The sequence below is a fragment of the Ovis aries genome, chromosome 6, assembly GCF_016772045.2.
Source record: "Ovis aries strain OAR_USU_Benz2616 breed Rambouillet chromosome 6, ARS-UI_Ramb_v3.0, whole genome shotgun sequence".
Lineage (NCBI taxonomy): Eukaryota > Metazoa > Chordata > Mammalia > Artiodactyla > Bovidae > Ovis > Ovis aries.
Genome location: NC_056059.1, coordinates 36,853,322 through 37,113,071, shown reverse-complemented (window position 1 = coordinate 37,113,071; position 259,750 = coordinate 36,853,322). Strand labels below are relative to the sequence as shown.

The 259,750-nt window shown below is 40.8% G+C and overlaps 7 protein-coding genes and 1 non-coding gene across 12 annotated transcripts; 5 read left to right on the top strand and 3 right to left on the bottom strand.

The window, feature by feature from the left end:
* Positions 1-31,037: 31,037 nt before the first annotated feature.
* LOC114115227 (uncharacterized) lies at positions 31,038-39,949 on the top strand (the record flags this gene model as incomplete). Its single annotated transcript, XM_042251083.2, is given in 5 exon segments — positions 31,038-36,346; positions 36,385-36,415; positions 36,418-37,243; positions 37,246-37,989; positions 37,992-39,949. Coding segments are annotated over 5 exon segments (4,554 nt in total), but the record flags the coding sequence as incomplete, so codon positions are not given.
* On the top strand, positions 38,874-42,217 carry LOC132659935 (MLV-related proviral Env polyprotein-like). Its single transcript, XM_060416904.1, has 2 exons — positions 38,874-39,447; positions 39,881-42,217. The coding sequence occupies exon 2, from the start codon at positions 39,961-39,963 to the stop codon at positions 41,887-41,889; it is 1,929 nt and encodes a 642-aa protein (XP_060272887.1). The 5' UTR covers positions 38,874-39,447; positions 39,881-39,960; the 3' UTR covers positions 41,890-42,217.
* Positions 42,218-94,504: 52,287 nt separating this feature from the next.
* Positions 94,505-149,115, top strand: HERC6 (HECT and RLD domain containing E3 ubiquitin protein ligase family member 6). Of its 3 annotated transcripts, none has more exons than XM_027970882.2 (23): positions 94,505-94,811; positions 98,245-98,404; positions 100,161-100,237; positions 101,521-101,748; positions 103,440-103,534; positions 104,654-104,781; positions 106,006-106,142; positions 106,762-106,829; positions 114,834-114,955; positions 115,691-115,750; positions 118,447-118,540; positions 122,936-123,125; positions 127,026-127,186; positions 130,126-130,239; positions 130,565-130,672; positions 131,756-131,917; positions 134,198-134,341; positions 141,811-141,977; positions 144,131-144,197; positions 145,046-145,116; positions 146,675-146,858; positions 146,940-147,042; positions 148,296-149,115. In XM_027970882.2, the coding sequence occupies exons 1-23, from the start codon at positions 94,613-94,615 to the stop codon at positions 148,517-148,519; spliced, it is 3,063 nt and encodes a 1,020-aa protein (XP_027826683.1). In that variant the 5' UTR covers positions 94,505-94,612; the 3' UTR covers positions 148,520-149,115. The 3 variants fall into 3 exon arrangements, with proteins under 3 accessions (XP_027826683.1, XP_012035870.2, XP_042107191.1); XM_012180480.3 differs by having other exon boundaries at positions 114,831-114,955; XM_042251257.1 differs by lacking the exon at positions 130,126-130,239 and having other exon boundaries at positions 114,831-114,955.
* On the bottom strand, positions 97,170-97,276 carry LOC114115474 (U6 spliceosomal RNA). Its single transcript, XR_003589811.1, has one exon. It is a non-coding gene; the product is annotated as a U6 spliceosomal RNA (small nuclear RNA).
* Positions 149,116-156,674: 7,559 nt separating the features above from the next.
* Positions 156,675-203,993, top strand: HERC5 (HECT and RLD domain containing E3 ubiquitin protein ligase 5). The gene is made up of 23 exons (XM_012179691.5): positions 156,675-157,161; positions 159,052-159,172; positions 159,791-159,867; positions 162,229-162,450; positions 163,624-163,715; positions 163,986-164,116; positions 165,547-165,692; positions 166,977-167,053; positions 168,906-169,009; positions 170,518-170,577; positions 172,103-172,196; positions 175,160-175,349; positions 176,635-176,789; positions 180,289-180,402; positions 181,316-181,426; positions 183,697-183,867; positions 185,637-185,780; positions 188,910-189,076; positions 197,103-197,169; positions 198,097-198,167; positions 200,351-200,534; positions 200,613-200,715; positions 203,715-203,993. The coding sequence occupies exons 1-23, from the start codon at positions 156,852-156,854 to the stop codon at positions 203,918-203,920; spliced, it is 3,117 nt and encodes a 1,038-aa protein (XP_012035081.1). The 5' UTR covers positions 156,675-156,851; the 3' UTR covers positions 203,921-203,993.
* A 3,550-nt stretch (positions 203,994-207,543) lies between these two features.
* Positions 207,544-208,444, bottom strand: PIGY (phosphatidylinositol glycan anchor biosynthesis class Y). Its single transcript, XM_042251258.2, has one exon. It carries the CDS (start codon positions 208,334-208,336, stop codon positions 208,121-208,123), a length of 216 nt encoding a protein of 71 aa, XP_042107192.1. The 5' UTR covers positions 208,337-208,444; the 3' UTR covers positions 207,544-208,120.
* Positions 207,647-210,373, bottom strand: PYURF (PIGY upstream open reading frame). The gene is made up of 2 exons (XM_004009711.6): positions 210,107-210,373; positions 207,647-208,566 (listed from the first exon to the last, which is right to left on the bottom strand). Exons 1-2 carry the CDS (start codon positions 210,307-210,309, stop codon positions 208,425-208,427), a joined length of 345 nt encoding a protein of 114 aa, XP_004009760.1. The 5' UTR covers positions 210,310-210,373; the 3' UTR covers positions 207,647-208,424.
* LOC132659934 (uncharacterized) lies at positions 210,249-257,820 on the top strand. Of its 3 annotated transcripts, XR_009600998.1 has the most exons (4): positions 251,936-252,506; positions 253,481-253,685; positions 256,201-256,304; positions 257,245-257,820. XR_009600998.1 is itself a non-coding variant. In XM_060416901.1 (2 exons), the coding sequence occupies exons 1-2, from the start codon at positions 210,308-210,310 to the stop codon at positions 257,486-257,488; spliced, it is 654 nt and encodes a 217-aa protein (XP_060272884.1). In that variant the 5' UTR covers positions 210,249-210,307; the 3' UTR covers positions 257,489-257,820. The 3 variants fall into 3 exon arrangements, 2 of the variants coding, with proteins under 2 accessions (XP_060272884.1, XP_060272886.1); XM_060416901.1 differs by lacking the exons at positions 251,936-252,506; positions 253,481-253,685; positions 256,201-256,304 and adding an exon at positions 210,249-210,717; XM_060416903.1 differs by lacking the exons at positions 251,936-252,506; positions 253,481-253,685; positions 256,201-256,304; positions 257,245-257,820 and adding exons at positions 210,249-210,717; positions 214,657-215,024.
* Positions 257,821-259,750: the final 1,930 nt, after the last annotated feature.

Here is a 259,750-nt window from a genome sequence, read left to right as displayed (position 1 = left end):
ATTCTTTTGTGCTTGACTTCTTTACTCAACTTTATACTTATGAGATCCTTCCATATAGTTGTCGATTATTGATGTTATTTCATTCTGTAAGTGTATCTTTGAATTTACCTTTCTGATGGATGTTAGGGTAGGTTTCAGTTTGGAGCTATTATAGATAGTGTTACTATAAACATACTAGTACATATCTTTTGGCCTTTTCTTTTGATGGAACATTTTGGTGGCTGAGTTTTAAATACAATTATTTTTTAATCTGTTCATCAATAACATAATACTATGTATTTCAATATTTCAAACATATAAACACCAGATCATGAAGGACTTTGCTCTCACAAATGTGAAAACTTTTGGCAACAAGGACTGTTGATGTGAGAAATTTTAAGTTTGAAAGTCTAAAACACCTGGAATTACATTTGCCATTTTGACCTTCTTTTTAGGCAGTCACAAACTACATGTCCAGGATTTGAGAACATCATGACTTTGCTACATCTTTTTACTGTAATGGACTGTAAACCACAGTCATATGATAAGCAAGGTCAGTTAGGCTGTCCTGAAGAATGTGCAAATGTTTAGTACTAATACAGTCCTTGGCCTTGTATTTGAAAATCATATCATTCTTTATCCTACCACAGATGTTTAGAAATAAAGCCAGCAATTTACTTCTTTTGAATTATATATTTCTGCCTTTGACTCTCTGAAGCATGGAAAGAGAGCCAGTCTCAGAGATAACTGTTATCAGCTGAGAGACTCTTCTGCATAACAAGACAACGCTTATTTACTGTACATTCATACTCTCATATTCCTGTAATTTGTCTTCTCCACTCAGAAACCCCTTTTCCTTTGTTTTGCCTAAAATAGTACATAAACCTCAATCATTTGGTCTCCTAGAGTCTTATTTCTTTATGAAATTTCCCCCACATAAACCTCAACCATTTGGTCTCCTAGAGTCTTATTTTTTATGAAATTTCCCCACATACTTACATAATTAAAACTGTTTTTTCTCTTGCTGATTTCTTTTTGTCAGTTTAATTTCCAGGGTCCTAGGCAGAGAATCTAAAAAGGTAAAGGGAAACATTTTTTCCTTTGGCTGCATTAGAATTGGCAATTCTCCAAGTAAGAATATGTGCTACTTTTGGCCTCATGCCTAAAGTATGGGATATTAAGCTATATTTTCCCACAGTTCAGGCAGTTCTGTCCAGAAATGCTAGCCCAGCTAGCATTCTGTGTGTCACCAGAATAACTGTCAAAGCACTGACTCAAAGAAGTTTTACATCTTGTCTTTGGACCCTGTTAAAACTTGTAGTGGTGATTTTATTTTAGAATATAATTGTTGCTCTTTTTCCACAAATAGGGAATAAATAAGCTTCACTCAGTACCAGTGCTATAGAGATCTGAATTCTCTTTCCATTTCTACCTCTGACTTTTCTTTTGGACCTTTCAAAAGTATGTTAGTCACTCAGTTGTGTCTGATTTTATGCTTCCCCATAGACTGTATGTAGCCTCTGTCCATGGAATTCTCCAGGCATAAGGGGTTCTACTTGACCTTATTCAAATATTTAATCTCAATATACATCACTCTCATATAGAACTGTTGTGAAGAAAACTGCATTTTATAAATGTAGAAAAGGTTATAAACAAAATTGCATTTTGTTACTTAAATTGCAAAAGCTCAAAATCAAGGAAATGAAATGTGATAGTCATTAACAACATTTGCAATATTTCCTGCTCTCCACTTCCCCGGGCAATTTCTATTCCCTTTGTGGGTGATGCTATGGGAAGATAGAGTACCTGTGACTAGTTTAGGTCAATGAGTTGTGAGTGGAGGTGACAGGGCTGCAGCATTCAATGTCCTTCTGCAAGACCCTTCAAGGCTTATTTCCCTCTGCCATTACAACCAACAAAGTTCCAGATCGTGTCTGCATCTTCAATTTGGGTCCCTGAGTAACTATGAAGAACAGAATCCTGCTGCCAACTCATCATAGCCAGATAGCCTGAGCAAGAAACAAACCTTTGTTGTTTTTGAAACCATTGGGTGTTTTGGGTGCTCCCCAAGAGGTCCAGTACCACGGACCTTTAGGTCTCCTCACAGAAAAGAATTTAGCGAGAGGCCAAGTGATAGATAAGAAGTGATTTACTAGAATAGGATGCTTGTGAGGCTAACAAGCGGGAGGCATGGGGGTACCATGCCCAGAGAACTTACTGGGCTACACTTTTACAATCAAAGGAACAGTAGGGTGGGGATGTGTCGGGGGGAGAATTTCTTTGTCTTTCTTGAGTAGACATCATGCTTCCGTCATCAGTTCCTCTTCCAGGTTGAGCAGGGGAGTTTTCTTGTCCCTATATGATCAAGCTAGGTCCACAAATTACTATTTTTTTAATGTGTGCAGAAAGCATGTCCTAGGGATCATTAACTTACTGAACTCATTGAGCAGGATATGGGTCTCATGCCACCACTGTTTCATTGATTTGGGGCATGTCTCATGTTTCTGTTGCATGATTTTGCTGCTAAGCTAGATTGCTTGGTTTTGTGGTTAAGCAAACCTACTTTCTTGAGTAATCATTAATTTACAGAGGTTTCTCATACTTTTTCTACTTACAATCCCCTAGTGGGATTAACTATTTAATCACCTGTTTTGTCCCTTCATTCTGTCCCTATCATTTTGAGCCCCTGATATTGTTTGTTACTGCATCTTGAATCAACTTAATCTAGCCTATCCTGACTCATACAAGTAGCTCCAACTTAATGTCATTTGGTTGAGTTTTTCTTGGGGCAATTTTAGTCAAAAAGAAATTTTCATTTAGTTTTTCAGTAATTTCTCATGAAGTTCCCAAGGGGTTTATAGCAAAGAATGAACAATATAAATGTCTCTGTTCTCATGAAAATTGGAAGAGCGCAAAGGAGACATTGTGCATATATCTAAATATGATGAATGCTGTAATTGGAAAAGTATGGCTTTCTCTAAGTATTATTCTTAGAGTGCTGTGGTTCCTTTTCCCCTTTCTGTCTCTCTTGTAAATTAGAGATTATTCAGTCACTGAATATTATGCAAGGCTACCTAGAAAAGAATGAGAAAGGAAAAAAAAACGTTTCTAACTCTTGAGAGATATCTTGGAATCATAGAAATGTACCTTACCCCGTCTGGAACCTAGATTCCAACATTGCTTTTGAACAGTGGGCAGCCTCAGACAAGTAGCAAGCTTTGCTGTGTAAAAGATGTAAAACAGATCAGATGTAAAACAGCACTAAATATAACCTCCCCTGGCCAGACTTTCATAATTACTACAATAATTAAATTAAGCAGAGAATTAAGTGTCCCATAAAAAAGAAACACTGTTATTATTCTTTGAAGATTTTACTTGAAATGCATTGGATGAGGCTGTAAAGAACCAATTAAAAAAAAAAAGATTTGGTCTGCCTGTAAAGCAACAGATAAACAAATTAAATTAAAATTGTACTCTTCCAGCTGTGGGAAATTTTACAGAATGACACGGTAGAATTACACCTTCAAGAATCTACACTCAGTGTTCATTGCCAAGTAATATCTGCTAATGTCATCCTATTAGGATATGGTTGAAACATGCCAAAAATTTCCATGTAATCTTCACAAGAAATATTCAATACTTTTCTTGTCAGTAGAATGCAATGAATGAACAAATACCTAGTTTTATACAAGTGGATAAACAAAAAAATGCATGCAGCATTAAAAACTGCCATTGTCTGTGAGATCTGTAATTTCAAAAATGTGTACACTTATAACTTGTTGGAAATACCTAATGTTCTGAACCCATTCCTCTTTTCTAAGTCTCATATAGATTAGAGTTCAGAGTCTCAAGGTAATGTTATAAGAGATGATGAAAGGCACATTTGTCACTGGTTGTCAGGCAACCTAAAGCATGAGTTATTGGCATGTACAAACACATCTCCTTATTAGGTACACAGAGTGGGTGTAGGTGCTGAACTGCTTTTCTATTGGTTAGTTTCCTTTCCAATGGCAGAAGAGAAAGTATTTTTCTCCCAGTTAATTAGCATATTCTGGGAAAGACTGTTTCTTTCCCTGGCAGTGTTAAATATAGACTTGAAAACCAGCCTTTAGCATTTATCATTTAAAAGTTACTTTAACTTTGGATGTTCTGTATTTTTATGTACAAAAATACTTCAGAAAAGCTTTTGAAAATTCAAATAAATTAATAGTGCACAATGATTATGCTATGAGAAGTTAGCAAGAGAGAAAGATTGATTTTCTTGAGGATACTTTTATATAAAGAAAATAAGAATTGACAATTATCTTCCCAGATTGAAACAAGGAAAAGTAACTCCAGGTCTGAAAGAACAACAGAAATAGTGTTCCTGATCCTCACCCCACCTTTACATAGACCACAAGATATAGTCAGAAAACTGGGAAGAGGGCAAAGTTATAGCAAAGAAACAAAGGGGAGGGGACCAAAAGAGGGATATCAGTCTGCCCACATGAGGGACAGTCAAATGGCCTGAAATGTGACCCAATGAAAACAGTATGGAAACAGATGCTTAGTGCTCTTTGAACTGTATGTAATTGCATAATGCAAGCTTACATAATATTTTCTACATGTTTTCTCTTTCTCTGGTTTTTGCCTCCTCCAATTTCATCCTACACCCACTGATACTATTTTGCATCGTATAGCAGTGTTTCACAAAGCTTCAGTAGCGCCCTATTTCCAATAGTGTTAAATTTATAAAAGAAAGCCTAAGCTTCTACAGCTGGTATTCACAGTTTTCCATGGGCTGCTGCTACCCTTCAGCAACCTTCTGACCCACTACTTTCCTAAACAGACACTCACTCCACCCAAACACATCATTTACTATACCTGCCATGAGGGTTCTGGCTCGCTTGCTCCCTAGCCTCTGCTCAAAGCAAACCTTAGTTTTCTCCTCTTAGTTTTCTTAAACCTTCAGAAATGGAAGGATCAAAGTAAAAGTTTGCCTTGTGATTAATGACAGCTTGTGCTGTTAGAGAAGAACCAGAATAGAGTATCACTTTATGCTGCAAACCATAATGGTCAACACCTGCAAACCAGATGGTCGACACCAAAATCAGGTTGATTATATTCTTTGCAGCCAAAGATGGAGAAGCTCTATACAGTCAGCAAAAACAAGACAAGGAGCTGACTGTGGCTCAGATCATGAACTCTTTATTGCCAAGTTCAGACTGAAATTGAAGAAAATGGAGAAAACAAACCACTAGACCATTCAGGTATGACCTAAATCAAATCCCTTATGACTATATAGTAGAAGTGAGAAATAGATTTAAGGGACTAGATCTGATAGACAGAGTGCCTGATGAACTATGGATGCAGGTTCATGACATAGTACAGGAGACAGGAATCAAGACCATCCCCAAGAAAAGGAAATGCAAAAAAGCAAAATGGCTGCCTGAGCTACAAATAGCTGTGAAAAGACGTGAAGCAAAAAGCAAAGGAGAAAAGGAAAGATATACCCATGTGAATGCAGAGTTCCAAAGAATAGCAAGGAGAGATAAAAAAGCCTTCCTCAGCAATCAGTGCAAAGAAATAGAGGAAAACAACAGAATGGGAAAGACTAGAGATCTCTTCAAGAAAATTAGAGATACCAAGGGAACATTTCATGCAAAGATGGGCTCAATAAAGGACAGAAATCGTAGGGACCTAACAGAAGCAGAAGATATTAAGAAGAGGTGGCAAGAATACACAGAAGAACTGTACAAAAAAGATCTTCACAACCCAGATAATCACGATGGTGTGATCACTCACCTAGAACCAGACATCCTGGAATGTGAAGTCAAGTGTGCCTTAGGAAGCATCACTACGAACAAAGCTAGTGGAGGTGATGGAATTCCAGTTGAGCTATTTCAAATCCTAAAAGATGACATTGTGAAAGTGCTGCGCTCAATATGCCAGCAAATTTGGAAACTCAACAGTGGCCACAGGACTGGAAAAGGTCAGTTTTCATTCCAATCCCAAAGAAAGGCAATGCAAAGAATGCTCAAACTATTGCACAATTGCACTCATCTCACACACTAGTAAAGTCATGCTCAAAATTCTCCAAGCCAGGCTTCAGCAATACATGAACCATGAACTTCTAGATTTTCAAGTTGGTTTTAGAAAAGGCAAAGGAACCAGAGATCAAATTGCCAACATCCACTGGATCATCGACAAAGCAAGGGAGTTCCAGAAAAACATCTATTTCTGCTTTATTGACTATACCAAAGCCTTTGGCTGTGTGGATCACAATAAACTATGGAATATTCTGAAAGAGATGGGAATACCAGACCACCTGACCTGCCTCTTGAGAAACCTGTATACAGGTCAGGAAGCAACAGTTAGAACTGGACATGGAACAACAGACTGGTTCCAAATAGGAAAAAGGAGTATGTCAAGGCTGTATATTGTCCCCCTGCTTATTTAACTTCTATGCAGAGTACATCATGAGAAACGCTGGGCTGGAAGAAACACAAGCTGGAGTCAAGATTGCCGGGAGAAATCTCAATAACCTCAGATATGCAGATGACACCACCCTTATGGCAGAAAGTGAAGAGGAATTAAAGAGCCTCTTGATGAAAGTGAAAGAGGAGAGTGAAAAAATTGGCTTAAAGCTCAGCATTCAGGAAATGAAGATCATGGCATCCGGTCCCATCACTTCATGGGAAATAGATGGGGAAACAGTGTCAAACTTTATATTTGGGGGCTCCAAAATCACTGCAAATGGTGATTGCAGCCATGAAATTAAAAGACACTCCTTGGAAGGAAAGTTATGACCAACCTAGACTGTATATTGAAAAGCAGAGACACTACTTTGCCAACAAAGGTCCTTCTAGTCAAGGCTATGGTTTTTCCAGTGGTCAGGTATGGATGTGAGAGTTGGACTGTAAAGAAAGCTGAGTGCCGAAGAATTGATGCTTTTGAACTGTGGTGCTGGAGGAGACTCTTGAGAGTCCCTTGGACTTTAAGGAGATCCACCCAGTCCATCTTAAAGGAGACCAGTCCTGGGTGTTCATTGGAAAGACTGATGTTGAAGCTGAAACTCCAATACTTTGGCTACCTGATGTGAAGAGCTGACTCATTGGTAAAGACCCTGATGCTGGGAGGGATTGAGGGCAGGAGGAGAAGTGGACGACAGAGGATGAGATGGTTGGATGGCATCATCGACTCCATTGACATGGGTTTGGGTGGACTCCAGGAGTTGGTGATGAATAGGGAGGGCTGGCGAGCTGCGGTTCATGGGGTCTCAAAGAGTCGGACACGACTGAGTGACTGAACTGAACTGAACTTATGCTGCAAACAGAAATAATAATTATTAACTCTAATAATAATTATTAACTCTCCAGAGAAACAAGCAATAAGATGTGTGGGTGTGTGTGTGGAGAGAGAGACTGAGATTTAAGGAAATGACTCTTTTGATGTGGAATCTGACAAGTCCAAATCTGAATGGAGAGAACAGACCATGGATATATTCTCAAAGGAAAGGGCAAGCACAGAGGCCCTGTAGCAGAGTGGAAGGCTGGAGACCCAGGGAAGAGATGATGGGGCAGCTCATGTCTGAAGACAGTCTGGAAGAGTATTATGTCTTCCTTGGGAGATATCAGTCTTTCTCTTAAGGCCTTTAACTGACTTGATGAGGTCCATCCACATTATGGGGGTAGAATCTGCTTTATTCAACCTAGTGATTTAAATGTTAATTCCATCTAAAAATACCTTCACAGAGAAATGTCTGGTAGCTTGACCTAGTCAAACTGGCACATGAAATTAACTATCACACTAACCTTGCAAATGTTTACTCTCTCCAGGCACTGTTCTAAATTCTTTACATGCATTAACTCATTTAACCCTAAGAATCCTATGAGATAGGGTTATTATTATCTTTCCCATTTTAAAGATGAGGACCAGATAGATTAAGTAATTTGCCTGAAGTTATATAGCTTATAAATGATGGCTTGCTGGGACTTGAATCTTTGCTGCCTGGCCCCAGAGTTTTATGTTTTGAACTGTGCGTGCTCAGTCACTCTGGTGTCCAATTCTTTGAGACCCTATGGACTGTAGCCCTCCATGCTCCTCTACTGTGCTATTTATCTCTCAAGGAAGTTGAGTTTAAGTCACTGATACCTTATATGTTCTGCTTGCCGCCCCCATAAATATCTTTGCCTGCCATTAACATTTGTTAGAAATCAACTTTTTATAGTGAAAGTGAAAGTCACTCAGTCATGTCCAGCTCTTTGTGACCCCATGGACTATACAGTCCATGGAAATCTCCAGGCCAGAATACTGGAGTAGGTAGCCTTTCCCTTCCCCAAGGGATCTTCCCAACCCAAGGTTTCCCTTCCCAGTGCAGGTTTCCCGCATTACAGGCAGATTCTTTACCAGCTGAGCCCCAAGGGAAGCCCAAGAATACTGGAGTGGTTTAGCCTATCCTTTCTCCAGTGGATCTTCCCAACCCAGGAATCAAACTGGGGTCTCCTGCATTACAGGTGGACCACATAAAAGCCCTTTGATGTAGGTAGTATTGCCCCTATTTTACAGATAAGGGAAGTTTGAGGCACAGAGATGTTAATGATTTGCCCCAGGCCACATGGTAATGAGTGAAAAAGCAGGCAACTGAACCCAGGACCCACAGTCTCCAAAGCATATCCCCTGCCCACTCTGTCTCTCTGTGTTAAAGATGTTCCTACTCATCTCTGTTTTGAAGACCTTAAATTACTTTAACCAAAGTTAGCTTTGCAAATTAATAAACATTGGCTTTCTGTTTTGATGTATTCCACAACTGAAATACACTGTACATATAAGCCTATATATCTGACTACTTCATGCACCAGAAAAGAACATAGATTGTAGCTAAATGGAAAGAAAAAACAAAGAGAGAGCATTTCCTGTTTTACCAAGTAGGGTTTAGATAGTATCATCTACTGGGGGTCTGCTGTGTTTAGAGAAAGTGCAAAGGTTGAATACATCACTCTGAAGCATTGAAATGAGAGAAAAGAAGCAGTTAGAGAGGAATACAGATTGAGCCTGAGAAGTAAACTTGCCTAAGACTAGCCTAGTGGCAAGAGCTTCATTGGGCAGGAAAACATACAACAAAAAGTGCCCATTTTGTAGTGTGGTTTGCCACACTGGAATTATGAGTTCACTTTGTTGCTAAGGGGAGAAGGAAATGGCAACCCACTCCAGTATTCTTGCCTAGAGAATCCCGTGAACAAAGGAGCCTGGTGGGCTGCTGTCCATAGGGTCCCACAGAGTCGGACATGACTTAAGTGATTTAGCATGCATGCGTGCATTGGAGAAGGAAATGGCAATCCACTCCAGTATTCTTGCCAGGAGAATCCCAGGGATAGAGGAGCCTGGTGGGCTGCTGTCTATGGGGTCGGACAGAGTCTACATGACTGAAGCGACTTAGCAGCAGCAGCAGCAGTTGTTAAGGGACTGATGTAGAAATTTTTATTCCAGGAGTCTTGGTTTCTCAGTGGTGCCCGTGAGAAGGCAGAGCATATCGTTTACTGTTGATAAGGATCACAACGTAGTAGTGCTTGTTACCAGGTACCTTTCACCTCTCTCTGCTTAACTCACTGACTACATTTATAGCCTGGGAGAGGAAAGATCCCAGAAGTTTTCTGACTTCTCCAGAAGTCAATATGATCAAAGAAATTTAGAGACACGAGGTTTCTTTGAACTATTTTCCTCCTCTTCTCTTCATTTTTCAGAAAAATGTCAACTCTGAGAGGTGAAGAGATTTGCCCAACATCGCAGAGCTGGTAACCTCAGACAGGAACTCTAGGACAAACTTCTATATTCCAGGCAAATACTAATCCTATCTCTTCACACCTTATGCAGTCAGAGTAGTTTTTTACTTTAGACAGCATAGTAAATGTTAGGAATTTTTATTATTCTCTGTCCTTGTCTAGCAATAGTTAGAACTGGACAGGGAACAACAGACTGGTTCCAAATAGGAAAAGGAGTATGTCAAGCTGTATATTGTCCCCCTGCTTATTTAACTTCTATGCAGAGTACATCATGAGAAACGCTGGGCTGGATAAAGCACAAGCTGGAATCAAGATTGCTGGGAGAAATATCAGTAACCTCAGATATGCAGATGATACCACCCTTATGGCAGAAAGTGAAGAAGAACTAAAGAGCCTCTTGATGAAAGTGCAAGAGGAGAGTGAAAAAATTGGTTAAAGCTCAACATTCAGAAAACTAAGATCATGGCATCCAGTCCCATCACTTCATGACAAATAGATGGGGAAACAGTGGAAACAGTGTCAGACTTTATTTTGGGGGGCTCCAAAATCACTGCAGATGGTGATTGCAGCCATGAAATTAAAAGATGCTGGGGAGGGAGGTGGGAGAGGGGTTCATGTTTAGGAACGCATGTACACCCGTGGTGGATTCATGCCAATGTATGGCAAAACCAATACAGTATTGTAAAGTAAAATAAAGTAAAAATAAAAAATTCAACAACAAAAAAAGAGGCTTACTCCTTGTAAGGAAAGTTATGACCAACCTACACAGCATATTAAAAAGCAGAGACATTGCTTTGTCAACAAAGGTCCATCTAGTCAAGGATATGGTTTTTCCAGCGGTCATGTATGGATGTAAGAATTGAACTATAAAGAAAGCTGAGCACCGAAGAATTGATGCTTTTGAACTGTGGTGTTGGAGAAGACTCTTGAGGGTCCCTTGGACTGCAAGGAGATCCAACCAGTCCATCCTAAAGGAGATCAGTCCTGGGTGTTCATTGGAAGGACTGATGTTGAAGCTGAAACTCTAATACTTTGGCCACCTGATGTGAAGAGCTGACTCATTGGAAAAGTCTCTGATGCTGGGAAAGATTGACGGCAGGAGAAGGGGATGACAGAGGATGAGATGGCTGGGTGGCATTTTTCACCGACTCAATGGACATGAGTTTGGGTGAACTCCAGGAGTTGGTGATGGACAGGGAGGCCTGGCATTTTGTGGTTTATGGGGTCGCAAAGAGTCAGACACAACTGAGCAACTGAACTGAACTGAACTGAAACAGACAAAATTCTGTCCTTGTGGAACATACACTCTAGAGAAAGAAATAGAAAACAAAAAAGATAAATATGTTATTTGATATTTATAACAGTAAATGGTCTATTTAAAAAAAGAAATGATGACTAATGGGCTACAGAAAGGAATTTGTACTCTTTGAGGTGAGGAAGTGAGGGAAAGCCTGGCATTGGAGGGCAAAAGCCATATTGAAGGGAGAGAACAGATGCATACATATATTTGGAGGTAAAATATTCCAGTCAGAGGAAAGGGCAAGTGCAAAGGCCCTGCAGCAGAGTTGCAAAGAAGCTTGCAGGATGGGAACATGTTTAACGAGTGTGGCTCAGCTGGTAAAGAGTCTTCTTGCAATGTGGGAGACCTGGGTTCAAACCCTGGGTTGGAAAGATCCCCTGGAGAAGGGAAAGGGAAAGAATACCCACTCTAGTATTCTGACCTAGAGAATTTAGATGGACTATATAGTTCATGGGGTTGCAAATAGTTGGACACAACTGAGTGACTTTCACTTTCACTTTACCACTAACCCAGGTGGTGCTCTTGGTAAAGAACCCACCTGCCAATGCAGGTAGACATAAGAGATGGGGGTTCGATCTCTGGGTTGGGAAGGTCCTCTGGAGGGAGGCACGGCAACCCATTCCAGTATTCTTGCCTGGAGAAGTCCATGTATAGAGGAGCCTGGTGGGCTACAGTCCATGGGGTCACAAAGAGTTGGACATGACTGAGAGCCTAACACTTTCACTTCACGTTCCATAGAAAGAATATGGCCAGTCTCAAAAGGCAAGAATGGCCTTGGGAGAAACACACTACAGAGTGTGGACCATCACAGAAAGCCTAGAGGCCTGAAAATATGGGGTAGTTAGTTTTTATGGGTTGGATAATTGCATAGGCTAATGACTGGTAGGATTATTCCAACTATTTTGGAGAAGAGGCAGAGATTTAGGAACTGGACCACCACCCGCTTTTCGACCTTCTGTGTTCAGCCTCGGAACTGTTATGGTGCTGGTGTGTGTGTCATTCAGATACTAATTGTTACAATGAGCATATAATGAAGCTCAAGGTCCATTGGAAGTCATATCTTCTGCCATCTTGGATCTAGTTGGTTCTAACCAGCCTTTGTCATGTTTTTTGGCTGTTATTCTTTCAAAGATCATGCCCAGCCTCCTTCCCTCCTGTTTCAGTTCCAGGGAGAAATCAAGGTGAAAGACATATACTGAGGAGTCATCAGTGTGCAAATGGAGGGTTTTTTAAGATTTATTTATTTGTTTATCTATTTATATTTGGCTGTGCTGGGTCTTTATTGCTCTGCGCAGGCTTTGCTCTTCATGTGGCTTCTCATTGCAGTGGCTTCTCTTGTTATGAAGCATGGGCTTCAGTACTTCTGGTGCGAGGGCTTTAGTGGTTGTGGCTCACAGGCTCTAGGGTGCTGGCTCAGTAGTTGTAGCACATGGGTTTAGTTGCTCTGAGGCATGTCCCAGACCAGGGGTCAAATCTGTGTCCCCTGAATTGGCAGGCATACTTTTAACCCCTAGGCCACCAAGGAAGCCCCTGCAGATGGAATTTAAAGCCATGAAACTGAGATCACCTAGGGAGTAAGATGGATGGAGAAGAGAGGATGCTGGATATCATAGCTCTGGGATTTTGTAGAATTTAGAGGTTGGTAAAAGGAAGAGGTCCAGGCAAAGGAAACTAAGAAGGAATAGCCATGAGGTAGGAGGAAAGCCAAATTTTTTAAAAAGTGAGAGAAAAGCAATAAAGAAAATTTCAAGAAGGAAAGTGTAAGCAGTTGTATCAAATATACGTAGAGGTTGAGGACTATGAGTTGATGATTAGACGTGACCGTGTAAAGGTCTTTGAAGACCCAGACAAGAGCAGTGTCAGTGCAGTGGGGACACATAAATCTGATTGGCATGAGTTCAAGAGAGAATGAGTAGAAAGGGAGCAAACAGTCTAAAAGTACTTGATGGGTTTTATTTTAATATGGGACATTGGAATGAGGCAGTAACAGAGGGAAATTCTTTTTAAATGTAGCATATTACACATATATACATATAGCACATATGCATGCTGATGAGAATAATGTTGAAGGAAATCAAAGACTGACTTGCAAGAAAAGGAAAGAAGGAAAGGAGCAAATTAGTCATCTAGGATGGGGGAGGAGTTGGAGGACCCAGAAGAGAGGGGGTAGCTTGACAGCTCTCAGGACCCACTTGAGATTAGGTTCATGAATTTGGTGTGAGACTAGTTAGTGTATTAATGTCCTCCTCCAGCTGTATTCAGCTACTTGGGTACAGAGGCAGATCAGATGAAGAGTTAAATATGACTAGGTTAAGATTTAGTGTTAGTTGCTCAGTTGTGTTGGACTCTTTGCAACCCCATGGACTGTAGCCCACCAGACTCCTCTGTCCGTGGAATTCTCCAGGCAAAAATACTGGAGTGGGTAGCCATTCCCTTCTCCAGGGGATCTTCCTGTGTCAGGGACTGAACCTGGGTCTCCTGCATTCCAGGCAGATTCTTTACCAACTGAGCCACCAGGGAAGCCCATAAGATTTACATAGGTAAGAATTATCTACATGAGTATAACAAAGTGGGGAAGTGAGAAATTATAACAATGGGCCATGGAATCCAAGCTGGATAAACAGAGGAGAGGGCATGAGTGGTGTCATGGAAATTAAAAAGCTGGTGGAGTCAATCAATTGGGGATACTGGCCATTGTACAAACCTAGAAGAGTGTCTTTTTTTTTTCAATATACTCTAAAATGTGAATGGTTAATGAATAACATATAAAATTAACCTTGTATGCATTTAATGAGAAGAAAGATGTTTCTTAACACAAAGAAATGAATCCCTAATGGACAAATTCTAGAGGTATTTGATAGGATAATGGGAGAATATTGAAGGAAAGAGCCTCAATAATATAATTTAAGGATGTCCCCATTTGATAAAAGGATAAGGCTGACAGTGCTCCATGGGCTCCTGAATATGCAGTGACTTGTTGCTTTCTCTGGACCAAAAGGGAGTTATTCATCAACCAGAAGTCTAGCAAGATGAAGTAGAGACTCACTTGATCTTAAAAGATCAAGACATATTATACAAATAATACAGGACTGGAATTTGTGTTACTAACTTCTTTGTTAATATATTTTCCACAAGAAGGAACATAAGGGAAGGTGAACTATCTTAATAATTGACTTCAGTCACCATTAAGCAGCCACAGTGAATTCTATAGATAGATAGAATTTATAAATCCTAGGTGTATGGGGACTGAGCATGAAAACTTATAGGATATATATATATATATATAAATATAAGGAATACCAAAAATATTAACAAAAGTGCTGGCAACAGAAATGGATAGATCAGGCCTGAAAATAAATAGATTTACTAGTGTAGTCATTACCGAGAAACTAATTTCATTGCTCCCAGGAAATAAAATCCACCATGTATTGTTGCACAGACAGCTAGACACCCAATTCAGTATCTATTCTCCTTAGTAACAGACCTCTCCCTGATTTTTATCTGAGCATACTGGTGGCAAAAAGTAAACGTTATTTCCTAGTCATTCTTATAATTAGTTTGGTCTGGCTGTTAAATTCATGCCATAAGATGCAAGTAGAAGCACATGGACCTTCAGAAAGTCACAATACAAAGGAAGGAGGGATGTCTTTCTGTCATTCTCCTTTCCTGGACTATGGACATGATGGCTGGAACTTAAGAATCATTTTGAATCATAGTATGACAAGATAGAAATGGCAGAGCAGTAAGATAGGAGGTTGGCTCTTTGGTGAACTAGTCTATGAAGCAACCATAACAACCCTTTCTGTTAGAGCTGTGAAATCCGATCATAACAAGCACACACATTTATCATTGCAGATGCCACAGTCTCTAGCATAGTATTTTACACATAATAGTCACTCAGTAAATATTTGGTGAATAAGTACCATTATTTGTGATGGGGGTTTTGCTTCTGAAAAGTGCTGTTTTAGTGGAAATTTGAATGGTATTTCCCCTAAATGTAGCAGGTTTTTTTTTCTTTTTTTCTGTTGCCTTTAGTTGAGCCTCTGAATGACATGTGCATGCTAAGTCACTTCAGTCGTGTCTGACTCTGTGTGACCCTATGGACTGTAGCCTGCCAGGCTCCTCTGTCCATGAGATTCTCCAGGCAAGAATATTGAAGTGGGTTGCCGTGCCCTCCTCAAGGGGATCTTCCTGACCCAGGGAATGAACCCAGGTCTCCCGCATTGCATGCTGATTCTTTACCATCTGAGCCACCAGTGAAACCCCAAAGTGACATATATAGAAGTGAATGCAAGACAGGATGTAGATTTTATTCACAAATCTTTGCAAAATATTTGCTCTTAAAAATTGCCTTCAGTATCAGTTATTGATGTGTGACAAGTAACCCAAATAATCATCAGCTTAAAACGACAGTCATTTATTATTATGTTCTTGTTTCTGCAGCGTGGTTGAAGTTCAGCCGACCTAGGTTTGGTTCAGCTGGGGAGCTCTGCATCTCACTGCAGGTCTGCAGGTTAGCTGGATCAGCTATATTCAGAGAGTCTCTCCTTCTTGGGCAAGCGGCCCTTCTTCTCATGATGATGATAAGAGCACAAAAAGAGGAAATACTCAAAGATTGTTTAGGCCTAGACTTGGAACTCGTGCACAGTCTGTTGTCTACATACCATTGGCCAAAGCAAGTCACATTTGTAGTAGATTCAGTATGACCATCAGTTACTTTTCACTCCTCCCATCAAGAGGTAGTTTATTTTACACAGATATTCCTCACCTCTATGGCACCCCACTCCAGTACTCTTGCCTGGAAAATCCCATGGACAGAGGAGCCTGGTAGGCTGCAGTCCATGGGGTCGCTACTAGTCGGACACGACTGAGCGACTTCACTTTCACTTTTCACTTTCACGCATTGGAGAAGGAAATGGCAACCCACTCCAGTGTTCTTGCCTGGAGAATCCCAGGGACGGGGAAGCCTGGTGGGCCACCATCTATGGGGTCACGCAGAGTCGGACATGACTGAAGCAACTTAACAGCAGTAGCAGCAGTTCCTCACCTCTTGAAGATGGGCTTGTGACTTGCTTTGACCAATAGAATCTGATAGAAGTTAAAGTTTGTTATATATATACATATGTGGCTGTGCTGGGTCTTCATTGCTGCATGTGGTCTTTCTCTAGTTGTGGTGAGTGGGGGCTACCAGTTGTGGTGCATGGGCTTCTCGTTGTGGTGGCTTCTCTTGTTGCAGAGCATGGGCTCTACAGCATGTGGGCTTCAGTAGCTGTGTCTCGCAGACTCTATAGTTGTGATGCACAAGTTTAGTTGCCCTGTGGCATGTGGAACCTTCCCGGACCTGGGATGGGACTCATGTCCCTTGCATTGGCAGGAGATCTTTAACCATTGGACCACCAGAGAAGTCTGGAAGTGAAGTCTTGTCCCTCAGTGAGCCCTAGCTTAAAATGGACTTATATTTCCACCCTCACCCTCTTGGGACAGTGCAACCACCACATGAGGATAAGGAAACCCAACTCGGTTGAGCCTCTTCATGGATGAATGCTCATATGGAGAAAAGCCTGACAATCCCAACTGTCCAAACTCAGGGCCCAGGCTCTCTGTCTAGCTAAATGTAAATTAATGAGTGAGCCCAAGTCAGAGCAACAAAAGAATTCCCATTCAAACCATATAATTGTTACAGAGCTATTTTAAGTCACTGGTTTGGTGTGCAGCAACAGATGAATAATACATATATCTAATACCAGAGTCAAGACACAGGGAAGTATACTCTGCATCAGGCAAGCGTGTGAATACAGAGAGGGGTAAAGAATTGAGACCAACAAATCAATCCACTCTAGTGTATAATATCTGACTTTTGATTATTTTAAATATAGATTGATCTTTAGTTGTTAGTGTTCCCTGGTGGCTCCAGGGATAAAGCATCTGCCTGCCATGTGGGAGACCCGGGTTCGATCCCTGGGTTGGGAAGATCCCCTGGAGAAGGAAATGGCAACCCACTCCAGTATTCTTGCCTGGAGAATCCCATGGACAGAGGAGCCTGGCGGGCTACAGTCCATGGGGTCACAAAGAGTCGGACACGACTGAGCAAGTTCACTTCACTTGGACATTTTAAATTTGTTTTCTTACTCCCCAACCCATTCTATCTTCATGATAGTTTATCTTCAATTCTTCCCTTCCTGTCCTCACATACTGTTGCCCTATCATAAGGTGGAGTCTATTTCTGCACACTCTTCGACCTGGGCTGGCCCGAAACTGCTTTGACCAGTAAAGTACAGGGAAGCAACACTGTCTCAACACCTAACCTTTTAGAAGCCTGGCAGCTTCCATGTCCTGCCTTTTGGAATCCTGCCACCTTGTAAGGAATACAACCTGGAGGCAAGTCTGCTGTGAGAAACCAAGTTTCTGACATTTGTTGAAGACAAATGACCACTTACTCATATGTTTTATAAGGTTCTAGTTTGCATTCAGATTTTTCAGATGATAGACACCATATTTTGTTTTTTCATTCATCAGGTGATAGCCATGCCAGGGGGATTATGAATAATGCTGCTGTGAACGTTCACCTGCAGGTTTTTGTGTGGATACATGTTTTCACTATTTTGAGGTACATCCCTATGAGTGGAATTGCTAGGCCATATGGTAGCTGCTACACATCTTTGAATCTCTTTTCCTAAAGGAATACATTTTTTTAAAAAAATCTGAATCTGTGACAGAATTTAGAGGGTCAGAATTCCTTGAAAAATGCAAGACATTCTTTAAAATATAGTATGTTGGAGTAATTATTAATAGTATAACATGCTTAAAACATAGTATAACCATAGTATAACATGATTAAAAAGTTCAATCCAATCATATAAACCATAAAACAAACCAGAAAGGAAGACAGGAAGCCATAGTATGTCTATTAATATAAATGATGTCATGTGCTTATTCCTGGATCCTGATCTGACCCTGTCTTCCTCTATCTCTAGGGCAGCTCTGCTTTGCCCCTCTGCCCTCCACGTGAGACAGCTCAAGGGACCACTAGCTCCCCCCAGATCTCTGATCACCCAGGAGTGTGTTAGAGAGCTGTTCCCCGATCACCAGCCTAAAATAGCTGTCCCCCACCATCTATCCCCTTGCCCGTCCCCATCTCCATAGCATTTATCAGCATCTCAGAGGTTTTCTCACTCATTGATTTATGTTTGTCATTCCCCAGACTGTTAGTTCTGTGGAAGGTGGATTTTTGTTTAAACTGTAATACCCCCGAACCTAGAACAGAGCCAATTGCTCGAGTGTATTTATTAAATGAATGGGTGAATGAATGAATGACTGAGGAGTCCTTCTTTTCCTTGCCAAGCCTTTGCTGCATTGAAGATTACACTATGGGAAACTGCATCAAGCAAATACCATGTGAAGTTGGCCACTGTCAGAAAATGCCAAGGGATATTAGTCAGTTCACCTCTGAGTCATGGAAGCAGAAAAGAAAACGAAATTTAAAAGTAACCTAAATACTTCTCTTCTCACTTCATGACATGGTTTCTGCTGCTTCCCTCTTCAGCAGTTTTGGCTTTTTATACCCTTCAGTGTTTGCTGTTCTTTACCTCACACCTTGTGTGGCACAGAATAGTAGGGCTGGCGAAAAAGCCTCAGGTCTGAAGAAGCATTAATTATTGGTGCAGAAAGAGCTCAGCCTGATTGTTTCTACAAGAGTCCTTTTAAAAGTCTAAATCAGAAGGCAAGTGTCTACCTGGCTTTCTCTTCCGTGTTTTCTTTATATAACAATGGTATCCTTATCAGTCTTTAAAAGGCCTTCTTTTCATCTCTTGTCATTTCTTTCGCATTTGCCTCCACTTTTTCCATCTTTGGCCCTATCTCAACTCAAGGACTAGTGTAGACAGCTGTATCAGGAGATGCCCGTACTTTCGTATCACTTTGTGTTTGATGCCACATCTTTTAATTACTTCCTTACCTCAGTTCACTTATATTGAGCTAGTGTATATGGAGTAACTACTATGCTGGATACTTGCTAGGCCTTGGGGACTCTAAAATAATCAAGCAACTCCTGCTTTTAATATTTTGCAGTTTAAGCAGTTCCCATTCCATTCATTTGTGTCAGAATTGTAAGCTTTTTGAGGTTTCTCTATGGACTTAGAATACCTTACACACAGAAAGTATTCACTGGTGTGAGAAATTAAACTGAATTGATAACCAACCTAAAATTTATTTTCTTTCCTCTACTCCTCTTCAGTCTAATCTATGTCTACCTGTGATACAATAAGAAATACATATTTGATCTTTGTCCCCAGATCCCAACACAGAGCTCCTAAGTTCCTTAGAATTTTCTGAATGAGAGGAACATCTTCTGTTCTAATGAGATGACACTTGCTTGGCCTCTAGATAGCTTCACAGTGGGGACTAGCTGCCAAAAGAGCAAGACTTGCTTAGAAGTTTACAACTTTCAACCCCCAGGGAGGGGAGAGGGGTTGGAGATTGAGCTCATCACCAGTGCTCATGATTTTGATCAGTCATACTTGCATAATGAAACCTCCATGAACCCCCCCCCCCCCACCAAATGATGAGATTTTGGGAGCTTCTGCATTGGTGAACACATGGAGGTGCTGGAAGGGTGGTCCCAGAGAGGGCATGGTAGCTCTGCACCCCTTGTCCCTTGCCTAGCTCTATGCATCTCTTCTATTTAGTCATTCCTGGGTTGTACCCTGAAAATCGATAGCAGTAACTAAACAATTTTCCTGGGTTCCATGAGCCACTCTAGCAAATTACCAAGCCTGGCAGGGGGTGGGGTGGATCATGGGAACCACTCTCCCACGTATGGTAGAAGTTGTTTAGAAGTACAAGTGACAACTTTAAGTGGGGAGCAGACTTATGAGACTGTGCTAGATCCAGGTAATTAGTATAAGAATAGACTTGAATTGTGGCACACCTATTTTGGTATCCAGAGACTTGGAGAACTGGTTGGTGTTGGGGAAAAGAACACCTCACATTTAGTGTCAGAAGGGTTGTGAGAAAACACTCTTGGGTATATACCTGGGAACTGCTGGATTATTTGCATTCGGAGTATATAAAGAACTGTTGCAATTCAATAATAAAAAGACAAGCAAATTTAAAATGGGCAAAAGATCTGAATAGATGTTTCTCCAAAGAAGATATACAAATAGTCCATTAAAGCACATGAAAAGATGCACAACATCATTAGTCATTAGGGAAATGCAAATTAAAGCCAGGATTAGAAGCCACTTCCCACCTGCTATAGGAGGAAATGGCAATCCACTCTAGTGTTCTTGCCTGGGAAGTCCCATGGACAGAGGGACCTGGTGGGCTACAGTTCATGGGGTCACAAAGAGTCGGACATGACTGAGTGACTAACACTTCCCACCTGCTAGGGTGGTTATAATAAAAAAAACATGGACAATAGCAAGTGTAGACAAGGATGTGGAAGAATCTGAACCTTCATACATTGCTGATAAGGATATAAAATTGGACAACTATGATGGAAAAGAATTTGGCAATTGCTAAGTGTTGGGCGTAGAGTTACCATTTGACCCAGAAGTTCCTAGTGTATGCTCAAGAGAAATTAAGACACATCCACATAACAGTATGTACATGCATGTACATAACAGCATTCTTTATAATAGCCAAAGAGTAGAAATAACCCAAGTGTCCATCAACTGATGAGTAGATAAAGAAAATGTGGTACATCCATACAGTGGGGTATTATTCAGCAATAAAAAGAATTGAAGTACTGATACATGCTATGACATGGATGAACCTTGAAAACATTGTGCCATGTAAAAGAAGCCAGTCTCAAAATACCACATGTGGTGTGATTGTATTTATATGAAATGTCCAAAATAGGCAAATCTATAGAGACAGAAAGTAGCATCATGGTTGCCAAGAACTGAGGAGTGTCAGAGTTTGGAGGAGTAGTGGAGAATGAATACTGATGGGTTGATGGATAAAGGGTTTCTTTGGGGGGTGGTGATTAAAGTATTCTAAAAGTAATGGTGGTGATGGCTGTACAACTCTGTGAATACATTAAAAACCTCTGAACTGTGTACTTTAAACGGGTGAATTATATAGTATGTGAATTATATATCCATCTGGCTGTTTAAAAAATGATATCGGCCTGCTCAGGGAACAAGGCAAGGTATGCCACCTAAAGTGGCAGGTTCAATCTGACTCTTCTGAGTTCATGGACTTTACCATGGGTTATTCACTTAATATAAGCAAGAATCACAGTACTCAGAGAAATGCAAAGTGAAACATTCACAAGGATATCACTTCATACCTTTAAGGCTGACAAAAATCAGAAATGTGGATCCTGTCAAGGGTTGAAAGAGATGTGGGAAAAGAGGAACATACTCTCCTCCACCGCCAGTGGGCATTCTGGAGAAATAATCTGCCATATCTTGGTCTAGTGAAGAAGGCACATTTTCTATGATCTAGCAATTCTACTCCTGGTATATATTCCAAATACATTTTTACATGGGTATATGTTGAAACATCCCTGGAGAAGAGAATGGCAACTCTCTCCAGTATTATTGACTGGAGAATATCATTGTCAGAGGAGCCTGGCGGGCTACAGTCCATAGTGTCACAAAGAATCAGACATGACTGAGAAACTAACACACACACATATGTGGGAACATGTTCAAAGATATTCGTGGCATCACAGCCCAAGGTAAAAGGGGTTGGAGTCTATCTCAGTGCTCATCCTGGGAGAAGAAGGAAGAAGACAGGTCATATATGATGCACATGCAGAAATCTAATAGCTTCATGAGTAGCCTCACATTATTGTTGTCTAGTGACTATGTCATGCCAGACTCTTTCAGCCCCATGAACTCCAGCACACCAGGCTTTCCTGTCCTTTACTGTCTCCCGGAATTTGCTCAAACTCGTGTCCATTGAGTCAGTGGTACCAGTGAATCCTCTCATCTCTGTCATCCCCTTCTCCTCTTGCCCTCAATCTTTCCCAGCATCAGACTCTTTTCCAATGAGTCAGCTCCTCACATAGGGTAACCAAAGTATTGGAGCTTCAGCTTCAACATCAGTCCTTCTAACAAATATTCATGGTTAATTTCCTTTAGGATTGACTAGTTTGATTTCCTGGCAGTCCATAGGACTGTCAAGAGTCTTCACCAGCACCACAATATGAAAGCAACAGTACTTCGGCACCCAGCGTTCATTATGGTCCACCTCTCACATCCATACATGACTACTGGAAGAACCAGAGCTTTGACTATATGGGCCTTTGTCACCAAAGTGATGTCTCTGCTTTTTAATATGCTGTCTATGTTTGTCAGTGCTTTTCTTTCAAGGAGTGTCTTTTAATTTCATACCTCCACCATGATTTTGGAGACCAAGAAAAGAGTCTGTCACTGTTTCAATTTTTTCCTGTTCTATTCACCATGAAGGGATCGGACTGGATGCCATGATGGTTGTTTTTTAAATGGTGAGCTTTGCACCAGCTTTTTCAAAATTCTCTTTCAGCCTTGTTAAGAGGCTCTTTAGCTCCTCTTCACGTTCTTCCATTAGATTGGTATCATATGCATATCTGTTCAATTCAGTTGCTCAGTTGTGTCTGACTCTTTGCGACCCTATGGACTGCAGCACACCAAGCTTCCTGCAGCACACCAACTCCCGAAGCTTGCTCAAACTCATGTGCATCAAGTTGTGATGCCATTAAACCATCTTATTCCTCTATCGCCCCCTTTTCCTCTTGCCTTCAATCTTTCCCAGCACCAGTCTTTTCCAATGAGTCAGTACTTCGCCTCAGGTGGTCAGAGTATTAGAGTTTCAGCTGCAACATCAGTCCTTCCAATGAATATTCAGGACTGATTTCCTTTAGGATGGACTGCTTGGATCTCCTTTCAGTCAAAGGGACTTTCAAGAATCTTCTCCAACAGCACAGTTCAAAAGCGTCAATTCTTTGGTGCTCAGATTTCCTTAGAGTCCAACTCTCACATCCATACATGACCACTGGAAAGACTATAGCTTTGACTAGGTGGACCTTTGTCAGCAAAGTAAAGTCTCTGTTTTTTAATATGCTGTCTAGGTTGGTCATACGTTTTCTTCCAAGGAGCAAGCATCTTTTAACTTCATGGCTGCAGTTACCATCTGCACTGATTTTGGAGCTCACTGTTTCCATTGTTTCCCCATCTATTTGCCATGAAGTGATAGGACCGGATACCATGATCATAGTTTTCTGAACGTTGAGTTTTAAGCCAACTTTTTTCACTCTTCTCTTTCACTTTCATCAAGAGGCTCCTTAGTTCTTCACTTTCTGCCATAAGGGTGGTGTCATCTGCATATCTGAGGTTATCGATATTTCCCCAGCAAACTTGATTCTAGCTTGTGCTTCATCCAGCCTGGCGTTTCCCATGAGGTACTCTGCATATAAATTAAATAAGCCAGGGTGACAATATACAGCCTTGACATACTCCTTTCCTGATTTGGAACATTCTGTTGTTCTATGTCCAGTTCTAACTGTTGCTTCTTGACCTGCATACAGATTTCTCAGGAGGCAGGTCAGGTGGTCCGGTATTCTCATCTCTTTCAGAATTTTCCATAGTTTCTTATGATCCACACAATCAAAAGCTTTGGCATAGTCAATAAAGCAGAAATAGATGTTTTTCTGGAACTCTCTTGCTTTTTCCATGATCCAGCAGATGTTGGCAATTTGATCTCTGGTTCCTCTGCCTTTTCTAAAACCAGCTTGAACATCTGGAAGTTCATGGTTCACATATTGCTGAAGCCTGGCTTGGAGAATTTTGAGCATTACTTTACTAGTGTGTGAGATGAGTGCAATTGTGCAACAGTTTGAGCATTCTTTGGCATTGCCTTTCTTTGGGATTGGAATGAAAACTGACCTTTTCCAGTCCTGTGGCCACTGCTGAGTTTTCCAAATTTGCTGGCATATTGAGTGCAGCACTTTCACAGATTCATCTTTCAGGATTTGAAATAGCTTAACTGGAATGCCATCACCTCCACTAGCTTTGTTCGTAGTGATGCTTTCTAAGCCCCACTTGACTTCACATTCCAGGATGCCTGGTTCTAGGTGAGTGATCACACCATTGTGATTATCTTGGTCATTAAGATCTTTTTTGTACAGTTCTTCTGTGTATTCTTGCCACCTCTTCTTAATATCTTCTGCTTCTGTTACATCCATACCATTTCTGTCTTTTATTGTGCCCATCTTTCCATGAAATGTTCCCTTGGTATCTCTAATTTTCTTGAAGAGATCTCTTGTCTTTCCCATTCTACTGTTTTCCTCTATTTCTTTGCACTGATCACTGAGGAAGGCTTTCTTATCTCTCCTTGCTATTCTTTGGAACTCTGCATTCAAATGGGTATATCTTTCCTTTTCTCCTTTGCCTTTAGCTTCTGTTCTTTTCTCAGCTATTTGTAAGGTCTCCTCAGACAACCATTTTGCCTTTTTGCATTTCTTTTTCTTGGGGATGATCTTGATTACTGCCTCCTGTACAATGTCACCAACATCCATCCATAGTTCTTTAGGCACTCTATCAGATCTAATCCCTTAAGTCTATTGTCACTTGCACTGTACAATCATAAAGGATTTGATTTAAGTCATACATGAATGGCCTAGCGATTTTCCCTACTTTCTTCAATTTTAGTCTGAATTTGACAATAAAGAGTTCATGATCTGAGCCACAGTCAGCTCCCGGTCTTGTTTTTGCTGACTGTAAGTAGCTTCTCCATCTTTGGCTACAAAGAATATAATCAGTCTGAACTTAGTATTGACCATCTGGTGTCCATGTGTAGAGTCTTCTCTTGTGTTGTTGGAAGAGGGTGTTTGCTATGACCAATGCATTCTCTTGGCAAAACTCTATTAGTGTTTGCCCTGCTTCATTCTGTACTCCAGACCAAATTTGCCTGTTACTCCAGGTATCTCTTGATTTCTTACTTTTGCATTCCAGTCCCCTATAATGAAAAGCACATCTTTTTTGGGTGTTAGTTCTGGAAGGTCTTGTAGGTCTTCACAGAACCATTCAACTTCATTTTCTTCAGCATTACTGGTCGGAGCATAAACTTAGATTAGTGTGATATTGAGTGGTTTGCCTTGGAAATGAACAGAGATCATTCTGCTGTTTTTGAGATTGCACCCAAGTACTGCATTTCAGATTCTTTTGTTGACTATGATGGCTACTCCATTTCTTCTAAGGGATTCTTGCCACAGTAGTAGATAGAATGGTGATCTGAAGTAATTTCACCCATTCCAATCCATATTAGTTCACTGAGTCCTAAAACGTTGATGTTCACACTTGCCATCTCCTGTTTGACCACTTCCAATTTACCTTGATTCTTGAACCTAACATTCCAGGTTCCTGTGCTATATTGTTCTTCACAGCATTGGACTTTACTTCCATCACCAGTCATATCCACAACTGGGTGTTGTTTTCACTTTGGCTCCATCTCTTCATTCTTTCTCCACTCTTCTCCAGTAGTGTATTGGGCACCTACCGACTTAGGGAGTTCATCTTTCAGTGTCCTATTTTTTTGCCTTTACATATTGTTAATGGGGTTCTCAAGGCAAGAATACTGAAGTGGTTTGCCATTGCTTTTGCCAGTGGACCGTGTTTCATCAGAACTCTCCACCATGACCCATCCACCTTGGGTGGCCCTACATGGCATGGCTCATGGTTTCATTGAGTTAGACAAGGCTGTGGTCCATGTGATCAGTTTGATTAGTTTTCTGTGATTGTGGTTTTCATTCTGTCTGCCTTCTGAGGGCATATCATGCACATCTGAGGTTGTTGTTATTTCTCCTAGTAATCTAAATCAGCTTGTGAGTCATCCAGTCCAGCATTTCACATGATGTACCCTGCATAGAAGTTAAATCAGCAGGGTGACAATATACAGCCTTGACATACTCCTTTCCCAATTTTCAACCAGTCCATTGTTCCATGTCCAATTCTAACTCTTGCTTCTTGACCCGCATACAGGTTTCTCAGGAGACAGGTAAGGTGGTCTGGTATTCCCATCTCTTTAAGCACATACCACAGTTTGTTGTAATCCACATAGTCAAAGGCATAGTCAATGAAGGAGAAGTAGATGTTTTTCTGAAATTCCCTTGGTTTTTCTATGATCCAGTAAATGTTGGCTATTTGATCTCTAGTTCCTCTGCCTTTTCTAAAGCCAGCTTGTATACATCTTGGATCACGTACTGCTGAAGCCTAGCTTGAAGTATTTTGAGCATTACCTAGCTATCCTGTGAAATGAGCACAATTGTATGGTAATTTGAATATTCCTTAACGATGTTCTTCTTTGAGATTGCAATGAAAATTGACCTTTTCCAGCCCTGTGGCCACTGCTGAGTTTTCCAAATTTGTGGCATATTGTGTGCAGCACTTTCATAGCATCATCTTTTAGGAATTGAAATAGCTCAGTTGGAATTCCATCACCTCCATTAGCTTTGTTCATAATAATGCTTCCTAAGGCCAACTTGACTTTACCCTCCATGGTGTCTGGAGGTGAGTGACCATACCATCATGGTTCTCTGCATTATTAAGACCTTTTTTGTATAGTTCTTCTTTGTATTCTTGCCACCTTTTCTTAATATCTTCTGCCTCTGTTAATTGCTTGTCATTTCTGTCTTTTATTGTGCCCATCCTTGCATGAAGTGTTCCCTTGGATCTCCAATTTTCTTAGAGAGATCTCTAGTTTTTCCCATTCTATTGTTTTCCTCTATTTCTTTGCATTATTCACTTAAGAAGGCTTTCTTATTTCTCTTTTCTATTTTCTGGAACTCTACATTCAGTTAGGTGTATCTTTTCCTTTCTCTTTTTCCTTTCGCTTCTTTTCCTTTCTCAGCTATTTGTAAGACCTCCTCAGACAACCACTTGGCCTTCTTGCATTTCTTTTTCTTCAGGATGATTTTGGTCACTGCCTCCTGTTCAACGTTATGAACCTCTATCCATAGTTCTTCAGGCCCTCTGTCTACCAGATCTAACCCCTTGAATCTATTCATCATCTCCAGTGTAGAATCATAAGGGATTTGATTTAGGTCATACCTGAATGGTCTAGTGGTTTCCCCTACTTTCCTTCAACTTAAGCCTGAATTTTGCAATAAGGAGCTCATGATCTGAGCCACAGTCAGCTCCAGCTCTTGTTTTTGCTAACTGAAGTGGATGGGCCAAAGTGGAAACACTCAGTTGTGGATATGTCCGGTGGTGAAAGTCTGAGCTGTAAAGAATAATATTGCAGAGCAACCTGGAATGTTAGGTCCATGAAACAAGGAAAATTGGATGTGGTCAAGCAGGAGATGGCAAGAGTGAACACAGACATTTTGGGAATCAGTGAACTAAAACGGATGGAAATGGGTGAATTTAGTTCAGATGATTATAATATCTACTACTGTGGACAAGAATCCCTTAAAAGAAATGGAGTAGCCCTCACTGGCAGTCAAAGAATCCAAAATGCAGTACTTGGGGGCAATCTTAAAATCGACAGAATGATCTTGGTTCATTTCCCACGCAAGTTATTCAACATCACAGTAATCCAAGTCTATGTCCCAACTGCTAATGCCAAAGAAGCTGAAGTTGAATGGTTCTATGAAGACTTAAAAGACCCTCTACAACTACACCAAAAAAAGATATTCTTTTCATCATAGGGTCTGGAATGCAAAATCAGGAAGTTAAGAGATATTTGGAGTAACAGGCATTTTTGGTCTTGGAGTACAAAACGAAGCAGGGCAAAGGCTAACAAAGTTTTATCAAGAGAATACACTGGTCTTGGCAAGCACCCTCTTCTAACAACACACACCTCAGGGTAGATGTGGGTAAAGCTTCATGGATTTTTCTTAAATAAATATTGTTGATTGGAAAAATATAAACACCAGATAGAGATATTTAATTCTGTTTCCATACATTAAAAATGAGCAAAGAGGGAATTCCCTGGTGGTTCAGTGATTAGGATTCTGTGCTTCCACTTCAGGGGGTGAGGTTCAGCTTCTTGTCAGGGAACTGAGATCCTGTATGCCTTGTGGTGCAGCCAAAATAAGTTTGAATTTATAGAGCTAGTAAAGATGAAAAAATATTCATCAGTAAGTCTGTAGGAGGACTTGAATAGGAGATGTATCAAATGGCCTAGACCTAGATAAACCAAAACAATTCTATCAATACGATAAGAGAAGTTTCTAGATCATGTTTCAGTTCTGAAATGACCTAATTTCTTGACTGTTTTAAAGGTCAATGGCCAGAGGTGGTTTCTCCAAAACAGAATTTAACTTCTCAGTGCCTCTGTTTTTCCACATTGTTGTTGTTGAGTGTTGAAGTCATGTCCGATTCTTTGTGACCCCATGAACTGCAGTACACCAGGCTTCCCTGCCCTTTACTGTCCCCCGGAGGTTGCTTAAATCATATCCAATGAGTCAGTGACGCCATCCAACCCTCTCCTCTGTCGTCCCCTTCTCCTCTTGCCCTTAATCTTTCCCAGCATTAGGGTCTTTTCCAGTGAGTCAACTCTTCACATTAGGTGGCCAGAGTATTGGAGCTTCAGCATCAGTCTTTCCAATTGTTAGGTAGTTAGAAAAGGAAAGAGGAGTCCAAAATGGCAGTGGATAAAAGACAAAGAAAGGGAAAAGCCTGCGAAAATGGAGGAAAAAAAAATCTGCAGACTGGCGTGAGAACCTCAGGTGAAACAAACACACCCCCTTCTTGGCTAGCCCAATTTGCATAGGGCAGGCTCAGTGGGGAGGAGACAAGAGGAGGAAAAAGAGGAAGAATCATAAGAGGAAGCCAAGATAGATTGAGGCTTCTCCTTTTGCATTGCTTTTCTTTGGGATTAGGATAAAAACTGACCTTTTCCAGTCCTGTGGCCACTACTGAATTTCCCAAATTTAAACAGAGATAATAAAATATATCAGCTATTCTGAATATTTTCTATATATACAAATGTATATCTTGAAGCTCAAATTATGTCCTATTCCTTACGAATGTCCTATTCATTTTCTTCTGTTAATTTTGTTTTTACTTGTATATAAATTCCTTAGTTGCTCTGTCATGTCCGATTCTTTGTGACCCTTTGGACTGTAGCCCACCAAGCTCCTCTGTTCATAGGATTTTTCTGACAAGAATACTAGAGTGGGTTGCCATTTAAACACACACACATAATGAATTGCTGTCCATGTCAATACAGATAGATTAATTGATAATAACTGTCATGCATGTTGTGGGCAGGGAGTAAAAGGGAAATCTCTATACCTTCCACTGAAGTTTGTGGTACACCAAAATCTGCTTTTAATAATAGCCTATGTTTTTGAAAAATGTATAGTTGATTCAAAAATATGATTGAGAAACTTAAAATATGTTTATAGAATTTCATGATTTAATTCCGTGGTAGTCCAGTGATTATGACTCTATGCTGCCAATGCAGGAAGCGCAGGTTGGATCTGTGGTCAGAAAACTAAGATCCTGCGTGCCACTTGATGTGGTCAAAGATAGGTAAATAAATAAATAAAATCATAATTGTTATTGAATCTAGGATTGTACTGTGTTAGATTATATTTGCAATGTAATATTTCCATATTTAAATAGTGTACTCAATGAGAGAAATGATCTCAATATGAACATTTAATAGAAAATTTTAGATAATAACTCTATATTAATATATACTTTTAAAAAAACAGACTTCACTTTTCAGAGCAGTTTCAGTTTCTTAGCATTGAGTGGGAAGTAAGAGAGTTCTCACATATCCCTTCCCCCCTCACACATGCACAGCCCTTTTCACTATCAACATCCCCCACCAGTGTTACATTTACTATAATCGACTTGACACATCATTGTCACTCAAAGTCCGTGATTTACATTAGGGTTCCTTCTATAGGTTTTGACAAAAATATATTTTTTAACAACTTCATGGAATACCATGATATGACTCACTGTGAATAGTTTAAGTAATTATTTGAAAATAAAGTTTGTTTGAAAATTTTTTCTACTACATGCAATGTAGATGATGCAGTGTAGGTTAAAATCCTCAATATTTTAACTCATCATCATTATAAGATTGAGGCATAGAAAAATCAACAGAGCACATGAAGAGGTGTCTTATAAAAGAAGAAATAAAAATGGACAGTACAAAATGGTAAGTTGCTCAGTCTCATTAACAAAGAAAGGAGATTTAGAAAAAGGCATAATTTTTGAGAGACATAGATTGGTGGAGATGAACAATATATTTGTGGGACTGGTGCTGCTCTAAACTGAGGATGAAAGGGCAAATCTTTGTACATTTCTAAGAGGGCAAGTTAGCAATATGTAACAATGGTTACACTACACAGATCTTTTGGATTATTTTTGACTTTTTAAAACCTGTGGAATAGTATTATTATTATAGTTCTTCTAGAGACAAACATTGAAATATTATGAATTAAATTTTATAATGTGGTTTGCTTCAAAATAGTCTGGTGAGGGCTAGGGAAAAGTGGGCTGAGGTACAGGTGAAGCAATAGTTCTCATGTGTTGAAGCTGGGTGTGATAAATATATGCTTGTCTTTTGTCCTTGGTTACTGGTACACAGCTTCTAAATCCCTTGAGTATAGGAGCATCTTTTCTAATGAGGCTACTCTTGGTGGCTTCAGGGTGAGGGCTGATCACCATGAACCAAGGCACGATTAGAGAGATGGAATTTTCAGGCCCACTCTCTGACATCATTCTGTCCTTCAGTGGTTTGCAGTAGAGACAGCCTCTGTTTAGAACTTAAGATGGCGACAATAAAAGGGAAACAGGCAAGTCCATGTTGGAACCTACAGAAGAAAAGAAAAGTTAAAAATGTGTGACTGAGAGCAATACTGGAGCTATAACATCAGACTTCTAGGCTCCCCAGCACTTCATCCTCAATGCAAGACCACCTGCTCCCTGCTCCTTTTCCTTCAACTACAGCCCACACACAAAGCAGCCAGCATTGCTGTGATGAAATTCCTGATACACTGCCCAGTTATAGAGAGCCTGAGGGAGCAATGTCTCTGGGGTAAAGGTTGGTAGGTGGAGTTGGGGATGTAAGTGCAGAGGTGGCAGAGATGTGGCCCTGGTTCTGCTTTTTTTTTTTTTTTTCTGGCCATGTGGCATGGCTTGTGGATCTTAGTTCCCCAACCAAGGATCCAACCTGTGCCCCTGCCGTGGAAGTGCAGAATCCTAACCACTGGACCTCCAGAGAACTCCCTGGTTCTCCATTTTGAATAGATGAATGTGTTTCTCATGAAAACATTTCTGCCCTTGGCATCAGGCCCTCTTGGTGTCATTGGACGATAGAAAGATTTGTGGGCTGACAAGAAACCTAACCACCATAACTTCTAACATTATAATAGAGGAAAACCCATTCTGTGTTATAAACAATCAACTAACAAAGGCTTTCTTAGAACATAACTTCATTCATTCCACAACTATTTATCAAGAGTCTACTAGTTTCTTTTTTTGTTTGTTTTTTATTGAAGTATGGTTGATTTACAATGATGTGTTAGTTTCCAGTGAACAGCAAAGTAATTCAGTTTTATATATGTATGAAAGTGAAAAGTGTAGTCACTCAGTTGTGTCTGACTCTTTGCAACCCCATGGACTGTAGCCCACTAGGCTCCTCTGTCCATGGAATTCTCCAGGCAAGAATACTGGAGTGGGTAGCCATTCCCTTCCCCATGGAATCTTCCTAACCCAGGGATTGAACCTGAGTCCCCTGCATTGCAGTTGGATTGTATACCATCTGAGCCACCAAGGAAGCCCTTTGAAGGTGAAGTCGCTCAGTTGTGTCCGACTCTTTGCGACCCCGTGGACTGTAGCCTACCAGGCTTCTCCATCTATGGGATTCTCCAGGCAAGAATACTGGAGTGCGTTACCATTTCCCTCTCCAGGGGATCTTCCTGACCCAGGGATCGAACCCGGATCTGCCACATTGGAGGCAGATGCTTTAACCTCTGAGTCACCAGGGAAGCCCCAGGAAGCCTTATATATGTGTATATATTCTTTTTCATATGTTCTGTATTCTTTTCCATTATGTTTCATCACAGGATATTGAAAACAATTCCTGTGCTATCTAATAGGCCCTTGATGTTTATTCATTTTATATAAAATAATTTGTATCTGCTAGTCTCGAGCTCACAATCCAAACTTCGCCCACCCTCTCTTCCCCCTGGCAACCGCAAATCTGTTCTCTATGTTGTGAGTCTGTTTCTATTTTGTAGATAAGTTCATTTGTGTCATATGTTAGATTTCACATAGAAGTGATATATGATATTTGTCTTTCTCTTTTTGACTTACTTCACTTAGTAAGATAATCTTTAGGTCTATCTGCATAGCTGCAAATGGCATTATTTCATTCATTTTTGTTGGCTTTCTAGTTTCAAGCACTACTTCTAGGTGCTAGTAACACAGCAGTGAAAAAAATGGCATAAAATCCTTTCTATTAAGAAACATTATTTAAACCTCAGAAATAAAGCAAAAGCATGAGTTGTGTGTACTTTCAGTGTCTTTGGGAGGGCATTGTTTATCAGGCAAATCAAGGAATATGTCATAATCTTGGGGAATATACCCTGTTCAAAACACTTTGCTCTTAATTACAGGCCAAAATTATAGTGAAGTTACATGTTTTTTTCCCATAAAGATGCAAATAATTATTGTCCATTAGAAAAGAAAACGCCAAAGGAGTGAATTGCCAGTTAATTGCCTTGAAGAATGTTGAAGTGAAGTGAAGTGAAGTCGCTCAGTTGTGTCCGACTCTTTGCAACCCGTGGACTGTAGCCTACTGGGCTTCTCCGTCCATGGGATTTTCCAGGCAAGAGTACTGGAGTGGGTTGCCATTTCCTTCTCCAGAGGCTCTTCCTGACTCAGAGATCAAACCCGGGTCTCCTGCATTGTAGACAGATGCATTACCATCCAAGCCACAAAGGAAGCCCATTAGACATTAACCAGTTTTATATCTAGTGTAGCTATCTTATTTAAAAATTTTTTCGTTATGTAGGAACCAGTCTTACCATCTTGTTGGCTCCCTATTAATTAGTTGAATAAAATCTTTGACTTGTGTTCATTATATATTTTTATGAGAATGTTATTTTTAACTTTTTGATAATTTGGTATGTGTGCATACTTGACAGTCTCTTCACGGAGTTTAAAATTTGGTTATATTTTCTTTCTTTGCTTTCTTTTTCTAGTTTGGGGTTCAAACTGGTGGACTGAGATAGAATAATTTTTCCCATTCATTTTTCTTCTTCTCTTTGCCTTTTCGGATAGTAAATGAAGGAGACCAAATACATCACCACAAAATATGCCTCTTTGACCTAAAAATTATTTTGAGCTTATGGCAGTTAAGAAGCAATGAACAGGAAAGGGTTTCCCTACTTGCCTCCTATTCTGCCTCTAGGCAGGATATAAATTCTTCTTTTTCTGGAGATAAACTGTGTGAGCCCAGAGATGGCAACAGAGAAATCCATAAACAAAGCTTACTTCATTGGTTTCATCCCATATATTTACCTTTCCAAAGTTTGCTGTACTTGGAAGCCTAAAATGATTTTCCTTTGTCCTGTGACTTTCCTACAAATGTATTGTTCTTTGTTGAATATGCTATATAGGCCAGAGTTCTAAGCCACCACTTTGAGTCAATCTTCATTTTAAGTGTTTCCACACATGATGTGCACTACACACATTAATAAACTGTTGTTCTCTTATTAATCTGTCTTTTGTTACAGAACCCAGCTGAAAACCTAAAAAGCAAAGATGGGGAGATATGTTTTGCCCCTCTTCCTCACACACAAAGAAACAAATCACTGGCAATGGACTGAATGTTTGTATCCCCTCTTCCTGCTCTAACCCCTAAAACTCATAAGTTGAAACCATAATCGCAGTGTGATAGTGTTTGGAGGTGGGGTCTTTGGAACATAGTTACTTCATTAGAGTAGAGCCCTTATGATGAGATGAGTGTTAGGTTATCGGAAGACTTAGTGAGGTGTGTAACTACATCAGGGACCTGGATCAGTAGCTCCTGCGCTAAACATTCCATAACCAAATAAGAAAAAAATCTATAGGGAAGCAGCATCAGGGGAATGTATGAGCTCAGCTTCGCATGTAACCAATCAGGTAGTGCCAACTATGCCTGTTGCTGGACTAAGGGACAAACTGTATATAAACCGCCATACCTCTTTGTTCGGGGTCCAGCCGCATTCTGCTGTGTTGGAGAGGCTAGGACCCTGGCGCGCCAGAAATAAACTCCCTTTATGCCTTTTGCATTACTTTGGTGGACTTGTTCATTCGGTCGGGTAGGGGACATGGACACGGAGCATAACATTTGGGGGCTCGTCCGGGATCTCCGCCCCACTGGAGGAATAATTCCCCTGGTAAGAGGGAGAAGCCCCGCTGAGAGGCAAAGAGCTCTGAACTCCGAAGCACCGGTGCTAATAGTACAGGCCTAGATTAAGTCCGGGGCCCAGTATCGTACTGGGGAGGCATCTAGGTGTGAGAGACAAGGCAAGCCCAGCGTAAGGCCGAGTCCCCGGTAGCGTACCGGGAAGGCGGCTGGCACTGAGGACGTCCTGACGGTAAGACATTTGCAAATAGAAAAGGGGTCTCTAGTGCTAAAAGAGACTGAATTGGAATCTGTTTGTTGTGTCATTTTTGTGACTCTGTGTGCTGGCACTGTCTGTGTGAGTATCTTGTTGTCATTGTCTGTGTTCTCTGTACCCATGGGGCAATCTACTTCTACTCCGCTGTCCCTGATGACTGACCATTTTTCTGATTTTAAGTCTAGAGCTCGGAATCTTTCGTTACTAGTAAAGAAGAGCAAACTGGTGACGTTCTGTTCCGCTGAATGGCCCACCTTTGATGTCGGATGGCCACAAGAGGGAACCTTCAATCCCCAGATCATCCAGGCAGTTAAAGAGAGGGTGCTTACTCCTGGTCCTGCCGGGCACCCAGACCAGACTCCCTACATTCTGGTCTGGCAGGATCTAGTGAAGAACCCACCGGAATGGCTTAAACCCTTCGTTCTTGCTTCTCCTAAACCTCCCCGTCCCTCTTCCCCGGCTCCAACCTTACTAAACCCACAGGTGCTAGTCATGAAAGCGTCTGAAAAAACGAAAGAAAACCAGGAGGAAAAACGACCCAAGCCGGTGTTCCAGGAATCTTCCTCTCTGTACCCTAATTTGATTGACTTGGAAACCGAACTGTCCCCACCCCCCGTATGCGGATCCAAATCCACCTTTGCTTCCACAGGTTCCTCAAGTCTCGTCGGGAGAAGCCCAGAGGAGGGCCGAGCCCTCAGCTCCCCCTAGGGGAGGAGGCCCCGCCCAGGGAACTCGGGGAAGGGCAAGGGAGATGGCTAGCGCAGCGGAGGAGGAAGGCCCGGAATTGCCCTCCTCCACTGTTCACGCATTTCCGGTCCGGGCGGGGCCAGCCAGAGAGGGTGGGGAATGCACATATCAGTACTGGCCTTTTGCTACTAGTGATTTGTACAATTGGAAAACCCAAACCCCCTCTTTCTCTGAGAAACCTCAGGGTCTTATTGATCTTTTAGAATCTATCCTCTTTACTCACAACCCCACTTGGGATGATTGCCAACAACTGCTACAAGTACTTTTCACTACAGAAGAGCATGAACGGATCCTGTCAGAAGCCCGGAAAAATGTGCCGGGGGTAGATGGGAGGCCCACAATACAGCCTCACCTCATTGAAGAGGGGTTCCCCTTGGTGCGACCCAATTGGGACTTCGAATGCGTTGAAGGTAGGGACCGTCTCCGAGTATACCGTCAGACCCTCATGGCTGGCCTTAGAGCGGCCGCCAGAAAACCAACTAATTTGGCCAAGGTAAATTTGGTGAGGCAAGAGCCAAATGAGAGCCCGGCAGCCTTCCTTGAAAGGATAATGGAAGCTTTTAGACAGTATACCCCCATGGACCCCCAGGCAGATGAGTCTAGGGCAGCAGTCATGCTAGCATTTGTAAATCAGGCAGCCCCCGATATTAGGAGAAAGTTACAAAAGATAGAGAGGCTCGGTGAACAGTCCCTACAAGATTTAGTGAGGGCAGCAGAGAGGGTTTTTAATCATAGAGAGACCCTGGAAGAAAGAGAGGACCGCATTAGAAGGGAAGACAGAGAATTTAGGGCTGAAGAAAACCGTAAAAATCAAAAGGAGCTGGCTCAGATATTTTTCGCTGGGATTGAAAACAAAAATAGATCCCCAAAAGGGAAAAAGCCAGATTCAAAAACTGAGGAGAAACCTGCAAGGCGCAAGCTTGAAAAGAACCAATGTGCGTTTTGTAAAGAGTTTGGACATTGGAAAGATAAATGCCCCAAGAAAAACCTAAAAGAGGGGCCAAAAAATTCCAAGAACGAGACCCCCCTCCTGACAGTCATATCCTCTACGCAGGAGAGGATAGTGACTAGGGGGGGGTCAAGGCTCGACGCCCCTCCCCGAGTCCTGGATAACTATAAATGTGGAGGGGAAACCGGTTGGCTTTATGGTAGACACGGGAGCTCAATACTCAGTCTTAAACCAAAGAGATGGGCCTATGTCTAAGAAAAGTAGCTGAGTACAGGGAGCAACCGGGACTAAGCGATATGGATGGACTACAAAACGGCATGTGAATTTGGGGACCCACCAAGTAACTCATTCCTTTCTGGTGATACCCGAGTGCCCAGCGCCCTTGCTGGGAAGAGATTTACTGTCTAAAGTGAATGCCCAAATCCATTTTGGCCATGGACAAGTGTCAGTTTTAGATGGAACCGGGCACCCTCTACAGGTTCTGTCTCTGGCATTGAAGGATGAATACAGACTGTACTTGCCAGAGGCCCCAGCAACAGTAAGTCCTGAAGTACAGCCATGGGTTCAAAGATACCCTCAGGCCTGGGCTGAAACAGCAGGAATGGGATTGGCCAGACAGAGACCCCCTATTGTTGTGGAGTTAAAAGCGGGTGCCACACCAGTGAGGGTACGGCAATATCCCATGAGTCAAGAAACCTGGCGAGGAATCACTCCTCACATACAACGCCTCACAGACGCTGGGGTCTTAAAGAGATGCCGGTCCCCATGGAACACCCCCCTGCTTCCCATAAAGAAGCCTGGGGGAACTGATTTTAGACCAGTTCAAGACCTGCGAGAGGTCAACAAGCGGGTGAGTGACATCCATCCTACGGTTCCTAACCCTTATACATTGCTAAGCAGTTTGCCACCAAGCTACGTATGGTATACTGTTTTAGATTTAAAAGATGCCTTTTCAGTCTGCCTCTCGCCCTGGCGTGCCAAGAAATCTTCACCTTCGAATGGCTAGAAGACAGTGGACAGACTCCTGTGCAGCTGACGTGGACTCACCTACCACAGGGGTTTAAGAACTCACCCACGTTGTTTAACGAGGCCTTAGATGAAGACCTCCGTGAGTACCGGGTTGAACACCCTACCATTGTTTTATTACAATATGTTGATGACCTTATGCTGGCGGCGACTACAGAAAAAGAGTGCCAGGAGGCAACAGGTGACCTTCTCCAAACCCTTGGGACTTTAGGTTACAGGGCTAGTGCCAAAAAGGCCCAGATCGTCAAGCAAGAGTTTACATACCTTGGTTACAAGATAAAACAGGGCCAGAGGTCGCTAACACAGGCTATGAAAGACACCATCCTTCAGATCCCTGAACCTACCACTCCTAGGCAAGTGAGAGAGTTTCTGGGAACTGTAGGATATTGCCGATTGTGGATCTCGGGGTTTGCAGAAAAAGCCAGGCCCTTATATGAAGGGACCAAAGAAAACAAAGACTGGAAGTGGACTGAATCAATGAAAATGGCTTTTCAGGAGCTCAGGCCTGCCTTGCTGGAAGCTCCTGCCCTGGCCCTTCCTGACCCATCTAAGCCGTTCCAATTATCTGTGGATGAAAAGCGAGGGATAGGAAAAGGGGTACTAACACAGAAATGGGGACCTTGGAAGCGTCCCATAGCCTACCTTTCAAAGAAATTAGACCCAGTGGCACTGGGTGGCCACCTTGCCTCCAAATTATTGCAGCCACCACGCTTCTAGTCCATGATGCTGATAAGCTGACTTATGGCCAGAAACTCTTGGTTTACACTCCTCATGCTATAGAGAGAGTCCTGAAACAACCTCCGGGCAAATGGATTTCCAATGCCCCCTTAACACACTACCAGGCCTTGCTGCTCGACACCTCCCGGATTCATTTTCAAACACCCTGCACTCTAAACCCAGCTACTCTTTTGCCCAATCCAGAAATAGATAGCCCCCTCCACGATTGTGACGAGATACTAGCCGGAGTAACAGCAGTACGAAAGGACTTAACAGACACGCCACTGGATAACAGTGACCTAATATGGTTCACAGATGGAAGCAGTTATGTTAGAGATGTATAGAGACGGGCAGGAGCCGCAATAGTAGATGACTCTGGACAGACGATATGGGCAGAGACTCTTTCCCCAGACACCTCAGCCCAAAGAGCAGAGTTAATTGCCCTGATTCAAGCATTAGAGAGAGCTAAAGGTAAAAGAATAACTATTTTCACTGACAGTCACTATGCTTTTGGCACGGTACACATTCAGGGCCCGATTTATCGGGAACGGGGGTTTTTAACAGCTGAAGGAAAAGAGATCAGAAACTTACCAGAAATCCGTCGACTTCTGGAAGCTGTGCAGTTGCCTCGAGCTGTATCAATAGTACATGTACCTGGACATCAAAAGGGGGACAGCCTCACAGCCCGAGGAAATCATGCCACTGATTTGGCGGCTCGGAAGGCGGCTGACGAAGAGTACACCGCTCCAGTGCTGGCAATCGGACTTCCGCCCCCAGGTATGGGAACTTTGCCCCCAACCCCTGAGTATTCGTCCACAGACCTGGCCTGGATCCAGGAATATCCCAACCTCCAACAAGGAGAGGATAAATGGTACCGGGACTCCGATGGCTACTTGATACTTCCTGCTCAGTTGGGACAACTGTGTGAACATCTGCACTCATCTACTCATCTGGGAGAGAAAAAGACTCTGCTGCTTTTTCAAACCGCGAGCCTATGATTTCCCCAGCACCAAACAACCGTAAAAAACATAGTACAAGCTTGTAAGGCATGCCAACAGATGAAGCCAGGAAAGAGGCAACACGCAGGACTGAGGTATCGAGGGGAAGGCCCAGGACAGCATTGGGAGATAGATTTTACTGAGGTAAGGCCAGGCAAGTATGGTTACCGCTACTTGCTAGTGTTGGTAGATACCTTCTCAGGGTGGGTAGAGGCTTTTCCTACTAAGGGAGAAACTGCAATGGTAGTGGCTAAAAAGATTTTAGAAGAGATAGTACCCAGGTTTGGCCTGCCAGTGACCGTTGGCTCTGATAATGGCCCTGCTTTTGTGAGCCAAATAATACAGAACCTTGCCCGGGCTCTAGGAACTAAGTGGAAATTACATTGTGAATACAGCCCACAGAGCTCGGGGTAAGTTGAAAGAATGAATCGGACCCTAAAAGAAACTTTAACTAAATTGGTTATGGAGACTGGCGGGGACTGGGTGACTCTCCTTCCCTTCGCCCTTTTTCGTGCGCGTAATACTCCTTATCAGCTCAATTTGACCCCATTTGAAATTCTGCATGGGCGCCACCCTCCTGTATGTCCAAAATTTGAAGGGAAAAAGTTTCCACTTCCCACCTTGGGACAATTCCAGGAGGCTTTGATGGCTTTGGGCAAAGTACACTCTCGCGTCTGGAAACTACTCCGAGAGGTACATGAGGGTCAAGGTGAGGGAATTAGCCCCTCACATAACATTGGCCCCAGGGACTGGGTGTGGGTCAAAAGGCACCACGCCAGGGCACTGGAACCCAGATGGAAAGGTCCTTATGTTGTTCTTCTTACCACCCCAACTGCCTTGAAGGTCGACGGTATCGGGCCCTGGGTGCATTGCAATCACGTACGCCCAGCTACTTCAGCCGAACAAGAAGACACGAAAAGACAATGGGAAGCGTCTCTACACCTGTCCAACCCTTTAAAATTGAAGATCCAGCGCCAGCCGCAGGACCGACGAGACTCATCTGGACCGTCATCTGGATGACTGTGTTGCTTTGTCCTGTGACTGCCAGTGTGAACCCCCACCAACCTGTTAAGATCACCTGGACACTCTGGAACGGACTGACTCGAGAGGTACTCAATTTGACCACCGGAATTCACCCCCCTAATACGTGGTGGCCAGATCTGTATTTCAACCTCAAAGACCTTATAAAGACTACTTGGACAGCGGCCCAGACCAGAAACTTTGGATTCTGGGCATGTCCCGGACACCTGAAGAGACATAATTGGGAGACTTGTGGGGGGCTGCAACATTATTTCTGTTGGTCCTGGAGCTGTGTGACCTCCAATGATGGGAGATGGAAATGGGAGATCGGGAACCGGGACTTAGTCAATTTCTCGTTTGTCCAGCCCTATCTCGGGCCCTGGGACCAAGATTACCAAAACCTGTTCGGAGATTATGGCGGGTGGCAATGGAAACAGCACTGGAGCCCAATTGCTCAGGTGAAAGTAATGTTCAACCAGGAAGCGGCTAAACTGGAGAGGTCTTGGGTCTCCGGGCTATCATGGGGCCTCCAACTCTACGCTGAGTGGTTTGAAGCAAAGCCTGGGGGAATTCTGGTTATTAGTCAGACAATAGAACCAATATTAGTACACAGTATCGGACCTAATAAGGTAGAGAAATTAGGTGCTGTGACCCTATCAACCACACCCCACCCAACTTCGTTGACTTTAACTAAACCTAACAAGGATGAAGCTCTTGCTGAGACAGACCCGTTGTGGAAATTAGTCAAGGCTGCATACACCGCCTTAAACCAGACTCATCCTGAGGCAACTAGATCCTGTTGGTTATGTTACAACGTAGCTCCCCCATACTATGAAGCCATAGGCCTCAGTGCTTCTTACAGCTTGGTCAACGCCTCAGATCCCTCCCAGTGTCAATGGGGAGACCGCAAGGTAGGACTCACGATGAGGCAGGTATGGGGAAAGGGGCTATGTATAGGCACAGTGCCGTCAGATAAAACCTCCCTATGTGTCAATGTCACAAGATCTGTAAACGGGCCTCTGGCTAGCTGGATGATTCCCCATATGGGAGGATGGTGGGTATGTTCCAGAACCGGGTTGACCCCTTGTGTACATGAGTCAATTTTTGATCCCAAAGAAGAATTCTGTGTCATGGTAGCAGTAGTACCTAAAATAATATACAGGTCGGAAGAAACTGTGTACGACTATTGGGCCCATAGGTCAACCCTCAATCAACAAGAAAGAGCATATAGAATTAAAAGAGAACCCCTTACTGCAATTACTATAGCCACTATGTTTGGCTTAGGGATAGCCGGAGCTGGAACTGGAATTACAGCTTTGTCTATGCAAAGTCAAGGATTTAACTCTTTAAGGGCAGCGATAGATGAAGATATCACCCGACTAGAACAGTCTATAAGTCATTTAGAGTCTTATTTAACTTCCTTGTCTGAAGTAGTTTTGCAAAATAGAAGAGGGCTAGATTTGCTATTTCTACAACAGGGGGGACTTTGTGCCGCCCTGGGAGAGGAATGTTGTTTTTACGCAGACCATACGGGTATAGTTAGAGAATCTATGGCCAAAGTGAGAGAGGGGCTAGCCCAGCGTAAACGAGAGCGGGAGGCCCAACAAGGATGGTTTGAGTCTTGGTTTCAACAATCCCCTTGGCTGACTACTTTAATCTCAACCTTACTAGGACCCTTGATAATCCTTCTAATAATGCTCACGTTCCATCCCTGCATCATCAACAGACTTGTAGCCTTTGTAAAAGAACGTATTAACACAGTGCAGTTGTTTGTGCTACGGCAACAATATCAAACTGTATCACCGGGAACAGAGGAAGATTCCTCTGTATGATCAAAGAACAGGGGGGAATGTTAGGTTATCGGAAGACTTAGTGAGGTATGTAACTACATCAGGGACCTGGGTCAGTAGCTCCTGCGCTAAACATTCCATAACCAAATAAGAAAAAAATCTATAGGGAAGCAGCATCAGGGGAATGTATGAGCTCAGCTTCGCATGTAACCAATCAGGTAGTGCCAACTATGCCTGTTGCTGGACTAAGGGACAAACTGTATATAAACCGCCATACCTCTTTGTTCGGGGTCCAGCCGCATTCTGCTGTGTCGGAGAGGCTAGGACCCTGGCGCACAAGAAATAAACTCCCTTTATGCCTTTTGCATTACTTTGGTGGACTTGTTCATTCGGTCGGGTAGGGGACACGGACACGGAGCATAACAATGAGTCCCCTTTTAAGCAGAGGCCAGAGAACCAGCTCTGTTTCTGCCATATGAATATACATTGAGAGGTCAGCAATTTGTAACAGAACAAGGTTCTCATCAGAACCTAACCATGTTGGCCTCATCTCAGGCTTTTAGTTTCTAGAACTGTGAAAAATAAGTTTCTGTTGGTAAATGACCTATGGTGGTCTATGATAATTTGGTATGTGTGCATGCTCAGTCACTTCAGTTGTGTCCAACTTGTTGCAACCCCAGGAACTGTAACCCACCAGGCTCCTCTGTCCATGGGATTTTCCTGTAAGAGTACTGGAGTGAGTTGCCGTGCCCTCCCCCAGGGATCTTCGCAACCCAAGGATCTTCCCAACCCAAGGACTGAACTCGCTTCTCCCGTGTTTCCTGCATTAAAAGGCAGTTACTTTACTGCTGAGCCATTGGGAAAGCCCAGTTTGGTGTAGTAGTGTAAAATAAACATCACTCAAATATCTCATTTTGACTGTTCTTGCAATGTGAGTGACAGTTGATTCTTAAGTCAGGATCATATAGTCTGGCTGCAGGTAGGCATGCCAGTACTTAGGAGTTTGATTTTTACAGATCAAGCTGAGGACTGGAAAAGGAGGCTTTGGCAGGTCATGATTTCACAAACTTTCCTGGCTCTTAATGTCTTGTCATTAAATCACTTCCTGTATGCTGCATCCCTTTACCCCTCACAGTGTTTAAAAAAAAAAACAAAACACACCACTCCGACTGAGGTGGATAGAGTCCAAGTTCTAATGAAGGTTAAAGGAAAGATTCAGGAAGTCAAAGTACACTTTTCACCCAGCCCAATGGTGAGGACTTGAGGTGACTTAGTGGCATCTTTGTACTTTGTGGCAAATGCATTCCTATTTGCCCCTTTCCCCTGCCCCCACTTTATTCCCTTCTTTTTTTGTTCATTTTTATTATTTTGATATTCATTCAAAAGTCTTATTGAGTGCTGTTCTATATGAAGCATTTAGCAGATGTTAGAAATTAAATGCTAAGTCAGGACATAGTCCCTCTCTCTCATTAAGTTTACAGTGACTTTTTCTCCGTATATAACAACAATAACAGTTAATGCACACAGAGTGCTTACTATATGGCAGACACTCTTCTAAGCATTTTACATTTATTACTGAATTTAAAGGGTTTATTGTTGCCATTTCATAGATAAGGAAACAGACACTGAGAATAAGAAATCTGCCAAGTCACAAGACTATGGTGATGGATCCTGCATACTATTTGCTACTTTTTTTTAAACTATATTTACTCTCCTTCCAATGTAGATGTCACCTGGGGTGTTATTCCGATCCACTCATTTATTCATTTATCTACTCATCACACTGTTATTAAACATCTTTGATGTGCCAGTCATGTGGGCATGGTTCTGGTAAACAAAGAATTAGTCATAGTCTTTGTCATTGAGAGGTGCCGGGGTCCAGCCCTGGTGGATCCAGGGAATTCGAAGGGTGGACGGCGTTAGCGTGAGAAAAACTTATTTATTGATTGATATAAGATTAGATTAAGAAACTATAGTGTAGTAGGAAGATTAAGTGGAGGAAGAGGGCTGAATAGCTTGGTTTACGTGGAAGACCAATAAAATTCCAGACAAGGAATTTGTACCATCTACGTTGGGCCACCTGCGCTCACTTGAATATCTAAGGGTGCCTCACCTTAGGCTCCCTTTCACGCGGGTCTTAACAGCCAGGGCAAGTAAGTAGACTTGGCAGGCCTCCGCGCCCCAGGTGGAAATTCAGCCTGAAATTAAAGTAAAGAGCAGAGGGAGGGAAAGGGAGAGAAGAAGAGAGAGAGAGAGACACGGGGGAGCCAGATTCCCAAGAAACCAGGCCGGGAGACTAGTTCGAGAAACTGGTCCAAGAAACTGGTCCCATCCTTTATTGTTCAGAAGGCCTTTTATACTTTTGAGAAAACATGGAGATCAATGGGTAACACAAAATTATGTAGCGTTCGCAACCCAGACTCTTTTTGTATATCATTTTGTATACAAAAGGTCTCAGGTGATTTACATTATCTTCTGGCCAAGAGGCTTGTTAACACTTTTTGGCTCTCTTCCGTAATGAATGTTAATTTTGTTTCCCCTGAAGTGTTTTTCTTTACATCTCCTTAAAGCGCTAAAGTTACATCTCTATAGAACAAAGGCGCAGTGGGTTATAACAAAGTTACTTAACTCAAAGATCTAATGTTGCTAATACCAGGTCTACTACTTGTTTTTCTATATACCAATTATATCTACAAATAAAGGATATGAAAATTTGGCAGCAAGTATTGACTCAAAAAATGAAACTTTTAATCAGTCCTATCTAAAGATTTTGACTCCTTGGAAGCCCCTACATTCCTAGGATGTTTTAAGCTTCCTGTGCCTCCTGCGGTCAGGAGGCCTCAAACAATCACACGCGCAGCTGTATGAGTCCTGCAGGCAGGCTAGAAAGCCTACAGAGGGATTTTTGGATTGAAACACTCTTTCAAATGCAGAAGACTAAAGCCCTGAATTGACTTTTTCCAGAGAATGTCAGAAGAGTGGAAAAGCGGCAGATTTTTGTTGGGGTACATGCTTAGGAATTTCCAGCGGGGTCCCTGAAGTCTGAGCACGCCTTGCGTATGTCAGCGTCCTTCCGCATGACCTTGTCACGGGCGGGATTCCTCACACTGGCTTCCGGCAGAGAGGATCATAGTCTGCTGAGAAAAACCTATGAACCCATAATTCCAGCTTAACCTTTTAAGTGCAAATGCAGGGCTATGTGACAAGTGAAATGGAAGCAAAGAGGAAGAAATGATAAACTTTGCCTAGGACTGTACACAGAAGGAACATTTTTTATTAGTGTCTTAAAGGTAATTAGTAACTCATTAGTTAAAGAATAATGGGAAAATCAATCCAGAGAAAGGAGAGAACACGTGGAAAGGTCTGGGGTCATGCTAGTGCAAAATATTTACTGACAGTGATGATGTAGATAAGTGGAAAATAATAGGACTTAAGGGTCAGAGGTTGTGTTGAAAACAGTGACTATTAATATACTCAGAGGAGTGAGCATACAGGTGTGGATTTTAGAGAATCTTCTAGCACCATTTTGAAGGACATCAAGGCTAGAAGGTCCTGAGGAAAGGAAGAACATGTTGGTAGTTATTGCAGCCATCTGAGCAAGAGTCAGTGAATCAACTAAGGCACTGGAGAGGAGCGGATGAAGACATTTTAAAAGATGGAGCAACAGAGACTTCCCTGGTGACCTGGCAGTTAAGAACATGCCTTCCAATGCAGGGGACATGGGTTTGGTATCTGGTTGGGGAACTGAGATCCCACATCCCGTGGGACAACAAAACCTGTGCTGCAACTATTGAACCCTTGTGCTCTTGAGCCTGTCTCCATAATTAGAGAAAGCTGGCACTCCACAACAAAGATGCACCACAGCCAAAAAACAAACAAAAGATGAAGCAATAGAACTGAGTGACCACTTAAGGGCCAGAGCGAGGAGTGATCAGGTAACTGGGTAGATAGTGATCACCCAGCTGGAAATAGTAGGTCAAGTTCTGCAGGGTTACATTTTAGCCAGTCTGCTCAGGATACATTTGGCAATGGCACCCCACTGCAGTACTCTTGCCTGGAAAATCCCATGGACAAAGGAGCCTGGAAGGCTGTAGTCCATAGGGTCGCTGAGGGTCAGACACGACTGAGCAACTTCACTTTCACTTTTCACTTTCATGCATTGGAGAAGGAAATGGCAACCCACTCCAATGTTCTTGCCTGGAGAATCCCAGAGACGGGGAGCCTGGTGGGCTGCCGTCTCTGGGGTCGCACAGAGTCAGACACGACTGAAGCGACTTAGCAGCAGTTGAACTATGAGGGCCCAGAAAAACTGTAGCTAACTTATACATCACTTTGCAGCTCTTACAATGTAGTCAGGCATTGTTTGAGCTATAGAAGAGGATTAATTCAATTAATCTTAACAACAACTTCTATAAAGCAGGTGCAGTCATATCCTCATTTTACAGATGAGGAAATGAATAAACAGAAGGTACAATGATTTGACCAGGAACATACAGCCAGGAAATGGAGGACTCAGGTGTTTTAGAGACTTTGGGAATGAGGGTGGAGTGATCTGCTGGGGTGGGTCTAGGGGATGCAGCACATGACAGGGCAAACTTTCCCCAAAAACTCCTCTTTAACTACCCAAAGCAATATATAGATTCAAAGCAATCCCTATATTGTGGTGTTTTTCATAGAACTAGAACAAATAATTTCACACTTTGTGTGGAAACACACAAGAAACCTCAAATAGCCAAAGCAATCTTGAGAAAGAAGAATGGAACTGGAGGAATGAACCTTCCTGACTTCAAAGTATACTACAAGGCTACAGTCATCAAGACAATATGGTACTGCACAAAGGCAGAACTATAGATCAGTGGAACAAAATAGAAAGCCCAGAGATAAATCCATGTGCCTGTGGACATCTTATCTTTGACAAAGGAGGCAAAAATATATAATGGAGAAAAGAAAATCTCTTTAACAAATGGTGCTGGGAAAACTGGTCAACCAAATGTAAAAGAATGAAACTAGAACACTTTCTAACACCATATACAAAAAGAAGCTCAAAATGGATGAAAGCTCAAAATGGATGAAAGATCTAAATGTAAGACCAGAAACTGTAAAAGTCTTAGAGGAAAATGTAGGCAGAACACTCTCTGACATAAATCACAGCAAGATCCTCTATGACCCACCTAGCAGAGTGATGGAAATAAAAACAAAAATAAACAAATGGGACCTAATTAAACTTAAAAGCTTTTGCACAATGAAGGAAACTATAAGCAAGGTGAAAAGACAGCCTCCAGAATGGGAGAAAATGATAGCAAATGAAACAACTGACAAAGAATTCATCTCCAAAATATACAAGCAGCTCAATACCAGAAAAATGAAAAACCCACTCAAAAAGTGGGTCAAAGAACTAAACAGACATTTCTCCAAAGAAGATATACAGATGGCTAATAAACACATGAAAAGATGCTCAACATCACTCACTATTAGAGAAATACAAATCAAAACCACAAAGAGGTATCATCTCATGCCAGTCAGAATGGCTGCCATCAAAAAGTCTACAAACAATAAATGCTGGAAAGGGTGTGGAAAAAAAGGGAACCCTCTTACACTGTTGGTGGGAATGCAAACTGGTACAGCCACTATGGAGAACAGTGTGGAGATTTGTTAAAAAACTGGAAATAGAACTGCCATATGACCCAGCAATCCCACTTCTGGGCATACACACCAAGGAAACCAGAACTGAAAGAGACACATGTACCCCAGTGTTCATTGCAGCACTGTTTATAATAGCCAGGACATGGACGCAACCTAGATGTCCATTGACAGACAAATGGATAAGGAAGTTGTGATACATATACACAATGGAATATTACGCAACTATAAAAAAGAACACATTTGAGTCAGTTCTAATGAGGTGGATGAAACTGGAGCCTGTTATACAGAGTGAAGTAAGTCAAAAAGAGAAACACCAACACAGTATATGGAACTTACAAAGACAGTAATGATGATCCTATATGAAAGGCAGCAAGAGACACAGATGTAAAGAACAGAATTTTGGACTATGGGAAAAAGACAAGGGTGGGATGATTTGAGAGAATAGGATTAAAACATGTATATTACCATATATAAAATACTTGACCAGTGCAAGTTCAATGCATGAAGCAGGGCACTCAAAGCTGAGGGCTCTGGGACAATCCAGAAGGATGGGGTAGGGAGGGAGGTGGGAGGGGGTGTTCAGGATGGGGGGACATGTGTGCACCCATGGCTGATTCATGTCTATGTATGGCAAAAACCAACACAATATTGTAATTATCCTCCAATTAAAATTAACTAATTATTTTTATAAAGAAAGAAAGGTTAAAAACCAGAGTGCCAAGGGGAAAAAAAATCCTCCTGAAGTTTACACTCACTCCAGCTGCTAATCTCTCTCTCCTCTGCTTTAGGGGCTATTGCTGCCACACCGCCTGGCATATACGTGCCACTTACCTCTGAGAATGTGACCCTCTTGCTCCAGTGCCTTCATAGGACAAGGAAAATCCCCTCTGGATCTGTTATTTTTGGAGAAAATCAAGCCCTGTTTTAATTGCAGGGCAAGGTAGGAGGAGGAGGAGAATTCTGGGAATGGGAAGGAGCTAAGCGTTTAGATTTGATTGGGGTTTGTTTTGCTTGTGGTGTCTCATGGATACTCAAGAGGAGAGAAAACCAGAAGTTTGAAGTTTTTATTTTGAAAATACTGACCCAATGTTTGGTTTCAGATACTTCACAGGAATATTCAAACAGTATCTCCCTGGTCATTACTTCCAGAGTTTTGGAAAGCAGACCTTGTACACAGCTAAATATTGTTTTCTAAATAACTTTGGAAAGGAAACTAAACCAGTTAGACATCAGTGACCAAGATGTTGAGGCCTATTTTATATATTTTATATATTTTTATAGATTTTATAGATTTTTTTTCTGGAACTAGTTTATGATCCATATTCTGAAATTTGCCATTTACTCAAGTGTAAAGCATGCATCATTATATATCTATCCAAAATTTAATAAATACAAGTATATATAGACTGTAAGTTTAATTTGAAAATGTTTATTAATTATGAAAAACCCATGTTGATCATTGTTGTTGTTGTTTAGTCACTAAGACATGTACAAAACATAAAATAAGAAACAAGAAGTGAAAAAATTCATCTTCTATATAGTAAGCACCATGAACATTTTGGATGTGTTCTCTAACAAGCTTCCTCCCTTCTTTTCCTTTCTTTTTGATTATTACATTTCTTTTATTTTATAGTTTTAATTGTTGCTGGTGTTCCATTTCAAACATAGCCATATCTTCCACATAGTACAAAACCTGCTACTGAAAAAAATTTTTTTGTTTAAATAACTATAAAAAATATTACATTTTCATTGTAAAAAAATTCAAATTCAAATTCAAAGTCATGTAATGCAAAAGGATATAGAGTGAAACATATACATTTCTTCCCCTTTCCCTGGTCTCATTCCTGGAGGTACTTCAAGCAACAGTTTGATGAAGTCCACAAGAATTTCCAAAAATAAAGTAATTATTGGGCTTAATTTTTCTCTTCATAGTTATAACCTAAATCAGTATATTTTCTTTAAAATGTTTTAGTTTTTCTTTAATGGTTTTTCAGACTGCTTTTTTGTACAATGTTTTTAGCAATTATGAATTGTGAAAAGTTGCTAAAACACCAGAATGCCAGTTTGCCTTGCTTTGAATGATCTGAAGGGAAGATTTTACACTGAGGGTGTTAGTGGTATCATTGGAATGCAGTCATTCTTTGAATAGCTTCTAATTATGAACCAGATTCTCTTCTTTCTTGAACTTTCTTAAAAACAAATGTCTTAATTTGGAATAATTTTAGACTAACAAAAAGGTTACAAAGATCAATACAGAGAGTTCTTATGTATACCAGCTTCCCCTTAACGTCAGTATCTTATATAACATAGTATGTTAAAGCTAAGAAATTAACATTGGTACAATACTTTTAACTGCAGACTCTATTTGGATTTTATCAGTTTTTCCACTAATACTCTTTTCTTTTTCCAGGATCCAGTTCAGAATACCTGATTATATCTAGTTACTTCACCTTTTTAATTCCCTATTATATTGCTTGACAGAGACTCTGAGAAAGGAAGGAGGTTGGAGACAGAACACGTACACATGTGATGATCATGTTAGCAAAAGGTTACAGTCACTGGCGTTTGGGGATTCTTGGTGAACGTTATTTTACTTAGTCATCCTTTCTCCTTTGGGCAAAAATATTTGAGGGTTGGCTGTACCAAATGTCATCTAAGAATGGAAATCCTTATGGTGTGATATAAGAGATGAACAATGTCGCACATGACTCTTTTTTCAAAAATAGCTCCTAACTGCACCAATCATTCTCCTGAAAATTTTAGGAACAGGGATATGTTTATCACTCTGGATAACAGAGGCCTTCACATGTCTTCGTTAGAAGTACAAATCTTCATCTTGATTTATCAGGTCTGTTTCTTCAGTGGGTTGCCAGGCAAGCTGATATAAGGGAAAAGCTTGGGTAGGTGTCTAAGGGAGATGCTGAAGGACTGATCTGGGGAGTGGGGAAGAACGTGGAACACACTCAGGTGTTGGTGTTGAGGTATACTTGTGGGAAGTGGGCATCTGGGGGGGTGTGTTTGGGGATTGTTGGCAGGTAGGAAGTGTGGAGAAAGGAAAAGTGATACTGTGGAGGAGAAGATGCATTTCTGTAGGATATGCCAAGAAAAGACAAATCCAGCCTTCTTTATAAGCTTTCCTGCAGCTAAATAGGTGCCAGGAATAGAACACAATGTCGCAAACACCCAGGAATGTTATTGATGTTCATACAGTTTATACTGATACAGGCAGACCAGCTCTGAAAATACTGAAACTCTTCCACTTCAGTGGTAAAGTGTTGCTCCCAGGAACCCTCAAGTGCCCTTTTACCGCCCTGGATGGCCTGCCCCTCCCCTAGGACCTCTGCCAGAAGGTCTCAGCTGGCACAGCAGGAGCCTTCAGAGTCCTGCCCCAGGACTGGGCCCCTCCCCAACCCCCCCACGTCCTTTCTGATAACTGTGCCTAAAGCAAGGAGAAAATATTTGCACAACATTCCTTCTGATAAAGACCGTGACTCTGATCATTTGCCAATTTTAGCTGTTGAGAGGAGTCCAGCTATCAAGGTTTCCAGATGCAAACCAAATTTCTACGATATACATAGAATCCCTCTACCAATAGGTCTTAACTTACTTTAAAAAACTGTGTAAAATGTACATAACAAAATTTGCCATGTAACTGTTTTTAAGTATACAATTCAGTGGAATTACTTTTTATAGCCTTATTGCCAAGAATGCAATTTTTATCCTCTTCAGACCATTCTCTAAAAGGGATTCCTGAGGGTTCTAGGGCTCTGTGCTATGGCTCACACCGTTTCCCTCACTTAGAATGCTTTGTTCTTTCGCCTGCCTGTTAAAAACTGGAATATATATCTTTATGGCCACCAAATCTTCATTCGCCTGTCACAGCTGAGACTGAGCCCTGCTTGCTCTACTCTTGGAGCACACAATTTGAAATTGTCAACTCTTTTCACTTGTCCCTTGCGTCATGATTTTTTTCTGTGTATATTTATGTGCTAACATCTTCTGCACATGTGTTTTTCAAAGTATTGTTCAGAGATCACCTGTGTTAGAATCACCCGCTTTAAAATAATGAGGATTCTCAGACCTCAGGGCCAAATATTTGTTTAATAAGTCTGTAAAAGGGCCCAGAGTCTTTCTTTTAAACAAGTTCCCTAAGAAAATTTATATGCACGAAAGTTTGAAAGCAAAGTTTTGAACAATTGCTCCTAGAGAGTAGGGGTTTGTCTTGCTTATTATCTTTACATCTTTTGCAACACTAAGTGCTCACTACTCAGTAACCCTTGCATTGAGCAGCCTGGCTGACTGTATAGCAAAAATGTGAAGTTATTTTCTCTTAATCTCTGTGAGTCTAACAACTGGTTTTTTATTTTGCTGGGTTTTGCATGACCAGTGTTTAATCTTACTACTGCTAAAAATACCTCATTTTCCTTATTTGCTCTAGAGAACTACTCCCTCCAAGAATTGTATAGTTCAGATGGAGTTAAAGCTACTCACTGGCCCCAGAAGTCAGAATGTTAGCCAGGCCGACCTCTGAAGAGTAACAGATTCTCCTGGCTACACTACAATGATTGGTTCAGAGGTATGCATACAACCCAGGCTGAGACAGGGTAGTCAGTTCTAGCACTAGATTCTGGTAAGCTCTTTTCTGAAGCTGAGAAGACAAGGGAACATATTCTCTCTAGAGCCTCATGAAAGGAATGCAACCCTGCTAGCAAAAAAAAAATTAATTAAAAATAATAAAATAATTTAAAAAAAGATAAGCAGGGATCATACACCAAAAATGATAATTATGGAAGGGTATGGAGTGTTAGGGGCTTCCCAGATGGCTCAATGGGTAAAAAAACCCACCTGCCAATACAGGAGACATGGGTTCGATCCCTGGGTCAGGAAGATCCCCTGGAGTAGGAAATGGCAACCCATCCCAGCATTCTTGCCTGGGAAATCCCATGGTCAGAGGAGCTGGTGGCTACAGTCCATAGGCTGGCAAAGAGTTAGAGAGAACTGAAATGACAGCACACATACACACGGAAGGGTGTGTGTTAGCTAACCTTATTGTGATAATCATTTTACAATTTATACAGATATCAAATCTTCATGTTATATATCTTAAACTTACATTATATGTCAATAATATCTCAGTAAAGCTGGGGAAAAAAGAAAGGGGAAAAATTGGGCACTTGACATTTAAAGTCTTCAAATATTATTAATATTTTCAAACATCTTGTGTGATATTCATGAAGAATGAGAAACATGGGAAAGTAAGTGACTTACTTTACAGGCTCATAGTGAAAAAGTCTTATGCCTACACTGGAAACAAAGCCAAAAGTACCGTAGAAAGTTATATAACTCCTCTCATTTTACGCTGACATCTCCAAATGGGCACTGTTTCAGGTCATAGAGAGTAAGCTAAGCTGTGTGCGTGAAAACAATTCTGAAGTTTACATGTTGTTTGAATTAGAATATCCCTGTTCATCAGGAAATAACTCCAGTCAGGTGGTTTTAGGGAGTGATTGCTATCCACAATCTGAGTTATTAGACATACTCTTTCTGGTAATAATTCAAACATTTACATTTACATGGACATCAACTTTAATAAAAAGACAACTTCCATTGAGAAGACAGATGGTCTAGAGACCTGGCCCTTCAAAGAAGCACAGAATAGGGATTTTTCTGGTGGCTCAGTGGGTAAGAATCCTCCTGCCAATGCAGGGGACAGGGGTTTGATCCCTGGTCCGGGAAATTCCATATGCCTCCTGTGCCACAACTACTGGAGCCCTCGTGCTCTAGGGCCCTCAGGCCGCAACTAATGAGCACGTACGCTGCAACTTCTGAAGCCTGTGTGCCTCGAGCCTGTGCTCCTCAGCAAGAGAAGCCACTGCCGTGAGAAGCCTGTGCGCTACAACCAAGAGTAACCCATGCTCACCGCAACTAGAGGAACCCTGGTGCAGCAGCAGAGACCCAGTACAACCAAAAACAAATTAAAAAAAAAAAAAGCACAGAATAGCTAGCGCATCTGAATCTCAGGACTGTGTTTGAAAAACTCTCACATTCTAACTCTGATTGCTGACTTCTAACAAATAACTTTCAGATTTAATTTTTACTTTATATTAGAATAGAGTTGATTTACAATGTTGTTATTTTCAGGTGTGCAGCAAAGTGATTCAGTTATACAAGTGCATACATCCATGCTTTTTCAGCTTCTTTTGCCATATAGATTATTACAGAATATTGATTAGGGCTCCCTGTGCTATACAATAGGTCCTTGCTGATTATTTTATGTACAGTAGTGGTGGTGGTGGTGATGGTGGTTTAGTCGCTAAGTTGTGCCTGACTCTTGTGACCCCAAGGACTGTAGCCCACCAGGCTCCTCTGTCCATAGGATTTCCCAGTCAAGAGTACTGGAGTGGGTTGCCAATTCCTCCTCCAAGGGATCTTCCCCACCCAGGGGTGGAACCCGAGTCTCTGTGTTTGCTAAGTCACTTCAGTCGTGTCCAGGGAAGCCCATATATAGTAGTATATGTGTGTGCCAAGTCACTTCAATAGTGTCTGACTCTTTGCAACTCTATGGACCGTAACCTGCCAGGCTCCTCTGTCCATGGGATTCTCCAGGCAAGAATACTGAAGGATACTTGCCATTTTCTTCTCCAGGGGATCTTCCCGACCCAGGGATTGAACGTGCGTCTCCTGCACCTCCTGTGTTGACAGGCAGGTGCTTTACCACTAGTGCCACCTGAGAAACCCTATATAGTAGTGAATGTATGTTAATTCTAAACTCCTAATTTATCCTCCCCCCCCACCTTTCCCCTTTGGCAACCACAAGTCTGTTTTCAAAGTCTGTGAGTCTGTTTCTATTTTATAAATAAGTTCATTTGTACCATTTTTTAAGATTCCGCATGTAAGTGATAAGATGTTTGTTTTTCTCTGACTTAACTTTACTTAGTATAATAATCTCTAGATTCATCCATGTTGCAACAAATGGTATTATTTCATTTTTTGTGGCTGAGTAATATTCCATTGTATGTGTGTACCGCATCTTCCTTATCCATGCCTCTGTTGATGGACCTTTAGGTTGCTTCTATATCTTGGCTCTTGTAGATACTTCGGCAATGAACATTAGGGCACATGTATCTTTTTAAATTATGGTGTTCTCCGGATATCTGCCCAGGAGTGGAATTTCTTGATCATATGATATTTTTAGTTTGTCAAAGAACCTCCATATTGTTTTCCATAGTGACTATATCAATTTTCATTCCCACCAACAATGTAGGAGGGTTCCCATTTCTCCACACCCGCTCCAGCATTTGTTGTTTGTAGACTTTTTGATGATGGCCATTCTGACTGGCATGAAGTGATACCTTATTGTAGTTTTGATTTTCATATGTTTAATAATTCATGATGTTGAGCATTTTTTCATGTGCTTCTTGGCCAACTGTATGTCTTTGGAGAAATATCTGTTTAGATCTTCTGACCATTTTTTTATCAGTTTTTTTTTTTAATATTGAGCTGTTTGAGCTGTTTGTATATTTTGAAGATTAATCCCTTGCAGTCACTTCATTTATAAACATTTTCTCCCATTCTGTGGGTTCTTTTTTTCACTTTGTTTATGGTTTTCTTTGCTGTGCAAAAGCTTTTAAGTTTAACTAGGTCTTATTTATTTGTTTTTGTTTTTATTTTAATTACTATAGGAGGTGGATCCAAGAAGGTATTGCTGAGATTTATGTCAAAGAGTGTTCTACCTATTTCCCTCTAAGAGTTTTGTGGTATCTGGTCTTACATTTAAGTCTTTAATCCATTTTTAGTTTATTTTTCTTTATGGTATTAGAGAATGTTCTAGTTTCATTTTTAAATTGAGTTGTCTTGTTTTCCCAGCACCACTTCCAACAAAATTTGACCTTATCCCCAGAAACTTAATTTTGGGGGGGGGGGTGTTCATTAGAATGGGACTCATTTGTAGTCCTGAATAGGTATCTGAGATCTCCCAGGGGCTCATAGGTGTATTGAGTGTCCTCTTCTGTTTTCTTCCAGGGCTTGACTGGTGAGTAGTGAATCCAGGAGTCATGTCCTGGCACCTTGACTGCTGTGGGGATAGAAAGTATTACAGGGTAGGGGCCCTTCCATGTGGGCTGGAGTTGAGCCTTTGGGGCCCCATCTTTCCAGACTTTAATTAGGACTTGAGTCCCTGGAGCATATAGTGATGACTCCTCAGAATCTTTTGGTTCCTGGTTCACACCCCACAAGCACGCATCCTGTTGGAATTGCCCAGTGGCCATGGTATAAGACTGGAGGGTCTGAACCTCTGGATCTAGGAAGAGGTCATTGACATAAACAGAATGTCTCCCATATAGCATCTCATAAGGACTAAGACCAGCCTGTTCCTTAGGGGCAATGCGGGTGTGGAGGAGAGCTAATGGTGAAGCCTCCTTCCATCCCAGGGAGGTCTCCTGGGTTATCATTTTATCGCTGATTTTAAGAATAGGTTGGCTCTTTCTACTTTTCCTGAAGATTGAGGCCTCCAGGCACAATGGAGATAATAAGTAATGCCCAATGCTTTACAGACCCCTTAGGTGACCTTAGAAGTAAATGATGTCCCATTGTCACTTTGTAATGATCTGGGCAGACCAAATCTCGGAATGATTTCATGGAGCAGTTTTTTTTACTACCTCCTCAGCCTTCTCAGTCTGGGTGGGAAAGCCTTCAATCCATCCTGTGAATGTATCTATCATGACTAATAGGTATTTATATCCTTGAGAAACTGGCATCTCGGGGAAACCCATCTGCCAGTTCCTCTCTTGGGTAAGTCCCACATTGTTGGACAGGCTGGGTCAGCTGGGGTCTTTAAGCTCCTTGTGGGTTGTTTAATTGACAAGTGGGACAAATTAATCTTTGGAGGGCCTTTTTCCAAAGAATGCTCAAACTACTGCACAATTGCACTCATCTCACACACTAGTAAAGTAATGCTCAAAATTCTCCAAGCCACGCTTCAGCAATATGTGAACCGTGAACTTCCACATGTTCAAGCTGGTTTTAGAAAAGGCAGAGGAACCAGAGATCACATTGCCAACATCTGCTGGATCATGGAAAAAGCAAGAGAGTTCCAGAAAAACATCTATTTCTGCTTTATTGACTATGCCAAAGCCTTTGACTGTGTGGATCACAATAAACTGTGGAAAATTCTGAAAGAGATGGGAATACCAGACCACCTGACCTGCCTCTTGAGAAATCTGTATGCAGGTCAGGAAGCAACAGTTAGAACTGGACATGGAACAACAGACCTGTTCCAAATAAGAAAAGGAGTACATCAAGGCTGTATATTGTCACCCTGCTTATTTAACTTCTATGCAGAGTACAGCATGAGAAACACTGGGCTAGAAGAAGCACAAGCTGGAATGAAGATTGCCGGGAGAAATATCAATAACCTCAGATATGCAGATGACACCACCCTTATGGCAGAAAGTGAAGAGGAACTAAAAGCCTCTTGATGAAAGTGAAAGAGGAGAGTGAAAAAGTTGGCCTAAAGCTCAACATTCAGAAAACGAAGATCATGGCATCTGGTCCCATCACTCCATGGGAAATAGATGGGGAAACTGTGGAACAGTGTCAGACTTTATTTTGGGGGGCTCCATCACTGCAGATGGTGATTGCAGCCATGAAGTTAAAAGACGCTTACTCCTTGGAAGGAAAGTTATGACCAACCTAGAAAGCATATTGAAAAGCAGAGATATTACTTTGCCAACAAAGGTCCTTCTAGTCAAGGCTATGGTTTTCCAGTGATCATGTATGGATGTGAGAGTAGGACTGTGAAGAAAGCTGAGCACTGAAAAAGTGATGCTTTTGAACTGTGGTGTTGGAGAAGACTCCTGAGAGACCCTTGGACTGTAAGGAGATCCAACCAGTCCATTCTAAAGAAGATCAGCCCTGGGTATTCTTTGGAAGGAATGATGCTAAAGCTGAAATTCCAGTACTTTGGCCACGTCATGAGAAGAGTTGACTCATTGGAAAAGATTGATTCTGGAAGGGATTGAGGGCAGGAGGAGAAGGGGACGACCAAGGATGAGATGGCTGGATGGCATCACCAACTCGATGGACATGAGTTTGAGTGAACTCCGGGAGTTGGTGATGGACAGGGAGGCCTGGTGTGCTGCAATTCATGGGGTCGCAAAGAGTCGGACATGACTGAGCAACTGAACTTAACTGAACTGCTGCTGCTGCTGCTGCTGCTGCTGCTGCTGCTGCTGCGTCACTTCAGTCGTGTCCGACTCTGTGAGACCCCATAGACAGCAGCCCACCAGGCTCCTCCATCCCTGGGATTCTCCAGGCAAGAACACTGGAGTGGGTTGCCATTTCCTTCTCCAGAACTGAACTGAACTTCCCCCTAAATGAGTGGTGGCATGTAAGGAGTTAGCCAACTTCCATTGGAGGTTTTAGGCAGAAAAAGGAGTCCCTCCTTTTGGAGCCACCCCATATGATCTTCTTGAAAGCCCTCACTCTTAGCTTTAAGAGTCTCACCTTCAGTATATGAAGGAGTTTCTGGAAAATTAGTCTGTGGAACTCAGGTGGCAACCCCTATTAGGTCATTGTTCTGTAATGCTGCTCTCTTAGCTGCCTGATCAGCTGCTTGGTTCCCTCTTGCCACTTCTGTGCTCCCTTTTTGGTATCCTTTGCAGTAGCAGACTGAAACCTCAGTGGGCAGATGGACTGCCTCCAAGAGTCTAAGAATTTGATCACTATATTTGATTGGGGACACTTGGGTCCCTCAAGTGGCCCCTTTCTTTCCAAATAACAGCATGTGCATGTAACACCAGAAAGGCATACTTGGAGTCAGTGTAAATGGCTATTCTTTTTCCTTTTCCCAGCTCTAAAGCTTGAGTCGGGGCTATGAGCTCAGCTAATTGGGCTGAAGTACCTGGTGGCAAAGGCTTAGCCTCTATGGTCTCAAAATTGGAGACTACTGCATATCTGGCTCTTCTTTTTCCATCCAAGACAAAGCTGCTTCCATCGGTGTACCAGATTTCCTCAGGATTGGTTAGAGGATCTTCCAACAATCCCTCTCAGGGTTTTGTCCAGTGGTCCAAGGTTTCTAGGCAAGAGTGAATGGGGAGAGAGCCCTCAGGGGTAGGCAGGAGGGTGACTGGGTTAAGAACTTCACAAGGGGATATAGCGAGGCCTGGATTTTCCATCAGCACCACTTGATATCTGAGGATTCTTTGATCAGACATCCATAGATGGCCTCTCCCATTTACTTGTTTCACTTGGTGGCTGGTAAAAATAGTTTGCTGCCCCACCCCCCCCCCCCACCCCCCCCCCCCCCCCCCCCACCCCTCACCCCCCCCCCCCCCCACCCCCCACCCCCCCCCCCCACCCCACCCCCACCCCCCACCCCCCCCCCCCGCCACCGCCGAAAGAGTTTTAAAGCATCTTCTACCAGGACTTCAATAGCTGCAAGGTTTCAAAGGCAGGGAGAGATTTCTTCCCAATAAAGGAGGAAGACAGTCAGGGACCACTAGAACCTGATAGGAAAATATTTGTCCATCCCAGCAGCAAAGTGCTCAGGTGAATCTTTTTGTAACTGTTTTTCCTGTAGCACCCAAAATGGTACAGGTTTGGGAGGAGAAGGCTCTGAAGTAGGAGGTTAGGACAGAACAGGTAGCCCCTGTGTCAAGCAAGAAATTCTCAGGCCTAGCTGCCACACCCAGTTGCACCCTTGGCTCCAGTTCCGTGATGGTTATCTGTGACAGGCAGGCTGGCTGGAGTGGGCTGCTTCAATCCTGTTGAACCATCTTGAAGGAAGGCTTGGTGCTTGACCTTGAGGCTTTTGGGTCCCCAGGGCAGAGTGCCACCCAATGTCCCAGTTGATGGCATTTATAGCAAGCCTTTTTAGGAGATTTTTCATGGTTTGGACATTCTTTGGCCCAATACCCCACCTGTCTACAGATTAGGCATTTGCCTCATGCCTTGTCCTTCAAGGACTTGGGGTTTGCCATAGGGCTTCCCCAGAGGGTGACCAGCATCTGGGCATGCCTTGTCTCTTTCCTTTTCTCCCTCTCCTGGGCCTTGGCCTCCTTCTCCTGTTCTCTGTTATAAAAGGTATTGGTGGCTGTCTGGACCATCTCATCTAAAGAGGAAGCAGGGTCCTGATGCTGTAGTTGTTTTAACTTTATTCTGGTATCTGATGCACATTGGGACAGGAATTTGTCCTTTAAAATCACCTGTCCCTCATAAGAGTCTAAGTCCAGATTGGTAAAGTTTTGGAGGGCCTCTTTTAGCCTTTCCAGAAGGCAATGGGGTTCTTGTTGGGCTCCTGAGTTATTGCTGAGACTGGGCACAGTCTCACAAGTAATAGGCTTCCTTCTATTTCCATGGATGGACTTCCTTAGGGGTAAGTCTTTCTGAAGCTTATCCTACCCAGTACTGTTACAACCTGAGAGCCAGGTGTCCCCGGGTCAGGGTGCAGAACCTCAGGCAGGAAGAGGCATGACAGCCTCCTGGAGATCGAATCCCCAGGCAGGTCAAGGCAGGTCGGCCTCCCAAGAATTGGGTCCCTGGGCAGGTTGAGGCATGATGACCTCCTGGGATCCCTAGACTGGTGGATCCCTGAGCAGGTTGAGGCATGACAACCTTTCATGGACCGGATCCCTGAGCAGGTTGAGGCATGACAACCTTTCATGGACCAGATCCCTAGGCAGATCAAGGCAGGTTGACCTCCTGGGACCCCTGGACTGGAGTTGAGCATTCCCAAGATCTCCAGCTTGACCAGTGCTGGGTAGGATTAAGGGGTTGTAATTTAAACTCATTGCCAGTTGCTTAGCCTGTGCCCTGAGACTGGGAACCTGGTGAAACAGTCATAAGCTTTATCCTCTTACTGCTTTAAGGGATTTAAGTCACTGATTTCCTCCCCTAGTCGTACATAGAAGCAGGTTAAGGTGTCTCCAATCGTAAACATTTTGTTGTCATAGACCCACCTTAGGTAATAACAGAAATAATGACAAAGGAGAGGGTTATCTGGCCCTGTTAAGGGCATTAAAGTGTTTTAATAATAGGCTGGGTGGAGCAATGTTGCCCAGAAGGGGGCAGGGTCCTGGTTGTAGGAGTTAGTAGGCTTAAGAATAAATTGGTAAGAGGCAACAGACCAGATGTTATGTAAAAGTGGAGTGGAGATTTGATCCTGGGGTATGTGTGTAAACTTAGGAGAAGGGTGGTAAGGGTTTGGGCCTTACCATGCCAACAGAGAAGGAAATGACAACCAACTCCAGTGTTCTTGCCTGGAGAATCCCAGGGATGGTGGAGCCTGGCAGGCTGCCATCTATAGGGTCGCACAGAGTGGGCACAACTGAAGCGACTTAGCAGCAGCATGCCAACAGATGGACTTCTAGCAGGCATCATGTGCCTGTCGCCCACCCTAGCAGGTTCGCTGAGAGATGCTGATGTTGCACATGTTATAGGAAACATGGAAGATGAAGGCCTGAATATCTAGAGCGATTGGATATTATACAGTATTTCCCTCCCGAGGGCCAGCTATTTTCTAGTTGTCCCTCCAGAAGATTGCAGAGGCCACATTGTGGGCCTGGATGGGGCTCAGGAAAAAAACATGAAACAGGAGGGAAGGGGGCAGGGCACACTTTTGAAAAAATGACATAGCGCAAGGGCATAACATAAACTGATTAAAATCAGTTGGGTCCAAGATGACAAGTTAAATTCAAGTAAACCTTAATCCCCAATTTGTAAGCCAAATGACACACCCAGAGGTGGCAGGACTGCTCAAAGGCAATGTCAAAAGATGGAAACGAATAGTTCCCCAATGGTTGGGATGATCCTCCCAATCATTAGCCTATGCATTCACCCAACTCGCAAAAACTAACCAGACCACATTCCATGGCCTAAGTCCAAGGCCTAAACCCTTGCCCTCTGCAATGGCCCACACCCTGCAGAGTGTGCTTTTCTCTGAATTCTAAGAAATCCACCTCTTACCTATCGCTGTGTCTCTCACTGAATTTTTGTAATGAGACATAAGAGCCTGAGCTTCATTAAGTCCTGAAGCCAAGCATCATGGGTTTTGGCCAGGCTCAAGTCCCGGGAAAGAGGAACTGAAGGATGGGAGGAAAAAGCAGTGGGAAAAACATACCAAGAAATCCCCTTCATAGCCTGCCGGAAAATCTGCTTAATACCTGACCTGTACTCACAGTTTTCATTGGCCTGATCCTTGGCACAAAGAAGATTAAGGACAGAAAAACCCCCACCAGCTTGGGTAACAGCTACTGGGGCTCAGCAGATAGTGCCTTTGGGACATATCAAGGAGTAGCCTCTCCAGAGTCCCTCAGTTGTACCCACTGCCGCTCGCCTGTTCATGGGGGCGGTGTGGGGGTGGGTTCAAGGAAACAAGAAATGAGAGATTGTAAAGGAATTAAGATTTTGTTAGGCATATGTCCCTCCAGCCATAGTAGCGAGGACCACCTACCTTAACCAGAGGTCTTTTCAAATCTGAGACTGAGCCGCATGAGCTTTATGCTGAGTTCATTATTCGCTGTCCCAGTTTCCAGCACGCTGAGCTTCTTGTCACTTCCCCTGCACTAGGTTTTCTTCTCGTGCTTCTACTGCAGGAGCTTTTGCCGAGTTGGGTTCCTGCTGTGCTTGGCTTCCTCTTTGTGGAGGCCACACGGAGGTTGTTTCAGCCAGGTTAAATCCGAGTCATGGCACCATAGATGTCAGGGGAGTGTGTAATTTCCTTGGTTCTGTCTCATCACAACAAAAATTTGAAGCGATGGACATTAAAACCCTCGGCGCCTCACAGCTCTCGGACAGTCCGTGTTATAGCTCTTGGACAGATCAGTTTTATTTAGAAAATAAAGGAAAATACATCCTCCAGGCGTGAGGGCATGCCGACCCAAAAGACGCAAACAGGAAGAGAGAGAGTGAGCACAGGAGAGAGACCCCCAGACCTTTGTCTCCTCTTTTCTATGCTTTCTCCTCCCCCTGGGCCTGCCCCGTGTAAATCGGGCTAGCCAGGAGTGCTGTTTGTTCTACCTGAGGTCCTCACTTCAGTCCTCGGACCTTCCTTTGTTCTATTTTTGAGTGCCTTTCCCTTCCTTGTCTTCTAGCCACCGCCATTCTGGACTCCTTTTTCCTATTCTAACTACCTAACAGTTTCTATTTGGTCCAAGGCTTGGGAGAGGGCTCCAAGGTGGTTAAAAAGCTGCCTAGTGGCTGCAGAGAGGGGCTTCAGGTAGAAGCCCTGGCATTAGGGGGCTCCTTTTGGCTCCAGAGGCTCCTAGTCATGCTTGAAGGTGAACCTTTCAAAGATACTCACCCAGTCCAGCCTGGGGACCAACCAACCTGAGGGAATTAGTTGGGTGCTCATCTTCTTGAGTTTCACCAGCTCTTCCAGGAAGCTGCTCTCCAGGAAGTCACAGAGGTGGGAGTCTATGCAGGCAGAACCCCAGGCATGCAACTCCAAAAGGGCCTAGTTCAAAAAAAAAAAAAAAAAAGGGCCTAGTTCAGGTTCTTCTCTGTGAAAATGGCGGCCTACACAGCATCCTAGGTTTTAGCCAACTCATTTTGAGATGGCTCCTTCATGTCCTGGAAAAGGGCACAGACTCCAAGCTGGTTTTGTATCTTCAGGAGATAATGGGCATCCTCCTGCTTCTCTTCCACTGATTCATGGGAAAAGTGGCAGATGCCCTCCAAGGTCACATCCTTCCTGGTCAAAGTAGAAGCTCAGAGAGAGGTGGGCATCCGAGGCCTGCAGATGCAGGTTGACCAGACAGTGGACAGAGGCCTCCACCTGGATTGAATAATTCTGATGAATCTGGGAGCTCATGGCTGATCAGTAATAAGCCGTTAAGGTCAAAAAATGCCGATGCTGATCCTGGTGACTGAGGATAGCTTAGTGGCTGATTCCAAAGGTTGTGATTGGAAAAAGGCTGGAGGATGGTCAGAGGCTAGATCTGTTTCATCCAAACATTGTTGAAGAGAGACATCTGAGGGACCAGACAGCACTTGCTCAAATCCTGATTTTTTTTTTTTAACCTAACAGTGTATTAAAAAGCTGAGACATCACTTTGCTGACAAAGGCCCATCTAATCAAAGCTATGGTTTTTCCAGCAGTCATGTATGGATGTGAAAGCTGGACCATAAAGAAGGCTGAACACCAAAGAATTGATGCTTTCAAACTGTAGTGTTGGAGAAGATTCATGAAAGTCCCTTGGACAGCAAGGAGATCAAGCCAGGAAATCCTAAAGGAAATTAGTCCTGAATATTCATTGGAAGGACTGATGCTGAAGCTGAAGCTCCAATACTTTGGTCACCTGATGCAAAGAGCCGACTCACTGGAAAAGACCCTGATGCTGGGAAAGATTGAAGGCAAAATGAGAATCGGGCAGCAGAAGATTAGATGGTTAATTAGCATCAGTGACTCAATGGACATGAGTTTGAGCAAACTGCAGGAGGAGTAGAGGACAGAGGAACCTGGAGTACTTCAGTTCATGGGTCACAAAGAGTCAGACAGAGCTTAATGACTGAACAACAAGTGGCATTTTGCCTTTGCTGTGATGAATATTTTTGTGTATAAGAATTTTTCAGTTTAGTAATGGGTTTTCAAATATCCATTTCACTAAAAAAAAAAATACATCTTTCTTTTAGTACCTCTGCCAAGATGTTAACTTTACTTGACTTTCTATTCAACAAATATAGAATCACAGTATACAATTCCAAAAGGAACCTTAGAAGTAATTCAGTTTTGCCTAATTTCTATAAAATTTCCAAGAGATAGTCATCTGCCTTTTGTCTGATCACTTCCACTGGTTTTAGAATTCCTATTGCCATATTATTATGGACACATAAAACTAATACGTGACTTTCTGAACCAGCCTCTTGGACTTCCTTTATATGAAACCATTTCCACCATCACCCCCGCCTATCCCTACTTCTATAATTTCTATTCACTGATTTGAGCTATTTATTTGCCAGTTTTCCTCTTTGTACTGCTATCTTTTGTTCTCTCTGCAATCCCCGCTACCCCTACCCTTCTCCAACCTGCTTTCTGACCCAGGAGTGGTCTGAACCAGCTCTTGGCTGATGGGGCCCCCAGCAAGGATAGAGCTTTCAGGGTATTTACTTTGTTGCTTTCTTCCTTGCAGGATAGCTTAAAGCTGGCTGTGTCCTTCCATCAAAAATCAGAGATCCTCTCAAGGTGACCTTCTCCAAACTACTTTTTTGAGTTCCTCTTGCTGGGTTTTGTTAACCATTCTCTCACACAACCCTTCAGGCTTCAGCAAACTGCACTGACCTCAATACTTTCCTCTATATTTCCCACTCTTTTGTAAAAGAGTCCCTTTAATCAACCTATTTCAGTTCAGTTCAGTTCAGTCACTCAGTCGTGTCCGACTCTTTGCAACCCCTGATTCCAAATAGGAAAAGGAGTATGTTAAGGCTGTATATTGTCACCCTGCTTATTTAACTTCTATGCAGAGTACATCATGAGAAACGCTGGGCTGGAAGAAGCACAAGCTGGAATCAAGATTGCTGGGAGAAATATCAGTAACCTCAGATATGCAGATGACACCACCCTTATGGCAGAAAGTGAAGAGGAACTAAAAAGCCTCTTGATGAAAGTGAAAGAGGAGAGTGAAAAAGTTGGCTTAAAGCGCAACATTCAGAAAACAAAGATCATGGCATCTGGTCCCATCACTTCATGGGAAATAGGGAAACAGTGGAAACAGTGTCAGACTTTATTTTGGGGGGCTCCAAAATCACTGCAGATGGTGACTGCAGCCGTGAAATTAAAAGACGCTTACTCCTTGGAAGGAAAGTTATGACCAACCTAGATAGCATATCCAAAAGCAGAGACATTACTTTGCCGACTAAGGTCCGTCTAGTCAAGGCTATGGTTTTTCCAGTGGTCATGTATGGATGTGAGAGTTGGACTATGAAGAAAGCTGAGCACAGAATTGATGCTTTTGAACTGTGGTGTTGGAGAAGACTATTGAGGGTCCCTTGGACTGCAAGGAGATCCAACCAGTCCATTCTAAAGGAGATCAACCCGGGGTGTTCTTTGGAAGGAATGATGCTGAAGCTGAAACTTCAGTACTTTGGCCACCTCATGCGAAGAGTTGACTCATTGGAAAAGACTCTGATGCTGGGAGGGGTTGAGGGCAGGAGGAGAAGGGGATGACAGAGGATGAGATGGCTGGATGGCATCACTGACTTGATGGACGTGAGTCTGAGTGAACTCCAGGAGTTGATGATAGACAGGGAGGCCTGGCATGCTGCAATTCATGGGGTCGCAAAGAGTCAGACACCTATTTGGACTATCCTAATTTGAGTGAACCATCTGTTTCCTGTTTCCTGCTGGAATGTGTCTAACTCACTCCATATACACTCTTAATAGATGCAACCAGATTATCACAAAGCTAGAGTTACAATGATTTGCTCTGTTAATACTGCTGGTTGAACAGTCCAGAAATACTGACATGGCTGACCCGGCTACCCTCTCATATTCAACAATGTTTCTTCTTCTGATTACCAGTTGGGCTTGTTTCGTGCTCACGAAAAAGGAGGTGTGGATCAGGAAGTGAAAAGCTGGGGGAAAGGTGTGAAGGATTGAATGAAGGCTAAGGAAAACTTGGGTTTCCTCACTACATATTGGACAGTCTCACTCCTCACTTTCTTTACTCAATCCTATCCATTTCTATGATTCTAATTACTTTTCATAGGTGGTTCCCAAATTCAAATCCCTAGCACAGACCTATCTGAACTTCAGATCCACAAATGCGACTGTCTTCTTGAATGTCGCCAAGTAGAGTTGTCTCAAATGCATAATTTTCTTTTCCATGTCCAGGATTTCTCCTCTTCCTGTGTTCTCTATGTGAGATAATGACAACATTATCCACCTACTTACACAAGCCAGACATCTAGGGATCATCCTTGATACCCCACTGTCCTCATCTCCTCATCACTTCTCACCCATTTTCTCTCCAGAATGTATCTCATTCATATCTACTTTGTCCTTTTCCATCACCTCTTGCTCCTTCCCAGACAACAGCAGTTACATCCTAACTGGGTTTCTCAGTATCCCTTCTTCCTATCCTTTCAGCTAGTTTTCATGCTACAGCACACATGATTGTTTTGAAGTGCAAATATATTCATGCTATACACACACAGAGCTTTCCTCCTTCTTTAACACTTCAGTGACTTCCTTTTTCTCATCATGAAAATAAAAAACCAAGGCCTATGCATCACTGCATGTCCTGGTCCTATCCTACTTCTCCAAATTAATCTTATTTCTGCTCTGCTGCTGCTGCTGCTGCTGCTAAGTCGCTTCAGTCGTGTCCAACTCTGTGCGACCCCATAGCCGGCAGCCCACCAGGCTCCCCCGTCCCTGAGATTCTCCAGGCAAGAACACTGGAGTGGGTTTCCATTTCCTTCTCCAATGCACGAAAGTGAAAAGTGAAAGTGAAGTCACTCAGTTGTGTCCGGCTCTGTGCGACCCCATGGAGACCACTTACTAACTCTATAACCATGGATTGGTTACTTCTCTGGGCCTCAGTTTTTTTTTTTTTTTGTCTGTAAATTGGGAATAATAGTAGTGTCTTCCACGTAGCATTGTTGTGAGGACCAATGTAAAGTGCTTAGGTCTTAATAGTAGATACTCTACAAATGTTAGCTCTCATTAGCACATTTTAGCTCTCTTCAGGCTCTTTAATGTTTTTTCTCAAAGGTACCATATTTCCTTTCATCATAGAATCTCTGTATGGCCTGCAAAGCCTAAAATGTCTACTATCTGGCCCTATATCTGGCCCATCAGTACACAAATGATGTTTATTGACACCTGACCTAGGCAATTGATGTACTTTTCTTATTGCTGTTAAATGGATGGGTAACTATTAGAAAATACATATATTTTAAGGTAGGAGAGGGGAAAACAAAATCAATAGCCAAGAAATTTGGTGGTGTATTTAAGGCCATATTAGAAAAATATATATACTGATTATTACCTCTGTATAAGAATAAATTTTATGCTCAATTTTAATAATTATTAGCTTAAGTATAATATGTGGTGTGATGGGAAGATAGGTTCTTTTAATAAGTTGCAGTTAGGAAAAAAAGACTTTTGTTTCTTTAACTAAGACTAAGGACGAAAACCTTGGAGTTCAGTTCAGTTTACTCCTTCCTTCTTCATGCCTCCCCTACCCACGATGCCTTCAGCTGCCTGGGGATTGCCAGGCAACCAGCTGCTGCTTTGCACACCAGGCTAAAATAAGCAGGGAATCAGTGAGAGAAGGCAGGTTAACAAGTGTAAATGCACAGGCTGACTGACTTATGACAAATTCTTGGCAGAATCAGCAGGAGGGTATTGGATTGCAGATGGATTGCCTCAGCCCTGAACAGAAAGTTGTGCATGATATTAGAGCCAAGGAAAATGTCAAAGAAAAAAAAAAAAGATATCTTTTACAGCTACACAATAGAAAAATAACTGGTTTGCCTTTTCTGTAGATGCGTCTCTAGAGTTGGCCATTATGATTAAAGTTGCCCTTGAGAAAAGAAAGCATTTAACTTAGGATTTTCCAGGAAATTAAGAATTTCAAGAGGAAGGAAAACTGAGTGTACAGGAAGACCAGTCAACAGGTCAAAGGGGGCAGCTGTGAAAATTTTCAGCTTTGGACAATGTCATTTTTGTTTCAGTGAGAAGCTTCATTGCTCACTATTAGTAGCCATAATGCTGTAGATCCTGAAGGAAAACAATCCCTCTTTCGCTTTGCACCACGCTTTCTGCTGGGTCTGTTCAGTCAGCCTTTAGGTAGCGATGGAGGGTCGTTCTCAGCTAGGCACTCTGCGTCCTCAGTAGCAAGGCAGACAAAAGTCTTGCCTTTATGGAGCATACAATTGGGCAGAAACGGATACCCTAAACCTAGTAAATAAGTATATTCTATAATATTTAGAGGCTGAGAGATGCAATGAAAAAAGTAAAGCAGGGACAGGATAATGGTGAAGGGGTGGGTCTAGCATTAAAACAAATGTGGTCAAGAGAGGCCACTCTAAGAAGGTGACACTTGTGCAAAGGCTTGAAGCAGGTGAAACATGAGCCCTGAGCATGTCAGGGATGGGTCTTCAGAAAGGGAGCCTGAGGGTGCAAAGGTATTTGAGATGATATGTGCTTGGCATTGTGAAGGGACTGTAAGGAACCCTGATGGTTTCAGGGAGGCAAGCAAGGAAGCATTTAGGAATGCTGGAGAGTTGAGGGGCAGGTGGCTAGATTGTAGAGTCTCGTGGGCCTTGGCTTTTACTGTGGATGAAATGGGTGAAATTCTCTTTTTTAAAGGGAGATCTGAGATCTAAGATCTGAAATCCTCTCCTAAGTCTCCGTACCTTTTGCCACCCTGTTTTGTCTTTAATCATTCCTACCCCCTCCAGAAGACCACCATAAAACCAGGACCAAGATTAGGGTTGAGAGAAGCACTTGCCTCCCATGTAAAGTTTAAGGGGGCAGCAACACACTCAGGAGTCACCGATTTTCCCTCTGCCTCAGTCTCTGATATGGGACAGGGCAGCACTGTTACTGATCCTATCTTTATGTAAATTTTGTTTTTTTTCACTTCGTCCTGGGGTTTTGACATTGTTTTTGATTTTTTAAAATACTACACTAAAATATTATTTGGTTGACTGTTTTTGGTACCCCTCCCCTTAAATGTTGTGCCCAAGGAAAGTGCCTAAATCACCACATCCCAGTCCTCATGCTGAGGCTCTCTCTTCCCTTGTTTCCACAGCATCAGTCTAAACCAGGGGTTTGTAGACACTTTCTGTAATGGCCAGACAGCTTTTTCAAGCTATACAGTCTCTGTCACACTGGAACACAAAAGCAACCAAAGACAGTAAGCAGACAAGTGACAGTAACAGAGTTCTGATAAAACTTTATTAATAGACGCTGAAAATGGAATTTCATTTAATTTTCTTTTTTATTTGTTTGTTTAATCTAGAAGCTTGATCAGATTTAGGTTAAATTTTCTAAGTTATAATCATTATTTTACTTTTTATTTTTAATTTCTATTTTCAAAAAATTTAAATTGAAATATAGTTAATTTCATATAATTTTCATATGTCATGATCTATTATTCTTCCTTAGATCATCCCCCAATCATTTTAAAAATCTAAAAAATCAATCTCAGCTCACACCCCATACAAAAACAGCTGGCAGATCAGGCAGGGAAGCCTTGAACTGAGGGGTTGAGGCCCCGAGGAGGCTCTTTTAATGGTACTGTTTGCTTACCTCTCGTGGGTGCTCAGACACCTCCAGTTTACTACAGTCAGTGCAGACTTTCAGAGCCTCTGTGTTTGGCCCTGCTTTCTACTGAAACTTGTTTTTCTTCCCTCTCCCCAAAAACACACAGACTCACTGCCCCCTAAATAAAGCAGGTTCATTATTAGCTACGTGCTTTTGACCTTGTATCTTTTTCTGTCTAGAAGCCACCCTCCCCTCTCTCTCTAGTGTCCCAGTAAAGTCACTCTTCTTTCCTGACTCCACCAAGCAGGCGGGGCCTCTTCATTTCTTCTGAATTCTTACCATCAGTTCAGTTCAGTTGCTCAGTCATGGCTCTTTGCTCAGAGTTGGCTATTTGCAACCCCAGGGACTGCAGCACGCCAGGCTTCCCTGTCCATCACCAACTTCTGGAACTTGCTTAAACTCATGTCCATCGAGTCGGTGATGTCATCCAACCATCTCACCCTCTGTTGTCCCCTTCTTCTCCTGCCTTCAATCTTTCCTAGCATCAGAGTCTTTTCCAAAGAGTCAGTTATTTACATCAAATGGCCAAATACTGGCGCTCCAGCTTCAGCATCAGTCCTTCCAATGAATATTCAGGACTGATTTCCTTTAGGATAGACTGATTGGATCTCCTTTAGGATGGACTGGTTGGATCTCTTTGCACTCCAAGGGACTCTCAACAGTCTTCTCCAACACCACAGTTCAAAAGCATCAATTCTTCAGCACTCAGCCTCCTTTATGGTCCAACTCTCACATCCATACATAACTACTGGAAAAACCATAACTTTGACTAGACAGCAAAGTAATGTTGGCAAGGAATGTTGCTGCTTTTTAATATGCTGTCTAGGTTGGTCATAGTTTTTCTTCCACGGAGCAAGTGTCTTTTAATTTCATGGCTGCAGTCACCATCTGCCATGATTTTGGAGCCCCTCAAAATAAAGTCTATCACTGTTTCCTTGGATGAAGTGATGGGACCGGACACCATAATCTTAGTTTTCTGAATGTTGAGTTTTAAGCCAGCTTTTTCACTCTCCTCTTTCACTCTCATCAAGAGGCTCTTGATATTTCTCCCAGCAATCTTAATTCCAGCTTGTGTTTCATCCAGCCCCGTGTTTCTCATGATGTAATCTGCATATAAGTTAAACAAGCAGGGTGACGATATACACCCTTAACGTACTCCTTTCCCTATTTGGACCCAGTCCGTTGTTCCATGTCCGGTTCTAACTGTTGCTTGCATACAGTTGACTTGATACAGATTTCTTATGAGACAGGTAAGGTGGTCTGACGTTTTCATCTCTTTAAGAATTTCCCACAGTTTGTTGTGATCCACACAGTCAAAGGCTTTGGCATAGTCAGTACAGCAGAAGTAGACATTTTTCTGAAACTCTTTTGCTTTTTTGATGATCCACTGGATGTTGGCAATTTGATCTCTGGTTCCTCTGCCTTTTCTAAATCCAGCTTCAACATCTGAACTTTCTCAGTTCACGTACTGTTGAAGCCTGGTTTGGACAATGTTGAGCATTACTTTGCTAACATGTGAGATGAGTGCAATTGTGCGGTAGTTTGAGAAGGAAATGGCAACCCACTCCAGTCTTCTTCCCTGGAAAATCCCATGGACGGAGGAGCCTGGTAGGCTACAGTTCATGGGGTTGCAAAGAGTCGGACATGACTGAGCAACTTCACTCACTCACTTGAACATTCTTTGGCATTGCCTTTCTTTGGGATTGGGATGAAAATTCTAGAGGTGGCAAGAATACACAGGAATTCCTACCACAGGTGTCACTAATACCCCTTTTAATTCTTAATGCTAGCTTCTCTTTGTTTTTCTCTGTTTTATATGTGTAAGTATTCTGTTCCAGATGAGATTCCTTATCCTCTGTAAATCCTTCTGAGTGCCTAGTCCATAGCTGAGAATATGATGGAAGCTTGACACTCAGGAATTGACTGACTGTATCTAGTATGAGGATGTCTTCTCTTAAAAGAGTCAGACAGGACCAATGACATTCTTAGGACATGCCCTCTGAATCTGAGGGAGGTGATTGTTTAGATGGGATATACAGATTATCTATGCTCTCTTGCCTCCTTTACCCTGTGATTAGCGACAATTTTTTTCCATGTGATTGCTAAGATTGTTATCTCATTGCCTTCAGATGTACTTCTATCACACCCTGTACTTGCTCCTGATTCACCAGTTTACTAAAAGTAACCCTCAGCTTAAAGAGAACCTGTTTGACTGCTTTGAATTACTAGTAAAGGGAAAAGAAACAGTCACTGTTTAAACACCTACTGAGGTAGCAAGCAGTGTACTAGGGATTTTACAAAAGGTAGGAATTCTTCTTAATTGTCAAATCAGGGGACTGAGGTTCAGAAAATTTCACTAAAACTCATGTGAATCTAAGTGGTGGAAATGAAATTAAACACACAGGAGATAACTATAAAGAAAAGTATAGAAGTTTAACCTCATGAGTAAGACTGAGATATCAGGTTTATCTCTATTTGCCTCATCTCTGTATCTCACCTTCCCACTCTCACTCCTACTCACCTGTCTAATATTCATTGATGAGATAATGTATAAAGTTCATAGCAGAGTCTGACAGATGACACTCACTCCAAATGTGTCCTGTTTTCTTTCTCTTAAATCTCTTCTATTTCTATCCCCCAACCTCTGCAGACCACTTTAAAATTGAATGGCTATTTTATATATATGCCTACATTGTAATTCATATTATGATTTATCAAATTACATTAAGTTAGGGAGTCAGAGAGGTAAATATTTAAATGTATGAGTCTACAGCATGTAACCTAGGAACTGGTATTTGTGCTCAGACCCAGATTATCACGATGATGTGATCACTCATCTAGAGCCAGACATCCTGGAATGTGAAGTCAAGTGTGCCTTAGAAAGCATCACTACGAACAAAGCTAGTGGAGGTGACGGAATTCCAGTTGAGCTGTTTCAAATCCTGAAAGATGATGCTGTGAAAGTGCTGCACTCAATAAGCCAGCAAATTTGGAAAACTCAGCAGTGGCCACAGGACTGGAAAAGGTCACTTTTCATTCCAATCCCAAAGAAAGGCAATGCCAAAGAACGCTCAAACTACCACGCAATTGCACTCATCTCACACGCTAATAAAGTAATGCTCAAAATTCTCCAAGCCAGGCTTCAGCAATATGTGAAACATGAACTTCCAGATGTTGAAGCTGGATTTAGAAAAGGCAGAGGAACCAGAGATCAAATTGCCAACATCTGCTGGATCATGGAAAAAGCAAAAGTTCCAGAAAAACATCTATTTCTGCTTAATTGACTATGACAAAGCCTTTGACTGTGTGGATCACAATAAACTGTGGAAAATTCTGAAAGAGATGGGAATACCAGACCACGTGACCTGCCTCTTGAGAAATCTGTATGCAGGTCAGGAAGCAACAGTTAGAACTGAACATGGAACAACAGATTGGTTCCAAATAGGAAAAGGAGTACATCAAGGCTGTATATTGTCACCCTGCTTATTTAACTTCTATGCAGAGTACATCATGAGAAATGCTGGGCTAGAAGAAGCACAAGCTGGAGTCAAGATTGCTGGGAGAAATCTCAATAACCTCAGATATGCAGATGACACCACCCTTATGGCAGAAAGTGAAGAGGAACTAAAAAGCCTCTTGATGAAAGTGAGAGAGGAGAGTGAAAAAGTTGGCTTAAAGCGCAACATTCAGAAAACAAAGATCATGGCATCTGGTCCCATAACTCCATGGGAAATAAATGGGGAATCAGTGGAAATAGTATCAGACTTTATTTTGGGGGGCTCCAAAATCGCTGCAGATGGTGATTGCAGCCATGAAATTAAAAGATCCTTACTCCTTGGAAGAAAAGATATGATCAACCTAGATAGCATATTCAAAAGCAGAGACATTACTTTGCCAACTAAGGTCCGTCTAGTCAAGGCTATGGTTTTTCCTGTGGTCGTGTATGGACGTAAGAGTTGGACTGTGAAGAAGGCCGAGCGCCGAAGAATTGATGCTTTTGAACTGTGGTGTTGGAGAAGACTCTTGAGAGTCCCTTGGACTGCAAGGAGATCCAACCCGTCCATTCTGAAGGAGATCAGCCCTGGGATTTCTTTGGAGGGAATGATGTTAAAGCTGAAACTCCAGTACTTTGGCCACCTCATGTGAAGAGCTGACTCATTGGAAAAGACTCTGATGCTGGAAGGGATTGGGGGCAGGACAAGAGGAGGACGACAGAGGATGAGATGGCTGGATGGCATCACTGACTCGATGGACGTGAGTCTGAGTGAACTCCAGGAGTTGGTGATGGACAGGGAGGCCTGGCATGCTGCGATTCATGGGGTCGCAGAGAGTGGGACACAACTGAGCGACTGAAATGAACTAAACTGAACTGACTCTGCAATTGCTCATTGAGCTAAATTGGCATTTGAAAACTTTTTCTAGATTTATGTACAAAATAATTAGGTTTTACGTTTGGCTGAAATCTTGGTGCTTCTGTGTTCCATTCCTTTCAATGGTTCCCCATTGCATAATAGAATTTATTTTGAGTGCCTGGCCTCCCAAGCCTACCGATGGCTTCCTCTCTTTCCACCTGGTTATCTATACTTCCATTTGCATTTCAGTTCAGTTCAGTTCAGTCGCTCAGTCATGTCCGACTCTTTGCGACCCTATGAATTGCAGCACGCCAGGCCTCCCTGTCCATCACCAACTCCTGGAGTTCACTCAGACTCACTTCCATCGAGTCAGTGATGCCATCCAGCCATCTCATCCTCTGTCATCCCCTTCTCCTCCTGCCCCCAATCCCTCCCAGCATCAGAGTCTTTTCCAGTGAGTCAGCTCTTCGCATGAGGTGGCCAAAGTACTGGAGTTTCAGCTTTAGCATCATTCCCTCCAAAGAAATCCCAGGGCTGATCTCCTTCAGAATGGACGGGTTGGATCTCCTTGCAGTCCAAGGGACTCTCAAGAGTCTTCTCCAACACCACAGTTCAAAAGCATCAATTCTTCAGTGCTCAGCTTCCTTCACAGTCCAACTCTCACATCCATACATGACCCCTGGAAAAACCATAGCCTTGACCTGATGGACCTTAGTTGGTAAAGTAATGTCTCTGCTTTTGAATATGCTATCTAGATTGGTCATAACTTTTGTGTATGTTAGCCATCTCTATATCTTCCTTGGAAAAATACCTTTTCAGATCCTCTCCCCTTTTCTTAATTGGGTTGTTTGGGTTTTTTGACGTTGAGTGTATATGTTTGTGTATATTGAATATTATTGGATTTTCATTTGCAAATATATCATATACATCATTTGCAAATATCTTCTTCCATTCAGTAGACTGTCTTTTTGTTTGTGTATGGTTTCCTTTGCTGTGGAAAAGCTTTTAAATTTAGATTCCATTTGCTTATTTTTGCTTTTGCTTACCTTAGGAAACATCCAAAAACACATTGCTGCAATTTATGTCACAGAGTATTCTAGCTATGTTTTCCTCTAGGGGCTTTATAGTTTGTGGTCTTACATTTAAGTCTTTAACCCATTTTGAGTTTATTTTTGTACATAGTGTTAGAAAATGTTCTAATTTCATCCTTTTTACATGTAACTGTTCAGTTTTCCATGCACCACTTATTGAAGAGACTCTTTTCTCTATTGTATATTTTTGCCTTCTTTGGCATAGATTAATAGACCGTAAGTGTATAGGTTTATTTTGGGGTTGTCTGTTCTGCTCCATTGATTTATCTGTCTTCTTTTGTCCCAGTACCATGCTGTTTTGATTACTGTAGCTTTGTACTATAGTCTGAAGTCAAGGAGCATGATCCATCCAGATCTGTTCTTTCTCAAGGTTGCTTTGGCTCTTACAAGTCTTTTGTGTTTCCACACAAATTTTAGAATTCTTTGTTATAGTTCTGTGGAAAATGCCCTTAATATTTTATAGAGATTGTATTTAATTTGTAGATTGCCTTGGGTAGTATAGTAATTTTAGCAATATTAACTCTTCCAATCCGTAGCCACAGTATATCTTTCCACTTGTTTGTGTTGTCTTCAATATCTTTTATCAGTGTCATATAGTTTTCTAAGAAAAGGTCTTTTATCTCTTTAGTTAGATTTATTCTTAGGTATTTTAGTTGTTTGATGCGGTGGTAAATGAGATTAATTTATTAATTTCTCTTTCTTGTAGTTCATTGTTAGTGTATAGAAATGGAACTCTCTTGCTTTTTCCATGATCCAGCGGATGTTGGCAATTTGATCTCTGGTTCCTCTGCCTTTTCTAAATCCAGCTTCAACATCTGGAAGTTCACGGTTCACGTGTTGCTGAAGCCTGGCTTGAAGAATTTTGAGCATTACTTTATCAGCGTGTGAGATGAGTGCAATTGTGCAGTAGTTTGAGCATTCTTTGGCATTGCCTTTCTTTGGGATTGGAATGAAAACTGACCTTTTCCGGTCCTATGGCCACTGCTGAGTTTTCCAAATTTGCTGGCATATTGAGTGCAGCACTTTCACAGCATCATCTTTCAGGATTTGAAATAGCTCAACTGGAATGCCATCACCTCCACTAGCTTTGTTCGTAGTGATGCTTCCTAAGCCCCACTTGACTTCACATTCCAGGATGTCTGGCTCTAGATGAGTGAACACAACATTGTGATTATCCAAGCTGTGAAGATTCTTTTTGTACAGTTCTTCTGGGTATTCTTGCCATATCTTCTTAATATCTTCTGCTTCTGTTAGGTCCATACCATTTCTGTCCTTTATCAAGCCCATCTTTGCATGAAATATTCTCTTGGTATCTCTAATTTTCTTGAAGAAATCTCTAGTCTTTCCCATTCTGTTGTTTTCCTCTATTTCTTTGCATTGATTGCTGAAGAAGGCTTTCTTATCTCTTCTTGCTATTCTTTGGAACTCTGCATTCAGATGCTTATAGCTTTCCTTTTCTCCTTGGCTTTTCGCTTCTCTTCTTTTCACAGCTATTTGTAAGGCTTCCCCAGACAGCCATTTTGCTTTTTTGCATTTCTTTTCCATGGGGATGGTCTTGATCCCTGTCTCCTGTACAATGTCATGAACCTCATTCCATAGTTCATCAGGCACTCTATTTATCAGATCTAGGCCGTTAAATTTATTTCTCACTTTCACTGTATAATCATAAGGGATTTGATTTAGGTCATACCTGAATGGTCTAGCGGTTTTCCCTGCTTTCTTCAATTTAAGTCTGAATTAGGTAATAAGGAGTTCATGATCTGAGGCACAGTCAGCTCCTGGTCTTGTTTTTGTTGACTGTATAGAGCTTCTCCATCTTTTGCTGCAGAGAATATAATTAATCTGATTTTGGTGTTGACCATCTGGTGATGTCCATGTGTAGAGTCTTCTCTTGTGTTGTTGGAAGAAGGTGTTTGCTATGACCAGTGCATTATCTTGGCAAAACTCTATTAGTCTTTGCCCTGCTTCATTCCGCAGTCCAAGGCCAAATTTGCCTGTTACTCCAGGCAAATTTCCAACATCCGCTGGATCATGAAAAAAGCAAGAGAGTTCCAGAAAAACATCTATTTCTGCTTTATTGACTATGCCAAAGCCTTTGACTGTGTGTAACAAAATAAACTGTGGAAAATTCTGAAAGAGATGGGAATACCAGACCACTTAACCTGCCTCTTGAGAAATCTGTATGCAGGTCAGGAAGCAACAATTAGAACTGGACATGGAACAACAGACTGGTTCCAAATAGGAAAAGGAGTACGTCAAGGCTGTGTATTGTCACCCTGCTTATTTAACTTCTATGCAGAGTACATCATGAGAAACGCTGGGCTGGAAGAAACACAAGCTAGAGTCAAGATTGCCGGGAGAAATCTCAATAACCTCAGATATGCAGATGACACCACCCTTATGGCAGAAAGTGAAGAGGAACTAAAAAGCCTCTTGCTGAAAGTGAAAGAGGAGAGTGAAAAAGTTGGCTTAAAGCTCAACATTCAGAAAACGAAGATCATGGCATCCGGTCCCATCACTTCATGGGAAATAGATGAGGAAACAGTGGAAACAGTGTCAGACTTTATTTTTGGGGGCTCCAAAATCATTGCAGATGGTGATTGCAGCCATGAAATTAAAAGATCCTTACTCCTTGGAGGAAAAGTTATGACCAACCTAGATAGCGTATTGAAAAGCAGAGACATTACTTTACTGACTCAGTTCTGTCTAGTCAAGGCTATGGTTTTCCAGTGGTCATGTATGGATGTGAGAGTTGGACTGTGAAGAAGGCTGAGTGCTGAAGAATTGATGCTTTTGAACTGTGGTGTTGGAGAAGACTCTTGAGAGTCTCTTGGACTGCAAGGAGATCCATCCAGTCCATTCTGAAGGAGATCAGCCCTGGGATTTCTTTGGAAGGAATGATGCTAAAGCTGAAACTCCAGTACTTTGGCCACCTCATGCGAAGAGTTGAGTCATTAGAAAAGACTCTGATGCTGTGAGGGATTGAGGGCAGGAGGAGAAGGGGACGACCGAGGATGAGATGGCTGGATGGCATCGCTGACTTGATGAACGCAAGTCTGAGTGAACTCCGGGAGTCGATGATGGACAGCGAGGCTTGGTGTGCTGCGATTCATGGGGTCGCAAAGAGTTGGACACAACTGAGCGACAGAACTGAACTGAACTGAGAAATGGAACAGATTTCTGTATATTAATTTTATATCCTTCAACTTTACCAGATTCATTGATGAGCTCTAGTAGTTTTTTGGTGGTATGATTAGGATTTTCTATTTGTAGAATCATATCATCTGCAAGCAGTGATAGTTTTACTTCTTCCTTTTCATTTTGGATGCCTTTCTTTTTCTTCTCTGATTGCTGATCTTTAGAAAATACTTTCAGCTTTTCACTGTTGAATATGTTGTATTGTGCTCAGTCATGTGTGACTTTGCAACTGCATGGACTGTAGCCCACCAGGCTCCTCTGTCCATAGAATTTTCCAGGTAAGTATACTACAGTGGGTTGCCATTTCCTACTCCAGGGGTCCAGGCTATCTGTGGGCTTATCATATATGGCTCTATTCCCACTTGGTTGAGAGTTTTTATCATAAATGAATGTTGCAACGTTTCAGAAGTTTTTTCTCCATCTATGGAGATGATCATATGGTTTTTATTCTTCAGTTTGTTATCACATTGAGTGACATGCAGATATTGAACCATCCCTGTCAGGTCAGTTCAGTTCAGTTCATTTCAGTTCAGTTGCTCAGTCGTATCCAACTCTTTGTGACCCCATGAATCGCAGCATGCCAGGCCTCCCTGTCCATCACCAACTCTCGGAGTTCACTCAGACTCACTTCCATCGAGTCAGTGATGCCATCCAGCCATCTCACCCTCTGTCGTCCCCTTCTCCTCCTGCCCCAATCCCTCCCAGCATCAGAGTCTTTTCCAGTGAGTCAACTCTTCGCATGAGGTGGCCAAAGTACTGGAGTTTCAGCTTTAGCATCATTCCTTCCAAAGAAATCCCAGGGCTGATCTCCTTCAGAATGGACTGGATGGATCTCCTTGCAGTCCAAGGGACTCTCAAGAGTCTTCTCCAACACCACAGTTCAAAAGCATTAATTCTTTGGCGCTCAGCCTTCTTCACAGTCCAACTCTCACATCCATACATGACCACAGGAAAAACCATAGTCTTGACTAGAAGGACCTTAGGCAGCAAAGTAATGTCTCTGCTTTTGAATATGCTGTCTAGGTTGGTCATAACTTTCCTTCCAAGGAGTAAACATCTTTTAATTTCATGGCTGCAATCACCATCTGCAGTGATTTTGGAGCTCCCAAAAATAAAGTCTGACACTATTTCCACTGTTTCCCCATCTATTTCCCATGAAGTGACGGGACCGGATGCCATATCTTCATTTTCTGAATGTTGAGCTTTAAGCCAACTTTTTCACTCTCCTCTTTCACTTTCAGCAAGAGGCTTTTTAGTTCCTCTTCACTTTCTGCGATAAGGGTGGTGTCATCTGCATATCTGAGGTTATTGAGATTTCTCCCAGCAGTGTTGATTCCAGCTTGTGTTTCTTCCAGCCCAGCGTTTCTCATGATGTACTCTGCATAGAAGTTAAATAAGCAGGGTGACAATACACAGCCTTGACATACTCCTTTTCCTATTTGGAACCAGTCTGTTGTTCCATGTGATCATGGTTTGTAATTCTTTTATTTTTATTTTATTTTTGGTCACATAAAGAATAATAGTAAACATTGTAACAGTCACATTTTGGTAATTAGTTTCCCTTTTTTTTGCTTGGATGTTTCTTTGGTGACAGTAAGGTGATCTTCCACAATCTCTTTTTCAATTTGTTGCATTTTTAAAAATTTACTAATGTTATTCTAAGTAAATATATATGTGTGTGTGTATATATATATAGTTGTTATTGTTGTTTAGTTGCTAAGTCATGTCTGACACTTTGAGACCCCCATGGACTATAGCCTGCCAGGCTCCTCTGTCCATGGGATTCTCCAGGTAAGAATACTGCAGTGGGTCACCATTTCCTGCTCCATATATATAAATTATTACCATAAATTTTGCCATTTACCTTTACATTGTGCATACCAGTTTTAAATGCAAACATAAGCATTTAATTTGTATGCGAAAATCATCAAAATTATCAACCCAATGGGATTTTGTGCTGATGGGGCATCTTGAACACTATTTGTGAATAGGATGTCGAGAAATAGCATACATATTGCATGTGTCTCCCCTGCTCACAGGCATACTCCAGTTTTAAATCTGACTTCACTTACAAAACACAAGTTCAAAGATAAAGTTAGTAAGAATTTCAAGACAGAACATTAAACTAAGTGCAGGGCCTTCTGAAAGCAGAACCTCATGCAACTGACTACACTGGTCACACACCCACGAAGCTGCTTTATCTGCTTTATGCGCTTGAACCAAACATCTTAAATTTCTTGCTGGTTGTGGAAAGACTGCTCATTGTGACCTAATAATCTTCTCCTTCCTCCTTGGTATCAGAATGCAAATTTTATTTGGAGATTTAAGATGCTCAGGGCTTTCCAGGTGGCTTAGTGTTAAGGAATCTGCCAGCTAGTCCAGAAGATACAAGAGACACAAGTCCCATCCCTGGGTAAACAGGATCCCCTGGAGTTCAGTTCAGTTCAGTCACTCAGTCCTGTCTCTTTGAGACCCCATGGACTGCAGCATGCCAGGCCTCCCTGTCTATCACCAACTCCCAGAGTTTACTGAAACTCATGTCCATTGAGTCAGAGATGCCATCCAACCATCTCATCCTATGTCGTCCCCTTCTCTTCCCACCTTCAATCTTTCCCAGCATCAAGGTCTTTTCCAATGGGTTAGCTCTTCGCATCAGGTGGCCAAAGTATTGGATTTTCAACTTCAACATCAGTCCTTCCAATGAATATTCAGGACTAATTTCCTTTAGGATGGACTGGTTGGATCTCCTTGCTGTCCAAGGGACTGTCAAGAGTCTTCTCCAACATGACAGTTCAAAAGCATCAGTTCTTCGGTGCTCAGCTTCCTCTAGAGTCCGACTCTCATATCCATACATGACCACTGGAAAAATCATAGCCTTAACTAAATGGACCTTTGTTGGCAAAGTAATGTGTCTGTCTTTTAATATGCTGTCTAGGTTGATCATAACTTTTCTTCCAAGGAGTAAGCGTCTTTTAATTTCATAGCTGCAGTCAAGATCTACATTGATTTTCGAGTCCTCAAAAATAAAGTCTGCCACTGTTTCCAATGTTTCCCCATCTATTTGCCATGAAGTGATGGGACCAGATGCCATGATCTTCGTTTTCTGAATGTTGAGCTTTAAGCCAACATTTTTACTTTCCTCTTTCAGTTTCATCAAGAGGCTCTTTAGTTCTTCTTCACTTTCTGCCATAAGGGTGGTGTCATCTGCATATCTGAGGTTATTGAGATTTCTCCTGGCAATCTTGATTCTAGCTTGTGCTTCCTCCAGTCCAGCGTTTCTCATGATGTACTCTGCATAGAAGTTAAATAAGCAGGGTGACAATATACAGCCTTGATGTACTCCTTTTCCTATTTGGAACCAATCTGTTGTTCCATGTCCAGTTCTAACTGTTGCTTCCTGACCTGCATACAGATTTCTCAAGAGGCAGGTCAGGTGGTCTGTATTCCCATCTCTTTCAGAATTTTCCGCAGTTTATTGTGATCCACACAGTCAAAGGCTTTGGCATAGTCAATAAAGCACAAATAGATGTTTTTCTGGAACTCTCTTGCTTTTTCCATGATCCACTGGATGTTGGCAATTTGATCTCTGGTTCCTCTGCCTTTTCTAAATCCAGCTTCAACATCTGAAAGTTCACGATCCATGTACTATTGAAACCTGGCTTGGAGAATTTTGAGCATTACTTTACTAGTGTGTGAGATGAGTGCAATTGTGCGGTAGTTTGAGCATTCTTTGGCATTGCCTTTCTTTGGGATTGGAATGAAAACTGACCTTTTCCGGTCCTATGGCCCCTACTGAGTTTTCCAAATTTGCTGACATATTGAGTGCAACACTTTCACAGCATCATCTTTCAGGATTTGAAATAGCTCAACTGGAATTCCATCACCTCCACTAGCTTTGTTCGTAGTGATGCTTCCTAAGGCCCACTTGACTTCACATTCCAGGATGTCTGGTTCTAGGTGAGTGATCACACTTTCGTGATTATCTGGGTCGTGAAGATATTTTCTGTATAGTTCTTCTGTGTATTCTTGCCACCTCTTGTTAATATCTTCTGCTTCTGTTAGGTCCCTACCATTTCTGTCCTTTATTGTGCCCATCTTTGCATGAAATATTCCCTTGGTATCTCTAATTTTCTTGAAGAGATCTCTAGTCTTTCCCATTCTGTTGCTTTCCTGTATTTATTTGCACTGATCACTGAGGAAGGCTTTCTTATCTCTTCTTGCTATTCTCTGGCACTCTGCATTCAAATGGGTATACCTTTCCTTTTCTCCTTTGCTTTTCCCCTGGAGTAGGAAATGCCAACCCTCTCCAGTATTCTTGCCTGGAAAATTCCAGGGACAGAGGAGCCTGGCGGGTTATGGTCCATGGGGTCACCACGAGTAGGACATGACTGAGTGACCAAGCACATATACTAGACGTGCAGCTAAAAATGACATTTTCTAGCATCTTATGCAGCTACTTGTGAATAAGTTTTGGTTAACCAAATATATTCAGAAGTATTGCCTGGGACTTAGGGAACAGTAGCATCATACCTCCTTTCCAGCTGCTTGGAGGAGAATGAGAACTATAAGTCCAGCACCTTGGAACATGAGACAACCTTGAAGATGGAAGTTAGGTTCTCAAATGAAATACATAGAAGGTACCTTATTCCCTGTAAGACCATGGAGCTGCCGCATGAGCCCTTGGCTGCTCACCACAAGACTTTTAATGTGTAAGAGAAAAACTTGTATCTTGTTAATCACTATTATTTGATGCTTTAATTATATGCAGATGATATTAAGCCTAACTTACAGGGACAGATTCACTAGTTCACATAGGTTAACAAACTAATTTAAGCAATGTTTTAAAGACAAACTTCAGGCAATCCTCAATTTGTTATTGGGTAACACATACCCTAGCTTGAGTGGCACCCATTTCTAGGCTCGAGAAAAACTTTTCCTCTTTCTTCCCAGTTCAGGACTCTGTTCTGGAGCTCTGAGATTGCAGGTAGACTCCAGATAAATGCAGTGTTATAAAAGTAATCCATTATGGCAGTGAAGTAGTAATAAAATAATAATGTGAGAGTAGAATTTTGTAATTTTTCTAAGTAATTTAAATATCAATTTTGGTATTTAATAATTTAGGGCTTTCCTGATAGCTCAGTTGGTAAAGAATCTGCCTGCAATGCAAGAGACCCTGGTTTGGTTCCTGGGTCAGGAAGATATGCTGGAGAAAGGATAGGAAACCCATTCCAGTATTCTTGGGCTTCCCTTGAGGCTCAGCTGGTAAAGAATCTGCCTGCAATGCAGGAGACTAGGGTTCGATCCCTGGATTGGTAAGATCCCCTGGAGAAGGGAATTTAATAATTTGAATACCAATCTTACAATGAGCATAGGAAAGTAAATCATAAACATCCTTGTTGACAATTATAAGATTACCTATAGAAAAATGATATCAACGATAAAAAACAGATCAAGTTGTTGCATCTGTGTGTGCTCAGTCGCCTCCAACTCTGCAACCCCATGCACACCAGGCTCCTCTGTCCATAGAATTTTCCAGGGAAGAATACTGGAGCAATATTTGCTATTTCTTATTCCAAGGGATCTTCCCAGCCCAAGGATTGAACCCACATCACTTGGGTCTCCTGCATGGGCAGGCAGATTCTTTACCACTGCGGCATCTGGGAAGCCCAAGCCCAATCTCAGAGCAAAGAAATCAGGTTGACTAATACCGCCACCTAGAGTTAAAATTCAAAACTACCACTTCTTATCTCTGCATGCTTGGACTGGGGCCTTCTAGGATCCTCTGTCCATGGGATTCTCCAGCCAAGAATACTGAAGTGGGTTGCCACGCCCTCCTCCAGGGGACCTTCCCCACCCACGGGTCAAACCCGCAACTCTTATGTCTCCTTCATTGGCTTGGGGGTTCTTTACCACTAGCACCACCTGCTTATCTCTAAGGACCCTGAAATGTTGGGGTTTGAGCAGGTGGTTTCTTCTCCCACTGACTAGTTAGTACTAGCTATCCCAATTGTCTTGCCCATTTATGAAGAATCACTAGATGACATTTTCCAGGGAGCATCCTGGAGGTAGCTGGGGTAGCAGCTGGGCTGTGATCATAAATCAAGCTAAATGATACATGGAGTGCTGTACACTTCCCATTATTCCTGTCCAAGGGCTGTCCTGGCTGAGGAGCATGGAGGTGGGCTTCGAACTCAGAAGCATGAGGATTAAGCAGAAGTAGGTCTTGGAAGAGGATGGCAGGGGAAAGCAATGAAAGTGCAAAATCCCTCCCTCTTCTCACATGTCCTTCCAGCTGATCCTCAAGGACTAACCTCAGACCCGTTTCGCCTCCTTCTGCCTGGTTTACTCTGCTTTCCTCAACCTCAGGTGCTCCATGATGACCTTTTGTAAGCTCTTCTCTCTTATCCCCTTTCTAACCTCCTTCTCATCTCACCTTGGTCAGCGCTGTTTGGTGGAAAGACAGTAGAGAAGAAGGCATGGTTTGAATCTGGTCCCCCATTTATCTTACTATTTATCTCAAGCAAGTCACTTATAATTTCCTGAGACTCCAGTTAACCATATCTGTATGGGGTACAGTGGGATTCACTGGTGGCTCAGACGGGAAAGAGTCTGCCCGCAATGCGGGAAAGCCGAGTTCGATCCCTGGGTCCGGAAGATCCCCTGGGGTAGGAAATGGCAATCCACTTCACTATTCTTGCCTGGAAAATCCTATGGATGGAGGAGCCTGGCAGACTCAGCCCATAGGGTCACAGTGAGTTGGACACGACTGAGCGATGTCACTCACTCACTTACTCACTCAGGGGGTACAGTACATGGACCTTACAGGATGGATACCAAACTAAAATGGGGAAATATATTGTGAGAGAAACTGACATGTGGTCAGTAGTTAAGAAATTTTATTTTCTTTCCCTTTTCTCATTCTCTTGTCCTCCATAAACCACTGTCAGGAAAAATTAGTAAAAAAGGAAAATTGGCTGTTGGTATAAGGTATTAGGTATAAATTATCTTCAAAGTGTGATTTTAAAGATACAATGACAGTGTCTATTACTTTTCTGTTTTTTTAACCTGTTTGTTCTCTGATAAAGGGAAGTTCATCAGATATGGTCATAAAGAGGAAGGGAAAACCATGGGCTATTCCACTTGCTGATCTGTAATTTGTGACCAATCACTTTGACCTCTCTGAGCCTAAGTTCTTCACCTGTGAGGCAGGGACAATGTTCGCTATCATGCCTGCTTACTCAGTGCTTATGAGGACACAGCAGGGAAAATAGCTGGAGGGATTTTGTAAAGTCTAAAGTAAACACTAATGTAAATAGTAAATGATAATGTAAACAGTAATTATTACATTTTGTTTCCTCTTTGTTATACCCATAGTGGACATTCAGTAACTATTAGAAAAATATTAACCATGAGTTTACCTAGTAGTCACTGAAAACTTATTAAGTGCCTTTCTTTGGGATTGGAATGAAAACTGACCTTTTCCAGTCCTGTGGCCACTGCTGAGTTTTCCAAATTTGCTGGCATATTGAGTGCAGCACTTTCACAGCATCATCTTTTAGAATTTGAAATAGTTCAACTGGAATTCCATCACCTCCGCTAGCTTTGTTCGTAGTGATGCTTCCTAAGGCCCACTTGACTGCTCACCGAAGCCAAATGAAAAATATGGAGACAGAGTTTGGAGGAGATAGAAAAGTGGCTTTAATTCTCAGCTGACGGAGATGGGGACACAGTAGGCTCAGGCCTCAAAAACTCTGCCCCCCCCTCCGCTCCTTGAGGTGTCTAGTGGCTTATGTAAGTTGAGGGCTCGCAGTCAGGAGTCAGTGATGAGGAACAAAAGTGTTAGAATCTTGATTTCTTCCTCTTCCTTTTCTTCAAAGACAGTCATAGGCTGACATCAGTAACCCAGTGATTGAGTCTGGCAGTTCTGTGGTTCTGTGGTCTTTCTCATATGAAACTACAAGGGGAAGGGGAGTGTAAGGGTAAACACCAAACAGGGAATATATTAGGCATAGAGTCAAAGGCGTCACAAAAGTGTGATGTGTAGCTCTTGCAGAGTTACGGGGCAGGAAAGCAAACTTAGTTACAGATATGCAGAGTTAGGAGCAGTTAAAGTAAAAGAACTAGGGATGTTCAGGCCTGCTCACTGTTCTCTTTACCATTTTTGCTCATCTTTGTTCTCAGGAAAGGGAAAGGAAAAAAGTCATTCCTCTTTTTTTCCCTTTTCCCTGCGACAGTATCATGTTGGGGAGTGGGTGTGTACTGAGGTCATCGTCTGTGGTGGGAGCCTAGAAGGGAGTAAGTGATGTTGTGGAATCCAAGAAGTACTTTACAGAGACGAGGCATTTAAGACGTACATATTTTCATAAACAGAAATGGAGAAAAGAAAACTCATCTTCTCAGAATGAACAAAGACATGGATTTGGAAAAATCTGGGAGAAAGAGGCAAGTTGTTTGTTGAAACAGCAGACTGAGAAAGTGTATGTGTGTGTGTGTGCACACAAGCGAGAGAGAGAATGAGATGCCCCTTTAACTGTTGACAGAATGCAGCTGGAAATGTCTGTTACAAGCAGATCTTCAGTTCAGTTCAGTTCAGTTCAGTCGCTCAGTCGTGTCCGACTCTTTGCGACCCCATGAATCGCAGCACGCCAGGCCTCCCTGTCCATCACCATCTCCCGGAGTTCACTCAGATTCACGTCCATCCAGTCAGTGATGCCATCCAGCCATCTCATCCTCTGTCGTCCTCCTCTTGTCCTGCCCCCAATCCCTTCCAGCATCAGAGTCTTTTCCAATGAGTCAGCTCTTCGCATGAGGTGGCCAAAGTACTGGAGTTTCAGCTTCAGCATCATTCTTTCCAAAGAACACCCAGGGCTGATCTCCTTCAGAATGGACTGGTTGGATCTCCTTGCAGTCCAAGGGACTCTCAAGAGTCTTCTCCAACACCACAGTTCAAAAGCATCAATTCTTTGGCGCTCAACCTTCTTCACAGTCCAACTCTCACATCCATACATGACCACAGGAAAACCATAGCCTTGACTAGACGGACCTTAGTCGGCAAAGTAATGCCTCTGCTTTTGAATATGCTATCTAGGTTAGTCATAACTTTTCTTGCAAGGAGTAAGCATCTTTTAATTTCATGGCTGCAATCACCATCTGCAGTGATTTTGGAGCCCCCCAAAATAAAGTCTGACACTGTTTCCACTGTTTCCCATCTATTTCCCATGAAGTGATGGGACCAGATGCCATGATCTTTGTTTTCTGAATGTTGAGCTTTAAGCCAACTTTTTCACTCTCCTCTTTCACTTTCATCAAGAGGCTTTTAGTTCCTCTTCACTTTCTGCCATAAGGGTGGTGTCATCTGCATATCTGAGGTTACTGATATTTCACCCGGCGATCTTGATTCCAGCTTGTGTTTCTTCCAGCCCAGCATTTCTCATGCTGTACTCTGCATAGAAGTTAAATAAGCAGGGTGACAATATACAGCCTTGACGTACTCCTTTTCTTATTTGGAACCAGTCTGTTCCCTGTCCAGTTCTAACTCTTGCTTCCTGACCTGCATACAGATTTCTCAAGAGGCAGGTCAGGTGGTCTGTATTCCCATCTCTTTCAGAATTTTCCACAGTTTATTTTGATCCACACAGTCAAAGGCTTTGGCATAGTCAATAAAGCAGAAATAGATGTTTTTCTGGAACTCTTGCTTTTCCATGATCCAGCAGATGTTGGCAATGTGATCTCTGGTTCCTCTGCCTTTTCTAAAACCAGCTTGAACATGTGGAAGTTCATAGTTCACGTATTGCTGAAGCCTGGCTTGGAGAATTTTGAGCATGACTTTACTAGCGTGTGAGATGAGTGCAATTGTGCAGTAGTTTGAGCATTCTTTAGCATTGCCTTTCTTTGGGATTGGAATGAAAACTGACCTTTTCCAGTCCTGTGGCCACTGCTGAGTTTTCCAAATTTGCTGGCATACTGAGTGCAGCACTTTCACAGCATCATCTTTTAGGATTTGAAATAGCTCAACTGGAATTCCGTCACCTCCACTAGCTTTGTTCATAGTGATGCTTTCTAAGGCACACTTGACTTCACATTCCAGGATGTCTGGCTCTAGGTGAGTGATCACACCATCGTGATTATCTTGGTCGTAAAGATCTTTTTTGTATAGTTCTTCTGTGTATTCTTGCCACCTCTTCTTAATATCTTCTGTTAGGTCCAGACCATTTCTGTCCTTTATCGAGCCCATCTTTGCATGAAATGTTCCCTTGGTGTGTCTAATTTTCTTGAAGAGATCTCTAGTCTTTCCCATTCTGTTGTTTTCCTCTGTTTCTTTGTACTGATCACTGAGGAAGGCTTCTTATCTCTTCTTGCTATTCTTTGGCACTCTGCATTCAAATGGGTATATCTTTCCTTTTCTCCTTTGCTTTTCACTTCTCTTCTTTTCACAGCTATTTGGAAGGCCTCCTCAGACAGCCATTTTGCTTTTTGCATTTCTTTTCCATGGGGAAGGTCTTGATCCCTGTCTCCTGTACAATGTCACAAACCTCCTTGGAAGGCCTTAATTATACACAAAGAATTTTGTGTCACTGGTGGTTCAGATGGTAAAGAATCCGCTTGCAGCGAGGGAGACCTGGGTTCAATCCCTGGGTCGGGAAGATCCCCTGGAGGAGGGCATGGCAACCCACTCCAGTATTTTTGCCTGGAGAATCCCCATGGACAGAGAAGCCTGGCGGGCTACAGTCCATGTGGTCACATAGAGTCTGATACAACTGAGCAACTAAGCACATCTCTGGAGCAATAGGCCACTAACCATTAAAACAGTTAAATGGCATGATCAGAACTGTGTTTTTTTGCATGTAACTCTTAGGAAAACATAATGTAAGATATTATTGCAAAATATGCAAAATACCTGAAGTAGAGTAGGATGCTGGAGATACAAAGTGTATAGAAAATGAGATGTTGCTAATATGAGCCTACAACCTTCAGCAACTATTAATTAGGGGAGGAGTGTGCAATGAAGAAAGAATATACTATGAATTGAAATTGTCTAGATGGAAGGATTGTGAGGATGTGCCATCAGCCCAAAGAGAGCCCAAAGATCAGGGACTCAAAAGTGTAAAAATTAAATAGAAACCTCAATTAAATGACTTGGGACACCAGAAGGGGGAGCTCTCAGGCCCTGGACCATAGCAGAGCCCAGCAGGAAGAAGAAGGACTCAGCCAATGAAAGCCATGGGCTCTTAGCTTACTATAGTCCTCCCAACTTCCTTTTCTCCTCCATGGAACTGTTCTTCGCTTGCCATGGGGGCATTTGCACATGGTGCACCATGATTGCAGACTCTGAATTGCCATTCTTCACTGATTCCAAACAAACCCACCTTTGCTGGGGAAATATACGGCAGTTGATTTGTTAAAAGCCAACAAGTATGTTGTTATGGGCTTCCTTCGTAGCTAAGTTGGTAAGGAATCTGCCTGCAATGCAGGAGACCCAGGTTCGATCCCTGGGTCGGGAAGATCCCCTGGAGAAGGAAATAGCAACCCACTCCAGTATTCTTGCCTGGAGAATCCCATGGACAGAGGAGCCTGGCAGGCTACAGTCTATGGGGTTGCAAGAGTTGGACATGACTTAGCGTCTAAACCAGCAAACTAGCAACAAGTATGTTATAGTAGAAATTAAATAGGCTTTCTAGTCAAATTGGCTAGTGTTAAAATCCTGCCATCTATATGCATGTTATCAATAAACAAGTTACCAAAACTCTCTGAGACTTGATTCCTTACCTAAAAAATGGGAATAATAATACTACTTAGTTTACATGATTGATGTAGAGAATCCCTCTTGCTAATCTCCTTGGCATCCATCCTCCACTTCTTCCAGCAACACAGTCAACTTTCATTTTGGAATCCACCTACTCTTCACTCTCAGATTGTGAGCACGCATGAGCTTCCAACAGGCAGATCTCATTGGCTCAGGGATGGGCCGCTGCTAAGTCGCTTCAGTCATGTCCGACTCTGTGCGACCCCAGAGACGGCAGCCTGCCAGGCTCCCCCGTCCCTGGGATTCTCCAGGCAAGAACACTGGAGTGGGTTGCCATTTCCTTCTCCAATGCATGAAAGTGAAAAGTCAAAGTGAAGTTGCTCAGTCGTGTCCAACTCTTAGCGACCCTATGGACTGCAGCCTACCAGGCTCCTCCGTCCATGGGATTTTCCAGGCAATAGTACCGGAGTGGGTTACCACTGCCTTCTCCGCAGGGATGGACACGCAATCCAAATCTGTCCGTTGAGAGTATTATGGCTAAACTCGAAGCTTTTGTTTGTGAGCAGATTCTCCACAGGCTGTGAAGCTGAGAGCTGGATACAAAGTTTCAGTTCAGTTTAGTTCAGTTCAGTCACTCAGTCCTGTTCAACTCTTTGCGACCCCATGAACTGCAGCATGCCAGGCCTGCCTGTCCGTCACCAACTCCCGGAGTTCACTCAGACTCATGTCCATCGAATCAGTGATGCCAACCAGCCATCTCATCCTCTGTCGTCCCCTTCTCCTCCTACCCCCAATCCCTCCCAGCATCAGAGTCTTTTCCAATGAGTCAACTCTTCGCATGAGGTGGCCAAAGTACTGGAGTTTCAGCTTTAGCATCATTCCTTCCAAAGAACACCCAGGGCTGATCTCCTTTAGAATGGACTGTTTGGGTCTCCTTGCAGTCCAAGGGACTCTAGAGCTGCTATAACCCTCTTGCCATCTCAGAGGAGATTCTGGAACTGTGCACTACAGTGGTTGGGGCCCAAAGATGAAGCCTTCATAGCAAGAGATACAGAGAAATGGAATCACTTGAACATTGTATGAGCCCTTGTTGACAGTACTTCCCCAAACCAGCTAGGCTGATAGACTTTTCAATTATGTGAACTTCAGAAAAGGCTAAGTTATGTTCTCTGTGCAATAATAAACACTGCCCTCCCCCCCCCCAAAAAAAAAAGCTTAGGGGCTTACAACAACAAAGATTTGTTTCTCTCTTATGCTCCATAGAATGGCTGCAATTCTGCTAGATTATTTTTGATCTGGGACTCAGGATGATGGAGGAATTTCTATTTGGAAAATCACCATTTGTTGTAATAGAGGGAAAAGAGAGTAGGGAAAATAAGTACTGGCTTTTAAACCATCTGCCTGGCATATGCTTCCTGCTTACATGGCATTGGCCAGAACAAATTCACATACTCAAGCTTGATGCCATAGCGTACAGAGGGACAGTAAATGTTTTTGAATAACAATACAATTTACCAGTAAATTTCCCTTTTGCTTAAGCAAGCTTAGGTCATATTTTCTGTCACTTGCAGCCAGAAGAACCTTAACTAAGATAAGCTGGTGAAAGAGTTAGATATTTTATTTAAAGTAGCCAACACTTGGTAAACATTCAGTAAATAGGCGCTAAATACTATTTTCAAGTGCATGAACACAGACTAATTGAGAAATATATCTTTCTCAAAGGTTCTCAATTTCTTTAATTTATGCACTATCTCACTAACATTTATTGAGCTCTTTTTAAGTGACACATACTGTGCTAGGTGGTAGGGACATAAAATGATACATTTACAGTTTAGTTCTCCAGTAGATTTCTTTTTTAAAAAAAGAAACAATATGAGGACTTGGTGTCTTATGCCTGAGGAAAGTGATAAACATTTAGGAAATCACTATTCAGAGAAAGGTTATATATGGCATGCAATAAAATGGAACCAAAAGTATGAAATCACCACTCATTAATCCATTTGTCTAATACATACTCATTAGCCTCTAATATGAGCTAGACATTATCGAGGTAGGAAAAAAAATAACATTTATTGTCATTTTTAGAGAACTTAAAATGTAGTAGTAAAGAGAGGTGAGCTGAGAGTATAAAATGGATGTTGTCATAAAAATAAAAGAATGCAGATGATGGCTAATGCTGATGGTTACCAATGACTTCCATTTTGCCAAATTTGAAGATCAACACTTAACCTTGCTCTAAAAGCAACTGACAGAGTTAATCATTCCCTGATTCTTCACTTGCTTGTACACACTCCCCTTCCTGGTTTTCCTCCCAGGATCAGTCCTCTGTTCCATGCTTAACACACTTTTCTCCGGGTGATCTCATTCAGTCTTCTGGCTTTAACTATCATTTGTACACTGATGACTCCCAGTTTTGCGACCACCTCTACTTCTCTCCACAACTCCAGAATGACTGATTTTATTGCCTCCTTGTATAACAAGCATCTCACAGTTATTACCAGACGGTACTCCTGATCCATCAGTTCCAAACTGGTGCCTTTCTCGATATTCCCATTCGAGTAAAGCGTACCACCTTTCACCTCAGTTGCTCAGGCCAACCTTCAGGTAATCCTAATCCCTTTACTTCTTTCCTCTCACTTCCAATTCATCAGCCACTCTGTAGACGCTGGCTTTTAAAACATTTTGAATATGATCATGTCTTCTTTTTTCCCCTCTTGGATGTCACCTTAGTCTTGGACTCAGCATCATCCTTCTATCATGTACCGTGACAGTGGCCTGCCCTAGCTGGCTTTTCTATTTCTGTTCTATTATTTTCTACATGGTAGCCAGAATAATTCTTTTGACACTAAAGTTAGGTCATATCCTTTCTCTGTTCAGAAGCCTCTAGATGCTCCACTTCACCCTCCACCCTTAGACGTAAGCATGACTCATTCCCTCACTTCCCACATCCCCTTGACTCTGCTCAGATGTCACTTCATCAGAGAGGTCTTCCCTGATATCTTATTTTAAAAAATGCTAGTGCCGTCTGTCCTCACCCTCTATTCCTGTTTTATTTTTCATGTTGCCACTTGACATTATACAAAATATTTATCTGTTTATAAACAAAAGAATGTAAGCACCATAAGGACTTTGCATTTCCAGTGCCAAAAACAGTTTTGATGAGGACTGACACGAAGATACTTTTATAAGTACTCTAGACTTTAACACGCTGTATTATCTGTTACGTTATTCTAACACATTAGATTTGCTGTATTGAGTTGGACTATAAAGAAAGCTGAGCACTGAAGAGTTGATGCTTTTGAACTGTGGCGTTGGAGAAGACTCTTGAGAGTCCCTTGGACTGCAAGGAGATCCAACCAGTCCATCCTAAAGGAGGCCAGTCCTGAATGTTCATTGGCAGGACTGATGTTGAAGCTGAAACTCCAATACTTTGGCCACCTGATGCGAAGAGCTGACTCATTTGAAAAGACCATGATGTTGGGAAAGATTGAGGGCGGGAGGAGAAGGGGATGACAAAGGATGAGATGGTTGGATCGCATCACCGACTCAATGGACATGGGTTTCAGTGGACTCCGGGAGTTGGTGACGGACAGGGAGGCCTGGCGGGCTGCAATTCATGGGGTCGCAAAGAGTAAGACATGACTGAGTGACTGAACTGAATTGAACTGAACTGTCTACATTTCATAGACATGATAGCTGAGACACAGATTAGTTAAGTAACTTGCCCAGAGTCACACATCGTTTAAGTAGTTTAAAGTGAAAGTAAAAGTGAAGTCGCTCAGTCGTGTCCAACTCTTTGCCACCGCATGGACTGTAGCCCACCAGGGTCCTCCGTCCATGGGATTCTCCAGGTAAGAATACTGGAGTGAGTTGCCATTTCCTTCTCCATTAAGTGGTTTAGCTGTTGCTACTAAGTCGCTTCAATCGTGTTTGACTCTCTGCGACCCCATAAATGGCAGCCCACCAGGCTCCCCCAGTCCCTGGGATTCTCCAGGCAAGAACACTGGAGTGGTTTGCCATTTCCTTCTCCAATGCATGAAAATGAAAAGTGAAAGTGAAGTCGCTCAGTCGTGTCCTACTGTTAGCGACCCCATGGACTGCAGCCTACCAGGCTCCTCCATCCATGGGATTTTCCAGGCAATAGTACTGGAGTGGGTTGCCATTGCCTTCTCTGAAGGGGTTTAGCTAGGATGAAAATTTAGGCTTCATTCATCTGCTCCTCTGAGCTTGGCGCTCAAGTTTAATTCTTGAAAGCCATTCAGGTCAGTACTGGCGGGAGGAAGCGAAGGCGGGAGGAGGGAGACGATTGGGGAACGGGGGAAGAGGGAGGGACCGCAGGGAGGTACCAGCTAAGGCGCGGCTCACTCAGCCTCCGGTTTTCTGAGTATCAGCGCGCACTCGTCACTAGCCTTTGGGTGCTGGGCTGGCAGAGCTCACAGATTCGGGCAGGCGGCAGGGGCGCGGGAACGCGATGTACTTCTGCTGGCGCGCTGGCCGCCGAAGGCCGCTGCGAGAGCGGCAGGTGGTTGCTGGCGGCAACACGTTACTGCAGGCGGCCAGTGGGGAGCATCACTCGCTATTGCTGCTGAGCGACGGCACGGTCCAGTCGTGCGGGGACAACAGCCGAGGCCAGCTGGGCCGGAAAGGCACGCCGCGCGGGGAGCAGCCAGGTGAGCTCCTGGACTCAGATGCGGGGCAAGGGGTCAGGCGGGTGGCGGTGCTGGAGCCGTGGGTCTGCTGGACCACAGGCGACAGGTGAACAGGGTTCCGCGCTGCCGGAGCGCAGGTCCATCAGTTTCGTTTCCTGCTCGCGCCTCAGGTTTGTTTCGGTTTCCAGTAGTTTTATCTTCAAAAGGAAACAGAGCAGAACTAAACTGGACCGCGTTCTTGTGAACAGAGATGCCTTTTGAGACCAGTCCTTACCTATTCGAACCTATCTGGAACAGAGTGACCTTCCAAACGTGGTTTGTGGTTTGAACACTGTAACTCCTTCCGAAATACCCTTAAAATAATGTATACTAGTACTTTGCTAGTATTGATTATTGTAGAAACACAAGAAAAGAAATCGCTTATTAGTCTAACACCCAAAGACAACTTACATTTTGATGCATTTCTTTTTTGCCTTTTTTCTATTACATATTTAATCTTTATAAAATTATATATTTATAAGGTTTGTATATGCAGATTTACTGGAGAAGGCAATGGCAACCCACTCCAGTACTATTGCCTGGAAAATCCCATGGACGGAGGAGCCTGGTGGGCTACAGTCCATGGGGTCACTAAGAGTCGGACACGACTGAGCAACTTCACTTTCACTTTTCACTTTCATGCATTGGGGAAGGAAATGACAACCCACTCTAGTGTTCTTGCCTGGAGAATCCCAGGGACGGGGGAGCCTGGTGGGCTGCCGTCTATGGGGTCGCACAGAGTCGGACACGACTGCAGCGACTTAGCAGCAGCATGCAGATTTATATAACTTTGTAAGTTGTGTTCTTCATCAAGCATAATATCACAAACATTGCCCTTTTATTATATTATATAATATTATGTTATAATCTATACTATATTATAATCTATTTAAAATAGATTTTGAATTGTTGCATAATGTTCTAGGCTTTGACAGTATAACTATTCTCCTTTTGGAGAAATTTGGTTTTTTCCCATCAGGGACTTTTGTAAATAATACGATGATTGACATTATTGTAAGTAATGTCACATTTCTGGTTATTTACTTAAATGCCAAGAATTATGTCTGGGGGGGAAAAACTTTTCCTCTACCCTTAGTTCTACCCTTAGTTCTGTCCTGAGGACCTGTGAACTAAATTGACAAAGGCAGGTTAAGGAGGGAAAAAACCTTATAGCTTTATTAATATGTGCACAGGAGTTCACAGAAAAGAAGGGGTTAGACTTAGGAGCTTATGTGCCATTTAACAAAGAGTAGGGGGTTTGGGTTTTGAGGAATGATCAATTGTGGAGAAATGATTTTGAAATATATGGGGGAAACTAATGAAATTTAAGGGTTATTTTACTTAAGGCTGTTTATGCAGTCTTATCTCAGTACCAACTCTGGTGATGAGTCACTTTTCTCTTCCTGTTATGAAAGGGGGAGGCAGGTATACCTTCACAGGAGAAATTCATGCCACATTTTTTTTTTTTTAGTTTTTTATTTTTTAAATTTTAAAATCTTTAATTCTTACATGCGTTCCCAAACATGAACCCCCCCCCCCACCTCCCTCCCCATAACATCTCTCTGGGTCATCCCCATGCACCAGCCCCAAGCATGCTGTATCCTGTGTCAGACATAGACTGGCGATTCAATTCTTACATGATAGTATACATGTTTCAATGCCATTCTCCCAAATCATCCCACCCTCTCCCTCTCCCTCTGAGTCCAAAAGTCCGTTATACACATCTGTGTCTTTTTTCCTGTCTTGCATACAGGGTCGTCATTGCCATCTTCCTAAATTCCATATATATGTGTTAGTATACTGTATTGGTGTTTTTCTTTCTGGCTTACTTCACTCTGTATAAACGGCTCCAGTTTCATCCATCTCATCAGAACTGATTCAAATGAATTCTTTTTAACAGCTGAGTAATACTCCATTGTGTATATGTACCACAGCTTTCTTATCCATTCATCTGCTGATGGACATCTAGGTTGTTTCCATGTCCTGGCTATTATAAACAGTGCTGCGATGAACATTGGGGTACATGTGTCTCTTTCCATTCTGGTTTCCTTGGTGTGTATGCCCAGCAGTGGGATTGCTGGGTCATAAGGTAGTTCTATTTGCAATTTTTTAAGGAATCTCCACACTGTTCTCCATAGTGGCTGTACTAGTTTGCATTCCCACCAACAGTGTAGGAGGGTTCCCTTTTCTCCACACCCTCTCCAGCATTTATTGCTTGCAGATTTTTGGATCGCAGACATTCTGACTGGTGTGAAGTGGTACCTTATTGTGGTTTTGATTTGCATTTCTCTAATAATGAGTGATGTTGAGCATCTTTTCATGTGTTTGTTAGCCATTCGTAAAAATATGGAACGCTTCGCGAATTTGCGTGTCATCCTTGCGCAGGGGCCATGCTAATCTTCTCTGTATCGTTCCAATTTTAGTATATGTGCTGCCGAAGCGAGCACCACATTTATGTTTTTAAGTTGATAGGGAAAGGCAGAGAACTCTTCCTGTATCTGTTGATTCTCAGTTGCCTTCAGCTCAAAATCATCCTTATGCCAAAGCGGCATGCTTTGGGGTGGTATATCCTGATCCCCTTAAAGTGGAAGGGACAATGTGATCCTTAAAGCCAAATTCTTCTCCAGCAATGAGGTACCAGGCTCTACGTCTATGACTGTATGCATCTTTGGAAATTTTTTTTCTTGCTGCACAGTTTGAAAAGTAAATCGCTGAAAAGAATAAGATCACAAGACTAAAAAAGAAAACTTAAGCATTAACAAAACTTGACTGGTAATGATGTGCTTAACTCCAAACCTCTAATAATTCAAAGATGAACACTTTAGGAAAACAGTTTAGATTGTCTTGTAGGGAAAAATGCTCAGAGTTTCAATAGTGGGCGTGTTTGACCCATCCAGAGGCATATTAAGTAACTTGCCCAGAGTTTCATTGTGAGGGCGTCTGGCATCTGCCTCTCATACTCAGGCAGGCTCCCTGCCCATCCCTTCCTGAGCAGAGGATTCGCTGTTCTCACTGTTCAGGGCTGGAAAGTCAGAGGAGTGGAGTAGGGGTGAGCCCATCCTTTCTCAGGCTCCCTTTATCTGGCTGAGCTTTTTACTCCACCATCACAGAGAAGTGTTAGGCCAAGCATCAAGTCCTTACAGGTTCTGCTCCTTCACATGCCCATCCTTTTAAATAGTAGCAATATTCCATAAAGATGTGCCACACAATGAGCCTATTTTCTTCTCTCCTTTGAAGTGGACATTAGGCCTTGATTTAAAAGTCACTGGAAAAAAAATAAAAATAAAAAATAAATAAAAGTCACTGGAAGAGATGAGACATCCCAGTGACTCTTCCTTTTGAAGAAAAGTACTTTCTTAAACTTGGTATTAAATTAGCAATCTTGGTGTGGGTTGTTTTGTTTTTGTTCCTAAAGAACGAATTCCGGCATTGGAAACTCTGCACGTGGCTCTGGTGAGCTGTGGAAAGGAGCACTCCCTGGCTGTCTGTCACAAAGGAAGGGTCTTCGCGTGGGGAGCTGCTTCTGAAGGACAGCTGGGAATTGGAGAACTTAAGGAAACAACTTTTATACCTAAGTACGTATTTTAGTTCATTAGTGTTTTTGAGTTTCATGTGCCAGGCACCATGCAAGATTGTCAGGGTCCAAAGATAACTATAACAAACACACTACCTAACCTGAAGGGTTACAGTGTTGTGAGGGAAGGAGACAGGGAAAATAACATAGAACACCAATTATTACTTAATTAGGATATGTGAAAGAGAAGGGCGACGCTTTGATCTTAATCTTATGTACAGGAATAACACTTGGATCTCCAGAGTTAGCATAAAGAGTATTTTAAAGTGAAAATATTTGAGCTCCAGAAGATCCACAGAGATATCTGACTAAAACAGGGCCTCCTGAAAATGCAGCTGCCATTAATCCTCCTTTGAGGGAGTTTCCTATGAATTCAGCCCTCTTGAAAACAAAATGCACAATTAGCATCAAAAAGCCCAATAGAACCTTCCATACTCTACCACTGAAGCCCTAAAAAAAAAACCACCCTTTTGCTAAGTTAATATATATAAACCTCTACTCAGGTTATTGTACAAATTTTCCATTACTTGGGAGCTTCTATCTGCACATATGAACTTTTTTGTCTTTTTCCCTGTTAATCTATGACAGTTAATTTGCAGGTTCCCCAAGCGGAGAACACAAGTTGAAAGAGGAAAGGTGTTACTCCCAACATAATCTTTTGGCTTGTCATAAGCCCCTGGATCCTAATATTTTACTTAGTAAAATTGGGGGAAAAATCATATCCTCACACACAGCTTCCTAGGCCAAATAATATGATAAGCAGTCTGAACTGTGTGTTCATGAATTACATACACTGAAAATTTTCAAAAACATATGTTTTAATGCTAGGAAGTTACCTCTTGTTATCTTCTCTGGTCATTAAATTGTATAAGAGATGGCTGTGACTTGGGGGAATGAGCACTGAACTTGTAAAGAAAAGCCCAGGGTTTGAATCTGTTCTGTAGCTTGATACCAGTTGACCTCTTTGAGTTCTCCTAGGTTCAACCGTATAAAATTGATAATCAGTTCAGTTCAGTTCAGTTGCTCAGTCGTGTCCGACTCTTTGCGACCCCAGGAATCGCAGCACGCCAGGCCTCCCTGTCCATCACCAACTCCTGGATTTCACCCAAACTCATGTGCATCGAGTTGGTGATGCCATCCAGCCATCTCATCCTCTGTCGTCCCCTTCTCCTCCTGCCTCGAATCCCTCCCAGCATCATGGTCTTTTCCAATGAGTCAACTCTTCGCATGAGGTGGCCAAAGTACTAGAGTTTCAGCTTTAGCATCAGTCCTTTCAATGAACACCCAGGACTAGTCTCCTTTAGGATGGACTGGTTGGATCTCCTTGCAGTCCAAGGGACTCACAAGAGTATGTTCTAATCTACAAAAACAGCAATTTAATAAGAATCAACCTAATAGTATCTTTATCTCACAGGGCTTAAGGTAGGTGGTGTATGTGACAGTGCTCCATAAATTCTAAAACCCTACACAGTATGTGCATGAAGAAATTTAGTTTTCTTTTACCTTGGTAAGTATAGTATAAAGGTTAGAACTTTATGCAATGCATTAAAAGCCCAATAAAAATCACTTTTGCATTATATATTGTTTTGGATTCTGCCCTGTATTTTTATACATATTGATGTCATGTCGAAAACAGTTTGAGGGCTTTAGGATAAATGTATTACAGAAATAGAAGAAAGTAATTTAAAATATCTGTAGTCTACTTGGTGACCCAATCTGAAGAAGGATTAATAGATTTTGTATCATTATTATTATAGGAAGATAAAAACTCTGGCTGATATAAAAATTATACAAGTTGCCTGCGGACACTACCACTCCCTGGCATTATCAGAAGGTAAAAAAGTCTTCTTGGATCTTATAAGTGTCATCAGGAAGTAATTTTTTGAATACAAATAATACCTGTTGAGTTTTAATGCATTGGGGTTCATTTTAATGCATTTAAAGTTAAAAAGAAAACTTAGATATAATAACTTGTAGAAATCCGAAATGTGTTAGCATTTCTCTGGGTACGTAATTTAACATTAGAAGAGCTTGATTTTTTACCTCTTGTAAATGATCTCTCTCTAGTCAAATGTTGTTTACTCCCACCAGTCACTCCGCAAGTATTTATTGAGTGCCTACAGTATTTCCAGCAAAGAGGATATAGCAGTGAACAAACCTAAGACTGCTTTCATGAAGCTTGTATTCTGGGGAGATGAAGAGGAAGTGAGCCTTAAACACACAGATGAATAGTTGTGTGGTGTAATAGGGATAAGGATGTGACGAGAAGTGAGACGGGGAAAGGGGACAGAGAGCGAAGGGGTAGGTGGAAGGAAAGGGTCTTTCTACTGTATGAAGGAGATCAGGGAAGCTATCCTCATAAGGTGAGACGTGAACAAAGACCAAAAGGAGAGGAGAGAGACAGATGATGCTAAGGCCATGGAATGATCCAGATGCAAGACCATGTCCAGCAGGGTGCTCAGGAGCACCAGAGGCTCTGGAGAGGGAGAGAAGGGAGCCAGGGGAGATGCAGTCTGAGAAGTAATTGTGGGAATCCTGGTGATGTGGGGCTTATGAACCGTGGTAAGAATTGGCCTTTTATTGAGTGAGAAAGCAAGCTCTTGAAGGGTTTAATCAGACACGGTTTAAAAAATGCACTCTGGCTGCTATTGAGAGAAGAAACTGCTAGGGGCAAGGATACAATGTGGGAGTGCAGTGAGATGCTGTTGCCATTTTCCAGGAGAGAAGTGATGTTGACTTGGCAGGTAAGGGGGTAACAGTGAAGCGGTGAGAAGCAGTTGGATCCTCGATAGATTTTGAAGCAGAGACTTTAGTATTTGCTGGGTTGAGGGCTGTAAAAAAAGAGAGAGGAGTCAAGGACGACTCCAAGATTTTTAACCGGAGCAGATGAAAGGTCATGGTTATTCTTAACTGGGAGGGATAAGAAGAGTGAATGTTGTTGGAAGAGATTTCTAAATGTGACCTTGGCCACTCACTTTGCCTTTAGTAAAGGTACTTTAACCTCCTTTACTCCTGTTTTATTCTCTAAAGATTTTTAGAATTAAGGTGGTAGTTTCTCCTTGAATTTGGTATTACAGTAGGTTTGCAGTTCTGAATTTCTCCTCTTTGCTTTTGCAGATGGCCAGGTGTTTTCATGGGGGAAGAACAGCCACGGACAGCTGGGCCTGGGGAAGGAGTTCCCCTCCCAAGCCAGCCCACAGAGGGTGAGGTCCCTGGAGGGGATCCCGCTGGCGCAGGTGGCTGCAGGAGGGGCCCACAGCTTTGCCCTGTCACTCTCTGGGACTTCATTTGGCTGGGGAAGCAACAATGCAGGGCAGCTGGCCCTCAGTGGGAATAATGCTCCAGGTAACGGGTTAGGCTTATAGTTAAGTCCTTCTTTCTTTGTACTTGAAAGACCAGTTCTGCAAAGGGCACTTTCAAAGGTTAAAACAGTGGTTCCCAAACTTTGGGACACATTGGAATCACTTAGGGAACTCTAATAACTTTTTTTTTATTCCTGCTGTAACAAATCACCACAAATCTAGTGGCTTCAAACAACGTAAATGTATTATCTCATGGTTCTGATGCAGGTCTCACTGGGCTAAAATGAAAGTGTCACCAGGGGCTTCCTGGAGGAAGACAGACCATTTTCTTGCCTTTTCCAGATGCTACAGGCACCTACTCTTGACTTTCTTCTTCAAAGCCAGCAATGGCTGGTGAAGCCTTCTTCAAGTCACATTACTCTGACATTGACTTTTCTGACCCCCTCCTCCTCAGTTAAAGGACCCTTGTAACTGCATTGGGCAGAGCTAGATAATCCCAGCTAACCTTCCTATTTTAAGGTCAACTGATTAGCAAAACCTTAAATTCACGTTCTTCCGTAACTCCTCTTTGCCATGTCCTCTAACATAGTCACCTCTGTGTGCTCAGTCATGTCAACTCTTTTTGTGACCCCATGGACTATAGCCCACCAGGCTCCTCTGTCCATAGGATTATCCTAGCATGAATATACTGGAGCGGACTGCCGTTTCCTCCTCCACAGGATCTTCCTGACATAGGGATCGAACCTGAGTCTCCTGTATTGCAGATGGATTCTTTACCCCTGAGCTCTGGGAAAAGAACTTGTACATCTTTGGAAGGCCATTATTCCGTTACTCTAAGAATGTTTAAAAATCCCAGTGCCCAGATCGGACCCCAGACCATTAAATCAGAATGTCTGGGGAGGGAAGCCAGGCATCAGTTATTACCAAAGACTGCAGTAAGTGCTCTTGCATGACAAAGTTTGGGAACCCTTTTTCAGATGATTGCTAGCAGTAGGGGAAACAACCAGTTCCTCTGACAACCTTTCAACAAAGCTCACTGTGATGCCTTCCTGATGAGCCCCTCTTTTCAGCTCTTTACATGCAGCTCATGTGTATTTAGCTCCTGTTGCATACCAGTACCAGGGCTTCCCTGGTGGCTCAGCGGTGAAGAATCCACCTGCCGATGCAGGAGAAGCTGGTTCGATCCCTGGGTCCGGAAGATCTCCTAGAGAAGGAAATGGCAACCAGTATTCTTACCAGGGAAATCACATGGACAGAGGAGCCTGACAGGCTACAGTCCATGGGGCAGCAAAGACTTGGACTTGACTTAGCAGCTAGACAACCCCATACCTGTCCCATGCTGATCCCTTACATCTCATTTCATTTAACTTCATCAACGTGGAATGGGTCCTCTTATTTTCTCAATTATTATTGCATATTTGCAGAACATCTATAATGTGACAAAAATGAATGCAGCATAATGGAAATATTATTGGGAAGTGGGGTCTTAAAGCTTAGCTTTCTCGGCCAATAGCCTTAGTCATTCCAGAAAATTAAATATTTTCCAAAAATAAATGCTAAAGTACTGCTTTTCTTTTCTAGCACAGGGCTTTCTTTTTGTTTTATAATACTTCTGATTGTTCACATTTTAAATTATGTTGATGAATTATAATAAGATAAAAATATTAAAATATATAAAAACTCATGATATATGAGGATTTCTTATACTCGAGAGATTCTGCTTTCTTTCCACAGTTCAGAGGTGTAAGCCTGTATTAGTTGGTGCACTGAAGACTCTCAGTGTGGTTTTTATCAGCTGTGGTTACGAGCACACTGCAGTGCTTACCCAGGTAAACCAAAACATCTTGAGATATATATATATATATATATATATATATATATATATATATATATATATGCCATACCTTGTGGCTTGTGGGATCTTAACTCCTCAATCAGGGATCAAACCTGGGCCCCTGGCAGTGAAAACACTGAGTCCCAACCACTGGACCATCAGGGAATTCCCATTTTGCTATTTTTTTTTAATCCCAGAGAAATGTTACCATAAGGTACATGTACTAATTATTGTGGAAAACAATATGTGTATTAATATCTGAGGATACCCATTCAGTGTACAAATCTCTAACGAGGAGAAGTGAGCCAAGCCATCGGATTTTTAAGATCCTATAACAAAAGCTAATTTCAGCTTCAGGAAATATTTTTAGATATTTTAAGATCTCTTATAGATTGGGAGCCAATCCTTTCAGCAATTATTCTGTCATAATGTAGCTCTACATATGAAAAATACTGTAGAAGCAACAATTTTTATAGGTTTCAGTGGCCTACATTACAGACTGGAACATTCTGTGTTCCATTTCTTACTTGGCACAATTATGAATCAGCATCCTGAATGTCTCCCTCCTCTTCTTATACTGGCCATGCAATTCATTCCGACAAGATGGGTTCTCTCCATAGCTGTAATGAACAGACTTGAAGACTATTTGTGTGGTTGAAATGTTTATTTAAAGCAAAATATCTGAAATAATTTATATTTTGTTTGTTTTTAAAATATGCTTGGGTTATATTATCAGTTGGCAAGAGAGAGCTAGAATTGTTTTAATCCAGAATCATCTTTTGAAAAGAGATTTATTTTCAGAGAAATGCTCAAATAAATAAAGCAACCTTATATTGAAGTGTTAGTGTTACTCTTGAACCAGTTAATTTCTCCATCAATTTTTTCTACAAACACATTGTAAGTACCTAGTTCTGAAGGAAATGCCAGTGATTTTTCAAGTTTAATATGTTAATTCTTTATTCATTAGTAGAAATAATAAATATAAGACCCTTCTTCATATAAAGCTTATATTTACCATAGTGCTCTCATAAAACTCTCTTATGGGACTTAATCTTTTAATTTTTAATTACACTTTTAGCCTGAAATTAGTCAGATCCTTCCCTTTTTTTAACAGGATGGGAAAGTATTCACATTTGGAGACAATAGCTATGGACAGCTGGGACACGATTCCACTGCTGAGAAGAGGGGTCCACAACTTGTGGAAAGAATTGAAGGCCTCGTATCACAGATAGATTGTGGAAGGTAATAGGTTTTTTTAAAGTGAGAGTAGAAAGTGGTGTATTTTATTACTTAGAAATAACTTATATGAAATGTTTTGAAACCTTAAAACCCTAAAATATGTGATTACTCTTTTTATAGATCATTTTCCTTTCTGAAAATTTACTCCTTTCAAATATGGTTTAATTTTTCTGTTTTTCTTCTTTATTCTAGGCATTTCTTTTATTTCATAAGAATTTATTGGAAATGTACTGGGCATAGACCACCTTACTAGATTCTAGGGTGAAGGGGGTTAGTATATAACAAAAAATAGTGGTGCTTATCTTCTTGAATTCATTAGACAAAATTAACCTCTTGCAAGTAGAAGATGATGTATATTTGCATGTGCATTCTGAGTTTTGCATAACCTAAGTATGAGAACTTTTAAAAAAACTTTTATTGGAGTATAGTTGATTTAAAATGCGTTAGTTTTTGCTATACAGCAAAGAATTGGTTATACATATATCATTCTTTTTTAGATTCTTTTCCCATATAGGTTATTACAGAGTATTGAGTAGAATTTCCTGTGCTATATAGTAAGTCCTTAGCTATCTATTTTATAGTGTGTATGTATCAATCCAAATCTCCTAATTTATCCCTCCCTGTGAGGATACTTTTGGAGAAAGCAATGACACCCCACTCCAGTACTCTTGCCTGGAAAATCCCATGAGCAGAGGAGCCTGGTAGGCTGCAGTCCATGGGGTTGCTAGGAGTCAGACACGACTGAGTGACTTCACTTTCACCTTTCACTTTCATGCATTGGAGAAGGAAATGGCAACCCACTCCAGTGTTCTTGCCTGGAGAATCCCAGGAATAGGGGAGCCTGGTGGGCCGCCGTCTATGGCGTCGCACAGAGTCCGACACCACTGAAGTGACTTAGCAGCAGCAGCAGCATGAGGACACTTTGGCTATTATCCACCCAATTTGTAAAAAGAGCAAAAGACAAAAAGAACTTACATTTAAAATATAAATGATAGAAACCATAGTAAAGACCCATCATTAATATCCTGCCTTTAGGGTTGTTAATAAGTCACTATTTACCCACCATTCGTTTGGCCATACGACTTGGTACTGTCTAACTCTGACATTGTGATAGTGGGGTCTGGGTACTTAGTATAAGATAAATCTGTTATTTTGTGTTGAGACATCATCTGTCTCAAAAAGCATGACTCATTATAATAAGTCTTCATAATACTTTGTCTTCTGCAGTTATCACACCCTTGCATATGTCTATACCACTGGTCAGGTGGTGTCTTTTGGTCGTGGACCAGGTTGTACAAGAAGCTCACCACATCCGGAGGCTCTGGCAGAGAGCTCTGATGTTAGCTGCCTGATTTCTGCTAATGGTATGAGTGGTCCCAAGACTTGTGATTTTAATTGATGTCACTGGAGGAAAAATATTATTCAGTTTCCTTTCAAAGAGTGTGTAGAACTGTGGTTCTTTTGGTACTGTTATCTTTGATTTGTAGAATATGCATTTTTTTAATGCAATGCTTCCTGGAATATTAGGTAATTTTTTCTAAAGATTAAGGTAATACAAAATAATCAGTTATTTATGCTTTAGAATAGCACACTTTTATTTTTTTATTTTATTTATTTTTTAATTGAAGGATAATTGCTTTACAGAATTTTGTTGTTTTTTGTCAAACCTCAACAGAATAGCACACTTTTTATATATTTAATCAAACCTCTACTAAAGTACACCAGCTTGGTTTCATTATGCAAATGCATGGAAAATTAAATTTTAAGATAAGGGAATATACAATGTGTAATCTGATCAATATTAATCTTTTATGCTGTTTGTAGTCAAAATCTATTTAGAAGCCAATGAATAAGTAAATTTAGCTTGGTAATACATTAGTTTTTTAAAAAAAACTTTTTAAAAGCAGTTTTAGGTTTATAACAGAAGATTTATACTTTTTACATCTAAAAAACAATAAGCATGGATTTATGACTTTATTCTAGACCTTGAGGATGTTCAAGTCAAACATATTTTTGCTGGAACATATGCCAACTTTGTGACAACTTACCAGGTATCTATTACAATTTCTGTTTCTTTTAAAAATCATCTTTTCTTCTGGATTTCATGGCAGTATTTGAAACATTGTGTTATTTGTATATATTAAAATTTTTTACTAAACCAGTAAGTTCCACTGTTAGAATTATTCTTTAAAAATATGTAATTCTCACTTCCTCATTTGGATTCCCAACAGGTACAATGACTAGCACTAATTATCACCCATGAGTTAGCAACCAAAGTACTGTAAATAGATCAACACGCTTAATCCTCAAATCAACTCTAGTTGTTATCATCACTCCCATTTTACAGATGAAAAAACTGAGTCTCAGAGACATGGACTTGCCCAAAATTATGCTGCTAAGAACTGACAGAGCTGGATTCAAACCCAAACAATCCAGCCCCACCATTACCCACCATTACCCACCGTGCTCTAGCACCCTCCTAATTATTAACAGAGGTTTATATTATTATATTTCTGAACGAGTTCTGAAATGTTGTAGAGAGAAAAAGTATACAGAGTTATTTTAATAATTTGTACATTTTTTCTATTATTAGGGATGTTTTAAACAACACATATAGACTCTTACTGTATTCTCTGAGAGAGACAACTGTAAGCAAGGCAAAAGTCTGTGCTGCTAGGGACAGTCAGGAGATTGTGCTTGGTTGCTTTGTTATAGCTGTTCGATCAGGCTTCTGTCTCAGGCTCTGCTCTGGATCCTTGGGGTACAGTGAATAATACACACAAGTATATCCTCATTCGTGGCATTTGGATTCTACCGGGAAGTACCGACAAGAAACACATAAATACAGTTGTGTTAGAGAGCAACAGTTGCTCTGAAAAAAAATAAAATGGGCCATTTGAGACTGATGAGATGAGATGGGCTTCTTTAGAAATGTCAATCAGGAAAGGCCTCCCAGAGGCTGTAATATTTGAGCAGAGATCTTAGCCATGCTTAAATCCACAGGAGGAGCATTCCAGAGAGAGGGACCATTCTCTCTGGAATAGAGAGGCCCTGGGGCAAGAAGAAGTTTAGCATGTGTGAGGGACAAAAAGGAAACCAGTCAGACAGACTATAGTAGGAAAGCGTGAAAGAGTTATATGAGCTGGAGTCATATGGAAATGGGCTCAGTTGTGGGAGATGAGGTTCATTTGAAATGTCCTTGGAGAGGAGATCTAAAGTCTTAATTGCATGTTCAACTCTGGAGCTCAAGGAGGATGCTAGCACTGGAAAATAAACATGATAGTTGTTAAACTACAGATTGTTATTAAGCCAGAGGCTTGGATGAAAGGTCACCTGGAGTGAGAGTAGAAATCAGAAGAGCAGGGGACAGAATCCAGCCTTGAGGGACTTTTCCATGAGGAGGTCAGGCAGTGAGGCAGGGCCAGAAGAACTGAGAAGAACCAGTTTCTGAGGTGGAGAGAACCAGAAAAGGGTGGCTCATCAAGACAAGAGAAGAACATCTTTGCAGAAGGAGGAAGTGGCCAAACCTGACACATACTGCTGAGAGGTCAAGTAAGATGAGCACAGAGTTTGTTTTTGCTTTGTCAAGACTGGAGTCGTCTCAGGGGACAGAGGATGAAACCTGACTAAGTGGGATGGACAGAGAATAGAGGGGAATAAGTGGAGGCAATGACTGTGAAAGTTCTGAGAAGTTTTGTTGTGAAAGGGAGTAGAGGACCTTGGGAGGTTTTTATTGTTGTTAGGAGTGGTGATGTTAAGGTATGTCTGTGTGCTAATGAGAATAACCCAGTTCAGGAGGAAAAAGTGATAATTCCTGAGAAAGAGAATAATTGCAGCGCTAATGTCCTAGAATAGGTGTGAGGAAGTGGGGTCCAGGGTCCAATGTAGAATACAGGGCTTTGGGCAGAAATTTTTATTCTGTTCTGATGAGGAACAGTAGAGGTGAGGTAGGAAGGCAAGGTTAGGTCTTGCCTGTTTCCGTTTTCTCAGTGATGTACAGTTCAGCTCAGTTCAGTTGCTCAGTCGTGTCCAACACTTTGTGACCCCATGGACTGCAGCACACCAGGCTTCCCTGTCCATCACCAACTCCCAGAGCTTACTCAAACTCATGTCCATTGTGTCAGTGATGCCATCCAACCGTCTCATCCTCTGTCGTGCCCTTCTCCCACCTTCAATTTTTCCCAGCATAAAGGTCTTTTCAAATGAGTCAGTTCTTCGCATCAGGTAGCCAAAGTATTGGAGCTTCAGCTTCAACATCAGTCCTTCCAATGAATATTCAGGACTAATTTCCTTTAGGATGGACTGGTTGGATCTCCTTGCAGTACAAGGGACTCTCAAGAGACTTCTCCAACACCACAATTCAAAAGCATCAATTCTTCAGTGCTCAGCTTTCTTTATAGTCCAATTCTAACATCCATACATGACTACTGGAAAAACCATAGCTTTGACTACATGGACTTTTGTTGGCAAAGTAATATCTCTGCTTTTTAATATGCTATCTAGGTTGCTCATAGCTTTTCTTCCAAGGAGCAAGGGTCTTTTAATTTTACGGCTGCAATCACCATCTGCAGTGATTTTGGAGCCCAAAAAAGTAGAGTCTGTCACTGTTTCCATTGTTTCCCCATTTGTTTGCCATGAAGTGATGGGACCAGATGCCATGATCTCAGTTTTCTGAATGTTGAGTTTTAAGCCAACTTTTTCACTCTCCTCTTTCACTTTCATCAATAGACTCTTTAGTTCTTCTTTGTTGTCTGCCATAAGGGTGCTGTCATCTGCATATCTGAGGGTATTGTTATTTCTTCTGGCAATCTTGAGTCTAGCTTGTGCTTCCTCCAGCCTGGCATTTCGCATGATGTACTCTGCATATAAGTTAAATAAACAGAATGACAATATACAGCCTTAATGTACTCCTTTCCCAATTTGGAACCAATCTGTTGTTCCATGTCCAGTTCTAACTGTTACTTCTTGACCTGCATACAGCTTTCTCAGGAGGCAGATAACGTGGTCTGGTATTCCCATCTCTTTAAGAATGTTCCACAGTTTGTTGTGATCCACACAGTCAAAGGCTTGGGAGTAGTTAATAAAGCAGAACTACATGTTTTTGTGGAACTCTCGTTGGATCTTGTTTGATGATCCAGCAGATGTCGGCAATTTGATATATGGTTCCTCTGCCTTTTCTGAATCCAGCTTGAACATCTGGAAGTTCATGGCTCATGTACTGTTAAAGCCTGACTTGGAGACTTTTGAGCATTACTTCGCTAGCACGTGAGATGAGTGGAATTGTGCGGTAGTTTGAACATTCTTTGGCATTGCCTTTCTTTGGGATTGTAATGAAAACTGACCTTTTCTAGTCCTGTGGCCACTGCTGAGTTTTCCAAATTTGCTGGCATATTGAGTGCAGCACTCTCACAACATCGTCTTTTAGGATTTGAAATAACTCAACTGGAATTCCATCACTTCCATTAGCTTTGTTTGTAGTGATGCTTCCTAAGGCCCACTTGACTTCACATTACAGGATGTCTGGCTCTAGGTGAGTGATCACACCATCATGGTTATCTGGGTCATGAAGATCTTTTTTGTACAGTTCTTCTGTGTATTCTTGCCACCTCTTCTTAATATTTTCTACTTCTGTTAGGTCCATACCATTTCTGTCCTTTATTGAACCCATCTTTGCATGAAATGTTCCCTTGGTATCTCTAATTTTCTTAAAGGGATCTCTAGTCTTTCCCATTCTATTGTTTTCCTCGATTTCTTTGCATTGATCACTTAGGAAGGCTTTCTTATCTCTCCTTGCTATTCTTTGGAACTCTGTATTCAGATGGGTATATCTTTCCTTTTCTTCTTTGCCTTTAGCTTCTGTTATTTTCTCAGCTATTTGTAAGGCCTCCTCAGACAACCATTTTGCCTTTTTGCATTTCTTTTTCTTGAGGATGGTCTTGATCACTACCTCCTATACAATGTCATGAACCTCTGTCCATAGTTCTTCAGGCACTCTATCAGTTCAAATCCCTTGAATCTATTTGTCGCTTCCACTGTATAATCATAAGAGTTTGATTTAGGTCATAACTGAATGGTCTAGTGGTTTTCCGTACTTTCTTCAATTTCATCTGAATTTGGCAGTAAGAAGTTCATGATCTGAGCCACAGTCAGTTTCCGGTCTTGTTTTTGCTGAGTATACAGAGCTTCTCCATCGTTGGCTGCAAAGAATATAATCAATCTGATTTCTGTATTGACCATCTGGTGATGTCCATGTGTAACGTCTTCTCTTATGTTGTTGGAAGAGAATGTTTGCTATGACCAGTGTGTTCTCTTGGCAAAACTCTGTTAGCCTTGATCTGCTTCGTTTTTTACTCTAAGGCCAAATTTGCCTGTTATTCCAGGTATCTCTTGACTTCCTACTGTTGCATTCCAGTCCCCTGTAATGAAAAGGATATCTTTTTGGGTGTTAGTGATATACAATCCTTATCTAAAACTTGGAGAAGCAGAGGATGATCACTACAGGTTTAGGAATAAAAAGAATGTGTGTAATCGTGTCTCAGAGTGAGAAAGTGAGCATTGTGGGAGATTACTAGCCAGTATAGAGTGTCCATTTGAAATCTGTGGTTGTAGGCTTATGGTGAAGTCAGTCAGCACTGTTTATTTTTTTCCACTGATGTTAAGCTGCTTGGATTCCTTTGGAGTAATTCAGAGTTGAGATTAACTACAGGTGGACTTTTCCTAGGTGACTCAAGACAGAAGACTTAAAGGTATTTGTAAAGGACTGATTATAGTGCTGACCATAGCATCTAAGCTGGGTAAGACATGAGGAGGGTGATGGATAATGAACAAACAATAGAGTTGACAGATTGGAGTGCCCAATGGCCTCAAAAAATGTTGGAGTGTGTTCCACTGTTAAAATAAGTGTCTTAGTCTGTTCTGGCTGCTATTAACAAAACACTGTAAATTGAGTGGCTTGTAAGCAAAAATTTATTTCTCACAGTTTTGGAGGCTGGAAAGCCCCAAGATTAAGATAATGGTACGTTTGGGAATTCCCTAGCAGTGCAGTGGCTAGGACTTCATTCTTTTCTCGCCATGGCTCAGGTTTGATCCCCAGTCAGGGAACTAAGATTCCATAAGCCATGCAGTATGACTTTAAAAAGATGACAGCATATTTGATGTCTGGCGAGAGCCTGCCTCCAGTTTATACATGACCTTCTTCTCCGTGTATCCTCACAAGGCAAAAGGGACAAGGGCAAAATAGCTCTCTGGAGTCTTTATAAGGACACTAGTCCCATTCTTGAGGGCTTCCCCGTCATGACCCAGTCACCTCCCAAATGCCCTACCTCCTAATACCATCACATTGGGGGTTAGGATTCCAATATATGAACTTAGGGGGGAAACGCTCAGTTTGTAATGTTCTGCCACTGCCCCCAGTCAATTCATGTCCTTTCTACATGCAGAATACGTTCATTTCAACCCAACAGCCCTGAAGTCTTAACTCATTTCCGTATGAAAGAATGTTAGACTGGAGTACCACTGTGAAGTCAGTGAAGTAGGAGGGTGGTGTATGATGATCAGAGAGGAGTATGTTTCCCATAGATACTTAGAAGGTAGAACAATTAATGATATTATAAAGAACAGAATATCACCTGTATCTGGGGCAATCCACTAGGAGTGATTTTGCACCCCCGGAAACATTTGGAAATGTCTATCGTCAGTTTAGGTTGTCCTAACTGAGGGAGGGCCATGTGTGTTGGGGTGGCTGCTGCTAATGTCTAATGCGTAGAGGCCAGGGATGCTGCTAGACATCCTACAGTGCACAAGACAGCTGCCACAAAAAGGGTTATCTGATGCAAAATGTCGACTGTGTCAGTTTAGAAACCCTGATCCAGGGCCTGGGTAGCTAAGATGGAGCAGAGGAAACGAGTGCAGATAAGATCAAGAGTTGAGAGGTCATGGAGGGAAATAAATTATGTTCATTAATTCTGAAGTGCCAAGAATGACGGAAAGAATGGTGACAGGCATGGTTGTGCGGAGGAAGACAGTCAACAAGATGCTAAAGTTTTCAATTACTGAAGGGTAGTGCCTAGGACTTTGGCAGGTGATTATCATAGAAGAAAGAGAGGCAGGTGATATAGTCTAATGTCACGTACTTACGAAGAGCCGAGATTTTGAAGAAGAAAGCAGAAGAAATGGTCTGTGAGTGCCAATATGGAGCGCCTCATTGTCCCGAGGTTCCTGGGATGTTGGAGGAAAAAAACTTCCTTATGACTGAACTCCAGGGGACACTCAGGACTCAGATCAAGAAAGTGAAGGGAATTGTGGTTATACATCTTTCTCAAGAGGTCTTTAGTTCTTAGTTAGTTCAGTCGCTCAGTCGTGTCTGACTCAAGAGGTCTTTAGTTAAGCATTAAACAGAAGTGATGCAAAATTCTGATTTATTATAAATTTAGCAAAAGCAGAGTTATAATATGGAGTCATAGCACTGATGTCCTTCAAATAATATATTAAAGACAGATTTTTTTTCCCCCCGATTTCTCTGACACCTCTGACTGAACCATTTGTCTTCAGATATTGTAGAGAACCACGGTTCTCAAAGTATAGCTCCCAAATTGGCAGCATCAGCATCAGCATCCCCTAGGAATTTGCTCTATATAAATTCTTGAGCTCCACTCCTGACCATTGAATCAGAAACTGTGGGGATGGGCCCTGCTTTAACAAGATCACCAGATGATTCTGTTATAAGTTTGAAAGCCCCTGATACAAAAGCAAAACTCTCTGGATGATTAAAGGGCTGAAAGAAGCTAGTCTTTATTCAGTACTTCCTATAATTGAAAGGCTTTGTATACCCAATGTATTTTAGTCTTAACGGGAGCCCAGAGAGGTGGTTATTGTTAACTCATTTTTTAACTGTGGTAAAACATACATAACATAAAATCTGCTATTTTAACCATTTAAAAATGTACAATTCAGTGGTATTAATTGTACTCACAATGTTACAGTCATCACCATTGTTTTGCTCAGTCGCTTAGTCATGTCTGTGACTGTTTGTGACCCCATGGACTCTAACCCACCAGGTTCCCCTGTCCATGGAATTGTCTAGGCAAGAATATTGGAGCAGGTTTCCATTTCCTATTCCAGGGAATCTTCCTGACCCAGGGATTGAACCCGTGTCTCCTGTATCTCCTGCATTGGCAGGCAGATTCTTTACCACTGTGCCACCTGTGAAGCCCAACCATGGCCACTAACCATCTCTAAAACTCTTCATCACCCCAGGCAGAAATTCTTTATTCCTCCTCAAGCAGAAATTCTTAACCATTAATTAATAACTCTGAGTTCTCCCCTACCCCTGACCCCAAGTACAGTCTAATATCCTTTCTATCAATTAGCCTGTTTCGTGTAAGTGGAATCTTGGTTTTGTATTGGGCTTATTTCATGCAGCATAATGTTTTCAAAGTTCATCCATGTTGCAGTATGTGTCAGAACGCCCTTCCTTTTGTGGCTAAGTCATATTCCGTGTGGGCTTCCCAGGCGACACTAGTGGTAAAGAATCTGCTTGCCAGTGCAGGAGATGTAAGGGATACCAGTTCAGTCCTCGAGTTGGGAAGATTCCCTGGAGGAGAAAAATGGCAACCCACTCCAGTATTCTGGCATGGAGAATTCCATGGACAGAGGAGCCCGGTGGGCTGTAGTCTACAGGCTTAAAAGAGTTGGACATGACTAACCAACTAAGCACACAATATTCCATATCCATCCATTGATGCTGCAGCTGGACATGGGTTGTTTCCATCTTTTTGGCTATTGTAAATAATGCTGCAATGAATATTGTCATACACATATCTGTTTGAGTGTCTGTTTTCAATTCTTTTGTGTTGTTTCATTTTTTTAAACGATAAAGCAGGCTCAAACCAATCAAAGTGGCCCAGGCTGGGAAATGGAACAGCCAGCCAGTCTGATGCCAAGGCTCCTCCCACCAAATCCCACTGCCTGAGCAGGTTCTATGTGTCTCCCACCTGTGTCTTGCTACTTGGTGTGTGTGTATTTTCCTGATCGTTCTTTTTTTTTCTTCCTAGAAGGATACTAGTTCCACCGGTGTTTCCAGGAAAACCCTGCCAGAAATAAGCCGAATTAACCAGTCTCTGACAGAAAAATGGATGGCAGTGGCAAGAGGAAGCATAGAAGATGAAGTGACTAAGAGGTGGCTCTATCTGATAAAGTAGAAACCACTTTTACTTGGTTCTGAAGCCTTGGTTCATTTTATCCTAAACATAAGAGAGAGGGTTTGGCTTTGTCATTAAATTATTTGCATTTTAATCTTGATTTAAACCATCTGTAGTTTGAAGTATTCATTGACATATTCACTGATTCTTCATTTAACAGGGCTATATTGAAGATGTACACTATGCCAGGTACTTTGATAGGTGAGGGAAATTCAGGAGTGAATCAAAAATGCTTTCTGTCTGTCCCACAAAGCCATCCCCAAGACTGACTCTTTATAGCTTCATAGTTTATTCTCTGGAGAAGGCAATGGCACCCCACTCCAGTATTCTTGCCTGGAGACCCAGGGACAGGGGAGCCTGGTGGCCTGCCGTCTATGGGGTCGCACAGTCAGACACAACTGAAGCGACTTAGCAGCAGCAGCAGCAGCAGCAGCAGCAGCAGCAGCAGCAGCAGCAGCAGCAGCAGTTTATTCTCTGCAGCTCCACAAATTTCTGTTTTCAAAAGGGTAGATTTTATTTAAATCTAGATGACTTGATCAAATCAGCTATGAAGGATTTTTATGAGACAAAGTATAGCAAGAATTTGGAAAATTCTCAACAGAGCAGTTATTATCGTTATTAATGATTCCACATCACCAGTTATATACTGAGTAAGATAAAAGGAATGTGCTAGTAGTATGTTGTGACTTAACCTTATTTTATTATTTTTGCAGTGAAATTAGAGTGATATTTTCATCTCCTGCTTGTCTGACTGCAAGTTTTTTAAAGAAGAGGTAATATTTATATTACCTTTATTTAAAGAGACTTACCTTTATTTAAAACACTGGAGAATATTTTAAATGAAATATTTAGACTCAGTCATTTTAATTTGTGAATTTTGTTATCTATGAACCAAAAATCCAACATAGAAAACTCCGTGGATTGTTACAGAATTCTTCTGTTTTATAAAGGAATTTCCCATTGGACTACTACAAATTGTAATCTCTAATTTACATTGTTCCTCTGCCCTGCCCTCCTGTGTTATCTGATTGGCAAGAATGGTGTTTTTTTCAGGAGTGATCAATTCATTCTAACTTCGCTTTTGCACTTAGAGGCCTGGGCTGTACTTTGAAGGTCTTATGAGCCCAGTAAGGAAACCAGATCCTATTTATTTTATCTTTAACTATTAACAGTCTTACTACCACAGAGGAGAGTCCAAGTTCTCTGCTACTTGGTTTGACACTTGATCTGAGTAGTTTAAACATTTCCTCTGTCAAATGCTGAACACTTGGTCAACTGTTCCTTCCCCTCCCTGTTTGATCTCCAATAATATACCTGGGAATGACTGAAAGATAAAGTGAGGCAGATTAAAAATTGTAAGAGTTTATTAGAGTGAACATCGATTTGAATCACACAGCACCAGTTTGGAATTGCTTGAGAGCTCCAGAGGCAAGAGCTCAGGGAAAGACATAGAGAAGGCGCAGAAAGAAAGGAAGCATTTGATTATCTATAGCTTAAAGTCTAGTTGGCTTTTTTTGTTTGTTTTTTGATTGGTTGTCCTTAGGCTTTGATTTCATAACTTTGAGGAATTTACAGGCTTAGATTTTGGTTTGCTTTTATAGGCCACTGTGGCCTGAGATCCACTGCAGTGTGATGGCCTCCTTGTATAATTAATTTAGCAATAACAAGGGAGTGGGGTGGGTAGCAGCATAAAGGCGCCCCTAGGCTGCCCTCAGGCTTACCTGGTGGCTCAGACAGTAAAAAGTCTGCCTGTAATGCGGGAGACCAGGGTTCGATCCCTGGATTGGGAAGATCCCCTAGAGAAGGAAATGGCAACCCACTCCAGTATTCTTACCTGGAAAATTCCATGGATGGAGGAGCCTGGAGGGCTGTAATCCATGGGGTCGCAGAGCTGGACATGACTGAGCAACTAACATTAGGCTGCCCTCTGTCTTCTCTGGAGGCTGATGCCTACAGGTCAGCTTGCAGCTGGTGGAAACTCCTGCCAGTCCTCCTTTGCTAGGTCATGTCCTGTCCCTCCCTCCCTTGTTGACTTGGCCTCAGGTTGGCTCACAGGTTCAGAAGATACCTGTACACAACCGCCACTAGGCGGTACTCTGTATTCACTTACTCCCTATTGCAGGTATTTCTCAGCTTTGGTTCTCAGCTGCATTCTCAGCCACTCCTCAGTGAGACCGGAGGAACTGCTGGATCCAGAGGCTTCACCTGGGAACCAGAGACGCCCAGGGAAGCTAAATGTCATGGCTTCCTTCACCCCCTCTTCTAACCTCCACAGGTCATGAGGCAGTTATCATTTGAGAGTCCCACAAGGCATCCCTGTTTGTCTCCACTTATTTAGCCAAAGGCAGGAGATGAGAAATTAAGACGTTGCTTCTCTCTGCTCCCTTTCTCTCCCATTTGCCTTCCTCTTCTTTCCGTCCTTCCAGGCAGCAAAGGAGGGGATTCTACCATGCAATTCATTCTCTTTCTTCTCCACTGTAACCTTAAGCTAGTTCTCACTACGTAGAGGATAATCTTTTCTACACTAAGAATATTAGCTTTCTAAAATTTCCATGCTCCCTTCCCGAAGTGAGAAATCTCAAGGTTTGATCTTAAGATGCCAAAGGTTGCAAAGGAAGATGTATTTTAAAGGGAAATTTACAGTACTTTGTTTTAGTACTTGCATGAATGCTAAAGCCCTAGTATTACAATTGATTGGTTAATCCAATAAACAGGAAATATTTTTGAATAATACATTATAAAGACAAATTGTTATATAGAATGCAGGCTCCTCAAATATTATCAACACAACCCAGGGAAATGCCACGCTTAGACAAAGCCTTGGTAGTATTTCTGAGGGGCATGGCCAGGTTTGGATTTTTAAAAATCCAATTTTTAGCAATTTGGAATAAGGCAGGTCTTTTCAATGTGTGAGGGGAGGCTTGGGGATTTGATTAGGATTGAGGAAAGGTACCATAATCCAGGACAGATGGAAACATCAAGGCAAGGATTTTGAGACAAGAGGTGCAAAGAATTTTAGAGCATAAACTGTTGATTGTGTTCCATAGAGGAGTTAATGGGTCTTTTCAGGAAGTTCCTCAAGTGAACAGTCAAGCCATTGGCTTGGGCAGGAGTGTCTTGGAATAGTAAAGTCATGCTAATGAAACAGTGGAATCCCAGAGTAATGTAAATATAGATGGCAAAATAGGTGGGATTAGGGAGTTTCAATTCCCAGTGTGCAGGCTGAGTGTAAGGGTAAATGATTTCAGTTCTCAGACACAGCATGTAAACTTTTGCTATTAACTGTCCAAACTTGAGATAATAAATTGTTACCTGTTTTCTTTTAGGAAAACATAAACTTAAAAAAAAAAAACAAACTTTTGGTGCAAAGTAAATCGATGATTTCAAAAGAATGCAAACATAATGATATATGAAGTTAGAAATATTCTTTTAATCTGTTTATTTATTTTTGCATTTCCTGCATCCAAAGAGAACCTGGAGAAATGGTTTCCATTGATGTGGACTTAGAAATGGCAAGAGATACCTTCAAGAAGTTAACAGAAAAAGAATGGATTTCTTCGATGGTAATAACCAATATTCACTTTAGAAATAGAGCAATAGAATTTCTTTACAGGAACAGTTAATTCTCTTTGGAGTTGAGTGAGATAGAAGTGTGATAGAGGAGGGGCTAGTGTTTATTATGCAGTTACTATATTGTGTGTGTGTGTTAGTTGCTCAGTTGTATCCGACTCTTTGAGACCCCATGGACCGTAGCCCACCAGGCTCCTCTGTCCATGGAATTCTCCAGGCACGAAAACTGGAATGTGTTGCCATTTCCTTCTCCAGGGGACCTTTGCAATCCAGGGATCAAACCCAGGTCTTCCACATGGCTGGCAGATGCTTTCCAATCCGAGCCACAAGGAGAAATACTCCTGATTTAGGTGCTGGCATTTTATTTTCCAGGGCTTCCCAGGTGGCACTAGTGGTAAAGAATCCACCTGGCAATGCAGGAGACACAAGAGATGCAGGTTCAATCCCTAGGGAAATCAGGGAGATCCCCTGGAGGAGGAAATGGCAACCCACTCCAGTCTTCAGTTCAGTCACTCAGTCATGCCTGACTCTTTGCAACCCCATGGACTTCAGCCTCCCTATCCATCATACTCCTGGAGCTTACTCAAACTCATGTCCATTGAGTTGGTGATGCCATCTAACTATCTCATCCTCTGTCGTCCCCTTCTCCTCCTATTTTCAATCTTTCCCAGCATCAGGGTCTTTTCCAATGAGTCAGTTCTTCGCCTCAGGTGGCCACAGTATTGGAACTTCAGCTTCAGCATCAGTCCTTCCAATGAATATTCAGGACTGATCTCTTTTAGGATGGACTGGTTGGATCTCCTTGTAGTCTAAGGGACTCTCAAGAGTCTTTTCCAACACCACAGTTCAAAAGCATCAATTCTTTGGCACTTAGCTTTGTTTATAGTCCAACTCTCACACCCATACATGGCTACTGGAAAAACCATAGCTTTGACTAGATGCACTTTTGTTACTGAATGCTTAAATGTACAGTAGATATAGTATTTTTGTTTTCAATATGAGAAAAACAAGGTTTAAGAAGTATAACTTATGAAAAGAGCATTATGGAATTCATATGTTTGGGGACCTACCAGTTAACAATAGATGGATTAGAACAGCTAGGAATAAGGGTTTATACACCAATTTTAGCAAAAGGGGAGAAGGGGCTTCTGTGAGAAAACAAATGAACTTTTCAGGGAAACAGAAGGGCTTTTAGGGGGATACATGGAAGATAGGATAGTTTGCAATAATGTTTGTTTATGCAATGTCTCATCCAAGCGCAAGTGCAAGGTCTTGTCCCTGGCAGTGTAGCTCACTTGTCTGCCCAGTTAGGGGGAGATTTATGGCTGCTTCATTCTTGAAGCTTCTGCCTTTAGTCAGATGAGGAAAGCTCTGAAAACTTCCTTTCATTCATTCTTCTATTAGCTGTGTCTCTGACGTCTTCAGTTTAAAATCATCTTTATACTGTTGTGGGTCCATACATTTTGAAGGGAAAGGGGGAGAGAGTTTCTTAATATGCAGTAGAAACTATTTTAATTTTCAAAGTGAAAAAGTAAGAATAGTAAATGTGATCAAGTATATTTTTAACGAAAATATTTAGGTGATGTGGGAGATTACTTGGTGTGCTCTTCCCAATATAAGTGCTAAGATACATTAGTTTTGCAGAACACTCTATGAAGAGGGGCTCTTAGTGAAGCAACTTTGGGAACACTGCATATTATTATGGTGTCACGACGCACACAAGTAAATCAAAGACTCTGTGATGTTATACGCCAAAAGAAATCTAGCTTTTTTGACCCTATGTTGATGTTATTTGACTTTGTACACCTTTCTCATGTATACAAAACAAATTACAAGAACACTAATGTAATAATAACAATAATATACAGTACTTCACAGTTTATTGTATCATGTATCTTCTTACTTAATCCTTATGTAGAGGCAGACATTCGTAGTTAAAGAGTATCTAAGATCTGTTAGAATAAATAAACTATTGGTTCAGAGACTGGCTCTTGTGATCAGAGGACCAGGAAAGACTGAAGAAAGAGGCAGCCACTCCAGATTGGAAGGTGGCAGGTTTAATAAGCCAGGGAACTTACAAGGTTTGTCTTGGGTGACACCAAGATGAGTAGGTCTCTATACCCAACCCCTGGAATCTTCAAGTTCCTACAGAGGCATTAACGGCTGGGTTCGGTCACATATACCATCCAGATGGTCTCAGAATACCTTATTCTCTGAAGGCAGGGTCCTTGGAACACACCCACTCTGGGAACAGTGGGCAGAGCATGTATTCGAAACATGTGGGAGTGAGTGAGGAGGCTTTGATTGCCCAGGTCCAGTTTAAGGGGCAACATCGTCTTGATTACCTCTTCCAAACATAAGGTCCTCCAAACAACTTCAAAATCTCAATGGCTTATTCACACAGTAACGATTTTTTTCTCACACCAAAGTCCAAAGAGGGTTGAGGTAGGAGGCACTTGTAGGGAAGGAAAAAAATATTATTTTTTCTCTCCTTATCTTTGTTTCATTGGCTGGTGGTGGTGAAGTCACTCAGTCGTGTCCGACTCTTTGTGGCCCCGTGGACTGTAACCTACTAGGCTTCTCGGTCCATGGGATTCTCCAGGCAAGAATACTGGAGTGGGTGGCCATTTCCTTCTCCAGGGTATCTTCCGGACCCAGGGATCGAACCTGGGTCTCCTGCATTGCAGGCAGACGCTTTAACCTCTGAGCCACCAGGGAAGCCCTCATTGGCTGGGACCTTGCAAATTACACTTAGAAAAGACAGACGAACAAGAGAAAAGCAAGTTTATTAACATGTGCATCCTGCATATACATGGAAATACTCAGTGATGAGTAACTTTTAGGAGTGGTTAGAATTGGGGCTTCTATAGCAACCCTGATAGCTCAGTTGGTAAAGAATTTGCCAGCAATGAGGAGACCCTGGTTCGATTCCTGGGTTGGGAAGATTCACTGGAGAAGGGAAAGGCTACCCACTCCAGTATTCTGGGGCTTGCCTTGTGGCTCAGCTGGTAAACAATCCACCTGCAATGTGGGAGATCTGGGTTCTATCCCTGGAGAAGGGAAAGGCTATTCACGCTAGTATTCTTGCCTGGAGAATCCCATGGACTCTACAGTCCATGGTGTCACAAAGAGTCACACAGGGCTTCCCTGGTGGCTCAGAGGTTAAAGCGTCTGCCTGCAGTGTGGGAAACCTGGGTTCGATCCCTGGGTCAGGAAGATCCCCTGGGGAAGGAAATGGCAACCCACTCCAGTATTCTTGCCTGGAGAATCCCATGGACGGAGGAGCTTGGTGGGCTACAGTCCACGGGGTCACAAAGAGTCGGACCGACTGAGTGACTTAACTTTCACTTTCGCTTCACAATAGCAATTTAGCAAATGAAGAACAATAATTTTGTAGAGAAGTGAAAAGACAAAGGAAAAGGACTTTGAGCTTCTTGGGTGGCAAATAGTGGGAAAGCAGATATATGAAGAAAGTAATGGTGGATAAGGACTAGGTAGAAAGGTTTGCTGTGTGGCATCTTCATCAGGGCCAGCTCTGCTAGTGAGACTGTTATGCCCTTCCTGATACAGGAAGTTGTGGACAGGAGGACACCTTGATGAGGGGAATTTATGTTCTGTTTTCAGGAAGATGGGGCAGGCCAGAGAGCTCATTCTGTGTCTACTTTTTCTCACTTGCCTTCAGCTTAAAATAATCGTCATGTCAGAGTGGCATATTTGGGCGTGGCAGATTCTGTTACCCTACCGCCCTCTGCCCAGGCTCATTCAGGGGTGACTCAGGTTCCTTCTCCGTGGCATTCTAGGCCCCAGGGCCATAAAATTCTCCGGTAGATCTTTCATGTTGACTGGCAGATGAGGAAAAAGGGTGTGAAAGGTCATAGAGAGGTTCTAGGGGTCAAGCTGGAAGTACCATATATCACCTTCCCTCACATTCCATTAGCTGGAACCCGATCACATGGCTCCACCTAACTGCAGGGAGGCCGGGCAATGCCATCTTCCTGTGAGCCCTGAAGGAAGATGAAACAGGATTGGTGAGGTGAACATGTGCCATTTCCTCTGCTACTGTGTATCTTAGGTCAGATAGATTTAGGTATGGATCCCTTCTAATTGAGCAATCTTCACTGTTTGTTCAGTAGGTCCAGGCATGTGATTTCACTCTTATTCCTTTAATTGACTCCAATATAAAATAGGGAAGATGGTTCTCACATACTACTTTAGGGGTATTTGGGATATCAAGGAGTGATGGAGTTTGAATAGTAGGCTTTAGGAAAACTAAATTACTATTCCATTAGGAACATAGTAGATATGAAACCTCTCTTCTTATATCTTGTTTCTTGTGATACTGTATCTAATATGTCCTGGGCCTTTCCCTGATTGTTTTTCAACCACAGATAACCGCATGTCTCAGGGATAATCTGCTTGGGGCTCTTCCATGTCGTTCTCCACACCAAGAAGCTTTATCAGTCTTCCTTCTGCTCCCAGAGTGTCCTGTCATGCTTGATTCCAGGAACTGGATGACTCTGGTGGTTCCATTTGCAGAGGCTGTTCATAAAATGACCGATCAATCTTCGAAAGTCCTGAGTAAGCTTGATTACTTTTATGTCACTTTATTCATATTCTGAATAGAATACTGTCTGAAATAGAATTTATAACAAATTTTAGATAGATTTGAAAATACTGTACAAATGTTTGAGTATGTGATATGTATATTATTGAAAAGATTAACCTAAAGCTATTTTCAAATTCAAGTTTGTGTGCCCGATACACACTGAGGCCAAACAAACAGAAGCATTGGAGTTTGGGGCAGAGATAGGTCTATTTCAAGTGCCAAGCAAGGAGAATGGGCAGTTGTGCCCCAAAGACCTAAACCCCCTGATGGGTTTCAGGAGAGAGTTTTTAAAGAAAAATTTTCAGGGAGGGCTGCTGAGTGTGTGACTTTCTTCTGATTGGTTGGTGGTGAGGTAACAGGGTGGTGCTCCAGAAATCTCAGTCTTCAGCCTTCTGGTTGTAAACAGTCTGGGGTTCAAGTGCTTGTGCTCAGCCTGAAGTTACCATCCTCCAGCTGAGTGAGAGTCTTAGTTCCTGCAGAACTCAGAGATATATATGTCAAACTGTCTTACATATCCTTTGAGGAGGAACCAGGACCCTGCCCCATCCCTCCACTATTGTTTCTTGACTGCTTTCCCTTCGTTTCTGCATTCCCTCACTTTCCCAATGAGTAACAGTTTAAATCTGCCCTTTGAAACTCAGGGAAGGTCTAGGAGGCTGAATCCTTTTCCCTGCAAACAAGAAGCAGGGAAGACACAGGAAGGAGACACAAGAAGGCGCTTGTATTAAGGAGGGTCCCACAGGATCCTGCTTGAATTCGAAACTATTATAATGGGCTTCACTGGTGGCTCAGTGAATCCTCCTGCAATACAGGAGACACAGGAGATGAAGGAAACACGAGACTTGGGTTCAGATCCTGAGCCGAGAAGGTCCCCTGGAGAAGGAAATGGCAACCTACTGCAGTACTCTTGCCTGGAAAGTCCCACGGACAGAGGAGCCTGGTGGGCTACAGTCCACGGGGTCTCAAAGAGTCACACACGATTGAGTAGATAATCATTACTCTTATTATTACAAAACATGTGTAATTCCTAGACTTGGTCATGGACTTGACCTCAGAATTTCACAACCATAGAGAATCCAGTCAAGATAAAACCATACTTTAAAGTTTTTTGTTTATGGTGTTTTAAAACTTTAGGTATTTTGATCAGACATGAGGGGAACAATGTTTATCTTTGTGTTCTTGTTTTTTATTTTATTCAGTGCTTTGGGATGTCCTTTTATGACTTTGAGCTAACGTTCAAGGTCCAAAGCTTAAAAGATGCAAAGGTGATATATACAGTGAAATAGCCACCTAATTCCCCTCCCACAAAGCAGTTACAGAGTAGAGTTTCTTACATAATGTTTGAAAGATACTCTATAAAAACATATAGAAATGTATTTTTTTTTCAAATGGTAGCATACATTCTTCAGCAACTTGCTTTTTTCCACAAATCACTATATTGCGGAAATCATTATATTACCTGACTTATATGAATGCTTTATTCCAATTTAATGGCTGAATAGTATTCTATTCATGTACCTGAATAGTTGTTTCTGCATTTTTGCTCTTATAACAGTTCTAACATACATTTCTTTGTGTATGTATATAGACCCAATAATTTTGCTTTCTGGAAACTTCCCTGCTTATAATTATACATATTTAATATATATTATACAATAATATAATATAATTATATGAATATATTTATATAAATAGATATATTTATATTTATACAAGCAGGGAAATTTTCAGAAAGCAAAATTACTGGATCAGATTGTATGTGCATTTTAAATCTTGAGAGATTTTGCCAAATGACCCTCCACAGACGTCAAGGCCACCATATTGCCCAACTTAAGTGGTCACCATTCACATTATCACCCTTGGAATTGGGCAACATGGCAGCTCTGACAGAAGATGTACCATTTATTCTTCATCAATTAATATGAAAGCATCAGCCCACAGTGTAAACCAAACTTTGGTCTATACCACTCTGAAAAGAAGAATCTATTTCTTTTTCTTTTTTGGCCCTGCCACATGGCTTGCTTGCTTGCATGCCCCATGCAATGGGAGGGTGAAGTCCTAATTGCTGGACTTCCAGGGAATTTTTAAGAATATTTTAATTTAAATTGTCTCGTTATGAGTGAAGTTGTGCTGTTTTTCCTATATTCAGTTATATTTGTATATCATACTTTACAAACCATCAGTTCTCTCCTCTTACCTATTTTTCCATTTGTTGTTAGTATCTTTCTTTTCTATTTGAAGTTTTTTAAACTACTAAGACAGTTCTTTAAAAAAATTATTTGATTTATTTGTTTTTGGCTGCGCTGAGTCTTCGTTGCTGTGTGCAGGTTTTCTCTAGTTGAGGCAAGCGGGGGCTGCTCTTTGTTGCAATGCAAGGACTTCTCGTTGTGGTGGCTTCTTGTTGTGGAGTATGGGCTCTAGGCATGAGGGTTTCAGTAGCTGTGTCTCTCGGGCTCAGTCATTCCTTGGCATTTGGGATCTTCCCGGACCAAAGAGTGAATCCGTATCCCCTGCATTGGCAGGTGGATTCTTAACTACTGGGCCACCAGGCAAGTCCCAACAATTCTTTATCCATAAGATGAGTTGCAATTTTTTTTTCTTTAGGTTACTGAAATTTTTTTACTTTTTGGTATTTTTGCCATGCGTAATATTTTTAAACACTTTTATGCAGCCTACTGTATTAACATTTTCTTTTATGTTTTCTGATATTTTCTCAAAAAGTTTGCCTTATGATGAAATTTAAAGATTTCCCATGCTCCTATTAGAATATTTATTGCTTCATTCTTTTAATTAACTTTTATTGGAATATAGTTGATTTACAATGTTGTATTAGCTTCTGTTGTATAGCAAAGTGAATCAGTTATAATGTATAAAAATCCACTCTTTTTTAGATTCCTTTCCCATATAAGCCATTACTGAGTATTGAGTAGAGTTCCCTGTGCTATACAGTAGGTTCTTATCAGTTATCTATTTTATATATAGTAATGTGTTTATATCAATCCAATCTCCCAATATATCCATCCCCCCATTGTTTCATTTTTATGTTTAAGTCTTTGAACTATATGGAGTTTATCTTGATTACACTTCATTTTTGGGGGATCAGTTTCCAGTGGTCACACATTTATTAAGTGATCTGTTTCATTCCCTGATAATACACAATGCCTCTTTCATCATATACCAATATCTCATATATATTTGATTCCGTTTGTGAAGTCTGCTACATTGTCTTCCTTTCATGCATCTGGGTCACACTATTTTAATTACATTAACTTGAAAATACATTTTAACATCTGATTTGTTTGTTTTCTGAGAATTTTCTTTTAAAGGTACAGAAATTCAGTTTGTAACTCAGTGATACCAAAATATTGTTACTGAGCTAATTTAAAAATATATCCATCTATCGTAGGTGATAATAAAGTCTGAAAACCTACATAATTTTTTTTCAGATTAAAATTGTCCTTGATCACATTTCGTGTCTTGTGTGTATATGTGTGTGTGCATATGTATTCTGTGTTTTCACCTGTGTATATTTTCAGACCTTATAAATACCCTATGGAATTTTCATTTTGAAAATCATGAAATCAATCAAGTAATCAAGCATAAATATGAACTATCAACACGTTTTTTTTCAGAAACCTGAATTTGAGCTTTTAATTCCAAAGATACTTAATCAGGGAGCAAAAATTTTTTCCACATCTGTGAGTAATAAATATTGTCCAGGATGTTATCCTTCAAAAAGGTTATCCCATGATTTATGGGTTATGCCATCAGAACTGGAAAATATGATCTATTTCTTACATTAAAGAACTTAGAAAACTGAGAGAATTTTTTTGGAGGTGCATATTTATCATGGCTGATTTTATACGTCTCAGAGCAGTGTTGGACATCTTTGCAAGAATCTTCCCTCAACTCACTTGTCCAGATGCTGAAAACTGCCATCATCTCTCAAATGTTTTCCTGGAATAGTACTGTTCAGAGTATTCGTAACCGCAATGTTAAAACTCTTCTGGAAGTGATGAAAGACATATATAAGGTAAGGGTTCATCTAAAGGAATGTATATACCATTTTACTAAATCAAGTTCCCTTAGTTCTTAGCCAGTTGAAGTCTTATTTTATTTTCCACAGCAAGAATGAAAATATTTGATTCAGACCTTAAATATTTAGAATTTTGTTTGTTTTCTAACTGGATAGACTCTGGTGGAATATATTACATAGTATATATGATATGTATATAGTGTATATATAATATATTACAGGCACAAATACTCAGATATGACAATGATTCAGCATTTTCATTAGTGTATAGAACATAATCCAGAAGTAACCTAAGATTAGGCTACTAATAAACCTAATAATTATTGGAGGACAGGAAGGAACCAGAGCATTTTAAATAGAAGAGCAGAATTAAATTGGTATTGTTCAACTGAAAAATAATTAGCCAAAATAGATGTTTTTATAAATATTAATTGCTCAATCGGTAACCAAAACAAAAAGAAAGTGAAAGTGAAGTCACTCAGTCGTGTCTGAATCTTTGCGACCCCATGGGCTATAGCCTACCAGGTTCTTCTGTCCATGGGATTTTCCAAGCAAGAGTACTGTTTCACCACAAGATATCAGTCTCAATAGGAGAAAGTATTATGTGCAAAAGTTAGTGCTTTTCAGAAGTAATGATGCACTGATATTTCTAAAGTAGTATATTTCCTCCATCTTTATTAAGATATAACTGAAATAAAACATTGTGTAAGTTTAAGGTGTACGGAGTGTTAATTTGATTTGTTGTTGTTCAGTCCCTAAGTCTTATCTGACTCTTTGTGAGCTTATGGACTGCAGCACACCAGTCTTCCCTGTCCTTCACTATCTCCTGGAGTTTGCTCAACTTCATATCTGGTGAGTTGGTGATGCCATCCAACCATCTCATCCTCTGTTGCCCACTTCTCATTTTGCCTTCAATATTCACCAGCATCAGTGTCTTTTCACGTGAGTCGGTTCTTAGCATCCGTCCTTCCAGTGAATATTCAGGGTTGATTTCCTTTAGGATTGACTGGTTTGATCTTCTCACTGTTCAAGGGACTCTCAAGTGTCTTCTCCAGCACATTTTGAAAGCAGTAATTCTTTGGCACTCAGTCTCCTTTACGGTCCAACTCTCACATCTGTATATGATTACTGGAAAAACCATAGTTTTGACTATATGGACCCTTTGTCAGCAAAGTGGTATCTCTGTTTTTTAATATGCTCTCTATGTTTGTCATAACTTTCCTTCCAGTGAGCAGGAGTCTTTTAATTTCATGGCTACAGTCACTGTCCTCAGTGACTTTGGAGCCCAAAGAAATAAAATCTGCTACTACTTCCACTTTTTCCCTTTCTAGACACGTATATAGTTACTGTTATAGTTACTGTTTATTTACCACTTATAGTTACTGTTTATTTAGTGTGGTAAGAACACTTAAGATCTACTGTCTTAGCAACTTTCAACTATATAGTACAATATTGTTAACTATGATCGCCATGCTGTGCATTAGATCCGCAGAACTTATTTATCTTATAACTGGAAGTTTGTACCGTTTAACCAACATCTCTCTTTTTCTCCCACCCCAACTCTATAAACCACCACTCCACTCTGTTTCTGAGTTTAGCTTTTTTTAGATTTCACGTGTAAGTGATATCTTACTGTATTTGCCTTTCTCTGAAGTATTTCGCTTAGCATAATGTCCTCACCATCCATCCATGTTGTTGTAAATGGCAGGATTTCCTTGTTTCTCATGGCTGAATAAAATTCCATTGTGTATATATGTATGTATCAGTGTATATGCATACACATATATATACACCGTATCTTCTTTATCCATTCATCTGTCCATGGACGCTTAGGTTGTTTATTTACCTTGGCTATTCTAAATAATGCTAAAATGAACATGGGCCTGTAGATATCTCTTTGAGCAGGTGATTTCATTTCCTTTGGCTCTATACCCCAAAGTGGGATTGCTGGATCATGCGGTAGTTCTATTTTTAATTTTGTGAGGAAGCCTTCATACTGTTTTCCATAGTGCCCACACCAATTGACATTCCCACTAATGGTGCACAAAAGTTCCTCTTTCTCCAAATCCTCACCAACACTTCTCTCTTGTGTTTTTGATGATAGCCATTCTAATAGGCATAAGGTAATATTGCACTATGGTTTTGATTTGCATTTCCCTAATGATTAACGATGTTGAGTATATTTTCATGTACTTGTTGGCCATCTGTAAGTCTTCTCTGAAACAAGCCTGTTCAGTTCGTCTGCCAATTTTTAAAAATTAGATAGTTTGATTAGCACTGTGGATGGTGACTGTAGGCATGAAATTAAAAGACGCTTGTTCTTTGGAAGAAAAACTATGACACACCTAAGCAGCATATTAAAAAGCAGAGACATTACTTTGCTGACAAAGGTCCATACAGTCAAAGCTGTGGTTTTTCCAGTAGTCATGTACAGATGTGAGAGTTGGACCATAAAGAAGGCTGAGTGCCAAAGAAGTGATGCTTTCAAACTGTGGTGTTGGAGAAGACTCTTGAGAGTCCCTTGGACAGCAAAAAGATCAAACCAACAATCCTAAAGGAAATCAGTCCTGAATATTCACTGGAGGACTGATGCTAAAGCTGAAGCTCCAATACTTTGGCCACCTGATGCGAAGAGCTGACTCATTTGAAAAGACCCTGATGCTGGGAAAGATTGAAGGCAGGAGGATAAGGGGACAATAGAGGATGAGATGGTTGGATGGCATCACCGAATCAATGGACATGAGTTTGGGTAAACTCTGGGAGTTGGTGATGGGCAGGGAGGCCTGGCGTGCTGCAGTCCATGGGGTCGCAAAGAGTCGGAGCAACAGTCGCAAAGACAACTGAGCAACTAACTAAACTAAACAGAGGCATATATAAAAATAGATTAAGTTACTCATTGATAGAAAATAAATATCACAGGTTGTATTTTCTTTAAGGTAAACAAAACTAACTGTCGATTACCAGAAGATATGTTCCACATAAATGAATTGTCCTTTTGGTTGAACTTTTATGAAGATAGAAATAGAGTGATCTATAGGGAAAACAACCTGGTAAGAATATTTTACTTTCTGAATATTTTTTTGTACTTTAAAAGGGAAACACATTAATAGCTATGTAGCTTCTTTGTAAGTTAAGATCTGAAAATGTCCTCATTGTAATGCTGAATTTGCTAAAGTAGATGCTCTTGGATAACTTAAAACATCTTTCAGCCACAAAGCAAATGCATTTTCCTAGAAGTTTGTTTCTAGGTAATTTAGATTCTTAAAAATGAATTCTATAAAGTATGGAGGTAAATAATTTAAGGTAGTGAGGTAAAGGAATGAAGGTTTCCTTTTCTTTTGATTATCAAAATTCTTCTGTCTTTTTAATTTTTAGATACCTGCAGAAAACTTCAGTCTGATTATTTTCAGTGATTTTCCATTTGTCTTTAATTTGGTGTCCAAAATTAAATTATTGCAAGCTGATTCCCAAATAAGAATGTTGGTATGTATGTCTTATTTTTTATTATGTAAAATTTTCAAATATATACAAAGTAGAGATAATGGCATATTAAATCCCAGCACAAGTTTTCAGCAGTCATCAACATTTTGCCATACTTCATTTATCATTTTTTAAATTTTCAGTTGTTACTATTTTTGCTAAAGTTTCTTTTTTTTGCTGTGGCATGCAGCTTATAGGATCTTAGTTCCCTGACAGGGCTTGATCCCTCACCCTCATCAGTGAAAGCTCGAAGTCCTAGCCTCTGGCCACCAGGGAATTCCCATGTTTTTGTTAAGTATTGTAAAGCAAATTCCAGGCCCAATTTATTTTCACCTCTCCATATTTCAGTGCATTATTTATGGTGGTTTCACTTTTGTTCATTCTGAGATTCATCAGTGGGTTCAGATGGTGACCACATTCTTCCACTGTAACATTTCCCATCAACCTTTTTAAAAAAAATTAAATCATAGTTAATGTACAATGTATAAATTATAGACATACAATATAGTGACTCACAATTTTTAAAGGTTATACTTCATTTATAGTTATTATAAAATATTGGATACATCCCCTGTGTTGTACAGTATATACTTGTAGCTTATTTTGTATCTAATGATTTGTACCCCTTCTCTTCTACCCCTATATCTTCCCTCTCCCCACTGGTAAACACTAGTTTGTTCTCTGTATCTGCAAGTCTGCTTCTTTTTTGTTTTATTCACTAGTTTGTTGTAGTTTTTAGATTCCACATGTAAATGATATAATACAGTATTTGTCTTTTTCCATACATTGTACTTCACTTGGCAAAATGCCCTCCAAGTCCATCCATGTTGCTGCAAAAGGCAAAATTTTGTTAGTTTTTTTATGGCTGTGTAGTATTCCATCATTTTGCACAATTCCTTGGTGCCATAGATTTTATGATCTCTTTGTCTTCCAAATCATACTCACAGTGCTCTTTTACTTAAGTAATTGTGATATGAGTATATATAGCAATGGTTGGCATAATGTATGCTATATAAAATGTTTATTTGAAATATTAAACAATTTCTTGTATTCCTATGAGAATTCCTAAAATATTTCTTTTTCTAGAAATCTGAAGAGAACAACTACGTGAATTTTGGGGGAATAATTCTACCAAGAAGGGCTGACTCCCCTTCATTTACACTTAGAGTCAGACGAAGTCACTTAGTTGAAGATGCTCTATGTCAGTTAAGCCAAGCTGAAGACACTGACCTCCGGAAAACATTAGTGGTACGCTAAAACTCCTCATAATATTTTTACTAATGTGTGTGGAGGGAACATTTATATAATGTGGTACAAGGAGAACCTGTATTTGCAACTATAGTTATCAGCCTAATGGTTTCCAGGATTCCTTGCTTACCCTTCAGAGAAAAGCTCCAGGATGTTTAATTGACCATTGGCTCTATGAGTTAACTATTAGTTAGTTACCTTTGGCTACAGAAATGCTTCATAATGAACCATCCCAAAGCATAGTGACTTAAAATAGTAATTTTACAGATCTGCAGTTCTGCTGAGACTGCTGCTCTAAGTTGAAGTCATCTGTGTGGCTTTTCAGATTTTGTCTGTACCTGTTTACATGTTTGAGAATTGGCTAGAGATTGGTTACCTAGGCTTGGCCTGGCTCAGGCAATCTGGCCCTGACTCCTGTGTTTTACATCTTCTTCCTAGAACCCACAAACATGTTTGCATATCAGTGTCAGAGGTACAAGAGAGCGAGGCCCCTCCACACCCACTTGCCAAGCCACTGCCAAAAAAAAAGATAGCAAGCCCAGTTACACAACAAACATTGCTTCAGTCAAAGCAAGTCACATGGCTGAACTCAAGTCAAGGGCTGGCATAATATACTCAGCCTTTTTAATGAGAGGAACTATAAAGCCACATGCGAAAGACCTGGGCCAAGGAGGGGTAAAGAATTGGGGCAATGAATGCATTCAGCAAGTGGCAGGTAGAATGGATACTTTTACTGCATTTTGGCTCTAGTTTTAGTCACAGACTTTCCACTGTGTTGGTTCCATTTCCTAGCCATCCTTCACTTTATCCTTGGGGGCATCTGTAGGGTTTTTACTGTGTGGTACTTCAGATCCTTTGCCCACAGAATAAAGACGAACTTTGTAGGTGAGAGCTGCTATCTGTCCAGAAGGGAGTGCATTTTCCTGATATCAGCCAAGAAGGGAAAAGTTAGGTTCTCAGAGAGGAAGTCAGACTCTGAGTTGGGTCTCAGAACTCTGATGGAAAACAAGGAAAGGATTTTATAAGCTAGGCTTTCTAGTTTTTGTCTCCCTCTGTGCCTATTTCCCTTTAAATCTTGATTATGAGGAAATCAGTAGAAAGTGATTCTGCCTACAGGAAATGACAAAGAGGTAAGAAGGTAAACTTCAAGAGACATCCAATCAAATATAGACTCTCAACGAGGCAAGGTTGTCGAGCTCTTTATGAGCACGTCCTGACCATAGCAAAGACAACCTTCCTGGTATAAATGAGTGGAAGTAGGAAAATCGGAAGCAAGCTTAATTTAATTTTGGTGTATCTCGATGAAATGTGAGGCAGGCCCTTGGTGATGACGAACAAGTCCAAGGAGGTAAATCTAGGTAAAGAGAAGTGAAAGAGAACTCTCAGTGAAGCTTGGTGATATTTACATTAGAAACATGGAAAGAAGCAAACAGGAAGGGAAGTATAGAAGGAGTAGTTAGAGGGACTTCCTCAGTGGTCCAGTGGATAAGACTCTACACTCCCAATGCAGGGGGCCTGGGTTCGATGCCTGGGCAGGGAACTAGATTATGCATGCCGCAACTAAGAGTTCATATGCTGCAACTAAAGATCTTGCAGGTCCCAACTAAAGATGCCGCATGCCACAACTAAGACCTGACACAGCCAAATACATAGATATTTACAGCAAAGAGTAGTTAGAGAGAGGGGGGGAAATCTAAGATAGCACTCGTGCTACAAATCCCAGAGGTAGACCTTAGAAAGGAGGGACCCATTCTTATCGATGCTCACGTGAGGGCTCTGGGCAGTCAGCTCTGAAATTTCCAACAAAGGTGCCCTGTCCAGGCTGACAAGGAGGGCTGTTTATCTGAAGTCCTAATGAGGGGAGAGGCAGAAGAAACCAAACATTTGTTGACTGTAGACTAAGTTGTAAAGCCTGACTGATGAGAGGAAGCTGGACAAGAGAGAAAAATTGAGGAATTTAGTGGGCCCGGGGTTTGAAGCACGTCAAAATTTGGTTCAAGATGCTGGTCCACGTAATTGGTGGCTGTTGAGTGTTGCCAGAATCTCGCTTCACTTGGTTCATGTGGCCATGGGAGGGACCTACGTACTCACTAGGCAGTAATCTGAGAGTAAACAGGCTCACGGCCCCCACTATCAGAAGCAAAGTGAGAGAGCAAAGTACAGTTAGGTAAGGAGAGTGGATTCTGGGAATTCTGGTGATGGCAGGAGGCTTGAAACTTTTCTGTAAAGGTCAAGGCATCATGTTTTAAATCTGGACCTGACAATGTCCTCTTTTCTCAGGTTGAATTCATTAAAGAAATTCGTTCTGTGGGGGATGGGGTGAAGTCTGAGTTTTTTCACTGTATATTTGAATCTATGACCAAGGAAGAATATGGAATGTTCATATATCCTGAAGAGGATTCCTACATGTGGTTTCCTGTCAACGTAAGCCTTTTATCTGTTTTCTTATGGTTTTTCAGAACAGAAAAAGTTTACCATATACTGTAAATGAACACAATACCTGCTAATGTAAAATTAGGTCACATAAAGCCTTGCTACTCAAAATGTGGTCCACAGAACGGAAGTTCCAGCATTACCTGGAACTGTTAGAAAAGCAGAATCTCAGGCCCAGATCAGAATATATATTTTTATAAGATCGCTAGGTGATTCATATGAACATTAAATTTTCAAACAGTGTGAATAAGGTATATTTGAGATATGATAAATGGTACATAAAATGTCCACTTTGATACATTTTGATGTACACCTATGCCCATGAAATTCAAGACAATGAAAACAAAAGACAGTGAACACATCCATCATCCCCTAGAGGTTCCTCAGGTTCCTTTCTGATCCTGCTTCTCCCTGCCTCTATTCCCTGCCTCATGCCCATGCAACCACTGATTCGATTTCTGTCACTATAATTTGATTTCCTAGAATTTTACATAAATGGAATTATAAGCAGTCTTTGTATCTGTCCTTTCATTCAGCATAATGATATTGAGAATCATGTGTGTTGTATCTATCATAGTTCATTCCCTTCTATTGCTGAGCAGTATTCCATTGTTTAGATGTATTACACTTTGTTGAATATTGGGTGGTTTCCTAAATTTTAAGAGGCAGTAATCTAGAGTTTCAAACTAGGAGAGAAATTGTTAACAGAATCCTAGAGATAATTGCTAATTCTAATAAGATGATTCATTTCTGCAATGATTATATTTTTACAAAGATTCTCTATCTGTAAATATTTTCTTAAAGTAGTAAAAACTTCATTTCTCTGTTAGTGTGTGTCTGTGTTAGTCACTCAGTCGTGTCCGACTCTATGTGACCACGTGAACTGTAGCCTACCAAAGTTCTATGTCCATGGGGTTCTCCAGGCAAGAATTCTGGAGTGGATTGCCATTCCCTCCTCCAGGAGATCTTCCCAATGCAGGGATTGAACTCGGGTCTTCTGAATTGTAAGCAGACTCCTTACCAGCTGAGCCACAAGGGAAGCCTTCTCTATTAGTAACACAGAGCAAATAATTCTAACAAGAATCACATGTTGAATTTCAATTTATTGATCTCCTTTCCCATAAACTTCCAAATACTCTTTCAAATGATATGGTGGAGTTTGGAACCCAGAAAGAAAAGGGTATAGGAAGAGAACATGAATGAGAGTAAAAAAGCACTAAAAGGTGTTTTGTATCTTTTTAGAAGGGCTTCCCAGGTGGCTCAGTGGTACAGAATCTGCCTGCTAATACAGGAGACGTGGATTCGATCCCTGGGTGGGAAAGATACCCTGGAGAAGCCACACACTCCAGTATTTTTGCCTGGGAAAATCCATGGACAGAGAGCCTGGCAGGCTACAGTCCATGGAGTCCTGAAAGAATTGGACACAATTTAGTGATTAGATGTTTAGCCACGAAACATCTTTTTGAGAAAGAAGGAGTGGCTAAGGTGTGCCATTGGTATGGTCAACCAGCAAGTTTTTACTGGCTGTTTCTTGAAGTTCCCACATTGTATTAAATACTATAGAAGATTCAGATTAGTGGATAATACAATCTCTTTCCTTTGAAAACATTTTTTATATGTAGATAGAGCAATAAGACTAAAATACCAGGAACTTTAGCAATTTTTTGAAATTTTGTGCTGCTGACTTTGTGTTATAATCAGTTCAGTTCAGTTCAGTTGCTCAGTCGTTTCTGACTCTTTGCAACCCCATGGACTGCAGCACGCCAGGCTTCCCTGTCCATCACCAACTTCTGGAGCTTGCTCAAACTCATGTCCATCAAGGTGGTGATGCCATCCAACCATCTCATCCTCTGTTGTCCCCTTTTCTTCCTGCCTTCAATCTTTCCCAGCATCAAGGTCTGTTGTAATAGTTGTTGGGAAATAGGTAGGATAGGGAAGGAAGCACTCTTGTGAGATCAGAAGCCCAGAGATCTAGTCTTGAGTGATGGTGGGTGTATAATTTAGCCTCTCTGAGTTGTTAGTTTCCTCAACTGTAAAAATGCCTGCTGCTGCTGCTGCTGCTGCTGCGTCACTTCAGTCGTATCCGACTCTGTCCGACCCCATAGACGGCAGCCTACCAAGCTCCTCCGTCCATGGGATTTCCCAGGCAAGAGTACTGGAGTGGGTTGCCATTGCCTTCTCCAGTAAAAATGCCTAAGTACTAGCAAAACTAATATCTATTCTGCCTGCTTTATAGAGTTATTGTGAGATTAAAACAAGATAAAAGGTATGTCAAAGTGTGAAGGTATGATAAAAGTGTGAAGCTCCCTGAAAACTTTAGGTCACTATACAAATTTAAGGGATTCTTTCTTAGGACCTAAAGAAATCAAGGGGGACTGAAGTGATTGGAAAAAGTGTCATTGGAAAATGGAGCCCTGAGGTTAATGATGAAGGATAGGGACTAAGTATATCAAAACAATGCAAGCAGGGAATGGAAAGGAAGAAAATAAACCTCATATCAACTCTATGAGATAGGTGGTTTGCCCCATTTTAAAGATGAAGAAACTGAGGCATGGAGAGATTAAATAAACTGTATACAGATATTCGTTACCTCCACCATAGTTTGGCCCCAAGTAAATAACAGGGAGGGAACACAGCTCTACCCATTAACAGAAAATTGGATTAAAGATTTACTGAGCATGGCATCGCCCATCAGAACAAGACCCAATTTCCCCCTCTGTCAGTCTCTCCCATCAGGAAGCTTCCATAAGCCTCTTATCCTTCTCCATCAGAAGGCAGACAGACTGAAAACCACAATCACAGAAAACTAATCAGTCTGATCACATGGACCACAGCCTTGCCTAACTCAGTGAAACTATGAGCCATGCCTTGTAGGGCCACTTAAGAAGGAGGGTCATGGTGGAGAGTTCTGACAAAACGTGGTCCACTGGAGAAGAGAATGGCAAACCTCTTTAGTATTCTTGCCTTGAGAACCCCATGAACAGTATGAAAAGGTGAAAAATTAGGATAGTGAAAGATGAATTCCCCAGGTCGGTAGGTACCCAATATGCTATTAGAGATCGGTGGAGAAATAACTCCTGAAAGAATGAAGAGACAGAGCCAAAGCAAAAACAACCATCCACTTGTGCATGTGACTGGTGATAGAAGCCAAGTCCGATGCTATAAAGAGCAAAATTGCATAGGAACTTAGAATGTTAGGTCCATGAATCAAGACAAATTGGGTAAGAATTAAAGATATTAAAATTTAAAAAAAAAAAGACAAATTGGAAGTGGTCAAACAGGAGATGGCAAGAGTGAATGTCGATATTTTAGGAATCAGTGAACTAAAATGGACTGGAATGGATGAATTTAAATAAGATGACCATTATATTTACTAATGTAGGCAAGAATCCCTTAAAAGAAATGGAGTAGCTGTCATAGTCAACAAAAGAGTCCGAAATGCAGTACTTGGATGCAATCTCAACAATGGCAGAACGATCTCTGCTCATTTCCAGGGCAAACCATTCAATATCACATTAATCCCAGTCTATGCTCCGACCAGTAATGCTGAAGAAGCTGAACTTGAATGGTTCTATGAAGACCTACAAGATTTTCTAGGACTAACACCCCCAAAAGATGTCCTTTTCATTATAGGGGACTGGATGCAAAAGTAGGAAGTCAAGAGATACCTGGAGTAACAGGCAGATTTGGCCTTGGAGTACAGAATGAAGCAGGGCAAAGGCTAATAGAATTTTTCCAAGAGAATGCATTGGTCATAGCAAACACCCTCTTCCAACAACACAAGAGAAGACTCTACACATGGACATCACCAGAGGTCAATACTGAATTCAGATTGATTATATTCTTTGCAGCCAAAGATGGAGAAGCTACATACAGTCAACAGAAACAAGACCGGGAGCTGACTGTGGCTCAGATCATGAACTCCTTATTGCCAAATTCAGACTTAAATTGAAGAAAGTAGGAAAACCACTAGACCATTCAGGTATGACCTAAATCAAATCTCTTACGATTATACAGTGGAAGTGACAAATCGATTCAAGGAATTATATCTGATAGAGTGCCTGAAGAACTATGGATGGAGGTTCATGACATTGTACAGGGAACAGGAATCAAGACCATCCCCAAGAAAAAGAAATGCAAAAAAGCAAAATGGCTGTCTGAGGAGACCTTACAAATAGCTGTGAAAAGAAGAGAAGCAAAAAGCAAAAGAAAAAAGGAAAAATATACCCACTTAAATGCAGAGTTCCAAAGACTAGCAAGGTGAGATAAGAAAGCCTTCCTCAGTGATCAGTGCAAAGAAATAGAGGAAAACAATAGAATGAGAAAGATTAGCGATCTCTTAAGAATATTAGAGATACCAGGGAACATTTAATGCAAGAATAGGCACAATAAAGGACAGAAATGGTATGGACCTAACAGAAGCAGAAGATATTAAGAAGAGGTGGCAAGAATACACAGAAGAACTATACAAAAAAGACCTTCACAACTAAGATAATCATGGCGGTGTGATCACTCACCTAGAGCCAGACATCCTGGAATGCGAAGTCAAGTGGGCCTTAGAAAGCATCACTACGAACAAAGCTAGTGGAGGTGATGGAATTCCAGCTGAGCTATTTCAGATCCTAAAAGATGATGCTGTGAAAGTGCTGCACAAAATATGCCAGCAAATTTGAAAAACGCAGCAGTGGCCACAGGATTGTAAAAGGTCAGTTTTCATTCCAATCCCAAAGAAAGGTAATGCCAAAGAATGCTCAAACTACCACACAACTGCACTTATCGCACATGCTAGTAAATTAATGCTCAAAATTCTCCAAGCCAGGCTTCAGCAATATGTGAACCACGAAATTCCAGATGTTCAAGCTGTTTTTAGAAAAGGCAGAGGAACCAGAGATCAAATTGCCAACATCTGCTGGATCATCGAAAAAGCAAGATTGTTCCAGAAAAACATCTATTTCTGTTTTATTGACTATGCCAAAGCCTTTGACTGTGTGGATCACAACAAACTGTGGAAAATTCTGAAAGAGATGGGAATACTAGACGACCTGACCTGCCTCTTGAGAAACCTGTCTACAGGTCAGAAAGCAACAGTTAGAACTGGATATGGAATAACAAGAAAGAAAGAAAGTGAAAGTGAAGTCGCTCAGTCCTTTCTGACTCTTTTCAACCCCATGGACACCAGGCTCCTCTGTCCATGGGATTTTCTAGGCAAGACCCTGGAGTGGGTTGCCATTTCCTTCTCTAGGAAACTTCTCAACCCAGGGATCGAACCCAGGTCTCCCACATTGTAGACAGACACTTTACAATGTGAGCCACCAGGGAAGCCAAATATTTCTTTGAGCCCCTTTTTTGGTGGGGGAGGACAAGAATACTGGAGTGGGTTGCCATTCCCTTCTCCAAGAGATCTTCCCAACCCAGGGATTGAACCCATGTTCTCCCACATTGTAGGCAGACGCTTTGCCTTCTGAGCCACCAGGGAAGTCTCTATGGAATAAAAGAATGGTTCCAAATAAGGAAAGGAGTACGTCAAAACTGTATACTGTCACTCTGCTTATTTTACTTCTATGCAGAGTACATCATGAGAAACACTGGGCTGGGTGAAGCACAAGCTAGAATCAAGATTGCCAGGAGAAATATCAATAACCTCAGATATGCAGATGACACCACCCTTATGGCAGAAAGTGAAGAGGAGCTAAAAAGCCTCTTGATGAAAGTGAAAGAGGAGAGTGAAAAAGGTGGCTTAAAGATCAACATTCAGAAAACTAAGATCATGGCATCTGGTCCCATCACTTCATGGCAAATAGATGGGAAAACAGTGGAAACAGTGAGAGACTTTATTTTAGGGCGCTCGAAATTCACTGCAGATGGTGACTGTAGCCATGAAATTAAAAGACACTTGTCCCTTGGAAGGAAAGTTATGACCAACCTAGACAGTATATTAAAAAGCAGACACATTACTTTGCCAAGAAAGGTCCATCTAGTCAAAGGTGTGGTTTTTCCAGTGGTCATGTATGGATGTGAGAGTTGGATGTAAAGAAGGCTGAGCGCTAAAGAATTGATGCTTTTAAGCTGCGGTGCTGGAAAAGACTCTTGAGAGTCCCTTGGACTGCAAGGAGATCCAACCATTCCATCCTAAATGAAATCAGTCCTGAATATTCATTGCAAGGACTAATATTTAAACTGAAGCTCTAGTAATTTGGCCACCTGATGCGAAGAACTGTCTCATTTGAAAAGACCCTGATGCTGAGAAAGATTGAAGGCAGGAGGGGAAGGGGACAATAGAGGATGAGATGGTTGGATGGCATCACTGACTCAATGGACATGAGTTTGAATGAACTCTGGTGAACTCTGTGAGTTAGTGATGGACAGGGTGTCTTGACATGCTGCAGTCCATGGGATCGCAAAGAGTCAGACACGACTCAGAGACTGAACTGAACGGATATTCAACTTGCAAGTGACCAAGTGAGGATATAAATTTAAAAGTGATCCCAAAGCCCCTAGTGCTTACCCTTAAGCGTTACTGAATACTATACTGCTGGATAGAAAACAAAGAGACAAAATCCACTAGAATCAGGGACACCTTACAAATACAGGAAGTAAGACTGATTAGATTAGAAGAGGTCACCTTTGGAGAGTACTTGTATTGAACTTTTAACTCATTTTCAAAATTCAAATGCATTTTTAACGTTTCTCCTAGGCAATTACACTAGGAAGTAAATAGAGCAAGTAGATTGAAGCACAGGTTACTATATGGGTCCCTAAAGTCAGTGATCAGCTAACAGCAAAGCTGGCACTGGAACTGAAGTCTTGGAATAGTGACCTGTCGGTTGGGCTGCAGTGACGGCCTGGCCAGATGTGGCCAGGGTTTACTTCATCCAGGACCACACAGTGCAGAGAAGAGTGAAGCCAATTTTATCAGGACTCTTTCCTTCTTCCTTCCACAGACCTTCAGAGTCAACAGCATCAGTCGCTTTCCCTGACCCATATGCTTGTCCCTGTAAGCACACCTGGGTTGAGGGCAGCATTGCTGAAGGGACCAGCACTCCTCTGACACACCCCTGGCATGACTGACACCCGCTGCAGGCATAGATAAAGTACACCCTTCCTTCCTGGTGTCATTTTCTACATGAATTTGAAGACAAAGAGTGTAAAATTAAATAGTGAAAACCTTCATTTTTAAGGTTCACTGAGCATTTTTTCATATTCTAGATATGCTATCAGTAACAAAAATAAAATTCATTTGTTTAATATTCTGAACTGTTAACATTTGTATTTTAACTTACAGAATTTTATATTATGTTATAACCTATATGAGAACCTCAAATTTTTATTTTCCTGAAGCTCATTTTGTTTCTAATTTCTGACTATTAGAGAAAGGAACCAAACTTTTTTTTACTAATCTAATTATCTGTCTGGATTATTGATTATATATAATACATAAAGGATTTTTGTTTCTTCTCTAGCCTAAATTTGAGAAGAAGATGTATTTCCTCTTTGGGATGCTGTGTGGACTCTCCCTATATAATTTTAATGTTGTCTACCTCCCTTTCCCACTGGCTCTGTTTAAGAAACTTCTGGACCAGGAGCCATCATTGGAAGATTTAAAAGAACTCAGTCCTTCTTTTGGAAAGTAAGTAAATATAATTTTTTTTTTTTAGGACTGTGTATCTAGTCAGTCTCAGTCCATCTCCGTTGTTTAGACACAAATAATGTTACACACAGACACATAGATATATGCAGAGACACACAGATAAGGTCTTCAGTTTCAATAAATGTGCATGCTCTTTAGATGAGTTTGAATTTTAGCATGACTTATAATCAAGTAAACCTTCAGAAGTGGAAAAAAGCCAAATGCTCCTCTAATTAGCAATGGCACAATAAACAGAGCTGTGGTCTAGTCTCTTGAATTTATCCAGATGGAAATGGTTGCTTTGGATAGTACATGATATTCGTAATGAGAATCATACATGCTATATTGATTTTAAATAATCCTATTTAATCATATTTCACTTATTTCAATAAATTAGCATGTCACAAACATTGGTTTTTAATTTTTATTTATTTATTTTTTGGCTGTGCTGAGTCTTCATTGCTGGGCAGGCTTTCTCTAGATGCAGCGCGGGGGCTGTTCTAGTTGCGGTATCCGAGCCTCTCATTGTGGTGGCTTCTCTTGTTGCCGAGCATGGGCTCTAGGGCCTGCAGCCTTCAGGAGCTGCAGCACATGGGTCAGTAGCTGCGGCTCCCAGGCTCTAGAGCACAGGCTCAATAGTTGTGGTGCACGGGCATAGTTGCTCTGCAGCATGTGGGATCTTCCCGGATCAGAGATCAAACCTGTGTCTCCTGCATTCGTAGGCAGATTCTTTACCACTGAGCCAGCAGGGAAGCCCATGAACTTTATTTTTTAAGGATTGAAAAGTGCTTGTTCTAAGTTAAACAGCCAACTATGTTCTCTAAAGAAAAAACTGGCAACACATGATAGACAATGGATTAATATCTTTGTATAATATAGATATGATTATATGTACATAAACAAATGTGTACATAAACAAAAAATAGGCTCAACCTTTCTAGTAACCCAGAAAATGCAGATGGAAATGAGATATCATTTTTCTGCTTATAGATTGACAAGTGTTAAAAAGTTTTTCTTACAACATAGAGTTGGCAACAGATGGAAGAAAAAGATTCTCTTCCTGTGTACTGTTAGTGAAAGAAAACACTGGCTAGATTTATACCATATAGTCTGACAGTATAGAGCAGGGTTTTTCAGCCTTGGCAGTACACACATTTTGGGCTAGATAATTCTTTGTTGTGGAAGACTGACTTGGACATTATAGAGATGCCTAGCAGCATATGGGGCTGCTACCCATTAGATGCCAGTACTACGTGAAAGTCGTTCAATCGTGTCAGACTCTTTGCAACCCCAAGGACTTTACAGTCCATGGAATTCTCCAGGCCAGAATACTGGAATGGGTAGCCTTTCCCTTCTCCAGGGGATCTTCCCAACCCAGGGATCGAACCCAGGTCTCCTGCATTGCAGGCGGATTCTTTTCACCAGCTGAGCCACAAGGGAAACCCAAGAATACTGGAGTGGGTAGCCTATCCCTTCTCCAGCGGATCTTCCTGACACAGGAATCTCCCGCATTGCAGGCAGATTTTTTACCAACTGAGCTATCAGGGAAGCTTGCTCAAACTCATGTCCATTGAGTTGGTAATGCCATCCAACCAGCTCATCGTCTGTCATCCCCTTCTCTTCCTGCCTTCAATCTTTCCCAGCATCAGGATCTTTTCTATTGAGTCAGTTCTTTGCATCAGATGGCCAAAGTATTGGAGTTTCAGCTTCAGCATCAGTCCTTCCAATGAATATTCAGGACTGATTTCCTTTAGGATTGACTGGTTTGATCTTGCAGTCCAAGGGACCCCCCTTAATCATAACACTCCCTTTAATTGTGACAACCAAAGATGTCTCCAGATTTTGCCAAATGTCCCCTGGGAGACAAAAATAAGGCCTGGTTCAGGGGAAGGGCTGGTCTAGGGTAAGGTGCTCCTTTCTTATAATTTCCACCAAGATTCAGCAGTGCCTACATGATAGGCAGTAATCTGACCAATCAAACTTGTAAAGGTTAACTCTAGGAAGAGGGAATGGGAAGGTGGAGAAGGAGAAATTTATATGACTTTTAATACGCTTTATAAATTTTTATATTGTTCACATTTTTTCCATTGACCATTTATTTCTTTTGAAGTTGTGTAGGAATAATATATATTTTAAACCAAAATTTTCATTAGGTGTTTGCAAGAAGTTCTAAATGATGATGCTAATGACATTAAAGAAGAACTTGGCATACGTTTTTCTGTGAGTACTAACAAAATCAGATTATAGTTTAGATTTAATGTTTTTAAAAATATTTATTATAGTATCTTGTATATTGGATGTGTTTTTTGAAGGGTATTATACTTCTGTACTATAAGACTTTTCCCCCACTTGCTTCTCATTTGATACCTTATGTCTATACACTCTCAAAGTGAAAAGCTAGCAATTATTCAATCAATGTGAACACTGTAAAAAATTAAATGGAATGATATATGCATAAAGCAATATATAGCATATACTATGGTATGTTTTAGATGATTTAGATGATTGAACTATATCAGTTCAGTTCAGTTCAGTTCAGTCACTCAGTCATGTCCGGCTCTTTGCGACCCCATGAATCGCAGCACACCAGGCCTCCCTGTCCATCACCATCTCCCGGAGTTCACCCAGACTCACTTCCATCGAGTCCGTGATGCCATCCAGCCATCTCATCCTCTGTTGTCCCCTTCTCCTCCTGCCCCCAATCCCTCCCAGCATCAGAGTCTTTTCCAGTGAGTCAACTCTTCACATGAGGTGGCCAAAGTACTGGAGCTTCAGCTTTAGCATCATTCCCTCCAAAGAAATCCCAGGGCTGATCTCCTTCAGAATGGACTGGTTGGATCTCCTTGCAGTCCAAGGGACTCTCAAGAGTCTTCTCCAACACCACAGTCCCAAAGCATCAATTCTTTGGCGCTCAGCCTTCTTTATAGTCCAACTCTCACATCCATACATGAACTCTATAAATAATTATTGAACGCCTAGTTATTTAAAGTTTTATAGGGAAGAATGTACTAGCAATAATGGTCTTGTGGTTGATTATTCAGACTTTCTTCAATATATTTTGGTTACAGATACCCTGGGACCAAAATGATGTTGGTTTAATTCCAGATGGGATTTCTGTATTTGTAGACCAAAGCAACAAGTAAGTTTTGAGACCTTGCACATCTGTTTTGAGTACACATAAAATATTTATATCACTATGCTTTATAAATATATTTTGTCTTTTGCTGTGCTCAGTCGCTCAGCTGTGTCTGACTCTTTTCGACCCCATGGACTGTAGCCCACCAGGCTCCTCTGTCAGGGGGAACTCTCCAGGCAAGAATACTGGAGTGGGTTGCCATACCTTCCTCCAGGGGATCTTCCTAACCCAGGGACTGAACCCAGGTCTCCTGCATTTCGGGCAGATTCTTTTTTTTTTTTTGGCAGATTCTTTACCGTCTGAGCTTTACAGTCTTTCCAGATGATCATTTTAGCTTCTGATCTTTTTCAAAAGATAAAAGGTTATAGGGAAAAGAAAGGACGAAAGGAGTCAAGATTAAATATTTCCTTTGCAGCTCTTTTCACTGTTCACTTAACAATTATTTTTTGAGCCCCTACTCTGTACTAGACCCTATTCTAGGTGTCAGAGATATGGCAGTAAAAAAAGATGCAAAATCTGGAGCAGAAATTGCAGTGGAGCAGAAAGTCAATAAATTATTATGCAATAGAAAGTCAGATAAGGATGAACATTCTGAAGAAAGTGAAAACCAATTAAGAAACTAGAGGGTGACAGGTAAACCACAGAAATTGGCAAATGCTGCAAATGGTTCCATCTTTTTCCCTCTCCTTTTAAGAAAGCTGGTTGTAGAACATTTACCAGCACACCACTGGTTACAGGGGAGGACAGAGGAGGTTGATTCAGACATGATGGTCCTTGAAGGATGCTCAAAGGGTAGGAGATTAGCATGTTTTAAGGTGATACCTGGTGGAAATATCTCCAGTAGCACACCTGCTCTCAGGAAATTCATCACAAATTGGAGAAGACAATCTCTGCAGACATAATTTACACAGTGATGTCCTGTGAGAGGGGAGAGAGAGAAGAACAGAGGACCAACCCTGAGAAAGTCATGTTCATTTTGAATTCTGATGAGTGATGGAAGTCGCCCGGTGAAAAGGAAGCCCTGCCTGCTGTGGCCTAACTGTAAGGGCGACAGTGAGGCCAGTGAACTGAAGGTCAGCGAGGCCGGAGGTTCAAACAGCAGTGGGAAGAGGCTGCTGAGTCAGGCAAGGGTCACATCATGGAGCCCATTGTTTTTTACCCCCTTCCCCCTTGGAGACCTTTTTAATCCTGCTAAAGAGGTTTGAAATTTACCTTCAAGGCAATGAGAAGTCTTTTAAAGATTTTAAGCAGGAGAATTACATTATTCAGATTGGTGTTTTTAAAATACTGCCCTGAATGTGGTTGGGGCAATGGGAGCAAAACAAAGCCTTCATGCTTCTGCGTTTTCTCCACGCTTTCTTCTTCCAGCTGAATGGATGTTTTCGTAGCCCTGTGTCATGTAGCGTTGTGTGCTCTGCAGATGTAACTTATTTTTCTTTCTTAATAGAAATCATGAAAAGGCAAAGTAGATGGGGGGAGGGAAAAAAGGCAAAGTAGAGAATAGTTTAGTCACTGGTTAAGTATATTATTGGCCTTTTTTTTTTTTTTTTGCTTTCTTCAGGAAAGACTATGTTTCTAAGTGTGTTGATTATGTTTTCAACACCTCTGTAAAGGCAGTTTATGAGGAATTTCAGAGAGGATTTTATAAACTTTTTGACAAAGAGATACTTAAACATTTCAAGCCTGAAGAACTAATGAGAGCAATAATTGGAAATACCGACTATGACTGGAAACAATTTGAAAAGGTAGGTAATAACTAAAGCACCCCCAAGTCTTCCAAACAAAAATTACCCCTAAAAACCAAATTTCTCTTTTTTTTTTTCAAGAATTCTATTTATGACCAAGGATACCATGAGTCACATCCTACTATACTGATGTTTTGGAAAGCTTTCCATAATTTAACTTTGGATGAAAAGAGAAAATTCCTCTGTAAGTATTGCAGAAATAGATGAATCTATAATTACATATCTTTTAAAATATCTTGAGATAAAGTCATTAATAGTGTATCACAAATGTTAATGGCAAAGCAAGGGTTAGAATGCAGGTCCCCTACCTTCTAGACCACTATTCTTTTTCTTACTTAAGCCTGTTTTCCATTTTTTAAAAATGTTAGTAATAAAGGTATTGTTATTTTACTACCTTCTCTTTAGTTGGCTCCTAATTGAGCCTTTTATCTCACATTCCTACCTTTATTTAATTATCTAAAGTCCTATGGGATTAGGGCAATGTTAACTGTCTCAAATACTATAAATGATCAATAGTAGCAGTGACCACTGATGATGATGATATGAACAACATTTATATTGTGTGCTTACTTTATACCAGGCACTGTCCTGATCACTTTATAACGATTACTTCCCTTTATTCTAATAGCAGCCTATGAAGCAGGTACTTTTATTTTTCCCCACTTCATATATGAGGAAAAAGAGAATTGTAGCATTTAGTAGCTTGCCTACGTTCTGACAGTTGGTTAGTGTCAGAATGAGAATTTGAACCCAGCAGGCTAATTCAAAGCCCATGTTCAAGACCACTAAGACTTAAGAACCTCTCTTGGTGGGAACCCTGGGTTTCCATAGGACAGACTTAATGCCTTATTCTCTTATCTCTCATCCCATTTCTTAGTTCTTCTTGAGATGCGTACACATCTTTCTTGCTATTTTTGTTGTTACTGAGGATGTTTGAGGACAACTTTTCCACAAACTTAACTACTTCTCCACAAGCCCAAACTACCTTTCCAGTCTTCTTTCTTAATGGGAAACTTTAGTTTCAGTCCAGGGATTCTGTTGGCTGTACATTCAATGAGTTCACATACATCTTCTCTGGTTTCTTTCTTTCTACCTGACGCTTCCCTGTAACCCTAACCTGGCACCTTTCTCCCTGCGTTGAGGCTCAGTGTCTTTATTACCTCTTTACATCATACTTCCTAGCTGAGCTAAACTAAACTCCTTGTATCTTGCTGTTATCTTTTCACATACGTAGTTTCCCCCCAACTAGATCGTGAATTCACCAAAGACAAAGACTAAATGTCATGATTTTTCTTCACCCCACATGGTCCCACGTAGTTCTCTTTGCACAAGGGGAACCCGATAAATATTTTTGAATGGAGTGATTAATTTCTTCCTTTCCATTTTAAGTTTTGTTCTTTCTGTGAACTATCTTAACTGAAGTTTATTTCTTTTCAGTTTTTCTTACAGGAAATGATAGACTACATGTAAAAGGCATACGGAAAACAGGAATCTGGTTTCGCTGTCCTGAGACTTTCAGTGAAAGAGATTTCCCAAGATCACTGACATGTCATAATATTCTGGAACTCCCTAAATATTCTACAATGAAAAAAATGAAGAAAGCACTTCAAATAGCCATCAACAGCAACAAAGGATTTATCTCACACACAGTCACAGGATGATAGGGACCTCTGAGAGGCTCAGATCTCGGGTCCTCTCACCCTACGATCCTCCTGTTCTTTAGTGCAGAAGTACAGTTTCTTCTTTAGGTCTGATTAGCACAAAGATTGATGGATTTTAGATAGAATTAGTTGACAAATGCTGGGATAAACAGTGACATGATAAGTCAAGGATAATATTGTTAATAAACCAGCATTTCCTATTCCTTAAATTTGCTATGAGAATGATTGCTTTTTACTGAATTATTTCCTGAATAATAATTATCATTTTAAAATATACTGAATATTAAAAGCTAAAAGATACTCTAAAAATATTGTACATCTAATAAGTGAAAGTGAAGTCACTCAGTCGTGTCCAACTCTTTGCGACACCATGGGCTGTAGCCTACCAGTCTCCTCCATCCATGGAATTTTCCAGGCAACAGTACTGGAGTGGGTTGCCATTTCCTTCTCCAGAGGATCTTCCTGACCCAGGGATCGAACTCGGGTCTTCCAAATTGCAGGCAGACGCTTTACCATCTGAGCCAGCAGGGAAACCCCAATAAACAGTCTACAAATATGAAGTTCAAAAAAATAAAACTGTAAATGAATTCACCATGTTTTGAGGCATGCGTGTGTGTATGTTTGAGGCATTTGTTTGTTTGTTTGTTTTTCCTATTCTGGAATGTCTCCAGAGTTTTGATTATAGCCGAACAATCTTGTTGAAAAATCTAAATGTTAATTTACTGAAAAATGGCTTGTGTTCAGTGCTGTGTTCTAAGAATCATTCTAAATGAAAATAACATTATTTTGGGTAAAGGCTGAGCCCAACCAGGAACTCCTGTCTAATTACAGTTGGAAAAAAGTGAAGAACATGAAATATGTTTCAGCATCATAGCTATAGAATGAATTAAAGGAGACATATAAGCACGTTGGAAATGAATTTTGTGAGCCACTTCTATCTCATATTAAGTTTAAAACTGTAACCTATTCTATAACTGCCTATGGTCATCCCAAACCATACACAGAAGCCTTGTATCAGTGGTGCTGTGGGAAAAGAAACTATGGGGTGACGCCCACACTAGGTGCTGATGCGGAAGGAGGTCTGAAATCTGAGGACAGACAGACCAGACAGATTTCACCAAAAACCCTAGACTGTGAGGTATTTAGTAGAAATGTAAGCCCCCAGCAAATTCTCATAGATATTTTGGATATATCTGGTTTCTACAATAAATAGAATGAAGGCCCAGATGTATACTATTGGAATTTTAAGGGGAAAAGTAACTTCTACATCTTAGAGATCCTTAGTTCAGTTCAGTCGCTTAGTTGTGTCTGACTCTTTGTGACCCCATGGACTGCAGCACACTAGGCTTCCCTGTCTATCACCAACTCCTGGAGCTTGATCAAACTTATGTCCATCAAGTCGGTGATGCCATCCAACCACCTCATCCTCTGTCACCCTCTTCTCCTCTTGCCTTCAACTTTCCCAGCATCAGGGTCTTTTCTAGTGAGTCAGTTTTTCACATCAGGTGGCTAAAGTATTGGAGTTTCATCTACAGCATCAGTCCTTCCAATGAATATTCAGGACTGATTTCCTTTAAGATTGACTGATTTGATTTCCTTGCAGTCCAGGGGGCTCTCAAGAGTTCTCCAACACCACAGTTCAAAAGCATGAATTCTTTGGCGCTCAGCTTTCTTTATGGTCCAACTCTCACATCCATACGTGACCACTGGAAAAACCATAGCTTTGACTAGATGGACTTTTGTCAGCAAAGTAATGTCTCTGCTTTTTAATATGCTGTCTAGATAAGTCATATCTTTTCTTCCAAGTAGCAAGCGATTTAATTTCATGGCTGCAGTCACCATCTGCACTGATTTTGAAGCCTCCCAAAACAAAGTCTGTCACTGCTTCCATTGTTTCCCCATCCATTTGCCATGAAGTGATGGCACTGGGTGCTATGATCTTAGTTTTCTGAATGTTGAGCTTTAAGCCACCTTTTTCACTCTCCTCTTTCACTTTCATCAAGAGACTCTTTAGTTCTTTGCTTTCTGCCATAAGGGTGGTGTCATCTGCGTATCTGGGGTTATTGTTATTTCTTCCGGCAATCTTGATTCCAGCTTGTGCTTCATCCAGTCCAGCATTTCACATGATGTACTCCGCGTATAAGTTAAATAAGCAGGGTGACAGTATACAGCCTTGATGTAGTATTTCCCAATTTGGAACCAGTCTGTTGTTCCATGTCTGGTTCTAACTGTTGCTTCTTGACCTGCATACAGATTTCTCAGGAGGCAGGTCAGGTGGTCTGGTATTCCTATCTCTTTAAGAATTTTCCACAGTGTGTTGTGATTCACACAGTCAAAGGCTTTGGCATAGTCAATAAAGCAGATGTCTTTCTGGAACTCTCTTGCTTTTTCATGATCCAATGGATGTTGGCAATTTGATCTCCGGTTCCTCTGCCTTTTCTAAATCCAGCTTGAATATCTGGAAATTCTTGGTTCACGTACTGTTGAAGCTCTGCTTGGAGAATTTTGAGCATTACTTTGCTAGCATGTGATATGAGAGCAATTGTGCTGTAGCTTGAATATTCTTTGGCATTGCCTTTCTTTGGGATTGAAATGAAAACTGACCTTTTCCAGTCCTGTGGCCACTGCTGAATTTTCCACATTTGCTGACATATTGAGTGCAGCACTTTCACAGCATCATCTTTTAGGATTTGAAATAGCTCAGCTGGAATTTCATCACCTCCACTAGCTTTGTTCATAGTGATCCTTCCTAAGGCTCACTTGACTTCGCAGTCCAGGATGTCTGGGTCTATGTGAGTGATCACACCATCATGGTTATCTGGGTCATTAAAATCTTTTTTGTGTAGTTCTTCTATGTATTCTTGCCACCTCTTAATAGCTTCTGCTTATGTTAGGTCCATAAAATTTCTGTCCTTTCTTGTACCCATCTATGCATGAAATGTTTCCCTGGTATCTCTAATTTTCTTGAAGAGATCTCTAGTTTTTCCCATTCTATTGATTTCTTCTCTTTCTTTGCATTGATCACTGTTCAGTTCAGTTCAGTCGCTCAGTCGTGTCCAACTCTTTGCGACCCCATGAATCGCAACACGCCAGGCCTCCCTGTCCATTATCAGCTCCCGGAGTCCACTCAGACTCACGTCCATCGAATCAGTGATGCCATCCAGCCATCTCATCCTCGGTTGTCCCCTTCTCCTCCTACCCCCAATCCTTCCCAGCATCAGAGTCTTTTCCAGTGAGTCAACTCTTCACATGAGGTGGCCAAAGACTGGAGTTTCAGCTTTAGCATCATTCCTTCCAAAGAAATCCCAGGGCTGATCTCCTTCAGAATGGACTGGTTGGATCTCCTTGCAGTCCAAGGGACTCTCAAGAGTCTTCTCCAACACCACAGTTCCAAAGCATCAATTCTTCAGCGCTCAGCCTTCTTCACAGTCCAACTCTCACATCCATACATGACCACAGGAAAAACCATAGCCTTGACTAGACGGAACTTAGTCGGCAAAGTAATGTCTCTGCTTTCGAATATACTATCTATGTTGGTCATAACTTTTCTTCCAAGGAGTAAGCGGAAGACTTTATTATCTCTCCTTGCTATTCTTGGAACTCTGCATTCAAATGTGTATCTTTCCTTTTCCCCTGTGCCTTTTGCTTTTCTTCTTTTCTCAGATATTTGTAAGGCCTCCTCAGACAATCATTCTGCCTTTCTTCATTTCTTTTTCTTGGGAATAATCTTGATCACTGCCTCCTGTACAATGACAAACCACTTCAGTATTCTTGTCTTCAGAACCCCATGAACAGTATGAAAAGGCAAAAAGAAATGACCCTGAAAGATGAACTCTTCATGTTGGTAGGTACCCAATATGCCACCAGAGAATAATGGAGAAATAATTTCAGAAAGAATGAAGAGATGGAGTCAAAGTGAAAACAACGCCCTTTGTGGATGTGACTGGTGATGTAAGTAAATTATGACGCTGTAAAAAACAATATTGCAAAGGAACCTGGAATGTTAGGTCCACAAATCAAGGTAAATTGGAAGTGGTCAAACAGGAGATGACAAGAGTGAACATCAACATTTTAGGAATCAGTGAACTAAAATGGACTGGAATGGATGAATTTAATTCAGATGACCATTATATCTATTACTGTGGGCAAGAATCCCTTAGAAGAAATGGAGTAGCTGTCACAGTCAACCAAAGAGTCCAAAATGCATTACTTGGATGCAATCTCAAAAATAACAGAATGATCTCTGTTCATTTCCAAGGCAAAACATTCAATATCACAGTAATCTAAGTCTATGCCCCGACCACTAATACTGAAGAAGCTGAACGGTTCTATGAAGACCTACAAGACCTTCTAGAACTAACAGCAAAAAAAGATGTGCTTTTCATCACAGGTGACTGGAATACAAAAGTAGGAAGTCAAGAGATACCCGGAGTAACAGGCAAATTTGGCCTTGGAGTACAATATGAAGCAGGGCAAAGGCTAACAGAGTTTTGCCAAGAGATTGCACTGGTCATAGCAAACACCATCTTCCAACAACACAAGAGACAACTTTACACATGGATATCACAATACTGAATTCAGATTGATTATATTCTTTGCAGCCAAAGATGGAGAAGCTCTATACAGTAAGCAAAAACAAGGCTGGGAGCTGATTATGGCTCAGATCATGAACTCCTTATTGCCAAATTCAAACTTAAATTGAAGAAAGTAGCGAAAACCACTAGACCATCCAGGTATGACCTAAATCAAATCCCTTATGATTATACAGTGGAAGTGAGAAATAGATTTAAGGGACTAGATCTGATAGACAGAGTGCCTGAAGAACTATGGACAGAGGTTCGTGACATGGTACAGAAGAGATCCTTAAGCACTTGACTTTTGGATTTTGTTATTCAGGCCTTTCAACTCCAACATCACTTTGTCTATGCAAATGTGTGAGCTGTACTAAATATTTTAAGAACCGATAATACCAGTTCTTTATATATTCTTTCTGAAAATAAAGGAAGAGGGAACACTTTTCAATTAATTCTCTTCTGCCAGCATTATTCTAATACCAAAACCAGATAAAGACATTACAGGAAAAGAAATCTACATGTATCTCTCATATGATCACAGATTAAAAAATCTTTTACAGAGTTTAAACACGAAAAACATTCAGGAAAATATAATATCTGTGACCAACTTGGACTTAGTTCAGAAATTCATTTTGAAAATCCATTATTTTCACCATATTAGACAAAAATCGTGTGATTACCTCAGTAGAGGTAGAAAAAAGTTGACAAAATGCAGTACTCACTCATGCAAGATGAGTACTCTTGGCAAACTAGGAACTTACTCAACCTGATTACTTCATACTTAGTGGTGAAAGAAATGCTTTCCTACTAAAATTGAGAAGTTCAAGATGTCTCTCATCACTTCTGTTCAACATTATACTAGATGTACTAGTCCATACATCAGGCCAAACTTAAAAAAGAAAGGCCATAATGATTGGAAAGGAAAGAGTAAAGCTATCTTATTTATCAATTACATAGTTATCTGTAGGATATTCAAAGGCATCCACACAAAAAAATCTACTAGAACTATTTATTAAGTAAATATAGAAAGGTGTCGTGGTTCAAGGCAATATATAAAAGTCAAATACATTTATATATACTCAAGGGCTTCCCTTGTGGCTCAGCTGGTAAAGAATCAGCCCCCAACGTGGGAGACCTGGGTTCAATTCCTGGGTTGGGGAGATCCCGTGGAGAAGGGAAAGGCTACCCACTTCAGCATTCTGGCCTGGAGAATTCCATGGACTGCATAGTCCACGGGGTTGCAAAGAGTCGGACACGACTATGCAACTTGTATTTCACATATATACTCACAATCAAACACTGAATTTTTTTAAAGTACAACTTGTAATATCAAAAAATAAATTTATAAGGATAAATTTAACAAAATATGTTTGACTGCTTACCAAAAACTTGAAAATATTGCTGCAACAGTTTAAGAAGCTTTAAGTTACTGGCGAGAGATGCTCATGGACAAAAGAATCAATATTGTCATAAGGTCAGTTCGTCCTAAACTGATCTAATTTAGAGTAATTGCTAAATATTTGCAGTCTGTTTTGTAGAAATTGGTTAGGTGATTCTAAAATATTTATGGAAATGCAAAGAACTTAAAATAGACAAAACAACTGAAGAAGGACAATGGTCAAACACTTAGGTGAACTGATTTTGAGTCAATTAGCATCTACAGCAATTAACACAGTGTGGTACTGGAGTGAAAAACCGAAATACACAATGGAACACAATAAAAAGTCCAGAGATAAGTCCAATCACATATAGCCAACAGTTTTGACAGACACATTGAGGTAATTCAATGAGTAAAGGCAAACTGGAACAGGTGGAAATGGATAAGAAAAAAAAAAAAGAACCTCTTCCCTTATTTCACACCATAAAGAATAATTCATTTGAAATATACAAAGACCTAAAGCTGTAAAACTTCTAGAAGACAATGTATGAGAAAATCTTTGTTATTTGGGGTTAGGCAAAGATTTTTTAACACCAAAAAAAAAGCAGGAATAATGTTGGTAAGAGAAAAAGAATGGATAAAGAAAAAATGAATAAATTGCATCAAAATTAAAACTTGAGCTCTTCAGATGATGTTTTTCATGTAATTTTATTAATTTTTTAGTTTTATCATAACGCCTCTTTTTATTGAAGTATAGTTGATGTACAGTATCAGTTAAAATGACACTTAATAAAATTAAAAGGCAAGCCACAGACTGGTAGAAAATATTTCAAAACATATATCTTGTAAATAACTTTATATGTAACATAGAGGACTCTTATACATTAAAAAAAAAAAAAACCTTAGATGATAAGCAATTGAATCAGTAAATATGTAAAAGATGCAAACAGACACTTCACCAAAGAGGAGACAGAGATCAGCACTAATAAGCACTTGAAAAAATTCCCATCATTAAATCATTGTTGTTTAGTTGCTCAGTCCTGTCCAACTCTTTTGTGACCCCATGGACTCTAACCCACCAGGCTCCTCTGTCCATGGGATTTCCCAGGTAAGAATATTGGAGTGGACTGCAATTTCTTTCTCCAGGGGATCTTCCCAATCAAGGGATCAAGCTGGTGTCTCCTGAAATGGCAGCCGGCTTCTCTACCACTGAGCCACCAGCGAATAATGGAAATTAAAACTGCAGTAAGATGGTATTTTAGACTACCGCAACTGCTAACATTAAGAAGACTGACAGTACTAAATGTTGGGAAGAATACAGAGGGACTGGACCTCTCAAATTGCTGGACGGAATGCTGAACAGTATAGCATTTTAGAAAAGTATGGTAGTTTCTTCAAATGATATTCATGTACTTGCCATATGACACAGCAATTTCATTTTTAGTTATTCATTCCAAAGAAATGAAAACATTTATCCACATTTATTCAAAGCCTTGTTCACAGTATTCACAGCACTTCTTTTCATCGGAGCCGCAAGCCAGAAAGGACTAAAATGCCTGCCTATAGGTAAACGGATAAAGAAATTGTAGTATATCCATATAATAGACTACCATTCAACAATAACAAAGAGAGAACCACCGATGAAACACTACAGGCTGAATCTTAAAACTTTATGCTAAGTGAAAAAACTCAGACACAAAAGACTGCACAAATCTGATTCCATTCGTGAGAAACTCTAGAAAAGGCAAAAATATATTGACCGCACTGATTGCAGTCACCGTCGTGTGGGCCGTGGCATGGGATAGCTCTGTTCAGCTTTGCCATGATGCTGTGGCAAAGCCTGGAGCAGAATGCTTAGCAAACCAGCTTTCCTTGTCACAATAGTTTCTGGAAATTCTGCAAGTCCGCCTGTGTCAAGGCTCCTCCTAGTGGAATTTGCAGTGTTTCTTCGAAGGCCACCTGGTCCAGTTCCGGCGGCCACTGCCCGCCTGAGGACATCTTCTCAGCCCTGCCTCCCACCTCCTCACAGACCAGCGCCTTGTTTACTCTGGCCACCGTCCAAGCCAGTCTTAAAACCATCCAGTTTCCCTTTCTCTTTTCGATTCCGCTCGCTTAAAAACAACAACAATCAGTTTCGTTTCTCTCAGAAACTGCCGGCTCCGCCCCCAAACAGCACGTCGGGCGCCCAGCGTCGGGGCGGGGTAGAGAGGCTGCGGTTCCTAGACGTCGGTGTGCGTTCCGCTCGCTGCGCCTCCGCACCACGACGCCCGGGGGCGGTGGGCGCCTTCAGGCTTTGGCCGCCTCTTGTCCTCGCCTCAGCTCTGTCTCCTTCGAACGTTCGGACAGCTGAGACACGGCTGAGGAGCTCGGGAAATTGGTGATGGAGGGGAGGCCACGGAGGAGGTCGCGGGGCGGCGCACGCCCGGTGTCCGGGCGGGTCCCCGAGTCCCGACCCTCCGCGTCCCGGCCCTCCGCGTCCCGGCCCTCCGCGACAGCGCCCGCGGAGTCCTGGGGAGCGAAGCTCTGGCTCTTCCCCAGCGCCGCCGGGCTCCGCAGCGCGCTGTCCAAGAGGCCCGAGGCGACACGCCAGATGTGCTGCACGCGCCGGCGCCTGGCGGTGCTGGAGCGCGGCGGGGCGGGCGTCGAGGTCCACCAGCTGCCGGCGGGGAGCGACGGCGCCAGGAAGCCGAGTGAGTGAGGCCGCGCAGCGCCCGCTCGGCCATCCCCTCCGCGCACTGGGGGTGTGAGTGCGGTGGGCGGCCTGGCCGGGGCCCGCACGGACGCTTCTCTAGAGCGGCCCGACTTGTGGGTGTGCGGTCCTTTAACCGCGAGAGACAGTGGGGGGACCCGACGGCGCAGCGGTCCGCGCGGGCCGTAGAAGCGCGCCCGGCCGGGGGTGTTTTCGCGTTTGGCACCCCTGAGTTCTCCAGCCTTGCTCCTCGCGGGCTCGGAGTTTGGGCCGGACGGAGGCGAGAAACACAAGGTCCGCTCCGCCGCCGCCTCATGGAGGGAGTCCCCCCGGCAGCATCTTAGCCAGTCTGCCTCTATCTTTGGTTTCTATTCAAAATGTGTTTTTCACTTACGCCTTTTAGAACATACCGGCTCTGACTTTGGGAGTCTTTGGAGAACCTTGTTTAGGTTTTCTTGTTCTCAGTGATAATGTCTTACGTGTGCAAGCAAGTTAAAGAGGGCTTTCAGTTGCACTTTGGTAATCTCTGTAGAGATTTATTAGCTCTGGTGACCCTGACTCCGAATTTTAAGGTGGAGGGGGTTGTAAGTGACCACACATTTGGTTTGCCCATCTATTGCGTGAAGAAAATGATATTTTACTTTTGTTCGTTTTGCTTTTAACTTGAGGGAAGTCGAGAACCTTTTTTCTATAGGTTATTTGAGTTTTTTTGGGGGGTGTGTGTGAACTGCCAGTTCATTGACATCTTTGCCTCGCTTTTTAAAAAAAGATGAGTTGTTTATCTTTTTCGTGTTTATTTGGAAGAGCTTTTGTATATTGAGTAAGAGTAGCCGTTTGTCGGTCATTTACGCTGTAAAATTCTACCCGACCTGCCTTTTGCTAATGTTTTATAGTTTACTACATCAGTCTTTTCCTTTAAGGAGACTTACGCATTTTGTGTTATGTTAGAAAGCTATTCTCAATCCAAAATTTTTTTAATGTGCTCATCTTTTTACTGATTTTAAGATTTTGCTTTTAAACCTAACATTTTTAATACACTTAGAAATTATTTTGACTTAAGGGGTGAGGTGGGGGAATATGGATTGATTTATTTTTTTCTCCAAAATGTCCCAGTACCTTTTTTTGAATAAACCCACCTTTTTTGAATTAGCCCTCCTTTTTTCCAGCTGATTTGAAATGCTGAGTCTCTAAAAAAGCTTTAGTCTATTGTGCCATTCTTTATTACCAGACTGGTTTGGTTCTCTTTAGAATTTGTATTATGAAGTGGTTCGTGCTTTGATCTTTTGCATAAATAGATTTTATTTCATTAGAACTGAAAACTGAAACAAGGTCCCAACTCTACCTACTTTTTGTGAACAAATTAGATGAGATAAAAATAAAGGGTTTGGTGGACAGTTTTAAATCTTTAACTTTGAGAAAGCGCTAAATATGCACTGACAGTACAATTTCTTTTAATAGCATCCTTTAAAAAAAATTGTCCCCCAAACCCAATTCCTCATTTACTCTTAAAATGAAGTATGTTCTCCAAAAATTAAATTATAGTTTCTTACAGACTTTTTCATTTCTAGCACTTCAAATTTAGTTTCTCTCCTTGAACTTATTAAACAATCTAAAAGCAAATAGCTATTTCAATTGAAAAGATATATTCAATTTAAAACAGTATAAATCAATGCTTGCCCAAATTAAAAAAGAAAATCTGTTGTCAAGACACTAGGCATTGCTATTTGTCTGCTTGCTGCATTTGAATTTTCTTAAAAGAGACGTTCAGGTTAAGTCGAGTTGTGTAGTTGACATTTTTTTTCCAAGTGTTTTAAGTGCATTATAATTAAGTGAATAATAATAGTGGGTCACAGTGAGAGTGATGTTACTTCCTGTTGGATTTGCTCTGCAGAGTGCATTAAGTTAGGGAAAAAAATGAAGATACATTCCATGGACCAAGGAGAAGAGCACATGCTGGTTCTATCCTCAGATGGAAAACCATTTGAGTACAAGTATAGCATAGAACATGCAAGGTAGGAAAGTTTTTTTTTCTTTTTATTAAAAATGATGTAAATTTCACTCAAAAAGCAATCATAATTTTTGTAGGAAAATGTTACTTTATATGATCCTTGCTTTATAAGGTGGTATCTTAAGTAAATGATGAATTCTGAACTGACTAGTGAACTGTAAATCAATTTGTATCTCCCAGGGCATGTACCATGTGTTGATTTGGCACTTAAAGGAAATGATTGGTTAGTCCACGTATCCCCAAATTGGACTTACATAGTAATTAACTCGTTTAACCCCAGAGTAGTTTTCAACCTCGGAGAAAAGTGAATTATCATGGAATGATTTGTGAGACTTTTTCCTAGTAGATCTTGTGAATTAGAACTTATTTTCATCTTGTATTATTCCTGCATCATAAAATTATTATTTGTAAAAGAGTCTTAGAATCATCTTACTACAATTTTAGAATGAACATTATTTTCCTTTTAAACCACTAATTAAAGCATATTATTATTATAATAATTTTAGATGTGCTGAATGTGAAGTTAACTTTTTTGAGCTTCAATCCTAATTAAATACAGTTAATAATTCTTAACTGTTGTGACTTATTTGTGATCAACATAAAAAATATTTCCTTTCATCAGGTTTCAGTGCATTTTACAAGAAAAAAATATAATTCAGATCACATGTGGAGATTATCATTCTCTTGCACTCTCAAAAGGTACTTTTCTAAATATTGTTTTTTCAAGAGGGGTAAATCTATGTGTATATAGAACTAAGAGAATGTAAGTGCTTCATTTGGTACCAGGACCGAAATATGGTTTTGAATGTGGTACGGTAGAACACTACTAAAAGAGATACAAAATCAGAATTCTTGGACCTATAAAATCTTCTGGTTTTCATAATTACTTTTCCTACATTTTATTCTCTCAAATGAAAAAACTAAAGCAATTTAGTAATGAGTTTGATGTTCTTTATTTAAGGGAAAAGAGCCTATTGATTAAAAGTGTATAGGAGCTCATAAGCAATGGAATGCTCTTCCCAAGGGATTTTGAGCAAGGGCAAGTTTTGTAGAGTGTCAGAAGCTTCAGTATGGAAATAGGGCGTGATTGACTGTGGTTGCATATCTGATCAAGGAAATAAGTATAGAGCCCAGGGTAAACTTGGTGTTTGGGGATTGGCTGACTGGATGTACTGTGTTTCTGGTCAGGCTGAACATTCAGAGTGTGAAGGTTCGGTTTGGTGACAGGGTTCCTGGGTGCCATCTTGGGCCTAGAGATTTATTTCAGCAGTTCTGTTTTCTATTTTTCAAATATGAAACAATGAAAATATTCTAAATAATTAAAATCATCCTCTCTGCAAGCAAGATTAGGAATGGTCCACCCTTTTCCAGAACTTTCTTCCCTTTTCCTAGGGTTCTTCCAGCTCCCATGATAGGAGCTCAGAATCCCTTGGGCCTGCTTTTATGGCCAGTTTGCTGGCCTCTGACATGTTTTAACATTACCTTTTGAATTCGAGGATTCTCCCCAACCCTGTATTACTTACCATTTCTTATCAGATGCCATAATGGTAGGGAAGGGAAGTAGTGAATATGAATTATTTCCTGAAGCCATTTGACCTAATTAAGACAGGCAGGTGATAAGGAATAGTGGAATTCAGGATCAAGGAAATTTTTTAAATACATAGGACAGATATAAACTTTTAGAATGAAAACTGAAATTCAAGGGAAGTAAGTGATCATGTATTTGACTTGTACTGAAGGCTCTGTTAAGGTTTAAGTGTTAATTTGTATTGGAAAAAGCTGGTTGTTTGACTTCATCCATTTATGAACAACTCTTTCATTTTGAGTATCTACATGTTCAGGTTGTGAAGATGAAACAGATACATGTGCCTTCAAGAAGCCTAGGATGTATGGATGTTGGGGGGAAGGGATTGTTCAGGGTTTACTATTGATAAGTCACAATACAATGTAGGAAGAATGAAAGTTGGGAAAGCAAGAAAGGGAACTACTCATTTTTCTCATTTTGGTATTTCCTGCCAAGTGATAGGCACTTGGTAATTAGGTTTGAAGGAAAATCTCTACCTCTCACCTTTTCCTGCATAGTATCTTGCAGAGTAGTACTCACTAAAATTTAAGTCTCTGATATGTTTTTTCAGCCTCTATTAGGTACTGTCATCTCTGTTAGATAACATCTAAGAACTTTTCTTTAAAAATATGTCCCAATATGTGTATTCACTTTGCTGTACAACTGAAACTGTCACAGCATTATAAATCAACTATACTCCAATAAAAAATTTTTTAAATAAAGTAAAAATATGTTCTGTATATTAATGGAAGAAGATGCTCACTCTTCATGGTATGTGCTGCAATTTCAAATGTATGTTTACATTATTTATTTAGCATCTTTGGGCACGTGGAAGAGGGAGAGAAAGAAAGGTAGTCTGTGGTTTTATTTTTTCAAAGGTAGAGTGTTTCTGTCTTTCATAGGCCCAGCCCGTGAGTTTTTTAAAATAAATATTTCTTAAATTTGATTATAATATATTCCAATAGCTTTATTCTTTGTCTGTTTGGGTCGCTATAATAAAAATAGAGTAGGTGATTTAAACAGCAGAAATTTGAAGTCCAGTTCAGGGTTTTAGCAGATTTGGTGTCTACTGAGGGCCAGTCTTCTTACAAGTGGAAAGGACAGGAGAGCTCTCTGGGGACCCTTTTATAAGGGCATTAATCCCATTCATGAGTGCTCCCCTTGTCATGATCTTATCCAATTTGAGTCACCACCCCAAAGGGCACTTCCTGATACCGTCATACTGAAGGTTAGGATTTCAGCATAGGAGTTTTGGGCGAACACAGACATCCAGTTCTTAATACTACCCTTTGAGGTAGAAGATAAGGAACTGTAACTCTTACTGCTGAAGAGGAGTTTCTTCTAGTTTTTCTGACTGAGTCTTGAGATCTGAGCAGTTCTGTCAGTTTGAATGGACGAGATTGTAATGCTGTAGTGTGGATAGAATATAATGTCCTAGGGTGATGTCTGCTGCATTTTAAACTTACTAAGACAGCATTTTCTCTGTTAATGTCAAGGTGGTGAGCTTTTTGCTTGGGGACAGAACTTAGATGGCCAGCTTGGAGTTGGAAGAATATTTGCCTCAACTTCCACACCGGAGATTGTGGAGAACCTCTCAGGAGTCCCCTTGGTTCAGATTTCTGCAGGAGAAGCCCACAGCATGGCCTTATCCATGTCCGGAAATGTTTACTCCTGGGGAAGAAATGATTGTGGACAGCTGGGCCTGGGCCACACCTACAGTATGGAAATATATTTTAAAATTCATATTATAAACAAATATATTTGACATATAAGAGATGAATATAATCTGAATGTAATCTGAACCAAAAATGGTTCAGATTCCCGCTTTCATTAGCACTGATTTGCCTGGTTATCTCTCTGTATTCAGTGTAGAATCTGTCTAAACAACACACAGAGTGTGCAGGTCACGGCTGTAATTGAGATGAGTGTCTGAGTCAAGTGGGAAAAAGGGAAAGAGCATTGGACAAGGGATCGGAGTATCTGGGCTGTGAGTCCCACTTCCACATTAACTAATTTCGCCTACCCAGGTCACTTCATTTTTCTCTATGTCTCATTTTCTTTTTCTGTAAAGTGATGAGTTTGGATGAAGTGACCTTTAAGGTACCTGTGCACTTTAAATATCTATTAATACAATTGTGGCAAAAGGATTAGAAACACCTATTCTGATCTTATTCTTCAAGGTTTTAATTACATATGTGTACACACACATAAACATGTAATTTGCATTACTGAGCTACCTCCCCAAAGAAAAAGTCAGTGTTTCTGATGACCCGAAACCCCTTGTTAGAGATTTCAAGTGTGGCAAACTCCGATGCTTTATCAGCCATGGTAATACACATGTTCTGCCTGGGCTTGCTGGTCAGATACTGCATTTCTGCTTCACATGTCCCCGTGGTTACTCAGGAGAACCCGTAAGTCATTTCACAGGAGGAAAAGGAATAAAGGACCGTTGAACTTACTTTTGCTGAATCTCTCTGGGACAAGGAAGTAATCGTGATAAAGCGAAGAGGTAGTGTAAGGCAGTTCTCTCCACTAGAGGATTTGAAAGAAGAATAAGAAGCTTTAGGTTCATTAGAAGGGTAATAATGCTAGACTGGAATTGGAAATAACAGATACACTGCAGTGAGAGCTAATCAAGTCCGGTTTAAAAAGAGAAGAAAGGGCTCTGGGAAGTGAGAGTGACACTTCAGAGGTGAGTGCCCTTTGACTACCACCCCTGTTCCGTTTTCAGACCTAAATCCACCAGCACAGAGCTTTTCTTGTCAGTGTGTTGGGAGCTACTGTGATGGGCCTAGAGGAAGTAATCTGGGTGTTTTGTCAGTAGCATGGAACTCCAGTGTGAAATTCAATGTTTCCTTGTGGTTACTTGAACTCTTCTTTTTCTTGTGTAGATAAAGATTCTCCTTCCTGTATTGAAGCACTGGATGATCAGAAAGTTGAATTTCTTGCTTGTGGTGGCTCTCACACTGCCCTGCTCACAAAGGTGAGTGTACCCTTGTCTCTCTGACTGCAGTTCCAGAAGAGCACTTGGTAGTGGAGAGAGCACTAGAACGTGGAGATACGGGCAGCTGGTGTTTCCTGGGGAAGCGAGGTCACTGCTTCCCCATGCAGGACTGTCCTGATAACTGGGGGGCTTTGCTCTGATGGTGATTTTATTGATTTTTCACTGATGCCTTCACTAACGCTTTACAGAAGTGAGTGTTACTTCTGTGTCGTATTTCTCTAATTTCTGATAAGAAATTCCCTTTCTTAGAGTGGACTGGTATTTACTTTTGGTGATGGAAAGTATGGGCAACTCGGTCACAATTCAACACAGAATGAGTTAAGACCCTGTTTGGTAGCTGGGCTTGTTGGAAATAGAGTGACCCAGATAGCATGTGGAAGGTAAGTTGTAAAGTATCAATAAAAATTGCTAAGATAAATATAATAAATTTAGATAGGTAGTTTAATAAAATTTCTCTTCAGTTTCTTTGATTGAGATAAAACTATTAAACATTTCAGACAGGTGAAAATGCTTAATTCACATTGTTAGACAATCATAATCTATTTTAGTATGCATATTTATTTTAATTGAATTTTAAAATGTGTAAATATACTTTCTGTTGGTCCTTCAGTGAAATACCTTTGTAAATATTCAAATGCACTTTATCTTTTAAAAAATTATTTATTTGGAAAAAATGAACAAACATGAGTTGAAAGGATTATTCATTGATATCCTCACTCTATCTGTGTTAACCAAAGAAACTTTGTCACCACTTTGGATTCTTCATAACACGCACTCCTCTGAGTAACATGTGTTATAGGAGGAATCCTCACCTTAGACATGTCTTAATGTCAGAGCAGCACCCCTACTAACATAGGCGAATTTACTGGAAGACACAAGGCTCACTGAAAGCTATTATACTGATGGTCAATTTTAAGAGGAGGATACAAATTATCAATAGAGTTAAAGGAAGAGCTGCATAGCACAGAGTATAAAAGAGGTCCAGATGAGGAGCTTCTGATGTCTACTCCCCTTGGAGGCATGGACAGTGTTACCTCCTCCCAGCCTGATACATGCCTGTGAAGAATATTGTCAGTCAGGGAAGTTCACCCAAGTCCAGACTTTCATTGCTTAGTCATGATTGATTGAATTATTGCCCATGTGACTGAGCTCAGACTCCAGCCTCTGTGTACCCAGAGGTTCAGCTTACCTATAGCTGGAGGGGCCTCTATGAGCCACTTTGATAAACAATTAGGTGTGGTCAAGGGGCTTGGCATGAATAACAGAGACACTCCTATCACTTGGGAAATTCTAAGAGGTTAGACATCACCTCCCTAGAGGTGAGAATAAAGGCCAGAGCTCTGAGCAAGGCCAAATTCTTTCCTTATACATCTGTATAATAGGAGAGGCCATTAATCAGATTGGTAAGAAAATCAGCATAATTAAAGGTCTTTGGGAAGTAGAGTCAGAGCTCAGGATAACCTGATTCCATCTTCTAGGATGGGGAGGAGCTCAGAGGTGGCTTCCAGGAGGTGGTGACTCAAGCCAAGGCCTAAGGAGTAGAATGCTAGAGGTGGTGGTGGTTCTGCCCAAGGGAACATCCTTTGCTAGGATGCAGCCTGATGGCTTTCAGTGGACTTTGGGGTTCCAGAATCACCTCAGCTACACATTAGTGATTTCTTAGTTTCCACATGGCTAATTGCATGCACTTGGAGTTTGTTAACTAGTTTCACTCACTGGGTAGTATAATTTCTGCAGTTTTACCAGATTGCTGCATACTCTGATCATTGTGGAGAATTGAGAATTGACTGTATGTGCTTTTGTTTAATAGGCAGCACACACTTGCCTATGTTTCTGATATGGGAAAGGTCTTTTCTTTTGGTTCTGGAAAAGAAGGACAACTGGGAAACGGTGGGACATGTAATCAGCTGATGCCACGTCCCATGAAATTGCCATCAAGTGAAGAACTCAAATCTGGTAAATTCTGTAGGAGCACAGAATTTGTTGAAAATCTGATTTTCCTAAGTGTGTAATGTAGCAAAAAAATGTATGACTATGAGTGGAGCTTTACTGATTTCGTGTTTACTTGTAAATAACATACCCTATCTAATTTATCAAGTCAGAATAGCCATTAGTTCTCTAAGCCCTTCAGGTTAAGATTAATGTGGACTTGGAATGATAGAACATTAAAAAAAAAACAAAACCTATATGGGTTTAGAGGCCTTTGCAGTCTCTGATTCCAGTCTGCAAGGGACCTATTATTTCCATGATGATTGGTTTTCTTACCTGACTAAACTGACTCCTAATCATAAAAAACCCTCAGAATGATGAGCAGCTGACATATGCCAGGCAGTGTAACTGTACCTAAAACTTGCTTGTGTCATCTCACCTGTCCTTAAACAGCGTCAGGAGATGTGAGCTTTCAGTCCCATTTTACTGGAGGGTACAGACTTGGAAAGTGAAGGGTTAGCCCGTAAGCAGTTTTGGCTGGACTTGAACTGTGTGTGCACTGTGTAACTTCAGAGGCTTAACTCTGAAAGGTTTCACTACAGAAGTGCCTTGGAGCACTTGGGTCACTTGTTTCTGAAAGCTTAGTGGTGACCTAAAGTACTAAAGTTCTCTCAGTTCTTCTGGGGAAATGAACGATAGGGTTATTTCCTTAAGCAGTTTGTATCTTATATCTAATTTCTTATAACCACGTACATAGGCCTTTGAAGTACTATTAACATTCTTCAGAGCCAGTAGTCATTGATTTAAGTCTTGAGTTGTAGAAATGGCTTTTTGTTTGTTTGTGTTTGGCTGCACCAGGTGACTTGTACGATCTTAGCTCCCCAACCAGGGATCGAACCCGTGCTCCCCGCATTGGAAACATGGAGTCCTGGACTTCCCTGGGAGTCTTCCCAGTAATGACTGGACTTCCAGGGAAGTTCCTAGAATGTGGTTTTTAGTAATAGGTGCTAAATTAAACCAGGGAACAGTTAACTAATCAAGTATTTGTTTGACTGTGTTGAATATATAAGCGTTAATAGTAACCATGTGTATTAAACTGATTCCACGTTGTCAGCCTTCCGAATTACCTGTTTGCCAACTAGACTTCACCCTGAAGTAGATATGTATTTTTGCTCTGTGGATGGGAAGTGTACTCAGTCTTTGTCAGAAAGAGAAAAGGACTCTGTTTAAGAAGGATCTAAAGTTACTTGAGTGTGTATGTTTGTATCACAAGAGTTTCTAAGCTCTTTTTTTTTTGTAAATTCCTTGCAGAAAGCAGCACATCAGTAAAGGAGTTAATAATGGTTGCTGGAGGGAATCAAAGCATTTTGATGTGGATGGAAAAAGAGGTAAAAAAAGATCTCCAGAAGTTTTTTTTTTAATTTAAGTCTAGTTGGTTTATAATGTTGTGCCAATCTCTGCTGTACAGCAGAGTGACTTCAGTTTCATATGTATATACATTCTTTTCATATCCTTTCCCATGGTGGGTTATCCCAGGAGATTGGATACAGTTGCCTGTGTTATGCAGTAGGACCTAGTTTTTTGTCCATGTTAATGTGATGGTTGGCGTTTATGAACCCCAGATTCCCAGCCCATCCCTCTTTCTCTCTTGGCCTCCTCCTTAGCAACCACAAGTCTGTTCTCTGTCTGTGAATCTGTTTCTGTTTTGTAGGTAGGTTCATTTTTGCCATATTTTAGATTTCACATACAAGTGGTATCATACAGTGCTTACTCTTCCCGACCTACTTAACTTAGTATGAGAATCTCTAGTTGCCTTCCGTGTTGCTGCAGACAGCATGATGTTTGTTCTTTTAATGGCTGAGTGATGTTCACTGTATGAATGTGTCAGATCTTTATCCATTCTTCTCTTGGCAGATGTTTAGGTGGTTTCCGTGTTTGGCTATTGTGAATTATGCTACTGTGAAATAGGGGTACATGTATCTTTTTGAATGGGTGTAGTTTTTTGTGGGTATATACCCAGGAGTGGGATTGCTGTATCATATAGTAATTCTGTTTTTACTTTTCTGAGGGTCCTCCATTCTGTTTTCCATAGTGGCTGCACCAACTTACATTCCTACCAACAGTATAGGACGGTTCCCTTTTCTCCACATCCTCTCCAGCATTTGTTATTTGTAGACTTTAATAATGACCATTCTGACCAGTGTGAAGTGGTACCTCACTGTAGTTCTGATTTGCATTTCTCTAATATGTGCGATGTTGAGCGTCTTCATGTGCCTACTGGCCATCAGTATGTCTTCATTAGAGAAATTTCTATTAAGGTCCTCTGCCCATTTTCTCATTTGGTTGTTTGTTTTTTTCATTGTTGAGTTGCCGAGCTCTTTGTATGCTTTGGAGGTTAAGCCCATGTCAGTCATGTTGTCTGCTGGTATTTTCTCCCATTCCATAGGTTGTCTTTTCCATTTTTATGATTCCTTTTGCTGTGCAAAAGCTTGCAAGTTGGATTAGGTCCTGTTTGTTTATTTTTGTTGTTACTTGTATTACCTTGGGAGACTAGAGACTAGACGTTTTATAACTTGGTTTCTTCAAAAATTTCCAGAATCTAGATTTGGTGAATTCCAAAATCATCAGGTTCCTAGGCTCATGCTGGGGAATGGCTAGACATTATTGATCCTTCATTGTTGAAACAGCATGCATCTTTACTCAACAAGAATCAGCAGATTTTCCCATACTGTATGTCAAATAAGTGTGATTTCCCTACAATCTACTTACCTTTCAGGAGGCTCCTTGCAAATGGCATTTTCGTTAGGGTTTTAAGAAGCTAATAGGTTAACGTTTTGAAGTGACTTTGCCAGCCAGTATTAATAAAGACCCGAGGTCCATAGTCTTATGAATAATCAGTCCATAATCTCCACATCCTACTTCACCAAGACAGATTGAGTTCTTGCTACTTCTGTACCCAGTCCTGTCAGGATCTTCCCAAACTCTGATGTTCAGTTTAATCTGGTCATACCCATATAAAGCGTTCAGTGTTGGGGCATTCAGAGAAATTGACTTTGGATCTAGGCATCCTTGGTCAAGAAACTGGCAGCCAGGCAAATGATTGGTAGAATCTTTATGATTTTCCAGAGCTGTATTATCCATGCTTAGTATTATGCTCTATCCTTAGAAGGTGCCTAAAAGTTGAAGACCTATTTCATTTGTATCTAAATTACTGTATTCTACTATTTTGTTTGTTTACAGAATTCCTATGTGAATCTGAGGAGGAAAATTCCTACCTTGAATGAAGGCACTGTAAAGAGATGGATTGCTGATGTGGGGACTAAACAGTGGCAAAATACAAAAAGGTACAACCTACATGTCTGTCTGCTCATATAGCTCTTTAAATCAATGTTTTCCCAATTGATTTTGTACAATACAAGGATGTAAGATTTTGTGGGCCATTAGTAGTCTGTTTGGCTTCCCTAGGAGCTCAGTAGTAAAGAATCTTACAATTTAGGAGATGAGAGTTTGATCCCTGGGTCAGTAAGATCCCTTGGAAAAGGAAATGGCAACTCACTCCAGTGTTCTTGCCTGGGAAATCCCATGGACAGTGGAGCCTGGTGGGCTACAGTCCATGGGGTCATAAGAGTTGGACACGTAGTGACTAAATCATCACCCAGTGGTCTACTACTTGGTGATCTTCAGAGAAACAGAACCAGTAGAGGCTATGTGTGTGTAGAGAGATTTTTAAGGAGTAAAAATTCCAGTATTCTTGCCTGGGAAATCGTATGGACCAAGGAGTCTGGCAGGCTATAGCCCGGGAGGTCACAAAGAGTTAGACATGACTGAGTGATGGAGCACACGCACACACAGTTGTAGGGGGTGGCAAGAGCAAAATCTGTGAGGCAAGACTGCAGGCTGGAGACCTAGGGAAGAACTGATATTACAGCTTGAGGCCCAAGGCAGTCTGAAGGCAGAATTTCCTCTTCCTTTACAACTGATTGGATAAGGCACACCCCCATTATAGAGGGTAATCTGCTTTACTCAAACCCTGCTGATTTGAATGTTAATGTTGTCTAAAAAAATACCTTCACAGCAGCATCTAGATTGGTGTTTGATCAATTCTCTGGCCAAGTTGATACATACAATTAACCATCACAACTAGCACGTAGGCTTCATGAGGGCAGCTCTCTTTACTGCAGGACTTCTCTGAGCCTTTGATATGTTTGTGTAATTGTGACTCTGAGCAGGAAATATAGTCTATTGTTTTCCAGCCCTGCTTGACTTCGGAGCCTCTTGTTTGTTGAACTCTTACTCACAGCTGAACATCTTAGGCAACCTTGTTGTAAATAACAGAACTCCTGCCATCATTAAAGATTGTACTCATTTTTACAAGCGTTTCCTTTTAGAGACACTTTAGGTATTGCTTTATAATTCTGGAAAGTAGTTAAGTCCAGATAGCTGCATCTTGACTTGCAGAGCACAAATGGTCAAGAACTGTTTGTGCAGGTACTTCTAAGGTGGAACTGAGCATACTCCCCCACCCTCTATTTTGTTTCCACTTCAGTAGAATAGAAATAAATAGGGCTTGGGAAGCTGGGTGTGTTGGGAGTGTTTTATTTGTCTTAAAATACTGACCCTTGGTCAAGCCTTCTTCTCTTCCCCTGTTGCTTCTCTGAATACGTATCTTTTTCTTTCCTTGTTTGCCTCTGAAATTTTGAGATTTCACAAATGAAATAGACTTTCAGATACACATGGCAGTATTCAGATAACTCAGAGATAGCAGGAGGAGTTTGAAGGACAATTGTTATGCCTCTTGCTATAAGGAGACATATTCTGATTTGTTTTGACCACGATCTTATTCCTTATACAGGGAAATAAGAGAGATATTCTCATCTCCTGCGTGTCTGACTGGAAGTTTTTTAAGGGAAAGGTAATATATATTATAATAAATTTAAATTTTGTTAAAAACATTCTGTAATGACAGCATGGTTACTATGATTAATATTAATAATACTGTATTGTGTATTTGAGAGTTGGCTAAGAAAATTGTGGCTCAGCTGGTAAAGAATCCTCCTGAAATGTGGGAGACCTGAGTTCGATCCCTGGGTTGGGAAGATCCCCTGGAGACGGGACAGGCTACCCACTCCAGTATTCTGGCCTGGAGAATTCCATGGACTGTGTAGTCCATGGGGTCACAAAAAGTCGGACATGACTGAGCGACTTTCCTTCCTTCCTTCCTTAAGAGAATAGATCTTAAAAGTTCTCATCACAAGGAAAAAATTTGTAACCGTGTAGTGATTGTTTCACAATATATGCTCTACATATATCAGTGCACTGTGTTGTACACCCCTGAAACTAGTATAATGTTATGTGTCAATTATGTCTCATTTAAAAACCTGTGAAAGAAATTATAAAGGAAAATTATAAAATTATATTTTTATTAAATTTTAATTAAAAGTTTATTAAAATTTTCATAAAAATTATAAAGGAAATGGTTTGAGGGTAAAATAACATCTCATTTAAAAAATTACCTTTTCCCCTACAAGAGCACATATATGTTTGCTGTAGAAAATGTAAAAAAAAAAGACATGAAACAACAACAAAAATGAAAATCAGCCAAAATTCAGCACTTACACATAATAGCTAGAGTTTGTATAAATATCTTTTTCTATGCAAATGAGTTCTTTTACAAAAAATGGTATTGTTTTATATATTTCTTTATACTTAATGTTTTGTCTACTTTCTGTTATATTCAATTTTTATAATAGTATTTCTCCATACCATCATTTTAATGGTTGCAAGGTATTCCATGGGAAGGACATACCTTAATTTATTTGTTTCTATATTTCTGGATACTTAGGTTTCTTTGAATTTTTAAGTATATGAAAGAATGACTTTGTACTTCTTTTCCTAAATATTGGTATAATATTTATTTAAAAGAATTTGTCTCTTTTCAGACACTAAATACATTATTTCACAAAGAATGTGTCTGTTTTTAGATAATATATTCAATCCAGTATAATTCTTGGGTAAAGATAGTCATTTCATTAGTAATTTTCTATTCGATTACTACAAATTTACTGCTTGGAGACCCCTTTTTTGGTTCCTGCTTCTGGTTCGTGAAACTGGGAAAAAAGAAAAACTTTCACCTTTTATCTTTGGCTTTTTTGTTTGTTTGTTTTTCTTTATTGGAAAATAAATATTTATTGATTACTCATTTAAGGTAAGGCAGTATCTGATGTAAAGTCTGATAGCATATATATTGTTAATGCAGACTTGATATTTTTTGGCATTTTAGAAACAATCATGTTATTGTAAAGGTGAGAAAAAATAATTTTATTACAATGAAGCAAGCTTTAGGATAAACTTTTCATCTGGATAAATAATAAAATACTTAATTTTGAAGCATCTTATTTCATTTACTTATCTTTCTTTCACTTATCTTCCTTCCACAGAATAGATGGAGAAATGATATCTATTCATTTGGACTTGAATGCAGCAAGGAATACCTTTAAGGAGTTAACCCAGAAGGACTGGATTACTAACACGGTGGTATTCTTCAGATTGTTACTTGGAAAAAGAAAATACACTGAAACATTTTTATAAGAACTCAAAATTTCAGAAGAAATATCTTGTTTTCACATATTCTCTGAAGCCTTGTGGCTTATGTAAATTAAGTTAAACTCCGATAGTATTCAGAAGTTTCCCCACATAGGGTGAAATAGATGATATAGTAGGAGCATAGGTTACAGAGAGTCAAAACAGTTTATCTGTATACACACATGTTTACACGTATATGCACAGACTCCCCTAGAGGGAATGTTCTCAACTCTGGCTTTAGGAAGATTATTAAAATATTTGCTGAGATGGTTACACCAGAATAAGAGCAGCATATTTGCCATTATTTTACACTTAAGTATAGAAATGAGAACACCTTTTCTAATGGGACTGTCCCCGTCACAAAGGGCTGTGTGGGTTCTTCTTCTGTGTTTCGTTGCATTGCTGTTCCTTTTCTGTAGATTCTAGAATGTTGTTATTCTTTCTGGGATTGTTGCTTCTTTGTTTCAGCACTGTTATTACCATCTTTAGGCCTTGCACTTGGAGATGCCTCAAATATACTTTTTTAATCCAGCCTTTCCTAATGTATAGCTTTTATTAACTTATTTCCCTGTTCTCCTGTACTGATTGATCTAGGGGTAGTATTAGCTCCGTTCTCCGCTCAGTCTGTTTCTTCCGAAGTCTCTGGCTCTTTTCTCTCCCCCACTTCCACTTCTCCTCTCTCTGCTTCTCCATCCCTCCCCGATTTGGCCTTTCCCTCTCTTTCGCTCTCCGTATCCACTCATTCTCTGCCTGCGGTTGGCTCCCTCCCCTGCTCTCTGGCTCCGTCCGCCACAGTCCACATTCTGTGTCTTAGCTGCAAGTTCTCTCTCTCACACACTCTTTTCTCTCAAGGGAAGATGGGAAATTTAATTATGTTACCTTTGGCAGAACCACAGCCCAATTAGGAGTCTGAAGTAAAATGGATCCCTAATTAAGCACCTTTATCCAGGACTCTGCAGCACTTGGAAAGATCACCAAAAATAGAAAAGCATTTCTGCATTCATGAAGGGAAGTGGTTGGACTGGTTCATCACTAAGGCTTATATACCTTGGTTGTGCCAGAACAGTATCACATACAGCGCAAGCAACATAATCGTGGAGCAGTCTCCCATTGTTTCAGACTAGATAGTTGGATCAAAAGACGTATAATGTTTCTTTCTATTTTGAGATTTCTGTGATATGAACTCACAGACTTGGCCTTCCTTCATTTATTCAGCAAACAGTTGAATACTTCCATGAGTAGGGCACTGTGGTGGGATTCCTGATGCAGATGAGAGAGACATGCTCCCCATCCTTAGAGGCTCTTCATTCATGAAGGGAGACAGATGCCTTTGTGCAGGTGTCAGTGTGAAGACGGGATGTGTTTCACACTCCACTGGCTTCCCTGGTGGCTCAGAGGGTAAAGCATCTGCCTGTGATGCGGAAGACCCAGGTTCAATCCCTGGGTCAGGAAGATCCCCTGGAGAAGGAAATGGCAACCCCTCTAGTATTCTTGCCTGGAGAATCCCATGGACAGAAGAGCCTGGTGGGCTACAGTCCGTGGGGTCGCAAAGAGTTGGACACGACTGAGCGACTACACTTAGTCTTCCCTACTGCCTAGCTTAGAACATAGTGAGTGTGTAATAAACATTTTTGGGTAAATGAATTCAGTCATTACTCAGGGTTGTGAATGGTTGGTTCTATTTAGAGTGGTCAAAACAAGGTGCCCAGTGGGGAGGGGGACTGTACCAGGTTCCTACAGGGGAAAGACATACCAGGCATTCAGGAGGGTGTGCATCAAGGCCTAAGATGTGAAACTCTGTAACTGGCTCCAGAGTTTTGCAGTGGTTCTAAAGGGCTGGGAGGCTTGAGGGTGTGAATGATGAAGAGCACAGAGTAAGACGGAGGCATGGAAATGGGTTGTAGTGCAGGAATCAGGTGTGCATGACTCTGAAGATTGAACCTAGTAGAGGGAGCCCAATATAATGTTTACAATAGATGGTTATAATAATTTGTACATTTAGAGATACCATTTGTTAGTATCTCCTAATTCAGTGATTGAGCTTTGGAGTCAAAAAGAACCAGGAGAGATTCTTACTTAGCTCTGTGACCCTGAGCAATTTAATTTCTCTGACATGCAGAGTTCTCATTTATAAATTGGGGATAATAATATCTATTATACAGAGAAATGACAAGAATAGATGACCCTATATATGTGAATTAGCACAATATCTGGCAAGTAATAAGAACCCTGGAAACACTAGCTTATCTTTTTAGTGGGCATTTAGGCAAATTATTACTGTTAGCCCACATAACACATAAAAAAATTCACAATTCCGTTTGAATTTTTCTTCAACTTTTTTCTTCAGATTTTTCTTCAGCTTGCACTTTGAATTGGGGAAATTGTTAAGAATATTGGGAGAGAGAGAAACTAGAGTTCGGTGGAGAGAGTTTGATGTGACAGGTGATTCTGTAAGAAGATAACAGGAAACCATGTTGATTTTCATTGTAGTTCCTTTCGTTTGTTTTTGTTTTTTAATTTTTGTTTTACTTTTGGAGATTCTGGCATATTCTTCCTCTTTAATAAATGAGGTGTGATAGTGGAGCTGGAGGGAAGACTATAGAACTTTTTAGGGGGCTGCCTTTTAATTCCGAGTCCATTGTGCATTTAATACAGTCTTGCACATGTGATTTCTTGATCTCCTTCATAAACGCCAACAACTGGATGGGAAAAATACTTGTGAAATACGTACTCCGAGGTACTTGGGAGGGTAGATGAGATGAATTGTAAACATGGGTTTTAGAAAGATGAAGTGATCATTCCAGTTTCATGGTGGAATGAAACTCCAGGTTCTACACTTTATTTTATTACAGTAACTGCACCCAGTTCCTGCTGTGTTTGACTTGTCTTTTCCCGCATCTTTTTGACCACAGATAACCTCATGTCTCAGGGATAATCTGCTCAAAAATCTTCCATTTAATTCTCCACACCAAGAAGCTTTGGAAGTTTTCTTCCTTCTCCCAGAATGTCCTGTGATGCATGATAGTAACAACTGGGAGAGCCTGGTGGTTCCATTTGCAGAAGCTGTTAATAAAATGAATAACCAGATGTCAAGAGTTCTGGGTAAGATCGAAAATGGTTTACACTTGAGAATACATGACAGTCTTCTCAATGGAAACACATGCCTAGCAAAGTTACAGCAGATCTTAGATAGATAACTAAACATATTCTTGTTTTTTAGTTTATATTCTTAGCATATAAACATGCTATAATCATTACTGTAGTCATCCAAAATGGATTATTCTAGTCACTTTTTAGTGATTTTGTAATGATACATGTGTGACTTGGTCATAAGGTCTTTTGCTCCCTACTTTTCATTAAGAAAAACTTCATTCCTAGACATTGAAAGACTAGTACAGTAAATCCCAGATACTCTCTGAGAGTCAGTAGCAGTTATGTTGTGTAAGCATCTCCCTCTTGATGTACAGATTTTCATTTTTGTTGAACTATATGAAAGTAAATTGGAGACATTTCCCCATAATATTTGCATGCACATCTCATAAGGATATGGAATTCTGTATTACCACGACGTTGTTATCACACCTAATAAGATTAGACATGATTCCACTGTATTACATAATATTTAGGCCATGTTTAGATTTCTGCACTTGTCTCAAAAAGTATTTTGCAGAATTTTTTTTTTTTATAAGAAGAGCCTGGGTCAGTTTTTCTGTAAGTGTTTCACATCTAGTTTTGTCTGATTGTTTACTCTTTTCCCTGTGTTTCTAGTACACTGGAAGTTAGGTCTAGGGCTTGATTAAACTTTGTTTCGGTCTTCGACACAATTAGCATATCGGCTCAGGGAAGCCCTCTCTTATGTTTTCTTAAGTCACTGTGTAAGTGATGAAGCCGTTGTTTAAAGCAGTTTTCTTTTTCACAATGCTGAAAGATGGTTTTTAAGAGTTAACTCATGCTCAGAGTGAAAAAAGTCATTATCACAAATAGTTTTTTATCTGGATTTTCATACTGTATGCTATTTCACTGGGGCAAAAAATGTGACTAATTAATTTTGTCTAGCTTTTTCCCCCCCTTTACAAATTAATTAGATCAGGTTTGTGGTGCTGTTACGGTTAAGGCATTCTCTTCTTTTGAGGACATTAAACTTTCATTTCAACTCATTTCTTTGAGGACATCTAAACTTTCAATTGCAGTTACATTTACTGAAAAGTATATTACAAATGTGTTTTTATATTGATACCTATGATATATATGAACATACTGTTTTAGAAAATATTGACTACTTTTAGAAAATAATTTTTTGACTACTTTAGAAACATTGACTACTTTTTACCTTTAAGAATCCGAGAAACATTACGTGCTAACAGTTATCTACCTTTGTATCCCTCAGAGGAATATTGGGCATCTCTGAAAGAATCTCCTTTCATCAATCTGGTCCAGATGTTTAAAAGAGCCATCGTTGCTCAGCTGCATTATTGGACTGAAAGTTCTGAGAATAACAATCACATTAAAGCTCTCCTAGAAGTGTTGAAAAAGCTGTATAGGGTAAGTGCTGATTTAGAAACCCATACATCTTTATTTTGCAATAAGAATTTCCTTGATTTCACCTGGCTTGAATCTTAACAGACTCTTACAAAGCATGAAGTTGATATTGCTTTAAAAAAAATTTCTTTTATGAAGTCATGCATATAGAGTGTGTATAGTATCTATGTACAGTTTAAAGACAAGTGGTAAAACAGACATCAGTGTAACTACCACCCATGTTAAAAAAGAAAACTTTAGGAATGCCTGTGTGTCTCTCACAGACTGTACTTTCTCATCTCCTGAAGGCCACCAGAATCCTGGATTTTCAGTTACTTGTTCCCTTAACACTTCTTTATTGTTTTATAGCTATATGTACTTTTAGACACTATGCTGTTTAATTTTGCTGTTTTCAAAATTTAATATGAATAAACTACACTGCTTACATAGTGTTTCATTTTATAGATTCATCCAGATTAATACATCTGTCTGTATTTCACTCATTTTCACTTCTGAGTTTATAGTATGTCTCTACCATAAATACCCATTCCGGTATTTTTTTTAATCCAGACAAAAATTATATGTACTTTATTTTTATTGCTAAATTATGAACTACCATGAATATTTATCTTTTGTGAAACCAAACAGCTTCAAAACAACAGCAGCAGCTTCAAAACATAAAGCTAAAAGTACATAAAGAATACAGCCAATTTAAATTTTAATTACTAGGAAAACTTTAAAATACTTTTCAACTTTTAGTGTAACAAATAGAAAAAAGAGTGTTTTTTCGCATTTGTCAAGCAAAACATACAAACAGAAAAAGATAAAACGTTGTAGCTGCTGTTGCTGCCAAGTCGCTTCAGTTGTCTCCAACTCTTAGCGACCCCATGGACTGCAGCCCACCAGGCTCCTCCGTTCATGGGATTTTCCAAGCAAGAGTACTGGAGTGGGGTGCCATTGCCTTCTCTGAAAACATTGTAGAGAGTATAGTAAATAATTATAAAACAAAATTCCATGTCAAAATACTGTCAGACTCTAATGTAACTAAGACATGTTGGATTTTATAGTCTAATGATAGAACATATTTTTTGTTGCTTTGGTTTTTTTAATTTTAAATTTATTTATTTTTTAATTGAAGAATAGTTGCTTCACAGAATTGTGTTGGTTTGTGCCAAACATCAACTTGAATCTGCCATAGGTATACATATTCCCCTCCCATTCCAGTATTGATTAATATGTAGTATGTACTGTTTGCAATTCTATTTGCTGGGGGAGGAGAGAGTTTTTCTCTGAGTAAACACACTACTGTCAACATTTTTGTATATACCTCTTAGTGTTCATCACTAAGAGATATGTATTGTGTATCAAGTGTTAGTTTTTAGTTGCCATCCCTAATTCTGGAATTGATAGAATTGAATTGTGTTGCTCTTTATTAGCAGTGACAGTCTTCCAAAGTGGTTGGAGATGATGAGAATTCTGTTGCCCCATGTCTGACTTTAAAATTTGGAAAATATATTTAGTACCACATTGAAATGATGGCAAATTATGATTTTAATTGTTTTTCACTAGTTCTGATGCATTCGAGCATATTTTCATCTTTATAATCGTAGTACTTGTTTGCTTTACTGTAAAATGCTTGTCCTTTTCCTCGATTTAAATATGTTCAACTTTTTCCTACTGATTATAGGAGCACTTTTTATTTTGGACACTAGTCCTTTGTTATAAGTGTTGCAAATATCAAGTCCCAGTTTGCAGCTTGTCTTGGTGGTTTTTGATGAACCCACCTTCTTAATTTTAATATAGATGATGCTGTCAATCCATTCCTTTATAATCTTTACTCCATCTGTTTTGTTTTAAACTTTTCTTTTACTTCAGAGTTTTAAACTCTTCACCTTAATCAGGGATCAGCGGGGCTTCTTTTTGGAAGGGACCAGATGGTAATTATTTTAGGCATTTGTGAGATTTTATAAAGTAAGCAGAGGGCCTGATTTAGCCCTGAGAGCTGCTCCAGATAGTCTTCTAACACAGATGATACCTGGGACCAGTGGGAGAATACACACAGAGGCTCCTGTACCATATGTCTAATGTATAAAAGGTTAGAAAGCTAGCTAGCAACCTGTTGAATGAAGTAAAATATAGTCTGTCCTCCCATCTTGACAAATAAATCTTCCTGATGACAGGGGAGGGCTTCCCTGGCGACTCAGATGGTAAAGAATCTGCCTGCAGTGTGGGAGACCTGGTTTTGATCCCTGGGTTGGAAAGATCCCCTGGAGGAGGGCGTGCAACCCACTCCAGTATTCTTGCCTGAGAATCCGCATGTACAGAGCAGCCTGGTGGGTCGCAGTCCATGGGGTTACAAAGAGTCAGACGCGACTGAGGGACTAAGTACAGTGTCAGAGGAGGCCAGGTTTGAACTTAGAAATATCAGCTCCTTGCAGAGTTCTGCAGTGAAAGCAAAGGTGCTGATGGACCCTCCCCCTGGCCCATCCCAGGGCCTCTGCCCTGCTTTTCCTACCTTGGCTTTATCCCACACCAGGGGTGTCCCGTGGCCATGTGTGCACCTCTCACCTCCTGGCTCTGTTCTGTCCCCACCTTCTGCAGCAGCCCTGGTGCGCTGGAGCTTTGGGGTGTGCTCACCTGTGACTTCCACTCTCAGAGAGCAAGTAGAGGGAGAGGCCTGTGCAGGTCCTGGGGCTCTTGGAGCCATTTGAGCAGGGACTTGAAGATCTTGGGTTCTTGAGCTCAATGTAGATGGAAATATGTGGGCTGCATAGACACAGCCCTTGACCCAGCACACCCCTTGTGGGAAGGGGATTGGCTGGAGAAGGGCCAGAGCAAAGACCTTTAAATCAGAGACCCAAGGCAGAGGTCAGTCTTGTCCAGGTCTAAAGGGAGTATTGAGGTTTGTTTTGCCTTTTGCAGTTTGCTGTTTAAACCAATTGAAAATTTATTTTCATTATTTTCCATATGCAAACAATTACCTAGCACCACTTAACTGAAATCCTGTCCTTTCTACACTGATAGGTGGTGTGAACTGTCATAAAACAAGTTTCTGTGTGTGAGATTCATTTCCAGGCTCTCTTCTGCACTGTTGGTCATTTTATGTGGCTCTGTATTGTTTACATTTTTCTAAGAGAAATACTCCTACCTTGTTCTTAAAGTGAATCTTGGCTATTTTTGGCATTTGGCTCTTCCATATAAATTTCACTCATTTATTTATTTTTAAATATTTATTTATTTGGTGGCATTGGATCTTAGTTGCAGCATGTGGTATCTAATTCCCAGACCAGGGATTAAAAGTAAGTAGAAGTTTATCATCATACCATCAATGCCTGTGATTAAATCATAGGTATTCTTTATGCTCCTGAAAGTTTGGGGCTTGGTGATGGGGTAGTTGGATAGAACTAAATTCTGGTCATTAAAGTATCTTTAACTTGTATTTATTCTGATAATCTAATTTATAGCTATTAAGCAAAATTGTCTTTATATATAAAACTTTCTCACATGTCATATTTTATTTAAGGTAAACCAGACTAAATGTCAACTGCCTGAAAATATCTTTGAAATAAATGAACTCACACAGTGGCTTGATTTTTATGTAGATGCATATAGAAGGTCCTCCTGGAAAGTGGACTCAGTAAGTATGGCATATTTAAAGAGGGTATTATCACTGGTAAGTTAATATAGGCACTTGTGCTATACCTTTGTATGAATTTCCAAAAATTCTTACACTCTGCAAAATTGCCCAATAGAAATAGCAGGGCTTATGGGAAAAACAAAGCAGGCCCCTCAAAACCTATGCAGTTTTGTAGCCAGAACTATGACAGAAAAATGCCTGCTAGCTGGGGAGATAGCTCAGATCACATGGAGAGTGCCATGAGAAGATAAAAAATGCACAAAAACCTAAGGATAGAAATCTATCCACAGGCTAATTAGAGGACCAGTGGTACTGAGATAACGGATGGGAGTGGAGCTTTTCTCTTAAGGTGGGCATAGGAGGCAGGTGACTCACCAGGGGCCACCAGTACAAGGTTGTAACTTTGGTGAGGGTTCCCTGGGTGTTAGTAGTCCTTTTTACTAAAATAAAGCTAAAGAGCTCTGGCTGCCAGTTCAGCAGCTAATCTGTTTTTTCTCCTTTTCTCTGAAGATTCTCATTCTACTAGCACATCGTTCTTTGCCTGGCAAAAATCAGGTCTGAGCTAACCAGTTTTCTATATTTTATCACTCCCCTATTTACTGAATACATGTGAACTAATTCACATTTCATAAGTAAAGGTAGGGGTAGAACAGACTTTTGGGAAAGTGTCTGGAGTTCATAATTAATGGTGAAATTAAATGAGCACCGAAAATACTAGGTTTATGTACCTTTCATTGATACACAAAACATTTTCTTAGAATTTGATATATCCTAGCACCACTGGCCAACATTTTGGATTCCTTTGACTGTAAGTACTGAGACCTGAAACCATCAGGGGTTTAAGGCTAAGAAGTAAGGTGTAAGATTTCTCTGTCCTTTCATTTATCAAAATTGTTATCATTTCCATTTTTAGGACATTTCAGTAGACATCGAGTATCCTGTCATATTCAGTCGTTTTCCATTTATCTTTAATATTCTGTCGAAAATAAAACTACTGTATGCAGACTCACTTTTAAAAGTACAGGTATGCGTGCTTATTTCTTTGTCTTTGTTAGCAAATCAAAGGATGAGTATCTTTTTCATTGCACAATAGCTGGGTGATTAGGGAGCCAGTGGTGAAACCAATGGTGGTCCTGGCATTCATGGAGCTTATACTGTAATAAAGAAGGCAAGAGAGACTGTCATCATTTAGGTTGGGTTGGCCTTGAGGCATATTAGGGCCTCAGTAAAGGGTAGAGCTTGGGCCTAATTATAGGGCTTTTATCTTGAGAATAGCGCCAGTAGCCTTCTGAATGGTGCTCAGAGAGGTATAGCAGATGTGGACTTGATTGGGATCAGCAATATATGTAGGAAGGTCCAGTCTAATGGGAAAACACAGTAGTGGGAATAGAAGTGATGGAGGGGTCTTGAAATTCAGACTCAAGTAAATGACCGTGTGTTCTAAGTCACTTCAGTCATGTCCAACTCTTTGCGACCCTATGGATTGTAATCTGCCAGGCTCCTCTGTCCGTGGGATTCTCCAGGCAAGAATACTGGAGTGGGTTGCCATTTCCTACTCCAGGGGATCTTCCCAACCCAGGGATTGAACCTGCATCTCTGATGTATTCTGCATTGGCCGGCGGGTTCTTTACGCCTGAGCCACAGTCGGACACAACAAATTAACGGCTAGTACTCTGTGATTGTGCCATAATAAAGGTTTATAAAAAGTGTTTCCTTTTCACATGTACTTAACTGTCATCAACTTTGACTTGGTTCTGTTTGTCAGCATATCCAGCAAAGTGGTTTTTAACTTAAAATTGAACAATTGAGAAAGCCTCAGAAAATGTACTTCATTGCATTTTTTATAAGGGCTAAATTTGTTAATATAGGTAAAGCATTTAGAACAGTGCCTTGCACAAAGTGCCCAAAAGTGTAGCTTTTACCCTTGTATATGCATCTGTATATGTATATGCGCCTGTATATGTATTTGCATGAATAATATTCAAATATATGTCATAAAACTAGATAACTTTTACATAATACAGTTACTATAATAAAACAGAAAACTGATGTAAGAGTTCCAAGTACGATCATTGATGAAATACTTAAAAAAAAGGATATTGGAAGGAAAAAAGATACAAGAACTTTATTTTGCTTCAACTCTAACTCTTCTCTCTTGATTTTAAACAAGTTTCCAGTAATTATTTTACGGAACCAGCATTTGCTTCCGCTCTCTTTTGCAAAGAGACATAGACATTATACCAAATTGTCACTTGGTTCCAAATGGACAGTCTGTATGTCAGTCTGTGAGTCTGTCTGTCTCTCTCATGTTAACTTCCTAGATTATCTGTCCCCTAAAGTCAGTCTGAATTTTCCCCCTAGAAAAGGATATCTTCTAAACGTCTGAACTTCTCATCCTGATGAGAGTATTAGGTTTCAGCTTACTGCTTCAGGCTCCTTAGGCAGGCTAAAGACTGGTGGTCTTTAGCTTGGTCACTGAAGTGTTCATATTTGTGTTTACAGCAGGGGTCCCCAACCCCCGGGCTGTGGACCGATACTGGCCTGTGGTCTGTTAGGAACCCAGCTGCATAGCGCAGCAGGTGAGCAGCCGGCAAGCAAAGGAAGCTTTATCTAGCATTTCCCGTCACTCACATTACTGCCTGAGCCATCACCCCCACCCCAGTCTGTGGAAAAATTGTCTTCCATGAAACTGGTTCATGGTGCCAGAAAGGTTAAGGACCACTGCTTTACATGGTACAGTGGTCCAGAGGAGCCTGTAGTTGGTCACGTTCCTGCTCACCCAAGTTGACCCCACAAGCTTTTCATTCCCTATGGCTCATGTATCTTTTGCTCTCAGGGGTAAATGCTGAATATATAGCCTGTCTTCCATGGTGTATAGGCTTCCCTGATAGCTCAGTTGGTAAAGAATCCACCTGCAATGCAGGAGACCTCATTCAATTCCTGGGTCAGGAAGATCCCCTGGAGAAGGGATAGGCTACCAACTCCAGTATTCTTGGGCTTCCCTTGTGGCTCAGCTGATAAAGAATCTGCCTGCAGTGTGGGAGACCTGGGTTCGATCCCTGAGTTGGGAAGATCCCCTGGAGAAGGGAAAGGCTCCCCATTCCAGTATTCTGGCCTGGAGAATTCCATGGACTGTATAGTCATGTGGTGTATATAGTCAGTGGGAGTATATAGAGCTCTTATCCTAAGTGTTTGTGACATGTGCTTACAATAAACTGAGTTGGTTTATTCCATTTTGAAAATTTCTACTTAGAGTCAATGGTGAAATGAAATGAAACATTTTTCTTTTCCCAGGAGAAGAAATTTCAAGCTTGTATGAGGTTGGCTGGCATTGTGGACCAAGAAGGGTCTGCATTATCTTTACTGCCGACCTTTAATCTGATAGTCAGAAGGAGTCACTTGATTGAGGATGTTTTTAATCAGCTAAATCAGTTTGAAAATGAAGATCTGAGGAGGGAGTTAATGGTAAAGTATAATTCTTAATATTTTTGCTGCTGAGAGAAGGAAAACTTAAAAGAATGTAACAGTGGGCCTTACAGAGAGGGAATTACCTCCCTTTTACACTGGAGTTGTCTGTATTGCAGTTCCCCTAATTTTCCTCAGTTACCTGTGAATTCCAGGTGAGAAGCTGCCATTGTTCTCTGGCTAAGGGGCAGCAGGTGAAATGGTTGTCCTCTCCAGTACTAGCCCTAAGATATTCAGTTCCCTTTTGAGGCCTGACTAAGCCTGGCTGGTCATCACCTTTTAAAGGTTCCAGTGAGATGGGATTGACACAGGGGAGAACTGAGAGTTTGTTTCTGCTCTCCTGCAAGAACCCAGATTGCTTTGTTGAAGAGAGAACAGTCTCTTCATTGATTATATAGCTTTCTGAGGGTATAACTGTAGGTATCACCATGTCCTGAACATTCATTAATGATCCTTGGGTCTAGTTACTGTGTAACTTGTCTTACTAATAGATACTTGACATAGAATAATAATGACTAGAAGATCTAATGAATGTTTTCCTTATGCCAGGAACTATTATAAAAGCTTTACACCTACTTGTGTAACCCTTTCAACCACACTGTGTAGAAGGTTCTGGGGTTTTCTTCCCGTTACAGATGGGAAAACTGAGGTGCAAACTATTAGATAACTTATCCCAGAGTGAAACAACTGATAAGTATCAGAGCCAGGGTTTGAGCCCAACCATCAGATTATAGGGGCTTCCTTGGTAACTCAGACGGTAAAGAATCTGCCTGCAATGCAGGAGACCTGGGTTTGATCCCTGGGTCGGGAAGATCTCCTGGAGAAGGGAATGGCTACCCACTCCAGTATTCTTGCCTAGAGAATTCCATGGATGGAGGCTACAGTCCATGGGGTCTCAAAAAGTCAAACAAGACTAACACACACAAACACACATCAGGCTCTAGACTTTCCACTTAATCAAAACAAGTAAAGACTTTCCTGATAATATTTATTAGAATGGTTTGATGGGAGATGTTAATGTATCACTTGTCCTACTCAGATTAAAGAATGATTGACTTGACCAAAGCTCAAGATATTATTTTAAAAGTGTGGAGTTTGCAGTTAGAGCTGGCATTTCTAAATATTTTTGCACATAGATAATGTTTAAAGACCTAGTAAATTCATTATCTGATTCTAACCTGTGTCAGCCAGCCAGTCCACTCAGTTATTTTAATTTTCATTCATCCATTTTTAAAATTTAGGTAACATTTGATAAGTAGCTGTTATTTTCCAGACTCTGTGAAGGATTTTACTTGTATTATACCATTTAATCTTTCTGATGATCTTGTGGGAAAATAGGCTTTGTGAGATTAAGGAGCTTGCCCATATAAAGGGGCAGGGTAAGAGAAAGAATAGAGGTACCAGCATAGAATGCAGGAATCTTCAGTATTAAAGTAACATGGAAAAGAAGAGAGAAATAAAAACTTAAATAGTGCTTCATAAAAGAAAGCAAGGGGGAAAAAAGAGTGTGAAGAAAGAGGAGGTGGTTCAGAAGTGTAAAATGAGTTTGGCAAAATCAAGATGAGACAGAAGAAACTCAAGTCCTTAGAACTGGGAATTCATGGGTTCTTAGGCCTCTTGGAGAGAAACACTTAAGTAGAGAAACATTTTTAGAAGTTGCTGTACATTAATCTCCGAATACTTGTGTCTACAAATAATTATTAAATGAGATTTAATACATAGCAATACAGAGCTCTGGAAGTGATGCATTATTTCCTCTGTATTTTTAGGTTTCATTTAGTGGAGAAATTGGATATGATTTTGGAGGAGTCAGGGCAGAGTTTTTCTACTGTCTCTTTCAAGAAATGACCCGGCCAGAATATGGAATGTTCACGTATCCTGAAGAGGCTTCCTACATGTGGTTTCCTGTCAGGGTAAGTCCTCTTCTTGGCGTAGGTATTTCTTGAGAGAAAAGGTGTGGGGATATACCATAGAAAATTAGGTTGTCTAGACTGTTTTATTTTAGGAGAAGAATTATTGCTGTAATTATGGAGATAAATTTTAATTCTAAAAGGTGATATTTTTTTCTTGAAACTAGGGTCCTCTTCCCCCAGATTCTCAAGTCCACACAGGAGAACTTCAGCAATATGTTTTTTTTTTTTTTTTAATTATTATTATTTTTAAAAATCTTTAATTCTTACATGTGTTCCCAAACACGAACCCCTCTCCCACCTCCCTCCCCATAACATCTGTGTGGGTCATCCCCATGCACCAGCCCCAAGCAGGCTGTATCCTGCGTCAGACATAGACTGGCGATTCAATTCTTACATGATAGTATACATGTTTCAATGCCATTCTCCCAAATCATCCCACCCTCTCCCTCTCCCTCTGAGTCCAAAAGTCCGTTATACACATCTGTGTCTTTTTCCCTGTCTTGCATACAGGGTCGTCATTGCCATCTTTCTAAATTCCATATATATGTGTTAGTATACTGTATTGGTGTTTTTCTTTCTGGCTTACTTCACTCTGTATAATTGGCTCCAGTTTCATCCATCTCATCAGAACTGATTCAAATGAATTCTTTTTAACGGCTGAGTAATACTCCATTGTGTATATGTACCCCAGCTTTCTTATCCATTCGTCTGCTGATGGACATCTAGGTTGTTTCCATGTCCTGGCTATTATAAACAGTGCTGCAATGAACATTGGGGTACATGTGTCTCTTTCAATTCTGGTTTCCTCGGTGTGTATGCCCAGAAGTGGGATTGCTGGGTCATAAGGTAGTTCTATTTGCAATTTTTTAAGGAATCTCCACACTGTTCTCCATAGTGGCTGTACTAGTTTGCATTCCCACCAACAGTGTAGGAGGGTTCCCTTTTCTCCACACCCTCTCCAGCATTTATTGCTTGCAGATTTTTGGATCGCAGCCATTCTGACTGGTGTGAAGTGGTACCTCATTGTGGTTTTGATTTGCATTTCTCTGATAATGAGTGATGTTGAGCATCTTTTCATGTGTTTGTTAGCCATCCATATGTCTTCTTTGGAGAAATGTCTATTTAGTTCTTTGGCCCATTTTTTGATTGGGTCGTTTATTTTCTGGAATTGAGCTGCATAAGTTGCTTGTATATTTTTGAGATTAGTTGTTTGTCAGTTGCTTCATTTGCTATTATTTTCTCCCATTCAGAAGGCTGTCTTTTCACCTTGCTTATATTTTCCTTTGTTGTGCAGAAGCTTTTAATTTTAATTAGATCCCATTTGTTTATTTTTGCTTTTATTTCCAGAATTCTGGGAGGTGGATCATAGAGGATCCTGCTGTGATTTATGTCTGAGAGTGTTTTGCCTATGTTCTCCTCTAGGAGTTTTATAGTTTCTGGTCTTACATTTAGATCCTTAATCCATTTTGAGTTTATTTTTGTGTGCGGCATTAGAAAGTGATCTAGTTTCATTCTTTTACAAGTGGTTGACCAGTTTTCCCAGCACCACTTGTTAAAGAGATTGTCTTTTCTCCATTGTATATCCTGCCTCCTTTGTCAAAGATAAGGTGTCCATATGTGTGTGGATTTATCTCTGGGCTTTCTATTTTGTTCCATTGATCTATATGTCTGTCTTTGTGCCAGTACCATACTGTTTTGATGACTGTGGCTTTGTAGTAGAGCCTGAAGTCAGGCAAGTTGATTCCTCCAGTTCCATTCTTATTTCTCAAGATTGCTTTGGCAATTCGAGGTTTTTTGTATTTCCATACAAATCTTGAAAGTATTTGTTCTAGTTCTGTGAAAAATATGGCTGGTAGCTTGATAGGGATTGCATTGAATTTGTAAATTGCTTTGGGTAGTATACTCATTTTCACTATATTGATTCTTCCGATCCATGAACATGGTATATTTCTCCATCTATTAGCAATATGTTTTTGACCATTTATAGAATGTACAGGTAAAAATGAGCCCTTCCTTTCTTAGGCATTCATTCTTTGTTTTAGTTCTTTTTCTTCAATGGATTTAAAGACAAAGGCTATGAATATTGGAGTGGGTTGCCATCAGGGGGTATTCGTGACCCAGAGATCCAACTCAGGTCTCCTGCATTGCAGGCAAACTCTTTACCATCTGAGCCACCAGGGAATCCCATTAGCACATCTATGAGTAGGAAATGACAGCCCACTCCAATATTCTTGCCTTCCATGGACAGAGGAGCTTGGGAGGCTACAGTCCAGGGGTTTGCAAAGAGTCAGACACAGCTGATTGACTGACGGAGCACACGCACGTACAGTTAAGATCTGGGCTTCCCTGGTGGCTCAGTGGTAAAGAATCCACCTGCCAAGCAGAAGACTTGGGTTCAGTCCCTGGGTTGGGAAGATCCCCTGAAGAAGGAAATGGCAAACCACTCCAATATTCTTGCCTAGGAAATCCCATGGACAGAAGAGCTTGGCAGGGATCAGATAAGAGTTGGACATAACTTTGAGATTAAACCACCACCACCACCACCAATTAAGATCCTACTACCTTAGCAAATTTGATGTTTATAATGCAGTATTGTTGCAGGTACCTAGTGGCTCAGATGAGAAAGAATCTGCCTGCAATGTGGGACACCTGAGTTCAATCCCTGGGTGGGGAAGATACCCTGGAGAGGGAAATGACAACCCACTCCAGTATTCTTGCCCGGGAAATCCCATGAACAGAGGAGCCTGGCGGGCTGTACAGTCCATGGGGTCACAAAGAATTGGACATGACTTAGTGATTAAACAGCACAGTATTGTTATCCATACTCACTATACTTTGCATTTGACCTCTAGGATTTATTTGCTACTCATTGCAGTTTCTCCCTTTAAACAACATCTCTCCTATCCCCTCACCCCCATCCTGTTAAAGCTTTTAGTAACCAAAACTGTGGCAGAGATTTAAATTGACTTGGTGATTGAGTATAAAACCTAAATATTCTTATCTCAAGATTTTTTGTTTTAATTTGTGATTTGATTTTGATTTTAAAAGGGGTAAAAAGGTTCACTTAATGTAAATATTCCATTGTACTGGTAAAAATTTATAATACATTAAGTTTTTTTCTCCTTTCAGCCTAAATTTGAAAAGAAGAGTTATTTCTTCTTTGGACTTCTATGTGGACTTTCTCTATTCAATTGTAATGTTGCCGACATCCCTTTTCCGCTGGCTCTGTTTAAGAAACTTTTGGACCAAACGCCATCACTAGAAGACTTGAAAGAACTCAGTCCTGTTTTGGGAGAGTAAGTTAACATAGTTCTTTTTTCAGATATATTTATGTATCTTAAATATATTTATATTATAGTATGATTGGACTGCAAGGAGATCCAACCAGTCCATCCTAAAGGAGATCAGTCCTGGGTATTCATTGGAAGGACTGATGTTGAAGCTGAAACTCCAATACTTTGGCCACCTGATGTGAAGAGCTGACTCATTTGAAAAGACCGTGATGCTGGGAAAGATTGAGGGCGGGAAGAGAAGGGGACGAAAGAGGATGAGATGGTTGGATGGCATCACCGAATCAATGGACATGAGTTTGGGTAAACTCTGGGAGTTGGTGATGGACAGGGAGGCCTGGCGTGCTGCGGTTCATGGGGTCTCAAAGAGTTGGACACGCCTGAGCGCTGAACTGAACTGAACTGATGATTGCCATTGTAGACATAATTAGCACGTCTATCTCATCTAATAATTACATTTAGATAAATATTTAAACATATACACATTTCAGTAGTATTTTTATGTTCAGTAGTAGCATTCTAGGTACTTTAAACTGATTTTAACTTAGGCAAGAATTGTTAGGTAATAATTTGACTTTCTAAACAATTAAGAAAAGTTGAATTTTCTATAGTTAGTCCTTGCTGTGCTGTGCTCAGTCGCTCAGTCGTGTCCTACTCTTTGCAGCTCCATGACTGAAGTCTGCCAGGCTCTTCTGTCCACAGGTTTCTCCAGGCAAGAATACTGGAGTGAGGTGCCATTTTCTCCTCCAGGGGCTCTTCTTGACCCAGGGATTGAACCCAAGTCTGTTATGTCTCCTGCGTTGGCAGGTGGATACTTTACCACGAGCGCTACTTGGGAAGTGCCCATAGTCAGCCCTACTGCTTATATCAACCTTTAGACTTTGTACAGAAACGGTCATGACAGAGCACAGGTACACCTTGGTGCACAACCTGCAAGTGATGTTTATTTTAATGGTTGTTTCGTGTCATTACCTTTAAAAGGAAAGCTTATTTCTAAGTTAAAAGGTGAGCCACTGCCTCACCAAACGTATTGGTAACATAAATAGAGTTAATATCCCTGCTGTGTAGTGTTCCTGCATATCCATTAGAAAAGCTGATAGAGTATATTAGAAAGTAATCTACAAAGGAAGCAATAGAAATAGCTCATAAATTAAGATGATTGGTTTCAGACTTCACTGGTGGTGTAATGGTTAAGACTCCATGCTTCCAATGCAGAGGGGTGCTGGTTTGATCCCTAGTCCAGGAACTAGGATTCCATGTGCTGTGCGGCACATCCAGAATTGTTCTAGAAAGATGATCAGTCTTCCTAGTGACCATAGACTACATATTCAAATGAGAGGCTAGTGTGATTTCACATTGGCAGAGTTTGGAAATACTGATGCTATATAGTATTAGCAAGGATTTGGAAAAAGGTTCACCCTGATTTTGGGAATTGTTAGTGGAAGTGTAAAGTGGTAACTCCTTTTCAGAGAATACTGTGGCAGTACAGTAGTCCCCCTTTGTCTGCAGGAGATGCATTCCAGGCCCCCAAATGGATGCTTGCCACCATGGATAGTATACACACATATACATGTAGATATACACACACACCATGTTTTTTCCTCTACATATGTGTTTTTCATATACATACCTTTTACTCAGATAAAAAATTTGTAATTTGGCACATTATGATAGCAGCAATAACAAATAATAAAATAGGACAACTGTAACAATATCCCTTCGTGAATCACAGCCTTGTGGCAAAGAGGCTTGTATAACTCAGTGAAGCTATGAGCCATCCCATGCAGGGCCACCCAAGATGGATGGGTCATAGTGGAGAGTTCTGACAAAATGTGGTCCACTGGAGGAGGGAATGGCAAGTCACTCCAGTATTCTTGTTGTGAGAGCCCCCATAAACAGTATGAAAAAGCAAAGATACGACACTGGAAGATGAGCCTCCCAGATTGGAAGGTGTCCAATATGCTACTGGAGAAGAATAGAGGACAGTTACTAATAGCTGCAGAAAGAATGAAGAGGCTGAGCCAAAGCGGAAACAGCTCTCAGTTGTGAATGTGTCTGGTGGTTAGATTAAAGTCTAATGCTGTAAGGAACAGTATTGCACAGGAACCTGGAATGTTAGGTCCATGAATCAACGTAAATGGGACGTGGTCAAGCAGGAGGTGGCAAGAGTGAACATCAGCATCTTAGGAAATCAGTGAACTAAATGGATGGGAATGGGTGAGTTTATTTTAGATGACCATTATATCTGCTACTGTGGGGGAGAATCTCTTAGAAGAAATGAAGTGGCCCTCATAGTCAACAAGAGTCTGAAATGTGGTACTTGGGTGCAGTCTTAAAAATGACAGAATGATCTCGATTCTTTTCCAAAGCAAACCATTCACTATCACAGTATTCCAAGTCTATGCTCTAACTGCTTATGCTGAGAAAGTTAAAGTTGACCAGTTCTATAAAGACCTACAAGACCTTCTAGAACTAACACCAAAAAAAGATGTCCTTTTCATCATAGAGGATTGAAATGCAGAGATAGGAAGTCAAGAGAGACTTGGAATAACAGGCAAGTTTGACCTTGGAGTACAAAATGATGCAGGGCAAAGGCTAATATCGTTTTGTTAGAACACCCTGGTCATAGCAAACACTCTTTTCCAACAGCATAAGAGATGACTTTACACATTGATATCACCAGATAGTCAATACTAAAATCAGACTGATTATATTCTTTGCAGCTGAAGATTGAGAAGCTCTTATATGCAGTGAGGAAAAACAAGACCTAGAGCTGACTGTAGTTCAGATCATCAGCTCATGATTACAGAAAATTCAGGCTTAAATTGAAGAAAGTAGGGAAAACCACTAGGCCATTCAGGTATGACCTAAATCAAATCCCTTAAGATTATACAGTGGAGGTGATGAATAGATTGATGGGATTAGATCTGGTGGAGTACCTGAAGAACCATGGCAAGAGGTTTGTAACGTCGTATAAGAGGCAGTGACCAAAACCATTCCAAAGAAATAGAATTGCAAAAAGGCAGAATGGTTGTCTGAGGAAGATTTAGAAATAGCTGAGGAAAGAAGAGAAATAAAAAGCAAGGGATAAAGGGAAAACATACTCAACTGAATGCAGAGTTCCAGAGAATAGTAAGGAGAGATAAGAAGACCTCTTTTAAAGAAAAAAAAAAAAGAGGAAAACACTAGAATGGGAAAGACTAGAGATCTCTTCAAGAAAATTGGAGATACCAAGGAATGTTTCATGCAAGGATGGGCCCAGTAAAGGACAGAAATGGTAAGGAGTTCACAGAAGCAGAAGAGATTAAGAAGAGGTGGCAAGAATACACAAAACAACTGTACAAAAAAGGTCTTAACGACCTGGATAACAATGATGGTGTGGTCACTTACCTAGAGCCAGACATTCTGGAGTGTGAAGTCAAGTGGTCCCTGCCGCTAAGTTGCTTCAGTCGTGTCCGACTCTGTGCGACCCCATAGATGGCAGCCCACCCAGCTCTCCCTTCCCTGGGATTCTCCAGGCAAGGATACTGGAGTGGGTTGCCATTGCCTTCTCCAAGTGGTTCTTAGGAAGCATTACTATGAGCAAAGCTAGTGGAGGTGATAGAATCCCAGCTGAGCTATTTCAAATCCTAAAAGATTATGCTGTTATAGTGCTACGCTCAATATGTCAGTAAATTTTGAACTCAGCAGTGGCCACAAGACTGGAAAAGATCAGTTTTAATTCCAATCCCAAAGAAGGGCAATACCAAAGAATGTTCAAACTACTGTACAGTTGTACATTTCACATGCTAGTAAAGTTATGCTCAAAATTGTTCAAACTAGGCTTTAGCACTTTGTGAATTGAGAACTTCCAGATGTACAAGCTGGGTTTAGAGAAAGCAGAGGAACCAGAGATCAAATTGCCAACATTCATTGGATCATAGACAAAGCAAGAGAATTCCAGAGAAATGTCTGTCTCTGTTTCATTGACTGTGCTAAAGCCTTCGACTTTGTGGATCATAGCAAACTGTGGGAAACCCTTTTAAGAGATGGGAATACCAGACCATCTTACCTGTCTCCTGAGAAACCTGTATGCAGGCTAAGAAGCAACAGTTAGAATTGGACATAGAACAATGGACTGGTTCAAAATTAGGAAAGGAATATGACAAGGCTGTATATTGTCAACCTGTTTATTTCACTTATATGCAGAGTGCATCATGCGAAATGCCAGGCTGGATGAATTACAGGCTGGAATCAAGATTGTCAGGATAAATATCAACAACCTCAGATATACATGTGATACCACTTTAATAGCAGAAAGTGAAAAGGAACTAAAGAACCTCTTGATGAGGTGAAAAAGCTGACTTAAAACTCAGCATTCAAAAATGAAAATCATGGTATCTGGTCCCATCACTTCATGGCAAATAAAAGGAGAAAAAGTGGAAGCAGTGACAGATTTCATTTTCTTTGGCTCTGAAATCACTGTAGATGGTGACTGCAGCCATGAAATTAAAAGACACTTGCTCCTTGGAATCCGAAAAGCTATGACATACTTCGACAGCCAATTAAAAAGCAGAGACATCACTTTGCTGACAAAGGTCTGTATAGTCAAAGCTGTGTTTTTTTCAGCAGTCATGTATGAATGTGAGAGTTGGATCATAAAGAAGGCTAAGCACTGAAGAACTGATGCTTTTGAATTGTGGTGCTAGAGGAGACTCTTGAATGTCCCTTGGACTGCAAGATCAAACCAGTCAGTCTTAAAGGAAATCAACCCTGTTTATTTATTGGAAGGACTGATGCTGAAGGTGAAACTCCAATACTTTGGCCACCTGATGCGACGAACTGACTCACTGGAAAAGACCCTTATGCTGGGAAAGATTGAAGGTGGGAGGAGAAGGGGATGACAGGATGAGATGGTTAGATGGCATCATGAACTCAATGGACATGAATTTGAGCAAACTCTGGGAGATAGTAAAGGACAAGGAAGCCTGGTGTGCTGCAGTCCATAGGGTTGCAGAGTCACACATGACTTAGCAAGTGAACAACAACTGTAATAAAAGTTACCTGAATGTGGAATGCAGTCTTCCTATCTTTCAAAATATCTTATGTGCAAATCTAATGCCTTTTCCATCCTAACTAGCTTTATCATGCACTGTGGCCAGAACGCTGCAGTTTGAGGTGCAACAGCAAAACCAGTATGTTCCTTTGTCCTTCTTCACAATTTCCCAGATAGAAGATTCTTCTTACCGTGATTGTAGCAACCTCAGGATATGATTTTTTTCTTTCCTCGTTAAATTGAGAACTTTTAACTTTTCACTTAAAAGATATACTTTACAGCTTTTCTTTCGCACATCCCAGTTGCTAGCATCACTACTCTTGCTCTTTGAGGCCATTATTAAGTTAAATAAGAGTTCATGGATGCAAGGGCTGTGATACCATAGTGGTCACGAGGCAGCTACTAAATGACTAACAGGTGGGATATGCTGGACAAAGGTATGATTCACATATCCTGGGATAGCATGAGATTGCATCTTGCTACTCAGAACGTCCTACAATTTAAAACTGATGAATTACTTAATTCTGGAATTTCCCATTTAACATTTTCCAATTGCAGTAAACCAGAGGTAACTGAACCTGTAAAAAGCAAAACCATGGATAAGGTGAGATTACTTTGACCCAGGAATTATACCTCTACACATTTCACATTCAGAAATACACAATCATGCAAAGATGTATGCCTGCTGGTGCACATTGTATTAGTTTGTGTAATACGTAAACTACCTAAATGTTCTCTAGTAAAAGTGAAGAAAATGAAAGTGTGTGTTGCTCAGTCGTGTCCAACTCTGTGACCCCGTGGACTGTAGTCCACCAGGCTCCACTGTCCATGGGATTCTCCTGGCAAGAACACTGGAGTGGATTGCCATTCCCTTCTGGGAATTAATATTTTTTGTATATTTATGCAGTGGAATACTATGGAGATTTTTTAAAGAATGAGAACAGTAGTATGATTCTGTTATTATTCCTACTTTACAGATGAGGAAACTGAGACAGAGAAAAGTTAGATAATTTGCCTCAGACCCCATAGTGACAGAACCATGAGTAGAACGCAGTCTAGCTCGAGAATCCCAACTATTAATCATTGTATTTATATACTAATAAGGGAAAAAACACTGAAAACACCAGATTTGGTAAAGAGGTAAATTTGTCATTATTTTTTACTGAAAACATTGACAATGACTTAATCCAGCTTATGTCTAAAAAGACTTATTAAACTAAATAACTTCATATAGACGAACTAAGTAAAGACCGTTAAATCCATATTAGCATTTCTCAAACTTTTAGGTCTTAAGATTCTCAAAAATTAATAGAGGACCTCGAAGAGCTTTTGCTTATATTAAGTAAACTTGTCAGTATTTATGATATTAAAAATTAAAAGTAAAAAGTTTTAAATATAGGAATACACACTAGCTATCATATCACCTCTGGAAAACTGTTCTGTGCTCGTGACAGAATGTGAGAAGGCAAGTAACATCTTAGTGTTATTACGATATTTGTTTTGACCTTGCAGATCCTACCCCACCCACCCAGTAAAGGCCTCAGGAATTCCCAGAAGTTGTGGTTTACACTTTGATAATCGCTAATCTCTGTATTCAGTAAAACTGCTATTTTAATCCTAGAAGGCTTAAAAAAAAAAAAGAAAAGAAAACCCAGCTTAAAGTTTATATGGATGAGCAAGGGGCCAAGAATAGCCAGAGATCATTTGTAAGGTGAATAAGGATGGGGGAACTTGGCCTACCAGATATCAAGAATCATCAGAAAGCTGTATTAATTAGGGCAGTATGATTTTGGTGCTGGCTTTCCAATGGGACAGGAGAGTGTGGAACCTGACCCATATACACATGGCACTTTGTTAGAGGTAGTTTATTAGACCAGTGGGAACAGAAGTACTCTTCAAGTAATGCATCTGGGGAAAAAAATGAGAGCAGATACCTTAGGCCATGGACCAAAACCAACTCTGTGTGGATTAAGGACTTAAATATTGAACATAAAAATGAAGGAAATACGGACAGTTATTTCTCACTATTGCAATGTCTCAAGCAAGACGTAAAAATACTAACAGGAAAGATTGATACATTTAACTGCAGTAAGATGAAAGAAATTCTTTGTTCATCAAGAGATACCTTAGCAAAGAGAAAAGGTATTCTTCAAACTGTATATGTGTGTATAACACATTCGGGGTGACGTGAGAAAAGAAACGTGAGATAAGAAACGTACCCTTTATACATAGATATAAGATACTGGAGGTGTTTTAGTTCTTGTTTGGGGACGTGTTCTTCATAAACACACTCATAAATAAGCCACCCATGGACATACAGTGACAAAGCATCATGAACCAAATCTATGATGAATCCAGTTTTGTCAGCTGAGTTCCCATTAGTCTCGTTCAGGTCCCCCAAAACACAATAAAACATGGTCTGTTTTTATCATGATACCATTTAAAAGACCCAGCATGTTTAGAGAATTGTGTGGCGGCCCAGTAGTTAGGACTTGGTGCTTTTACCACCATGGCCTGTGTTCAGTCTCTGGTCGGGGAACTGATCCCGCAAGCTGCATGGTGTGGCAAAAAAAAAAAAAAAGATTCAGATTTTAGCAAAATTTAGTAATAAAAAATCCAGCAGGGGAAAAATCAGCTGATTCCACCTTCTCCCAGAGGCCTTACCCAGTGACACGCATCCTTTTAGAAAGAGTTAACGAAGCTCTCCCATATTGTACCTGTACCAGTTATGTTGTTTCTGGTGGTACTTATCCGACACCACTGTAGTTAGGGTGGAGGGAAGAGAGCTGGGAATTGGGTGGGAAGCCTGCAGAATTACAAATAAACCTCCAAACCTCACACTTTTGGCTGCTGCCTGGCCCTAGTTAGACTATCGATATACAGAAACAAGTGACATGAACTAAACCTGACCTCCCACCTTGAGAACAGGCATGCCCTTGACATTTTTAGATGATGTATCTAGCCATCATGATTATTGACAATAAGACTGTTCTTTAGGAGTTTGCAGACACTTCTGGATGATGATGGCGATGACTTAGAAGAAGTATTTCACATCCATTTTAATGTAAGTAACAGTAAAAATAAAATTACAGCTCATACTAATCTGATTTTACTACTTATATACCTTATAAATGTATATGCTTTATAAATTTGTATACTCTATAAATTTATAGACTTTATAATCAGATTAACTATTTATATACTTTTAATATAAACTATCGAGGTAGTACAAAAGGTATTTTTTCCTCATTTTTCATGAGCTGGGTGTATTATCAGTTAGATTTTACTGAGTAACAGATAACACCTAAACTTGGTGGTGTAAAACAGCAAACACGGTTCTGGGGCTTTCTGGACTGGCCTGACTTGACTGTTCTGGGTGGATCACAGTGGCCTTGCTCCCACACCTGTTCGTTAGCAGGCTGGTTGGTTGAGGGGGTGCAGCTGGAACAGCTGTGTCTGTCCTAGTTGACTAGCTGAGGCTTCTTCACAGAGTGAAGAGTTACAGAAAGTAGGAGATGGCAAGCCCCAACACGCAGCTTTTTGTCAAGCGTTTACTCCTGTCAGGTTCCACTGGTCAAATTACTTCACATTGCTGCACTCAGATTCACGAGCTGAAGAAATAGACGCCCCCTCTTGATGGGAGCTGTTGCAAAGTTACATGGCGTAAGGATGGGAGGAATTTTTGGCCAGTTTAGCAAATCTACTGCGCTGGGTCTGTGCTGTTGTGAAGTGAATACTGAGATGTGGCAATTTTCCCAGTAGTTTATTCAGTATGATCAGTTAAAATAGATAATTCAGGTTTTAAAAAAGTTTATTTTTCATTCTCTGTGATAAATGTGGTAATTTTTTTTTACCACCTTGCTGGTTTTTATAACAAAAATATGTATTTTCACGAATTCTTGAGGAAAAGAGGTATGCTCAAAAGTGTTTTTGTTGACAGTAGATTGTTGGGGATTCTCTTGGAGATTACTGAGTTCATTTGTGGTTACAGGTGCATTGGGACAAAAATGATGTAGACTTAATTCCTGACGGAAGTCACATAATTGTTGACCAGACTAACAAGTAAGTATAAAGAAATAATTGTTTTGTCTGAAAAGAGAAAGTGTTACTTGCTTAATTGTGTCCGATTTTTCGCAGTGTTTATTTCACTCGGCTCTTAAAATTCCTTGTCATTATAATCTTCCTTTCTTAGCCATCTTCCAGTGAGGTGGAGGATCAGCGCATGTTGTGTGCATGTGTGTGTCTCCAGGTTTGCTGCCGGCTGGGATGGAAGTGGCTTTCTTGCACAGGCCTTCTCTTATCTTCCTGTCTAGGGGATAAAGACCTCTCTTTAACTCTTACCTGGCTTTTCTTTTTCTTGCCATGTCACACATTATCTGCCTTTATTTTTACTTGAGTGTTTCCCCCGCCTCTTAGGAGCTGTGTGATGCCAAGAGCATGGTCTGTTTTGCTCACTGTTGTTTGTCCAGTACCTAGTTCACAGTGGTGCCCAGTCCATAGCAGGCACTTAGTTTTGTCAATATTATTAGATGTTAACTGTGGTATCTTGACTTCCCATTACCGTATGGGATGCCATTTAAAGCCGTAGAATTTGGGATCATAGAATAGTCCCCTGATAGTTGGTCAGAGTGGCAAAGAAATATTTAGTGAGCATTCTGGCCTAAAGCCCAGTGTTTCTCTCTAATTTTTAAAGTATTAAAAAATTTGAATTATAACATATAGAAAAGTTCAAAGTTATAAGTATGCAGATCAAGAAATGGAACATTTCTGGCTCTGTGGTATATTTAATCAATATACCTCAATTTTGTCCATAGAATTATTGATTGCCTGGCTCCTTCCCCTGAAAGTGCCCAGAGGCAGCAACTTCAAGTGAAGCGCTGGGCTCACTCCAGGGGGCCTCTGTGCTCTCTTGGTCCGGAGGCCTGTTTGAATATTGGCTTTGATTTGAAAGCCTGGAGCTTTTGTATTTGTTACCTGGCTTTCTCTAGTTTATCCCTGGGAACCTTTGCTACAAGCTGCTTCAGCTAGACAAAGAAATGTCCTTTTTGTATTTAACCACAAATAATTACTCACTCTGACCAATTCAGACAATACACGAATATAAAATAGGAAGTTTCTCCTGGCTCCCAAGCCCATTCCCCAGAGACAGCAGGAACAATTTTTTTCTCTTCTGGTCTATCAGTTCTCTTAACCGTGTGACTGTGAGCAGTCTCGCACTTGCACTGTGTCTGTTTCCTTTTTACCAAAATGCATAAGAACCTGCCTCACGGTTTTATGAAGATTAAATTAGATAATCTATATTAAAAAAAGCCACAGCTCTAACGGTTGTACATGGTAAGCACCCAATTTTAGATATTCCAGCTCTCTTGATGCTGGGGAAGATTGAAGGCAAAAGGAGAAAGGGGTGGGGGGCCACAGAGGATGAGATGGTTATATAGCATCACCAATCAATAGACATGAATTTGAGCAAACTCCAGGAGATAATGAAGGACAGGGGAGCCTGGCATGCTGCAGTCCATAAGGTCACAAAGAAATGCAATTTAGTGACTAAACAGTGACCAACAACTAGCCCTTTATTAGTAGTATTTTGCTTTAAAATATTTTATTAGAATCCTTTTGGTAAGACCAAGTGTGGGCCATCTAATTAATTTTGGCCTCAAATTTCTAGACAGTCCCCTCCCTCCCACTCCTGGAGGTTAACAGCTGCTCACAAGGTTTAATGCAGGAAAGATGTAAAGTTCCTAGGATCTATTCAACACCAGATAGAGGACTTTGTTTGTGTCAGCAAAATTCACAGTACCCAGGTAGAAGGCACAATGCTCTCTTGCTTCTTATCACGGCCTGTTGAGGTGACAGGAACTATTACCTGGGCGCCCCAACCATCACAGCAGCACTTCTCCAAGAGGAGAGTTCCAAACCAGGCCAGCCCGGAGTCTCTGTGAAGGGGCACTGCCCTGCTGGGCTTCCAAAGCTCTTGTGTTTTATCCAATAATAGTGCACTGGTGGATCTTAAACCTCTTGTGGCACTGTGGACCCTTCTTCGAGAATAAGGGCCCTGCACACCAGCAGCTGTGTGCGGATGGTGCAGGCAACCTCCTTTCCCTTATTTGGGGAAGGTGCTGCAGCAGCCACCAGGCAGACCCCAAGGCCACCATCTCTTCCTTTATTTATATCATTTTCACCCCCTCCCCCAGTTTTGTTGGGAGTATTGCTATAATCTGAAATCATTCTTTGTTTTATTAAAGGAGAGACTATGTTTCTAAGTATGTCAATTACATCTTCAACATCTCTGTAAAGGCAGTTTATGAGGAGTTTCAAAGAGGATTTTACAAAGTGTGTGACAAGGAGATTATTGAATTTTTCCATCCCGAACAACTTAAGGATGTGATTATCGGAAATACAGATTACGACTGGGAAACATTTGAAAAGGTACATCATAAAGCCCGAGTGGTTTAAATTAAAATTTTATTTGTTTCTTGAATATTTTTTTTTTGCATTTCTCTATAGAACGCACATTATGAACATGGATACGACAGTTCACATCCCACCATAGTGATGTTTTGGAAAGCTTTACACAAATTGACCTTGGAGGAAAAGAAAAAATTCCTTGGTGAGTGTTACATCAGGAGGAAGTCTGTACTCTCGTGTCCTTTTTGTGGGGTAAGGAAATCTTGTTCTTCCCAGGCATCACTTGCCTGTGAAGTCAGAGTCACTCATAGTCCAGTGGAATGCTCTTAATTTCAGGTTGCCCCAATATATTAAAAAAATGCTAATATAGATTTTTTTTCTTTTTTTTTTTGAAAATATAGATTTTTTTCCAGTCATTTTCAATTCTGCCTGTTGTAAATTTGGCTTCTTTGAGCTAAATATTGAGACTTCTGTAGTTGTATCATCATTCAGTTACCCAGGCCCCATGGGATGAGCCAAGCTGTACACTATCACTTGTCTCCATGGTTTTAACTCAACCTTCAGACTTCGATCTGTTTTATGCCTATGCAGTGTTTTTCAGATCATGAACTCCTTATTGCCAAATTCAGACTTAAATTGAAGAAAGTAGGGAAAACCACTAGACCATTCGGGTATGACCTAAATCAAATCGTTATGATTATATAGTGGAAGTGACCAAATAGATTCAAGAGATTAGATCTGATAGAGGGCCTGAAGAACTATGGACGGAGGTTCATGACATTGTATAGGAGGCAGTGATCAAGACCATCCCCAAGAAAAAGAAATGCAAAAAAGGCAAAGTGGTTGCCTGAGGAGATCTTGCAAATAGCTGTGAAGGGATGCAAAAGGCAAAGGATAAAAGGAAAGATATACCCATTTGAATGCAGAATTCCAAAGAATAGCAAGGAGAGACAAAAAGCCTTCCTAAGTGATCGATGCACAGAAATAGCGGAAAACAATAGAATGGGAAAGACTAGAGATCACTTCAAGAAAATTAAAGATACCAAGGGAACATTTCATGCAAAGATGGGTTCAATAAAGGACAGAAATGGTAGGGACCTAACAGAAGCAGAAGATATTAAGAAGAGGTGGCAAGAATACATGGAAGAACTGTACAAAAAAGATCTTCACAACCCATATAATCACCTAGAGTCAGACAGCCTGGAATGTGAAGTCAAGTGGGCCTTAGGAAGCATCACTATGAATAAAGCTAGTGGAGGTGATGGAATTCCAGTTGACCTATTTCAAATCCTGAAAGATGATCCTGTGAAAGTGCTGCACTCAGTATGCCAGCAAACATGGAAAACTCAGCAGTGGCCATAGGACTGGAAAAGGTCAGTTTTCATTCCAATCCCAAAGGCAATGCCAAAGAATGCTCAAACTACCGCACAATTGCACTCATCTCACATGCTAGTAAAGTAATGCTCAAAATTCTCCAAGCCAGGCTTCAGCAATATGTGAACTGTGAACTTCCACATGTTCAAGCTGGTTTTAGAAAAGGCAGAGGAACCAGAGATCAAATTGCCGACATCCAGTGGATTGTGGAAAAAGTAAGAGAGTTCCAGAAAACATCTATTTCTGCCTTATTGTTTATGCCAAAGTTAATGGCATAGTCATTTGCCATTTAATTACTATGTGGATCACAATAAACTGGAAAATTCTGAAAGAGATGGGAATACCACACCACCTGACCTGCCTCTTGAAAAACCTGTATGCAGGTCAGGAAGCAACAGGTGGAACTGGACATGGAACGACAGACTGGCTCCAAATAGGAAAAGGAGTATATCAAGGCTGTATCTTGTTACCCTGCTTGTTAACTTATATGCAGAGTACATCATGAGAAACACTGGGCTGGAAGAAGCACAAGCTGGAATCAAGATTGCCGGGAGAAATATCAATAACCTCAGATATGCAGATGACACCACCCTTATGGCAGAAAGTGAAGAACTAAAGAGCCTCTTGATCAAAGAGAGAGTGAAAAAGTTGGCTTAAAGCTCAACATTCAGAAAACGATCATGGCATCTGGTCCCATCACTTCATGGGAAATAGATGGAGAAACAGTGGAAACAGTGGCTGACTTTATTTTTCTGGGCTTCAAAATCACTGCAGATGGTGACTGCAACCATGAAATTAAAAGACGCTTACTCCTTGGAAGGAAAGTTAAGACCAACGTAGATAGTATATTAAAAAGCAGAGACATTGCTTTGCCAACAAAGGTCCATCTAGTCAAGGCTATGGTTTTTCCAGAAGTCATGTATAGATATGAGTAGGACTATGAAGAGAGCTGAGCTCCAAAGAATTGATGCTTTTGAACTGTGGTGTTTGATAAGATTTTTGAGAGTCCCTTTGACTGCAAGGAGATCCAACCAGTCCATCCTAAAGGAAATCAGTCTTGAATATTCACTGGAAGGACTAATACTGCTGCTGAACCTCCAATACATTGGCCACCTGATGGGAAGAACTGACTCATTTTAAAAGACCCTGATGCTGGGAAAGATTGAAGGTGGGAGGAGAAGGGGATGACAGAAGATGAGATGGTTGGATGGCACACTGACTCTATGGACATGAGTTTGAGTGAGCTCTGGGAGTTGGTGATGGACAGGGAAGCCTGGTGTACTGCAGTCCATGGGGTCACCGAGTCGGACACGACTGAGTGACTGAACTGAACTGAGTTTTTTTCCTGAGACTTGCTTGATGATTGCCTCTCTCATTTTCTTACTCAGTTTCCTTACTTATTTTTAAGGAACATTTATCTCCTTTTTTCTTTGGATAACATGGATGTTGAAAGGTATTCAGATTTTTGCAGAAACCCAGCCTACCTTTCCAGTCTTTGAACTGGAAGTCCTCCCGGTTACCCCTAATTCTCTCCCTGCTCTGCCATGGCATTTACGCTCATGAGGGACTAATTCCATGGCATCTCTGGGGCTGTCTTACACCCTTTTTATTTTTCTCTGTCTTTTCCTGCCCAAGAATTTAATATTCCCAACCAGACTGTAAGTTGCTTAAGGGCAGTGACTGTGTCAGACTTGGTCCTAACAATGGCCCCCAATGCAGTCCAAAGCACATGGGCCCTCAATTAATGTTTTTGAATAAACATATTTTCTCTATATAAATTTTGGTTTCTGTGAAGCAGATAGCACTGATTTTTCTTCTTTTTTTTAGTGTTTCTTACAGGAACTGACAGAATTCAAGTAAAAGGTGTAAAGAACATGAAAATAACATTTTGCTGTCCTGAGACTTTGAATGAGAAAGATCCCATAAGAGCACAGACATGTTTTAGTGTCCTCTACCTCCCTAAATATTCTACAATGGAAAGAGTAGAAGAAGCACTCCAAGTGGCCATCAATAACAGCAGAGGATTTGGCTGACCTACCTCACACTCTTTACCCCTTTTGGGAAATATTTTCAAAAATAAAATTAACTTAAAACTTAACATAAAAATCTTGCTGACTGTTCATTGTGTTCACTTGCTTTTTTAGAATTCCTGTTTTTGCTTGTAAAATGTATTGGCAGCGATATGGATTAGGCTGTTAAAACAAGTGCATTGAGAAACAGTGCATTGAGACAGCAGGGTTTCTTCTCATAAATGTCTGGGTAGTTTGTCCAGGGCGTAAGTGGTTCTTTTCCCTCTCAACTGCTCTAGTTACCTAGATGACTTTCTTGTTGCAAATTTCAATGGAAACTTGCACATTTCTATCTTAAATGTATTTATTGCATTTGAAACTGTTGACTCCTTTCTCCTCAACTGCTAGGCTTTCTTTTTCGTGGCTGCTTTCCCATTTCTTTTGCATGCTTCTCTTTTACTTTCTGACCTTAAGTGCTCGTCTGGTCATCGTTTCTCACTCTACACATATTCCTTCTCGTTGCTCTGGCATCAGTCATTATTTCCAGGCTCATGATACCCAGATCTCTCTCTGTCCGACAGGAACTGACGATACAGCACGACAGCCGCTTTTCCTACGTAGCCTGTGTCTACCTGCATGCTTCCCAGCTCCTTCATCTCAGCATGTTTAAGAATATGATCATTTTCCCTGCATTCTGCAGCCTGTATTCTGGTACCACTAACACCTCCTTCAACCATCTTCCCTTCTTCCCTCTTATTCACCCCCACATTTGAAAAAATCAGGTTTTGACGATCTTGTTCTTCATCTTCCTCTAAGCCCACTGCCGATGCTTTAGTTCAGGCTCTTATCATCTCCTGTCCCATCACTGCAGTCCTCTCTCAGCTGGTCTCCCTGCATCTAGACCAACACTGTCCAGTAGAACTTTCTGTAAGGCTAGAGACCTAGACGGGCTTCCCAGGTGGCGCTAGTGGTAAAGAACCTGCCTGCCAGTGCAGAAGACTACGGAGACATGGGTTTGATCCCTGGGTCGGGAAGATGCCCTGGAAGAGGGCACGGCAGCCCACTCCAGTACTCTTGCCTGGAGAATTCTATGGGTGGAGGAGCCTGGCAGGCTACAGTCCTTAGGGTCGCAAAGAGACACAACTGAAGCCACTTGGTATGCACACAGAAACCTAAGTAGATCTGTACTGTTGAAGAAGATGGACTCCCTGCTGTAGATAAGGTTTAGTTGTTGAATTTTGAAGAGAGAACTTTCATTGGTAGTAATGGAAGAAACAGTGTTGGGCTATGCTGTCCAGTAATTTGTAGCTACTTAACTGAGATTTAAAATTCTAGTCATACTAGCCACATTTCAAGTGTTCAGTGTCTACATGTGACTGGTGGCTACTGTACTAGTGCAAATGTAAGCACTTGCCACAGTAGGGGTCCGTAACACACAAAACACCTGCAAATTTGCATGTGTTTTTTCCTTTTTCTAGGAAGTGTTTATCAGCTGCATACAGCAAAACAATTTTAAAATCAAGCAATAATGTTCAGTTTCATTAACACGGTTATTCTAGTTCAAAAATCCAACCTGATGTGCCTGCTGGTCCCCCCCCCACGGCCTTGCATATACAGTGTACCATGTTCTGGTCACTTGTGACTGGCTCAGTTTCCTCAACAGGCCACAGTCCTGTTTTCATACATGGTTCTTCTTCTGCTTGGAACCCTTGTCTCATCCCACCCCTACCCCTGCTGCTTCCTCACCTCCTGTCTTCAGTTCTGCCTCCCTCTCTGCATGGGTTATTCCATCATTTGTCAGGATTCACTGCAGCTATCATAGCTGTCCAGTACATGCCATCAAAGTGAACAAAGTTTGTGGGATGTGGCTGTCTAGCTCAATGTCCCAACTAGTCTTTCAGTGTCCTGAGAGCTTACCTGCCAGTGAGTTGGCTGGGAGTGCCACCTAGTGGCTTGTGCAGAAAACAGCGGCCACTTACAAACGGAGAATTTCAGTAACCTGGCCAAAACAGAAAAGGGAACAGGACTTTCCCTCCATAACTACACATAGTAATGAGAATCTACTGTGTCTTTGGCTGTAACAGGTAATTTTGTATTTCCTGCCTCATTTAAAACTCCTACAAGGCCTGAAAGTTGGTATCATTTCCCTGTCACAGATGGGCAGAATTTGAAGTTCAGAGAGGCTTCCTTAAAAGCCCACTCTGCAGGAATGGAAGAAAATGAAAAGGTAAAGTAGGTCACAAGTCCTTTCTTGCTCCCTCAGGGTGGAAAATTCCCACTTACAAAGTTGGTGGCAAGGAGCTTATTCATAGGTCTTAAAGATGATCCCTGCCAGTGATGTAGTGAGGACAGTAGGGAACACAGTCTTGCTAAGAGGTCTGAGGAGGCAAGAGGTCCCACCATTGTGAGGTCAGCTCATTACTGGGGCTGTGGGTGGGAATGAGTGCGGAAGAGTTCCAATCAGTGAAAGAATCAGGCAGGATTTCCATGATGGGTTTACAGTGCAACAATATACTTAGGAAAACACAAAGGTCATCAGGCTTGGCTAAGAGTCCAAGCATTTTGACACCTCATTCTATTTTTCCTGAAAATAGAAAGGATGAGTTTGCTCAAAATAAAGCAGTACTATTACAGTGATTCAGAAGACAGACCAAAACTGCATTCCCGAGTGGTTTCAACTTCAGTTATTGTCCATTACTCTGGGTGAACCATTTAATCTGTGTGCTTTAGTTTCCTTATCTGTAAAATCGTTATATTACCCACCCTACCCCTTAGATTATGAGATTTTGTGTAATGTTTAGAATTGTACCTATAGTTTGTACTACACAAATGACTGCTACATAAATACTAGTGAAAGGATGGAGTGCCTACTGTAGGCCCCCAGGGCTTTGCTACTCAGTTTCCTCTAATACGGTAAAAGGCTTAGCTTGAAAAAGCTAAAACTGACTTTTCAGAATACAGTGCTTGTTTTATCAGAATTGTTTCATTTACACTGAGCACAGTGAAATTTAGAGCAAATTAAAGAGTAAAACCACTTCCAAAAGTGATGGGCCCCTCATTCAGTCTCTGCGTTATCTGTATATTGCCAGAAGAGTAATTTTTAAAACAAAACTGCACTAGAGTATACACATTGAACTCATGCAATAGAAAACACATCTAAACTCATTTTAATTTTCTTTTGAAGGAGAAGAATCACTATCTAAAGTTTCTGTTAAACTGCTTTAAGATTCTATTTAGAATCAAAGTTATATTCAGTTCTTAGGTTTCTTTCGGGTAACTACTGAAACATATTGCACCTCTGAAATAGTTACTAATCAGTCTTGTTGAAAGTTCTGGAAAGTCAGGAACTATTAATATGTCAAATGCTCATGCTCTCAGTACTGCTAAATAGGTCCATGGCAGGAAAAGGAACTGAAATGTGAGGCATAACATTAAACTCTAGGACACAATCAGCCATTTTCAAGTCTTTCAACCCCACCTCTACTCCCAGAAGCACATATTTTCCTGGGAAATTTTTCTACTTTAGGTTAGTTGTCTCTCTAAACATAGCCTATAGTTTGAAATTCGGAATATTTTACATTTCCCCTTTCTTAGAATCACACTCTTGTGACCAAAGAAGGGGGAGAAAACACAAAATAGCAAATTGCTTTACGGCAAGTGTCAATATCTTTTTATTTATTATTTTATTAAAATTAAGCATTTGATGCCAAAGAAATGATGGTGATTTTAAAAACTCAGAATTTTGGCAAGTCCATGAAATTTCCATTTTATTATAGTTTTACAACACATTAGTTCAAATGCATTTCTCTACAACTACTCCAACATAGCTCCTTCGGAATTAGTCATCGTTAACATGTGACATTACCAAAGCCTTTGAATCTAAAATAAACGTAAAATTTCAAAATAGTAACTTTTAATTATGAATGGGATAAGCCATCAAGTGATGGTTGGGGCTGTTAATTTCCAACAAGACACTTTGTTGAAATGTTCCTTCTGATACCCCAGGTATAAATGAGAACCTTCAAAAAACAAGGGCAGAACCAAAATACAATAAACATGCCTCTGCAGCTTAAGCCTCTCATAGACCTTAGACCCCTGACAGAAAGCTAGGCAAAGCATCTTTCCTGCAAATTAAGCGGGTTTCCCAGTATTCCCATGTGGACAAGCCTTCAGAGACAGGCATCAAGCATATCTTTAGCATATACCATCTTGGCTCTGGCTGCGTTAATTATGCCTGAAGAGTTTAATACCCATCCAAGTCCAAAGGTGGAAGAACACATAAACAGGTACGGTAATCGGCAAGAGCAGACTGTAAAAGCACAGACTGGTGGTGCTAGTGCAGCCCTGAGGGAAGTCTTCTTCCACAGAGGCTGAGTAAAACAGTCCTGCCAAAGACACCAGTGGAATCAGAACAGTCAGCGTCGGAAGAGACAGAAACATCCTTCTCCTCCACTTATCACCCGCCACTCTGACTTTTTAAAAGGTAGGTGGTATTTAGATTGTTGTGTGTGTTGTTTTTAAGTATGATCTAATGCTGCTCCACTTCTTCTTGCTTCTTATTTTGATGTGTCATCCTAGCTGCCTGTGGTATCATATTAGGAATCCCATCAATAATTGGATAGGCTATTCCTAACTCTTCATTAATCAATTCATTTGTCGATGCTTCATATCTGAGGGGGGAAAAAAAACAAAATGAATCATGGAAAACAAAATGCTTGGAAGAGCTTGATGTTCAATGAACAGTAACATTTATCCAATTCTAAACATGGAGTTAATCCAAGAAAAGCAGAATTAGACTGCTTTTCATTTTAAAAGCAGTAATAGCCAATTGAACTATTTCTCTTAGAAAATAAATCTCTTAATTGTTCCCATTTTAGTCAGTTTCTCTCATTTTCTTTTTTCACTTTATCCTCAAGCTATGCCTTAATTTTTTAAAAATACCAGTCAGAAAAGATCTTGCCCTTTTCATCCAAATATTCCTTCATTACTCTTTTCAACCCCAAACAATCCCCGTTATTTTACTATTAGAACAGACACTAGAGGAAATTTCAACTTCTTCCTTTTAGAATACATGCTTAATAGAGCAGCCTTATTGACCCATTAAAAAGGAAACCACTGAAAAGTCAAAATACACAAGTCTGAGGAAGAGAGGGCAAAAATGAGGAAACTTCAGAATGTTACCTCTGCGAGTGTGCTATTTACATAAATAGCCAAAAAGCAGATCAAGTAGTAATTTCAAGGTTTAAGAAAACTGAATGAGCAATATGTTCATTATGAAAAACATTCAGAAAGAGAAATGAAAAAGATGAAAAAGATTACTAGCAATCTACCACCCAAAGACTGCTACTGAGAACATCTCGGTGTTTACTAGTGTTGTGAATGTTCAGTTTTAGTAGCCTGAGACAGTAGGGCTGTTTATCCTCAAGACTCTGGGTTAAAGGTTCAGAAGGCCTTAAAAACAAAACAAAACAGAAAAACCCATAACTAGTTGAGAACTAAAAGCCAAAGGGAAGCACACGTAGTTTACATGCTTAAGGTCGTACATGGCATTTTCCCAAGAATCTGGAGGCTACTACATTTTTCATCATCTTGGTTTAAAAATCTGAATGCCTTGGGTTTCCAATAGTTCATAAACTTGGCTCTACGTGAGAAACACTTGCGGTTCCGTTTAGAAAACACACAATTGCTCAGGCCCCGCCTCCAGGCTTCCAATTCGCCCCGGCCTGGGTGGTGCCTGGAAATCTGCCAGCAATGCAGGAGACAGGACACACGGGTTCGAGCCCTCGGTGGGGAAGAGCCCCTGGAGGAGGAAATGGTAACCCACCCCAATCTTCTCGACTGGAAAATTCCGTAGGCAGAGGAGCATGGTGGGCTACAGTCCACAGGGTCGCAGAGTCGGACACGACTGAACACAGCAGCAGCAACTGGCGATTCTAATGCGCAGCCAGTGACTAACCTACGTGCGCCTCGACCCAAGCCTGCGAGTCGGCGGTTTGGCTTCAGAGGCCTCGGTTCCCCTCTGGTCTCCTGTCTCCCTTCCCCGCGCAGAGGGAAGACTTGGGAGCTGGCGGGCCCAGGTCCAAAAAATGGCAGCGAAGAATACCCAGAGTCACCTAAGACTCCTCAGTGGCTGTAAACGGCCATGCGGTCTATCTGTCCACTCCCCTCGACCGAGGCCACGAAGGAAAACCCGCAGCGAGCGAATCTCACCTGAGCGGCTTCTTGGAGAGCGGACACACCAGGAACTCCAGCAAGGCCTGGTCGAAGGCGCGGGGCGGTTTCTCCGTCCTCTCGCTCTTGTCTGCGGACGGCCGCGAGCTGGACGCGTGCAGACACCTCAGGGCGACCGCGGACGGCGGCGCGCGTGTCCCTCGCAGCGCTGACGCGAGCCGGGCGCACACTCCGCTCAGCATGGTCTGGCAGCCGCGACCCGGCCTCTGCGCGCCCTCGGCCACCCGGGCAGCTCTAATCGATTCCAGTGAATCCAGCCCCACCGGCCCGGCCCCGCCCCCCGGTGCTCTGGAAACGCTGTCCCCGACAGGTGGAGACCAGCGCTTTGGTTCCGAGGGCGTTCCGAGGCCGCGACTGCTTTTCCCACGACACCGCTTGGTAGTTGACAGGCTCCTGAGTCTTGGAGCTGTTCCTGTGCCTTTGCAAATTAGAAAGAAAAAACAATGCTTAAGTGGGGGTGACTTGAGTTTTCACCGGAGCCTGTCACAGGGTTGCCAAGAAGCAAGTGGCCGGACCTCAAAGTCACACAGTGACTCTTGGACCTACGCGGTTATCACCAAAATGAGGTTTCAAGCACGCTGTCATATTGGGTATGTTAAAAAACATTACTTTGTTTTTATAAAATCTTTACCAAGGTTCCTGTAACTTCGGTGTCTGGTTTTGTTTTTTTTTTTTCAATTCTTTCATTAAAAAAAAATTAAGAATCTGAAAAGATTGGCTTAGTCCTTTTAACCTCTAAGATGTCCAGGGGAACTCACCCTGAACTCAGTGGCATAACAGTAGCACAATTAATCTGCTTCTATAAATGAGCTTGGAAACTTACGGAAGTTTATGTAACTGCGTCTGTTAGTTAAATGAGTGAACAATTCAATGGATTTTTCACCCCATGTTTGCCTCTTAGTCTCCCAGGAAATGACGCAGATTTGATCAGTTTCTTATAGTGCAGTAGGTAAGTTCTTGGGCTCTGGGGTTCACAGTTTGCTAGTTGTATGACTCCAGCAAATGCCCTAAGTCCTGCTTCCTTATTTGTATAATAAGATTAATAATTGTACCTACTTCACTTACCTAATTTAATCCCCATGTGCAAATGCATGCAAAGAGCACTTAGAAAATTAATTGTTGCCTGGGACAAATTCTCAATGTTATCTACAATTATTTTTATTTTTCTCGATTCTTCCTAGTTCAGTGTACTAGGAGATTCTTTGTTACTCATCATTCTTTTCCCTGTTTTTTGGTAAATAACCTTTTCTCATGTCATTCAGTTCAGTTTAGTAGCTCAGTCGTGTCCGACTCTTTGCGACCCCATGAATCACAGCACGCCAGGCCTCCCTGTTCATCAGCAACTCCCTAAGTTCACTCAAACTCACGTACATCGAGTCTGTGATGCCATCCAGCCATCTCATCCTCTGTCGCCCCTTCTCCTCCTGCCCCCAATCCCTCCCAGCATCAGAGTCTTTTCCAGTGAGTCAACTCTTTGCATGAGATGGCCAGCGTACTGGAGTTTCAGCTTCAGCATCATTCCTTCCAAAAAACACCCAGGACTGACCTCCTTTAGGACAGACTGGTTGGATCTCCTTGCAGTCCAAGGGACTCTCAAGAGTCTTCTCCAACACCACAGTTCAAAAGGGCTTTACCAATTCACACTTGGAGTTCCTCAGAGGTAGAGGTGGAAGTCGGAAAAGGCGATGGCACCCCACTCCAGTACTCTTGCCTGGAAAATCCCATGGACGGAGGAGCCTGGTAGGCTGCAGTCCATGGGGTCGTGAAGTGGAACACGACTGAGACACTTCACATTCACTTTTCACTTTCATGCATTGGAGAAGGAAATGGCAACCCACTCCAGTGTTCTTGCCTGGAGAATCCCAGGGACAGGGGAGCCTGGTGGGCTGCTGTCTATGGGGTCGCACAGAGTCGGACACGACTGAAGCGACTTAGCAGCAGCAGCAGCAGCAGCAGCAGCAGCAGCAGCAGCAGAGGTGGAAGTGAGGAATATATAGAGACACAAATACAAGATTATATTTTCAAATTTCTCTTCCTCTCAGCAAAAAGTGGAGAAACATTTTGTTTTTTCACTCTATTTTAAGAATTCTTTACATTATTTGATACTGTGTTCACTAATGCTCAAAAGACTTCAATCTAGGCAGTTGTCAGGTATGTAGCCTTAAGAGGGCCTATTGTAAAGTCCCTATGTTACCTTCCCATTATTTCCTACTAGGGCAGTAGTAGGAATTAATTTTTCAGGTGTAGTTAGTTGATACCTAGGGAAGGAGTGAACTATAGGAAAGATAACTTTCAGCGAGATATGGGGACACAGAGGTTGACTTCTGCCAGCATTGAATGATCTCAGGCCCGGCTATGCAGGCCAGAACCTTGACCCCTGTGGGATAGGGCCAGGCACCCATGCTTACAACAAGCTTCATTAGCTTCAATTCACCTCACGTGGCTGATAGATTGCGATCAACTGGGTTTTCTAATGACTCGATGCACATGAGTTTGGGTGAACTCCCGGAGTTGGTGATGGACAGGGAGGCCTGGCCAATGGCAACCCACTCCAGTACTCTTGCCTGGAGAATCCCGTGGACGGAGGAGCCTGGAAGGCTACAGTCCATGGGGTTGCTAAGAGTCGGACATGACCGAAGGACTTCACTTTCACTTTTCACTTTCATGCATTGGAGAAGGAAATGGCAATCCACTCCAGTATTCTTGCCTAGAGAATCCCAGGGACGGGGGAGCCTGGTGGGCTGCCGTCTATGGGGTCACACAGAGTCGGACATGACTGAGGTGACTTAGCAGCAGCAGGGAATCCTGGCGTGCTGCGATTCATGGGGGTGCAGAGTCGGGCATGACTGAGCGACTGAACTGAACTGAGCCAGTTATAAATAAGTTAGTTTCAGTTTTCATCCATATAGAAGGTTTAAAGCAGATCAGTTTAATTTATATTAGTATTGGAAAAATGGAGAGTGAAAGCAAAATATTGAAAATGTCTTTAAATTTGGAACACCCCAAATCAACATCCAGTATTTGAGGAACATCTGAGTGTTAAAGCCTTAGTCCAAACCATGTAAATATTAAGTTGTAAAATTTCCCTAAACAGCCCTTGATGATTAAGGAATCTAACTCATTTCTGCATGTAGTATACAAAGCTGAAAACAGGTGACAGTATAGAATTGTAAAGTCACTGATGCTTTCTCCAGCTAGCATGGCTATTCCCATCACAGAGATCTGGACTCAGGTACCATATTAGCTATGTGACCTTGGGAAATTCCCTGCTTCAATCTTATCCTCTGTAAAATAGTATAATAATAATACTTACCTTATTAGAGTTGTTGAGGGGATTAAATAGAGCAGTATCAATACAAGGAAAGCAGTTAGCATAGGGGCTAGCACGGAGTACACATTTTTAAAATATTTGTTTATTCATTTGTGTGTTTTTGGCTGTGCTTTTCTCTAGTTGTGGCAAGCGGGGGCTACTGTCTCGTTGGGGTACTCAGACTTCTCATCGCGGTGGCTTCTCTTGTGGAGCCCGGGCCCTCGGGCGTGCGGGCTTCGGCAGTTGCAGCCCGTGGGCTCAGTGGTTGCAGCTCCCGGGCTCTAGAGCCCAGGCTCAGTAGATGTGGTGCACGGACTTAGTTGCTTCGCAGCATGGGGGATCTTCCTGGGTCAGGGATCAAACCCATGGGCAGACAGATCGTTTACCACTGAGCTACCAGAGAAGCCGCAGAGTACACATTTAAAGAATGTTATCAGAGCAGCATAATCCCCAATTGTGAGGAAGCTGGAGAAAGTTCTGATGAAAAAGGAAAGTATCGTATACCACTGGGAATCCAAATTTATACTTTACAATATGGATAATATTGAAGCACAACTCTTGGGTTATCATATACATTAAGGGAGTTAGAAAACACAGGCAGAGGAGAGGCTAGAGTATATATTTCAGTAAAGTCCCATAAATGCCAAATTTGGGGCATTGATATTTGGGAATCTCTGATTCAGAGAGAGAGAGATGTTAAAATCACTTTTCCACTAGATGGCATCAACCAATATTTGAACTAACTTTTGTTCCTGCTTGTACTTATCTTTCTGTTATTACAAATTTGCCTTTATTTTGCCAGTTGTTTCCTAAATTTGAAGACATCTATTTAGGAATAAAGGGTCGGACACAACTGAGCGACTGAACAACAACAAAAATTGTAGGAACAAAAGTCACAAACATTTTATTAGTAAGTTACAATTGTAATGAGTTCATTAAAATCAAGGATCTGACAGATAAATATACAAAAAGTATGAAAAAAATCACAATTGAGAAAAACAGTTGATCAATAAACATATTTATTCATCCTCACTAGTAAGTTTCAAACATCAAAGAAGTTTCCATTTCTCACCTATAAAATTATAAATATTTTAGGAATGTAATTAATATTTACCATTCATTTATTAATTTATTGAGTGCTCACTATGTGACAGATACTGTCAGAGTTCTCCAGAGAAACAGAAATTGATTCTGTGTGTGTATATGTGTGTGTATACAGGGAAGAGTTTATTATGAGGAGTTGGCTTACATGATTATGGAAACTGAGAAACACAGGAAAGCCAGTGTTGAAATCCAGTCTGAATCCCTGAAGGCTTGAGGGCCAGAGGAATGGATGGTGTAAATCCTAGTCCAAGGGCAGGAGAAGACAGATGTTCGAGCTCAAGCAGCCAGGTAGGAGGCAAAAGGCAGGAAATCCTCCTTGCTCCTTCTTTTTGTTCTATTCAGACCTTCAGTGGATTGAATGATGCCCATCCACATTGCAGTGAGCTATCTATTTTCCTGAGTCTACTGATTCAAATGCTAATCTCATCTGTACCTCACTGCCGTACCCAGAAATAATGTCTAACCTGGGCAGCCCTTGACCCAGTCAAGTTGACACAAAAAGTTAATATCACACTGCCCTAGAGGCTGGAGCTATCCTCTGCATACACTGTAATACAGTTTTTGAAAATAAAAACTCATCACAATACCAAAATGATTATTAAGTATAAGTGAAAAAAGAAGGATACTAATTTTATTCATGAGTACAATTGCTTTTTATTGATTTTTTTAACACCAGAAACCTTATGTATTGGGGTTTAGCTGGTTAGCAATGTTGTGACAGTTTCAGGTGAACAGTGAAGGGACTCAGCAATACGTATGCGTGTATCCATTCTCCCACAAACCCTGCTCCCATCCAGGCTGGTACATAACATTGAGCAGAGTTCCATGTGTTCTGCAGTAGGTTTTTGTTGGATATCCATTTTAAATATAGCAGCGTATACATGACCTTCCCAAAGTGCCCCCACTCTGGCAACCATGAATTTGTTTTCTGTGAGTCTCTTTCTGTTAGTGCAATTATTTTTTTTAACCAAGAGTTTAGGGATAGAAAAAAAGAATAAAAATCAATTATTGGTTGTCTTTAGGTTATTGGGATATTACTGAATTGTTCTTTCATTGTATTTCTCTTTTAAATTGTTTCTTTAATAAAGTAGTTTTAAACTATAAATATTACCAGTTAATATTTGAGGTTAATCATTGATAGTTGTGTATCTTATTTCAAAACTATTGATTCAGTCAATGAATATTTATTAAGCACTTCCTGTATTCTCAGTATTATAATAGGAGGTAAAAGGAAGAGGCATAAAAATGTGAAAGATATGATCCAAATTATGGACTTAAAAAGTTCATGATCTTAAGGGCAGTATATAGCATAGGATAAAGTTAACTAAAAAACCTGGTTTATACATGATGCATTTTTGTGTATTTATCCAGCATTTGTTGAATTTGTATTGTGCATCAGGTATACAAAGGAGGGAGTGATATCTGTGCCTGATGGAAGGGCTGAGGGAGTATCAGTAAAGTATGGGTTTTATAGACTATCAAATTACGTACTTAGGTCTCAGGAGACACCCAATTTAGCCCCTTTTATAATCTCTCTTAATCCACGAAAACAAATTTTATTTTATTTATTTATTTTCAAATTTTTAATTTTGCAATGAGGATATAGACGGTTGCTGGCAGAGATGAGTATGATCAACTTCCATGTTTTCTCAGTGGTAAAGAATCCACCTGCCAAAGCAGCAGATGCGAGTTTGATTCCTGGGTTGGAAAGATCCCCTGGAGGAGGGCATGACAACCTATTCTAGTATTCTTGCCTGGGAAACTCCATGGACAGAGGACCCTGGTGGGCTATAGTTCTTGCGGTCTCAAGAGTTGGATACAACTTACAACTGAATAACAACAAACAACAACAACCATCAAGACAATACAGCAACTCAGATAAGAATGAATAATACGGATTCGAGTGGATATTGAAGAAAGTGAAGTCGCTCGGTCAGGTCCGACTCTTTGAGACCCCATGGACTGTAGCCTGCCAGGCTCCTCCATCCATGGAGTTTTCCAGGCAAGGATTTTGGAGTGGGTTGCCATTTCCTTCTCCAGGGGATTTTCCCCTGCCAGGGATTAAACCCTGATCTCCTGCACTGCAGGCAGACTCTTTACTGTCTGAGCCACCAGGAATATTGAAGGGCTACATGTTAAAATACATTTTTAACAGCTATATATAAGCACCAGATTTCAAAACTGATTACAAAAATGTCCAGATTTGATCTTCAGCTTAAAAGTTCAGCGTAAGTAGGGAATGCGAACATATGAAAAGCAGAATAGTATTTCTTAAAGACTCATCAGCACTATTTTATTCTTTAAAATATTCTTTTTATACATGTTTTGAAATATTAAAAAAAAAGAGGTCATTAAAACAAGTGTATCAAAGAGAAAGTGACCAGATAAGCAATTCCTTGTAATAATTTGTCTACTTAGAATAAAGAAAGTCAAGGAAAGATGGCAGGAAGTTCTTTCCAACTTGGCTTTAAATAAGAATAGTGGTAGTGCCCATCTGTGCTAGGTACTTAAGCCCTCCCTACTTCCGTTTCATCCTCCTTCTAGTTGGAGAAGTTGGAAAGCTAAAGGTACATTTTCCAAAAAAAATAAAAGTACACTTTCCAGACTTGCAGCTAGGCTTGTGGATGTGCACACGTGTGAGATTTGAGACAGAGGCAGAAGCAAGCTGCCTGCAGAAGGGAGGGCTGACAAGTGGGTTGCATGGGCTTTGCATGGGCTGACTCCATGTTCCTCTCTGAACAGATCTCAAATATGAGACAGCTGTGGCAGCAATAGCAGTGGTGGCAGCAGAGTTTTCTGCCCTCCGGATCACAGCTAGGAGGGTGTGACCTTAATAACAAACCTCAGAGCAATCCCCCTATTTCTGCTCTTCAAATGAATTTATAAGCATGTGCTTCATTCCTTTATATCAGAAATACCTAGAATAATTTATTTTTCCCATCCTGAATCCTGAGTGATAAACTATGGCAGAGTGTTGATGTAAGAATATAACCTGGTAATATATGTAAATCACTTAGAATAGTACCTGACACTTTGTACTCAATATATGGTAGTTATTCAAATTTTTATCAGGGAATGAGTTAAAAATGCAAAGAACAATGTAGGTCAGAGGTTGAAAACTATGGCTTGAGGGCCAAATTGAGCCCACAACTATTTTCATAAATAAAGAAGTTTTATTAGAACACAGCTACTATCATTGTTTACATGTTGCCTGTGGCTGCTTTCATTCTTCAAAGTCACAGTTCCAACAGAAACAGAATCAGCCACAAAGCCTAAAGTATTGACTATCTGGCCCTTTAAGGAAAATATTTGCTTACCCCTGATGAGAGCTATGAGAAAGAATGAGGAGTATGAAGACTAGGAAGCATTCGTGAAAACTGTCATCCTCTTGACAAGAGTTGTCATAGTTAGGAAAAATCGTTTGGAAAGTTTTCTTTCTGCAGAGATTCAAAGTAGAGCATTAAGGGGTGGGAAGGATACAGTACATGCAAAATTCTGATTTTATAGATAAAAATTGGAGGGATCAAAGGAACAAAACTGATGTTACCTGAGGCCTCAGCAAATAATTTGGTAGCATTCATAGTATGGACCCTAGCCATTTCCTAAGGTTTGCTCCTGGAACATGCCACCCAACCAAAAGTCTGTGTTACTTCTTTCATACCCAACTGGTCCCTAGTTCTTACAGTTTGTTTCTTCATAAATTCTCTGGCATTCACGCACTTTGATCTTCATAGTCACTGTTCGAATCCATGCCTCAGATATTTTAAAAGTGTGGTTAACTGAATATAGTCCTAAATTTCTTGTTTTTTAATTTTTCTCCTTTAAAATTCAAGTTTAGAAACGTTCTCCATTTCTTTCTAATTGGCAGCTGTGTTAAAATGTTCACAGAGAGAAAAACTATTTATGCTTGATTTATTACTTTTCAAAAGATTCATTAACACATCATTCTCACCCACAGTCCATAGTTTACCTTAGGACTCGCTCTTGGTGGTGTACGGTCTGTGGCTCTGGGCAGATGTATGGTGGCATGTACGCTTCCCAGGCAGCTCAGTGGTAAAGAATCCGCCTGCCAATGCAGGAAATGTAGGAGATGTGGGTTTGATCCCTGGATTGGGAAGATCCCCTGGAGAAGGAAATGGCAGCCCGCTCCAGTATTCTTGCCTAAAAAATCCTGTGGACAGAGGAGCCTGGCGGAATACAGTCCATGGGGTCACGGAGAGTTGAATAACCCTGAGCAACCGAGCACACAGACACGCATGGTGGCATGTTCACTCCACTGTGGTATCGTACAGAGTTTTCCCACTGCCCTAAAATTCCTCTTTGTTCCACCTACTTTTATGTTTGATTTTAACATTCTATAGTGTTTGCAATTTTAACTACGTCTCTTAGCTTTTCTATCTTTTCTTTACTCCTTTTCTCCCTCTTTCTGTATGCCTCCTCCCACTCCTTTCTTCCCCGTTTTCTTCCTGCTGCTGGATAAATACGATCCATATCATCTGACAAAGCTTTTCAGACTTGAATGTGCATATGAGTCACCTGGGTATCTTGTTAAAATGCAAATCCTGATTCAGTGTGACTGGGCTAGTGAGATCATACTGAATAGGAGGTTTGAAATCCTCATGTCTTAAAAGCTTCCAGATGATGCTACTGACTTTCAGATCACACTTTCAGTAGCAAAAATTTAGAACGTTGATTCTTAAACTGGGATGATTTTGGCCTCCAGAGGACACTTGGCAGTGTTGTGGAGATATCTTTGTTACAGCTGAGGTGGTGCTACTGGGTAGAGGCCAGGAATGCTGCTAAACATCTTAAATCTTATGCACAAGATAGTCCCTCACAATAAAGAATTATCTCAACCTAAAGGTCAATAATGCTAAGGCCAAGAACCCTGCTCTAGAATGATCTTAAACACTGTAAATACCCGATGTGTATCTTCTATGACTCTAACAGGTTTTCTTGAGAGGTTTTTTTTTTTTTTTTTTTGTTTTTTGTTTTTTTTGGAGGTGGTGGTGGGGTTAGTTGGTAGGAAAAAGCTTTCCAGGTTGCTCCCAGTGAGGCCTTATAGGTTCCCTCTTCTAAGGGTTTCCCTGGTGGCTCAGAGGTTAAAGTGTCTGCCTGCAATGCGGGAGACCTGGGTTTGATCCCTGGGTTGGGAAGATCCCCTGGAGAAGGAAATGGCAACCCATTCCAGTATTCTTGCCTAGAGAATCCCATGGATGGAGGAGCCTGGAGGGCTACAGTACAAGGGGTCACAAAGAGTCAGACACGATTGAGTGACGCGACTTTCACTTTCTTCTAAGTCAGCTCCTGAAAGTGTTTTTTACATAATATCAAGAAGAATTTTTTTCTTTCAAAAGTCTCCTAGCCCTCAGGTAATGTTGTTCAGTCCCTAAGTCGTGTCAGACTCTTTGCAACCCCATGAACGCCGGGCATCCCTGTCCTTAACTATCTCTTGGAGTTGGCTCAAACTTATGTCCATTGAGTCAGTGATGCCATTCAGCCATCTCATCCGCTGTAACCCCCTGCTCCTCCTGCCCACAGTCTTTCCTGGCATCAGAGTCTTTTCCAATGAGGCGACTCTTCACATCAGGTGGCCAAAGTATTGGGGCTTCAGCATCAGTCCTTCCAGTGAATATTCAGGGTTGATGTCCTTCAGGACTGAGTTGTTTGAGCTCCTTGCCATCCAAGTGACTCTCAAAAATCTTCTCCAGCACTGCAATTCAAAAGTATCAATTCTTTGGTGCTCAGCCTTTATGGTCCAACTCTCAGTTCTGTACATGACTATTGGAAAAGCCATAGCTCTAACTATATGGACCTTTGTCACCAAAGTGATGTCTCTGCTTTTTAATATGCTGTCTAGGTTTGTCATAGCTTTTCTTCCAAGGAGCAAATATCTTTCAATTTTGTGGCTACAGTCACTGTTCTCAGTGATTTTGGAGCCAAAGAAAATAAAATCTGTCACTGTTTCTACTTTTTACCCATCTATTTAACATAAAGTGATGGGACTGTATGCCATCAAATTAGTTTTTTGAATGTTGAGTTTTAAGCCAGCTTTTTCACTCTCCCCTTTCACCCTCATCAAGCGGTTCTTTAGTTCCTCTTTGCTTTTTGCTATTTGGTTGGTACCATCAGCATATGTTACCACCCTAATAACAAAAAGCAAAGATGCATTGGAGAAGGAAATGGCAACCCACTCTGGTGTTCTTGCCTGGAGAATCCCAGGGATGGGGGAGCCTTGTGGGCTGCCGTTTATGGGGTCACACAGAGTCAGACACGACTGAAGTGACTTAGCAGCAGCAGCAGCAGCATATCTGAGGTTATTGATATTTCTCCCGGCAATCTTAATTCCAGCTTGTGGTTCATCCAGCCTGGCATTTCGCATGATGTACTCTGCATAGAAGTTAAATAAATAGGATGACAATATATAGCGTTGACATATTCCTTTCCCAATTTTGAACCAGTTCGTTGTTCCATGTAAGGTTCTAACTGTTGCTTCTTGACCTGCATTTAGGTTTCTCAGGAGACAGGTAAGGTGGTCTGGTATTCCCATCTCTTTAAGAATTTGCCCGTTTGTTGTGATTCATGCAGTCAAAGGCTTTAGGGTAGTCAATGAAACAGAAATGGATGTTTTTCTGGAATTCCCTTGCTTTCTCTGTGATCCAAAGGATGTTGGCAGTGTGATCTCTGTTTCCTCTGCCTTTTCTAAATCCAGCTTGAACATCTAGAAGTTCTCAGTTTATATATTGCTGGAGCCTATCTTGAAGGATTTTGAGCATTACCTTGCTAGTATGTGCTGCTGCTGCTGCTGCTAAGTCACTTCAGTCATGTCCGACTCTGTGCAAACCCAGAGACGGCAGCCCACCAGGCTCCCTCGTCCCTGGGATTCTCTAGGCAAGAACACTGGAGTGTGTTGCCATTTCCTTCTCCAATGTGTGAAAGTGAAAAGTGAAAGTGAAGTCTCTCAGTCGTGTCTGACTCCTAGCGACCCCATGGACTGCAGCCCACCAGGCTCCTCCATCCATGGGATTTTCCAGGCAAGAGTACTGGAGTGGGTTGCCATTGCCTTCTCCTTGCTAGCATGTGAAGTTAGCAGAATTGTATAGAAGCCTGAGTATTCTTTGGCATTGCCTTTCTTTGGAACTGGAATGAAAACTGTCCTTTTCCAGTCCTGTGGCCACTGCTGAGTTTTCCAAATTTGCTGGTGTATTGAGGGCAGCACTTTAACAGCATCATCTTTGCTCTTCCAATTTATTAAGTGAAAATTATGAATAGAGTTTTTCACGGTATTAACATGATTTAAAAAGCCCTGTAATCCTAGAAAAGGATGAAGAAAAATTAAGGCAGCAAGTTTATAAGCTTGAAATGTTTGACCTTATGTGGCTTTTGTGTTATCCATATTTATTGGTCTTTTTGGGGTCTTAGAAGACAGCTGAAGTGATTCTTAAAATGATAATCAATAGATGTTTTACGCTGTGTGTGTTTCCTGAGAATTTTCAGATTGCATCAATCAAATAGTCAATGATGTAAATAGAAATGAACCTTAAAAGAAGCCTTTTCCTGTATTTAGATGAGCAAGATGGGAACTGGCTCTAAGAATCTTCACTCTGACTATAGGAAGCCATGTTTTTCATGGTTGAAGAGATTTGGGGATTATTTGACTCTCCAGCAACACAGCCCACAGAAGAGACTTATTGCCTGTGAAAAATACGATGATTTTACTAGAATCATGATTAAATGAAAGTAAAAATAAAAGTATTTTTATGTAAACTATGGTCACAATTCCAAGTTTTTGAAAGCCTGCTTTTCCTGGTTTTCTCGCCTGTCAGGCATCTCTGGATGACTCATAGCCCAGCATTGAACTTCCCACCAGACGCTTACCATGTGGCCTGCCAGCACCTGGGGCACACACAGCCTTGGGATTCATTCTGCTCTGGTTTCTTCTTGCTTTCTTTCCACATTTTAAAATAATACCACATTTTAAAAAAGTGTTTACACTTGTCTCTGAGGATATTTTCTTTTAATGTAACAGACTCATCGAAACATAATTTACTCACCAACTTATATTAATAGAATTCATAAACTGAAAAATGTTATATAAGGTGATTAAATCAGACAGAATGATCCTCTTAAAGTTAATATCTCACTCCCCCCACAACTCTCCCTCCTCTTTGCTAAACTTAGTAAATGATACCAACATCCCCTGCATCACCTGGGCCCCAGAACTGAAGTCATCCTGTACCTCTCCCTTCCTTACCCTCCACATGCAATCAGTCACCAGTTCCTATCATTTGCACCCCTTAATCTAGGTCCTCATGACTTCTGTCCTGTTTCGCAACAGGTCCTGCCTCCAGTCTTTTCTTTTTTCAATTCAGTGTTGCCAAACTATTCTTTTAATGTAAAAATTAATTACAAAACTTAAGTAAATGCTTAAAATGTAACTTCCAAACTCCTGAATGTATTTGCTTTAGGGGAAATTTTGGCTTTAATCTTCCTGGTGGTCTCTGAATTTATATATATATATATAATATATAACATATATATAACATGTTATGTGACATGTTATATATAACATTTTTTATGTATACAACATATATATATAAGTTATACAGTTAGTATATATATTTAATTAATAGATGAATTTTTAAGAGTAATTTTAAGTTCATAGCAAAATCGAGTGATGAGTACAAAGAATTCCTATATGTCCCCTCCCCAAAAAACATACACAGCCTCCTCCACTATCACCATCCCCTACCAGAGTAGCACATTTATTGGAATCAATGAACCTACATTGACACATTATTATCACCCCAAATCCATAGATTTTAAAAGGATTCACTGTTGGTGTTGTACATTTCATGTTTGTGTGTTTAGTTGCTGAGTCGTGACCAACTCATTTGGACAAATGTGTAATGACAAGTATCTACCACTATATTAATAGTATCACACAAAGTATTTTCACTGCCCTAAAAATCACCTGTGCTTCACTTGCTAATCCTTTCCCAAAGCCCCTGGCAACCACTGATTTTTTTTTTTTTAATGTCTCTATAGTTTTGCCTTTTCCTGATGAAAGTGAAAGTGGAGAGTGAAAAAGTTGGCTTAAAGCTCAACATTCAGAAAACGAAGATCATGGCATCCGGTCCCATCACTTCATGGGAAATAGATGGGGTAACAGTGGAAACAGTGTCAGACTTTATTTTTGGGGGCTCCAAAATCACTGCAGATGGTGAATGCAGCCATGAAATTAAAAGACGCTTACTCCTTGGAAGAAAAGTTATGACCAACCTAGATAGCATATTCAAAAGCAGAGACGTTACTTTGCCAACAAAGGTCCTTCTAGTCAAGGCTATGGTTTTTCCTCTGGTCATGTATGGATGTGAGAGTTGGATTGTGAAGAAGGCTGAGCCCCGAAGAATTGATGCTTTTGAACTGTGGTGTTGGAGAAGACTCTTGAGAGTCCCTTGGACTGCAAGGAGATCCAACCAGTCCATTCTGAAGGAGATCAGCCCTGGGTGTTCTTTGGAAGGAATGATGCTAAAGCTGAAACTCCAGTACTTTGGCCACCTCATGCGAAGAGCTGACTCATTGGAAAAGACTCTGATGCTGGGAGGGATTGAGGGCAGGAGGAGAAGGGGACGACAGAGGATGAGATGGCTGGATGGCATCACTGACTCGATGGACGTGAGTCTGGGTGAACTCCGGGAGATGGTGATGGACAGGGAGGCCTGGCGTGCTGCAGTTCATGGGGTCGCAAAGAGTCGGACACGACTGAGCGACTGAACTGAACTGAACTGAATGTCATATAGCTGGAATCATACAGTATGTAGCCTTTTCAAATTGACTTCTTTCACTTAGTATACATTTAAGGTTTTATTTTTATGCACAGATAGCTCATTTCTTTTTACAATATTTTTCAATATTTTATTTTCTGGATGTACCATGGTTTGTTTATCCATTCACTTACTGAAGGTCATCTTGGTAGCTTCCAAGTTTTCGCAATTATGAATAGAGCTTCTGTAAACATTCTCGTGCAAGTTTTTTTGTGGACATAAGTTTTTAACTCATTTGGGTAAATACCGAGGAATGTGATTGCTGGATCATATGGTAAGAATATATTTAGTTTTGTAAGAGATTGCCAAACTGTTTTCTAAAGTGGCTGTGTCATTTTGCATTCCCACCAGCAGTGAATGAGAGTTCTCATTACTTTACATCCTCGTCAGTATCTGGTGTTGTCAATGTTTTTGATTTTTGCTATTCTAAGAGGTATGTAGTAGTATCTCATTACTTTAATTTGCAATTCCGTGATGATATATGAAGTTGAGCATCTTTTCATGTATTTTGTCATCTATATATCACCTTTGGTGAGATATCTGTTGGGATCTTTTGCTCATTTTTAAATTAAGTTGTTGATTTTCTTGTTGAGCTCTAAGAATTCTTCTAAAATTTTAGATAATGGTCCACTATCGAATATGTCTTTTGTAAATATTTTCCCCCAGTCTGTGGCTCATCTGCTCATTCTTTTCATATGTATTTTTTGTATATGAGAGTAAATGAAAGTTCAGAATCCTGAGACAGGTATAAATTAGAAATATTTTTTTCCCTTAAGGGAAAAGATCTTTTATTTTTACTCAAAATATTCTTTGGTATCCAACATCTATTTTCTGCACTCATTCCCTAATTTTCTGATTGCAAGGCTTCTCTCCCTCATTGTTAAACCCTTTCAAAGATATGAACAGAGATTTTTGGCCATATGTCACCCAATTTATGAGAAGTAAACAAAAAAGAGATGCACCCAAGGTCAAGCGCTATTGTCTTGGCTGAGCCACTATTTTTCTGCAAGATAACTGAAGTCATGACCTTCAATTACAGCTTAAAATTTCTCATTTGGCACATTGAGAGTGAATCCCCTCCAATCTCTTACAGTGATATTGCAAACTAGAAAGAATGCAAGTCTTCCTCATGTTAGAGTGTAAGATGTAGGTTCAAGATGGCACAGGAGGAGGATGTGCACTCATCTCCTTCTGCAAGAGCACCAAAAGCATGACTAGCTGTTGAACAACCATCAATAGAAGGACACTGAAACCTACCCCACATCCAAAGACAAAGAAGTTGCAATGAGATGGTAGGAGGGGCACTACCATGATAAAATCAAATCTCATACTTGCCAAGTGGGTGACCCACAAATTGGAGAACAATAATAACAAAGACATTCTCCCAATATTGTGAAGGTTTGGAACCCCACATCAGGCTTCCCAGCCTGGGGATCCAACAAAGGGCCTGGGAATCCCCAGGAAATCTGACCTTGAAGACCAGCAGGATTTGATTATGAGACTGCCACAGGAATGGGGGAAACAGAGACTCCAGCCTTGGCGGGCACAAGCAAACCCTTGCGCACACCAAGACTCAGAGGAAAGGAGCAGCGACTCAATAGGAAACTGAACAAAAACTACCTGTTAGTGTTGGAGGGTCTCCTCGGGGGTGGGGGTTGGCAGAGACTCGCCACAGGGAGGGGGGTGGGGGGGCGACTGGCAGCAGCTGTCTGCGAAGGGCCCCTTTGATGAAAATCCTCCTGAAGTTTGCCATTAACCTGACCTTAAAGGACTGGGTCACCTCAGGCCAAAAAGCTACCAGGGAGGGATTGAAACCCCACCAGATAATTGGGTTAAAGCTTTATTGAGCAAGGCCCTGCCCACCAGAGCAAGACCCAAGTTTTCCCACCACCAGTCCCTCCCATCCAGAAGCTTACACAAGCAGCTTAGGCTCCTCCACCAGAGGGCAGACAGAAGCAGCAAGAAGAACTACAATCCCACATCAACTAAACAAAACCACATTACAGAAAGTTAATCAGCATGAAAAAGCAGAAAGTTATATCCCAGATGAAGGGGCAAGATAAAACCCCCCAAAAAGAACTAAATGAAATGGAGATAGGCAACCTTCCAGAAAAAAAATTCAGAATAATGATAGTGAATTTGCTTCAGGATCTCAGAAAAAGAATGGAGGCAAAGATTGAGAAGATGCAAGAAATGTTTACCAAAAAAGACCCACAAGAACTAAAGAACAAACCGAGATGAATAGTGCGCTAGAAGGAATTCACAGCAGAATAGCTGAGGCAGAAGAACGGATAAATGACCTGGAAGACAGAATGGCGGAAATCATTGCCACAAAACAGGATACAGAAAAAAGAATGAAAAGAAATAAAGACAGCCTAAGAGACCTCTGGGACAATATTGAATGTATGAACATTTGCATTTTAGGGGCCCCAGAAGGAAAATAGAGAAGGGACCTGAGAAAATATTTGAAGAGATAATAGCTGAAAACTTCCCTAACATGGGAAAGGAAATAGTCAACCAAGTCCAGGAAGCACAGAGAGTGCCAGGCAGGATAAACCCAGGGAGGAGCACATCAAGACACATAGTAATCAAACTGATAAAAATTAAAGACAGAGATAAAATATTTAAAGCAACAAGGGAAAAACAACAAATTACAAGGGAACTCCCATCAGGCTATCTGCTGATTTCTCAGTAGAAACTCTACAAGCCAGAAGGGAATGGCATGATATATTTAAAATGATGAAAGGAAAGAACCTACAAACAAGAATATTCTACCCAGCAAGACTCCCCTTCAGAGTTGATGGAGAAATCAAAAGCTTTCCAGGGGAGCAAAAGTTAAAGGAATTCAGCACCGCCAAACCAGCTTTACAACACATGCTAAAGGAACTTCTCTAGGCAGAAAAGAAGAGAAGGAAAAGCCCCACCTACAGAAAGTAAAGGGAAAGGGAAGTCGCTCAGTCGTGTCCGACTCTTCACGACCCCATGGACCACAGGCTACCAGGCTCCTCTGTCCATGGGATTTTCCAGGCAAGAGTACTGGAGTGGGGTGCCATCGCCTTTTCCAAATAATTAAGAAAATGGTAATAGGATCATACATATCAATCATTACCTTAAATATAAATGGGTTAAATGCACCAACTGAAAGACACAGACTGGCTGAACAGATGAAAACATGTGTATGCATGCATTTCCACAGTACATCACTCTGCCTGACCCCCCAGAATGTATCTAATTATTTTACATTGTTAGGGTAATCATGCTCCCATTATGGCTTGCAGTTGTAATTATCTTTAATTTTTTATCTGGCTATTGATTGTGAAAACTGATAAACATCTTTTACTATGTGATTATGTAATTATCACTCACTTAATGTCACTTCCCTGGTGGCTCCGACAGTAAAGCATCCGTCTACAATGCGGGAGACCCAGGTTTGATCCCTGGGTCTGGAAGATCCCCTGCAGAAGGAAATGGCAACCCACTCCAGTATTCTTGCCTGGAAAATCCCATGGACAGAGGAGCCTAGTAGGCTATAGCCCATAGGGTCACAAAGAGTTGGGCACAACTGAGCAACTTCACTTTCTCACTTTCACTCACTTAATACATTGTATAATGATTGGTCAACAGAAAAATTGTAGAAGTCTATATCACCAAAACTACCATTTAATAGAAAATCCTGTAATCACTTTTAAAAATCCAGATATATATCAGAATTAGCTTGAAATTTTTTGAAGAATACAAATATCCAAATATTGCTTTTTTTTTTTTGGCCATAGGTTCAGATCTGTTTTTAATGAGCAGCCATGTTTAAAAATACCTGGACTGTATGAGGATCTTTTACTTCTATCTAGTTTGTTTTCTATTTCATATTCAGTGCTCCTATTTCATTTAGTTTTATGTTTTCCAATTTCTTCATCTCTTTTTTTTGATGTTCTTTCTCAAGCCTTTATCAAGTGTTGTAGAAAAGCTTTTGTATACATACATATAAATAATATGTGTAATATATATTTTTAAGGATATTTAAGAATTTTTGCCTAATGAAAAAATTTATGACATTTTGGTTCCACTTGTTTGACTTAACATGAATAGAATGCTAGGTTTCTAATTTAAAAAATAGACATGCAACAAGCAACAAAAGTTTACTGTATAGCACAGGGAACTATAGTCAATATCTTGTAATAAGCTATAATGAAAAATAATTTCAAAAATAACATGTATATGTATAACTGAATCACAAACACAAAAAGGAATACTACTTTTGAAATTTAGTAATGTTTATCTTTTTGCCAGTTTTTCTAAATGTCTTATAGACATCTAATAACATTTGAGATACAAAATTTAAAATATATTTGTGTAAGATATGAATATAAATTAATTATAGATCTATCATATTTAAATTAATAATGACATCATTCACAATGCCCCTATTATTTTTTCTGCATTTGATAAAATAGTCTCAGAAATGTTAATATGGCTTACTATGATTATATTGTTTTTCTTTTCCGTTATATTTCTTCTGATTTTTGCTTTGTGTATCTTTGTTTCCTTGTTGTTAAGGTGTCTAATAGTTTATAACATCTATCTTTTTTGTGAATTGTACCTTTTATCATTAAAAATATTCATCTTTGTTTTGTTTTGAATAAATAAATAAATAAATTTAAAATAGGAGTGTAAGATATAAAGATAGCAGAACATTCCATTCTTTGTTCCATTCCCTTGTTATATTAATAATTAACAAAATCATCTTATGGGAATGGAATGACCTACTTCAATGTACCTTGCTTTTATGTGATAGTTTAACAAGTTAGATATTCACAGATGCAGACAAATGCCAAGAACTCACAACCACACTTCTATAGGATTATGCAAAGTTTTTCTGGCGCAATGGCTTATGAGGCTTTCAAGGTACTGGCCTCTGCCTTTCTTTAGCATCTTTTCTCAGTGTGGCCACTCCCCATCTTGGATTCAGCCATTCTGGATTATTTGCTGCCTCACTAATACGCTATACTGTTCTACAGCTTCATGTCTAGTACCAGCACGCTGACTTATGTTGCTAAAAATTATGTCAAGATTAGAAAAGAGTTTTATGTGTTTAGAATTTCTCTAAACTGAAAAAGAAAAGTTAATTATGCTGTGGTTTTTTTTTGTTGGTGGTACTAGAAGGAGTATTGTATGAGATCTTTCTTCTTATTTTAGACTTTTATGAAAATTATAAAAACAGAGCAAAGAATACTCTCATTTAGATTTCCTAAATTAATAGTTTTCAATAGCTAGATTTAAAAAAAACTAAAAGTAACTTGCAGACCTAAGGCTTAAACACTTCAAAACAAAACAAAAGACATTAACTTATGTCACCACAGTTTGATAATCAAAATCAGAAAATTGGTATTGATATACTATTGTATAACATGTGGATTTCATACCATTTTTGCCAGTTGTCCCACTGTAGCGAAAACATTCCTAGAAAAAAAATTCTAGTCCAGGATCCAGTGTTGATCATAGGATCAAACATTGCATTTAGCTGTCACGTTTCATTTGTCTCTCTTTTTTTCATTTTTCTCATTTTTTCATTTGTCTCTTTTAATTTGAAAGAGTTGTTTCATCTTTTTTGTCTTTCATAATCTTTACATTAATAAGAAGCTTTCAGGCCAGTTAATTCACAGCAGGTTCATTCCTTGATTCGACTTCTCTGATATTTCCTCATGATTAGATTTAGGTTATACATGTTGCCAAGAATACCACCGAGAGAGGCTTTGTCCTTCTCAGCGCATTAACCAAGAAGCATTACCAATGATGCTAACTCTAAACATTTTATTAAGGTGGTGCCTGCAAGTTGTCTCTGCTGTAAGTAACTTTTTCTCTATGTAATTAATAAATATTATATGGGGATGAGATTATATTTAAATAGGCTAAATAAAAAAGAGAGCACAAATTTCCCTAAATGATCTGATGGGAAATTATATAGCCCTGTTATTTGAACTTCTTAGAGCTTACATGTAAAAGCTGGAAAACTGTTTAAAAATTGCAGTCTTCTGACACTTCCAGTGCTTTAGTCGCAGAATTTTTTATGGAGACAAGATGTAGCTCATTTCTACAGGGCTGAATATTAAAGCCTTAGGTAAACCAGAGTTCTGCATTCAGCAGCTCCTCAAGGGGATGAAGTTTGAATAGCAACAGAACTGTTGTTTCTGTAATGCTGAATGCATTTGGTTCACTGTTGGATCACTGTTCAAAAACCTCTGACAGGAAGCTAATGTCCTAGGCTATTAGTCATACTTTACAGTCAAAAGAAAAGATTTATATTGATGTTAAAGTGATGAATCCTAACTTTCAGTCTCTTTGTTTAACTCACGTATTTTTTAAGACAGAACTATGCTGAAACTTACAGGTAATTTGATCCATGTTTACACTTTTCTTCCAGAGCTATAAATCTAGCACAATAAATGGAATGTTTTTAAACTACTATTTCCAGTGGTATATAGGAACTATACACATATATATACACATATATATCTATATGTATGTATATATATGACTTTCAATCATATGTTGAATAAAATTGGTGAAAGTAGGCATCCTTGTCTTGATCCTGATCTTAGAGGAACCACTGAGTATGATGTTAGCGATGGACTTGTCATATATGGCCTTATTATGTTGAAGTACATTTCTTTTGAAACAAATTTGCTGAGGTACTTTTTTTAAATCATGAAACGGTGTTGAATTTTGTCAAATGCCTTTTCTTTAATCTACTGAGATGATCATATGATTTTTATCCTTCATTCTATTACTGTATCACATTTATTGATTTGCATATGTTGAATCATCTTTGTATCTAAGGGATAAGTCTCACTTGATCATGGTGTATGATCCTTTTAACATGCTGCTGAATTGGGTTTGCTAGCATTTTGTTGAAATCTTTTACATTAGGGATATTAGCCTGTAATTTTCTTTTCTTGCCGTATCTTTATTTGGCTTTGATGTAAGAGCAATGGTGACATACTCATTTATGACAAACTCATAAAATGAGTTTGGAAGTGTTCCCATCTCTTCAGTTTTTTGGAAGGGTTTGAGAATGATTGGCATTGGTTCTTTAAATATTTGTAGAATTCACCAGTAACACCATAAGGTCTTAGACTTTTCTTTGTTGGAGAGATTGATTATTGATTCAGTCTCCTGTGGTGTTGTTACTGGTCTATTTGTATTTGTTTTTATATCTTCATAATTCAGGGCTTCCCTGGTGGCTCAGATGGTAAAGCGTTTGTCTACAATGCGGGAGACCTGGATTCGATCCCTGGGTTGGGAAGATCCCCTGGAGAAGGAAATGGCAACCCACTTCAGGACTATTGCCTGGAAAATCCCATGGACAGAGGAGCCTGGTAGGCTACAGTCCACGGGGTCGCAAAGAGTCGGACACGACTGAGCGACTTCACTTCACTTCTGGTGGCTCAGAGGTTAAAGCGTCTGCCTATAATGCGGGAGACCTGGATTTGATCCCTGGGTCAGGAAGATCCCCTGGAGAAGGAAATGGCACCCACTCCAGTATTCTTGCCTGGAGAATCCCATGGACGGAGGAGCCTGGTGGGCTACAGTCCACGGGGTCGCAAAGTGTCGGACACAACTGAGCGACTTCACTTTCATTTTCTTCATAATTCAATCTCAGGAAAGTAAAGTGTTAGTCACTCAGTCATGTCCAACTCTTTGTGGCCCCATGCACTGTAGCCCACCAGGCTCCTCTGTCCATGGAATTCTCCAGGCAAGAATACTGGAGTGGGTTGCCATTTCCTTCTCCAGGGGATCGTCCCACGCCAGGATTCAAACACAGTTCTCCCGCACTTTAGGCAGACTTTACCCACTGAGCCACCAGGGAAGCCCCAGTCTCAGTAAGTTATATGTTTCTAGAAATGTATCCATTTCTTGTGGGTTATCTAATCTGTCAGCATATAATAGTTCCTAGTAGTCTTATGATCCTTTTCATTTCTCTGGTATCAGTTATAATGTTTCCTTTCTCATTTATAATTTTATTTATTTAAATCTTCTGTTTTTCCTTAGTCGAACTAAAACTCTCAATTTTGTATATCTTTTTGAAAAAACAACTCCTGATTTCATTGATCATTTCTATTGTTTTTTATAGTCTTTATTTCATTTATTTTTGCTTTGATCTGTATTAATTTCTCGTTTTGTAATGTTAGGCTTAGTTTTTTTTTTCTTATTTTTGTAGCCTTGAGGTGTAAAGTTAGATTGTTTACTTGAGATTTTTTTTTTAACATAGGCATTTATTACTATAAGTTTCTCTCAGACCAACTTTTGCTGCATCTGATAAGTTTTGGTGTATTGTGTTCTCATTTTTGGAGAAGGCAATGGCACCCCACTCCAGTACTCTTGCCTGGAAAATCCCATGGACGGAGGAGCCTGGTGGGCTGCAGTCCATGGGGTCGTGAAGAGTTGGGCACGACTGAGTGACGTCACTTTCACTTTTCACTTTCATGCATTGGAGAAGGAAATGGCAACCCACTCCAGTATTCTTGCCTGGAGAATCCCAAGAACAGAGGAGCCTAGTGGGCTGTCATCTATGGGGTCACAGAGTCGGACACAGCTGAAGCGACTTAGCAGCAGCAGCAGTTCTCATTTTCATTTGTCTAGGATAATTTTGATTTTTTTCTTTGACTCACTGTTCAGGAGTGTGTTGTTTTATTTCCACATATTTGTGAATTTCTAATAATCCTTCTGCTATTGATCCTTTTGCTAGTTTCATAACATGGTAGTCAGAAAAGATACTTGGTATGATTTCAATCTTCTTAAATTTGTTGACTTGTATCAGAGCCTAACATGTGGTTTATCCTGGAGAATGTTTTACATGTACTTAGAAAGAATGTGTATTCTGCCAGCATTGAATGGAATGGTCTGTATATGTTTGTTGGGTCTATTTGGTGTATAGTGTTGTTCAAGCCTGCTTTCTTTCGTTTCTGTCTGGGTGATGTATCTGTTGAGGAAAGTGGGCGTTGTAGTCCCCTACATTATCGTATTGCTGTCATTATCTCTTCAGTTCTGTTAATATTTGCTTACATCTCTAGGTGCTCCATTGTTGGATGCATCCTCTTCTCTTTTTTAAGATTTATTTATTTGCTTCTGGGGGGCTGTTCTTGGTCTTTGTTTCTGTGCACAGGCTCTCCCTAGTTGTGGTGAGTAGGGGCTACTCTTCATTGTGATGAATGGGCTTCTCTTTGCAATGGCTTCTCTTGTTGTGGAGTACGGGCTCTAGGCACATGGGCTTCCGTAGCTGCAGCTTATGGGCTCTAGAACACAGGCTTAGTAGTTATGGCACATGGGCTTAGTTGCTCTGCAGCATGTGGAATCTTCTCTGACCAGGGATTGAGTCTGTGTCCCTGCATTGGCAGGTGGATGCTTATCCACTAGACCATCAGGAAGCTCAGGTGCATCCTCTTATGAGTTGACCTTTTTATTGTTATATGATGAACTTCTTTGCCTCTTATGACAGGTTTTGACTTTTTATATATATATAAGTAGAGCTGCCCCTCTGTCTTTTGTTTTCTATTTGCATGGGATATCTTTTCCCATCTTAAAGCTAAAGTGAGTCTCAGGTAGGCAGCATATAGTTGGGTCTTGGTTTTCTTTTTTCTTAATCCATTCAGCCACTCAGTATCTTTTCATAAGATAATTTAATCCATTTATTTTTAAAATTATTAACTTGATTTTTATCACACATCATCACCAACGTTTGTTATTTGTGTTCTTTTTGATGGTAGCCATTCTGACAGTTGTGAGATGATATCATACTGTGGTTTTAATTTCACTTCTCTGATGACTAGCAATGTTGAGCATCTTTTCATGTGCCTTGTTTATTTACTACATTCCTTAGGATTTTCTATATACAACATCATAACATCTGTAATAGTGATAGTTTTGCTTCTTCATTTACAATCTAGATGCTTTTTACTTTATTTTGCTGCCTAATTGCCCTTCTAGAACCTGCGGTATGATGTCAAATAGAAGTGACAAGAGCAGACATCCTTGCCTTCTCCCTGATCTTTGGAGGAAGATATTCAGTCTTTCATCATTACGTATTATGTCATATGGGTTATTTTGTAGGTGCTGTAATGACCTTTAAAAGTATTTATAATTCTTACATTTTTCTGACACAGTTGCATTTCCTAAATCAATAGCATAATAGAATTTAACAAAATTGAGATAAATATTAAGTGAGGAATAGGGTTACATCTTGTATTATCTGTAACTACTAGCCAGCTTCATTTTTTTGTGCTTGTTTTGTTAATAACCTCCACCAAGGAAACTGACCCACTATTGGACCCTGCTGTCTCAGGAGTCATATATGGCATGGTGATATCTCCCTCCTTTCTCCATCCTTCACCCCACTTTTGGCCTGAAATAACCCTCGGACCCAAGAAAACTAATCCTTAGGTGATAATAGTAATCTTCACCCTCCAAGGCCAAATTCAAAAAACTTCATCTGGCCAAATGAACTCTCTTTCTCATGAACGGACCTAAGAAGCAAAGAAAGAAATTTTCAGTTACTGGTGGAAGCTTTAGTTGAATATGATACAGAATCAGGACTTGGGAAGCTATAATGTACCACATATAAGCTAAAATTATGGGGAAGCAGAAGTTATAAAAAGCAGAAGCAGTTATTAAAGCAAGATGGAAAGAAGTAGATAAACAGAATAGAACTAACATTAACAGCAGAGTAGTAAAGGAAAAATTCTTTAATTTCTGCATCTAAAGTTTTTAGAATGAGCTTGAATCCAAAACCAATTTCCTGCTTCAGTTTTTGAATTTCCATGAAATCCTAATTTCCTTTTCCTTCAACATGAACTAATTTGAAAGGGTCTTTGTTGCTTGTAGATAAAAGAAATAACTAAAAATATTCAGCATAAACTTGCTACATTTGACAATAATTGTTTTCCTCAAGTGTCAAGAACTCTAAAGAACAAGAACTCTAAAGAGAACTCTTAATGGGGAAAGTGAATGGAAATTATGTGGGGAGTAGTGAAGGATAAAATGTATGTTGCTTAATGTTGCTGCTATTATTTGTTAGGGGCTTCTCTGGTGGCTTAACAGTAAAGAATCCACCTGCAGTGCAGCAAACCTGGGTTTGATTTCTGGATCGGGAAAATCCCCTGGAGCAGGTCATGGCAACCCACTCCAGTATTCTTGCCTGGAGAATCCCATGAACAGAGGCGCCTGGTGGGCTACAGTCCATATAGTCAAAAAGAGTCGGACACAACTGAAGTGATTCAGTGTGCACACAGAGTTATAGAACAGACATTCTTCAAATATTTGCTTTTCTGAAACCTCTCCATCAGATTAATCACAAATCCTATAAATTCTACCTCTTTATCCTAGCCTTGATCTAGACTCTCACTTGCACTCAGTTCCATTTCATTACTGATCTTGCTTGCTTATCTTTCTACAATCCATTCTCCATCCTGCCACCACAGCTATCTTTCTAAAACACTAATTACGTCACGGAGCCTGCCTGCCTGAATTTCTTCAATTGTGCCTTGCAACCTCCAGGATTAATTTCAAACTCCTTTCCATGACACAAGCCCTACTTATTCTCAACTTAGTTCTCCAGCCTTTTTCTCAACACCTGTTCCCCTGTGCCTTATAGTTACACACAGCACACTATTTGCAGTTTTGCAAAATGATCTTATAGCTCTCCCTTTCCTCTATGCATCCTCTCCAGATTAATTTTATCTGGAAGTGCCCACCTTTTCTTTCCTCACCCATCTTCATCCTTTTGGTCCTTTTTCTTTCTTTTCTCAGTCTAAGTTAATCACATCTTCTCAGGACAGCCACAGCACTTTTCATACTACTATTTTAATGCTTTTCATATTGACTTGTAACTGGTTTAACTGTTTACATTTATCAGTGGACTGAGTGAAAGTTGCTCCCTCGTGTCTGACTCTTTGCAACCCCATGGACTATACAGTCCATGGAATTCTCCAGGCCAGAATACTCGAGTGGGTAGCTGTTCCCTTTTCCAGGGGATCTTGCCAACCCAGGGATCGAACCCAGTTCTCCTGCATTGTAGGTGGATTCTTTACCTGCTGAGCCACCAGGGAAGCTCTTTATCGCTGGACTAGAAGTTGCTTAGACACAAGAGATATTTCTTTCCTTTCCATTTCCTTAGCAGTTGGCACAGTGCCTAGCCCATATCATGGGCTCATTAACTGGTCATATGTGCAATCAAGTCTACCTAGTATCTCTCATAGATCTCTCCTCATCTTCATTTCTGCCACCATTGTCTTAACTCAGGTCAGTGTTGCTCATCTAGATCCTAAAACAACCTTTAGCACTACTGTCTTTAGTCCTTGCCAGTGCCAATTAATTCTTCATACTGTCACTACTAACATAATATTTTGAATACATAGATCTGATCATTTTATTGAATAACTTAAAATTATCTGTTTCTCCTGATTATATTTAAGAATAAAGTCTAAAAAAACCAAACTTATAGAAACAAAGAGTAGAATGGTGAGGGGTAGGTAAAATGGGGCTGTGTTGATTAAAGAGAAGAAACTTTCAGTTGGGAGGTGAAAAAGTTCTAGGAATCTGATGTACAGCATTGTGATTATAGATAACAGTGCTGTACTATATACTTGAAAGTTGCTAAGAACGTGAATCTTAAATATTCTCACTACAAAAAGGGAATGGTAATTATGTGACGTCATGGAGGTGTTAATTAATACTCTGGTGGTAATTGATTTGCAATTTACAAGTGTATAAAAACAACATGTCACGCCTTAAATTTACACAGTGTTGTATGTTAGTTGTAAGAACTGGATCATAAAGAAGGCAGAGCTCTAGAGAATTGATGCTTTTGAAATGTGGTGCTGGAGAAGACTCCTGAGAGTCCCTTGGATAGCAAGGAAATCAAAACAGTCAATCCTAAAGGAAATCAATCCTGAATATTCATTGGAAGGACTGATGCTGAAGCTGAAGCTCTGTAGTTTGGTCAACTGATATGAAGAGCCGAGTCATTGTAAAAGTCCCTGATGCTTGGAAAGATTGAGAGCAGAAGAGGGCGTCAGAGGATGAGCTGGCTGGCTGGCATCACTGATGCAATGGACGTGAACTTGGGCGAACTCTGGGAGATGGTGAGGGATAGGGAGGCCTGGCATGTTGCACTCCAGGGGTCGCAAAGAGTCGGACATGACTGGTTGCATGAACAACATATGTCAGTTATATTTTGATAAAGTTGGGGGAAGGAAAGAATAAAGTCCAACTCTTCAGCAAACCATTCCAAGGCATTCAGGATAAATTCTTATGTCCTTCTCTAGTCTCATCATCTACCCTGACTCCTCAACCCAGTCACATGCTGTCCTCCAAAAATGCCTTATTTTCTAGCCTCTGTTCCTTTGCACACTTGGTTACTCTGCTCATGCTTTCTTCTCCCAGCCCACAATTGCTAACTCCTAGTCATCTTTTATGAGACACATCCTTTTAGAAGTTCTTGCGGCTGCACTCTGTCTGCCCTGTCCCCAGCACTGTACTGTAACACTTGTCCTCCCAGGCTTTCTCCTGTACAATTCTTCAGTGCCAGGGATTCTCTCCTGTTCATTTGTCTAATTTGATCAATAAAGATTTGTTAGACAAGTAAATGAAGGACATATTTGATATAACTAGATATATTAAAATGCAATTTTATTACTTCTTCATCTCTAGTGTCAGTTGCTTTAAAAGACTTTTTGCTGATCTGCTATCAGTGGGTTTTAGGCTCTCAGTTAACCAACAGGCATAGAGCAGAAGCGTCATATTCATATTCATTCCAAGAAACATATTTTGGATACCAGCTGTGTGCCAGCTAATACACTATATTGCTAAAGCTGATATAATTTTCCTTATCCATACAGTCTTAAAATTATTCCTATTAAACTTCCTCTGACCATCTACTACTTACAGTCACTCTGAATATTCTTTGTTTAAAACACGAGCAACCCTTTCAACCTAGTGTTTACAAATCACATAAGCATGCACTTGTTATTGCTCTATCTCAGTTCAAGCACAAAAATATTAAACGATATTAGCAAAGAAATGACCTCTCGTTACTGCCTTTTGATCCTTCCTGCCAGTATGATGGTAAGTCAGTGACTATTTCTGTGCTTTAGTTTCTAATCTCTTGTGTTTCTACTCAGTAGTACATTGTTTTCTTCCTTTTTAAAATGTCTTAATGATGATTACATAATTTCCTTATCAAATTCAACAGGAAGTTTTCTTTACTAGAAGTTGCCAGTCTCTATTAGAAGATGATGTTTATCTGGTCATAGGGTGCGTCGAGGACAGTGGTGTGATGAGGCAGTGAGGAACTTCAGCTCTCCCCTGCTTCCCCTGTCGGTCGTCATCCTGCTCCCCTGATTTAATTTTGAATGGGTGGGGGAGCACATCTCTGTCTACTGTAGTGCCCACTTCTCCCTATTTTGCTTTGTAAACTTTATCATCTCCGCATCACACCTTTCCAGAATGGCAGAAGGCAGTGGGGAAGGAGGCAAAGTCAAGGCCTGAGCAGGTGTTTGCAAACCATTAAGGCTTCTTTCTTTTTCCTTTAGAGAAATGGTATAGTCTCTATGGACTTTGAATGTTCTAGGCTCTAGACTAAGTAGCAGAAAGAAAGAAACTACCTTGGTTGAAAATATTTTCCAGAGTTTTCTTCTGAACTCTCATTCACTCTTTCCCCTCTCCCTGCCCTGGTTGGGCTTCCCTGGTGGCTCAGAAGTAAAGAATCCACCTGCCAATTCAGTCCTTGGGTTGGGAAGATCCCCTGGAGAAAGAAATGGTAACCCACTCCAGTATTCTTTCCTGGAAAATCCCATGGACAGAGGAGCCTGGCTGGCTACAGTCCATGGGGTCGCAAAGAGTTGGACATGACCTAGCAACTAAACAAGATCAAGAAGAAGGTGAACTTGGTATGCAAACAGTAGGTCTCAGGTACGAAGTCTCAGATACATCAAACAAAGCTTTTACACATGCAAGTGATTAATTTCCATTATACCTGGGACCTCATTGTTTCCGATAGGCCTTTCATATCCTCAGCCATCTGAGATTTGTTGGTGCAAATATTTGCCGTTTTTAACAATAACGTTTAGGAATCTCCAACAACCTATAGCTTATGCTATAACCTGATCCCTGTTCGAATATAACTTAGATTTAATATTTCTGTATAGAAATGATCATCTGGGACTACTTTTTTCCACCTTAACCAATTGAAAAATAAGGAAAGTCTGTGATTTGATATTGTTAAAATTAAATACAAATGGAGACTAGACTTGAAAATTCCCTGGCAGACAAAACTGTTTAAGCCACATAAGCAAAACTAAACCAAAATTACTTTGTGAACACAAGTAAAAATTAACTTAGGTTATCTCTTGTAGATGCCCTGGATAATCATGAAAAAATTTATCTTCCTAAATATGATATAAAATCACTTTTAATCAACTCCCTACCATCTGGAAACTCCCATTGAAAATAACCGATCATTATAAAAGTTAACTTCCTCATTTTCACTTTGTTAGCCATCCTGTAACATCATGTCCTTGAGCCTCACATCAGCTTTACATTCGAAAGTTCCCAGTTCTCAAATTTTCTTAGATGCACAATAAATTCTTACTAAATACTACTTACTGATCTTGTGGTTTTAATTTTGCTATTCCTGGATTTTTGACAGTGTCTTTCCGAAACTTATATATTGAAGCCTTAACTCCTAGTACCTCTGAATGTGACTCTGTGTGGAGGTGGGATCTTTAAAGAGGCAGTCAAGTTAAAATGAGTTGGGTGGGCTCTAATCCAGTCTGACTGGTGTCCTCATAAGAAGAGGACACTGGGACAGAGACACACAAAGAGGGAAGACCATGTAAAGACACAGGGAGGAAACAGCCTCCTAGAAGCCCAGGAAGGAGATCTCAGAAGAAGCCGAGCCAGCCAGCACCTTGCTCTCAGACTTTTAACCTCCAGAATTGTGAGAAAACAAAGTTTTGTTGTTTAAGTCACTCCGTCTGTGGTACGGTGTGCCGTATACGGTTATGGCAGCCCTAGCAAGACTACAGTTGGTTTCCAAGCATGTGCTGAAAGGTTTGTGTTTCCAGTGAGACACATTCAAGTTAGATTGAGTAGAGTACCGCACCAAAGAGGAAATCCTCCAAAATAATGGGTTTTGACAGTGTAGTTTGCCTGATAGCATCAGTTTTACTGTTCCAAGGAATAAGTGCTCAGAAATCCAGGGTTATGGTCACTGTTCAGTTGGTGGCAGTTAATGAAGTGTACGTGGCTTTAAGCCATTTTCTAACCAAAAAAACTGATTTATCAATAGGTAAAAATGGTAAAATTGCAGTCTTCTCCTTCATGAAGCCTGTAATTAAAGTTACATAAATGGAAACATTTTAATCATAAACTCTACAATCAAAATAAAGTTGGTAATTTGATACTGTTTTTTGAAAAATTATATTTTGCTAATACCTCTTGGACATAAGATGCAAAAATGTATAGTGTAAGACTAGGGAGAAAAAGAACAGGAAAAGCGTTTACTGGGTTTTAATTAAAACATTGTTTGTTGAGAAGTGCATTTTTCTAGAGTGAAAGGAATGTATATGTTATAAAAACTAATTTAAGATTGCTCTTTGCTCACAAAGAGAAACAGCTGAGTTTTAGCATTTGTGTGTATTTAAGATCAGTGTTCACTGAGAAAAAAAAAATCTATAGCCATTTGGAGAAGAAAATGAAAAGTCAGCTCTCTCATCAGTCATTACAAAACATTCTTTATGTGCACATGGAGCATAAAGCTCATCAGGTTTATAATCCAGCCACTTCCAGTTCTTAGAACACTAAATCTCTGGATTAGATGACATTTTTGGTTGAATATTTTATACTCAGAGTTAGAAATTTGTACAATATGATCATTTATTCACATTGCTACAAGGCAGCATCACTAAAGACCCATGAACCATGGACCATACGTTCACTCTGACTTTTGGAATTCTGGGCAATTCTGGGGTAGGATGAAAAGATGGTGACTCGAAGAGTGCAGAGCTTCCCTTCACTCCCACATCTTTGCGTTGATTCAAAATCTAATCTAATGACTCTGAGTATCTAGAAAAGGAAAATCCCCACTACAAATTTATCGACTGCCTGAAAGGAGATGCTCGTGCCTTAATCTTTCCAAATCAAGTCAGCAGGAGTAAAGAGAAAGTAATGATTTTAAAGGATACCTGATTTGTAGCCTTTAACAGCCTTTGCTAGCTATCAGCAAACACACCTGTGATATTCCAAAAATGATGCAAATCTCAGACTCCCCCTCTAAAAATGGTAGAATTTGTGAATCTCTTCAGCCTCCACTAGAAAGAATTTCCACCATTTGTGAAGCAGCAAGACACAATTGACGAATTCAAATAGTTGACAGACCACCTACCTTATGCTGCCAGAAACAGCATAATCTTAATTGAAAGTAGATATGAAGACCCTTGTCTTCCCTCTCTACCATGCCTTGAATGTGCAGGCACTGCTTTCTGAGGCAGCCAGATCGGAGGTTCCCTATCCCCATCCACCTCCACCCCACAGGTCCATCAATATCTGTATGAGAATTGCAGGCCCCTGAAGGCAACTGGGCAGGATTTAGGAAGGAACTACACGGTCCATTGCTTTCTGGGATGTATAGCGCCCACCATGCCCCCAGCTCCAGAGCACTAAAAGAAGGGACAAGGATAAGGCGGGTCTTTGTGGCAGCGCCCACTTCGGGATGCAGCTTTGTGTACATTACATGCTTTCAGAGGATTTAGAGCTCTGGAAAGTGAAGGAAAGAGAAGATACTGCTTTTTCCTTTAGAACTGCATTAAATTACATTTTGCTACTAGAAATGGGCCTAGGCCAGAATTTATCAACCTCTTTTCTATTGACATTTGGGGCTGGGCAGACCTTGATGCCAGTAACCATCCCCTGCCCCACCCTGTGAAGAGACGTCCAGCATTGTCTCCAGATTTTGTTAAATGTCCCTCAGAGCAAAATCACTCCTGGTTGAGAACCACTGGAAGAAGACAACCAAAGACATAATTTAAGAATAGGTTATTCAGCAAGAAGAAAATGACCTAGATATGTAGATCAGAACAGATCACTGAGCTCTAGATAAAGATCTTTAACTCCTGATATTTACTGTGAAGACATTGTATGCCAGGTGTTGTTCTAAGCATGTTGCCATGTTATTTCATTTATCCCCAGACCATGCTATGAGGTAGGTACTGTTATCATCTCCGTTTTGCTGCAGAAGAAATGGCGACACAGAAAGGTAGGGCATGGGCCCACTCTCAAGTCAAATTGAGTCAAATCTGATTCAATCCCAGATAATCTGACTCCAGAAGCAGCCTTCTAATCACTAAGGTATAACCATGTATGCCTATACAGTCCTTTATAAATTGTGGGGCACTTTCCCAGTTTAATCCTGCCTCTCTCCGTGATTCACCTATATTCCGTGATGGTTTCTTCCTACAGGTTTAACCTCAGGCAAGTTTAAATCTATTTTGACTAAGGCAGCAGTACAATTGGAGCACCAGACCTATCAGCTGGGGCCTGGCATTCATCTCAGTGCTTTTATTTAGACTCTGGAATGTCTAAGTTGAACCACAGTCTTCCTCCACTTTCTTCTACATTGGCCTGTCCCCCTGGCTCCTGTATTATTTTCTTTTTCAGTGTTTTAGCTAACCTGAATCCCATCCACTTGGCTGAGATCTTGATCAATCCAGAATCACCTGCCCCAGTGGTGGTTTCCTATTTCTGTGCCCCCTCAGCAGTATATGAGTGTACTCTTGAGGCATTGCTCCCCTCGTTGGACTGACTTGCCAAAGATGGACACTGACCTTCATCAAACCTGAAATGGTTGTGCCCCTTGGTCCACAGGATTTAGGGTTAATACTGCCTCACCCTCAAGGACAAACCCTGTCATACAGCCAGTTCCTCTGGTCTGGTCCCTGTCACCCCAGGCTTCCACTGGCCTCCCTAGGGAGCCCTCTAAAAGTTCACGCTTGACCTCTCGCCAGTCAAGGAAGGGAGGTAGTTAGCCTTCATTTTTGGTTGTTGTTGTTTTTGTTTAAAGTTATTTTGATCTTCCAAATAATTTATATAGCATGCACGGTATATCTTTTGATCCCGTTTGAGCAAAGCAGCGCAGTGACTTTACCTAATATGGCAGCGCTGTTGAAGTGGCGAGGCCAGCACTTAAACCCAGGCCATGAAACCATAGATCTTTAGGGCTTGAAAGGCCTTTAAAAGTCATCTAATCCTACCAAGTAAACGAAACTTGGATCTCCTCCATAACATCTCTGCCAAGTAGTTAACTAGCCTCTGTTTGAATGCCTTTCCTCACAGGACAGCTCAGTTTCATCTTTGGCTAGATCTGACACTCATTTGTTTAATCATTCTCACATTCTTTAATTCATCAAACAAGTATTTCAGGGCCTAATATGTGCACCATCAGATGTTCTGTGGATACTGGAGTAATTTCCGGGAGCAACTTTAGTTACAGAGAGAGAGTGGAAAGTTCTACACGAGGGCTACTGATAAAGTGCTGTGGAAACTGTTGAGAGCTTCTTCCTTCTACTGACCTGAAAACTATCTTACTGTGTAGCTTCCAAAATTTGGTCTTAATTCTATTCTTCTCAGTCACGAGGAAACAAACTACTTTTCTTTCCCCATCATTGCTGGTGTGTCATCCTTCAGTTGTTTCTCATGGAGGACTTCTCAGATCCCTTTTTCTTCCTGATTACTCCTCCCTGAACCCACTGCAGTTCGTTTATGATTCTCTGAAAGAGTTTCCCTGTAGCTGAAAAGCATGTGATGTGGACAGGTCTGAAGAGAAGTGAAACTATCATTCTCTCATTCTAGATAAAATAATTCTACAGGGCATTAAAACTATTTTGCTTTTTGGAGACCACATTCATCCATTATTGTTTCAAACTCACCTTACTATTAACTAAAACCCATGGTGCCAGGTGCTCTGAAGGTAGAGCAGAGACTAAGATCCCACTCTTAGCATGTCTTATCCTGTCCAATTATGATAATATTGCTCATGTGACTAACCACTTACAACTTAAAGTTAATTATTATTTTTTATTGAGGTAAAATACACAAAAGGTAAAATCTACCATTTAAACAATTTTTAAATGTAGAGTTGGGCAGCATTAAATATATTCACTTTATTGTATGACCATCACTGCCATACATCTCCAGAACTTTTTCGCTGTCCCAAATTGAAGCTCTGTGTCCATTAAACTAACTTCCCTTTCCTCTTCCCCCTGGCCTCTCCCAGTGACCATTCTACTTTGTCGCCATGAATTTAACTACTTTAAGTAGCTCATATAAGTGAAATCATCAATAGTTGATTATTTTGTGTGTGACTGGCTTATTTCATCTACCATACTGTGTTCAGACTTCATCTGTGTTATAGCATGTGTGAATTTCCTTCATTTTTAAGGCTGTATAATACTCCATTGTACATACATACTACATTTTGTTTATCCATCCTTCTGTTGATAGACACTTGGGTGAGTTACTTCTAACTTTTTGCCATTGAAAATAGTACTGCTATGAATGTGGGTGTACAAATATCTTTTTGAGACCTTACTTTCAATTATTTTGGGTATATACCCAAAACTGGAATTGGTCGATTATAAGGAATTAATAATTATTTTTAATCCCTTCAGAATTTTTTAAAAAATGTATTGCTTGGCTCTCCTGGAGCATTTTTGTTTGCTTGTTTGTTTTTTTTTTTTTAGATCTCACTTAGACAAGATACCAGAGAAGGCAATGGTGACCCACTCCAGTATTCTTGCCTGGAGAATCCCATGGATGGAGGAGCCTGGTGGGGTGCAGTCCATAAGGTCTCAAAGAGTCAGACATGACTGAGCAGCTTCACTTTCACTTTTCACTTTCATGCTTTGGAGAAGGAAACGGCAACCCACTCCAGTGTACTTGCCTGGAGAATCCCAGGGACAGAGGGGCCTGGTGGGCTGCCGTCTCTGGGGTCGCACAGAGTCAGACATGACTGAAGCAACTTAGCAGCAGCAGCAGGGAAGGTATAAAATTTCAGGTCTGGATAAATTTAGCTGAGTTTGTAATCTCCCTTATCAAATCTGATATTTGTTGATGGCTAGTGCCAATTTTTGGAAAGCCTGTCTTGGAATAGTAAGAGCTGCTGCTGCTACTGCTAAGTCACTTCAGTTGTGTCCGACTCTGTGTGACCCCATAGATGGCAGCCCACCAGGCTCCCCCGTCCCTGGGATTCTCCAGGCAAGAACACTGGAGTGGGTTGCCATTTCCATCTCCAATGCATGAAAGTGAAAAGTGAAAGGGAAGTCGCTCAGTCATGTCCGACTCTTAGCGACCCCATGGACTGCAGCCTACCAGGCTTCTCCATCCGTGAAATTTTCTAGGCAAGAGTACTGGAGTGGGGTGCCATCGCCTTCTCCGATAGTAAGAGCACCAGATGCCAATTATGTATTGAAAAGTATTAAAGATACTAGATACCTATTGGTAAAACACCAATGAAGATATATATTTTTGTATCCTTTTGTATAGGATTTCTCCTTTCCTCACAATGAGTAGTCCATATTCTAGTAGTGTTGGGCCATGCAAATAGCATGTCAACGTGACTATGCTAAACATCATGTTGCTCTCGGAGTTTAAAAGATGAATACTGATTTAGTCTCAGTGTCACTTGAGGGCTCCTCCTTACCCTGTCAAATCTGACAAACATCAACAGCTGTCACTGTCTCTCTTGTTTTCTCGCCTGACTACTAAAGGCTAGTAGTGCAAGGCTGATGCCATGTCATTAAGAGTCAATTCTCTAAAACAATGTAATTTAAGTACTCAGGTAATAACAAGGAACCTTTATCTACAGTGGAGTTCTTATGACTTTTTCCTTTCTAAAATATCAACTTATAGCATCAGACTTTCTTTATATCAGACATTCTATGAAATTGCTTTACATAAGGCTCGTATATGTGAAAGATGTAAGCTATTGTCATTTCATTCCTCTGAAATATGAATCTTTTAACTATATTCCATGTCTGTTTAGTATTTCACTTAAATGTAATGTACCCCTTTTATAAGCAGTGAATCATCAGGATGTCACGGGACTGTCAACAACCTTAGTTCAGTTAATGTTCAGCATGTTATACAGTGTGCTGTGGTTGTTGTTTATTGCTAAGTCGTATCTGACTCTTTTGCAACCCCATGGACTGTAGCCCATCAGGCTCCTCTATCCATGGTATTTCTCAGACAAGAATACAGGTTCCTCTGTCCCTGGGACTCTCCAGGCAAGAACACTGGAGTGGGTTGCCATTTCCTCTCCAGGGGATCTTCCCAACCCAGGGATCGAACCTGTGTCTTCTGCATTGGCAGGTGGATTCTTTACCACTGAGCCACCTGGGAAGCTCCTCAGGCAGTGTTCTAGGTGCTGGTATATGCTGGTGAGCAAAGTTTAAACATTGCCACTCCCATAAGGATCTTATACTTTTAGAGGACAGTGTTTACGTTCTAAAACCTGTTTCTCAACCTTCTTCACCTTAGTAAGCGCATCACTGCCATCTAACCAGCTGCTGAAGCCAGAAATCTAGGACTTCTCTTTGGTTTTCCTCTCTCAACCCTCCAGATCCCTTCTCTGCTACCTCCAAAATAGATCGTGGCTACATCTGCTTCTCTTAACTCGACTGCCATTATCTGAACCCAAGCCTCTGCTATTTCTAGTCTGGATTCCTACAATCACCTCAGTAACCCCCTAACTGGTCTTTCTAGTTCTATTGTTGTGTTGCCATCTCTCCAGGAACTAGTGATCTATTCAGAACCTTCCAAGGGTTTCTCATTTCACTTGTAATAAAATTAAAACCCCTGTAAAGCTCGGCATGATAGGTCCCTGCCTTTTCCTCTGCAGAGATCTCCTGCCCCTCCCCTCTCTGCTCACTGCCTAGTCACACTGGCAATCTGGCAGTCCTTTCCTTGCATAGCAATGGCAAGCTCTTCTCAGCCGCGCACCTTTCACATACGCTCTTCCCTCTGCCAGGGATGCTCTTACCCTATTTGGCATCACTTTACATCCTCAACATTTAACCTTATAGGTTTTCTCTTCAGGGAGGAATTCCCTGAAAATGCTGGATAGGTCTCTCCATTAATGTGTGTGTGTGGGGGGGGGGGGGGGAAGAGTGTAGAGATCAGTTTAATTGAAGTGAACGATATTGGGCCAAAGTAAACTAAAGTCAGGGTCTTGGACTGGGTGAAGAACAGGATGAAGAACTAATTTTTGCTGAATATTTATCACATCTAGAATGACCAAAGGAACTGGGAGAGAGGCAGGGGTCAGGAAAGCCAATTAGGAAAATGTTGACGTATTCTAGGAGTACAGATAAGGGCCAAAACCGGGGCTGAGGAAGAAGTGATGTAGAATATTGTCCCCCAAAGATGTCTGTGTCCTAATGCCCAGAGCCTGTGAATACGCTCTCTTACATGGTAAAAGGGACTTTGCAGATGTGGCTGCATGCGTGCATGCTAAGTCACTTCAGTTGTGTCCAACTCTTTGCGATCCCATGGACTGTAGCCTGCCAGGCTCCTCTGTCCATGGGATTTCCCAGAAAAGAATACTGGAGTGCGTTGCTATTTCCTCCTCCAGGGTATACTCCCGGCCTAAGGATTGAACCTGTGTCTCATATCTCCTGCCTTGGCAGGCAGGTTCTTTACCACTTCTACCACTGGAGAAGCCCCCCAGAGGTGATTGAGAATCTTGAAATGGAAAATTATCCTAGACTATCTGGATATTTCTAGTGTAATGACAAAGGTCTTTACAAGAGAGAGGCAGGATGGTCAATGTTAGGAGCACTTCGTGTTACAATGGAAATAAAGATTGGAGTGATGTAGACACCAGCTCAGGAATGTGAGCAGCTTCTAGAAACTGCAAGAGGTTAGAAACAGATTCTCCTCTGGAGCGTCTAGAAGGAATCAGCCTTGCCAAAATCTTGATTTTATCCCTGTATGAGAGAATAAATTTGTATTGTTTTAAGTCACTAAGTAGCTAGCAATTTGTTATAAAAAAGGGGCTCAAATAAATAGAAGCAATAGGAAATTAATACATGGAGGAAGAGATGGATATGAAAGACATTATAAAGAAAAATCGTTTCTGATGAATGACTAGATGAGAGAAGTTCTGAGAATCAAAGTAATTCCAAGATACTGAGTCTACATTATGGTGGCATTAATTTCTGGGGGAAAACATGAGTCAATTATATATGTTTTGCCAGTGGTCCAGGGAGGGTATGTCAAATCAAGCTTACCTTATATGAGGGTTTGATTTGGGGGCTTCAGGAAGGGGCCCTTAGGAGGAGAATGCAGCCCCCACATTGCCCAGTGATGCTGATATCCTTTAGATCTGTTATAGTAGTTAGAGATGAACTCACCTCATGTAACATTCCCTTCTGGGAGAGAATAGCCAAATATTGTTACATATTACATGTATTATTATTACATATTAGTATGAATGAGCTTAGAAGGTTCTTAGTTTTGGTAAATGGTTGAGTTAAAGAGTCCATGAACAATCTAGACATCTTTTGTGAGTTATTATTAAATCTTATGTGAGTATATGCACCAATTTTGTGGAGACAGCATATAAGTTTCATCAGATTCTCAAAAGGATAGAAGATCAAAAAAGAAAATTGAGAATTATGCATTAATGGTATGTGGTATAAGAGGGCAGAAGGGGATAGGCAAAGAGGAAGAGGAAACAGAAAGGGCAACATCTCAGAAATAGACTCATAGACACTGAAAAAAAAATTATGGTTACCAAACACAAAAAAAAACCCTAATAGCCAAAGCAATCTTTTTTTTAAATTAATTAATTTTTAATTGAAGGATAATTGCTTTACAGAATTTTGTTGTTTTCTGTCAAACCTCAACTTGAATCAGCCATAGGTATATATATATTCCCTCCCTTTTGAACCTCCCTCCCATCTCCCTCCCCATCCCACCCCTCTAGATTGACACAGAGCCCGTTTGAGTTTCCTGAGACACACAGCACGTTCCCATTGGCTATCTATTTTACATATGGCAATGTAAGTTTCCACGCTACTCTCTTTATACATCTCACCCGCTCCTCCCTTCTCCCCATGTCCATAAGTCTGTTCTCTGTCTGTTTCTGCATTGCTTCCCTATAAATAAATTCTTCCGTACCATTTTTCTAAGTTTCTTATACAGCCAAAGCAATCTTGAGAAAGAAAAATGGAGCTGGAAGAATCCACCTTTCTGACTTGAGACTATACTGCAAAGCTACAGTCATCAAGACAGTATACTACTGGCACAAAAGTAGAAATATAGCCAACGGAACAAAATAGAAAGCCTGGAGATAAACCCTCGCACCTTGTCTTTGAAAAGGAAGCAAAAATATACATCGGAGAAAAGACAGCCTCTTCAATAAGTGCTGCTGGGAAAACTGGGCAGTTACATGTAAAAGAATGAAACTAGAACACCTCCTAACACCACACATAAAAATAAACTCAAAATGGATTAAAGGCTTAAATGTAAGGCCAGAAATCAAAAAGCTCCTAGAGGAAAACATAGATAGCACACTCCTTGACATAATTCTCAATGACCCACCTCCTAGAATAATGGAAATAAAACCAACAACAACACAAAAAGAAAAAATAAATGCAACTTAGTTAGAAGCTTTCACGCAGCAAAGGAATTATAAACAAGGTGAGAAGACAACCCTCATAATGAGAGAAAATAAGAACAAATGAAACAACAAAGGATTAATTTCCAAATTATACAAGCAGCTTATGCAGCTCAACACCAGAAAAATAAACAACTCTATGAAATGGTGGCGGAAGACCTAAAAACATATTTCTCCAAAGAAGACATACAGATGGCTAGTAAGCACATGAAAAGATGCTCAATATCACTCATTATTAGAGAAATGCAAATCAAAACTACAATCAGGTATCACCTTAGACTGGTCAGAATGGCCATCATCAAAAAAATCTACAAACAATAAATTCTGGAGAGAGTGTGGAGAAAAGGGAACCTTCTTGCATTGTTGGTGGGAATATAAACTGATACAGCCACTATGGAGAAAAGTATGGAAATTCCTTAAAAAACTAGGACTAAAACTACTATATGATCCAACAATCCCAATTCTGGGCATATACCTTGAGAAAACCGTAATTGAAAGAGACACATATATCCCAGTGTTCACTGCAGCATTACTTACAATAGCTAGGACATGGAAGCAACCTAGATGTCCATTGACAGATGAATGGGTAAAGAGGTTGTGATACAAGCATACAGTGAAATATTATTCGTCCATAGAGGGGAAAGTATTTGAGTCAGTTCTAATGAGGTAGATGAAACTAGAGCCTATTATACAGAATGAAATAAGTCAGAGAAAAACAAATATTGTATATTAACACATATATATGGAATCTAGAAAGATGGTTCTGAAAAACCTATTTTCAGGGCAGCAGTGGAGATGCAGACATAGAGAACAGACTTGTGAACACTTTGGGGGAAGGAGGTGGAGGGACAAATTGAAAGAGTAACATTGAAACATATACATTACTACATGTAAAATAAATAGCTGTGTGATGCAGGGAGCCCAACCTGGTGATCTCTGACAAAATAGAGGGGTGGGATGGGGTGGGAGGTGGGAGGGAGGTTCAAGGGGGAGGGGACAAATGTATACCTATGCCTGATTAACATAGGGCAGAAACTGACACGATATTGTAAAGCAATTATACTCCAATTAAAAATAAAAACTTATGGGTACCAAAGATAGCAGGGATAATGAGAGAAAAATTAGGAGTTTAGGATGAACATATATACATTATTATGTATAATAGATAAACAACAAGGATCTACTGTATAGCACAGGGAAAAATACTCAATATCTTATAATACCCTATAGGGAAAAGACCTTTGCTGACAAAGGTCAGTCTAGTCAAAGCTATGGTTTTTCCAGTAGTCACGTATGGATGTGAGAGTTGGAACAGAAAGAAAGCTGAGCACTGAGGAATTGATGCTTTTGAACTGTGGTGTTGGAGAAGACTCTTGAGAGTCCCTGGAACTGTGAAGCAATCAAACCAGTCAATCTTAAAGGAAATCAGTCCTGAATATTCATTGGAAGGACTGATGCTGAAGCAGACGCTCCAATACTTTGGCCACCTGATGTGAAGAACTGACTAACTGGAAAAGACCCCGATGCTGGGAAAGATTGAAGGCAGGAGAAGGGGATGACAAGATGAGATGGTTGGATGGCATCACCGACTCAATGGACATGAGTTCAAGCAGGCTCTGGGAGTTGGTAATGGACAGGGAGGTTGCAGAGTTGGGCATGACTGAGTGACTGAACTGAACTGAAGGGAAAAGAATCTGAAAAAGAATATATATAGGTATATACATATATAGGTATTACTTTTGTAGCACAAACTGGATGGGTTAAAACAGCAGAAATGTATTATCTCATGATTTTGGAGGCTGAAGCTCAAAGTCACGGTTTTGCAATTGGTTTCTCCTGGAAGCTCTGATGGAGAATGTTTTCTCTATGTCTTTTCCCTCACTTTTGGTGGTTGCTTGGCATTCCTTGACTTGGTCACTCCAGTTTCTTATTTTTTGTTTTGTTTTGTTTTTTTTTTTTTCTTTTTCACTCCAGTTTCTATCTCCGTCTTCGCATGATGCTTTACCTGTGTGTTTCTGTGTGTTCACATGGCCTTCTTATAAGGATACCAGTTGTTGGATTTAGGGCCTTCCTAATCCAATATAACCTCATCTTAATGGACTCTATTCCAAATATGTTCACATTCTGAAGTTTTTATGTAGACATGAATTTTGGAGGGAAATATTTAATCCATGACACCCTCCAGCCCATTTACCCTCAGAAATATCAGTACATTTCATCAGAACATAGTGCTAATAAGGCCCTGGGTATATGTTTCATTTCAGGTACTGGACAGGTCAGTTTAATTGGTTCTAGCCTGACAGTTATATATTTACCTTGAAACTTTATCCGAGTAATTAAAAAGGCAAGGACTTGGATGGAATGGTACAAATCTACCCCTAAAGGCTATGACAGTGAATGCCTACCTGATGGTTGGTAAGTAAGAACACTTTTTTCAGTAATACATGGGACACACTGGTACGTGTAACAAGGCGGTTGATGGCAAACGTGATTAGACCATAATGGATGCTAGAAATCATTATACTAAGGTTTCTTTTTTTTTAGAAAGGGACAATAAATACCTCCTCCAGCTACCATTATATTGCTGGATGACACAAATTCTGACACTTTGCTTTTTAGTTTGCTATGAAACTCGGTGAACCATCCACCCATTGTTACTAGCTTGTGTGTGTGCACGGAACATGAAAATGATTAACAACAGTTTGAATTTGTACAGAACTTCCTTTCTGGAATCTTTTATTTTTGGCAGATATATGGAAGGATTGGTGGAATCATATGATCTCAGACAGAATTTCAGCAAAAGATCAGCCACTTCAGTCATACATTTTTATGCATGTAGCTAATTTTTGGTATGAGTATTTAGAAACAGCGAAGCTGATTTTTAGATGTGCACCACAGGGCTTTTTACTTTACTAGAATATTTTTTTTTTGTTCTAGTTGAGACTTAAAGTGGCTTACAAAATTAGTACCGTAAAGAAAAATGTAAACCAAAACAAACCAAAACAAAACAACCTCATTACTGGTAAGTGGACAGAGGCCACTTAGATACTGTATAGGTACTTAGCTGGTGTTATCCTTTGTTAGAGATATATTGGCAATACGTTACAAGAACTTAAAGAGACTGTGTTCTGCCTAACTTAGCAATTGGACTTTCAGGAACTTATCTTCGGGAAATAATCAAGACTGAGGGCAGGTATTTTGCTGTGTTCATCACGTGTAGTTCTGTTGCACTGTTGTTTATAGCGCCAAAGGATTGAAAAGAATTTAAACATGCAACAAGTGGGAAGCTGATTAACTTATAGTATATTTTGTGGATATTTGCATTGTTTAAAATGATGTAGAATAGTATTTGAATCTATTGAAGACGTTTAATATATTGTTAAATCCAGAAAAGGCTTCCCAGTTGGACTGGTGGTAAAGAATCTGCCTGCCAGTGCAGAAGACACCAGAAATGCAGGTTCCATCCCTGTGTCAGGAAGATCCTTTGGAGAAAGAAATGGCACCTTTTCCAGTATTTTTGCCTGGAGAATCCCATGGACAGAGGAGCCTGGTGGGCTACAGTCCATAGCGTTGCAAAGAGTTAGACCCGACTGAGTGAGTAACACCTTTCGCTGCATGCTTGGTTGTGTCTAATGGCACACAAATTCAGAAAGCATGGTGTATACATATAGGATGAAAACAAAATGCCAAAGGCCAATAGAAAGTTATATACCAGTTAATGCATTCCCCTTTATATAAGGGGATAGCCATAAGGCTTGGAGAAGGCAATGGCACCCCACTCCAGCACTCTTGCCTGGAAAATCCCATGGACGGAGGAGCCTGGTGGGCTGCAGTCCATGGGGTTGCTAGGAGTTGGACACGACTGAGCGACTTCCCTTTCACTTTTCACTTTAATGCATTGGAGAAGGAAATGGCAACCCACTCCAGTGTTCTTGCCTGGAGAATCCCAGGGACGAGAGAGCCTGGTGGGCTGCCATCTATGGGGTCGCACAGAGTTGGACACGACTGAAGCGACTTAGCAGCAGCAGCAGCAGCATAAAACTTGGAAAAACAAACAACCCTGTTTTATTTTTTTACAGACTTATATTAAGTAAATTATATTAGGTTATAGTATACATCAACTTTATAGATATAACTGCCTTGATTACTTATTTCTTCTGGAGTATGCTAAAAGTATATGTTTATTTAGTAAAAATGAGAGGGAGAAATCAGGCAACCCACTGCAGATGCCTGTGCTAGGATTAAGTATTGTATTAATGAATCACACTCACTGTAACATGAACTAGGCAATTGTTCCAAGGTTCTATTTCATGCAATCTTCAGGGACAAACCAAAGCTCACCCTAAAGGCTTTTGTAGGAAATGCTCAACCATCAAATCTTGTTAATGTTAATTAATTTCCACCTATATGACAGTAGTGAGTTTTTTATATCTAAGGTGATTGTGTCTCATCCAAATGGCTTGATAAGAACAAATGCAAACATAAATTATGAATAGTTTCAAGAAAAACAAAGGATTAGTCATAATGACTGTAGGATCTTTGTAGTCAGGAAGGATGCTTCTTGTCCTCTACGTATAGAAGACTTTCAATAAATACTTAAGGATTATTTTATTGATGGCAATATTGATTTACCATATCTTTCTTCCAAATTATTTTTTCACATTAATAAATTAATGTGATGTATTACAGGACAGTTTTCAATAAGCCTAGATAATTTCATTTCAGTTCAGTCACTCAGTATGTGTGACTCTCTGCCAACCCATGGACTGCAGCACACCAGGCTTCCCTGTCCATCACCAACTTCTGGAGTTTCCTTAAACTCATGTCCATTGAGTTGATGATGACATCCAACCATCTCATCCTCTGTCATCCCCTTCTCCTCCTGCCTTCAATCTTTCCCATCATGAAGGTCTTTTCCAGTGAGTAAGTTCTTCACATCAGGTGGCCAAAGTATTGAAGCATCTGCTTCAGCATCAGTCCTTCCAATGAATATTCAGGACTGGTTGGATCACTTTGCAGTTCAAGGGACTCTCAAGAGTCTTCTCCAACACCACGGTTCAAAAGCATCAATTCATCAGCACTCAGCTTTCTTTATATTCCAACTCTCACATCCATACATGAATACTGGAAAAAACATAGCTTTAACTAGGTGGACCTTTGTCAGAGAAGTAATGACTCTGTTTTTTAATAAGCTGTCTAGGTTTGTCATAGCTTTTCTTCCAAGAAGCAAGCATCTTTTAATTTCATGGCTGCAGTCACCATCTGCAGTGATTTCGAAGTCCAAGAAAATAGAGTCTGCCACTCTTTTTATTGTTTCCCCGTCTATTTGCCGTGAAGTGATGGGACCAGATGCCATGATCTTCATTTTTTGAAGTTTTAAGCCAACGTTCTCACTCTCCTCTTTGATTTTCATCAAGAGGCTTTTTAGTTCCTTTTTGCTTTCTGCCATAAGGGTGCTGTCACCTGCATATCTGAGGTTATTGATATTTCTCCCAGCAATCTTGATTCCAGCTGGTGCTTCATCCAGCTTGGCATTTCGCATGATGTACTCTGCATATAAGTTAAATAAGCAGGTGACAAAGAATAGCCTTGATGTACTCCTTTCCCAATTTTGAATCAGTCCATTTGTTCCATGTCTGGTTCTAACTGTTGCTTCTGACCTGCATACAGATTTCTCAGTAGGTGGGTAAGGTGGTCTGGTATCCCCATCTCTTTAAGAATTTTTCAGTTTGTTGTGATCCAGACAGTCAAAGGCTTTGGCATAGTTAGTAAAGCAGAAGTAGATGTTTTCCTGGAATCCTCTTGGTTTTTCAATGATCCAACAGATGTTGGCAATTTGATCTCTGGTTCCTCTGGCTTTTCTAAATACAGCTTGTACATCTGGAAGTTCTAGGTTCACATACTGTTGAAGCCTAACTTGGAGAATTTTGAGCATTACTTTGCTAGCATGTGAGATGAGTGCAATTGTGCGGTAGTTTGAACGTTCTTTGGAAACATTGCCTTTCTTTGGGATTGGAATGAAAACTGAACTTTTCCAGTCCTGTGGCCACTGCTGAGTTTTCCAAATTTGCTGGCTTATTGAGTGCAGCGCTTTCACATTATCTTTTAGGATCTGAAATAGGTCAGCTGGAATTCCATCACCTCCAGTAGCTTATTTGTAGTGATGCTTCCTAAAGCTCACTTGACTTCGCATTCCAGGATGTCTGGCTCTAGGTAAGTGATCACACCATTGTGGTTATCTGGGTCATAAAGATCTTTTTTTTGCATAGTTCTTCTATGTATACTTGCTACCTCTTCTTAATATCTCCTGCTTCTGTTAGGTCTATACCATTTCTGTCCTTTATTGTACCCATCTTTGCATGAAATGTTCTCTTGGTATCTCTGATTTTCTTTAAGAGATCTCCAGTCTTTCCCATGCTATTGTTTTCCCCTATTTCTTTGCATTGATCACTGAGGAAGGCTTTCTTATCTCTTCTTGCTATTCTTTGGAACTCTGCATTCAAATGGGTATATCTTTCCTTTTCTCCTTTGCCTTTTGCTCCTCTTCTTTTGTCAGCTATTTGTAAGGGCTCTTCAGACAACCATCCTGGGAATATATAGCTGTCTTTGATAAACTCTATTAAACAACCAAAAAAATATGAGAACTGTTTTACAACCAATTTTTCCGTTGAGTATTGACTGACAAAATGTGTAATTTGTTGGGGGCTCTGTGGTACCAAGAAACACTATTGTGATTGTGTACTTTTATAGGGTGCATATCCATTACCTGCTAAATAATCATTGCTTTCCCTTTCTAGAGATGAAGACACCTGTTCCTCAAAAATATGCCTGTAGGACAGAATGTTGTGGATGGCCTGGTTTCCCCCGCCCCACCGCCCTTTTTTTTGGTTCTGGCCACACAGTACGGCTTGTGGGATCTTTGTTTCCTGACCAGGGGTAGAACCTGGGTCACCACAGTGAAAGCTGCCCAGTCCTAACCACTGGACAGCCAGGAAACTCCGTTTCCCCACGTGTTTAATCTGACTTACCAGAAGTTTGCCTCTGTCAAAATTTTACCAAGTGAAAGTCTGTCTGCAGTGCAAGTAAACACAGAGAACAATAATTATTAAACAGTATTCCTACTGCACTAAAATTTCTTTCAATTCAAAAATAGGCATATGCATTCAAGAAGTTGTGAAGAACGGAACAAATTGATGTCTGTTCAGGCGGAGGTGCAGCAGGCTTGGGAATGGCCCCTGCCACTGGAGATTCCTTATATGATGCTCAGAGCTTCAGCTGGACCACGTGATCCCGTCTGCCTGTCAAAGGTTATTTTAGACTTTATTCCACTATTTATTTATTTGTTTGATTATTCATTTTTGGTGTTCCAACAATTTTTTGGGGAGCTTCCCTTGTGACTCAGCTGGTAAAGAATCTGCCTGCAATGCGGGAGACCTGGGTTCAATCCCTGGGTTGGGAAGATCCCTTGGAGAAGGGAAAGGCTACTCACTCCAGTATTCTGGCCTGGAAAATTCCATGGACTGTATAGGACATAGTCCATAGTCACAAAGACTCGGACACAACTGAGCGACTTTCACTCCACTCACAACAATTTTAATATAAACTTTCCAAACACACAAAAAAGTTGGCAGTAATGCATGGTGAACACCCATCTACCTACCATGTTAATCTATACTTAACATTTCTGCTGTACGTGATTTATCACATATCTATCCATCCCTTCATTCATCTGTCAGTCCATCTTTTAAAATAAAAACATTTTCAGAATAAGTTGCCAACATCAGATATTTCCTCCTAAATACTTCAGCATACATAGCATTACCTGGAGCTCAATTCTGTTTACAGTTCTTGTTGGGCTTAAATCTTTTTAACATGAATGTTTTTCTTTTGGAAAATTTCTCATGATTAGTGACTGTCTAGTTCTTATTATGACTATTTGGTTAATGTTTGCCTCCCCCTCCAAGGCTATAGGGACTGTTCTGTTTTGATGCTCAGTGTAGAGTATATCTGGTAGAGAACATGTGAAAGTCAGAAAAAAATGGATGGAAGACAGAGCTACAGAAATAGAAAGAAAAAGTAAACCATGGTACCTCTTCAAGCCAGTTTAAATATCTGCTCTTAGGACTGTTGTTGCTGGGGTCATTTAAAGCCATTTTGGTAGATGGAGCAGGACATGCTTATTGAGGAAACTACTATTTTACATTGGTTCAGTTAAGAAATTAAAATGGAGTGTGTACAGTCACTGATTATTCTATAAGAGTAAGTTCCCAGGGTTCTGGATGTTTATTTGGTAAGGACGTTTATAGTACCTCAGTTTGTAATTCTGACTTCTATCCCAACTCCATACTTGAGCCTCAGGTAACCAACTGTTTTTTCAAGATAAAATTTCATATGAAAAGCCATGAGCCAGAGATATTGACCTAAATGCTAACTGACTACAAACCTCATATACAGGACATGTAAACAGACTCTTATTCTTTCCTTCTCGACCATGGGGAAACCTCCTTCCTACAGTGATTTCTTTTTGCTATTCCTCCAATTCTTTCTGGTGATACCATCACTGAATTGGGATTATGTCTTTGTAAGAGACCTGGACTTTTGTGAAACCGCCACATCTCTGGAGCATAAGGGAATTGTGTTAACCTTGTCCCTGGCGTTTCTAAAGGTATCCAGTGTGATTCAAACGTCAAAGGTGGGAATCATTTTCATAGATGACAGTTAGCTACCTGGTAACTGCGATCTTGCTTTCTTGCCTTGTCACAGCAGCGTTTGACAACTTGCCGTATGTCAGTGACAGCTTATATGCCAGCCGGCAGTGCCCCATCCCCAGGATGTATTATTCCCCAAAACTTCTTTTCTGCTTGGTCAATCTAGTTAATTCTCAAAGATAACTGCAGACCTGACCTGATTTGAATGTCCTTGGGAAGAATCTGGCCTCACAGGACCTTCCCAGTTCAAATGGCAGGTTACAGAAATTCTTCCAGGAGTTAAGTCATTCCTTTGAGTTAAAATGTTACTTTCCCTGTATTTCTGTTCTGTGTTGCATATTTAGGGTATGGGAGGTGGTGCGGTAGACTCATGAAGTCACTTTTATGAGAATGTTTTCTTCACAAGATTATCTGTGGATCAGACAAGGATCAGGGTAACTCTGTGACCTTGGGGAGGAGACTGAAGCTCTGAGATTCAGCGCCAGGGAAAGTAGGGGAGGACAAACTTCTTTATTACTGGGTTTTAGGCCACTCAGTGTCTCTCAGATTTCCCGCTGACTGATTTCTTTTCATGCTTCTCAGCAACCCCCCTAGTCTTCCCCAAGTCTGTTGCTGCTGCTGCTGCGCCGCTTTTCTCTTCCACCCCAACTCTCTGCGAGGTTCCCAGGAAAGCGCCGACCTCCTTCCCGCCTGTCCCATCGCGCAGCCCGGCTTTCGGCTTGGCGCTTCCTTCAGTCCTCCGAAGGCGAGTGAAACAAGACTCCTCCACTGTGGATGGAATACGATGCTTCGCAACGCACCCTCAATTGTCACCTCTAGCTTTCCCCTCTATGCCCAAGGCTTCTGACCACCTCTGCGCAAATAATAAGACAGAGCTCAGAACCTGAAAAACCAACCGCTGATTAGTGTCCCTCCCTTCCCCACCAGTGAAAAGCAATCCAGTTCCAGCGC

Coding starts and splice junctions, on each gene's coding strand:
- HERC5 (XM_012179691.5), top strand. CDS start 156,852: ATGGAGGGGAGGCCACGGAGGAGGTCGCGGGGCGGCGCACGCCCGGTG. Junction 170,578..172,102: donor GGAAGTTTTTTAAGGGAAAG/GTAATATATATT, acceptor TTCCTTCCACAG/AATAGATGGAGAAATGATAT. Junction 183,868..185,636: donor ATCTGAGGAGGGAGTTAATG/GTAAAGTATAAT, acceptor CTGTATTTTTAG/GTTTCATTTAGTGGAGAAAT.
- PYURF (XM_004009711.6), bottom strand. CDS start 210,309: ATGCTGAGCGGAGTGTGCGCCCGGCTCGCGTCAGCGCTGCGAGGGACA. Junction 208,567..210,106: donor CTCTCCAAGAAGCCGCTCAG/GTGAGATTCGCT, acceptor TTCCCCCCTCAG/ATATGAAGCATCGACAAATG.
- HERC6 (XM_012180480.3), top strand. CDS start 94,613: ATGTACTTCTGCTGGCGCGCTGGCCGCCGAAGGCCGCTGCGAGAGCGG. Junction 104,782..106,005: donor TCACAGATAGATTGTGGAAG/GTAATAGGTTTT, acceptor TGTCTTCTGCAG/TTATCACACCCTTGCATATG. Junction 131,918..134,197: donor ACCTCCGGAAAACATTAGTG/GTACGCTAAAAC, acceptor CTCTTTTCTCAG/GTTGAATTCATTAAAGAAAT.
- LOC132659934 (XM_060416901.1), top strand. CDS start 210,308: ATGGTCTGGCAGCCGCGACCCGGCCTCTGCGCGCCCTCGGCCACCCGG. Junction 210,718..257,244: donor CAAGCACGCTGTCATATTGG/GTATGTTAAAAA, acceptor ATTCAAAAATAG/GCATATGCATTCAAGAAGTT.
- PIGY (XM_042251258.2), bottom strand. CDS start 208,336: ATGTTTCTGTCTCTTCCGACGCTGACTGTTCTGATTCCACTGGTGTCT.
- LOC132659935 (XM_060416904.1), top strand. CDS start 39,961: ATGGGAAGCGTCTCTACACCTGTCCAACCCTTTAAAATTGAAGATCCA.